Below are 258748 nucleotides of genomic sequence, written 5' to 3'. Positions count from 1 at the left end.
ACTCTGGTGATTTGTATCAACCCAAAAATCTTTGTTGCATGATCTTTGGACTATTTTGAATAAAATGGCCATCTAAAAATTTCTGTAATATTCATTTTGGGAAAACACGCCGTGTGAGGGGGGTAGCTACCGTCTGATCACTTGGCTCTTAAAAAGAGTCAAGGAACTTCTGATTACCAATCCAATGAGAATAGAATAGAATTTATTGACCCAAAACCCCAAAGAGCCGTGGTCACAAAAACAAAGACACTTTCATACAAACATAAATTGGCACAAAATTATAATCTAGGCTAATAAAATTTCACCCTCACCTTTAATCTTCAAAAAACCTTTCTCTATATTAAAAAGGGCATTAACCCTTTCTATTTTGAATCGAATGAGTCCCTTTTGAAGTTCCCACGACAACTCCTTCGATACGAAGTGCCCTGGTCTAAACAACAACAACAACAAAGATGTTACTAATCACTTTCGACTATTACAAAGTGCACTAGCCTTTGAATTTCCAATTGAATTAGCCTTTTTTGAAGTTTTTACGACAACGCCTTCTATAAAAACCTTATATGCGCCCAGGACATAACTTAAAACCCTTGCCCTGAGAGTTGTGGAGGAGTGTCCTTCTCAAAAACATATTTTCTATCTGGAAATCAACTAGCCTACGCTAAACAAAATGGATATCTCCAATTTTGATTGGATGTGTTTGGGTGAATGATTGACGTGGGGGGGGGGCTAGTTGCCCTCCAATCAGTTTCGACTATCAAAAAGGGCACTTGCCCTTTGAACTTCCAATCTAATTAGCCCCTTTTGAAGTTTCTATGACAACGCCTTCTATAAAAACCTTGTATACCCCAGGACATAACTTAAAACCCTTGCCCTGAAGGTTGTTGGGGAGTGTCCTCCTCAAAAACTTATTTTCTATCTGGAAATCAACTACGCTGAACAAAATGTCTATATCAAAATTTTGATTGGATGTGTTTGAGGGAATAATGGACGTGGGGAAGAGGCTACTTCCCCTCCAAATGCTTTCTACTATTTAGAATGGAATTAGCCGTTGGAATTTCCAATCGAATAAGCCTGTTTTAACGTTCCTATAACAATACCTTCCTATAATTCCTTATATGCCCCTAGGGCATTGCCCTGAGGGTTGTGGGGGAGTGTCTTCTGGGGAAGTGTCCTCCTAAAAAACATATTTTCTATCTGGAAATCAACTAGCCTACGATGAACAAAATGGATATCTCAAAATTTTGATTGGTTGTGTTTGGGGGAATGATGGGCGTGGGGGGGGGGCTAGTTGCCCTCCAATCCCTTTCGACTATTAAGAAGGGAAATAGCCTTTTGAATTTCCAGTCGAATGAGCCTGTTTTGAAGTTTCTACGACAACGCCTTCTTATAAATCCTTATATGCCCCCAGGGCATTGCCCTGAGGGTTGTGGGGGAGTGTCTTCTGGGGAAGTGTCCTCCTAAAAAACATATTTTCTATCTGGAAATCAACTAGCCTACGATGAACAAAATGGCTATCTCAAAAGTTCGATTGGATGTGTTTGGGGGAATGATGGGCGTGGGGGGGGGGCTAGTTTCCCTCCAATCCCTTTCGAATTTTAAAAAGGGCACTAGCCCTTTGAATTTCCAATTGAATGAGCCTGTTTTGAAGTTTTTACGACAACGCCTTCTATTAGAAACCTCATATGCCTCCAGGGCGTAACTTAAAACCTTTGTTCTGAGGGTTGCGAGGAGTGTCCTCCTCAAAAACATATTTTCTATCTGGAAATCAACTACGCTGAACAAAATAGCTATCGCACAATTTTGAGTGGAGGTGTTTGGGGGAATGATGGGCGTGGGGGGGGGGCTAGTTGCCCTCCAATCACTTTCGACTATTAAAAAGGGCAAACGCCCTTTGAATTTCCAATCGAATAAGCCTGTTTTGAAGTTTTTACGGCAACGCCTTCTATAAAAACCTTATATGCCCCCAGGACCTAACTTAAAACCCTTGCCCCGAGGGTTGTGGGGGAGTGTCCTCCTCAAAAAGATATTTTCTATCTTGAAATCAGCTACGCTGACAAAATTACTATCTCAAAGTTTTGATTGGATGTGTTTGGGGGAATGATGGGCATGGGGGGGGGGGGGGGCTAGTTGCCATCCAATCACTCTCGACTATTAAAAAGGATACTAATCCTTTGAACTTCTATTCGAATGACCCATTTTTAAAGTTTCTACAACAACGCCTTCTATAAGAACCTTATATGCCCAAAGGGCATAACTTAAAACCCTTGCCCTAAGAGTTTTGGGGGAGTATCCTCCTAAAAAACATATTTTCTATCTGGAAATCAACTACGCTGAAAAAAAATGTTATCTCAAAGTTTTGATTGGATGTGCTTGGGGGAAAGATGGGCGTGAGGGGGGGGCTAGTTGTTCTCCAATCCTCTTGGACCGTTAAAACGAGCACGAGCCTTTTTAAGTTCCTATCGAATGAGCATTTTTTGAAATTTCTACGACAACGCATTCTATAAAAACCTTATATGCCCCCAGGGCATAACTTGAAACCCTTGCCCTGAGGGTTGTCGGGGAGTGTTCTCCTCAAAAATATAATTTCTATCTGGATATCAACTACGCTGAAAAAAATGGCTATCTCAAAGTTTTGATTGGATGTGTTTGGGGGAAAGATGGGCGTGAGGGGGGGGCTAGTTGTTCTTCAATCCTCTTGGACCGTTAAAAAGGGCACTAGCCCTTTGAATTTCCAATCGAATGAGCCTGTTTTGAAGTTTCAACGACAACGCCTTCAATAAAAACCGTATATGCCCCCAGGGCATAACTTAAAACCCTTGCCCTGAGGGTTGTGGGGGAGTGTCCTCCTCAAAAAAATATTTTCTATCTGGATATCAACTACGCTGAACAAAATGGCTATCTCACAATTTTGATTGGATGTGTTTGGTGGAATCATGGGCGTGGGGGGGGGGGGTATTTGCCCTCCAATCACTTTCAACTATTAAAAAGGACACTAGCCCTTTTAATTTCCAATCGAATGAGCCTGTTTTTAAGTTTCTACGACAACGCCTTCTATAAAAACCTTACATACCCCCAGGGCATGACTTAAAACCCTTGCTCTGAGGGTTGTGAAGGAGTGTCCTCCTCAAAAACACATTTTCTATTTGGAAATCAACTACGCTGAACAAAATGGCTGTCTCAAAATTTCGATTGGATGTGTTTGGGGGAATGATTGGCTTGAGGGGAGGAGCTAGTTGCCCTCCAATCACTTTCGACTATTAAAAAGGGCACTAGAACTCTCGATTTCTAATCGAACGAGCCTCTTTTGAAGTCTCTACGACGACCCCTTCTACATGAAGTGCCCTGCTTTAAAGAAAAAAAAATAATAAACTGTGCATTGTCAACATTGATCTTATAGGCCCTCAGAGTATAACTTAAAACCCTTGCCGTGAGGGTTGTGGGGGAGTGTCCTCCTCAAAAAGATATTTTCTATCTGGAAATCAACTACGCTGAACAAAATGGCTATCTCAAAATTTTAATTGGATGTGTTTGGGGGAATGATGGGCGTGGGGGGGGGCTAGTTTCCCTCTAATCACTTTTGACTATTAAAAAGAGCACCAACTATTCCAATTTCCAATCGAATGAGCCGTTTTTGAAGTTTCTACGACAACTCCTTCGGTACGAAGTGTCCGGGTATGGAGAAAAAAAAACAACACATTGTGCCCACATCGTTTTTTGCTTAGGCAGCGCTAGCGCGCTGCTTATGATATAATCCTTTGTTCTATCCAACAAGAACTTTAAATCCTCTCTAGACTTCGCTACTTCTGCCAGGTCATCTGCGAACATCAGCATGCATAGTTCACAGACATCTAATGACACCATTGGGGCTCCTAGCTTCCTAAGAAAATCAGGCAAATCATTAATAAACAACGAAAATAGCCGCGGAGACAGGGGGAAACCTTGTTTAACCCCCTTTCTAGAACAAATTACATCTGAAAATTTTCCTGCTACCTTAATAACAAACTTTGTAGCTTCATACATACTTATTAAAATCCTTACAAGTGGGTATGGCAGGCCAATATTTATACAATCCTTCATTAACAGTTCCCTCTTTACATAATTAATTTAAAAAAAGACTTTCCGAAGAATAAGTTTTTAAAAGAAAAGTAACGATAATTTGGAACTTAAGCTCAGTAGATATGAATACCTTTTAAAATTCAAATTTCAAAATGACCAGAAATTACTATTAAAGAATACATGAAACCCAAAACGAACAGAAATTAAATAAACAATCATAGCAAAAAACATACGAGAAGTAATAATATAAATGAATAAATATATCTTAAAGTGAGTAATGCTTAGATTGAATATGAAAATCAAGCTTAAAACGAAAAAGAATAGTTTGCTATTAAAGTATAAATGAAACTTAAAACGAACAAAAATTAGATAAACAATCAATGCAAACAAACATACAATATATATTAATGTAAATGAATAAATGAATCTTAAAACAAGTGAAACTTAAATTGAATATGAAAATCAAGTTTGTATCGAATAAAAATAACTACAAACAATAGTTTGGGTACCGCCGCACTTCAGAAGACTAAGACCTACTGCGTCATTGGCGCCTTACTGAAAACTATGTGTGTCTTGAACAGTCTTGGAAAGTATAAACAAAATCCAATTGAATATTAGATACATAATGATATTAATTGTTGAAAGATCCATCAGTTCAAGATTTTTTTTCACTGTAATTTTTATTTTGCATTTTCAATGCTGTAAGAACTGGAAAATAATAAATTTTATAATATGAGAGAAATTCATTTTTCAGTGAAGCACCAAAAACGCAAAAGGATTTAGGTTTGTACAGTTAAAGAAGGGGGCAGTATCCAAATTTTGTTTGTAGTGAAACTATATTTGTCTTGACCAATCTTGGAAAGAACTAGTAAATTAAATTGAATATTTGATGCATAATGATATTAATTGCTGAAAGCTCATCAGTTCAAAATTTTTTTGTAATTTTAATATTTATTTTCAATATTAAGTACAAAAGAAAATATTTGTAACATAATTTGTTTTCAGTAAGGCGCCAATGACGAAGTAGGCTTTAGGCTTTTGCAGTGAGGTAAAACCCAAACTCTTGTTTGTAGTTATTTTTATTCGATTCAAACTTGATTTGCATATTCAATTTAAGTTTCACTCGTTTTAAGATTTATTTATTCATTTACATTAATATATATTGCATGTTTGTTCGCATTGATTGTTTATTTAATTTCTGTTCGTTTTAAGTTTCATTTATACTTTAATAGTAAACTATTATTTTTCGTTTTAAGCTTGATTTTCATATTCAATCTAAGCATTACTCGCTTTAAGATATATTTATTCATTTATATTATTACTTGTTGTATATTTTTTGCTCTTATTGTTTATTTAATTTCTGTTCGTTTTGGGTTTCATTTATTCTTTAATAGTAATTTCTGGTCGTTTTGAAATTTGAATTTTAACAGGTCTTTATATCTCCTGAGCTTAAGTTTAAAATGGCCTTTACTTTTCTTTGAAAAACTTATTTTTCAGAAAGTTTTTTTAATTAATTTTTGTTCGTTTTTGATTTCAAAAAGTTTCAAGTTTTTATGGCATGGGGGGGGGGTTGCTTACTGTCCGATTATTCTTGACTTTAAAAAACGGATCTAGAACTTTCAATTTAAATCGAATGAGGCTTTTTTCAAAGTCTATACGATTACCTCTTTGATAAAAACTTTATATATGAACAATAGACAGCTTGCATAACTTGTGGACAGCGATTGGCAACAATGAATGGATTGAAAAATAGCTCCAATGAGGGTGTTTTGACCATTTCACTTGCTGTCACAAAGGGATCACGACTGTTTGGAATTGATCTTAATAGGATTTTGTGTGCCAAAGTAATTTTGCATCTATCACAGAGTATGTATTTTAACCTTATAATTGGATAATTATAATAGATTTACTATGTGTTCTTCCCAACAAAGCTTTACCTTATTAAAGTCTTTGGGGTGGGGACACACACACACACACACACACACACACACACACACACACACACACACACACACACACACACACACACACACACACACACACACACACACACACACACACACACACACACACACACACACACACACACACACACACACACACACACACACACACACACACACACACACACACACACACACACACACACACACACACACACACACACACACACACACACACACACACACACACACACACACACACACACACACACACACACACACACACACACACACACACACACACACACACACACACACACACACACACACACACACACACACACACACACACACACACACACACACACACACACACACACACACACACACACACACACACACACACACACACACACACACACACACACACACACACACACACACACACACACACACACACACACACACACACACACACACACACACACACACACACACACACACACACACACACACACACACACACACACACACACACACACACACACACACACACACACACACACACACACACACACACACACACACACACACACACACACACACACACACACACACACACACACACACACACACACACACACACACACACACACACACACACACACACACACACACACACACACACACACACACACACACACACACACACACACACACACACACACACACACACACACACACACACACACACACACACACACACACACACACACACACACACACACACACACACACACACACACACACACACACACACACACACACACACACACACACACACACACACACACACACACACACACACACACACACACACACACACACACACACACACACACACACACACACACACACACACACACACACACACACACACACACACACACACACACACACACACACACACACACACACACACACACACACACACACACACACACACACACACACACACACACACACACACACACACACACACACACACACACACACACACACACACACACACACACACACACACACACACACACACACACACACACACACACACACACACACACACACACACACACACACACACACACACACACACACACACACACACACACACACACACACACACACACACACACACACACACACACACACACACACACACACACACACACACACACACACACACACACACACACACACACACACACACACACACACACACACACACACACACACACACACACACACACACACACACACACACACACACACACACACACACACACACACACACACACACACACACACACACACACACACACACACACACACACACACACACACACACACACACACACACACACACACACACACACCAAACATAGGCAAAGACTGAGAGAATAGATTCAGATGCAAAAACTGACAAAGACAGCTGCCCTTCGATCACTTTGAATCTTAAAAAGGGCACTAGAGCTTCTGCTTACCAACTCAATGAGCCCCCTCCGATAAAAACCATAAAAACCAGCCCCCTTTCTATAAGACCCATATATATCCCCAGGTTATAACTTATATCCCTTGCCCTGAGGACTAAGAAGGGGGGGTCTCATCCTCAAAAACATAACTTCTGGACTTTTCAATTACGCTGAACAAAATGGCCATCTCATAATTTTGAATGTGTGTGTTTTGGAAAATGATGGAGATGGGAGGAAGGTTGTTTGACCTCCCGTCACTTTCATCTATTAAATAGGGCACTAGCTCTTTCAATTTCCAATCAAATGAACCATTTTTAAAGTTTCTAAAACTCCTTCTACACGAAGTCCCCTGGTATAAAAAAAAAAAAAAACAACACGGTGCCAACATCGTTCTTTACTTAGGCAAAGCTATTGCGCTGCCTATGATAGATCCAGATTGAGTACTCCCTCTCACTTTATTAACCTCTCAGTAAAATTGTGAAAAAAAAAGTCAAGCTTTAGCGTAAAGAGCTAGGATTGACGAAGGGGCTCGGTTGGTTTTAAGTTTTAGTGTAGCTCCTTACTTTCACTTAAAAAAACTTTTCTTTCTATTTAATTTTTGACTGTTTATCAAACCATATCAAGATATCCCCCCTCCCTCGTGGAAAGTTCACAGGAAAAGATCCCTGGAATCTTTCCTGCCCCCGAATAATTCTCCCAGTGGAATATTCTGTCACCCAGAAAATTCTCCCTACCCCATCAAGAATTTTGTATACTATATGTGAACAATCGGAAAATTACTTAAATTACAGCCTTTTCCCCAGGGAAAATGGAGGTTCATGTCATGTCCATGGGCATATTTATTAATAGAAGATGCTCTTCTATCAACAACAGTCGAAATCCTGTACAGACAATATCAAGGATATAACCTCCGACTCATTCTATATTGAGTTTCTGCCATAGGAAAGTCTGAAATAACCACCTCAAATCGTTTTGGCTATAGGATCATCTTGGAAGCTTTCAATTCCCAATCGAATGAGCTCCTTTTGAAGTTTCTACGACAGCTCCTTCTAGACGAAATGCCTTGGCCAGAAAAAAATAAAAAGATACAAATAATACTCTGTGCCCACTTTGCTCTTTATTTAGGCAACGCTATTACACTTCCCATGACCAAAAAACTGATTGGCAGCACCCTCCTCCTCCCCCCTCCACTCACGCTCCTGTTTTCCCCAAACAAATCCTACAAAATGTTTTAGATAGCCATTTGATTTAGTATAGTTGAAAGGTCCAATAGATAGGCCCTTGGGGAAGGGGTGACCCTCCATGGTCCCTGGGGAAAAGGTTGTAAGTTAAGTAATTTCCCACTTGTTCTAATATAGTATACAGAATTCATTTGAGGGAGGGGGGAACTTTTTGGGTGACAGAATTCTCTGTGGGGAGCATTATCCTTGAGCAGGAAAGTTTCAGGGGAATTTTATTTTGAGAATTTCACACGGGGGGGGGAGGGGGTATCTTGGCATGATTTGATAAGCAGTAAGAAATTAAATAAAAAGAGAAGTTGTCTTCAATTGAAAGTAAGGAGCTAAATTAAATCTTAAAACGAACCAAGCCCTTCCTCAATCCTAGCTCTTTACGTTAAAGCTTGACTTTTTGTCACAATTCTTTAAGAAAGACTCCTCAAACCCAAGGGCTATTGAATTTGAATCAGAAGCATTTTTAAAGAACTTTAAAACTTTAGCATAAACAGCAAGAGTTGAGAAAGGGGCAGCCCATCATATAGGAAGTAATTTTTTTTCGTTTTAAGTTTTAATGGTGCTTCTTACTTTAGGTTGAAAAAAATATTTGATTATCATTTAATAAATAAAAAAACAAGTTTTTTCAACTGAAAATAAGGCGCATCATTAAAGCTTAAAACGAGCAAAAATTATACTGTATATGAAGGGGTTGCTCCCCTTCTCAATACATTGCTCTTTGCGATAAAGTTCCTATCAGTTTTCAAAAAGCTCCCTATTCTAATTGCACAGCCCTTGTATTTCAGGAGTCGTTCTTAAAAAATTCGGACAATCATTCAAACTTTAGCTTAAGGAACAATGTATTGAAAAAGAGGGTAGTCCCTTCACATGCGGAATAATTTCTGTTCGTTTTGAGATTTAATTTTGCTCCTTACTTTCAGTTAAAAAGACTTATTTTTTTTATTTAAATTCTGATAGTCTTAAAAAATTCGGACAATCATTCAAACATTAGCTTAAGGAACAATGTATTGAAAAAGCGGGTAATCCCTTCACATGCGGAATAATTTCTGTTCGTTTTGAGTTTTAATTTTGCTCCTTACTTTCAGTTAAAAAGACTTATTTTTTTTATTTAAATTCTGATAGTTTTCAAATAATTCAAATAAACCCGGCTCAACCTCCATGAAAAATTCCCTCCCCTCACAGAAAACTCCCGCCTGGTAAGTTCTTCCCACGTAAAATACATCGCACCGTAAATTCCCCCCGGGCACTTCCCTGTAAAATTCCATCCTCGCTGGAAATACCCCCCGCCGTAAAACCTCTTGCGGAACGATTCAGCCTGAAGAATTCTCCTTTGCATACTTCCTTTTGAAAAAGACTTTAATTTCTAACCCTTTTCTCGATCACTCCTGTCATCCCCAATCCCATAGAATATTTTTCCGAAAAACACAAACAAGCTGAAAGTAGCCTCTGGATAATTTCACTCCCGGAAATTCCCCTCCCCATGGAAAATTCTCCCAATGGAAACCCACCCAAAGCACAAAATCCCTCCTCCAAATACATGTATACTTCCCAACAAATTTCATAGCTTACAGGCCTGTCCTCACGGGCTCTGGGGTGTCAAGTTACCCCTGAGGACATAGTTATTGGATGTTTCAGCTAAGTTGAACAAAATGACTATCTCAAAATTTTGACCGGACAACTTTGAGGAAAAAGGGGCCTTAAGGGGGGCTAGTTGCTGTCGAATCTTTTTATACACTTAAAACGGCCATTAGAACTTTTAATTTTCGTTCTAATAAACCCTCTTCCGACCTTCTAGGACTATTATTTTTATACGATGACTCCTAAAAAAACGGTGGCCATCGTTTACCCTCCTGGCGTTTACCCCCCCCCCCCGAAAAATACCCCCCCCTCATGGAAAAAACCCACCGAAAAGCAACCCCCAGAATATATTCCCCGCGGGAAATACCCCCCAGAAATACCCCCGTGGAAAATACCCACCCACCCCCCGAGGAAAATACCACCCCTCCTGGAAAATTGTCCCCATGTAAAATAAGGCTTTCCAAATTTGAGAATTTTGTTCTTGTTTCGTTTTTTTTTATTTTCCGTAGGGGGAGGGAATTTTGGTACTTGTGTACTATACACCACTCGCTCAAGTTCACGATGCGTAAAACTCGAGAATAAACCGGTTTCTTCGTTAGTATCTTTCAGCTTAGCGTTAGACAAGACCAAGACAGGTTACAGAATAGAGGGGAAATATAAAATGTGGGTTATATATTTGCACATGAAGGGGGGGGGGGGTGAGGGGTTAAAGTATTTGGACATTTTGAAGTCAGAAAATAATTCTTACTACATAATATGCAGAATAATTGTGCCTAACACATTTTGTATACAGACCCGCTATACTTTATCCCCCCCTTCTAATGTGCAAATATATAGCCTAAATTTGTTTCCAAAGTAGCGAAGAAACCGGTTTGTTCACGAGTTTTACAAATTGTAAACTTGATTGGGTGACGTATAATACACAAGTACCGGATTTTTTCCTGAAGAGAGAGCCAGATTCCCGGAATTATTTAAAAACGATCAGAAATTAAATTAAAAAAAAACTAAGTGTTTTTAACTGAAAGTATGGAGCAACATAAAAAATTAAAACTAACGGAAATTATTACGTATGAGAAATCAGTTGTCCTTTCCACAAGACCTTGCTAAAGACCACAAGACCAAAAAAACAAAAACAAGCGACACATTGGGCCTTTCAATTCGGCCTTTCAACCGTGCTGAACAAAATGACTATCATCGCAAAAACAAATGGCAATTGAGCTTGAAACCTCTGCAGTAGGGTTTTCTGATGCGCTGAATCTGATAATGTGATTTTCTTTAAAATTCCTTAAGTTATAGGGGGTGTTTCCCCTGTTTTTTTAAATTTACTCAAATTTTCTCAGGCTCGTAGCTTTTGATTGGTAACAATGAACTCGACAAATCTTAGATATTCGGAAGCATAATAACCTTATTCTTTAGATGTGCCTACTGATATCGAAATTACGTGTTTTAGAGCTTCGTTTAATATTTAGCCGTGTCGCTCTTTACTTACAGTTCGTTACCACGGACTGATTGATACATATGCAAGAATAGGACTTTCGCTAAATCTCTTCTACCATCTGAATTAGACACTTGCTCATCATCTCTGCCGGGGTTTCACGGGGGGGTGGGGGGAGGAGGCAGTTGCCCCCCCCCCGAAAAATAAATGGAAAAAAATTATACAGCCCATGCCCCTTGACTATCTTGATATTATTATTATTATTATTATTTATTGGAAAACCCGTCATACAAAAAAGGAAAAGACGGAGCAATAAGCAAAATAAAAAGCAATACACATAAACTTAGGAGTTATAAATGTGGTTGTTTAGTGACAAACGCTGGAGCTAAGATCTAAATCAGCTCTCAGAACAAATTAGACAAAACGAGAAAGAAAAACTCAATTATACACTGCTTTGTAGGTACGCGACATGTTTCTTTTTTTAGGCTCCTAAATGCTGAACAAACATAAACAATATGAACATCATTGCATCAAGCCACAATTGGTAAAAAAAAATAACCCAAATAATCATCAGTGAATTAAAAAATATATACAGTAGATAATCATATCAACTAGTGTAAATATGAAAAGAAACGGTAAAAACCATTAAACGACACTTTCGCCCGCTGGTCTTGAACTCAGATCACTCTCAACAAATGATTCATTTACTCCGATATACATAAACAACAGAAACAAGGAGATTATTCAATCACGGATCCTTTTACAACTTTACTTAAAGCAATATGCTTAAAAGAACCGATAATTAATAAACAATTAAATTATTAGTAATATACGCAATATATTATCAAAGAAAAATTGACACCAAAATTGAGAATAACCAGCGTCACTTCAATTGGACTCATACAAAGAGAGACTAAATCATCAATCAGTTTGATAACTGAAACAGTTACACTAAGCGCGAAAACAAACACTTAAAAAAAACATAACAAATTCATTGTGACTACTGGGCCAGTACTGACGACCAAGGATGGTTCAACTTCATTTAACGGGAAATATAAGCACGAATTTGATTTTCCACAGCTTCGGAAGATTACAACTTCGGACTTTTCAGCGTTGAACTGAAGACCTAGTTTTGCATACTCAGATTGTGGCGTTGCGAAAATCTCGCTTATGCGCTGGATAGTGCGGCTCAAATTCAGAATGTCGTCTGCATAACATACGAGTAATAAATCAAGACCGGCAAAGATAAATGATGTGGGAACAGCTGACTGTACATCAAGAACTCCATTATTGAAGAATGAAGGGGAAGAAACACCATCTTGACGGGTACCTTTTTCGACATTGACAAAAATATTAGGGCTTGGTGCGTAGACTTGAGAGCCGTCAACTTTAGCTAATGGGTGAAGTATTAGGCGAACTTTAAGACGATAATACATTTCTCAAAGGGCTCTGATATATTAGGGGCTCACTCCACATTTTGCTGCATGGAGTAGCATAGCGGCGTGAATCACTGAGTCGAACGCTTTACGAACATCATGCCAAGCCAACACAAGAGTTTCACCTGATGTATCAGCATCGTTCAATGCGTTCGCGACAACCGACAAAGCGTGGGAACAACCGAAACGTGGCGGGAATCTAAATTTGTAAGGTGGAACATAGCATTTCGCGTTCACATGGTCAATGAACAGAAGTTCAAAAGCTTACAGAAGGTAGTAGCCACTGTTATAGGGCGGAAGGACGAGCACTGGGTAGCGAGTTTGCCTTTCTTTGGAATTGGAGTGAGACCTCCGATTGAGAAAGAAGACGGTACAACTCCTTGGGTAACAATCATCTGCATCAAAAGAGCAATATGGTTTACCAGCAGCTCGCTTCCATCCAAAATGTGAAGAGCGCTTATTTTATCGATGCCAGAAGATTTCTTACGCTTTAGGCGTTGGATTGGTCGCAGAACAGAATCAACTGAAACAACAAAATTGTCGGTTGGACAACTAGACAGAAATTTATCAAGCTTATCTTCATATTCGGACTGTAGGATGGATCTGGTGGGGAGAATTCAGCAGAGAAGTATGAATTCCATTCGGAATCAGGAATAACTTGAGCAGATAGGCTGGCGCTAGGAGGATCTCTTGATACATTTCTCCAGAAGGAAGGTTGGGACAGAGAAGCTTGCTGGGATGTCTCTTCAACTATCTGGTTCACGTGAATAGATAGTTCTATTGCAAACTTTATTTTGGTAGAAAGACGAATGTCAGAAACCCAGCCAGAGCGATGACGGTCACATTGGAGCCACAAATGGTACCAAAATTTGGATTTTCTCCAAGCTTCAACAAAGTTCGGATTACTGAACCAGTGCTTTGTGACACCCCGACGTATACGTTTAAGAGGTATACGTCTTTTTCGCTCTGCGATGCGGCTTTTTCTGCGCATCGCAGAGCATGGCAAATTTGTGCAAGATAGATATCTAGCAACACCCGTATGTCATTTGCATCAACTTTCGGATTTCTCATGAGCAGCAGGAACGGAACATGAATTTTATGTAGGACAGAATTAGTAACTGCAGCAAAAAGATCATCTTGGATGTTTTCCCAATTCCTGTAAAATTGGGCGTGGGGCTGATGTGGTTGTGTGGTGGGAGTAGACTGAGCAGAGGGACAATAAACAGATGCAGATATTGGAAGGTGAACTGATAGTTGGAAATCAGTAACGACGTGAAAAGGTGACACTTGGAGATTTATAGAAGAAACTGCAAGGTCGTGGTTCGACACGTGACTTGAATGGTGTGTGTAAGAGATCTTTCGGCAATATCCTAAGCCAATCGTCAAAAATACCAGACAAAATAGAAGTACGCAATAACGAGGCGTCAGTTAAATTACAGTTAAAATCTCCTATAATAATACAACACTTACCTAACAGGCGAATCATTGAAAGGCAAGACCCTAGTTTCTCACACGCAGAAGTAAATAAAAATTCCGATCGGTCATTGCGGTAATCTGTTGAGAAATAAACGTTTACAATAACATACTCTTTTACACTGACAGCAAGAAAAAAATCGCATGGATCAAAAATACTCGACCGGCACGAGGTCATAACAAGCATCGCAATGCCACCCGAGGGGTGGCCACTGGAAGCGGATCGTTTAGCGGGCACCGAATAGCTAGTAAAATTATTGTCAATTTTCAGAAGGCATAAACTATGATTCGTCAAAAAATGTTCTTGCAAGCACAATACATCACAATTCGAAAGCAAACCTTTCATCACAGGAATTTTGACTAAAAGTCCACCATTAATATTCCACGAAAAGTACAGCTTGTGTAGTAGTAGACTCACCCATGTCATACCATGGGCTTTGCTAGTTGACTGTTGTTATTAGGATACTTTACACTGCAACAAGTATGGCCCGTAACATTACATTCTAGACAGAACATTTTTTTTCCGAACACGGAGAGGCACTGTTTGAGGTGTGATCGCATGATCCACAGCAAGAGCAGAGGGCCCGATTAGAGCACTGCGATGCCAGATGTGCAGTCTTATGACACGAGAAACAACGCTTTGGAAGATATACAAATGCTTGTGCAGAAATCTTTTCATAGCCAACTTTCACAGAAACTTTCAACAACTGATCCAGGTTTTGTTTTGACTCAAAGTAGACCTAGAACACTCGGGACTTTCCGCACTGTGAAACTTACGCAATTTGGTACAAGATATTTTACTTGATTCTCATCGTATTCGATCGGTACGCCTTTCAGGATCCCTATAAGCAGTGGGGATTTCACACTCACCGAGATACCTGAGGTACTGTTCTTAGCATTCTCGGCAATTTTGTTCGCTGCACACTTTGACTTAACAACAAGTTTCCATTTCGAAGCCTTTTTAAGTTCAGTTATTTCACCTGAGGCCTCAGTGCAAAGTTTATCGACGAATTCCTTACGAGCATTAAATGAGGTCAGGTTTGCAGGACAGTTTTTTAGTACAACGGCAAACGTAGGAGCTGGGGCAGGGTTAATTGTTACGTTGGTATCAATTTGAGCTGGCCAAACAGGACCCGAATGCATCACATTCTCTAAAAAGCCGTCAGTTTTCCGAGAGAGTTCATTAACTTTTGAGACTAAAGTAGCCGAGACTGCATCCCCGATTGTTGGGATTTCAGAAGGTGAGAATATCACAAAAGTAGGAACAGGCAGATTATTCTTTGCCTCCTGATTTAACTGTTTACAAATGTCAAATACATTATCTTCATCCTTTGCATGTTTCACACATCGGCTCTGAATATTCAGCTCCTTATACAGAAACTTTTATACAGAAACTTTTTTTCAGTTTTTCCAATAATCAGATCAATTTTCACACCATCAAGGATAGATCTCGTGACAAAGTTCAGTAACGGATTTAAAATAATCATCCTATTTTGATCGTTCATTGCGCAATTTAATTATCATAGCCAGGGACAGTCGAGTATTCCAATCAAATTATATATTTAGAAGGTCAATTTAATATGCAGGTCAAATAATGTGATCTAAATTCAAGGTGAACTATTTTCAAGTCCAAATATATGAATTAATTCAATAAAAACCATAGGGAATCACAACTGTTTTACTGTATTAACAGTTTTACTGTATGAATGAGATTATATCCAAAAAAAGGTGTTTGCAGTATGAACTCTCATTGTAGACTGTGAATGAACTCTCAATGAACCCCAGTGTGTGAGTTTTTGTATGTGTGTGTTTGTGTGTTTTTTTATGTGTGTGTGTGTTTTTTGCGTGTTTGTGTGTGTGTGTGTGTTTGTCTGTGTTTGTTTTTGTAAGTGTGTGTTTGTGTTTCAAACGTTAGAATACAGTTACAATGATGATGGCGGGTGTCTTAGGGGTGCTAGAAAGTAGTTATGATGCGGTACTGTAGCGTTAATTGCTTGCGAAAACCTGAATGAATGAAATGAAGTAAAATTTGTAATAAGAAATATCTGAAAAGTGTTTTGGGGAAGATGGGACAATGACAGAGGTGCGTCACAGGGGCATTAAAGTCTGGTATTGTGAGGTGAAATGCTTAGAGTATTAAACACTAGCAAAGAAAGGGGGCGACTTCTCTCTTTTTAAAAACATGTTGTTTAATGGGATTCTTTAGCTTATTTTCGGAGCAAAAATAGGTTGAAAATGCCCTAGGGGGTGAGGACCAGTACCACATGGCTGATGGGAGGGATGAGGGCTGGTGTCAGTGTGAAAACAGTGTGGCAGCCCCATTCCGCTCTGGACCATAAGTAAACTTTTTTAATGGTTTGGGTATCTATCCTCGCAAGATGACCTTACAACCTCTCCAATTAGGTGTCTTGCTTAACATGAGCACCAATGTTGTTACGCAGCATCCATCCGCATGTTTACCGTGCTCGGGGATTCTCCATGGGCTCCTGGAGTCCATTTTGACCTGGAATAATGGGGGATCTGTTAGGGGTGGAAATCTTGCTAGGGATGCTGTGGCGTTAAAGGGGGGAGGGCATGTCCTAGAAATTCTATGATAATTTCTGTATTATTACTACTTTTAAAATTATATCGAGCAAGACCATTTTTAACCTCCTTTATTGCCTAGCCAAAGCCCGGATTCCGTCCCCGGAATGAGTTGACACCGACCAAAATTCTCCGCAGTGTGTGGGATGGATGGGAACAAGGATTTCTTGAAATAGAATTTTCCCGTTTACGTGTTTTGATATTTTTGCTGAAAAATGTGTCCTGGGTTGCGTAAGGACTGAGATAAACCGCACGGGGGGGGGGGGGGGGTGGACACTCCCTCAGAAGTGGCCAGAGAGCGGGCCGGTATCCTAGTGGAGAGAGGGCCGTTGCGGGCTAACAAAAAATACGAAAACATTTAAAAATTAAACGCTTTGCGCAACAAAAAATGTAAATAAAACAGTGGATAAAAAAGGCACTGCTGAGCTGTCGACGGCAAAAAAGACAACCCCCTCCCTTGGAGTCCTCTCCCCTCACCTTTTCTTAAATTACACATGCTGTTGTTTATATTTTATCCTTTTATAAGCCACAAGAATTTCTATAAATTTTATCTATTATCAAGGTGCCCTCTGAAAATGTATACTAGGTGGAGGGTGGAACCTATTGTTGGGATATTGTGAACAATTCATAAGTCTATTTTAATGAAAGAGGGGTATTTCCTTAAAAGCTCTTAAAACGTTTTAAATCTATCTCTAATTTCACTCCCCTTCCCCCTACCCTTCCTCTGGGTTGCATGCCAGGACCCCCGATTTTCTATAATACACGGTTCTTTTTTTGTGTATATTATGATATGGCTTTTTCACCTTTTATTTTTTGTATGTCTGTTTTAGCTGTCTGTTTTCTATGTTTTAATATTGTTTGCCAATTTGTTTCAAATAATAAAACCTTTTATTTACAACGTCTGTGTTTTTAAGATGTATTGATGTGGACGATTAAGGAGATTACTTAATTAAACCACTCCTTAGTCTGTATTGCTATTAATACCTTGACAGCGGTTGTCTCCTGGAGCGTATCAAATTGGGGGAGTAACACACAATTCTAGCGTTTGCCAAGAATAGCAAATCTCAGGTGTCACATATTAGGTTAATTGCAGAATATTAAAAGTATATCAAAATGTTGAAAATAGTTTCATAGACGACTTGATTAGGGTACACATCCAGTGGAAGAAAATTGACCTTTCGAGTCCTAGCGGGGTCAAAGAAACAACCAATGAAAGAAAAAAAGCATTATATGTTTCGGACGAAAAATGAAATGCCAAAAAAGGTATTAAGCGATAGTGATGGATTGACCATCCTTGCGTAAAATGCGCTGATCTTACATAAAGTGTGTGCCACCATTAAATAAATAAAAAAAAACATTTGAAGGTTTCAGGGGAAAAAAGCATTACATGACAGTGATGCACAATCATTAAGTAAGGTGCGTGCTCTTGTTACGTTACAAGCGGGGATTCCCCATGGGTTCCTGAGGCAGGGTTGAATAAAATTGCACCAAGCAAATTAGACCTGACCGCTTGAAACGGGGTGTCTTGTGACATCATTGGAGTGTAGAGGAGTGTGTCATTTGAGTCTGGACAAGTGTATTCCTTTTAATAGAACCGGTGACCGCATTGCGTAGGTGTGACGACTAGAGGGCTCTGCTAGGAATCTTGCCAACTGACCGCATTGTACATGTTTAACGGCTTGAGGGAGTGGTATATCCACTTATCTAATGTGCTAAAAAATGGCGGTTGCTAAGGGGAAATATTGGATATGTCCCATAATGGCCGTCTATGGTTTTCAATAGAAAACATCGTGGGGGACTCTACCACCTGGGGGGGCATGTTTGGACACGATTTCGTACAAGTGTCTAGAAACATGGGTTGGCATCGGCTAGTAACAGCATTTATTTTTAAATAAATCCAAAGCAGCAAACATAACCATCAAACAACAAAACTATCAAACAACACAACCAACAATTCAAACAACATAACCATCAAGTATCAAACCAAATAACCAACAAACATCAAATTTAACCAACAAAGAATATAACCAACATCAAACATAACCATCAACAAATATAACCAAGAAACATAAAACAAAACATAACTATCATACCTCAAACCACATAACCATCAAACAAAACCAACAACCATCAAACAACAAACATCAAGCCACATAACCAAGAAACATAACCAACAAACATAAACAAAAAAAAACACAACCAACAAAAATAACCAGCATAACCATCAACAAACGTAACCAACAAACATAACCAAAAACATCAAAAATAACATAACCAACAAAAATAACCAACAACCAACGAACGTAACCAACATAACCAACAAACATCAAACATAGCCGACAAACATGTCCAACAAACATAACCAACTAACCACATAACCAACAAACATCAAAGAAAACATAACCATCAAACATCAAACCACATAACCAACAAATATAAACAACAAACATCAAACCACATAATCATCAACAAACATACGGTAACCAACAAACATAATCAACAAACATCGAACAAGATAACCATGAAACATCAAACCACATAACCAACATACAACATAACCAACGTCCAACAAACATAACCAACAAACAAAATAACCAACAAAAAGAAACATAACCAAAATCAAACATAACCATCAACAAACATAATCAACAAACATCAAACAAAACATAACCATCAAACGAAAAACATAACCATCAAACATAACCAACAGCCATCAAACAACAAACATCCAACATACATAACCACCAAACATAACCAACAAACAACATAGCCAACAGCCATCAAAGAACAAACATACAGCAAACATAACCAACAACCATCAAACAACATAACCAAAAGACATATCCATCAACCAACAAACATAAAACAAAACATAACCATCAAACAAAAAACATAACCAACAATCGATAACCAACAGCCATATGTTAATTTGTCTGTGTTAATTTGCTATGTGTGTCCTAGAAAGCAGTGATGGGATACTACTTATGTAAGGCTTACAGTATTAAGGCGAAAATGCCGTGAAAAGGGGTCAAAAGCGAACAACAGGAATATTTTTTGGAACGGCTTACCGTGTTAAGGTGAAATTCCTTGGCATCATAAAAGGGATTTTCAACTAACCAAAGGGCAAGATGTACATGCTACTACCAATATTAATACTGCTGCTACTACTGCTAATGCAACACTAACACTGAAACTACTTCTCCTACTACCACCACAACTAACGTGATACTAGTAGTGTTAAGGCTAAGTCTATGAAGGTAAAATTTGAGAGAATATTGATGGCAAATTCGAACTAACTAAAGACACTATATGTATTCAAATTGTCAAAATAGCGTATCTTAACAATTGGTTTGCGTATTAAGTTGGAACTCTCAGAGAATGCTTAAAAGAGTAGATCAATTGACCAAAAGGAAATATGTGCACACTACTAATAATACTACTACCACTGCTACATTTACTAGTTCTACTACTACTATTACTCCAATTACTACTTCTATTGTAACTACTTATAAGGCTAAGATCATTAAGGTGAAAATTTTAAGACGTATATGAATATGCAGGTTATCAAAAGGACATATCGACAATGGCACAGCAATTGCTAATTGTATTAAGTTAAGTAGTAATAGTACTGATGTGACTACTATTGCAACTTTACCTAAGGGTGTGAAGGTGAAAATTTCGCAGAATTTTTAGGGGGAAGGTAAACTGAATCACAATACGTCATCCGTATGCAGGTTGTCAAAAGACATATTAGCAATATCTTAAGAACAGTTTTGTGCGTGAAATTAAAACTGACAAGGTTTGTTGTGGGGAATACTGAACTAACCAAAAGACAATAGTTGTATCATAATACTACTGCTTCTACTCCTACAACTACTACTACTTCTATTGCTATTATTATTATTGCTACTACTACTACTACTGCTACTAAAGCTAAGACTACTACTGTGAATTCTACTGCTACTACTATAATTACTGGTGCTATTACTACTGCAACTAAAGCTAAGGGTATTGAGGCAAAATTCGGGCAATATTGAAACTATTTTGAACAATATTGAAACAGACTATGCCCACATAGGCTGTCAAGGGGACGTATCACCAATGCTTCAGAAACGGTTGATGGTGTTAAGTTGAAACTTTCATCTTGTATTGAAGGGGATGTTAAAGAAAAACCAAAGGTGCCATGTGCATACTGCTAATAATGCTACTACAACTATTGCTACTACACAAGCTAAGGGTATTAAGGTGAAGCTTTCAAGGAATATTTAGGCGGATGTTAAACTAAATCAAAACGAACTATAATTATGTAGATTTTCAAAGTGGTGACAAAACAATATAACAATAACGGCCTACATTATCAAGTTAGACCTTTCAGGGTAAGTTGTGGCGGATTTTGAACTAGCCAGTAGACACTATGTGCATACTCTTAATACTTCTTCTACGGTATTATAACTAATGATACTAAGGTCATTAAGTTGAACTTTTAGGGAACGTTTAGGGGGAGTTTCAATTAAACACAAAACTATATGCATGTAGGTATTAAAAGGGCATATAAGCAATATCATAGGCAGAACTGCTCTATCATAGCTAGTACTATCTTAGATATTTTAAAGGAGGTAATTTGATTGTAAACCACAGTTTATATAATTAGCAGTAAGTTTACCGCAGATGACTTCTGGCTCTTCATTCTCGGTGCAAACAAAAAGCTCCTCCCACTTATTTGTGCAATTATGGATAAGTGTGTTTGCGTCAATCAATGAGAAATGGTTAGAAAGTGCATTATTCGTAATTGCGAAAGCAGAAAAAAACTTGGTGAGCCGGACAATTGGTTTGCAACTGTCCCATCTCACAATTATGACTTAATTTACGTATATACAAATTACGACAATCTATTATTTATATTCAGTGGACTCAACTGATTGGTCTATGTAGGATTTTATAAAAAAGGGGGGCGGGAGGTTGATGAAATTTATGAAAATAAGGATTTTGTTTTTCTTCTAATAACTGGTGGAACAGGTGTGATGGTTCCAGGGGCGGATCCAGGATTTTTTAGGGGGGTGGCAAAATAAGTTGATCCGATAAACTTACGTTAGGAGCAAGTATAATTAATGCAAACTTGCGTTAATTATGTAAATTACACTACTTTAGAGGGGTATCCCTCGCCCCCCCCCCTCTGGATCAACAACTGGATGGTTCATCATTTTTTTTTCACGTCGTGATATTTTTTTTCCTCAGATTGTAGTTCCTGTGATACTTGAAAAGTCTAGTTACGTGTTTTGGCAGAGAGCCAACATCACACTAGTTTTGTTTTCAATCAATGTTTTTGTATGAAATGGGCAGACCTTTCCTGAACTTTAAACAATAAACACCTCTGTTTGAAAATCTTTGCACTTTGTGAATTTAGATAGCGATAAGGGTCCCTGATTGAGACCAATTTTAGGACTTGGGTTCTAACGACTTCAAAACCTATTTGTAATTCCTATAAACATCTGAACTAATTTTATATATATATATATATATATATATATATATATATATATATATATATATATATATATATATATATATATATATATATATATATATATATATATATATATATATATATATATATATATATATATATATATATTATATATATATATATATATATATATATATATATATATATATATATATATATATATATATATATATATATATATATATATAAACAGCTCCTCTCATTTGATCTGCCATCAGCGGTCCAATTACCCTGGAACACGTATTTTGGCAGAAACTTTCTCAAAATGCCTTTGAAACCAACTTGAGACTTCGAAACCTTTTTTTAATTCCTAAAAACATCTAATAATAACATTGCACTATTAAATACCGATTTTCATGTATGTATTGGAATAAATTAATTTAAAATTAGTTTCTTCAAAATTAGTGTTCCAACGTTGAAGACAAATTTAGCGTTCAAGAAAGATCTGACTTGTCAAGATAGGGAAAGATCTAATGCTAATTATATAAACTGTGTTGTAAACTAAAATTTCTAGTGCCTTTTTAAGAGTCAAAAGTGATTGGAGGGCAATCAGCCCTCTTCTTTAGCTCATAATTTTCCAAAAACTTCCAATCAAAATATTAATACAACCATTCTTTCAGCTTAGCGTAACAGTCTATTAACTACATCTTTAGAGTTATTGGGTAGGTCAACCCCCCACATCTATGTAATTAGCCATTTATGCTTTAAAACTAAATGTTGCTTCCATATTAAATCAAAAGGCATTATATATATGCTGGTTGCCAATAAGACATCTCAGCAATATCCCAAGAATGATTGAAGGTATTTTGTTCAAGCTTTTATTCATACTTTTATACTTTTATTACTACTTCTGCTCTTAAAATTTTACTAAATCGAAAGAGTAGTGTATCAATCAATCAATCAGTCATTTATCACCCACAACTAACAAAAAGTAGTACAAGTGGAGTACATAATAATAAAAAAGAAAAAAAAACTCAACAAACACTAGCAATTAAATTAAACTACGGAAAGAACTGTAAAAGACCGTGGTCAGGGCCAAATTTACAAAATGCGTGTGAAGAAAGCTTTGTGTGTAGGACTCCGACCTTTTGAGTTACATCAGTAGCATAAAAATTTTTAACTAAATACCGATTTCCAGTCGAAGGTGTCAGAGAAATAATAAACTTTCAAAATTTGAAATATACAATATTAATCTTTTTTAAATCCTTTAGCTTAAGAACGAAATAAACACCCAAAAATTGCAGTACGGTATAATCAGAAAAGGCCGGGAACAACCACACCAGAAATATTCTTTCACGAATTCTACAGATTTCAACAACTTTTGAACAACTAAGCCGAAGTTTACTTACTGCACCAGTAACAATCTGTTTATGAAAAAGAGCTAGAGAATTAGAAACAGTAATACCAAGCCACCGAAAGGAAAAGACAGAAAGTACAGAAAATTCATTAAATACCAGAGGAGTAGACGAAGACAGATTATAATATAAAAATTCACATTTGTCAAGATTCAGGGATAAACCAATATTTAGGAAAGACTGAGAAACTAAGGAAACCATCGCAGAAAGAGCAGACTTAGTACGACTAATCAACAGAATGCCATCAGCATAAGCAATGTAAGAAACATCAGTAGAACCAGAAAAACAAGTGCCTGAGATCTTTTATAGAACAGTAGAAATACAAATTTTGAACAGGGTTGGTGATAAAACACCTCCCTGCCTTACACCACGAAGCACTTTAATAGTTGTTTCTGGAGAAGATTTCAGGTGGAGGTAAGAATTAGAATACCAAAACCGTAGAAGGTAAATAACCGAAAAATTAACACCAGAAGAAGCCAAAGAAAAGAAAAGCTGGTTATGAACAACAGAATCAAAAGCCTTTGAAAGATCCACGCTGTAAAAGGGCATATATGTATATTTTGATAATGGTATTAAGTTTTTTTTTTGGTCTACTAGAGGAGCTATAAAACTAGATTAAACACTACTACTTATGTCAAAATTTTCAAAAGGATACATGTTGTTAAGAATTGTTTGAAAATTTTCTCCTGCATACAAATAGTAGGCCAAACTAAATTCTTAAAGAAATAACCAAGAAGATTGAAACTATTATTTTCTTTTTCCCTGAAAAAGACTTTGTTTAATTAAGAAAAAAAAGCTTTTTCCACAAAATAGGTTTTTCAAAGAAAAGTAAAGAACTTCATTAAACCAAAAATGAGCAAAAATAGAATAAAAAAATCTACCAAGCGTAAAAATACCACAAATCAACACCAATACATAAATGAAACCCAAAACGAACAAAAACTACAAGAGAAACCAGAAATTCCTGGGTTCTCAAGGAAAGAACATAATTTGTACTTTACTGAATTTTTATTTTTAATGTTTCCACTTTTGTAGCTTTAATAAATCAAAATTATATTAAGGAATAAATATCAGCAAATGTATATTAAACTGAAAAAGCACATTCATTTGTATTTTTTTCAGTAAAGTGCAAATAATGTTCTTTCCTTGAGAAGGCATAGGGATTGTGAGCCCTACTCATGTTAGTTTCTGCTCGTTTAGAGTTTGACTCGATTATCTGTTGTAATTTCTGTTCGTTTTTAGTTTCATTTATTTAGTGATGCTGATTCGTGTTAGTTTTATGCTTGGTAGATTATTTGATTCTATTTTTTCTCATTTTTGGTTTAATGGAGCTCTTTACTTTCCTTTGAAAAATTTATTTTGTGCTTTTTTTTTTAATTAATCTTAGTTAAAGATAGGAATGGAGCCACAATTAGTGATAAGGAAAAAGTTAAAGAAAGATGGTCAGAATATTTTGAGAATTTGCTAAGCCGAGATAGAGTTGCAGGGAAAGATATAGAGAAAAATGAAAAAGTTTGTGATACCTTGGATGTGAAGGAATATCGTTTTTTTGAGGAAGAATTATCGACAATACTAAAAGAATTAAAAATAATAAGGCCCCAGGAACCATTAGTGTGGTAAATGATATTCTAAAATATGGTGGCTATGAGGTTAGAAATAAGTTACTAAAGATTGTGAATATGATTTTGAAAAAGGTGAAGTACCAAGCGATTTTTGGAAAACCCTAATTAAATCACTACATAAGAAAGGTGATAAAAAGCGAGTGTTGTAATTATCGAGTTATTAGGCTAGTCTCTGTAAGTAGGAAATTATTTAGTATCATGATACTTTTTAGACTGAGATATGCTGTAGACAAAGTTACAAATCAAATGAGGAATTCTATTGCACCAGGGGCCAGAGGGGGGGGGGGTGTCAACCCCGGAAGCATAATTATTAGACTGTTGGATAATTTTGAACAAAATAGCTATCCCAAAAATTTCATTGAATGCAGTTGGGGAAAAAGGGCGTAGGGATGGGAGGATGGTTGTCCTCCGATTTTGACTCTTAAAAAAACCGGTAGGACTTTCAACATCCAATCGAATGAGACCCGGTAAAGCTTATACGACTATCCCTTCCATAAAAACCTTATATGTTAACAATGGGAAACTCCCCCCCCCCTCCAGGAGCTGGGTTTGTTTCCTTCCTGAAAGCCTAGTTGTATTGCCCATGGTCTATTTTGAAAAAATGGTTTTTTTGACAAATTTTGATGGGGTCCATTTGAGGGAAAAAGGGGTATGGTGGGTGGGGGGATTGCTGCTCTCTAATGACTTTGATTTTTAAAATGGGAGCTAGAACTTTCAGTTTCCAATCAAATAGAGCCTCCTCTAAGGTTTATACGACCGATTATTCCATAAAAACCTTATGTATGAAAATGGGAAACTAGCAAAACGCACAACCTTTGGCACCGGACTCTGGGAGGGTGGTCTTGTCAACCCCAGAGGTATAGTTATTTGACCTTTGGACTATTTTGAACAAAAAGGCTATCTCAAAATTTTGATAGGATCCATTTGGGAAAAAAAGGTTGGGGGTGGGCTTGTTGCCCTCCGATCAATTTTTATTCTTAAAAAGGGGGCTATAACTTTTATTTTCCAATTAAATTGAGCCTCCTCCAAAGTTTACACGACCACCCTTTCCTTAAAAAAAGACAAACGGGTCTATGGCCAGTCCAAAGAAAAAAAGCAATCAAACGAATATTTCGCCCATATACAACAGGGCCATCTACAGCGTAAAAAAGCAGTAGTTTAATTAATCATATGATCCTTTGATTCTTTAAAAAAAGCAGTAGTTTAATTATTAATATGATCCTTTGATTCTTTTTGTGTCCAAATGACATATTTTGTGTGTGAAAATATTAAGAGAGCTGGAAAGCAAAACGCAATTTAATGTCTTATTTGACAAACTGTTACTGGTTTTTTTAATGTCATCATCTAAATTAGACAAAGGTATTTTGTACGGCTTATTGTTAATATTTGGTAAACCTAAGAACATGCAAAATTATTTTTAGACAACAACGTTTTTCTAACGGAAATAAACCCCGATGTCTAAACTTAAAATGAACAAAATTATTTCTTGTTAGTTTTTGCAACATAATTTGCAAAACTGGTTCAGCTAACTTCTAAAAGAAATTTATGCACCTTCTTGAAATTCAAAACCAGTGTTTTAAAGAAAATAGAAAATTGACGCAATAAAATAAAACAGAAAAAAAAATTCCTTAGCTGCCTGCAGAAAAGCTGTGGATATATGCTGCCGAAGCTGCGAATCAGTAGCTTTTGTTCGTTTTAAGTTTCAAAGTCACTCTTTACTTTTATCATAACAATTGGTACTGTTTTACAAAGCGGTAAGCACACGACAATTGTATTGAAAATCACATAGGATAAAGCCCGGCACTTATACGAGACGCTGTATAAAGATAGACATTACAAAAGATGTCTCACTCCGGGAACTATATTTAAACTTTAGTTTTTTTGGGGTTTAGAGGAACTAAAAGGTACCCAAGTTGTATTGATTAGGTTAGGTTACATATTTAATATATGCTATGCTTTCTCCCCTATCCCCTAATGTGCAAATATATAGCCCAATTTTGTTTCTTAACTATTATATTTCCACCCTATTTTGTTTTATTTCATTAGCGTTAACGAACCTTCGCTTTTCGCGCGCTTACCCCTTTGTAAAACAGCGCCAAACAAATTCGTGTTTTAGAATTAATTAGCGATAATTGGCTTTGTTCGGAATGCCATTGGTAATGAAGTTTGGATTTTTGTCATTCTTAAGTAAACCAGTATCTTAGGCTTAGTGAACCAATGCTAAGCCGCTTTTGGGGCATTGTGTGGTGGTGTATCCGGCAGTGGGATTCGTTCGTTTAACTTTTAGGGTTTTCGGGAAGCTAAATTAGGGATTTAACTTATTGAATAAAACCGGCAACTTTCATGTTCACATTCATCGTTTTTGAGGAAGGACTTATAACCAACGGATATTTTCAAAAATATACTAGCCTAGTTGACGTTTAGTTATAATTTAAAATGTCTTCAGACACGATTAATCAGCTAATTCAAGTTTTATCAAAAACTGTTTCACCTGGTAAGATTCACATTAAGTCGATCCTTAAACCTTTCTACACTGCCTTTGGGCTAATCTATGTCAATGAAGACCTAAAAAGATAATGGGCGTGCCAATCCTTGTCATATTTTCATTATTGAAGGTATATAGATGCAAGATGAGTGCACACTTTCTTCTCTGAACCAGGGTAGTTTTAACAATATGGTAAGATAACCATTAGTGAGACAGCTAAGCCTAAGAGTTGCTGGTCAGTGACGAGAGTTTATAAGTTTAAGTTTATTCTGAATTGGTAGGCCTATATATAGGGGAGGGGTAAAATTCATTTGCAGCAAAAATGATTAGGCTATTATATTTGGAAAGAGCATAAAAAAGGTATCAAGTGCTAGGCGTTTACTTCATGTGTAGATCAATGATATGAACTACACAAAAATTTACCACAGATTTAATTTAAGACAAATGTTATAAAGCACAATAATTGTATTTGGGAAAATTCTTGTTTAGTTACTTTTTGCTATCTTTGAAAGGGGTTAGGTTAGGAAAATGAAACTTTTTGTAATGAATCCAGGGTCAAAATATACTCTGAGAAGGTATTCTTAATTTTCTATGTTAATCTCTCTTCTGATTTGTAAGTCTTAGGAATTTGCCTACTTGACAAGTTTATACCTATTGAAATTTTGACAAAACAACATTTTACCTTAATTTTCAGTTTATTTTTCTCTGGTGTTAGTTCTGAAAATGCAATTCCTGGTATTTGCATAGAATTTTAAGCAATATCAATGTTTTTTTTCATAATTTAGGAAATGTTCTTGCAGATCTTTGAAACCTCATAAATTGGCATTGAGCAAAGTTGTGAAGCTGAAAACAGTTTCCTTGTACTTGATTTAAGCAGAAGATCTGTTTTGCAAGGTTTCACTTTCATAACACAAATATTTGAAAGGTCATTAAAGGTCACTGCCCTCTAGAGAGAGGAGTAGAGATAGGTATTTCAAAATACCATCCCAGGATATACTTGAGTCTGTAGATCCATCCCTGAAAGTTTCCTTTTCCTAACCTAACCCCTTTCTAAGATAGAAAAAAATTAGCTTAACTAGAATTTTACCATTGTATTTAAACAGGTTAAGCTGAAGTGGTAACATTTGACTAAATTTTAATGTTGAAAACCCATAATTTTTCTAATATTGTAGTCAGTCTATCCCACTAATATAAGCCTATCTCAGTTGTATGATCCTATATGCATGGGCGTAGGGAGGGGGCGGCTGCCCCCCTAGATCTTCAAATTTACATTAGATATGGCTGAACAAGCAAATGGTTGGCCCAGCAGTTGATAAAAGGCCCTCCCTCACATTATCGACTGCCCCCCCCTAGACAATATGCTGCCTATGCCCATGCCTATATGCATCAGGTTGAAGATTAAGAGCCTGTTGTCCATGTTCAGGAAAGATGTATTAGTTCAACTATTTTGAGCCAAAGGTGACAAGGTTTTCTCCAAATCATGGGACATTATAAGCAGAGTCCTCCAAGGCACTGTTTGAGTTATCATATTCCTCATATACTGTACATCAATGGTATGGTGTATAGAATAGAAAACAACATCACTCTCAATGCTAACAACTCCAATCTGTTTCCTATTCCTAATTCTTGATTAAACTCAGCACTAAAGACTAGTCCCAAAGAAAAAGATTTAGGAGTGGCCTCTTCCTCAAATGCACCATAACTATCTGCTCTCACAGTCTTTCTAAGGCTATAATCAAGCCTTTTTTTGACTTTAGTGCATGTCTGTGTCTCACCTCCTATTCTTACAAGAACAATGCTAGCCTAATTGAGGAAGTTCAGAGGTATGCCATGAGGTACTTAGCTGTACTGCAAGTTCTCCCTTACAACAAGAGACTCAAGTATTTACCTCTGCCAACACTTGTTTGCAGATGCTGCCATGGTGACATGATGCTGACCTACAAGGAGGATGCACAACCAAATAACCCTCTGTACCAAACAGTAAAGCTTGCACTATATAAGATGCCACTAACATAAGCTGTCAAAACATCCTGTTATTGTACAAATTGTATCAAGTCAAGATATGACAAGCAATAGAATAATAAGTTCAGGTTATGAGTAGACCTGTCCATTCTATTTAACTACCCACTGATGCCAACTTCATCATATGAGTGTCTTGTTGAGAGACTAATGCTGCTTGTCATACCCAACCATTTCAGACACTCTGAAGTTGCTGTTGTGTGGTGGTGTTGGCTTCAAGCCTCTAGAGAATGGTCATCATGAGCCATACCTACCATTTGGTCTCTGTTGCTGATTGGGCTTAAATTGTAGCTATCCAGTAGACTCCTCTTACAACAGGTTACTAGGCCCTAACACAGTGATGAAATTTCATCATTTTTGATATAGAACAGAACAGAACAAATCCAGTATGTTCCTTAATTTTGCTGCAAGATGCAAATTCAGGTAATCAAGATATATGTTCAAGATTGGGCATTGAGTAGTAGAGGTCTTACTCTATTAATGAAATTAAAATGATATTAGTAACTACACAGCTATGCATGGTCCTCTTCCATCTTGATCTATTAAACACCATCCCAGAAAGTTCCTATTTCACTTAAATCTTTCCTTATATCCTCCCACCCTAACCAGGGACAATCTGCTTTTTGTTTGGCCCTAGACAGTTGGGAGTAAAGGACTTTTACAAAGTAATGTCATCCTTCATCCACAGAATGTGCCCTAGCCATCTCCTCTGTTTTTGGAGCACCCATTCTTCAGAACCATACTTCACCACTGTCATTTCTGTAGATTCTAATATTTGAATCTTATTTGCAGACTTATCATCCCATTCTTCCAAACTTCTTGTAATTGTGGGACAGACACCTAGAACAGTACAGTAACTATGTCTCTAGGCATATTGGGTATATCAAGCCCCCACAGTTATGCAATTTGCCTATTATGCTTTAAAACAAAATCTTGCTTTAAAAATAAATCAAATGGCACTGTGTATATGGTTGCCAATAAGACACCTCAGCAATATCTTGAGAACAGCTGGGGGCATTAAGTTGAAACTTTCAGGACTACTACTATTACTATTTTTGCTCTTACAGTTTAAATAAATCAAAAGAGTATAAGTGTTTTGAGGACTTCAAAGAGCATAGATAGGATTTTTTAGGAATTTTATTAATATTTATTTTTCAGGTCAACTTGAGGAGGTATAAAACTAAATTTAACAATACTATTTGTTTTAGAATTAAAAATTGTTGAAAAATTTTCAACAATTTTATACAAAATAGCAAGTTCATAAAAATAGCAAGCCAAACTATTTACCTTAAAATTACCTTAAATTGCAGCTTGGAGCAAAATTAAGGATTTTCATCCTTGTAATGCTCTTTTATGACTTCAATGGGTTGTTTGCTAAATTTTGGTTGAGGACTCAACAGCTTCCCAGTTGTACAGGAACTCTTGCTGTAGCCATTCTTTGTCTAGATTTTTCTTGAATGCACCTGTTGAATCAGCAGTCACTGTATTTTCAGAGAGTAGATTCCACAAGTTTGTTACTCGTTGGCTGAAAAAATGGCTTCTTTCTTGGACTAAGGAGCATTGCTTGAAGGACTACTACTATTACTATTTTTGCTCTTACAGTTTAAATAAATCAAAAGAGTATAAGTGTTTTGAGGATGTCAAAGAGCATAGATAGGATTTTTTAGGAATTTTATTAATATTTATTTTTCAGGTCAACTTGAGGAGGTATAAAACTAAATTTAACAATACTATTTGTTTTAGGATTAAAAATTGTTGAAAAATTTTCAACAATTTTATACAAAATAGCAAGTTCATAAAAATAGCAAGCCAAACTATTTACCTTAAAATTAACTTAAATTGTAGCTTGGAGCAAAATTAAGGATTTTTATCCTTCTAATTCTCTGTTATGACTTCTATGGCTTGTTTGCTAAATTTGGGTTGAGGACTCAGCAGCTTCCCAGTTATAAAGGAACTCTTGCTCTAGCCATTCTTGGTCTAGATTTTTCTTGAATGCACCTGTTGAATCAGCAGCCACTGTATTTTCAGAGGCTAGATTCCACAAGTTCGTTACTCGTTGGCTGAAAAAATGGCTTCTTTCTTGGACTAAGGAGCATTGCTTGAAGATCTTTTTGGAATGACCTATAGTCACAGAATGTTCTGGGGGAGGGGTAAGGAGACGAGGGAGAGGAGGGGTAAGGAGATGTCACCATGTTTCCTCCTGTATGCAAGAGTAGGAAGTTTCAAGTGATGTAAAGGCTCTTTGTATGGCATTTGTTTGAGGCCTTCAACCATTTTGGTTGCTCTTTGTTGAACTCTATCTAGAATTTCTTTGTCCTTCTTGAAATAGGGTGATGCCAGAGACATTCCAATCTCCAGGCACAGGTTAACTAGTGCCTTGTAGAGCATCATAAACATGCTTGGGCATCTGCTAGAGATAGTTCTTTTGATCATTTCAAGAGATTGGAGGGCAGACAATGATACAGATTTTGCATGGGTGCTGAACTTTAGTTGACAATCAACAATGACTCCAAGATCTCTTGCTTCAGAGACTGCAAAAAGGGGGTTACCTTGGAGATGGTATTGCTGATGTGTGTTATGATTACCAAAGTGAATTATATGGCATATATCAATATTGAATGAGAGGAGCCATGTATCAGCCCAAGTCCCAAGAATATCAAGGTCCTTTTGAACAGATTGCTAGTCAGAGGTTGTGGCTGCCTTACCAACAAGTTTTGAATCATCAGCACAAAGAGTGAGGAGGTTTGAGAGAATATTGGGTGCATTATTTATATATAAGTTGAAGAGACTTGGCCCAAGAATGGTCCTCTGGGGAATGCTGCTGAAAACAGTTGTAGACAAGGAGCAATGAGGGACACCTTGAGAGTTGTGAACTCTTACAACTTGTGCCTTTTCTGAAAGGAAACTCTGTATCCACTGGACAATAACATCATCAATAGCTGCTGCTTTTAGTTTGGTAATGAGGAATTCATGGCAAACCCTGTCAAATGCTTTTGAGAGGTCCAGGAGCACCATATCAACAGGTACATCATTATCCAATAATGATGTAACATACTCGTATGTGTGTATAAGATTAGTATCAACAGATCTTAAAGATCTGAGGCCATGTTGAGTGGAAGTGGATGTTATTAGTTTCCAAGTGTTGAATTACAGCTCTGTTGACAAATCTCTCAAGCACCTGCACAACTGCAGAAGTGATGCTGATAGTAATATAATTTTCTGCATTATCTGTGGGGCTTTTTTTGTGGTTTGGTGTTATATAGGACTTTTTCCAATCTGATGGTAGTTCTCCATTTTGTAGGGACAGCTGGAAGAGTCCACACAAGGGAGAACTAAGAACAATTCAGCATTCCATCTGATCCTTTGGATTTATTAACATCAAATTTTTCCAGGCTATTCAAGACTATATCTTTGGTAATTGATAATTTTGGCATTGGATGACATATTAAGTTTGATGGTGCTGCAGGAATAGTTGAACAAGGTTGGATGGTGAAGGCAGAGGCAAACTGGGTATTTAATACATTGGCCTTATCCATTGGCAATGAGTGGGTTATGCCATTATGTGTGAGGTCAGGAATGATGTGACAGTTTGAATTTGCCTATTATGCTTTAAAACAAAATCTTACTTTAAAATTAAATCAAAAGGCACTGTGTATATGGTTTCCAATTAGAAACCTCAGTACTATATTGAGAACAACTGGGGGTATTAATTTGCAATTTTCAGGGCTACTATTATTACTACTTTTGCTCTTACAGTTTAAATAAATCAAAAGAGTGTAAGTGTATTGAGGATGTCAAAGAGCATAGATAGGATTTTTTAGGAATTTTATTAATATTTATTTTTCAGGTCAACTTGAGGTATAAAACTAAATTTAACAATACTATTTGTTTTAGGATTAAAAATTGTTGAAAAATTTTCAACAATTTTATACAAAATAGCAAGTTCATAAAAATAGCAAGCCAAACTATTTACCTTAAAATTACCTTAAATTGCAGCCTGGAGCAAAATTAAGGATTTTTATCCTTGTAATGCTCTGTTATGACTTCAATGGGTTGTTTGCTAAATTTTGTTTGAGGACTCAGCAGATTCCCAGTTGTACAGGAACTCTTGCTGTGGCCATTCTTTGTCTAGATTTTTCTTAAATGCACCTGTTGAATCAGCAGTCACTGTATTTTTAGAGAGTAGATTCCACAAGTTTGTTACTCGTTGGCTGAAAAAATGGCTTCTTTCTTGGACTAAGGTGTGTTGCTTGAAGATCTTTTTGGAATGACCTATAGTCAGAGAATGATCTGGGGGAGGGGTAAGGAGACAAGGGAGAACATTTTTGGAAATAATTTTGTGGGTCATTATCATGTCACCATGTTTCCTTCTGTATGCAAGAGTAGGAAGTTTCAAGTGATGTAAATGTTCTTTGTATAGCATTTGTTTGAGGCCTTCAACCATTTTGGTTGCTCTTTGTTGAACTCTTTCTAGAATTTTTTTTGTCCTTCTTGAAATAGGGTGATGCCAGAGACATTCCAATCTCCAGGCACAGGTTAACTAGTGCCTTGTAGAGCATCATAAACATGCTTGGGCATCTGCTAGAGATAGTTCTTTTGATCATTTCAAGAGATTGGAGGGCAGACGATGATACAGATTTTGCATGGGTGCTGAACTTTAGTTGACAGTCAACAATTACTCCAAGATCTCTTTATTCAGAGACTGCAGAAAGGGGTTTACCTTGGAGATGGTATTGCTGATGTGTGTTATGATTACCAAAGTGGATTATATGGCATATATCAATATTGAATGAGAGGAGCCATGTATCAGCCCAAGTCCCAAGAATATTAAGGTCCTTTTGAATACATTGCCAGTCAGAGGTTGTGGCTGCCTTACCAACAAGTTTTGAATCATCAGCATATAGATTGAGGAGGTTTGAGAGGAGAGTGGGTGCATCATTTATATATAAGTTGAAGAGACTTGGCCCAAGAATGGTTCTCTGGGGAATGCTGCTGAAAACAGTTAAAGACAAGGAGCAATGAGGGACACCTTGAGAGTTGTGAACTCTTACAACTTGTGTCTTTTCTGAAAGGAAACTCTGTATCCACTGGACAATAACCTCATCAATAGCTTCATTGATTGGAAGTGAGGATGTTATTAGTTTCCAAGTGTTGAATTAGAGCTCTGTTGACAAATCTCTCAAGCACCTTTACAACTGCAGAAGTGATGCTGATAGTAATATAATTTTCTGCATTATCTTTGGGGCTTTTTTTGTGGTTTGGTGTTATATAGGACTTTTTCCAATCTGATTTTAGTTCTCCATTTTGTAGGGACAGCTGGAAGAGTCCAACAATTCAGCATTCCATCTGATCCTTTAGATTTATTAACATCAAGTTTTTCCAGGCTATTCAAGACCATATCTTTGGTAATTGATAATTTTGACATTGGATGACATATTAAGTTTGATGGTGCTGCAGGAATAGTTGAACAAGGTTGGATGGTGAAGGCAGAGGCAAACTGGGTATTTAATACATTGGCCTTATCTATTGGCAATGAGTGGGTTATGGCATTATGTTTGAGGTCAGGAATGATGTGACAGTTTGAATTTTTGGCAGAAATATGTCTCCAGAAAGATTTGGGATTTGTCTTGATATCTGTGGCAAGCTTTTCCTCATGCTGAGACTTCAATTCCTTAACTACAGTAGAGGCAAGATTCCAAGCCTTAGCATACCTTATCCAATTTTCCTGAGATTTCTCCTTGTTGTACCTTTTCCAGGCTCTGGCTTTCCAATTGATTTTGCATCCTTTGTGAGGAATGGAAGTGTTTTTGGCTGTTTTTGGTAGATGATAGGGGAGTGCTTTTTTTCAATTGAAAGGAGGGCTTCTTTAAAATTTGTCCATGATATATTAATATCAGAAATAATCAGTTTTGACCAATTTATTGAGGCTAGTTCCTTCTGTATTGCTTGGTAGTCAATAAAAGTTTGAGGACAAACATTAGGTTGCAGATGTATATTCAAGGATAACACAGAGAGGATAACTGAGTGGTAGCTCTTGCCAACTGGAGGAAGAAATTCATTTCTGATTAGGGAATCTGGATTGCTCAAAACTGTGAGATCCAACAAGGGAGGATTCTGGTTGCCATGATGCCTTGTTGGCTTGTCAACCATTTGGTGAAGAAAGTTATCAGATAAGCAAGACACAAATGGTGAATCTCCATTATTAGATACTATATGACCAAGACCATCAACCCACTTGATTAACAGGAAGTTGAATCAGATGATACTGTATATGCCATCAATGATAGTTTTAAGATGTATTTCACAACCATTGAGACTGGGTGCACTAGGGCTTCTGTTTACACACCCAATACAGATTTTTTTATTTTCTTGAAGAGTAATATCAAGCCATAAACTTTCCACCCAGGATACATAAAAAATTAAACGGTTAATAAGACTAACCTGGAAACCTTCCCTGACATAAATACCAACTCCTCTTCTGTAGTTTGGTTGCCCCAGATTAGTGAAGCACTGAAAACCAGATATCTGCAACATATTTTTGGTAACAGGTATTGTAGTAAAGTTTGACAGAATCTTCACTAGCCCAGCAATATCTGCTTCATCTTTTAAGAGCCCTTGGATATTTAGAAGTTTATTTGTAAGAGAATCAACATTGCTAGATATGACATGCAGGGTATTATTATTTCGAGGCTTACGTGACCGGTCGTCCAGAGGAAGAGGCCCCATAGCTGTGACTGTGTTTGACAAAGGCAGGGTAGATGTTAGTTCAGAAATGGCACTCATGAAGCTCGATTTACTTGACCTATCACATGAAAAGAAAAATTCACTAAGTTCATTTTCAGTTGATACACTAGTATTAACACTTGAAGTTCTACAAAGCGAAGAGGATAACTGCAAGAAATCAGGGCTATTTACGGGAGGTGATGGACAAACTATGGAGTCTTAGAAAAAAAAACAAAAAATATAAAATGTTTTTTTTTCATAAAAAAGAGTATGTCAATAAAAAACAAACAGGAATTTATTTAAAAAGCCTTTCCAAAAAAACTAATTTTTCAAAGAAAAGTAAAGAGCAACCAAAATTGAGCAGAAATAAAGTCAAATAATTTCCCAATAATCTAGATGAAACTGAAAACAAACAGAATTTACAATAAATAAACAAGTCAAACTCAAAACAATTAACACAAATTAGCAAAAATTAACATAAGTTGGGTTGACAACACCCTTGCCTTCTCAAGACAGGAACATAATTTGCACTTTACCAAAAAGCAAAACAAATGATCATGGATTGTCAGTTTAATATACATATACTGATATTTATTCTTAAAAATCTTGATAATTTTTTATTTATTAAACTCAAAAATGTAAACTGCTTTTTATATATTTTGTTTTTAGTAAAGTGCCAATTATGTTCTGGTCTTGAGAAGGTGGGGTTGTCAGCCCTACTCATGCTAATTTTTGCTTGTTTTGAGTATGACTTGATTGTTTGTGTAATTTCTTTCTGTTTTGTGGTTTTATTTATTTATTGATGGTGAGTTGTTGTAGTTTTATACTTGGAAGATTATTTGACTTTATTTCTGCTCATTTTTGGTTTAATGGAGCTTTTTACTTTTCTTTGAAAAACTTGTTTGAGGCAAAGTTTTTTTTTAAATTAATTCACTAAAAGACCAATTCTACCTGCATCTTACCAAAATAAAGAATCCACTGTTTTTGGTGGCACATCAATGGGACATTGCAATAGATGAAAGGCTTTGAAAGAGCAACTGAAACTAAACAATAAATTGGTCTGGCCAAAAAATAGCAACCAAGACAAAAAAAAATAAATTGGTCTGGCTATCAGAGATGGTTACATAATAAAAAAGTTGCAACCTCAAGCCCAGGATGCTGAATATGAAGGGTTGATAGAGGGTTCTTCAATGTAAATACTTCTACTGTGTTTTCTTTGCAGTAGTGTCATAAATTTGAGTGATACTTGGGATTCATTTCAATCAAGATACAATTATTCTGATGATACCTTGTCCATAATTAACTAGTTTTCTTAATTTCTATTATTGTACTGTTATAATTTATAAAATAATGAAACAGTACTTGCTGCAAAGTTGTAAAGTAAGAAATTTAGTTTCAATGTCAGTATTGTTCATTCCATTAGAAAAATTTTGTTTTTAAAACAAAGGAATTCATTTCAATCAAGATACAATTATTCTGATGATACCTTGTCCATAATTAACTAGTTTTCTTAATTTCTGTTATTGTACTGTTATAATATATAAAATAATGAAACAATACTTGCTGCAAAGTTGTAAAGTAAGAAATTTAGTTTCAACGTCAGTATTGTTCATTCTATTAGAAAAACTTTGTTTTTAAAACAAAGGAATTCATTTCAATCAAGATACAATTATTCTGATGATACCTTGTCCATAATTAACTAGTTTTCTTAATTTCTATTATTGTACTGTTATAATATATAAAATAATGAAACAATACTTGCTGCAAAGTTGTAAAGTAAGAAATTTAGTTTCAACGTCAGTATTGTTCATTCCATTAGAAAAACTTTGTTTTTAAAACAAAGGAATTCATTTCAATCAAGATACAATTATTCTGATGATACCTTGTCCATAATCAACTAAAGTTTTCTTAGTTCCTATTATTGTACTCCATGTCAACTAAGAATAAGAAAATTTTCCGCTCACTTATGATTCTAAAAACCTCATGTATATAGTAGAATTAGTATAAAAAGTTTTATCTCCTTTAAGTATTATGAAGAATTAGTGGGATCTGTATAAATTGGGAACAAAACTTCTTCTTTATATACTTATCACAATTTTGTTCATCACTTCTATCATTGCAATTGCTCTTGACATCACATACAAGTCTTTCTTCAAGACAGTGGCCCTTATAGCACTGAAAATAGCTATGACAACATCCCTTGGGGTCTGAAATAAGCATGAAAAATAAAAGGATTCCAGAGTTTAAATGTGTCTATGGTTTGGTGTGACTCCTTTAAGTAAAATGCCATCTATAATCATTCTGAAGTGGAAAATCAGTATATTAGGTTCCTAGAATCTAAAAGTATTAATTAGAAATTAAAAGCTATTTTTTTAAAGCAGTAAATAATTTATCTAATTTAAAGCAATTTAATAACAGTACAATAATAGAAATTACATTTGAAATCTAAAATTAGGCCTAAATTTAGGACTGCATAGGAATAGTTTTCACTGAACAGCTGTAATTATGGAGATTGATTATGGAGATTGTAATTATGGAGACCACATTATCCTACTTTGTATACATTTTTTCACAACCTGTTGAAAAATTGATTTTGGAGCTAAAGTGGCATTCCAATTAACTATAAACTAATCTATTTACTATATTCAATTAATTATAGCCTAATTATAATAAAATAAACTAATTACTTATTGATTCTAATTAACTATAAACTATTTTTGTTAACACATAAATCTTGCTAATAAAATGTCAAAATTAGCAACTGTGCTTGAGTTCAATGAAAGAAAACCTGGAATGCTTGGTGAATTTTGTCCTAAGAATTTTAAGTTTGTACTGTCAGGAGAATCCTTAAGCCCATAAGCTTTGGAATGCCAAGTAATATGTCTGATTCTAGTTATGGAAGAGGTTTAGCTATCCTGTCTTTTTGAGCAACTCTAATCAAAGTCAATTTATGTACCCAATCTTACTCACTATGTATATATTTTTATCTATACCTAACAAAATTCACAAAAGCTACAATATAAAATATTTAATGTTTTAAATGTACAAAAGTAAAAAAAAATGACCATGTTCTTGAGTGAAAAGTTTTCTGGTCCCCTGCTCACCATTTAGTTTTGACTTTAAACTTGTGCTCACGATATTTTATTTTCAGATCACAATGAACTGACATCATCCCTTGCATATCTTGAGCAATTGGCACTTGGTAATCTTCCTGAGTTCATGAAGGCCCTATCAGATGTTTTGGCTGGTGTGAACAATCCTCAGGTGCCAAGAATGGCAGCTGGCCTTCAGTTAAAAAATACCTTGACATCAAAAGATACTGCAATGAAGGCTGAATATCAGAAACGATGGCTTTCTCTCCCTGAAGATGTCAGGAATTATGTGAAAAAGAATGTGAGTTTTTGCCTTACATTGTCATGGCTATTGTGTGTGCCAAGTATAATCCTTAAGTAATTGACATTTGACAAGTAATTAATCTACTGGCCAAAGAGCCTGGTGGACAATAGACATAAAAAAAACAGGGCATTTCCATTTTTGGGAGGAATGGGAAAAAATTTGTCTCTCCTGCTCATAAGAAAATCTTGACTGGCTTTGCTGCTAGTAATAAATAAATGATTAAAGCTATTATAAAAGTAAGTCATTATTGTTTTAATTTTTCTAAAATGTTCTGGTGAATGATTTCTATTCCATTTTCTTCATAAGATGTTTAAGCACAAAATTAAGTTAGATGTGAAGGGATTTGAATTTCATACAAAAAGAGACAGTTTTTTTGGATAAAGAGAACAGAAATAAAATTGACATTTTTAGGAAAGAATGGACACATGGGAATTTAGTCTGGAGAGGGGTAAGCTCATAAGGAAAAGTATTAAGAATTGCCAAAGCCTGGAAATTTTGGACCTCACCTGTATATATGCCAGGAAGAAGAAAGGTATAGATTAAGCATAAGAAATTCTAAGTTGCCTCAACCCCCCCCCCCCTCCAAGCCCACCCCCATACATAACTTTTTCTGAAATTTACAACTTGATACTACAACTACAAGAAAAAAATAACTCTTGTTTATGCTCTAACTGTAGCCAAGAGTGTTACTATCCCTTCTGTTGGACAGAGGCTTTAAAAAGTGCTGAGAAAATCAAAATTTTGTTTGTGGGCTCTTTAATATCAAAAGATATTTTTGTTTCCCCTAATAGATATCAGGAGTTATTAATATCAGAAGATAGTTAAGATATCAGACATGCTGCCTGTGCCTTGTGATATATTAATTGAAATACCATATTGGACTTTATCTAGATGTGAATTTTTTTGTTTTTTGTTTTGTTTTGTATAGTATTTGTTTTTTGTCATGTTTTTCTTATCCTTTTTTTATATGTTGCTTTAACATAAGTTTTTGTTTTTTTGTTCCTGTTGATAAAGTCTCCCAGGAGTAAATCCAAAATATTTGAGCTTCTATTGTTAATGATATTTTTTTTTCTTTTTTCTTTTTTCTTTGTCCTATTAAAAATGCTGCTTGATTGTTCAATATTTTAACTTCATTTTAGTTATAAGTGGAATTGTGTAAAGAATATCGGTATTGAGTACACCAATCTTATGTAAAGGTATCCTGCAAGTCTCAATAGATATTAGGAATAGTGGTAAGTAGTCCACCAATAAGAAAGTACTAATGAAAAGGTGGCCTGCTAGTAACATCTCGCCTGCCAGTCCTGATAGATATTAGGAATTGGGGTAAGTAGTCCACCAATAAGAAAATACTAATGAAGGTGGCCTGCTAGTAACATATGGCCTGCCAGTCCTGATAGATATTCGGAATTATGGTAAGTAGTCCACCAATAAGAAAATACTAATGAAAAGGTGGCCTGCTAATAACATCTGGCCTGCCAATCCTGCTATATATTAGGAATAGTTAAAAAAAAAAATTCATCCTACTGCTGGCAAGTGCAATTTAAGATAATTTAATATAGGGGTAGGTAGCACACCATTAAGTAGTGCTTATGGAGAGCGCGCCTGCTAGTTGCTATTGACATTGGGAATTATGTAAAGAATAGTGGTAGGTGGAACACCATTAAGATAGGGCTTATAAGAAGGTGGCTTGCCAGTAACAGGTATATTGCCTTGTAATTAATCATTTCTTAAATCACACTGGCTTTCCATTAGTAAATAAAATAAAAATATGAAGATGTATAAGCAGTGGGTGGGGCTTTTCTTAAAAAGACTGAAGAATAAACTAAAAAAAACGCCTAAAAGTACTCTGGCTTCACATCTGGGAGCCTTTGTTGATATGGCTTCACATCAGGGAGCCTTTGTCAACCTGGAGCATTTGTCAAAAAGAAAAACTAAATTAAGCAGTAAAAAAAAAGATGAACAGCATTATGCACAAAGCAAAGGAAAAAAAAAACAAAAAAAAACTTGTATATGAAAAACTAAAATAGATGTTATGAAGTGATTCCTTATGGTGGTTTAATGTATGTAAATTCAATCAAACGTACACAACTTACAGGTTCAGTAAATTCTTCTGATTTGAGGTTCTTACAAAGTTAACTGATTTTTTTACATTAATGTTTTAGACAAATTCTAGGTCAATGCAACTAACTTAAATAAAATAATAGCAGGCTAAGTCTTTTCAGTGTAACTATGTTTGAAACCAGGCACGTACTTAGGATTTTTTTTAGGGAGGGGGTAATAATAAAAAAAAAAAATTTAAATATAAGATGCTCAGAAATTAGGGGTAGAGGCCCCCCTACATGCATTCCTGTTTGAAACATAGTTGTACTAAAAGGACTGTAGAGTGCTCTTATTCTCATTGAATTTACCTGGTTTAAGCATAGCATTTGAAAAAGTATGTCCACCATAATAGATCTTTCCACAAATATCTTTTAAGTTGAAAATTATCTCCAAGTAGAAATAACTGTAGATTTGAATGTAAGGTTTTGTAATTTAATATGAAAGTTAAAAAAACAATGTGTAATGACATTATATAAAGTGTAATTAAATGTAAAAGGTTAGAAATTATGCCACAGAAAATGTATAGATTAAAAAAACAACTGAAGAGTTATAAAAACAAGAATCAATTTTGTTTTGTAATATTCTACTGTTATAACTTCTTCTCAAAAACGCTGGCTAAAATAAGAACTCATTGAATAGGCTACAGAGAAGCATGAACCACTTTGATAAAATCGTGGTTTGTTTTAGGTTGTCTCCGCATTAGGCACAGAAACATCTCGACCAAGTGCAGCCGCCCAGTGTGTTGCCTACATTGCTGTTGCTGAGTTGCCAGTAAATCAATGGCCAGATTTGATTCGACTTTTGGTGACTAATGTCACTTCTCCAAATAGTACCGAAATGTTACGCGAAGCAACATTAGAAGCTATTGGCTACATTTGCCAAGATATAGTAAGCTTTTATTCTATTTCATCTTTATATTTTATTTCTATTGGATGTTTTTTAAGATTGTGAAAATATAAATTTAAATTACTAATATGTTGACTAATATTTGTTGTAGTCCAAACTTTACCATGTTTCTATTGTTTATACCAAATTATCCCAATAAACTAGTATTAGCATAAAAGTGTTTCAAATAAGGGGGAGGGGGAAGCAGGGGCGACTATAAACACATAATAGCCTACTCCTATTCTAAGTGACCCATTGCATCTTATCATTATGGACAAGAAACACCCTTTGGGTGGGCATTCTATAGATTTAACCAAAATTGTATTTTAGAAAATTCACCTGAAGATTTAGCCAGATTTTGTTTTTTAGAAAATTAGCCTTAAATCTTAGCCTAAGGTATATTAGAAATTTAGCCTTAGAAGGAAAGTCTAAATGAAGACTTTCATTTTTAACCCAATATAAAAAAAAATCACCCAAAAGGATCTACTCAATGACATAAAAAATAGATAATCCATCAAATTATGACAATTTTGTAATGTTTATAACTGGTGCCTAACTGGGTCAATAGCTGAGAGATGCTAAAAGAGAATTATGGAATTACAAGTGGCGAATATTGCCGAAGAAGATGAAAAGCAAGATATTTTTTCATCACGTGGTGGGGAAATCTACCTCACAAAAGGAAATTTGACTTCTGCCAGAACTTAGCTTCCTTCTTGTAGGTCTAACTAGTTTTGCTGTTAGAAGAGGACTTTTTCGTTTTTTTTTTTGCCATTTTCCTGAATTGGCCACCACATAATGTTTTCACAACATGATTGGCCACCACTGAATTGCCATTTTCCTGCATTTATTATTTAATCCTTTTAGGATCCAGATATTCTTGCTGCGCAATCAAACGAGATCCTAACAGCGATCGTTCATGGAATGAAGAAACACGAGAAGAACGAGCATGTAAAATTGGCTGCCACAACAGCACTACTCAACAGTCTCGAGTTTACCCGCGCCAACTTTGAAAAAGAGAACGAGCGCAACTACATTATGCAAGTGGTTTGCGAAGCAACGCAATCTCCTAACACAAAAATTAAGGTGTCCGCTTTGCAGTGTTTGGTCAAGATCATGTCACTTTACTATCGGTATATGGAGGCGTATATGGGACCTGCGTTATTTGCGGTAAGTATAAATTTGTTAGTGGATATCTTTGGTATGAGAGAGTTTTTTTTATTATATAAATTAAATGAACATTTATAGTTTAACAGCCGTTCCAAGAAATCGAAACTTGTCTAAAAGGGTGGTGAAAATGCAATGATATAATTTAAAAGAAACGGATTTGCGTTGCTATGACAACGTGTAGTACACCAGCTTGTTTGGGTTTGCTGACAAAAATATTGCAACACTGATTTGTTTCTTCGCCATTGATTGAATGCCATCTGCAGTTGGTTGCCAACTGCTCAAAACCTTAAAAACGTTGTTTTGATAAGATTTTTTCTTATAAAGAACTAAGATGATGACACATACATTAAAGATGGTTTCAAATTTGCTCTGCTCTTAGAATTAACTCTTGTCATTATTATTTGGTAACAAATTCTTAATTTTTAAGATCTGTCTTCTCTGTGAAAACACTAGATTTTGCAGTGAATAAATTGACCTCAGAGGACAGGGCATTTGTGTTATTGGATCCATCTAGCGATTCGCAAAACCAAAATTATGATATTGCTTAGGATTTTTTCTTAGAAGGTTGCTCTAACTCGCTTGAAAAATGGAAAACTTTCTATTTTCGCATGTTTTCAATGCATTTTTCAATCTAAAATTGGTTTTTGTTCATTTTAGTTTTCGTTTATTCGTCCTTAGTAATTTCTATTTGCTTTGCGTTTGACTTATTATATAACATTAGTAGAACTTATTTTTGGTTTTAGGTTCGCTTTATTTTTCTTTTGAATTTTCTTCTAAATTTTGATTTTTTTTTCTAAGAATTTTTCTTAGGAGGTTATTCAAACTCGCTTAAAAAATAGAAAACTTTCCGTTTCCGCATGTTTTCCACCTGTTTTCAATGTATTTTTCAATCTAAAATATACAATGCAAATAAAAAAAAAAAATGATTTTGTGGATAGATATTACTGAATCTCAGCTGTTGGGTGATGGTAAAATTAAAACTATACTACTGTAGACAAACAAGTCTACAAGAGAACGCACCATGTTACGCCATGCAGAGAACACAAACCTTAAACATGCCATATTTACAACATGCAGAAAAACACCAATTACACCATGCAGAGAGCACAAACCTTAAACATACCATATTTACACCATGCAGAGAACACACCATTTACACAATGCAGAAAACACACCATTTACACCATGCAGAAAGCACAAACCTTAAATGTGCCATATTTACTACAATATAGTTGGTTATTAGTTGGTCTAAAAAAATAAACCCAACTCAATATACATTGTTATTTCTAAAGTAGCAGCATTTATAAGTTATAACTACTTTAGTTCACCTCAAAACTTAACATTTTTTTATTTTTTACTATGTATTTGATGTTAAAAACAATTTCATTCTTTGTCTAGCACCAAGTGGTTTCAACTATTTAATAATTACAAAACTGTATCGTTGTATTGCATCATTTCTATAATCTGGGTTAAAACTTAGGGGGGCCATTGGCCAACTTTGGTCCCCCACTTACACACATTTAATACTCTTGCATGGTTTTGCTTCAATCAAGTCGCAACATGGCTACATTCTTGCACAAAGGTTGGCAGTAAGAGGGGTGGGGTAGTAGAAGGGTCGCTGACCCGCTAAGGCTCTTATCGAATTCTAGTTCAAAAGGGTGCAACAAGCCTTCTTTTTTCGGTAAAAAGTTGAGTTGGGGACCGAGTGATTTTTGCCTCTAAGTTGTTTTTGCAACGATTTAGGTCTTTGCTCATTTTTGAGCACAGTCATCATCCGGTTTTTGGTTTCTGATGTTTCCCACAATAAATATTTCGTAATATTTGTTTATTATTATTTATTTATTATTATTTATTTAGTAATATTTATAGATCCCCAAAAGGTTTGAAAATGATGAAAGTTTGAAATTCCAAAATCACTTTTACAAAGTAGGTGGAAGCACTTCGGGACATTAGGAAAAATGCTCGTTTTTTTGGAAGCTGTAACTTTTTATTTTTTGAGATAAATAAAAGTTTAAATAGAAATAAAATCCTTTTAATAGACAGTGTTTCACAAACAGTGATAGAAATTCACAAAAAAATACCAGATATTTCGGTCACATATGCAGTGTTATTTTCTATTATATAGTTATTATTATTTATTCTATTATATTTCTATTATATTTATTCTGTTATATAGTTATTATTATTTATTCTATTATATTTATTCTGTTATATAGTTATTATTATTTTCTATTATAGTGTTATTATATATGTTAAATTCTGTTTCGTTCTAGAATTATTGTGAATTACTGTCTAATTTTATGATTTAACTTAGGTTGAGATGCTTTTGTTGGATTAGATGGTCTTATTACTTGATGAAATATACTACTGTCTAAAGCCTCGTTAATTCCCTTCTTTCGACCGCTTCTAACTTCCCATATTGAGTCAAGTAGGTTTCTTGTATTAAATCGAGAGGGTTAACTTTCTAATATAGCAATATTTTTGTTTGAATTTTCTAGTGTTTAATAGCTTGTATTTTGGTAGCCTTTTGCGTTTTAAGATTTTCCCCGTGATCAGATATTTTTGGTTCTAGTTATCTCGTTGTAGTCTTTGATAGGCTGATAGGTAATTTTACTACTGATGACGGTCACTGCATATGTAACGGAAATATTTGGTATTTTTTGTGAATTTCTATCACTGTTTGTGTCACAATTTCTATTAAAAGGATTTTATCCCTATTTGAACTTTTATTTATTGCCATGGAAATGCAGTGTGGTCTCCAAAATTATCTACGGCATATCTTTTGAGGTTCTAAAAAAGATTTTGCTAAAGGGCCATGGAATCATCGCACATCGTAGCACTTGCTATTTTATTCCAACTACAGTTTGAAAGTGCTACCTGATTAAACTGAACCATCCACTCGAAAGCAGAAACATGACTTGATGAGACATAAGTTTAGTGTACCAATCTCAGATATTCCTACCTGATATAGGCTATAAAACTTCACTTCAGTTCTCAAACAAGGCTCTGACTCCATGTCAAGTGAATGTGACTATACTTTTTGTGTCCCCTGCAAGAGTTATACACAGCTTCCCAAAATGTAAATTATGTCCATCAGTCTGGCTAGATGTCCACACTCCTCAAATTTATTGGGTTAGACTATTACCATTTTCACCCATAAACTGAAACTGGTAGCAAAAGAAAAAAAAATGTACTAATTAAATATAAAAAATATGTAAAAATATGTTTAAATAACTATACAAATATATAAATAAAAAATAGGACAAAACCGTAACGTTTCTCATAACCAATCCAGGTTACAATTCTTAATTACTACCGCCATCTACGAATCTAAACAATTCCATCAATTATATTATTAAACCTCCTATATTATATTATTAAAATTATTATTAAATTAAACTTAGGTTATATTAAATTATATTATTAAACTTAGCCTACTATCGAGAGCCTGTCCTCATTTACCAGTACATACAAAACAAAGTATTTCTATATGGATACTAAATATCTTATCAAAAATTTTCGAGAATTTTATAAAAAAATTTAAGTTTTCGGATACTGATATCTTAACCTCTTCAAATAACTTATGTTTTTTGTATATTTGGAAGCCACGACTGTATCTTTAACGATTGCGCAACATATAATACAATGGCTGCAATAGATACCCCTGCCCTTGGTGGGGCGGAAAGTAATTTCTACCCACCCATGGATTTGCCAATGCTAAGATTTACAAAAAAAAGAGGAATATTGAAGCTATCAGGCCTTATCATGAATTCGATAAAATAAGAATATTTTTCCGGAGTGGTTCGAAAGGGAGGAATGGGTGGGTAATATATTAAGAGATAGAAATTTTTGGGGGATAATGAATTGGGAAGGTTCATTGGACTGGGCATGGAGCATAGAGATCATTTTCTTTAGATTTATTTGTGTTTTGTTTACAATAAGGGTATTTTCATTTATTATTTTTTAAGTATATTGTGTATTAACCATGGCCCAATAGGACTTTTAGTGTTAATAAATCATGTCATATAATACAATGGATACCCCTGCCCTTGGTGGGGCGGAAAGTAATTTCTACCCACCCACTATCAGGCCTTATCATGAATTCGATAAAATAAGGATTAATACTACAGATTTTCTCATTTATTCAAATTAAAAATAATATTAAATAAATTAAGGAATTTATCATACAGCTTTTCAAAATAAATACAAATCTTATAAATTATAGGAGGGAGAGATAACAGACTGGAATAATTCATTTAACGTAATTTCTTTAGCCTTTATTTTCAAAAACCCATGTCCTTTGTAGGCTTAGAACTCGGGATTTTATCTTTTAAGTAATCACTTTGCCATATATTTTGGGCGAGTTAAAATATATATCATGGAATAGGCTCTGGTCGTAAAAATTAGGTGTTTCTTATTTCAAATGCCGTGATTTCCTTGTATTTTAGTGTTTTATCCTCAAAAGTTCACTGGGAAAGCCACTCTGGGAAATTTTTAAGATTATTCCTCTAACTTATTCCCTTGGATGGAAATGTAGCTCTACCTCTGGGAATTTTTCTAGACCTCCACCTGGAATTTTTCTCCTGGACCTAGACCTTCGCCTTAATATTACTTTGAATACGTTGAACACCCACCCAAATAAATTCTTGGGCGCCTTGTGAAGATTAGAAAAAAAAAATCAGACAGAAATAAGTTTATTTCTGGCCTAAATATTTGGGTTTTGCCCACTATTGTGTGTTTTGTCAAAATTTCTCGTGGAATCTTGTTTTAATTGTTAGACAAGGGGGATGTGAAGGGTCTAGAGAGTACTTGGGTTGATATTTTGTTTTTGGATTTAGCTATCGTTTCTGTATAAATTTGCTCTGATGTGACCATTAATATCATAAATATTCATTTAGATTTCACTGGAGGCTATGAAATCCGACATAGATGAAATTGCCCTCCAAGGTATTGAATTTTGGAGCAACGTCTGTGACGAGGAAATTGATCTCGTTGTCGAGGCTCAGGAAGCGGAGGAAATGGGGAGGACTCCTGAAAGGACCTCACGGTATTATGCCCTTGGCGCTCTTCAGTACATCCTACCAGTTCTTCTTCATCTTCTCACTAAACAGGTATTTTTACTTCTTCTTAGTTTATCTTAGTCCTTTATCTTATTTATTTGTTTATCATTACTTTTTATTAGTTTATCTTAGTTATTCTTTATCATTTTTTTTTAATTTCTCCCCTTATTCCCTCTTTGTGATGTGCTGCCTCATCTTTTTAATTTCTGTTTTGCTCAATACATCCGACCAGTTCTTCTTCATCTTCTCACTAAACAGTTATTTTGACTTCTGCCTAGTTTATCTTAGTCCTTTCCCTTAAAACTCTTCTACTTGGCCCTTTTATATTTGTGCTGCCTCATCTTTTTAGTTTCTGTTTTGCTCAATACATCCGACCAGTTCTTCTTCATCTTCTCACTAAACAGTTATTTTGACTTCTGCCTAGTTTATCTTAGTCCTTTCCCTTAAAACTCTTCTACTTGGCCCTTTTATATTTGTGCTGCCTCATCTTTTTAACTTCTGTTTTGCTCTTCAATACATCCTACCAGTTCTTCTTCATCTTCTCACTAAACAGTTATTTTGACTTCTTCCTAGTTTATCTTAGTCCTTTCCCTTAAAACTCTTTTACTTGGCCCTTTTATATTTGTGCTGCCTCATCTTTTTAGTTTCTGTTTTGCTCAATACATCCGACCAGTTCTTCTTCATCTTCTCACTAAACAGTTATTTTGACTTCTGCCTAGTTTATCTTAGTCCTTTCCCTTAAAACTCTTCTACTTGGCCCTTTTATATTTGTGCTGCCTCATCTTTTTAACTTCTGTTTTGCTCTTCAATACATCCTACCAGTTCTTCTTCATCTTCCCACTAAACAGTTATTTTGACTTCTTCCTAGTTTATCTTAGTCCTTTCCCTTAAAACTCTTTTACTTGCCCCTTTTATATTTGTGCTGCCTCATCTTTTTAATTTCTGTTTTGCTCAATACATCCGACCAGTTCTTCTTCATCTTCTCACTAAACAGTTATTATGACTTCTGCCTAGTTTATCTTAGTCCTTTCCCTTAAAACTCTTCTACTTGGCCCTTTTATATTTGTGCTGCCTCATCTTTTTAATTTCTGTTTTGCTCAATACATCCGACCAGTTCTTCTTCATCTTCTCACTAAACAGTTATTTTGACTTCTGCCTAGTTTATCTTAGTCCTTTCCCTTAAAACTCTATTACTTGCCCCTTTTATATTTGTTCTGCCTCATCTTTTTAGTTTCTGTTTTGCTCAATACATCCGACCAGTTCTTCTTCATCTTCTCACTAAACAGTTATTTTGACTTCTGCCTAGTTTATCTTAGTCCTTTCCCTTAAAACTCTTCTACTTGGCCCTTTTATATTTGTGCTGCCTCATCTTTTTAATTTCTGTTTTGCTCTTCAATACATCTTACCAGTTCTTCTTTATCTTCTCACTAAACAGGTATTTTGACTTCTCCTTAGTTTATCTTAGTCCTTTCCCTCAAAACTCTTCTGCTTGCCCCTTTTATATTGGGGCTGTCTCATCTTTTTATATTTTACTTTTGTGTATTTTGCAATTCGAAGTACCTTTTTTTCAAATTTTGTGGCACTGGGGCTTTTATAGTAGTTTTAGGTTGTTGCTCTTTTTCTTTCCTTAGGTTCTGAGAGACGTTGATCTTTGCTTAGTTATTCTTTATCATTTTTTTTTTTTAAACTCCTCCACTTGATTCCCTCTTTATGTTGTGCTGCCTCATCTTTTTAATCTGTTTTCATTTTATTTTTGTGTACTTTGTAAGTTGGGGCTCCCTTGTTTCAAGTTTAGTGGCATGTGAGGCTTCTTGTACCAGTTTTGAGTTATATCATTTGATCTTGTGACAGACGCACTGTGAGTAAATCTTATTATTTTTCTAATTGTTATTAACAGACAATAATTAAGGATGAATAACATTGTTGAAGCTAGGAAGAAATCTCTGCTTTGCTAGGGTAGATTCAACAGCCTAGAATTACTCTGATCCCGAAAAAGAATAATTATGGTCCAAGGCTGTAACCTGTGGGGAGTTAGGGGGTTCGAATCTCCTCCGAAATTTTTTCTGACTCGTAAAAACGTAGCAAAAAGGAATATTAACAAATTCTTATGCGTTTTTTGTGACCCCCCCCCCCCCCTTAAAAAAAAATCTTTGATACGGCCCTGTTATGGGCTGTTATGGCCGTGACCTGCGGTAGATTATGTCTTTGTCTGAGGATCATTTTGATTCTTAAAAGCGTAACATCTATGAAGATATACCAGAACGTTCCAAAACGTTCTAGTATATCTGGTATATCTTTGCCCTTTGGGCAAAATCCCTTTTGCCCAAAGGTATTTGACAAAAGGACTTAAGAGAAAGGGATTTGCCCAAAGGACTTGCTGAGATATCTCAAACTATTTGGGTCTTGTACCCTTTGCATTTTTTCCATATTTTGCACCGTTTTTGGGTTTTTGATCCCTCTTTGAAAAATTAAAATCCAAGGGCGTATGTGTATGCACCAGTGTATTGAAATCTAGAAAGGGCTGCCAGTCATGAAAAGGAAAAGAGACAATTTTGAAAATATTTCCTTCGGTACATAGTGGTTGTATGATTCAACGTTTTCAGCCTAATGCTTTTGATCCCTTGTTATTATTAATTCGGAATTGTTAATGTTATCGTTTTTAATGGGCCCTAGTTAATTAATTAGTTGTTAGTTAGTCGTATGAACTTAGCCCCATTTGTAAATCTCCTATGCTTAATCTAGGTATATGATCTAGACATATCGTATTTTATAAGTTAAAAAAAAAATACTGAAGTTAATCTTTAAACTATATAAAAATTAACTAATTATCTGGAAACTTTTAGAGAGTTGTTAAAAAGGATTCAATATTCGATGAGGTGTTTAATGTTTATTTTGATCGGCAATTGTTTTTGTAATTGAGAGGTGATCTGGGGGGGGGGGGGAGGTGGAGGTATATGGTTTTAGTTTTGACCATTTTTTGAAGGCGAGAGAAGTTGATCTAAAAGTAATTTGAAGCTCAGTGTTTTTGAATAAGTAAACACAAGACACGAAAAGAAATACATTTGTGACAGAAAATAGAAATAAATCATATTACTGGACATTGTTTTCTTTTTTTATTTTCTACATTGAAAGAAATTTTCAATTTTTTTAAATAAAAAAAAAATCCTATTTGAAGCTGCTTATAGTATTTCTATGTTTTAGCTACCACCGTCAATATAACAATTAAAAAAACGAACAAATTAATTACAATAAAATAAAATAAAGACGCAAAAGACTAATCTCGTTATAATATACAGTAGATATTAATGGCACTGTAGATATGAATAAAGGCTAGTGATAAAACGTAAAACAAATTGTCGCTCTTCTTACTCCAGGGAAAAGGAGATTTTCAAACACTAACCTTTTGTAGTAGCATAATTACATTGCCAAATTTTTAATCTCCCCTAATCTTTAAATCTTTTGCAAATCATTTCATAACGCATTTTGAATTTACGCAGCCGTAACCGGCTTAAATATCCGAAAATCTGGAAATGTTTCACTCCCTAGTTCATCTATTTTGTTTGTAATATTAGTGAAGAAGGGAGTTTATATATTTAATTTCTTTTAGGGTGGGTGTGGGGGGGGGGGCGTGTGACCCCCCCCACCAGGATGGGCCTTATCCAGGATGAGAATGTTACCCGATTTTACCCCCCTCTCCCATGAAATATTTCTCTGACTTGTAAATTAGTTGTAAAAATGTAGGTAAAACGACTATAGAAAACTGAAAAGTTCTCTGACTCGTAAGTTGATCTTAAAAATGCGGAGGAAAACCCTGAATTCCCTCCTTTGAACAAATACTCTTGGTGACCTTGGCCATGGTAGTATCGTTAAAGTTTATCCTCTTCGTTTTAAGTTTGACTTGAGCATTTATTATACTTATTCATTCGTCTTTTCTTTTATTATTTTATTCGGAACGATTTCTGTTCGCTTTAAGGTTGACTGTTTATGCTCATATTGCTTTGTACATCGCTCTTTACCTTTCATTGATTTGTTTTTTTAATTTAATAAACGTTACAGTTGTATGTAACTGTCAGAATCGGTTGAGCCGAGTGTAGAGTACCCAAAATAAACCTCCGATTTATCACTCATGTTTTCGAAATGTATCTTTTTGGAATCATAGAATTTGAATATCATAATCTGTCATAGCCATGGGCTACTAGCCCACCAAGTGGGCCACATCGGGAACGCTGCTTTGTCCGATTGTCGATTTTTAGTATTATAAATAACAGTTTCATAGGGAAAATCCTTTTATTTTATAGACAGTGGAACACAAAAATCTGTGCATATTTCGATCACATACCAAAAGACGGCCACTATGATAGATAGATAGATAGATAATTTATTCAGCCGCTAGGCCATACACAAACATTACAATGATTATATAAGACAACAGCCAGCATGCACTTAGATAAATGGTATAACTACTAACAACAAACAAAAACTTTAAACCCATTTTTTACATCTTTTTAAACCCTCTTTTATAAATCCAATTACGGCTATAATCGTCTCCCGGGATGAAGATTTAAGGATCCCAGGAAAAACACTTCCCCATCACCTGAATACTCCAATCTCAAATCCGAAAGCCCCTGGCACACCGTCAAAAAATGGAGAAAATTTTCTTCCTCCATACCACATAAAGAGCAAGTATAACATGATCTCGGGCCCTGGGTATTTCTTTCAAATACTTTTAATCTACTTTTTAAGGGCAAACCATTCGCTTGGACCTGGAACCACAGACGCATGTGAACGCATATGTATATGACCGAAATATCCAGAGATATTTTTGTCTTTCACCGTCGAATAAAAGGATTTTCCCTATTGAACTGTTAAATGTCATGGAAAGGGAGTGTGGTCTTCGAAAATACCTCCGTTAATGTTATTCAATTGTTCTCTTAATTCAAATAGGAAGATAGTGATGATGACGAGGATTGGAATCCGTGCAAAGCTGCCGGTGTTTGTCTAATGCTATTGGCGCAGTGCTGCGGTGATAATGTCGTGGGTCCCGTCTTGAACTTCGTCAAGGAGAATATCAAGAGCCCTAATTGGCGATGCCGTGATGCAGCAGTAATGGCTTTTGGTAAGTTGCCAAGTTTGTATTACCACTTATGCAGAGGAATATTTTAAATCTGAAAGGAGTGTTGTTTGGCCCAGTACATAGCTGAGAAAGAGCCATAGCTTTACGTTTTGCCTTGCCTAAGCTTCTTGTGATGATACTCAAATTAATTGATTTTGCTGTTTTCTCTTAAATGTAATTTAGTATTCAAAAAAGGTGTTTTTTCTTTGCAAAAAAGCTGAAACTCCTTCAGTAAAATATTACAAACATTTAACAAAAATGTTGAATTTTTGTTATGCCCTTTCTCAACGGCGGTCATAATAAAAGATAGTGCTCGATAAAGCTTATCGTATTTTGATATTAGTAAATAAAAAAATTGAAGAAAACAAATATAAAACTTAGATATTTAACAAAACAAATGTAAGATGGTAAAATGTGGGTCAAACGGCTACATTGTTCTACATTGTTCTCTATGTGAAGTTTTAGTATATACGTACAAGTGCATAAAACTTAAGATTTATTAGAAAAGTTTTTATTATATAAGTTAACATTTAAGTTACTCATGATAGACGGTGGACACTAAAACTTCCTGGCTCTCATTAATGCTGAAAACAATTTTTATTGCAATAAATTGATGTTTAAATTTCCTCAGTTAGCATATAATCATTGACTGCTTTGTTTTTTTAGTTTTTTTTTTGTATTGAATCGTGTGTCCTTTCTTATGGGGATGAATGTCAGTGGCGAACATTTGTTTGAATTGGGATGAGTTCAGTAATTCTGAACTCATGCTGTACTACTGATGAATGCTGTACTGCGATGAATGCTGCCACTGAATTACTGATGACGAATGCTTACGAATGAATGCTACCACTGAATTACTGATGATGAATGCTCTACTGCGATGAATGCTGCCACTGAATTACTGATGATGAATGTTGATGGATGAATGCTGCCACTGAATTACGGAATTCAGTGACGGCATTGGAGGTCTTGGTCTTTTCGCAAAAGTTAGATTTTTAATGGGACTGTTTTGGTTGTGTTTTTTTTGCTATTTGCTTTTGAATATAAATATTGAATATGCTTTTACTATGGGGTTTCGTAAAAAATGAATCAACATTTTTTTTTCTATGACTGTTTTGATGGTGCTGGGCTGCTAAAAACTTGGGACCTAGTCAGGTGCCACGAGTCAACCATTTACCTGGGATCATTCCCTAGAGTTATTTCTGTTGACCCTTCTTTAAAAAGGAATCAACAGATTGATTTTTCTAGGGTGACACCCCTCGAGAGACTCATTCCGATGAAAGTTAATGTCTTAGAAAGCTCTTCTTCAAGTATCCAGTGTGGAGTATCTCCCTTTGGAGGTGATCTTACCGTACTGCGTATATGTATGTTTGCCGTATTGCCTTGGCGAACGGCAGTACAAGTAGAGGTAACTGATCAAAGGGAGGATCGGAGTAGAGGAGGTAGGGAGGGTAGAGGTAACTAGTATCTTCAAAGAGATAACTAATCCGAGACTTGTAGAAAAGAAGCATTTATGCCACATCAAATCTCTCACTGACATATAGTAAAGTTAACCGATCTGTGCTAGAAATCGTCATTAAGGCCGTGTTTAGTAGTGCCATTTGGGCCTTAGGAGCCCTCGCAAAAAGTGGGCAATTCTCAAGGCAATTTTTTTTTATTTCCTTAAAATTTAATTTGTTTTATGTATTTTATATGGCCATTTAGTTTTATTTAGTTTTTACTTCCTCTTTAATTTTCATATTGCCAATGTTTTTTATTTTTAGGTTCCGTATTGGAAGGACCAAATGTTGAGAATCTTCAACCAATTGTGGAGCAAGCACTACCCATTTTTATTGAATTGTCACGGGACCCTAACGTCACAATTAGAGACACAACGGCTTGGACCCTGGGGAAGGTTTGTGAAATTACACCCGATGCCGTGAATGCAAACATAATTCCACAATTACTAGATGCCCTTATTCAAGGTGTGTTACTGTTTTTTTTTTTGGGGGGGGGGGAACTCTCTGTCTGTTTATTAAAATCTTTCTCTCAAAAAGTTAGTCTTTACCGACTTTAGATTTCAACCATTTGAAAATATCGTCATTTTACCCTTTTTTTATATTAATTAGAATTTCCCGAAATTTTACACTTGTTTTAAATATCAGACAAAAAATTATAGGAGTTTCTGTATTTTTTAGGGTGATTTAAGTGGGGATTAAACCCAGCAATTCCATTCCTCCTCTGGAAATGTCCTTAGAACTTTTACACAAATGTAAATTTTTGTACATTAGAAATCTTATATTCCGAATCGAAATCTTTTTGTTTACATAAAGGAACATTCATCTATATGTTCAGCTGGTGCTGTAAATACAAATATTATTCCGCCATCATTAGATGCTCTTATAAAAGGTTTCGTATTTCTGCCATTCTGGTTTGAAAATCTCTTGGACAGGCTGCTACTCTTAGTGAATTGTAAACTGTTTTCTTATTTTTTAGTTGATCCATGGCAATTTTTGTACCCTGCTAAATTATTTTTCTGCGATCTATTTATTTCTATTATTTAAAATCTCCTGCTTGTTGCTGTTGATTTTTTGGGGGCCTGTTGTGCTGGTATACTCTCTAACTGTGAGTCCTAAAATATTTTTGTTTCATTCGCCTAAATGACAGGTGTCTCCATCACCTACAGTTTCTGTTCAGTAGTTAATTTTGAAGATTATTTTTCACATTTGCAAATGTGAAAAACGAATATAAGATCAATAGTCGAGGAATAATTTTCTAAGGCAGTTTTGTTTACCTCATATGCATCAAATTTGTTAAAAACTTATTCAGATTTAATTAGCGCTTAGTTAATAGACTTTAAATCAGATTTTAATTATTTGATCTAATTAAAATATTATAAAGAAATTGATTGATTCTAATAATACATTTTAATTAGAATAATCCTAGTAACTGGAATATTAAGCTGCTTTAATGATAAACGGTTCTCTCCATGTCCTAGAATTTAAATTAAACTGATACTATTGATATTTAGCTGCATGTTGATTTTACTTTTTGAAGTGCCAGACCAGACACAAATTAGACAGTTCATATTGAGGGGGGGGGGGGGTCAAACAGAAAAAAAAAGAAACGAATAATATGTTTTTTTATAAAGTCATAAATTTTTATGAGATCTAGGGAGGAGAATTTGGCGTATAGACCTTCTTGAGCACATACATGTGCTGAAGTTGCGACGAGGATAATCAAATAAGTTGTAATTAAAGCAACTATTTTTGGCTATTGCTTGTTTGTTTTGCTATTGTATGGTTGCTTGTGGGCCTTATGATATTAGTAATTCTTTTATCACCACATATTGAAATTTTATTTGTCGTTAGGGTGTAGGAACAGGGTTGCCACTCTTATTGATTTATCACTATTTCTAGTGATTTTTTATGCTGCCTAAACAGAGAAGTCACTAAATCAGCACATAAATCACTAGATTATTGAAGAAAATCACTAAAAATATATTAACCTTGTTTTACCGGATGACAACCCTGTGTAGGAATCGTGATAAGGCATAAGTTGAACTTTTCAGAAGCACACTTCCCAATTGGTCCATTAGTAAAATGTTAACCACTCTTTAATTAAAGTGGTATAAAAAACATCGATTGGAAAATTCCTAAAAGAAAAAGATGAATGACGTTGTTGCAAAACTTCAAAATGAAAATATACTCAGCAACTATGGTGATTAATTAGTTGTAAACAATATTTATGCATTTTAGGTTTAGTGTAAATTCCAGTTGTCCCGAAAATAGACCGAACGATTCCTAGTCGTATCGTATACCATAAACTCCAACGGTTGAAAGCCACTTTGACCCATACTACCAAAGGATAGCTTTGTAAAAAGCTGAATTGGAATATAATTGTAAATAAATATACGCAACCCTTTTAAATTACAATTAAATCTTTTTTATTTAGGTTTAAAGACTGAGCCAAGAGTTGCTCATAATATATGCTGGGCTCTCAATTCTTTAGCTTCATCAATCTATGAGAAGGCCCTTCAAGAAGCTTCAGGTGAGGAAGATACAGTCTACACTTATCCCTTGTCTCCCTATTTTCCTGGTGTTCTCGAAAGACTTTTGGAAACCACTGAACGACCAGATGCTAATCAAGTAATTTGTTTTTTATATATTTACATATTTGCCATTTTTGTATTTGGGCTTCTTTTATCAAACTTCTTTTGTGGGCGAGGGAGGAGGGGGGCGGGGTAGAGGCGTAGCTAGGGCTCTTGGTGCCCGGGGATAATATCGGTTTTCCCGGGCCCTAGGAAAGCTTAACCTCTAAATTTCAGCCTAATCGGACAACGCTAAAGGGGGGCTGTGGTCGGAGGGTCGAAACTTCCGGCCCACTTTTACCCATGAAGATAAAGTTGGAGGGGAGTGAAATTTTGCAAGTTTCTTAGTTGGAGCTTGGGCTACAAAATGCGATCACCGCGGTCTCTGCGACCGTAGGACCGGAAATCGCTTAACATTGTGGTGGGTCGCCTCTTTATTTGAATATGGGATCTTTATTTAAATAAAGATCCTCTTTATTTGAATAAAGTTATAGAAAGTGTGTTCAGGACTTATTTGGGCGGAAATTTTACTCCAAGGAGTCGTTTTAAGTATAAAAAGTAACTCACAATAATGTGCAATTTCCATTATTCTGAGAGAGAGAGAGCGAAATTTAAAACCAAGTCAGTATTCAAAAATTTCAAGTTATTTAACTAATTCGACTAACAGGCACTCATGAAGTGGCTTTTTTTGTTGAACGTGTGGAACCTAAATCATTGAACTTGAATCTATACAAAATAAAGGTTTCTCCCGGGCTTTATTTTGCAATCTTAAATTCAGAGAGAGAATGGGGTAAAATACTAAATAGCAGCACATGGGCACAAAAGTGGATAAGAAGAGGTGTACCCCCCCCCCCCTCACTCTATTTACTTCGAGGAAATTCCATGAACGTTTATAAAAATCAGACCCAAGAATGTACTTCGGATATTTGATGTCACATTGGTACTTGTATGATATACCCCCTACCTAATATTCTTCTAATATGTTTTTCTGATGCTCAATCTCAATGAGATATACCTTAGTACGATAAAAGTATACTTTAGAAAAAAATTTGGGCTATATATTTGCACATTAGGGGTAGGGGGTGGGGGTAAAGTATAGCGGGTCGGCATGTCTATTGTGTTTGGTACAATTATTCTGCATATTACGTAGTAAGAATTGTTTTCTAATTTCACGCTGTCCAATACTTTACCCCCCCCCTCCCCCCCCCCCAATATGCAACTATATAGCCCAAATTATATATTTTCCATCTATTCTGTCACTTGTCTCATGCTAAGCTGAAAGAAACTAACAAAAAAATAGGTTCTGCAATGCGTCAATGAATGAACAACTTGAGTGGTAAAGGTTTATCAGACAAGTACTGCCACATTTTTTTTTAGTGTTGTCTCAGTTTTTTTTTTGGATTTGGAAAGTCAGGGGTTGCGATAGATCCACTTCGCTCAAAAATCTTATTGGATTTTATAATATAAAAATTTATTTCTAGAACAACCTTCGCACAGCTGCCTATGAAGCCCTTATGGAATTCATCAAAAGTTCACCAAAAGATTGCTACATTCACGTTGCACGTGCCACTGAAATCATCATAACGCGACTAAACCAGGTTCTTCAAATGGAGGGCAGCATAAGTAATATGGCGGATAGGTCACATTACTTTGATCTTCAGTCGCTTCTCTGTGCCACTCTACAGGTAAGCTATTCTAGGACAGCAATTACACTTCTGAAAATGAAGTGTATAAGTAGGAAGCAAAAAAGAGTTGGCAACGCTCTAATGAGGGGGGTAGCTCTATTGCTGAAAATTTCATTGACTTGGGACAGTTGAAACGCAACTTGTTGCGCCGCTGATTTTTTCCAGTGTAATAAAAATATTGAAAAACTGGCAATAGTTTGCTAATTTTTAAGTCTTAAAACTGAACTTGAAATCTTAGTCTTAAAACTTAGTATTAAAAAGTCTCAAAATTGGGGTTCAATTAAAGTCCTAGAAATTATATTTTGAAATATGTGTTCCCAAAGCTGAGCGACCATTATTGAATCCTGCGGTGGCCTACAGAAGACCAACTTACTGTTAGAATAATGATAGCTAGTAAAAGAAATGGTCTTCATCAGGGCGTATCACTGGAAGCCCTTTTGTTGATTTCTTCTAAAGAAAGTGCAACAGCCATTGACAACTTTAAATTTGAACAAGGTTAAAGGAGAAACGGCTTATCAGATACTGTTTTTGAAATGATTGCCGAGAATCTGCATAGATAAAAAGATACAATTAATTATTATAACGGGAAGTGGCACCCAATTGGGGTAAATAAGTCTATGGAAAAGAACACTTCCAATAAAAATAGTTTTCTATATTTTTATGTATTTTTCCATCTGTAAACGCAATAAGAAATCATGCTTTGCGATCCATTTATCCATTGGAAATACCAGTTTGACTGGTTTCCTGTAGCATTTCCTTGTAGAGTCTATAGCGCTGTGTAGGATATAGGCCTAATGCACAAGTACCGTAATTTTATATCTAGAACTATGATAAGTAAAAGGAAGTGTATTTATGACCTGCACGTCCAACCTCGAATCAGAACGAGTGAGCACATTCGGCACATGAAATACCGAAGTTGCACTTTACCGAAATTAAAAAAAAGAAAAAAGAATTAACTGAAAATAATGTATTTCAGGTATGATAAGGAGTGTATGGAAGGGAGGGTCTTAAAGGTCTCCAGCTTGGGACCTCGGGCTCTTTACGATTAATTTTTTGTGTGTAGTTTCGACCCCCCCCCCTCTTAGGGGCATATGTATCGTCCTTTTAAAAATTAAAAAATAAGATGACTTGCTTCATTCGAATACTAATTCCTCGATTTGGTGAGTTTTATTTATTTGTAGAGTACATTAAAGAAAATGACAAAGGAGAATGCAATGTTCATTGGTGATGTTGTGATGCAATCCCTTCTTCACACCTCAGGCTCCATATGATTCTTTATTTTTCTGTGTAATTTTTAGTCCCCCACCCCCCACGTTAGCGGTATAAGTATAGTTTAAAAAAAAAAAAAAAAATGGCTCGCTTCATTCGGGTATTAAATACTCGATTTGATTTGTTTTATTTATTTGTAGTGTTTTACAGAAAATGACAAAGGAGGATGCAAGGCAAATTCGTGATGCTGTGATGTAACCCCTCCTCCGCATCGTCATACCCCAGGCTCTTTATTATTCATTTTTTTCTGCATAGTTTTGCCCCCTATCACCCCTCCTCTTAGGGGCACAAGTATCTTTTGAAAATTTCAAAAAATTGGCTTCCTTCATTATTATATTTAATCCTCGATTTAATATTTTTTATTTATTTGTAGAGTGTATTAAAGAAAATGACAAAGGAGGATGCAATGCAGATTCGTGATGCTGTGATGCAACCCCTCCTCCGCATCGTCATACCTCAGGCTCTTTATTATTTATTTTTTTCTGCGTAGTTTTGCCCCCTATCCCCCCTCCTCTTAGGGGCACAAGTATCTTTTAAAAATGTCAAAAAATTGGCTTGCTTCATTGGATATTTATTCTTTGATTTAATAATTTGTATTTATTTGTAGAGTGTATTAAAGAAAATGACAAAGGAGGATGCAATGCGTATAGGTGATGCTGTGATGCAGTCCCTTCTCCACATCTTCAATAGCTCGATGAGGTTGGGTTCGGGTGCTGTTCAAGAAGATGCTATGATGGCTGTTGCCTCCCTGGCCGAAGTTTTAGGTGAAGATTTTCTGAAGTATATGGATGCTTTTAAACCGTTTCTTTATATTGGAATTAAGAACGTCACCGACTCTGCTGTGAGTACTTTTCTTTCCTTTAGACGATTTATTAGTTTTATTTTTGATTTTTCCGTCATTATTAAAAAGGTCAAGTGATGCTCTCAAATCTTCGAGTTGCTCGTCAGTGAATTGAGAAGCCTGAACAAAAAAAGAACATGCCATCAACAGGCTTTTTTCGCATAGATTCACGTTGTTCTGGTAAACGATTCAAGGATGCATGTTAATATATTTTTGTTATTCCCTTTTTGTTGGGGGGGGGGGCATTTTCAACTTTGTTTCTATGATTACTATTTCGAAGTGGTGTTCGCCCGCAGATCTAGCTAGACCTCTGTGCCTAAACAGGTATTGTAATTTTTCTCTGCTCTGTTTGGCGAGTTTGGTTATCCTCCACTCCCTGAAACGAGGTCCACTAAACGATCTTCCCCGCGCACGCGCCTGTCACATGGTACTGCTAAATTAATGTTAAGGTCTAGAAACAAAGAGCCTTCAGAAAAAGATGATGCCTTCAGCAAAATTTGTTCGAAATTTGTTAAAAGTAAAATCTTTTTTGCTTGAAACCGCCATAGTGCGTAATACCGCGCCTACTACATCTCATTCAAACAACTAATAACCGTCGTATATGGCGAATTCAAGATCCACAAATAGATATTTTCAGAAGATTTTATCTTCCGAACATACGAATTTATATTAAAGCATTTAAAAGTGTCAAGAGTTAAGGTACATATTTTTCACGTTGAACAGTACAATAAAGAAACCTTTCAACCGTAATATTCAGCTCTTGCCTTTTGGTCATATACTGCAAATATCCCAAAACTGTTCAGCTATGTTCAATCAATGTATCAAAGATTCTCCAAAGATAACATAAAAACTTGCTTTTGCTATATATTTTTGTTCTTTCAACGAGCTTAGGGGGTTCAGCTACCCAGTCCACCCAGTTAAATGTCTGGGTATGGAAGTCTAGCAAGATATGCATTAAACGCTCCTTTTAAGCAAAAATGATAAGAATTGCGAAAGAGAGAGCTTCCTGATTGACTGGATTCTCAGTCCATATTTTTGTTCTGTCAGCGAGCTTAGGGGGTCCAGCAACCCAGTCTATCCAGTCAAATGTCTGGGTATGGAAGTCTAGCAAGACAAGCATGAAATGCTCCTTTCAAGCAAAAATGATAAGAATTACGACAAAGAGAGCTTCCTGATTGACTGAATTCGTAGTCTATATTTTGTTCTTTCAGTGAGCTTAGGGGAGTCCAGCAACCCACTCTAACCAGTCAAATGTCTGGGTATGGAAGTCTAGCAAGACAAGCATGAAACGCTCCTTTCAAGCAAAAATGATAAGAATTACGACAAAGAGAGCTTCCTGATTGACTGTATTCGTAGTCCATATTTTGTTCTTTCAGTGAGCTTAGGGGGGGTCCAGCAACCCAGTCTAACCAGTCAAATGTCTTGGTATGGAAGTCTAGCAAGACAAGCATGAAACGCTCCTTTCAAGCAAAAATGATAAGAATTACGACAAAGAGAGCTTCCTGATTGACTGAATTCGTAGTCCATATTTTGTTCTTTCAGTGAGCTTAGGGGGGGGGGGGGTCCAGCAACCCAGTCTAACCAGTCAAATGTCTGGGTATGGAAGTCTAGCAAGACAAGCCTGAAACGCTCCTTTCAAGCAAAAATGATAAGAATTACGACAAAGAGAGCTTCCTGATTGACTGGATTCGTAGTCCATATTTTGTTCTTTCAGTGAGCTTAGGGGGGGTCCAGCAACCCAGTCTAACCAGTCAAATGTCTGGGTATGGAAGTCTAGCAAGACAAGCCTGAAACGCTCCTTTAAAGCAAAAATGATAAGAAATACTACAAATAGAGCTTCCTGATTGACTGAATTCGTAGTCCATATTTTGTTCTTTCAGTGAGCTTAGGGGGGGTCCAGCAACCCAGTCTAACCAGTCAAATGTCTGGGTATGGAAGTCTAGCAAGACAAGCATGAAACGCTCCTTTCAAGCAAAAATGATAAGAATTACGACAAAGAGAGCTTCCTGATTGACTGGATTCGTAGTCCATATTTTGTTCTTTCAGTGAGCTTAGGGGGGTCCAGCAACCCAGTCTAACCAGTCAAATGTCTGGGTATGGAAGTCTAGCAAGACATGCATGAAACGCTGCTTTTAAGCAAAGATGATAAAGGAAGCTTCCTGATTGGTTGGTTTAACAATTTTAGTCACGCCTTTCTATTATAGAGAAACAGAGGCTGTCTTTAAAACACTTTCTTTTCATTGCTTCAAAATTTGATAAAGCAATGATGAAAACAAGGTATGTTAGGCTATAGGTGTTTATGTAAAGAATGCTGGACAATACAAAAAGATTAGGCTTGAATAAACGCATTTAAATAAAGGCTGGGTATTTTTTGTATGTATCTTAAAAGAAAACTTCCGAATAAAAACTTTTTACTTATTTCAAATATGTGATCACAGTTCCTTCTCCACCTGCACCTTCAGGAACATTAAGTTCACCTCTTAAATAATATTTTCAATGTCTACCGATTTTTCCGGCTTTGAATCCCTTCTTATTTCAAAGAACATACAGCCGGTATCTTATTTGCGTTCTGAGTTTATATACGCTGAGTTTATATACTCTGAATTATTCAATAAGTTAATAAAAAAGTGTATATTTTCTTTACTTATGCAAAAAAAGTGGGCTCTCTTTACTTTACTGCGTGCAAAAAGTGGGTAGTATGGTAGCCATGCTACTTGACAGTTTTCATGATCTAGTGAAATTTGTTGGCAGATTTTGTCAGAAAATGGCAGTGCTTCCACTATACTCAATTTTTTTTTTACAGTTTTTGAAATTTTGTGTTGAGTAAATCTCAGGTGTTGAGTGATAGCAAATTTTTTGTGTTTTGTGTTATTTATTTTTTTGTGTTATATGTTTTTTGTGATTTTGTGTTTTCAGTCAAGTGCGAGTTTTTCAGAATTCTACAAATTTACGAAAATAATACAACTCAGCTTGTTTGAAACAATATTGCAGATATACGTTGCATAAGCTGCGAAAAAATAATTTTTATTCGCTTTAAGTTTCATCTTTGCTCTTTACTTCCAACACAAGAAGTTGTGTTTTTCTAAACTAAGGAAAATAAAGACAAAGCCAAAAATACGTTCAAATATCATTAGAAATTATTATTCCTGAGCATCTAGGCTTGTATGAAAATAGGCTAGTTTTCGATAAAAACGGCAAATTTCAATATTAGTTTACTCTCTTGTTTGTAAAGCATTTACGTATGTTGTCAAAGGTACCGCGTTTGGTATGTGAGGTAGAACCTCTCCACCTAGTTCTGCTACTTGCCGCTTTGGAACTTTTTGAATACCGGCTTATGGGTATATTAAGAAAAAAATGAAGACCTAAGAATGTGTAGTCAGTTAAGGGTATGGTAGAAGAATGTATATTATATTTTTGAAGTTAGTTTAAAGTTTCATCATGGTCATGTCGAATCTTTGAACTATATTCAGATTCGGATTTCTTTAGAATGTGTGTCGTCAAAACTCCATTTACTGGAGCAAGGGACATATCTTTTTACAACTGAAAAATTAATTTTCATTTGTTTCACCTACGAACCAAACTGTAATGAATGGGAGTTGCCTGGACCCATATACAACATGAATAGCGTTTAGACAGTGAAGTTTAAATATGTGTGTTGACTTCGCTTAATCAGCTAATAAGTGTGATGTTTAAACACAAATTCATCGTAGTAAAAAGATGTGAACTTGAAAATTGGAGGTATTATCACCTACTTGTTTTAAGTAATTGGTTATAAAAGTAACGATTTTATGTGGTTTTATCGTAATCTGGGGCTCACAGCGACGGGATTGTTGAATTTGATTTCAAATTATTGTCAAATGTTGTTGAATTTGGTTTGCGATTTTCTGCGACAAACTTCTTTCGAATTCACACCAAATACTTTTAATACTTACTTATTTCATACTAGGCTGACCTAATTGACATGCTTGGCTAGCGTACTTTTACCTTATTAAAAGTACGGGGGAGATGGCAAAGGTATTTTCAAAATCTAGGGGGGGCAATATTTTTTCAATGATTAATAAGGTGACGTTGGGTAATGAAAAGATTGATCAGGTGGGCAGCTTCACTTACCTTGGTAGTATTATTAGTAAAGATGGTGGGAGCAGTGAAGATGTTAAAAATACACTAGCCAAGGCTCAGGGTGTTTTTTCACAGTTAAAAAAAAGTCTGGAAGAATAGGAAGATAAGTGTGCAAACCAAGATTAGAATATTAGAAGCTACAGTGATGACAGTGGTCAAATATGGCTCTGAAGCATGGACGCTCCGAAAAGTGGATGAAGATTTGCTAGATGTTTTCCAGAGGAATTCCTTAAGGATTGTTCTGGGTACTCGGCCGACTGACCGTATTTCAAACTACAGGCTATACGAAAAATGTGGTTAAATACCACTCTCTAGGGTTTTAATGAAAGCAAGGCTGAGTTGTCTCGGGCACGTTTTGTGGATGAAGGATGACAGATTACCGAAGACTTTTCTTTTCGGCCAACCATCTAGGGCTAAACGGAAAGCAGGTCGTCCCCATCTGGGGTGGGAGGACGTCATAAAGAAAGATTTAAAGGAAATGAGAACTTCGTGTGCGGGTGTAAAAAGAGAGGCTTTGAATAGATTGGGGTGGAGGAGAAGCGTGCCTAGCTGTGTTGGCCTCAGGCGGCTTGGTGCTGCGGTGGGTTGTTAGTAGTGGTAGTAATAGTAGTAATGTTTAATATCAAAAAAGTGTTTTTCAATGAAAATCCCGAATCAAATATTTTCCTGAAATCTGGATAGGAGGGGGGGGGAAATATCAAGAGGGCTGAATTACACGAAGTATCAAGAATTAAGGGGGAGGCGCAGTAATTTCCCCCTTCCAAATTGACACCCTGTTTGTGAACCCCCTAGTACAGTGTCTAGTTTGTTTTTTATATTCATTCTATTTTTTTTTTTAACCCTTTCTATGAATGCTTTGTTTTAGTAAAGATTTTTTTTTTTGCAGGTTTGTCGAGCAGCTATTGGGATCATCAGTGATATTTGCCGTGCAATGCATGCGAAGGTTATTCCATACTGCAATGACATTATGAATGCCCTCATTGAAAGCCTAAATGTAAGCTCTTTTTTTAATTTTTTAAAAATTTTTTAGTCAATGCCGGTGGATTGCCGGTGGTTAAAATGTTTTTTAGTCTGTGCCGGTTTTTAGTCTAAATCGGCGAGTGCTTCAACAAATGCCAGCCTTTCCTTGACATATTCTTTCTTTTATTCATATTCTAATATTTTTAATCTTCTCCTTCTTCTCGCATGACTGAGATGGAGGCTATACAGCTACGACTGCATACTCGTTGTTAATCCTCTGGTCAGTTGCGACAATTTTCGCTTTCACAAAAGGGGTAACATGCACTTACTATAAATTCCAAAGTCAGTTGAGAGATATCATCAAAACGAACTACACCGCTAGAAAGCTGGTAAAAAAATAACGCTGATAGGGTTTGTGTCTCAATTTTTGACAAGGTAAAAAACGTACATATAGTAAAGTAATCGTTGATTGCCGATGATTGGTTGATAACAGATAATATGAACATTTATGTATTAAATGTCCCCCCCCCCCAAAAAAAATAGCAGATACATGGTTAGTATACACAGAAAAATTAATAAAACCGAGTTCAAAGCCTAAGGTTGTGAGAAAATCAACATATGACATAAATCAAATAACTGAGCGATTAAATACCATAATAAATAAATTTAGAGACAAATTAGGTAATATTTCCGTTATTTCAAAAAGTAATGTTAACAAACATCATTTTTTTTTACCCTTCATTTATCTTATTTTTATCATTTCACTTTCTTGTTTTCTTGCCATTGCAGTTATATTTTTGCTAGTTTTTTGTTTCTTCACTTAATGCTCCTTGATACTGCTGAACTGTCATACTCCTGAATTATATTTCATGTTTTGTTGAACGAGTTGCTATTTTTTGTTTACTGCTTTTGCCTTTGTCTTTCTTTTGCCTTCGACTTCTTAAAGTTTATCTTCCCCGTGCAAGTTTTTCTTTTATTTTACTGTAGCTTTATATTTTTCTAGGTCTATTATTCTAGGTCTTTTATTGTTCTACAGTGTTATTTTTTCTAGGTCTATTACTCTAGGGTCTATTCCTCTATTATTCTCTCATCCTAGGTCTTTTATTTTTCTTTAGTTTTATGTCACAATGTAAGATGTATTCCATAGCAGAGATTGATTTTGACCCACCTACCGAACTAAATCATTGAAATTTGCTTTGCTTTTTCGTATAAATTTGCAACCGGTCTTGGTCATAAAGAGACATGTTAAGAAAACAGTTCTTACTTCTTAAAGGAAAATAATACTAGTTAACATATTTTCCAGGAGTAGTACCTTTATTCTCACTATTCTCACTGTTGTACAATTTTTTTTAACAAAATTGTGAAAAATAAACACATTTGTCTGCATTTATCCCTTTTCAAATATTCTATATATGAAAGTTAAACACCATCATCTATGATGGTGTTTAAACATCATCTATGAAAGTTAAACACCATCCCATCACCATCTTTTGGGATTCCAAAAATCTAATCCTTAGCATTTCGATAAGAGATGGTAAGAAAAACTCTGTGTCGTGGTGGGAGAAACGATAGCATGCCTGTAGCATATTGACAATTTGGTAGCATGCCAGTAGCATATTGACAATTTGGATTGTCAATATCCTACCTTAGAACTAACATAGGACAAAAGGCATGTTACCAAAGCGAAAAGGTTTTTTTTCTCGTACTTTGTTTCTCTTTTCTCGTTTCTTGTGTTTTCTCTTTTGTTTTTCCTCTCTTTTCTCTTGATATTCTCTTTTATCTTGTTTTTTTCTTTATTTAAAAATTTCTCTTGTTTTTTCTCTTGTATTTTTTCTTGTTTTTTTAGGTAAACTTAAGCCTTTTATTTTCTAGAACGTGAATTCTAATGCTCTATTGAAACCTGAAATTCTTACCGTTTTTGGAGACATTGCTTTGGCTATTGGGGCAGAATTTAGAATTTATTTAGAAGTTGTTCTTACCACACTTTACCAGGCATCGCAGGTTAAGGTCGATAGGGTAAGTTCATCATTTCAATTTTTTAGATTATACATTTTGCGCGTTGGATCGTCCGGAGAAGGTGACACCATATGCTACTCGATTTCTGTTGTTTATTTTGCTTTATTTTGAACGTTAAGTTTGGCATAACTTACACTTTTTGTAGCTAAAAAGGCTGTTAATTTTTTTTTTTTTGCTTTTTTCTGTAATTATCCCAAAAGTCAACAAGCCTGTCGGGAAACAACTGTAAAAAGGAAAAATATAAAGCCTATACGGTTTTGTAAGGATTTACAAAAAAAATGTCCCTCCTAAATACAAAATTGTAATCCCCCCCCCTGCACACACAAAAAAAATTCCGAGTTTTGGGTTTTAAATATGTTAAAACTGTTGAAATAGTATATTCGACTTGCTAGGTATTTGTAAAAAGGAAAGTGGTTGGTATCAGCGATGATTCTTTGATACTTGTTAATATGTACAAAATTAGCTGCTTGTACAATGAAACCTCTATAAACAATTTTTATAGATAAAAATCTCTTAAAATTGTTATTTACTATTTAATAATAATAACATTTGATAAGTTATCTGTAAATTTTGCATATAGAAATATTTTTCTACAAATTTTATGGGAGTGATGGCACAAGATAAACTTTCAAAGAAGTTGTTTTGGTGTTGTCATCGAAGTAATTCTATGAGTGACATTGACCTATGGGGATCTGTTGCTACAATTGTAGCTTATTATTATTGGTGGTGGTTTTTATGTGTGTTTTAGTTTATTTTAGTTATCTATCTTTGCTCCTTCGCAGCTGAAGACACCTCGTTTTATTCAGACGAAATATCCATGTCGTTTTGGTTTTTGTTTTTGCTGTCCGTAGTCTCGTTTGTTCATTTCTTCTTTGAATTTTCTCTCTTTGTTCTTTGTTATGGGTAGCCAGTTTGGCTTAAAATCTTTCACATGTCCTGTAATCAGTTGCAATTACTTATTGAAGAAGCGTGATTATTGTGCTTATTGTGCTCTATTGAACACCCGTTGGAAAGGCTAATTGATTTTATTTTGAAATATATTTTTTTTTTATAATTTTCAATTATAAAATTGAAAGAAATGCTCAAGTTTAGCAATCTAAGTTTTTTCCTCTATACGCCTCTGTTGTTTCTATTATACCAACAATTATAGTTGAAAAAGAAAAAAAATTCTTTGGTTTTAAAAATTTTGCGTCTCTATAGCACCTTTTAAGGGAGGTCCTAACAGGAAGACTTTGAATTTATCCTGATAGATAAATACACCATCAATTTTCTGTCTGATCAAGAATGAATTGCAGCTCATCGAGCTCTAAAGCACAATAATCAAATAATTAATTGTGAACAGTTTAAATAGGTGCTTTTGATCATAATAAAAATTACAAAAATCAATTGCAATAAGTTTATTGAAGACAGGACGTGTCGACATAAAAAATGTAAATTCAGGCGGCAAATTCAAATCCAAGGTGAAATTGATGGCACTTTTTTCAAATGGTGGTCGTTTGTTTGTGTTCAAGGATGGTAAGGAACATTGCAATCAATTAGCTGGGCTGATCTTAGATCTATTCAATCAATTAGCCAAAATACCAAGGACATAAAAAAAAGTCGTCTGGGCCGATCTTAGATCTATTCATATCTGAAAACCATGATTTTATAAGTTTTCTATTTCTGGTTCAAACATAAATGCAAAGTTTTTTTGACATTATCACATTTTTGTCAGTGTTGCCATGGTGAACTGTGAAAATAAAAAAGCAAAATTTGACAACGCTTTTCGTCCGTAAGAATTCAAATGCTAATAATGTGTTAATTCACTAGACATTTACACCTTCTGAAGTTGTTTGATGCCACATGTTTTTAGCGTAATTTTGCTTCTTTTTTTTCTTTTTTTTTTTATTACTAATTTTTTTTTTTTATAATTTGGTGCCGACCGCTACCAGAAACTGAAGAGCTGCAAAGGGAAGCCTTTCTCATAAAAAAAAGCAATTCCCGATTTTTCAAATTTTTTTTAGTTTTGTAAATTTCCGCTTGGCCAATTCAAACAATCGGCTGTACTTTTCACTTTTCATGGTAATTTTCAGATCTCGTTTTTCACTGTCTTTGATACTTTAAATTAATAAAAACTGACAGTTGGTTAACTAAATATTTAGAGTATTAAAGTTTTATATTTGAAACTGCCGCCAAAAAAGTGCTATTCTAAATCGACATAAAAAAAGACACAAATCAAACGCCAAAGAACAAAATATCGGCATGATGACGACTTTGTAACGCTAATACCGTAATTCCCAACGTGGAGTATGGCAATATTTTGTTGGGTCACGAACTGAACTTGCACCCTTTAGCTGACTGTACTTTAGAGCCTTATTTTTTGAAAAAAATATATTTTTCATGTTAATGATGTCACATTCGTATGCATTTAAAGAAAAGATAAGATACATGATAGTATTGCAATAACGTTATGCATTGTAAAAGATGTTTTATACATACAATATTTGTTCATTAGCGTAAGATATGCCTAGAGGACAACCCGAAAAAAAATCCCAAGTTAATTGCCTTTGAGCTTCCTTTAGGTGAAAACATGTAAAATTTTGAATAACAAAATTAAAGTATCACGAGGAGGGGGGATCAAGATTTTTGAATTGCCCAGGTCGGGCATGGTCCGAAGTTGTTGTGGAATCACTGTACGAGTCCTAACACGGCTGTGTTATGGCTTCTAAATTTCAATTTAAAAGTTAGGCCTGTCCTCCTACCTTGAAAGTTAAGTTACCTTAAAGTAACTTAAATATATGATCATTACACGAGCTTTTTTGAAATACTGTACCTCTTGGGGGTAAACCCGGGGAAATACTCGTTTAGGCGTTACTCGTCTCCCCTAAGTGTTGAACCTGTGTTTAACCAAATTTATTTTGCTATCTTTTCAGTCGGATTATGATAACATTGAGTATTTGAATCGACTGAGAGAAAGCTGTGTGGAGACTTACGCAAGTATTGTTCAAGGTTTAAGAGACGATATGGGAGCAGCGGCACCCACCTTTCAAATGCTTTATGCTCATGTTCCTTTTATTGTTGAATTTCTGGCGTCTATTGCCCAAGACCCAGATAGGGTTGACTCGCTTATTCATGTTGCGACTGGACTTGTAGGGTAAGTCGTCCGCTTCTCGTAGCTTTTTAAAATTAAAAACATGGTTCACATACGCATGGTACACGTTTCTTATTTTTTAATATCTATTGCCCAAACCCCGGATGGCGTTGATTCGCTTACCTTTCAAAAAACGAAAAAAAAAAAAAAAAACCTCAGGGAGCAGTCCTCAGTTGCCTCCTTTTTGCCCTATATCTCTGGGACATGAACCAACCCCACACGAATATACAATGTGCTGATGATCTGGTGCTATGGTCATCTGGCAACACCTTTGAGATTGCAAAGTCAAATCTGCAAAAGTCACTTTTCCAGTTTGAAAAATTCTCTCAACATTCAGATTTACCCATTGCACCCACCAAGTCAAAAATAATCCAATTTCACCGGAAGCGAAACCATGTTAATGCAAAACTAAATCTAAATAAAACAACTATTCCAGAAGATAATAATATTAATTACCTAGGTCTCATGCTTGACCAAAAACTTAATTTCCACCTCCACATTTCAAACACAATAAAAAAATGCTATAGAAAAGCAAATATACTAAGAAGACTTCTTTCCACACCCTGGGGTTGTAAGGAGAAAACCTTACTCCAGTTTTATAAATCACATATAAGACCCCATATTGACTATGGGCTCATTGTCTATGGTGCATGTGCAAAGACCCAGATGCAAAAAATTGAAACAATACAAAACGATATAATACGTCTCATATTTGGTATTAGGAAACCCAAAAGCATCAAGTTCCTGCTTATGGAGAGTGGATTAACAACAATAAGGGAGAGACGTAGCTTTCTCTTGATAAAACAACTTTCAAAAATTGAATCAAATAGCTCACACACATTACATAATTGGTTAAGAAATCCAGCCATGTATAGAGGTATTGCAGATGAGTATGCCAATATTCAAAAGAAGTTCCCTGTACCAGCAAAGTCTATCGCACCTACTTTCCCCCAATCCCCTCCATGGAATTGGTCATTTCCCATAATAAATACTGAATTTTCAAAATGGAATAAAGATTTAACCCCCATTGCTTTTGTCCAGAAAAAATTTGCAGAACTTAATACAATTACCTATAAAAATCACTTCCAAATATTTGTTGATGGGTCAAAAATGGATGAGAAGGTTGCAAGTGGTGTTCCTTCCTCACCTGAAAATTGCAATGGGCGAGAGATTATTTAATAATTTATCTATAATGTCTGCTGAGTTAAATGCCATAATCATGGCATTAGAACACCTTAAGCAAAACCAACCTTTGATTGAAAATTCGAATAATATTATCATCTATTCCGACTCTTTATCAAGCCTTGAGTTGCTGGCCTCAGCTCCTCAATATAAGTTGGACATTGACACTTATCATTGTCTCAGTATTATTGATAATCTTGCTTCAAGTGGCATAAAAACTTACTTTCAGTACATTCCTAGCCACTCTGGCATAAGTGGTAATCATCAGGTTGATGAAATAGCAAAAAATGCTATAAATATTGACCAGCCAAGTGGGAGACCAATCCCAATTAGAGATATTTACCGATGGAGGTTATCAGATATTAATTTTAATAAAATTAATCCTATATTTTCCCCCTTTCCTAATAAGTATCTTTCTAAAATTTATCATAAAATTCGTTCTGGAACAAATGGACTAAATTTTCTTGCATTCTCATATAAGCTTTCTAATTCAAGTGGCTCAAGTCCCCTGTCCCCTCTTTGCAGGCATTGTAATATGAATAATGAAACAATTGACCATTGCCTATTTGAATGTAATATGCTGACGTCTGCACAACATACCTTGCTTTGTAAACTGTTAAAATACTTCAAACATCAAAAAAACCCACTATCAGACAAGAGCCTAGCCATCTATACCTAGCCTAGAAATCGACATCTATCATCTTATATTTGAACTCCTAGAGTCGAAAGATTTGCTGAAAGATATCTGAATATATCTAATAAATATGAGGCAATCAAGCCAGTAGCTCTGTAGCCCACAGAGTGAAGCAAAAGGAAAAGGGCTAAATAGTTTTACTGAAAAGCCCGCCTGCTGTTAAATAGAAGAAGAAGAAGAAGGGCGCAATTCCTAAATACCTATTCTACCATGTGTTGCCTTCAATTGGCTAAGTTGTGAGGGTGACCGAAACTATGAGAAAGACCCAGGACAAATGCCATTGCGGGATTTAAACAAAGACTATTTATACTCTAAGCTATATATAACTATTAAATATAACTTAGCTAAACTATTTATAACTAAACTAAACTTATTGTATATTATTTATATCTTATTATATATTTCTACCTTATTTATGACTATTATACTTTGTTAAAAACATATCTATAACTTATCATGTATAGTGCTAAGCTTTTTAAATATTGTATTATAACTAAACTAAATATATTTTTTAACTTAACTATTTATATTCTATGTCCAAATTATCTCTTTTACAGTTTTTGTCCTCCTCACTGTCATTAGATATTTATTTATTTAAAAAGATATTCTATTTATTTCATTTATTTAGTTATTTCACCATCACTATATTTGTTTCAAAAGGATGTCTATTACGAGCCCACATGTACAGCAGAATTTGCATTTTGGAGCCAAAGATAAGGAAAAAAAACCCACAAATAACGGGGCAATAAATTAAAAAGAAAGTAAAAACTTGTAGAAAGTAAGATAGCTTTTGTAGAAAGTAAGTAAGAATAACGGGGCAATAAATTAAAAAGAAAGTAAAAACTTAAAATGATTCAAAAGTAAAACTCATTTATTATTGTCTGAAGAACCCAGTATCAGATACCAACACAGAATGAATGATCTTCCACTGGATAAAGTAGCTCAAGGCGTAATGTGATAAAATTTCTTTTTAAAAAAGGCCCATCCTTTGATGTGCCTTTCAAAACATGTAATTTGCTTAAAGCTTTGCGACAATTCGTAAGAGTTAATTCAATTGTGTTTTAGATAATTTCGGAGACCACACTGACTTTCCATGACGATAAATAAAAGTTCAAATAGGGATAAAATCCTTTTAATAGACAGTGTTTCACAAACAGTGATAGAAATTCACAAAAAATACCAGATATTTCTGTCACATATGCAGTGACCATCATCAGTAGTAAAACTAAACTCTAGTTTCTGATGACGGTCACTGCATATGTGACCGAAATATCTGGTATTTTTTGTGAATTTCTATTACTGTTTGTGAAACACTGTCTATTAAAAGGATTTTATCCCTGTTTGAACTTTTATTTATTAATTGTGTTTCTTTCCTTACTCAAATAATATATATATATATATATATATATATATATATATATATATACAGAAATATATATATATATATATATATATATATATATATATATATATATATATATATATATATATATATATATATATATATATATATATATATATATATATATATATATATATATATATATATATATATATATATATATATATATATATATATATATATATATATATATATATATATATATATATATATATATATATATATATATATATATATATATATATATATATATATATACAGAAATGACAAAACATCGTCTCTGATACACCAGATTGTGTCTCGTATAATTTCAGGTTGGCAATGAAATCTAGCAGAACTGAAATACTGTTTGAAATAATTTGCATAAAAACCCAGGTCATCACCCGTAAATAAATTACATGGTTAAGACCATTTAAACTATAAATTAGGACCATTCTATAAAACTAAAATATAAAACTATATTTTAGGACCATTTAAATATAAGATTATATATATATATTTTCATTTAGGGACCTTTGCAATGTGTTTGGTTCAGGAGCAGCCGGTGCATTAGATATACCTCCAATTCAAGAGCTACTTGGCGAGGGTCGTCGTTCAAAGAACACCAAAATAAAGTCCACGGCACACTGGGCCACCAAGGAACTGAAGAGAAATAAATTAGCTGTTCCTGCGAGTTGGTCAGTAATTGATTAATCACTGATTCTTGTTCATTGACTTATTTTTAGGATTATTGTTTTCCATGAGTAATATCAAAGAGGACAAAGGAGATTAATTTCTAGAATTCATTGTAAAAAGTATACTTTAGTTTCGTTGGTTTGTCTGTGATATATTTTAGTGAGCCAATCGCATTTCTAGAGAGACAAATAACTCCGCCTTTAAAAGACCTGATTGGTTGTACAAGTTTTGGACTCACAAGATTTTTTTCAAGTCAACTTTCTGTTTCTCTTTGGTAATATAACGTTGTTACCGATCATTGCGCAATATTTTCCTCTTTGTTTAATCCAGCTTTGAGGATAGCTCTAACCAATTTATTTTCAATTTATTTTTTATTTTTCAATTTATTTTGTATTTTCACTTTATTTCCGAGACATTTTAAATGTTGGTTTTAATGATGACGAATTGAATGACGATTTTTGTTTAGGTCTGATGAAATGTAATTAAAAAAGTAATTCGATTGTAGAATAGTATAAAAAAGAAGCGATTACGGCTTGAAGTAGTATTTTAGAACAGGGTTAGAAATATTTGCAGTACAAGATGAATGCTCTTTTAATGTACGCACAACATCAAAAATTTGCCAACATTTTTAATTACTGAATTTGCCAAGAAAATTGACAGGTTATTTCTGCTATTTGGACAGTAAAAGTTAAATATTCATTTTAATTTAGATTGGATATTTGACTCGTATTTTCTTTGTCCTTGTACTTGCCCTCCTGCCAAATTAACGTTTATCCTATATAAATATTTTAACGGTTCAATTCGTTCGCACTTTCAAAGCTACGTCACAACAATTTCAATTTCTTGAATTGGGTGTGATTGAAATTTTTTAGATTGTTTTTCTAAGTTCTAAGATTTTTTTTTGTATAAACGTTGTTTCTACAGGTACCCAAAAGATAAGAATGACGTCATACATTGATAAAATATGTTGTATTCAAACAATATTTTTTCATAAGTATAAAATCTGCCTAGAGGACGACCCGAAAAAAGATACCACGTTAACGGGTTGTTACCACGATTATGACCTTTTTTAAAGGCCATAATCGATAACGTGTCCTTTTAAGCTTCCTCCAGGTAAATACATGTCAGATTTTGAATTACAAATTTTAAATTTCACGAGGGGGCATCAGGATTTTAGAAATACTTAGGTGGGGTATGGCCCAAAATCAGTTGGTTTAGGAGGCTAGGAGGTTTAGGAGGAGCATGTGAAGTTTTCAACCCCTTTTTGTATCCTTTGTTCTATCCATCCTTTGCTGCTACATGATCTTTCGAGCCTGTAAAAACAACACCAAACCTTATTGGTTGATATATTTCTGTCAAATATTTTTTGCGTTCTTCATGGTAGCTTGCTCTTTCTAGCAGAACTTATGCTTATAGAGTCGCGGAACCTTAGGGCTTCAAAGAAACTCGAATTATGCATGCAGACCCGCTAGACTTTAGCTTTTTATGTACCTGATTTTTTTTGATTTTTTTTTTTTTTTTTTTTTTTTTTTCTTGCAAGCAATTAAGAAGTTAAATTCCTTTTATAGAGTGAATTGACCCTTGTGGAAAATCGTACCTGAATATGTCTTTCTTTTTTTGTGTGTGAGTATTTTTTTTTAGATTCTAGAATTTTGGAGATTTCATTTTAGGAAATGCTAAAAATTTTGTATGCAAATTAGGATTTTATTTGCATATTTTACAACAATAGCAATCACACTAGGTAACACTAATATTTGTAGTAGATAGTTATCGCTCAATTAATTTATTGTTAACAGCTTCTCTTAGGCTAAATTTGAGTATTTGGTTAAGGTATCCTTTCTCCTATAGTTTGTAGTTTGCGTTTTGGTTAAATGTGGGTATTTTGGATTTTTTTTTCGGAATCCATTTGAACAATTTAAGAAAGTATTATAATGCGTCTTGCTAATTTCAAAAGTGTAGTCGGATATAGTGTCTCATGGCTTATTTAATAATTTTTTTTTTTAATTTTAAATCGATTTTTTTTTTATATACACATGTATTCTAAAATAGTACTATAACTATTATCCACAGTTTGCGGTTTTGCATAATATGGGTGTTTTGGATACTTTTTTTCAAAATCAATTTAGCAATTTAAGAAAATATTTTAATGAATTTTTGTATGCTCATTTCAACATATTGTCGTATGTAGTGCCTCAAGGTTTATTTATATACGTTCATTTTTTATAGACTATTTTGATTTAATTATTTTCTTTTAATTTTTTTTTTCTTTTCATTTTTTTACAATTTATTTTATTTAGTTTATTTTTTTGACCTTACCATTCTAAATTTTTATTTCTGTTGAATGTTTGGACGAAAGAAGAAAAAGACCTCGTGGAAAACCATGGGCAATAAAAAAAAAAAAAAAATACCGAGTTCATATACAAATTAATCTAAAAAACTCTATTAGAATTACTGTTCCTAATATGCTATTAGAATTATTAGATTCGAATATGCTATTAGAATCTATTAGAATTACTTTTCCATAAATATTCTGTTCCTAATCGCACGTAAAACTACTCTATGTATACTACGTTAAAAAAAAGAAATTTGAAACCCCTTATTTCCGAAAAACCAACTTTAAAATTATCAGAAAATCGTAGATAATGGAAAATGTTCTGGTTGCATTTTCAAATTCCGTATAAAAATAAAGTTATATTGTCATTACCCAGTTTCGATGTTGAGTCAAAAAGCTCAATTTTGCTCCCTTATGTATTAGCTCTAATATGTGAATTTAGAATTTAAACCCTTATGATTTAAACCCTAACAACCCTTATGATTTACTTGTCTAATTTTGCTACCTATCATATTAGACCTGAGAGGTAAATATGAGCCCTATTGTACTCGGAATGTTATAAGTGGCGTCTCGTGTTATAGGTCGATAACGGATATTTTCTGCTTATTTTCGTTATATATTTCTAAAGCCCGTTGCAATCGGTAATTTCATTTGAATTGTTTCTATCTCCCCCTGTCTATCAAAAAGCTCAAGTATTTTTCTGACCTTTGTTCTACTCGATTTTCCTCAACTCAATGACTTGTGTTTTGGGACCACTTCCGAATATTCCATTACTTCGAATTTTATCAGTATATGGACTTCTAATGAGAGTGAAGTAATGCAACACAAAAGTATCCCCCTTTTGTTTAAATAAAGCAACATTAACGGGGGTTGGGCCCTGCAAAAGTATACAACAAACACTATTATACAAGACTTGATAGCGCAGTGGTAGCAACACTTGCCTGCGGGAACTTGTGTTCGAATCTTGACAAACTTTTGTCTCATAGAAAGCTATAGGGTTTTTAGTCTTAGAGACCACTAAAGTTGAAATAATAATAATAACAACAATAAAAAAAAAACTTGTTTTCAAAATGGATTAAAAATTAATAATTTTTTTTCAGATTTTATGAATATAAGCAAACGAGGGGTGCAAAGCGAATCGGGCTTTGCATAACTTGATCTTTTTAACTCGTTTCTCTCAACTCGCCTACTTTTTCTTTTATGTATTTATAACATAAGTCAGTTGGATATTTGTGTCATGTACAGCCTTATACCCCTTATACCATATACAGCCTTATACCCCTCGCTTTCACTTATATCTATTTAGTGAGGAAGAAGTATCTATTTAGTGAGAAGATAAGCGGGACATTCATGGTTGAGCTTATATTTTCTTTCTTCTTTTTTTTTCAGGTATTTTTAAAAAAAGCAAAGCTTTAGAGCCCTTTAATCTTAATTTTAGAAAAACAAAGTTTTTCCCCCCTATACATTTAGGGGGAAGAGGTTTGGACAAACGCAGCAACTACTTGTTTGCGGTTCAAATGAAATTTTCTATTTCAAGTTTTTTCAGAAATCTGAAAAACAGCACAATTTTTGAGCTACTTTTGTTTCAATTTGTGCAGGAAGGAGGAATTTTGCTTGAAGAAACTAGTGATTTCTGTAAACAAATAAAGTCTCTCGAAATCTTTTTTTTAGGGGGGGGGGGGAGGCTCTTCTGAGTAATTTTCTGTCCCAATTTCAAAGTGGAATAAATTTGTTAACTTTTCTGAAATTTAAAGCTTGCTTTTTTTTAATTGGGCTGATCAGAAGACTGCTTATTTGAAAGGCGTGAAATGAGCTTTGAAACATAAGGGGTAGAAAATACGCTCTTAAAGACATAAGGCCAATTTCACTAAGCTAGTATTTGATTTGATGCGTTTTATTTCCAGAGACAATGTTTTCGCAAATATTAAATTGCGAAAAAAAAATTGAAAGAAAAATATCCGTTTTGTAGGGGATATTGTTACAGTGTAGAGTTCCTCGAAAGTGTATTAAAGCTCATATTGAAGAAGCAGTTGATAATAATATTTATAATGATAATAATGCTTTTCCTTTTAGGTAAGAGGCTGAACGCGTATGGATGGTTGAGTGATTGATTTTGGTTGAATGGATGATTATGTATGATTTCTAATTTCTTTCTGAGTTCCGTCAATTGACCAGAGTATAAATTGAGTTTGAAATATACCCCCCTCCCCCACCACATTGAGATGTTTGAGGGAAATGTTAGAGGGAAATGTTAAAATACGCAATACTTTTAAAAACTGCTTATGCTTCATTCAATCAAAATACTAATGAACCCTGGTCAGGCCGATGCACAAAGACTCATTCACTAGAGAGAAAAAACTCACTATCTTAGTTTTTCTCACTTCGTAACACATTAAAGAAAAAAATATTAAAAAACTGCCATTAAAAAAGAAAAACAGACGTTTTACTTAGACTTAGGCCTTCCCATGCTGACTAGCCCATATGGCGACAATGGTGACTCTCGAAACGAGGCAATGGTGTCGTTTCGAAGATCATTCAAGCTTTGTGATTAACCTTTCACACAATCCTCCTCCTTTACAGGCTTGGGACAGATTGCCCACCCAATAGTAGTTTTAGGCCTCATAGTCTTTGCGGGGGGGGGGGGGGTATAGCACAGGAGTGTTTTAGTATAAAGTAAAAGGAAAATAATGTCAGATGTCAGAAAAACTGGGAGGGGGCAGCTGCCAAACCGACCTAACGCAAATTGCTAGCTAACAATATTAGCTAACGTTGTTACTAAATTTCTCTGTAATTAAATCATTTTAGAAGACATTCTTTTGGAGATTTTGAAGCAGAACCCTCAAAACTGAAAATGATGCAAACAGGGGCGGATCCAGGATTTTTTAGGGGGGGGGGGGAATACGCTGATCCGAAAAAAAATTTTTAGGGGGGGGGGGCAAAATAGGTTGATCCGATAAACTTGCGTTAAGAGCAAGTTTAATTAACGCAAACTTGAGTTTATTAAGTAAATTACGCAACTTTAGACTACGCTAGAGGGGGAGAGGCGCCCCACGCCCCCTCCCCCCTGGATCTGTCACTGGGTGCAAAGCACGATTATTGATTTACGCTCTTAAACAGTTGTGGAAAAATTTAGGACTGCTAATATTTCTTGCAGCTGGTAAATTTTTGTATTGCTTTTACAAATATCTTGAGGGATAGACTAGCTTAGTAGGTTGTACTGAATTTTTATTTCCGAGATGGTGTTATTTTATTTTTTTAATTATAGACACAATTAAACACGTTTAATTAAACACACGTTCAATTAGTAAAAACACGTTCAATTAAACGTTTAATTAAACACAATTAAACACGAATCACCTGCGAGCGATTTTTGTTCGCTAAAACTTCTGTTTTTACACATCGCTTAAAATTGTTAGCTAACATTGTTAGTTAACGGCAAGTTAATTGTTAGTTTTCGTTAACAGTAGGAGATGGGAATTTGAGCCCTTATTCCGATACAGGGATCGTAAAATGGAGAAAACGAATTTATCTGACTTATGAAAAAAATCCAGTAATTCCCCGTTAGAATTAAGTTGTCCCCTAAATTTGATTAAGTTGTGGTCAGTGAGACCTTGAAAGGGAAGTTCAAAATAGATTTTTTTTTTATTAAATGCGTTCAAGGTCCTCTAAAAAATGGCGTACTTTTTTTTGACGGGACACCATTATTGACTAATTCCAGCATTTTTCTTACAATTGAACGGCAAAAAAAAAAAGCCTTGAAATACCAAGAATATCAACAGAAGAACATTTTCATGTCTACTTTCTGTCCATTTACAAAGTCGGCATTTTCTAAATTTTTGGATATCCAAAAATCGAGCAAAATTCGTTGTATTTTCAGTCGGTTTAACCTTTACCATTATAAGCTCAAAAAAATAAGGACAAACCAGTTTCTCCTCTCCCATTATATAAACTGACGTTATAACTTCCCGTTATTTAACCTGACAAAACTGTTCTTTAGATGTTTATGTATTTGTTCACACGTATCTGTCACTGCCCCTAACGGACCAATATACAGTGACAAGAAAAGTTTGACTGCGGGCTTAAATCAGAAGTTTCTTGAAATAATATTGCCTCGGCTCTAGCGGAAATTTTAATGATTATTCATCCCTGTAATTTTATACTCTGGTTGAGAATGTATTGACAAGCATAACTTTTGAAATTGTTTTTATATAATTTGGTTAAAATGAATTTTTGTAATAAAAAAAAATAAACTTAGATTGTCTATTTTAGTAATTTGACTTACTTCTCATTTAAACAAAATACTTAAAGAACCTAAATCAGGCACGTAAACTTATATTTATTATATAATATATATATAAATATTCATATATTTTGATCTAAAATATATCTCATATATTTTATTTATTTATTTCATCTAAATCTCAAAATATACAATATTTATTTCAAGATTTAGGGGGGTGGGATGGATGTTAAAACAGAAAGCAAGCTGATTGTTGCATGTTAGAAAAACTTGAAATTTAGGGGAAGTGGTAGATACCCCCCCCCCCGTCCTTCACTGTTTACGTACCTGATCATGGTTGATTCGATTTTGTAAAAGTTATGCTTATTGTATGTCTGCTGTGTGATGCCTCTCTTTGCTGTTCTTATTCTAATTTGCTTCCCTTTTCTACGCTTAAAATCTTCTATCTTATTAAATCAGGGATGTCCAACCTTTTATTTACAGCGGACGCATTGTCACTTAAAATAATTTAATGGGTCGCAGAACCCTTAAATTTGAAGGAAAATGGGTACAAATTGGGCAAAATGGGTACAATTACCATTAATGGATGTTGTGAAAATGACTAACGGGCCGCATTAAAAATCTCAGGCAGGCCCTTGGTTGGACATCCCTGCATTAAATTATTAGGTTAAGGCCTCATTAAATTATTAGGTTAAGGCCTCATTAAATTATTAGGTTAAGGCCTCATTAAATTATTAGGTTAAGGCCTCATTAAATTATGTCAGGCTACCAAATAGAATAACTCAATATCAAAACAGTAGAGAAAAGTGATAAAAGGCGTCATTGTGGAAGATGTTTATCCACTATACAAATAAACTACCAAAAAATTATTGTTATTATGAAACCCATGGTGATATGGTCTAGAACATAAGTAAAAAGAGCAAACATACTCAGAATGATTCACTACATAAATTATAGCTCTTGTGACTCAATTCTAGAAAAGCCATGACAAAAATTTATTTATGCTTGAAAAATGTTTAGGGTACTAGTTTAGATGTTGCTGTTGTTGCTAGGGCGTCCGGACTCATTGGAAGCACCTGCTTCCATGGACCTTTTTGTAGACTGCAGATCCTTCCACGGATCGCCTGTCTTTGTATACATGTAATGTAGTGTATTTAAAAACAAGATAGCTCTTCAAATTCTAGTCAGAATAACATAAAGGGTAACAAGGCAATAACATAAAGGACAACAAGGGCATGTTATAGAAAGACAAGTGGCTTCCAGACTACGTATTTTACGTATATTCTGTGCTAAAAGATTAAGCAATGTTAAGTATAAACTTTCACGTTTAAACAAGTCCTTTCACATTTAACCAGCGTGAAAACTCTTTTGAAATCCTGGAGGGGGGGAGTTGGAGCCAGTTTTCCCAGATCAAGTGAAAATGGCAGTGAAAATTTAAAAATGAGGCATATGGTTCACCATAAAGGTCATGGTTTATGGTATAGGCATAAGGTCATGGCATAAACTGGGGTCTGGGAGGTGGAAGCAAACCAAGGTCTGGAAGGGGCTGTTGCCCCCTGCCCAATAGCAAATTTTACCCTTCTAATCATTACAATAATCATAAGCAAATTATCCAAAACAGAAAATGTGGAATGAAGATTCAAGCTCTGATAAAGTGTAAAGATTATTAGGAAAGGTTCCATAATGTATTTTCAAGATTTATTCGTTGCTAATCCTTTCACGCTCTATCAGAGCTTGAATTCTCATCTCCATTTCGCGTTTTTGATTTTAATAGTTTGGTTAAAATGGTTTTAGACAACCAGTGAAGTTTTGTGTTGGCCTAGTGTAAAAGGACTTGTCTAAGTGTGAAACGTTATCAATCAATCAATCAATCATTTATTATCCACAACTACAAGACAATAAGTAGTACAAGTGGAGTATAAACATAATAATGAAAAAAAGAACATCAACAAACACTAGCAATTAAATTAAACTAAGAAAAGAATTGTAAAAGACCGTGGTCAGGGCCAATATTACAAAATGCATCAGCAGAAAGCTTTTTGTGTAGGTCACCGAGCTTTTGAGTTACATCCGTAACATAGAAATTTTTAACCAGATACCGATTTCTAGTCCATGGCGGCAGAGAAAGAAGAAATTTGCAAAATTTGAGAGATGTAACTTTAATCTTATTTAAATTCTTTAGCTTAAGAACAGAATGAACACCCGAAAAATAAAGCACAGAAAGATCAGAAAAAGTCGAGAATAAGCGCCCAAGAGCTCTTCTGTTATATTTTCCACGGTCTGCTACAATTTTTGAATAACTGAACTGAATTTTTCTTACTGAATCAGCAACAATCTGTTTACGAAAGAGAGCTAAAGAATTAGAAACAGTAATACCAAGCCACCGAAAGGAAGAGACAGAAAATACAGAAAATTCATTACATACCAGAGGAGTAGATGAAGACAGATTATAAGATAAGAATTCACACTTGTCGATATTTAGGGATAGGCCAATATTTAGGAAAGACTGAGAAACTAAGGAAACCATCGCAGAAAGAGCAGACTTAGTACGACTAATCAACAGAATGTCATCAGCATAGGCAATGTAAGAAATATCAGTAGAACCAGAAAAATATGTGCCTGAGATCTTTTCCAGAACAGTAGAAATGCAAATTTTGAAAAGGGTTGGTTATAAAACACCTCCCTGCCTAACACCACGAAGCACTTTAATAGTTGTTTCTGGAGAAGATTTCAGTCGGAGTTAAGAATTAGAATACCAAAACCGTAGAAGGTAAATAACCGAAAAATTAACACCAGAAAAAGCCAAAGAAAAGAAAAGCTGATTATGAACAACAGAATCAAAAGCCTTTGAAAGATCAAGTGTACAGAGATATACGCCTTTACCCTTAGAAGAACTAGAAAGTAGAATAGAAGAAGGGACACGATGAGCATGTTGGCACCCCACATCATATCTGAAACCAAGTTGATTTTCGCCAAAGAAAGAAGTATTTTGAGTTAGATTAGGCAAAAGAATATACTCGAATACCTTGCTAATATTGCAAGAAACAAATACTGGACGGTAAGAAGAGCAATCTGTTGGCTGTTTACCTCTTTAAGTCACGCTGCGACACAAAAAATTTTCCGGGACGACAGAAGATGCCAAGCACATTTGAAACAAAAGCGCAAGATGTGACACAAGTTCAGCACATTGGGGAGTTAGATGCATTTTAGAGATACCATCAGCATCAATAGATTTCGACTTAAGATGACTCAAAACATTCAAAACTTCACAAAAGAATATAGGCAGAACAAAGCGCTGACTTAGAAATCTAGGGACCATTTTAACAAACGCTTCACCAAACTTCAGAATCGTCTGTTTTACTTGAATTAATTGCTTTCCTCCAATCATTAGGCGAAGATGGAAAATCAAGCCCTCGGTATCGGACGCTTTTTACATACTTCTTAAATTCTAATTTAATTTTCGGTTTAATAAGAAAAACATTACCAAACCTAGGCTGACCACAATCTGTCCAAATTTTTAGCCAAAATTTAGCTTTATTTTTACAGGTCTTAAGGTTAAGGTCAAGTGACCAAAGAAGCTTTTGAGTATTCTTTCGGATTCGCTTTACTGGGACACAAATTTTTTCAGCTTCTTTCATAGCGGAGAGGATAGAATGATAATATCAGTCTATTTCATATTTAGCATAAATAAAATTCTGACTACACTGCAAAAGCTGATACAGAACATAAGTCGTACTTAGAAGTGAAGCCAATGTTGTAAGATACACAGAAAAATTCGCATCATTCCAATCAGGCTCATAAAACCATTTAGAACGTACACCACGACTCTTAGACACACTCCCAGAACAAACAACAGATTTTGATACACAAAAAGGCAGCGGAAGGTGATCAAGATCTTGCACGTCAAAATGAACCGTAACTGGTGAGTAGACAAGAGCTGCAGAAAACGTGATCAATGTCTGATTTAGTACCTGAATTGTGAATATACGTATAATCATGGGACTTCCGAACAATTTTATAAGCCGGGAGAGAATGAAAAAGCTGACCATTCCTAACATTATCAGAAACCAGATCGGTATTAAATCACCAGCAATAACAAAATGCAACCTGTTATCCGACATCTTCTGAATTAAAGTTTTAAGACTATTACAAGCACAAGAGAAATTCTGAAGTGAACGAATGGAACGATCATTATATGGCAGATACACATTAATTAATACAATATTACCAAGACGCACCGCAAGAAAAGTGTCATCTGATTGGAAAAGCACAGGACTCGCACCAGAAATATTTTTCTTAAAAACACAAGCTAAGCCGCCAGGAGGGCGGCCACGCTTAATTTTAGCTGGACGCACAAAAACAACGTGATCACTGCTTCGTCTCAGAAAATTTTCGCTAAAGGCGGTCAGTAAATGTTCTTGGAGACAAACAACGTCGTAATTAACATGCAGATCATCAATAAAAAAGTCCTTGCCTCTGTTCCATTAATATTAAATGAGACTATACTTATGTCCGGATTCATTTTTGAGAATAGACCTCATCAGTGATCTTCTTAATCACAGGGCATCGTAGGCTGTAAGAAGGATGAGATCCTGCACAATTGGCACATTTCGGAGATTCTGTATAACGATCACAATTCGTAGATAATTGCGGCCCAGCACAACGAGCGCACTTGGGAGTGCTACTAGTACATGCACTTTTCAAGTGCCCAGGGGAACGACACTTGAAGCAACACTTTGGCAATTGCTTGAACTCATAAACACGGAAGTTTTCATAACCAATCTTCACACTGTTTCGCAGAAATGACCCCTTAGTAATCGCGTCTACAAATTCAAGCTTAACCGATTAGATTGTACCAAATTGACTAGACCCGAGTATGCCGAACTGGTTTTGTAGTATATCAAGGTTAACATCGGACGGGACTTCTCGAATAACACTAATTTACTTTTTAGATAAAATTTTCACACTAGAACCAGGTAGAGCTTCCTTTGCTGATTTGCAAAAATCTTCAGCTGCAGATTTCTCAATATTCACTGTCCACCGCTTTTTAGTCGCTCGCACTCTGGACACCAGCTGATGACCAGAAATTCAGTCTATTACGGATTTACGCTTTAGCGGGTCACCATGCTCAGGCAGGGGATCGGAGATCAAAATTGTAGTATGCGTATCACACGCAGCAGGTTGGCTAATCACAGGTATTTGAGGAAATTTCAGATTGTACGAATCAATCTTGGCAGAAACTAGGGAAATCGCTTGCTCAAGGCTCGTAAGCTTGGCTCTAACCTGTGTAAACGCTGTTGCAGAGATAACAGGAACTTCTGTTTGCCTTTTGATGACGAAACAGGGGAGCTGTTCTCCATCGGCATCGCATTTCTTCATAAAGTCGATAATATCTTGCAGGTGACTGAGAATTAATTATTATCGCCGGTACAATAAACAGTGCAACATTAGCCGCTCTTAGAGATCAGCAGTAAAATGAATCTAGTTCTTAACGAGATAATTTTTTATCTGAGTTAAAGCAAAAAAGTCAAAGCCTAGTAATTGGACAAAAGGTAATGCGGAGAGTGTATAAATACTCACAAACAAAATAGCAGTCATTACATTATAGTCTTTGCAGTCATAATAGTAATATATAATTTTGAAAGACTTAAGCTTTGAGAAGTAGCTTTCGTTGCGCTGGCCTCAGGTGGCTTACTGCTAATAGTAACATCTCACTACAGCACTTAGCCGCCTGAGGCCCATGAATTTACGCAGTTCCTCCACTATCCCATCTATTCTCCCTCTTTACACCCTTCTAACAAGCTCCACTTTTCTCTAAAGCCATCCTCCCTTCGGGGATGACCCCCTTTGCATTTGGCCCTAGAGGATTGGCCGAAATGGACAATCTTTAATATATATATATATATATATATATATATATATATATATATATATATATATATATATATATATATATATATATATAAAATTTGGTTTTAAATATCAGAAATGGGGTAAAAAACTTAACTTAAGCTAACCTAAACCAACCTAACCTCGTCCAACCAAACCTAATCGAATCTAAACGTAACCTACCATCATCCAAACCTTGCATTAAATTGAAAAAATTGACTGGCAACGGTGACTAAATCCAAGGAGGAAAAAAGGTATTTCGGACATTCACTGGTGAATGTCGACATTTACCAATTTGTGGACATTCACGGTAACACATATAGGAACGTGAAAATTAGTATGAAATCATTTTGGAAGTATGAAAATGTAAATTAGGCTATAGATGTATGAAAAATATAAATATATAGCAAATAAAAACCGTGGCGAGCGAAACCTTAAAAACTGAGGACGTGATTTTGTTAAATAAGGGTGCGTGAGCCTAAATCCCGAGTCGTTTGATCGAAACGAGCAGAGAAACGCGACAATACGGCTTTTTTGCGAGTTTGAATTAAATAAACGTTCTTTATGAAGTAAGCACTTCTTCCTAATTTAAAATTTTACCTTCTATAAAGAATTGTCTTCTTTAACGTTATTTATTTGGTGCTGTCAATAAAATGTTTTTCCTAAACTATGGATTAAGGGGAGAAGGAGCAACACGATTGCACAGTGAGTGTACCCTAGAAACCCATATGGTTGTAGAAAATTCAATTCTAGATTGAGAAACCCGGGAGACCCATTTTCGGTATATCGGCCATCAAAAACTAGAATAAACTTAGTGTTACCCCCCTGTTCATTTAGCGTCATACCCCTTTAAAAATTCGATTTTGTCTTTTTCTGACACAAAGTGATTACGGCGATCAATATTAATCTTATTTTAGTACATTCTCGTTTTCACGATAGAAATTTTATATATATATATATATATATATATCATATATATATATATATATATATATATATATATATATATATATATATATATATATATATATATATATATATATATATATATATATATATATATATATATATATATATATGTATGATGTATATATATATGTATCATAGTATATATATATATATATATATATATATATATATATATATATATATATATATATATATATATATATATATATATATATATATATATATATATATATATATATATATATATATATATATATATATATATATATATATATATATATATATATATATATATATATATATATATATATATATATATATATATATATATATATATATATATATATATATATATATATATATATATATATATATATATATCTCAAGACTATTGATATTATTCATCAATTTTAATTTTGTCCGTATTTCAGAGAAGAAGATGGGGATAGCTGCATGTTTGTGGGCCATAGTTTTCGGGTCCTTGTCTCTGTCCCGTAATTGTGAAATGTTTAGATTTTATGTATTTTGTATATTTCTTATTTTATTTTTGCATTCTGAGTCTAATTTTATAAATACTAACTTCATCGATGGTCAAAATTTTTGAGGCTTGAAAAGATGAAATCTTGTCCTTAAAGGCTGTTAATCAAAATCCTTCTAAGTTAGGGTAAAACTGCTTTTTGTTTATATACCAGTAAAAACACTATGAATTCAATTCTTAGTGAGCATGCTTAGAAATCGCAGCATGTCAGTACAGTCTATTTACCAAATAGGAAAAAAATAGTTAACGAAAAAATAGTAAATAAAAAGTAAACGAAATACAAGAATAAATAACTAAAAGTAAAAAGTAACCAATCAGAAAAAATAATAACGAAAACCAATAACAATAACTGAAACTTTAGGCCAGTGAAATTTTAAGAAGAAATTACTATTACTCTTAATAATGTTGTCAAATTTGCAGGAAAAAAATTTGAAATATCATTTAAGCTTTTGTGAATAAGAGAGTTTTGAAAGGAAAAATAACTATGATAGACTCACTATAGACTATCTATCTACGAAAATGACATCATTTTTGAAAGGAAAAATAACTATGATAGACTATGTATCAACAAGTGAAAATGGCATCATTTTCAAAGGAAGGAAAAATTTTGAAAGAAAGTTTTGAAAGGAAAAATAACTATGATAGACTATTTATCAACAAGTAAAAATGACATCATTTGTATACAATCCTGAAAAAAGCTTATGCGCTTTGCCTCTCACTCAGACTATCTGTCTTGGTCTTTGTCTCCAATTGGCCAATGGCTTGATGGCAACTTTATTTTAATTCAAAAATCAACGAATTTTGTCCATCATATTGAATGTCCATCATCGCCTCTTAAACTAACACACGCAGCTCAGACCTGGTAAGGTAGAAAAACAATTATAATAAAAAAAAAATCACCATCTACTAATGACATAATCTCACTGATATGTGTTTTGTCTTGAATTCACTCGTCTAAAGTCCGCCTTCGTTATAATTTTTATTTTCCTAATATATTCCACATTCATAATTAACCTTTCCCCTAATTTTCCACGGTTGGTGAATCTCATTTGCCAATGAGAGACCTAAGTATATGCCAAGTATCTATACTATGTCTAAGGATGAGTATCAGTCTAAGTGCATTGATTCAATTATCTGCCCCTCCAAAAAAAGGCGGCTTCTGCATTGATCTGGCCCCAAAATTGCAAACTGAAAAACGTTTCTCTTTTTATCATTTAACTTCTCAATTCGATAATTATTAAGTTTTGATTTTGAAAGGGGCTAGGGGGTGAATGGCTATTGAATGAAAGTTATTATTGTCACTAGCTGAATGTTTGCATTTCATTTCAGAAGTTAACCGATTGGTAGTCTGCAAGGGAAGCAAGAATGTGATCTGAATAACTGCGGCGTGTTTGTTTCTGCCTTGTTCTTTTATTCTTCTTCTATTTAGCAAATTACTATCGTTGTGGAAGTGATATATTCTTTCCTTCTTTTTTTATTGTTCGCCAGTGTGAATGCTGCCTTTTTTTTAACGTGAGTACAATGATTTGAATGTTGGTGAATAACTTGTACTACTTACTCAAGACTAGAACTGTGATTGACTTTTATTTTTGTCTTTTTGAATATTGTGCCTGGCCTAATTGTGGGCGGGATTATACATTCCGTGTCCACTGAAGCGATGTCAATAGCAAGTGCCAAGGTCTTGACTTTCTTGAACTCGGGGTCAAGTGGTGTGAACGAATGAATGAATGTGATTTTTAGCTTTCCTTGGTATCACATTTTGTGTCAAGACTCATTAACAATGAGATTTAGCTAATGTCAGACCCTTTTTAACAAAATTTTTCTGATTGGCTAATTCGAGCTAGTTAAGATAGAAAATGATATGGTCAGATTCCTATATAGTTTTTTTCTACACAGCAAAGGATTGATAGTGAAGTTTTGATTGTCTGTAGTCTGCCGACAGCTACGTCTTGACGTTAGCTAATTTATTGTAAATAAGCTTCGAAATATTTGTTTTTTTCCTGAATTTTAGCTATTTATTTTTGAGATAATCTTAACGCAAAATAAATAAACCCTATCCCCATTAATACTCGTTGGGTGTATTCCTGTTTTTTATTCAGAAACCATGTAATATATAATATTAGGGACAAACATAAGCTTTTTTGTGGGGAGGGGGAGGAGGAGGACAATAATATAAAAACAATATAATATATCGTTTATAATATAAAATTGACAATTTAATACATAATGAGACTAAAGACTTGGTATGAACTACCAGCGCATGTACAATTACGAACATTTGATTAAATCTTCAAATAGGAGTGTAAGGCACCTTGCAGATAATTAATCTTGATAGCTTGAATGTTAATTGAATGCCTTTGGGTTTCAACCTGGTTTTGCAAACCGTTGGTCATTTAGTCTTTTCCATGCAATGCATAATTAACGAATGCCCTGGGTTGACCAAACTCAGCCCTGTTCTGCTGTTCCTTGATTGGTCTCCTGTTTTTGTCCCTTTGTCAATTTTTTTTTTTTGAAAAGACAGCATAATCGAATGCAAGCTCATCACAAAAAAGCTACTCGTTTGTAAGTGTTCCAAGTGACACAAGGGCGATGAGCAAGTGGGCATCCATGAGGACTCGTTTTTTGGACACTGGAATTTCGTTTCCAAAAAATGAATGCTGCAGACAGGAATTCTGTCGTCTCTTTCAATAATTCATTTACTGTTACTGATGGAACAAGCGACAAAAAGGCAATTTAACAAACGGATTTCGTTCGGCACTTGCCATTCGAAGATTTATTTTATTAGTAATTGTGGTTTCCATAATATAGAGCAGTGATAAATTTTACTGTATTCTTGGCTTGACAACGCATCAATAATTTCATGACTGAACTAATATGTGGGGCTTGGGGTCAGGTGCTCTTTAGAGAGGGTTAGGGGATGGTGGAAAAACAGAAAATGCATTAATAGTCCACTATTTTCTTTTGGGGCAGGGGTGTTTGGACCACTTCGAAGGGGCACTCTACGGATGGGTTTTCCAAGCATTAAATAATACTGATTCCCATTATAATAATAGTACGCGCAATAGGCAATTGATTAGAACGTTTACCATCGTAAAAACTAGTAATTCCGCAAGCTGGAAATTTTTGGTGGGCTGCATTCAAAGTCATACTGGGCTGTAGACTGAACTGCGGCTATTAACGGTGATAGGGTTAATTATAAAAAAAGAATTTGGTACCTAGGAGGTGTTCTAGTGTTTTATTCCACTTACTAAGTGGCTTCTCATCGTATTCCTTTTTTGGCAGAGAAGTGCGCATAATAATTGGCCCTTAACGATGACGGTGTGATTGGCTTTTTACTGACGGAATGAATGTAATGAATACGAGTTCTATAACGTTGACTGTGATCTCAGTGAAGTGTTTGATACAACCCTAGACGGGTCAGGGTATTTTTGTGGCAGGAGAAGGGGAGTGAATAACTTCTAATGTCATTTGTAAGAATGTTTTAGGCGTGTTCGTTTTTTGTATGATTTTTTTTTTTTTTTGTATTACGGCTTACTTGCTAGGTTATTTTTTCTGCCATCTGTCAAAATAAATATATGAATGTTCGGCCTCAAAATAAATTGGTAGAGTTTAGTTGTTTTGGATTTATTGTTCTAGGAAAAAACGGAAGAATACAAAAGAATATTTAATAAGCAAAAGAATATGTAATAAACATTTAGAAAAATAAAATATATAGTAAACAGGAGGAAATAAGAAAAAAAGCAGAAACCTAAAAATGAATTAAATACAAGCGTATTGGATATGAAATACTCGCTAATAATAAATCTCTTTGATAACTAAACAACTAGATGACTTCTCTTATAGTTGAAAAAGAGTTCAAATGGGGACATACATTAGCATCAATAATCCAAGTTGTGTGCACTAAAGACTTGCACTAATCTAGTTCCAAAATCTAGATTGTGACAGGGATTACATTTCGCTTCGAAAGCTAGATTGAACGTTATGCACCCAATGTAAAAATGTCTAAATAAGACGAATATTCGGTTCGCTTCAATTTTATGCATTGGTTCATAAAATTGAATTAAAATTAACCTTTTGTTTATGCATTGGTGAAAACGCAATATTAATACTCTATCTAGATTAAAAAAACAAGCAATTTTTTTAACTGAAAGTAAGGAGCAACATTAAACGAACAGAAATTATTCCGTATATGAAAGGGGCTGTCCCCCCCTGAATGCTTCGCTCTCTGCGCTAAAGTTTTTTATTGTTTTAAAAAAACAGCGTTGTGAGAAAGTAACTTTAGCGGAAAGAGCGAGGCGTTGAGGAGGGGGCAGCCCCTTTCATATACGGAATAATTTCTGTTCGTTTTAAGTTTTAACGTCGCTCCTTACTTTCAGTTTAACAAAGGTGTTTTTTTATTTAATTTTTGAACGTTTTTGAATTAGTGCAGGTTTTGATTTTGGCTCACCGTACATGAATAATTAAAACAAATTTGCATATTAATTTTACTTTTATCTGGTTAAATGGCTTTCTCGAAACTTGTTTAATTTTATTTACGAACGTTTTTATTAGTAATAAATATACGTAACTTACGAATTAGCTTACGTAACGAACTTCTATATTCATATATTTTTAATAAGTATATTAGGAGGTTCGCCCCCTAGTCAATACCTCGCTCTTTACTCTAAAGTTCGAATTTTATTCCAATTCTTTGAAAATGACCCCTTAATCACAAAGGCCGTTAATTAGAATAAATAGCTCTTATGAAAGTACTAAGAAATCTTTGGCTTAAAGAGCGAGGTATTGACTAGGGGACGAACCCAATCATACACATAATTATTTCTGTTCGTTTTAAGCTTTGATGTTGCTCCTTACTTTCAGTTGAAAAAACTTGTTTTTTCTATTTAATTTCTGATCATTTTTTTTTAAATAATGCTGGTAAATCTGGAACCCCCTTCATAGCAATGCCCCTTCCCCCATGGAAAGATCCTCTCGCATAACTCCCGACCCTCCTCCCCCCACTACCAGAAAAATCCCTCCTGAAAACGACTATATACTTCCCAATAACTAATACTATATGTAAACATTGGGTAAACACTCCTGATCACTCCTGAAAAAAAAAAAAAAAAATAATAACCTCGCATCCGTGATCTTTCTTCTGGCAAAAAAATACAAAATTCCATATTTTGGCAGATAGGAGCTTGAAACCTTTACTGTAGGGTTTTTCTGATACGATGAACAGATTCAGCGTATCTGATATTGTGACTTTCATTAAAATTCTATGACTTTTATGCGCTGTTGGCCCCCTTTTTTAATAATAAAGCTAATTTTCGCAGGCGCTTAACTTTTGATTTGTAGGACTTAACTTGATCAAATATATATATTTGAAATCAGCATAAAAATTTGATTCTTTTGATGTATCTATTGCTATCAAAATTTCGTTTTTTAGAGTTTCGGTTACTATTGAGCCGGGTCGCGCCTTATTTACAGTTCGTTACCACGAACTGTTTGATAGAGTATTTTAAAAAATTCATGGTTCGGCTTTGCCTAATTTCTCGATGAAAGAATTACGAATAGTGGTTGGAAAAAGATTTTTTGTTTAAGGCTTACAAGTCAATTCAAGGTACGTTTTACTTCCTTTGTTCTGTATGCTCCCTGTCTTTTGATTTCAGGCGATTCAGTTGACTTAATGTAGATGAAATAAAAATGCCAAGGGGAGAGGATTGCATAATTCTCAGTCAAGGGCTATGAGCAAAAGCCTAACAATATTTTTGTCTCGCTGTCCCAATCGAACCAGATGTAGTTCACTGCAAACCAGCGCCTCACTCTTTATCCAAGGTTAAAAAATTATTCGCGCTGTTTGAGGGACAAATATTATATTGAATAATCAATTCCCGACAGTTAGATAAAAAGCGCAAATGTGTAATTGCTTACAGAAACAGTGTTTTTTCTCTAAGCATTTAAAAAGTGAACTACATAATTGATTTTCTAGCGAGAATGCTTAGGATTTAAGTTTCATTAACAGGGCAGTAAAATAGTCTTATTTGCTAAATAGTGCAAAAATTGTAAAAAGCTAAGTCAGAATGTAAATCGTCCTCAAAGTATGCAAAAATTGGCACCAAGTGAGTTGCAATAGCTAAGGTTAATGATTTTCGGGAAATTTTGGTAATTTGTTTACTAAAAGACGATACCTATTGTTTGATGCGGAATACGTTTTCGGCAAATAAGATTTTCTAAACTTTTACACTAGTTCAAATAAATATCTTACAACGCCATCTGTTTACTGCTCTTTCAGCGGTACCAAGGATATTGAAAATAGGATCTAGCTGTTGACAGACGAAAAGAATTGTCTAATTTCATTGATTAGTTTTGCTTATTTTGTTTAATTAAATTTAATTGATCACCTTTGCTTATTTAGTTCTCATGGTCCAATGTGGCAATGTTCACGAAAGTATAATACTGCTCTAATAGCTTGATAATTTTGAAACGTCTCGGCCGTTTTCATGTACGAAAGACTTACAACGGATCCAAGTGGCAAAAAGTATTTTAATTCAAAGTCCTTGGTATTTTAAAGACAGTTGTGTACGCGCGGAAACAACCGAAAGTCGAATTAAACATGTTAATTACAACATCCTGACGGCCGGATACAACCGGAAGTTGAATCGAAAATGTTAATTACAACATCCTGACGGCCGGATACAACCGGAAGTTGAATTAAAATGTTAATTACAACCTTTTTTAAAGCAGCGGTAAAATCACAATATTGGTACTCCACTTTAGATAGGGATTTTGCTTTCAATAAGAAACATTTAACTGGATTTCACATAACAACCCTTCGCTTGAAAAAAATCACCATCTTCTGTTAGAACTCCCAACATAAGTTGTCATTTTAGCTTTTCAAAAGGCGTTGCCTGATATTTTTATGGAAAAACTGGACTTGTACCATCTTCTTTCCCCAGATCGATTGGCCTAATCCATTTTCCGATATCTAAGTTTTTTTTTAATATTTTCAGGAATTTCAGCTTATATCCAAAATAAATCATTTGTTCGTTTTCCATTATCTAAATACCTGGCAGGAATATTCGTAACATGATTGTCTTGACTCGGGGATTAATACATAATTTTTTTCTTGGGGGGGGGGGGAGGGGGGCACCAACGACACTTGGGCTCTTCTATCCATATTTTTTTGTCTCTTCACTCCTGTAATTATTGCAACTTCTAGGGGGCGCGGACATATGCCTCTTTACTTGTCCTAACCTTTTCTTTAAGTTGCTAAACCTATCCTTGGCTGAACAACGGTAAACAGAAGGAAAACTGGAAATAACTTACATTTTATTTTTTTTAACCTGTGTAATATGTCTCAATATTCCGTGCTGATTGATGTCTCATAACGTCTTAATTAATAAACCACATCCAAGCTCTACAACGTCAAATGTGAAGTGTTTATTTTATGACACAGTTCAAGGTGCCAGACCCCTAAAACACTTGGGGGTCTCAAAGCTAGCTTCTAAGGATGTTGCTGCATCCTTTACCTTAGCCCCGACATACCGTTTTGCTACAAAAACACATGGCAGTGCCAAAGAGGAAAACCAAGCTCGTATTTCTTTGATCTAGGCTGTTTTTCTCGATCCGAGGAATCCTCTATGGAACATGTACCTAGTTACATTGGAGGCAAACATTTAATGCACTAATGTATGGCTGCTAAACCAGGCCCTTAAGAACCCTAGAAACCCGAGATCTAGATGTCTTCTCATAAACGTCTCCGGAATATCCTGAAGGTGAGGCGATCTGCGCGAGTCGACAACGATACCATCCGAAGTAAAACTGGGAACCGGCCACTCATATCTAATTCATCAAATGTAGACGCCTCTGGTGGTTCTTCCACATACCGCGACACCCACAAAACCGTTTCTAATCGTTTACTAGTTTTTCCATAAAATTGTATCTGCTGAACGTCCTGCTTGAAAGGTTCGCCAGACGGTTTCCAGGGATAATATCTCCCGAGAGATCGTGCAGCGTCTTACAAAGCTATTGCTTAAGTACTCTGATTGATCTGTTGGTAACTTATTCGTTTAAAATGTCAAGTAAAATACAAAAAAAATGTCACAGTCGTACGGTGTACTTCAAAGTGACGATTCGGACATCAAATTAATGCTTTCTTCATATGTAGTGCAAAACCCACAGAATTATGCCACAGGAAAAAAATCCCGGGTTCTCCGTGAATTTATCGCTAAAAGGCATGTGCCGGGTCTAATCTTCAAGAAGAAGACGAATATTTGAAGCTAACAGGGGAAGTGTTCTTTCAACATGAGCGTATGTTATAGACCATCTAGATCCCTGCTCATTGTTTCCTCTTGGCTTATTTATGTTCTAAGGTTTCACCAAATAACGCTGAGTATGTTCAGCATAGGCTTTAGAAATAGACCTATTGAGGTTTAAGCTCGCCCAACTAATGTCAATATGCTTATTGATGGCTGATCTAACAAACTGTCTTGCTTGAAGGTTTTTGTTTCAAAAATTCAAAATATTTCCCAAAAGCAGTATATATTTCCCCTTATGTGTGGATGACGGTAATTTTTGTTGCTAAAAAATGCTGCCTGCTAAGGGGGGGGGGTATGGGTATCTTTCTTGTTTATCTCTTGCAATATTTCAATTAATTGCAGCAAGAGTTTTTCTAAAAAGTTGCTTAAATAACATGGCATGATTTTAGTCTAGAGTAAAATTTGCCCTTAAAAATCGGGATCGCGGAACTTGAGACAAAATATATTCACACAAAACTTTGTGAATTAAAACCTTTTCACCCGTTTTGTATCTGGTTGTTGTGTCAAACTCTTAGCAGTAAAAAGAACGCAAAACCTGATCCGCGCTCCGAAATTTTTAGCCAGTAAAGAGAACGAGAAGATTTGAGTCACAATATTTTCTTACAAGTAAACTCTCTGTCTGTCTTTGGTTAAAAAGTGTCAATAAGTTTCAAGAAAAATAGACAGCAGTAATAGTCGGCCAAATGGCAAGTGACCATTATGGCAATAGTCGGCCTAATGGCAAGCGGCCATTATGGCAATAGTCGGCCAAATGGCAAGAGGCCATTATGGCAATAGTCGGCCAAATGGCAAGTGGCCATTATGGCAATAGTCGGCCAAATGGCGAGTGACCATTATGGCAATAGTCGGCCAAATGGCAAGTGGCCATTATGGCAATAGTCAGCCAAATGGCATGAAGTCTCTTCTTTTTTCTGCAGTGCACCGAAGTTCTCACAGAAGACGGTGAATTTCGTCACCGCGACGACAGCCGACTAATGTCCCTATGTACACTCTTGATGGTTAGGTTGCACTCACATCTGGAATTCTGTTGCGTCCGAAATGCGACAGAATTTCACAGGGCTAGCTTTGGGAAACAAGCACTTTAACGAGTTCATTTAACGCAGCAGAAAATCACTTAAGGACGCTAGTAAAGGTGAATTGAATGAATAGTATAGTAAACGTAATTTATTAAATATACACCACTTAATATTTAATTAATTGCAAGACTTTCATGGATTTCCCGCTTTTCTCAGCAATTTACCCGAACTTGAATAAAATACCTAAGAATGGAACTAAGCAGAACTAAGAAGACGGAAATCCTTCGACGAAAATCCTTTTTTTTTAAGAAGGACCTTAATTGAGGTGAATTGAATAACTGCTCTAATATACACAATTTACTCTTGGTGGAATATGCACAGTTAAAATTAATTAATTTATTTAATTAATTATGTTATTTGATTAATGTAGAACTTTTGTTGAAGTGCAAACTTTGCTCTGCACCTTATGCGAATATAAATAAAAAACGTAATATTGAAAACAAGTTATGATAGAAGACAGTAATTCTTCTCAAATAAAGGCGGTCAACCGGTAAATTCCGGTTGGTATGTCTTATTCAAAGCGAAATTCTTTTGTCTTATTACAAAAATTCTTCAGACAAAGGCGGCCAAGTAGCGTTTACAAGCGAAATTCTTTGGTCTTAATATAAGAAATAACTCACACAAAGAGGAAACTCGATTATTTTCAACACAAAATATTAACGGCCGGAGAAGCGAATTTTTGAACTCGTACACAACAGCAGTTAAGTGAAGATTCTCCCCCTCAACAGAATTCTGGGGTGACGTAAAACCCGCCAGTGAAGCGAAATTTGACTCTTCCCTGAGCCTAGCTTAAGTAATACTTTTGCAAAATAATGTGAAATACTTTCTAAGACTAGGGGGATTTAAGGGGAACGATCTCCGCCTTATGTACAACTTGATAAGCCTTTCGAATCAATCCATATGGGAAGCAAGATTCCAGTAGATCCATAGTAAGATAACTTGACTCTTGGACAATCTGGAAAAAGAAAGAGGAAAAATATTCAGTCATACAGAAAATAAGGCTAGGCAATATATTTTTTGATATGTCATGAATCAATTCTCCTTTAAATTAAAAAGAAAAAGAAAAGCATTCAAAATACATGAAAAACAAGAATAAGTTTTTTTTTTGAAAATTGATCGTAGTTAAATTCACATTCAAAAGAGAACATCATACAAAAAAACACAAAAAAATATAAAAAAAGGAAGAGAAAAAACTATTCAAAAGTCAATGAGGCTACGTAATTTATCTGATAATTGATTTTGGATGATTTCTTCTTTAAAATAAAGAAAAAATGCAAAACATTCAAAATACATCAAGTAAATATGGACAGGTTTTTTTTGGAAACTGGTCATAGATAAATTCACATTTGAAAGAGAATATCATAAGAAGAAGAACAACAACAACCAGGAGAGACGTTATATACACGCAAATCTTCTATATAGTTGCGCCATAGTCGTAAAACTTTTGACTATATTTTGGCCCAGTGTTTTTTTTCTCGCCAGTTGGTCAAGAAAAGCGTTCGGAGGAAAACTGTCTTTTATATGAATTCTATGGAAACCACCCTGAGCCAAGGCCGTACCCAGAGGAGGGGGGGGGTTGACCCCAACCCCCGAAATTTTTATCTGACGTGTAAAAACGTAACAAAAATGGATATAAACAAATTTTGTATGCTTTTTTGATTTTTTTTTGTGTAAGCCCCCCCCCCCCGAATTTTTTTCCCAGTAAAACCCCCTCCAAAAAAATCCTTGGTACGGCCTTTCCCTGAGCCCCATTTATAACACTTTCGTTGATTCTGATTCTTCAGATATTTCTCGCCCTTATACTAGAAACCCATATATGTCAATTAATTTATGCCCTAATGAAAATTCAAATACCTTGAAACATGGAAAGCGATTAACTCATCTAAATTACCTTAAGTTCCAAATTGAATGTTGTTCTTTTTATTCTGCATACAGGATTATTTTTCAATCACCTTCTTGCTATTAGTTCGACTGAATAGCTCTTTTCATTCTTTATTTGCTTTGGCTTTTATTTCTCTTTGCGTGTTTTATTATACATTAGATTATTCTAATATTAGATTTATATTATTATTATTATATATTAGATATATTTTATTATTATATATTAGATTATTTATATATTATTCTTTGTGCACTGAGGACTGCTGAGTAGAGGTTCTTGCGAAATATTTGCATTATTTTCTGGTTTTAAATCGCTAAAAATTTCTCCTCGTTTATTTGTTCAACGTCGTTTTTGTACTTTAGAAAACTGATTTAAAATTGCCAAGATGTCGTTCAAAGAAAAAAAGGAATAAAATTCTCCTTATCTAGATTGATATCTTGTTAATCCCTCTCTTAATACTCAAGCAGTAAAGTAATCCAATTTGATTTGGGGTAACTGGGGCTAAAAATAAAGCGCATGGAAATACGTTCTGTCACAACTAAGGGCCTTGAAGAAATACTATCTATTTATTTTGTCGTAATAGAAAAAAGAGACCAAATAGCAACTCAATAGGCACATAAACCCGTGTAAGTGATAGGAAAGAGATGCTATACAAAATCAAATAGCATAGCTTTTGAAAATCAAAATAGACTAGGGTATACAACAGAAGACAAACTCAAAATCACAAAAAACTTTCAAGTTGTCAGCCTGCTAAAAGGTTTTTTTTCGTTTGTTTTCTTTTTTGCGAGGAAGGTTTTCTTCAAGAAGCGTAAAAAGAAAAATAACATTTGCCATTTTTTTGCTTTCGTTTTTTTTTTGAAAGGAAGGTTTTCTTAGCCTTGAAGAAGCGTAAAAAGAAGAATAACATTTGCCATTTTTTTTGGTTTCGTTTTTTTTTGCAAATAAGGTTTTGTTAGTCTTCAAGAAGCATGAAAGAAAAATGGCATTTGTCATTTTCTTGACATTGCTTTCTTTTTTTTTTTTTACAAAGAAGCTTTTCTTAGCCTTTGAGAACAATAAAAAGAAAAGGCATTTGTCACTTCTTGTCATTGCTTTCTTTTTTTTGCCAGGACGGTTTTCTTAGCCTTCAAGAAGCATAAGAAGAAAATGGCATGTCATTTTTTTTACATTGCTTTCTTTTTTTTACAAAGAAGGTTTTCTTAGCCTTTGAGAACCATAAAAAGAAAGACATTTCTCACTTCTTGTCATTGCTTTCTTTTTTTGCAAGGACGGTTTTCTTAGCCTTCAAGAAGCATAAGAAGAAAAATGGCATTTGTCATTTTTTTGACATTGCTTTCTTCTTTTTTTTACAAAGAAGGTTTTCTTAGCCTTTGAGAACCATAAAAAGAAAAGACATTTCTCACTTCCTGTCATTGCTTTCTTTTTTTGCAAGGACGGTTTTCTTAGCCTTTAAGAAGCATAAGAAGAAAAATGGCATTTGTCATTTTTTGACATTGCTTTCTTTTTTTTTTTTACAAAGAAGGTTTTCTTAGCCTTCGAGAAGCAAAAAAAGAAAAGACATTTGTCACTTCTTGTCATCGCTTTCTTTTTTTGCAAGAATGGTTTTCCTAGCCTTCAAGAAGCATAAGAAGAAAGATGGCATGTCATTTTTTTGACATCGATTTCTTTTCTTTTTTTTTTTTGCAAAGAAGGCTTTCTTAGCCTTTCAGAACCATAAAAAGAAAATAAAAATGTCACTTGTTGTCATTGCTTTCTTTTTTTGCAAGGACGGTTTTCTTAGCCTTCAAGAAGCATAAGAAGAAAAATGGCATTTGTCATTTTTTGACGTTGCTTTCTTTTTTTACAAAGAATATTTTCTTAGCCTTTGAGAACCACAAAAAGAAAAGACATTTCTCACTGCTTGTCATTGCTTTCTTTTTTTGCAAGGACGGTTTTCTTAGCCTTCAAGAAGCATAAGAAGAAAAATGGCATTTGTCATTTTTTTTGACAAATGCCATTGCTTTATTTTTTTTTACAAAGAAGCTTTTTTTAGCCTTCAAGAAGCATAAGAAGAAAGATGACATGTCATTTTTTTGACATTGCTTTCTTTTTTTTTTACAAAGAAGGTTTTCTTAGCCTTTGAGAACCATAAAAAGAAAAGACATTTGTCACTTCTTGTGATTGCTTTCTTTTTTTGCAAGGAAGGTTTTCTTAGCCTTCATGAAGCATAAAAAGAAAAATGACATTTGTCATTTTTTTTCACATTGCTTTCTTTTTTTTACAAAGGAGGTTTTCTTAGCCAAGCCTTTGAGAACCATAAAAAGAAAAGACATTTGCCACTTCTTGTCATCGCTTTCTTTTTTTGCAAGGACGGTTTTCTTAGCCTTCAAGAAGCATAAGAAGAAAAATGGCATTTGTCATTTTTTTTTACATCGCTTTCTTTTTTTTACAAAGAAGGCTTTCTTAGCCTTTGAGAACCATAAAAAGAAAAGACATTTGTCACTTCTTGTCATCGCTTTCTTTTTTTTGCAAGGACGGTTTTCTTAGCCTTCAAGAAGCATAAGAAGAAAAATGGCATTTGTCATTTTTTTGACATGGCTTTCTTTTTTTTTACAAAGAAGGCTTTCTTAGCCTTTGAGAACCATAAAAAGAAAAGAAAAATGTCACTTGTTGTCATTGCTTTCTTTTTTTTGCAAGGACGGTTTTCTTAGCCTTCAAGAAGCATAAGAAGAAAAATGGCATGTCATTTTTTTGACATTGCTTTCTTTCTTTTCTACAAAGAAGGTTTTCTTAGCCTTTGAGAACCATAAAAAGAAAAGACATTTGTCACTTCTTGTCACTGCTTTCTTTTTTTGCAAGGAAGGTTTTCTTAGCCTTCAAGAAGCGTAAACAAAAGAAAAAAGACGAAAGAAAACAAATTTTATGAGCAATTCTTCAAGCAGAGAAAATAAATTGTTTTAAATTTTTTTTTAAAATGAGATACCGGAAAATCGCTGATATTTATATTCCAGCCAATTTTCATGCCTCCAAAACGCAGTTACAGCGCCGGTTTTCATCCCATCACTTTTCAACATTCGCCAATTCCCCGCTGATGCTCATATTCTAGCCGATTTCCATTGCATCCTAAACACAGTTAAATTACCAATTGGCATACCACAGATTTACCACATCTATTCAATAGCCACTTTCCTACATATATTGATGTTCCAACCAATTTCTATTGTATCTTAAACGCTGTTAAACAGCCAATTGGCATTCCTTAAATTTCCCAAAGCTATGTGTTAGCCATAGCCGCATCCATACTTCAAGCTGATTTCAATTGAGCTGGTTTCATTGCCATCTATTCCGCATTTCCGATTAAACCATTTCCCGCATATCTTTCCACATTTATTTGCGCAAATATCCCACATTTACTTATTTTAGCCAGTATTTCAGGGAAAAAACGATGGTATTCAAGATAAAATTTACCCGTAAAATGGGATATAAACGAGTGATTTTGCAAAATCACTTCTTCGTAGAATTATTCCTGAATCAAATCTTTTCTTAAATATAATTAGCAATCATTTCATATTCAATGTGAAATATAATTAACAGTGTTACTATAACTTCATACAATTTAATATAGCTATAATGTAACTAAAATAATATAACTTCAGTAAAATTAGTAATAAACTTTATGTTAGAATGTTGATTTGTTCGGCCCTTATCAGTTTTTTCCTTAAGATTAATACAGAAATAAGGAGAGGAACTTCCTCCGAAATCCGTCTGAAGGATACCTCCTTTTCAAGTGAAAACTGCGGCCTAAAAATTTATTTTTTCATGTTTGCGATCTACCCCCCTCCCCCTGACAACATGGTTGGAAATATGTTTACTTGCCATCGTATATTTTAACTAGATAATAGATTTTGCGGCATTGTTTACTAACAAACGAATGGCGAATATTTACCAGATCAAGAAGAATGTAGATGGCATCGCGATTCCTTACCGCTTCTCTGTCTATCTCTTGACCAAGTCTTAACAAACTTGATGAAGCCAACTGCAAAAAAAGAGGAGATAAGGACTAACTGCAGACATACTGAATTAGAGAAATCATAATAAGTGTAAAAAGAAAAGAAGAAACACTACACAGTAAAAGATAAAAAACCTCAAAGAAGAAGCACAAAATTCAATATCACATTTTAAAAGTTGATCAAATGTGCAAATCTGAATAGTTTCAAATGCTTCTCTGTGCTTTTATATAAACTAATTGATACTGCCATCCAAGCCTGTCGGATGAAAGCTGTATAAAAGGAGAAAAAAAATTAATATTAAATCTAAAAATAATGTTATTATGAATTATGAAATCATAGATATTACCAAAAATAAGATTGAATTAATTATTCTTTTTCATCTATATTGCCATAAAGCACCTAGAACTCACTAAATACAGCGAACTCACTAAATAACTCACTAAGAACTCACTAAATACAGCGCTAACCTGAGAAAAAAGTTCCTTAAAATCGGTACAGAAGTACAACAATAAAAGATATTAATCTAAATAAATTTAAAAAGATTTAAAAAACAAAAACAAAACGTATCGATCAGTTTGACCTGAATTAAATAGAAAACAATTTGACTCTTAACTGGAAAAAATGAGCTTAAGGGTAGTGAATCAATTAGTAACTCACTAAATAACTCACTAACTCACTAAGAACTCACTAAATACAGCGCTAATTGAGAAAAAAGTTCCTTAAAATCGGTAAAGAAGTACAAAGTTTTTGAAAGTATAGTTTGTTATTTTCAGTTGTCAAGGTCACTTCAACGTGACGAAAAGTCACAAAACTTCACTAAAACAGCGGGAAATTACAAAATGAACAATATTTAACTCGATTTGAGCGCCAAAGTTCACAACTGGATAAGTGCGCCAAGAGAGAGGGAGAGAGGGAGAGAGAGAGAGAGAGAGAGAGAGAGAGAGAGAGAGAGAGAGAGAGAGAGAGAGAGAGAGAGAGAGAGAGAGAGAGAGAGAATAAAAGGGAGAAGAGAGAAAGAGAGAAGATAAGAGAGAAAGAAAGAAGGAGCGAGAGGAAGGGAGGGTGGTAGGGGGAGAGAAAGAGCATGAGAGAGAGAGAGTGATATAGCAAGAAAGCGAGAAAGATGGTTTTACACTTAGAAAAGCCGACTTACAAGAATCGAGTTGAGCAGTTTGAAGCGCACACAAAATCATCTTTAGTTATATGCAAAGCTTCATACGTATGATTCTTCGCCCAACTGCTAGCAGATTTTTAATTTAAAAGTACTTTTAAAATAGTTTTAAAGTACTTTAATTTAAAAAGTAAGTGTAATTTTTTCGATTTTTTTATTCATTGATGTTATTTGGAAGCAGTTTTCCTGAAAAAGCATATCTTTGTGTATTGAACGAAACTTTTTAGGCTGACTTTTACCGTAAGATAAGGATTTTTAAGAAATTATGGTTGGATTTTTGATAAACAAAACTATTCTTTTTTAGAGACATCAGTAGAAAACACACTTTTTTTTTTGCTAAAAAGGAAGTTTCTTTTGTGCATCGATTTCAACTTTTTTCGCTGAGTTTGAATATAAGGAGTTGGAGTTTGAATATACGATCAGAATTTTTTCCTTTATCCATAGTTTTTTAACAAATGTCTTTTCAAGTTTATTTTAACAAAATTTTATTGGTTTCTTGCAGGCACGTACGCAGTAGTTTGTTTCGGGGGGGGGGGGGTGAATCCTTCCAACCCATTATTCTGTGAGAAAAATCAGAAAATTATGGGAAAATTAAAAAAATCGTGAGATTTGGGGGGGGGCCGGTGGCCCCCCCGGCTTACGTCCCGGGTTTCTTCACCAATTTTTTGCAAGGTTTGCAATGACGCTTTATTTGTTGTATTTTAAAATAGAGTTGAATACAGAAACAAGAAAAAAAAATCCAATAATATCTCAATAATAACAATATAATATTCGATATGGAAATTCTGGTTGAACTTTTTAATTCAGTATAAAAAGTTCTACTACAATTATAAAACGTATTTTTGGAGGCCAAAAAATTTGTAGCAGATATTTTTTGGAGCCAACGATATTTTTGGAGCAAGACTTCTAATGTTGCTTCTCATCATATTTAAGGTTACTGCTGGCAATCTTCTAGCCCATTTGTATTTCGGATAAAAAGAAAAAAAAATATATAAATAATAATTTATAGAAAAGAGAATTGAAATGCTTAGGGAGGACATTTTCCTAACGTTATTTCGCATCCTTTATTCAGAAATAAAATGAAATATTTTCTACAACCCATAGTTTGGCATAATTATTATTGGATTTTTAGGTTGAATTTTTGGCCTTCCGATCCAGGAATTTTCAACGTTGCGCACAAGCAACAGGAACTAGAAAAGAAATGTTTCGTTTCATAGTTCAGCATACAAGACTGGATTAAAAAATATTTTTCTCAAATGCTAAAAATAGTTTTGAAAAAAAAACAACAAATTTTGCCAGAAATAAAGCTTCACATAATTATTACTCCGAAATTGCGGAAAAAAAAAACGCTATTATTTTCAAACACAAAGTAAAAAAATACATCTATTACTATCTGATTTTTCAATTCTACATAAAAAATATTTTCTTAATATTATTCTCCTTAAGAACCGAACATTACTTTACCCCGTATTTTTTGTCATTCTGAAAATCAGTACGGGAAAACTGACTTATCGTATGAAAATCTGATTCATTTCATTATTCTTGCGATTCATTTCATTCAATATTATTCTTCATAAGAACCGAACATTACCTTACCCCGTATTTTTGTCATTCTGAAAATCAGTACTGGGAAACTGACTTATCGCTTGAAAATCTGAAAAGCTAAATTTTTTTTTGCTTTTCTTATCTAATTCATTTCATTCCAATACACACACCTCATCACAAATCAACGGAAAAACTGAGGGGGTTATCATCCTCAAAGACCTAATTTCTAAAACTTTTAAACTACGTTGAACAAAATGGCTATCTAGAAATCTTGATTGGATGTGTTTGGGGAAAAGGTGGGCGTGAGAGGGGGGTTAGTTGCCCTCAAACCACTTTCGACTTTTACACTAGCCCTTTTATATACCTGAAAATATACCTGAAATACACTCTTCTTCATTATTGGGCAGAATCTACCCTATAACCTTATCAAATACTTACAGCCAAAAATTCTTTTAGCCTATCATCAGCGTCACTTCGACCCGCTTGAGCGAAGAGGGCACAGAAAATGGTATTGATCGACATGGCAAGGCAGTGAGCATTGTTGACGTGACCTCCAAGATTTGCCTTATAAACAGAGGCATCCATACGTGCCAGACGTGGAAGGGACACTGCAACAAACACCAGAAGCAGGCACGCCACGTGGTGTTCATCTTCTTTCGGGTCCACTTGAAAAGAAAACAAAATTAGAAAAAATGTATATATAATTTTAAAATATTTATTTCTGATTTTTTTTTAGAGAGCACAGATTATAAGGCCGCATCTTGAAAAAAGATGCAGCACTTAAAAAAAAGAACTGTTATTTTAACTATTTATTTCGTATATGATCCTGGAGGCAGCGCAGAATATAAAGCCGAATCTCCAAAAAAGACGAGGCCCTTTGCTGCACTTTTGACAAAAAAGAAATATTATTTTTAACTATTTCGTGTATGATCCTTGAGGCAGCACGTATTATAAAGTTGCACGTTGAAAAAAGAGGCAACGCTTGCCCACTTTAAGAAAAATAACTATTATTTTTAAATATTTATTTGGTATATGATCTTTGAGACAGTGGAGATTGAAAAAAGATCACTTTGATGCCATTTCACCGGCACAACGAGCACATCAGGTGATGCTCGTCTTTTTTCGGAAAAGGAAAAAATATTGAAAAAAAAGAATATAATTTTTATCCATTTATTTTGTATATTATATGCTTATTTCTAATGTAACAAAATTTATTTATTTTTCTCCAAATCGAAGAATATATAAAATACATTAGTGAAATTGCAAAAGTACAACAAGTAATGAAACAAAGCGAAGATTTACAATAGGCCTACAAACATACCCGAACAAAACACGTCAAAACATAAAATATCAAACATTGTTTAAATTCTGGAAAAAGGGAACAATTATGCTTAGAGGTAATATTTTAAGATCAAAATTATCCAGCTTAATCATAACTAATTCCAACGGCTCTTTAATTTCAAATCTCGAAACTAATTCAGCGTTATTAAGGAAACTGGAAATCCAAGTAAAATTCCTAATAATTAAAATAGCGAACGCGAATTCAAGAAACACGCAGATTTTAAAATCTTGAAAAAGGAGGGAAGGATAGAGAACATGCGGGAGGATAGCAACTGCGTTCAAAAGAAAGCCTAAAATATTACGACGATAGATTCCACGAAGCCGTATTATTGAACCAAATGCCTTTTTAATTTTTTCTTGAATATGTAAAATTATCATCGACTTCGAATTTCGAGATGAATCAAAATCAGGTAACCCCAGATAAACATCATTATCAAAAACTGGAAAATACTGCTGTCGCAAATTAGTTCAGCTCGGTTATTATCATTCAAGGGAAAGATTTTTTTTTTTTACAACAATAGAAAGGCCTCTATCTTTAAGCTTTCTAGAAAGTAAGCTTAGGATCCTTGAGACAACGCAGATTATTAAGCTGCACACTAGAACTCTGGCGTCTCCCGTTTAAACCAACCAGTCATAAGGACTTCTCCCTCGAGAAGTGGCGACCTTCCACGTAACTATAGCCGAGAAACTCCGCCGTGTTTTGGGCTCAAGTGACTTTGTGCGCAGCAGGTTTTTCTTAAAAAAAAGTTTTAATAAATATTTTGCTTTAATCTTAAGCTGGAATGTCACGTTCAAGGAGTGGCGGTCTTCGAGATAAATATAGCCAAGAAACTAACACAGCTATGTGCAGCCAGTTTGGCCTCAGGGGCTTTATGCTACCACCAGTTGATGCTATTAATCTAAGGATTAGCTATTTGTTTCGTCATTTATTAATGGATAGCTTACTTCAGGTATGCGCAGAAATAGTTATTGTGATATCAAACCTTTTTCAATGCATCAATAAGTAATTACCAAATGGGCTATACTTTGATAGATCAGAATGCTGTTTTATTTCTATTCTTTATTGTGAATAGGCGTTACAGATTTTCTCGGCCCTGGTCCTGATTATCAAGATTAGAATTATCGAGCAAAGGCGCAAAACCTTCAACAGGTAAGCAGCGCAATACGGCATAACAATAGGTATATTTTTTGTAAGTATATATTTTTGATAAATATTTTACTTTAATCTATTGCTTATCCATTTTTTTTACATCTATTCATGGTACTTAAAAATAATTTTGATTTCAAGAGTTAAAGTCTCTAGCCCAGTGGTTCTGAACTATTGAATGTAATTCTCTAGCCTCTCTACAGTTAATAAAGCTAGTAAAATGTAATCTAATACGACATATAACAATATCATCAAAGATGCTTCTCCTTTAGTTCCACAAACAAATGTTCTTTTTAAACTATGACAGAATAGAAAATAAATCTAGACAGCTGAAATTCAATACAAAAAGGTCAAATTGGTTTAAACAAAGCATTAAGTCTATTCAGAGCTAATTTGTCACTCCGACGTTGTATTTTTCTGTACAAGAAAATGGGTCAAGTTAATCCTTGGAGTGTGAAATACGATATAGACTGAATAATAAATTTAAATGCTTATTGTTATTTAAAAAATCCTTTTGGTTTAGGTTTGACACTGAGATTCAATTAATCTAGGACGTAAAATGCAGAGATGCAACCAGGAATTTTTTCGGGGAGTAGAGGGCAATAATAATAATACTAAAAGATGATGAAAAAAGGAGTGCCCAGACATTGAAAAAACTCAAATTCGTTTTTAGGGGGGTGGGGGGGGGTCCCAGGATCCCCACTTGCCTCCGTACATCAATTGTAAAATGCCAGAACTTAAAGTAAAATTAGATTTGTTTTAGAGCATTTGGATCGATGTCTAGAAAAGTAAGTAAATGATGAAAGCATAAATTATATGGAAATATTTCAATAATTATTATACTGTATATAAATAGTAAGTGTCTGTAACTAATATAATGTCTGCGAAAAACAACGGGTAGCTGAATCTTAAAGGCAGTTCAGTATTTATCATAATGGATATTACATAGAGTCAATAGTTTTCATTTAAGGTGACACATTTTAAATTTTACGCGTCGACACGAAACACATTTTTTTCTTCTTTTTTTTGGAGGGGGGGGGGAGGGGGCTTTTCTTTTCGTAATTGATTGTCTTAAATTGGGGTGTCGTAAATTGTCAAATAAATGATTTCGTAAATTGTCGATGCTATGGATTTATTAAATCGACACTATTTTTTTCATGGCTAAGGGATAAAATTAAAAAAGTTTTAGGGACAATTTTTTGGGGGATGGAGGGAATAGATATGGCCACTTTACTTTGAATTTTGTGTTGGAGAGGGGGGCAAAATAACTTTTCTTCGATCATTACAAAACAGCATAGACTACAGTTTTTTATGCTAGTCGTCCCATAGACTCTCCTGCTAGTTAAACAATAATTCGTTATTATTCCTAGAATAATTCCATTATATAGGAAAATAATAACTTCGACAACGTTTTAATAGTTATTGTAGTACAAAAAGTAAGAAATTCGGATTGTTTTCTGCAAAAATATCAAAAGTGCTTCCGTTTTCTATTCTAAGTTTGTATAAACCTCTAAAGACAGTTCGATATTCTCCAACCGATCCCACTCCTCCAGCTTTGCAACTAAGCCCTAAAAACTTGTTTTTGAAGTTTCGTTTGCTTGTTATTTGCAGCCATTTTTTGTATTATGTGTAGCCTCATTCTATACATTAGAATTTTTTAAGAAGCGAGAAATTAAAAAGATAATTTTTAGTCTTAAAAAGATAATTTTTAAACATTAAAATTATTAACATTAACATTAACATAACATTAACATTAAACATTATAATTTTTAACATTAAAAAGATAATTTTTAGTCTTAAAATGGTCAAATTACAATAGGAGTGTGAATTCGAATTATTTTAGGTGATTTTCCTCCGAAAAGCACTTATTGTTAGCCAACAATAAAGGTTCATAGCTTAAAAAGCGTCTCCATTTCGCAGATTCTGCAAATCAAACCGCCTAAAGATCCACCTCTTTAATAGCCTGATCATACCCACTGCTCTGTATGGGCGTTAAACATGAATAATAAAAGCCGAAAAGGAACGCATTCTTCTCGAATTTGAAATGAGAAGCCTTTCCGGATATCGAATATTAGATGTACCGACCATGTCACAAGTGAAAAAGTCAGAAGAACAATAATTTCACCAGATGCGCTGCAAAGTTAAAAGACAACAACTGCGCTGGTCCGGGTACAACAAGAGAATGGATCCTGCTCACCTACCCAAAATTTCACTTGAAGCGACAGTTGAAGGACGTCGATCCCGGGGAAGAACTTGCAAAAGGTGGACTGACAACTTTGATCAGCAATGTATTACGCAACTACACCAGAACTGCACCAGACAGAGCCGTATATCGAGTATTGGTCAAGGAAATTTTGTGAGGAGCAACATTGAAATGTCCCATCAGGATGCAAGGGACTTAAGCAACTAAGATTTCCTTTAAGTCTATTAATTACTAATTGTATCCTTTCAGTGTATTAATTAAGTGTATTAATTACTGTATTAATTCATTACTTCTGGATTTTTATTTATGAGGGAAATAAAAATGAAATAATATTAATTTCATTTAACCCAATTCAACTTTGGTCAAAATTAATAAGTTTAATTAAATTCCCCTCTTAATTAGTTTAATCATTTTATTCTGTTTCTCATAAGTTGAAGATCATATCGGCTATGATAATCAAAAGTGCGAAATTTTCCATTTTTGTAGACTTTCAGGAGAACCAAAGAACAGAAAAAAGTTTGTCGGCTGTGGTCACTTTGAAGGATGAGGCTAATGGGGATAAAGGGAAACATATTCTAAACCAACTTTTTATGCTATTTTCAATGGTATAAATTAAATTTATGTATTGCCAGCGAATTCAAAATTGTTCTATTTATGGCGAATGTCTCCTTTTTCCTTAACAAAAAAGGAGACAAATACCAGGTCCCAATGTTATAGCTCCATAGGATAATCATCTTCTGTCATACTGAATTGCAACAATCCCTGACAAAAAAGAGACATTCGCCACCTAGAGGCTTATATCTCTTTATGTTCGTAACGATATAGGATAGGACAATTCTGACTGCAATATTCGATTCTTCGTGCTTAGTTTATCACGACATATATATAACTTATTTTCGACCAAAATGGCATATGTCACACTTTTAATTAACACAGCCGATATACTACAAATGAATATTTGATTTACTAACGAGGAACAATTTATTTTACAACCCAACCTTATTTTTAGCTCCCAATACAGCCTTATTTGTAGCCTTAATTAAAAATTGTGAGCAAGTATCATTACTTTTTTTTTTTTTACAAAAAGTTGCTATTCCTAATATGGGACTTACCTTGCTTTTGATGTCTTAATGAATTAATAAGTGCAGGCTCAACCTTCACTGGTAATCCAGCCGCCGACGCCAATTCACTTATGGCCTAAAAGATGGTTACGTAAACATAATACGTTTTCTTCCATAATATTAAACAAACATATAAAATATATAAATACATTATTTTTCCGTTTTAAAGTGACATTGTCTTCAGAAAATTCGATCTGGGAATTTTATAAATTAGAGAAAGTTGCCAGAATTAAGCCCTTCCGTTCTAGGGGCATTGTAAAAAAAAAAAAAAACTCATATATTATATTATCATATATATATATATATATATATATATATATATATATATATATATATATATATATATATCTATATATCATATATATATATATATATATATATATATATATATATATATATATATATATATATATATATATATATATATATATATATATATATATATATAATCATATTTTATCATAATCATCTTGTGTTCCAGCATTGCATTCATACTTAAGGCATTGGAATAGGTTGAACTTGTACCCCCCCCCCTAAATCCCCATACTGAAACTAAAATTAACCTATTGGATAACAAAGCTTTGAGAAGAAGGGCTTATCTTAAGGTATTTGCTTTTTATTGAATGAATCTTCTTTCAAAAATCTAAAACCCCCGGTTCGATACCAACACCCATGAGGAAAGCAAATACGCATGCATGAACATCCTTCTTAAGAATAATTAAATAAAAAAACAAGTTTTATTTTTAACTGAAAGTAAGGAACGACGTTAAAACTTAAAACGAACAGAAATTATACCGTATATGAAAGGGGCTGTCCCCTCCTCAACGCTTCGCTCTTTACGCTAAAGTTTTTTATTGTTTAAAAAAATAGAGCTGTGAGAAAGTCAAACTATAGCGTAAGAGCTAGGTGTTGAGGAGGGGACAGCCCCTTTCATATACGGAATAATTTCTGTTCATTTTAAGTTTTAAAGTCGTTCCTTACTTTCAGTTAAAAAAAAATTTTTTTTTATTTAATTTTTGAATGTTTTTGAATTAATGCAGGTTTTAATTTTGGCTCACCGTACATGAATGGCTGTCCCCTCCTCAACGCCTCGCTATTTACGCTAAAGTTTTTTATTGTTTAAAAAAAATAGAGCTGTGAGAAAGTCAAACTTTAGCGTAAAGAGCCAGGCGTTGAGGGGGGGGGACATCCCCTTTCAGATACGGAATAATTTCTGTTCATTTTAAGTTTTACCGTCGTTCCTTACTTCCAGTTAAAAAAAACCTTGTTGTTTTTACTTAATTTTTCAACGTTTTTGAATTAATGCAGGTTTTGATTTTGGCTCACCGTGCATGAATAATTAAAAAAAATTTTTATATTAATTTTACTTTTATTTGGTTAAATGGCTTTCTCGTAACTTGTTTAATTTTATTTACGAAAGTTTTTTTAGTAAAAATATACGTAACTTACGAATTAACTTACGTACGAACTTCTATATTCATATATTTTTAATGCGGGGTTCGCCCCCTAGCCAATACCGTGCTCTTTAAGCTAAAGTCCGAATTTTGTTCCAATTCTTTAAAAATGACCCCTTAATCACAAAGGCCGTTAATTAGAATAAATAGCTCTTATGAAAATACTAAAAAACATTTGGCTTTAAAGAGCGAGGTATTGACTAGGGGGTGAACCCAATCATATACGTAATATTTTCTGTTCGTTTTAAGTTTTGATGTTGCTCCTTACTTTCAGTTGAAAAACTTGATTTTTTTATTATTTAATTTCTGATTTTTTTTTTAATAATGCTGTTAAATCCGGCGCCCCCTTCATAGCAATGTCGCTTCCCCTATGAAAACTTCCTTCGTGTAAACATCCTCCCATATAACCCCCCCCCACCTACCAGAAAAAATCCCCCCCTGAAAACGTCTGTATACTTCCCAATAACCAATACTATATGTTAACATTGGGTTAAGTTCATAACTTTCAGCCCCCCCCCGGGACTTCGGGGGATTCAGTCATCCTAAAAGACATAGTTATCATATTTTCGACCATGCTGAACAAAATGGCTATCTTAAAATTTTGATCGGGTGACATTGGGGAAAAAAAGAGCGTGGGAGGGGGCCTAGTTGCCTTCCATTTTTTTTGTCACTTTAAAAGGGCACTAGAATTTTTGATTTACATTCAAATGAGCCCTTACACAATATTCTAGGACCACTGGTCGATACGATCACCCCTGAAAAAAAAAAAAAAAAAAAAAAAAAAACCAACACGCATCTGTGATCTTTCTTCTGGCAAAAAACGCAAAATTCCACATTTTTGTAGATAGGTGCTTGAAACCTCTACAGTAGGGTTCTCTTATACGCTGAATATGATGTTGTGATTTTCAATAAGGCTCTGTATCTTTTATGGGGTGTTTCTTCCTTTTTTCGAAAATCAGGCAAATTTACGTAGGTACGTGATTTTTGATGGGTATAATAAAACTTGAGGAAACTTATATACTTGTAATCAGCATAAAAATTTGATTCTTTTGATGTATTTATTAGTTTTAAAATTCCGTTTTTTGGAGTTTTGGTTACTATTGAGCCGGGTCGCTCCTTACTTACAGTTCGTTACCACGAACTGTTTGAAAACGAAATTTCATATATTTTGTCGATAGTAGCTTCAAGATTTTCGAGTGTATTGAGTTTTATTGTGTAATATTTAGCAGAATCCCATCCCTTATTGAAAGTTTAACCCTTTTTCAAAAAATCTGCCAATTTTCTTATGCTAACAGCTTCTGATGAACAAATTTAAAATCAATGAATATTGCAAATGTTGAATCCGCATACAAATGGATTATGCTGATGCATACATTGCTTTCAAAATGTCCGAGTCTAAATGAAAGTATTAGGCTACTTACAGGCGATTCTACTTCAGTTTTGGGGCCATTTTCTTTGATATCACAAATGGATGCAAATAGGAATGGAATCCTTTGGCTCAATACGTCACTCAATGCTTCTTGACATAACTGCCGAAAACTCAAGATAACTCCAATGATTATCATCCTTTGTAATACATTATCAGGACCTAAAAAAAATTATTTACACGAGTTACTACTACTACTACCAACAACACACCGCAGCACCAAGCCGCCTGAGGCCGACAAAGCTACGCACGCTCCTTCCTAATCCCAATGTATTCAAAACCTCTCTCTTTACACCCTCCAAGGAAGTTCCCAGTTCTCTTAAATCTGTCCTTACGATATCATCCCATCCCAACCGAGGATGACCTGCTTTCTGTTTAGCGGTTGGCCGAAAAGGACAATCTTTGGCAATCTGTCATCCTTCATCCGCAGAGTGACTTATCCATATCAACCTTTCTTTCATTATAGCCCTATCGCGGGCTTCTTTCAGGGGTTATGCTAAAGAATTAACGCAGGAAGGAAAACAGCAATAAGGTATAAGCAGGTTATAAAAAACTGATTAGGGAGAAAAAACTTAACATAGTAACTGATGATTTCTTAATCCAATGATTCAGTGATACTTGCTTCATATTACAACGCAAAATTTTATCCTTTTCATGTTAGTTTTAACCACGAACAACCCATACAAATGAGCATAAAATTATCAATATAAAAAATTCTCTCTTTCTTTTAGCATGTTTCCTTCTGTAGAGCCACAATTCTATCCCTTTTCCAAGAACGAATGGTGCACCAAAAAGGTGGAGTTATTTATCTCTCCAAAAAATATATTCCATGGATAGGCTGTAAACAACAGTTCAAACAGGGATAAATCCTTTTATCAGACAGTGAAAAAAAAAAAAAAAAAAATACTGGACATTTCAATCACATATACAGTGACCGCCATCAGCAGCTATACTAAATACCTACTAAACGGCTATACTAAATGGCTACGCTTGGTTTGTCAAATAGCATTAGTTAACCCGAAAAAATATAAAAGCCATAGATCTTTCAGATTCTGTCATTTTAGATCATGTGGCTTCAACTAGTTCATCTAAGCTTGGTTTTTCTCGCGGAACCTCTAAGCACCTTCTACAGAGCCTTACTGTTCTTAGGAGCTACATTTGGAGAACTTTGTTCTTGAATAAAGAAGTCTGAACTTTTTTTTTGTAGAATTTATGCGAGAACGAGAAGATGGATTGTCGTGCCCGACACTAAAGAACAAAGGACCATTTTGATCTATCAGTTGCAGTTTTATCGGTGATTTTCAGTCACTCTCTGTCCCTTCTTCTACCTTGTCTTTGTCCCCCCCCCTCTCATAGCTCCATATTTTCTCTAAACTTTTGCGAGAGTTCTTCTTTTGTTCTCCTGACTTTCACTCCCAAAAGGCTATATTTGGAGAACTTTGTTCTTGAATAAAGAAGTCTGAACTTTTTTTTTGTAGAATTTATGCGAGAACGAGAAGATGGATTGTCGTGCCCGACACTAAAGAACCAAGGACCATTTTGATCTATCAGTTGCAGTTTTATCGGTGATTTTCAGTCACTCTGTCCCACCTCTTACCTTGTCTTTGTCCCCCCCCCCCACCTCTCATAGCTCCATATTTTCTTTGAACTTTTGCAGAAAGTTCTTCTTTTGTCCTCATGACTTTCACTCCCAAAAGGCTGCTGGTTCGTTAACAGACACGTCTCAATCTTTTGTGCCACAGGGAGGACATAAAGTGTTGCCAAGGAGCTCTCTGCGAAGTCTTTTGGTAATGAGTGAAAGTTTTTTTCTGACTGGCCACAATTACTCATTAGTTCTGTTGTAATATAACTCATTAAATCATTAATATTAATTTATTAATTCAGTTAATATTAATTGATAAAATTATTAATAATCCTAAATTATTAAAACTATTAACTCAATTAATAAAATTATTAACTCATTAATATTAAAAAATTTATTTTTGGTGAAATTCAATTGAAATTCCTTAATGACACACAACAACACTGAATATTTTTTCCACGATCCCGCTATTCCTTATAATAATAATAAAAGTCATGCCAGTTTAAGAAAGGAAATATGAGAAATATTAGAAATGGAAAGAATAAAAAAAGAAAAATAAGAGAAGGCAAAAATATCAAGTTAGGAGGGACCGTTAGTGTTAAGTTCTCAGAGAAGATGGTAACTTTTCTAATCGAAAGTGACCGACCAACATTGCTAAGGCAATTTTTGATACTAAGTTTGACTGAAGGCAAAAATCTTGTTAGTCTGCAAAATTTGCAAAAATCTGCAAATTTTGCAAAATCTGCAAAATTTCTTAAACGAAAAGACTCCTTTTATAACCAATATTGAGGATAACGGCAATTGTACATTTTTACAATTTAATCCTTTATTCTAAATGTCAAACAAATGTTTGAACAACTAAATGTCGAAAATGTTTGAATAAAAAAAATCGACCAAATGAGACACTTTTTTTTATCTCGCATCGTGAAATCCGGATACCAAAGCGGAAATCCAGCAGAATTTTTTAACTTATTTTAAAAATAATAATTATAACATATTTTTACAGTTTATATTTATTTTAAATAAATGAAACAACTAAAAAACATTTTAGAACTTATATTTGTTTGAAGAAAATTTACATTCTTTTCAAACCAGCGGTTATTAAAAAAGGCGATTGAACCGAATAATCACCTAGTCACCTTAGACATTTTTTTCATAGGGTGACGTCAGATCGAGAAGTCGAAGCAGAATTGGACTATTTTCAGAATCTAGCTAAAGAAAAGATGAAAAAAACAAAAACTGACCTTGCAATCTCTTGGCAAGTTCCTTCATGGTATCAGGTTTGTCAAAATTAGATCTCAGAAGAACTAGAATATCATTATTCTGAAGTACGAGTTTCTAGAAAAAGACAATTTATCAGCAAATCATGTGGTGATTGGCTAATCAAGCCTAAATTTGAAATTGAAAGCGTTGAACAATTGTTGATTGCAAATAAAAATAGCAAAAACAGCAAAAAATCAAGAACTTCAACAAAAATTGTATGAATGAAACGATGTACAGGGTTCTAAAAAAAAAAAAAAAAAAAAAAAAACACAAATAAATAAGAAATGTAATTTTGTTCATAGGAACCGAATTTCGAATGAATTTAAGTTTGTTTTATTATTATTTTTCAAAACGAAACTTCAGTACACTCAACTTTTTGAAAAATTCTTCAACTTATATGAAAAACAACAAGTCTGTCTTTTATAGGAATTTTGAAAAAAAAAATTATGAGGAATAATGGGGTTTGTTGCCACAAAAATTGCATATAAGGCTAAGATTCCCATATTGGTCAAAGGGGCAAAGGGGAGGAGGAGGGTGCCATTCTGACCACTTTCAAAGGGTAGTTCCTGCATCCAATAAATTTATAATTATATTTATTCTCATAAGTTTTCGTTTAACCGTTTGCATCTAGCGTCGGCCTCTTTGTTTTTCTTTTCCAGTTTAAATCCATTTTGGTTTATCGTTTGACCTCAGACGGATCGACAAAGAGTACGACCAAAGGTAATCTGTCATCCTTGATCTGTGAAACAAGGCCTAGTCATCTTAAAATCTCTTTCATTATAGACCTAGAGAATGGAATCGAACCATTCTAATGGAATCTCTTATACCTTTATTTTACACCTTCACTGCATCCGCCATATTTACTAATAATGCCATCCAGGCAAGTGAAGCCTATCTTTCTCTTTGCCTAAGAACTTCATCCTTATTTATTTTTAATCGAAGCGACTTAATATTAATTTTCAGACCTGTTTGCACATGGACTCTCAAAACCTCCAAAGATTCATTCATTTCGCTAACCCTTTTTGTCTAACACTCAAAACATCTCTTAATCTAGAATAAATTCACCGTCCCCCTTGATACCATGTTTACGTATAGCTTGCGCTGTGTTCCTTAAGACAAAGTCATTATCATTCAGCAGCATTATTCTCATGCACAGCACTAATCACTTCAAGTAACTTATCTGGTATACTATCCCTGTAACCGTTCAATTAAGCAAATCATTTGCCTGCTATTAATCTATAAAACTATGAAGTAAAGGGGTCTGATGTTTCATACACTTCTCAATTGTAACCTATGAGTGGAAATTTGGTCGACGCATCCTGCTCAACCCTTCCTAAAATCATACTGTTTTTCTGACAAAAATTTACCTAGAGCATCATTTAATCTAACAAGTATCATCATACTAAGTAATTTGCTGCATTCACTTTTATTATCTTTGTAACATTCAGTTTAGTTGCTTAGCTATTATTAGAATAATAACATTATTATTTTTTACATTAATATATTTAATATAAAACATTATTAATAACATTTTAGAATTTTATTATTAGAATAAAATGGTAGTTAATTCTCGTAACATTCAGTTTAGTTGGTGAGCTATTTTCAAAGGCAGGGTCAGCACGGTAATGCATATCCGATCACAAATTGATACTCCTGAGATGTATTTTGCTGCTGATCCTCCCTTTAAATACCAAAGACATCAAAATTAATAGTCCCCCCCTGGACCCATCTTAGTTCTATTTATACCTGAAAACTATAAATTTCTACATTTCCTTTTGGTTGTTTCAAAATTACACAGTTTTTAGGGCTGTTAAACAATGTTTCAGCGTTGCCAGGTTGCACTGTGAAAATAAATAAGCGAAACACAATTCGCTAAATTTGACAACGCTTTTCTTCCGTAAAAATACAAATGTGAACAATCTGTTGATCAAGGAGGCACACTTGTGCCTCTATAAAGAGGCGACCCACCACAATGTTAAGCGATTTCAGGTCCTAGAGGTCGCAGAGAGACGGCGGTAATCGCATTTTGTAGCCCAAGTTCAAACTAAGAAACTTGCAAAATCTCATCCTCCTCCGACTTTATCTTCATGGGGTAAACTGGGCCGGAAGTTTGGACCCTCCCACCACAGCCCCCTTTAACGATGTCTAATAGTGCTGAAATTTAAAGTTTGTGTTTCCCTAGAGTCTGGAAGGTTATCCTCTAAATTTCAGTTCAATCCGATGAATCCTTCCATGTTTTCAAAATACCCAATATAGCCACTTAAAATTCATCATTTTTTTTTCTTATCCACGCCTAAATGCCACAGTTGGCACCGGCTCCGGTTGAATGAGGACTCATTCGAAGCAGAATTCGACCTGTAAGGGCCTATTGAAATTTTCAGACCGAAAAAATTATCCCCCGAATTTACATTTACGAAAAACCTTGTTTTCCTATATTAGCCCATGTTAATTTTTCCCACCACAACCCCCCTTTAACGTTGTCTGATCGGGATGAAATTTGGAGGCTAAGCTTTCCTGGGGCCTGGGAGCTTATTCTCGAAATTTCAGCTCAATCTGATCACTCCTTCCCTGTTTTCCAAATACCACATATCAAGTTTTGCTTGCGGCAAAAAGATTCATCACCTCACTAAAAAACAATTTCAATTATGTCTCTTTAGTGTAGCGGTGAGACTTCTGGCAGTTAGGCGGAACTCTGAGTTCGATTCACCGTTGGATCAAATTTTTTAGATACTGAATTTAAATTTAAAAAAAAAATTCAGTTTCTTTTTTAAATTATTTGAAAAAAATTATGTTTTCTAAAGAATTTTCATAACAAAGCATGTCTAACCTGTTTATGTGTATTATTTGAAAAAAAAACTACGTTTTCTAAAGAGTTAAAGAGGCTGAGTTACAAGGTCAACCCTTAAAACGTACAGGGATTAGGAGGCATAGTTGGGGGGGCTGTTAAAGAGGCTGAGTCACAAGTTCTAACCTTAAAACTTACAGGGATTAGTAGGAACCCTGTACGACTTTTTTTGATTATTCAGTAATTAAAAGCCTTAACACAAGAATGTTCAAGAGCGGTGGTTTTGGGGGGCGGGAGCCCCCCAACTTTAACTCCTGACACGATCAGCTAACAGTTAGTCAAGCAATAATAAGTAATAAACTGTACAAAAACGTGCAGAAATCATTTGAAAAAAAAACTACGTTTTCTAAAGAGTTAAAGAGGCTGAGTTACAAGGTCGAACCTTAAAACGTACAGGGATTAGGAGGCACAGTTGGGGGGCTGCCGCCCCCAAACCCCGCTTTCGCAGCCTTTAAATAAAAAAAAAAAAAATTTAAACTGAAAGTAAGGAGCGACATTAAAACTTAAAAAGAACATAAATTATTCCTTATATGAATGTGGCTGTCCCCTCCCCAACGCCTCGCTATTTACTATAAATTTTTTTTTTTTTAAAAAAAGTTTTGTGATAAATTCAAAATTTTGCTTAAAGCGCGCGGCGTTGAGGAGGGGACAGCCTCTTTCATATACGGAATAATTTCTGTTCGTTTTAAGATTTAATGTCGCTCCTTACTTTCAGTTTAAATTTTTTTTTTTTTTATTTAAAGGCTGCGAAAGCGGGGGTTTGGGGGCGGCAGCCCCCCAACTGTGCCTCCTAATCCCTGTACGTTTTAAGGTTCGACCTTGTAACTCAGCCTCTTTAACTCTTTAGAAAACGTAGTTTTTTTCAAATAATTGCCTAAAGGAACTATACTTTCAGCGGAAAGCGAAACCTTCCTAAGCGATGGTTTCAGCTTATTCCTTTGCTGATTCTCTTCACGCCTTTCGTTTTTCCAAATTTGAGGCTATTAGCTTTTATTTTAGTGTTTATTCATGAATTTTTAAGCATTTTCCCAGCATTTTCCCAAAAAATTCCTAGCGCCAGTCTGCTAAAAAACCTTAGGGTCTTATAAGCCCCTAGTCTTCTAATTACTTAGGTTTCCCCCTAAAATCGTGTCTCTTAACATCTTGAAAAAAAAAAAAAAATCAACAGAGATATTTTAAGGGATAGTATCCCTTGGGAGGCCATTCCAAGTGAAGGCTCAGCGTCTTACAAAGTTGTTCTTCAAGTTCTCAGCGCGGGATGTCTTAACTTAAAGGTGATACAACCATACCATGTTTCTGCACTTTTACAGTATTGGCTTAGCAAACGGTAGCATAATTACAGGCACCTCGTCAAGGTGAAGGTAGTGGGCGTACTTGCAGAAAGCACCCACAGATGACGCTATATTACTTTACCTTCAAGGGTAATCCATTTGAATGTACCTTTTTTTTAACCCTCTAGTTTATATTAAACGATTTTTAACTAGAGTTTAATAAGACTATTATACATTTAATGATAGAAAAATCCATTTTATTATTAATAAACCTTTTCTTATCTGAGAAAAGACATACAAGATCATCAGAAGTGAAGCAAATCAAAAATAAACAAAGTAAAGTTATTAGAATTTAAGATAAAGTAGAGACGTAAGTCTTTAAACGGTATGCTTTAATTATAAGCAAGTTTTTAATAATAAAAATATCGCTTTTTTTTATCAAACTTCTTCTTATCTGAAAAAGATATTCAAGGTCAACACGAAAGATAAATTAAATACAAATAAATAAGAGAAATATAAATTTTGATATTATCTTTAACTACAGATGTTTGTAAACATTAGGATGTTGATATCTTCAATATGATGTAAACATAAGTTATTGTATAGACTTGGTCATACTAGCCCCGGAACAATTCAAATAATGAATTTGCAATGTACGATATATCAGATTTTAGGTAGTTTAATTAACACAAGTTAAGCATTTACAACAGCTCCATTAAGACGTTCTATTAAACACTCGTTGCTATGTTGAGGTGTCTTGGAATATGTTTTTGAGCCTTTGTGGGAAAGGGCTGAGTAGCCAATCAACGTTATTTCTGAATAAAGAAATTACCATGCTTACCATAATTACCATACTTAGAAAATATATAAACTAATAAAAAGATATAACAAATCTTAAAATTGGGTTTCCATAGAGCAAGGAACTACAAGTAGAGAAAGTTGTTTTCCAACACGTAGTTGAAATTCCCCAAAAATTCCCATTAGAACTTTCTCTAGGGTAACTAAGGGTTCATTAACGCGTACCATAATTTATAGATAGATATAGATAAATCGTGTATTTCCAAAGCCCAAGAGCCATCATATACACAAAAAAAAAAATTATGAAAAATAAAGAAATCACAACAGAACAAATTAAGAAACACACAGAAACCCAATACATAGCAAAAAATACCTAATGGTAATTTATCGAAAAAATAAATGTAATTCGATATAATAAATGGTAATTAATTGTAAAAACTTTTCCTTCTTTCAAATCCCTTCTCTATGTACGTAACCAATACGAAATATTGTGGTTGGATTACTACTTTGTAAAATACCAGGAAGCAACAAACAATCCCAAGCAAGTATTTTTCCCTTAAATCAGAGAGCACCGGGCACTTTCGGAGAAAATAGTCCAAATCCTCGTCCTAATCTCTACAAAGAGGACACACATACCGACCTTCAGGAGTAACTATCCCCCTGTCGAACACCATTTTCCTGATCTGTATTGGAAGGCAATTCACCCGAAGCTGAATCCATCGACATAAAATCATAGCCGGTAAATTAAATTTAAAATAAATTTCCTCTCTAAAACTAGGTTTAGCCTGATTATAATGATTCAATGCAGCAAAATTTAAAACCAGCCCTAACCAATATCGAATTTCTTGACCCTCTAAGATAAATCGTACCTGGCTTACTAAATTTGTTGGTAGATCCCGGGAACCAAGACCATCATTCCATAAGTAAGGCATTCCCACTATTTCGAGCAATAACCTAATTTGGGGTGGCCACAACGTTTTCGAACCATAACTCAACATCTGATAATAAGCTGCTCTTTCTAGTCTATCTTCATTACACCTAATGAGCTTCAACCAAAATCTAAGCATCAAAATAGACCTACATATTTTTAAAGAAAATAGGCCCATATCACCTTTCAGAATCTGTGAATGAGTTGTCTGATGAAATCCAAATAGTCTTTTATAATACTGGAGCTAGAGAGACTCCAACTTCTGTGCCGCTTCTCCGCTCCAAATTCTATTACTGGTACAATTTTGTATTAAATATTCTTTTATGCATTTTTAGGTTTTTGATTCTCATTATCGTCGGATTTCTAAAAATTGCAGACATGGCCATTTTACCTCTTTGCGCGTAAATATATGAATATATTTACGCGCACTGGAATTATTTGAGTCAATTTAGTAGGGAATAAAATCATATTTAGAAGTTGGAATTATATTTAATATTGATTTATTAACTTTTCATATTAACTTTACATCTGTCGATCTGTTAAAAAAATTCCAATGGCAAATCTCTATGGAATAAACCAAGATAAATCGATGACTAGCGGTAGCTATATAAGTTTTTTAGTAGCCTAAGTCAATGAGTTTGTCATAAAAAGCTAGAAGAAAACGCAACTTCTGTCCAGCCCGTAAGTCCATGAGAGGGAGTTCCAAATAAAACAAAACTTACCCTTATTTCCTGTACTTGGGATGCTACTTGCCACAACAAACTCTCAGAAAGATATTTCATCCCATAGGGTCCAATCAGTTCTGCCAAAGATCGCAACTCTGTAATATCACTAAATTCTTCGGCATTAAACGGTACAGAACCTTCGGCATTCATGGTCACGAAGGCACGCTGTATTGGTGAGAATATGATATGGTGTGCTCCCACGCGACGAAGAAGTATATCAGAATACCTAAAAAACACACTTGCGATCAATTTAGCAAATGAACGTAACTTACTAATGTCAAAATTCTTCAGCGTTAAAGATCCTTCACATTAAGTTTTGATTTTCTGTTTTTCTCTACAAACTGAATTCCGCGACGCTTAATAGCCCTACGTTAACCTAACTGTAAGCTGGCATACAACGCAAGAGGGGACGAAAGAAGTTGAAGAAATTACAACATTTTTCTTATATTAACATACGAGGCATGCTTTTTAAGTAAGTACCGTTTTGCGATTCCGCCGCCGCAGCGCTACGGTCGGCGTTCTGCGCATGCGCGCTGGTTACCTACATCTTTTGTCTACGCACTGACGCCATTACAGCTGTGTTGCCAGATGGGCTTGTTTTAGCTGTCAGGGGCGGGCTGAATTTTTGAGTGGGCGTGGGGACCGTGGGGCGGGAACTTGGACTTTTTTTTTTTAAATGGGCTTATTTTGACTGAAAGTTTGGAACCAGACAAAAATTCCACAATCATTGTGGCTCAGCCGTGGCTATGCACCAAAAGGACAAGAGTCTTCCTTTAGCGCGTGGAACGCTTTCTATTCTGAAACGCTTCCCCATTAGAAATTTATCTCTGCATGGCTGAGATGGCTCTGCATTAGGAGTCTTACAAGGAATTTTAATGCTGCTCAGATTAAGACAAGACTTGAATTTTATGTACATCTATCCTTTTTTTATATATTTGACAGATCTGGCCCAATCTTTTTGTGGCCTAGGCTTAGTCTAGAATTGGGGCTGTTGCGAAAAAATCATGTTAAGAAAACAATTTATACTTAGTAATATGCAGATTTCCCTACTTGTAATGGTATATCCCTAAGAAAGGAAACATGTTAACAAAACAATTCATATTTAATAATTAATATACAGAAATAATTTTTGCTGATATCTTGCTTGTAGCCCTGCTATACATTACCCCTAAGCCCTCCCCCTTAATTTGCAAATACATGGCTGAAATTCATCCATTGTACCAGTAAATTTAATCAACTGTGACAAAACAAAAACCAGAAAAACAAGTTACTGATGGGTGGCAGAATGCATTGGGAATATATAAATTGGGTTATATATTTGCACATTAGGGGAAGGAGTTAGGGATAAAGTATAGCTGAGATACATGCAATATGTGTTATCTACAATTATTCTGCATATTATGAATTTTTTTCTTAACATGTTTCCTTCTCTACATGTCTTTCTCTAGACTGTTGTAATTTAAACTTTTTAACTGCAAGTTTATTATGCTTTACCCCCCCCCCCCATAATGTGCAAATATACATGGGTGCCCATAGGCTGAAGTATAGGGGAGGGGGGGCTTACCAGGTCTAATTGGCACTTCCAGTGCTGTATAATTAAAATCTCAAGACAAAATATCATAGGCAGCACGCTGCCTAAGCAAGGAGCAATGTGGGCACAATATATTGTTTTGTTTTTTAGACCAGGGTACTTCTTATAGAAAGAAATGTTATAGGAACTTCAAAAAGATACTCATGGAGGGCAACTAGCTCCCCCTCCCCCACATCAATCACTTCCCTAAACACATCCAATAAAAGTTTGGAGATAGCCATTTTGTTCAGCATAGTTTGAAGGGCCAGAAATAATGACTTTGAGAATGCCACCCCCCCTCCCCACAACCCTCAGAGCAATAGTCCAAAGAGAATATAACAACATCCTCAGTAATCAAATACAAGAAATATTTAGACAGACGTTGAACTAAATCAAAACAAACTATGGGCATGTGGAATTTCAAAAAGGTGACAAAGCAACATCTCAAGAACAACTTATATTAATAAGTTAGATCTTTAAGAGTACATTGTGGGGATTTTGAACTATCCAGAAGGCACTATGTGTACACTTGTAGTACCACAACTACAGTTACTGTAACTAATGATGCTAAGAGTACTAAGGTGAAGGCGCTCCCCCCCCCTGTTCCCCCTTATGGACGCCCATGCAAATATATAGTCTGAATTATATATGGTAAAATTCTAGAGAAGCACACTACAGAATGAAGCTTTCTGGGATGGGTTTACAGACTGAAGTATGTCCTGGAAAGATATTTTGGAGTAGCCAACCCATCTCTACTCCTTTCCCCAATAGAGTGCACAGACGTTTGATCACCTTTAAAAACCTTTGTTTTATAAAAGTGAAACCATGCAGAATAGATCTTCTGCTTAAAAAAAAGTACAAAAATAGTGTTCCCAGCTTTACAACTTTGCTCAATCCAAATTTGGGAAGATTCAAAGATCTGGAAATACATTTCCCAAATTTAGGAAAAAAACCTTTGATATGGCTTAAAATTCTACCTTAATAACAGGAATTGCATTTTCAAACTAAAACCAGAGAAAAAAAAAATTCAAAATTAAGATATAATGTTGTCTTGTCAAAATTCCAAGACTTAGAAATCAGATGGGGGTTAGCTTAGTAGAATGGCAATACCTTCCAAGAGTATGTTTTTAGCCCTGGATTCATCACTGAAAGTTTTGTTTTCCTAACCTAACTCTTCCAAGATATCAAAAAGTAGCTTGTCTAGAATAGTGCTTCAGAGGCGGTCTGTGAACTCCCTTCGAACCTTGAGTTTATGATGTCCAAAGCATATAAATGGTTTAATGTGAGCCTCCTTAGAAGGGAGACATATCAACATGTATTTAAGTTGGTAAGCGATGGAAATTCACCCTTACGTATTATTTCTCCCTCAAATACTCATTGGCTCTCTCGGTACAATTCCTTGGCTCGCATACATGAACAGTACTTGAAGCTCACCCCACACTTCAGTCTAGCCAAAGAGAAAGAAGGTTGCTATACTGCCAGAGTGCTACACACTATGTATCAAGATGAGCAAAACAGGGTTTTCAAAACAGGGTCAGCAAAACAGGGTTGTTCTTGAAGCCATTGCTGTCCGAATTTCAAAGGGTTAACTTGCTGTTTCAGCACACACACGCTAATCAATTTCGTCTTTTTGAAGAGCTGCAGGGTTTGATACTAAGTCTCCTGCGTAGGATACTCGGCTCATCTGCAGTGTCTTTGAAGGTTAATATGGACTTCGAAATCAATTATTTGCCTCCAGATCAAGTTGATTACGGACGGGAGTTCCTAATAGAACTGGCCAAATCTAAACTTTCAGACACACAGAAAAGCGAAATCAAAATATGGTGTTTTGCGGTCCAGAAGACTGCGTCTAAAGCGGTGCTTAAATGCCTCCTGCTAAAGCTGAAATTTTTACCCCCTGTGATTTGCTTGTCTCAGTTTCGACCCCGATTTGGAGACTTGCCATTGAGAATTGTTGTGTGTGGAGGAACAATCACAAAGACTCCTCTCAGTTCTGGATAGCTGTCCTACATTATCTTGATGCTGTTCGGGCATTTCCTTTTCGTGAGTTAGCCAAGTGAGCATTTACCCTGTTGAGTTTGCCAATTAGCAATGCGATAGTGGAACGGTCCTTTTCTATGATGAATACGAAAGAGCATACGAAACCGTATGCTCTTGCCCATGTTGAACTCAATACTTGTGTTCAGGCTGTGGTTTTCAGCATGGGGCTCTTGTTGCTCGACGTTTGAGCCTTCAAAGCGTACGCTCATTTTCAACAGTGATATTTATAAGGCTTGTGAAGTCGAAGAAACTGACCAAACAACTGATCTAGTCGATCTAGATAATATCCTAGCGTCCTTTGAGCATTAAATCTCTTAGTGCCTTATGGATCGAAGTGCCTTTCTTTTTTGTTTTTTATCTGTAGAGAGAGAGAAGGATTTATTGAAAAAAAAAACATATAAAAAAAAAATTAATGCTGCCTCCCCTAAATACAAAAGCTTGTCGATGGGGGAGGTAGAGAAACAAAACCCATAAAAAAAATAACACCTGGCCACACACAACACTAAAACCATCACAGTAAACAACAAATAAAAAATAATATAATATATTATACTTCCTCTGGGAACATCATATCAACAAAAACCCCACAATAAATAAATCAATTAATCAGTCAAAACTCATATTCAGCAAAAAGCAGTTCCTTAATGATTTTTCTAAAAATATTGGGGTCACCAATAGTCTTAATATCACTATTCAAACTATTCTATTTCCGCGGACCTCTATAAAAAACAGAAAAACATGAACGGGAAAATATACCTCTAGGTACACAGAGGTCCGCGCTACCCCTTGTATCATGAGAATGAACAGTAGACCTAATGGACAATCAATCACCAAAACACCGAGACTGAACATCCTGCTACCGTCCAAAAATAAACCACAATATATAGAACTCACGAAGGCCTGCAGCCGGCAAAATTTTTAAAGTTGGGTAAATTTCTCTAACAGACATACGTGGAGATATACCGGCTAAAATTCTTACTGCATGATTTTGTAGAACTCTTATGGGTTTTAAGGTAGAAGAAAAAGTAGAGAGCCAAATACTTGAACAATAAAGTATATACGGGTGTATTAAAGAAAAATAAAGATGGCGAAGGACAGACTTGGGAAAACAATGTTGGAGTTTCTTCATTATACCAAGATTTCTTGCCAGACTTTTGCTAGTTAAAGTAACATGTTCCTTAAAAGATAGAGTTTCATCTATTACAATCCCAAGGTATTTAAAAGACGAAGTCCGTTTTATAACGCCATTGGGCATATCTAATTCCTTGATCCATGGGTAAAAGTTTGATGATCGCGAGAAAATAATAAAGTTGGACTTAGCCATGTTAATCCTTAATTTATTTACCCTCAGCCACGCTGTAATTCTATTAACTGATTCCTTCATGGAAATCTGCAGCAGCTCCGCTGTCTTAGCTGTGCTAATGGCTGTTGTGTCATCAGCAAAAAGTGAAACTGTTTCATTAGTCGGGTTTACCGTTACTTCATTTATTCTATAGCAAAAATTATTTAGACAATTTGGTAAATCCTTAATAAATATCAAGAATAATATAGGACCGAGAACTGATCCTTGCGGAACACCTATTTCAATACGCTTTTTTTCGGAAGAAGTATCATTTAGTTGGATATACTGATAACGATTACTTAAAAAACTTCTTAAAAAATTTAATGATTTACCCCTCAAACCATACACCTCACACTTCTTAAGTAGAAGTTCATGATCCACAGTATTTAAAGCTTTCATCAGATCTAAAAATATAGCATCTATTTTGAAACCTTTATCTAACAGATCATTAATAATAGTTGTCAAATAAATCATCGCCTGTTCCGTTGTCCTTTCTCTACGGAACCCAAATTGTGTCCCTACCAGTAACTTATGATCCTCCAAAAAACTCATCACTCTAATACTAAAACACTTCTCTAAACACGAGAAATGATGGGTAAAACAGATATCGGTCTATAGTTTCCTGGATCATTTTGAATACCACCCTTAAGAATTGGGGTAACACGGGCAACTTTAAAACAATCTGGGAATTTTCCTTGACGAAAACACTCACTAATTGATACACATCAAACTTCAGCTGCAACAGGAAAAATACATTTAAGTATTTTTAAAGAAATGTGATAGCTTCCAGATGAATTGCTATGTAACCCATAAATATTTTTTTTAATTTCATCAACTGTTAGAAGTCTAAGGTGAAGAGACACATCAATGGGGTCCCTCAGTAAGAACTCGGATGTTGGGTCCCCACTATTAGGCACAACTGACATAGCTAAATTCAGACCAATATTCGAAAAATAACTCTGAAATTCATTGCATATGTCCTTTTCAGAATTCAATGTCTTTCCCATTACACTAACTAATTCATCAGGTACACTATTTGTTTTTAATCCAATCACTTCTTTTATTAGTCCCCAGGTTTTCTTAGGGTATCCTTCGACCTCCTTAAACTTTTTCTCAAAATATTTCGTTTTTTCGTTTCTTAAAATTGTATTCAACCTATTTCGATAAATTTTATATAATTGCTTATTTTCTTGTGTCGGGTTAATTATTTGAGCTCTAAACAATTTATCTCTTACATTTATTTGCTTCAAAATCACAGGACCAATTCAAGGTTTTTTACTTGAGTGCTTTCTATTAAACAGTTTTAATATGACTACTTGACTTATCAAGCTCTGCAACTTTTCATAAAATAAAACAAACTTTGAATTTGCGTCCTGAACTTCGCCTAGAACATCGTACCAATCCACCTTTTCTATATCATTTTTAATTTTTACAATCGCAGTTTTACTGATCACTGGAATCCTTGATTTTTTGCCATTAACCACCTTCGTGACAGTTCTAAAGCTAGGTGAAACTCCAAAGTGGTCAGATACATCGTTGATAAGGACCCTGGGAAGACTCAAGGGTATATTAGAAAGGATGTTATCCAGAAGCTTAGCTGATGTTCCCGTAATTCTTGTAGGGATATTTATACAAGGATGAAACCCATTGGATAAACTTCTATTAATAAATTCAGTGATAGCAGATGACTGATCAATAAGGTCAATATTAAAATCCCCCATAATAAAACATGGCATAGAGTTAATCGGAAGTTTCATTAATTGTTCTTCAAATAGGTCCATAAAGTCTTGGAGCAGGCTCTGTGGAGGTCTATATACTACAACAATACAAAAATTCAAATTCTCTCTAGTTATATGTAAAACAAAACACTCGCAAACTTTCTCTCTATATATTGTAAGATCTTCTCTTATTGAAACCTTACAATCAGCCTGAATGTAAGCTGCTAGGCCTCCATGTTGGTAATACTCGCGATTCCTTACATATAAATTATACCCAGGGATATAACGTATTATGTAGGGATGTACGTATTATTTCATTTTGGGATTACGAAGGCTTTTTTATTAATCCCGTTCTTACGTTTTTTTAGGCCTTACTTTAATCATAAAGTTATCTTTAAATATTGTGTTGCAACTGTTTTTCAATAGTGATATTCATAAGGCCTGTGATGTCGAGTTGCTCGACGTTTGAGCCTACAGGGCGTATGCTGATTTTCAATAGTGATATTTATATGGTTTGAGAAGTCGAACAAGCTGACCATACAACTGATCTAGTTGACCTAGATAATATCCTATCCTCCTTTGAGTCTTATATCTCTTAGTACCTATTGGATCTAAGTGCCTTTTTTTTTTGGTTTTTGTTTTTTTTTCTTGTCTGTATTATTTCATCTTAGGATTACGAAGGGTTTTGTATTAACCCCAGTTCTCATGTTTCTTTTTGAGGCCTTACTTTAATCATAAAGTTATCTTTAAATATTGTGTTGCAACTGTACCAAATAACGTGTACCAAAAATTTTTATGCAATAAACCAAAGATATTGTATGTCTTCGGCTTGTGGTTGTTACTAGCGTATTCATTGGAATAAGTCACATTAAATTAGTCATATTAAAAAATTATTCATATTAAAAAGAGTTCACAGCTGTTTAACCATTATGACGCATAAAACTGCAGCTAAAAACAGATGAATTTTGGCGGATCACATAAATCGTTGTTCTTCCGTGGAAGTGGAGCAGGATGAAGAAGGGTAAGCAAGCAAGGTAAAAGTAGAATTAGATTAGGGGCAAAAATTTTTCTGACTTTAGCACGAAAGAACTATTTTAGCACTATTTCATCACGTGCAGCACTGTAGCACGTGCTTCAAATTGTAGCACTTTTGTAATACAATTTTTTATTTTTGTCGTTGAAGAAGTAACGAGGGTTTTGAAAAAGACAAGGTAATTAACAAAAAGTTTGGACTATCTTTTTCCATATATCTTTTGGAGACATTTGTGCGAAACTCGATTTAATCAGAATCACCTTTTTGCTATGTTTGTGTTCAAAAGATTGGTGCTAAGTTTGAAATAACCGGACAAAAAAAACTGATCTAGAATTCATCCAACTACACTCATTGGACAATGCGCGTGTCGTGGCGCACGCCGCGTCACGCGCAAAATTTTTTTTTGACTTTAGCACCAAAAATTGTTGCGAAACACACAAATTTGGGCAATTTTAGAACTTTATGAACTGACCATGATGGCAGTCTTGGGTTTCAAAGGCTTGGGCGTATTTTGGCTTGTTTTTCAAAGGCTCGGGCTTGTTTTGTGTTTGAATTTCTGGCAACCCTGCATTACAGTCTGATTCTTCACTGTAGCCTACGTTGTTTACTGAGTGTTTAAGATGCCTCCGATAATCGTGAGTCCCGCAGATTGTAAAGTACGGGCTGTAATACGATTTCTTAGTGCTAAAGGCGTAAAACCGATTGATATTCATCGTGAGATCTGTGAAGTTTACGGACAAAACATTAAGAGTGATGGAATGGCAAGGAAATGGGCAAGAGCATTTAAAGATGGCCACACAAATGTGCATGATGAAGAACGGAGTGGGCGTCCTTCGGTCTTTAATGAAGATTTGGTACAGAAATTGGAAGAAAAGGTGAGAGAAAACAGACACTTTACAATTTCATCAATGTGCGACTGGTTTCCTCAATATTCTCGTAGTGTTTCGTATCGCATTGTGACTGAGAACTTGAATTACCGGAAATTGTGTTCACATTGAGTTACAAAAATGTTGACGGATTTGCACAAAACCCAACGTTTAGGCAGTGCATTGCTTATTGTGAGACATTGAACAAACTGCGTCGTGCAATCCAGAATAATATTCACATGGAGTTTGATAATCTGATGAGCGTCCATGATGTTAACTTCAGAATTTTTTGCTATATTAGGACCATTTTTTTTTCTTCTACTCCCTTTTATTGGAACCCAAAGTAGAAAATCTGTGCTGGTTTTGGCTACGTCTGTCCAGCCATTTACATCCTGTTTAAATAATATGGTGTTGCAGTTTTTTTCTAATATAAAACAGAGAAAAGCATTGTTGGTGAAATTAAGGTAAAGAATACAAGAATACAGTATTGGATATTCACAACCCCTACCAGCGGTGCTGTTCTCCGTTTCATGGCCATTCAGCCAGGAAGTGCAAGGGGGGGGGGCAGCTATTCTGTGCTTTCGCACACCCTTCTTGTTTACCCTCCCCAAATTTCTTAGCTTCAGAAATACTGAACTGGCAAAAGTGCGGTGTAAAAATCAGCCTTTTCGGTCTTTCATAACATTGATTCATCAGAACAAAATTTGGGACATGAAATGTCAAAGCATTCAGCATTTGATTGGTAACTTCAATTACAATCAGAATTGAACCATTCTTTTTCTCCGCTGTTTGTTTTATATATTTTAACTTAATTAAAATTAATCATTTTAATTAATTAATTAATGATTTACTTAATTATAATAGCATCTGAATGGTTCATACGGATAAATTCATTATTGCTCGTTTGGCACAACCAAAAAGAGAAATAAGTACCACACAAAACATGAAAACCCATTTAAATAGAGGTTCAAATTTGTTTCTCAATTCGTTGTTTTCCCCCTCTATGTATTTACATATTATTGCATTTTGTGAATAAAAAAATAAACAATTAGTTTCATACAAGGGGAAAAGAAAACGTTAAAAATTTACAACGAACATATATTACCCGACAATTTGGTCTCGAACCTCTTCCCTTAACGCTATGGTTTATAAGGTTAAAAAGAAAAGGTTAAAAATTTACAACGAACATATATTACCCGACAATTTGGTCTCGAACCTCTTCCCTTAACGCTATGGTTTATAAGGTTAAAAAGAAAAGGTTAAAAATTTACAACGAACATATATTACCCGAAAATTTGGTCTCGAACCTCTTCCCTTAACGCTGTGGTTTATAAGGTTAAACCATATTATAAAGTTAAACCGTTATAAGGTTAAACCCTATGGTTTATAAGGTTAAAAAGAAAAGGTTAAAAATTTACAACGAACTTATATTACCCGAAAATCTGGTCTCGAACCTCCTCCCTTAACGCTATGGTTTATAAGGTTAAACCATATTATAAAGTTAAACCGTTATAAGGTTAAACCCTATGGTTTATAAGGTTAAAAAGAAAAGGTTAAAAATTTACAACGAACTTATATTACCCGAAAATTTGGTCTCGAACCTCCTCCCTTAACGCTATGGTTTATAAGGTTAAACCATATTATAAAGTTAAACCGTTATAAGGTTATAAGGTTAAACCCTATGGTTTATAAGGTTAAAAAGAAAAGGTTAAAATTTACAACGAACTTATATTACCCGAAAATTTGGTCTCGAACCTCTTCCCTTAACGCTATGGTTTATAAGGTTAAACCATATTATAAAGTTAAACCCTATGGTTTATAAGGTTAAAAAGAAAAGGTTAAAAATTTACAACGAACTTATATTACCCGAAAATTTGGTCTCGAACCTCTTCCCTTAACATTATGGTTTATATTACAGTTTAATGAAAAGAATATACATTTGCAAATGTGCCAACGCTTCGATTGAATACGACATTAAAGTGCACTTTGCTTTAATATACTGGATTATCAGTAAGAGTTAAAATTGCAATATTTTAGTTCAAAAATTTAGAAAGGTTGTAAATAAAACAATAGCGACTTCCCACTTAATAGTAATTTAATAAGTGGTGTGCAACTATGCAATGCCAAATATGATGAATTCAGTCTCAGGTAAACAATTTCACTCAAATGAAGCTATCAAATTGTTGTTTATAATAACTGTTTATTTTGTGTGGGCTCCATTTATGTCCAAGAATGAAAGTACCATATTGTGACAATATATGATCAGAAACTGAGATTATTTATACAAGCGTTCGATAGTTTCAAGCCGATTTAAGATAGATAAGATAGTTTTATTTCTGTCGATAGTTTTGTTTTGATTAAAGATAGTTCTAAGATCTCTAAGCTTGTGCTTGATAACATTTTTGCCCTATCTACACCAAAGCGGCAAAATATCGCAAAAAGTGGCTGACGACTTCTTTAAGACAATAACTCTTAAGTTACTTAAAAAAATCACTAGCACTCAAATTTTACTCCCAATTTCTCTTCAAATTTTAACTTGCGCATATTTGATACAGCTACCTCTGAAACAACGAAGTAGATCAATGGGTTTCCAAGTTCAATCCCAACCACTTAGGACAAAGGTTAATTGCCTGAAAATGTTTGTGGTAAATAGCAAGGATCTGGAAATTTTTGGGAATACAGGTATTCGAATCGAAGCGGGCTCGATTTTGTCAATAGCATCTTGGTTTTGTACCAAAAGTTTGTTTTTCGGGTCATCTTCATTGCTCTGCATGTTTTTAATTGCTCTTGGCGGATAAATACATAACTGAATACAACTTTTCATTTCATCTTTTCATTTCAATTACCCAAATTTCGAAAACTGAAAAATTGATTGAATAAATGAAATATTAGAAGACCGTTTCCCCTTCCAGAAAATAAACAAGTAGCCTAAACACATATCCAATATCCGTTACAAATGAAAAAATATATGGAGAAATAAATCATGAAAATTCACTTGCAAAAAGAATAGAAATTGTTATTACATGGTAAGCGCCATGTTATCGAAAACACTTATTACAAAAAATACATCAAATAACCAGAAATTGTAAATTTATCGTTGTAAATATAATAAAAATACATCAAATACATCAAAAATACATCAAATAATTTAGACCTTAAAACCTGCGAAAAGGTGTAGCCCCTATTCATTTTTTTCAGACGCTTTCTATCCTGGCTTTCTAGAAAGCACTATATGACCGATTTAATAGCCTTTCACATTCTGGGTGATTTCAATGAAAGTTAGATCAAGCATTTCGTCAGAATTACTACATTTTTCAATCAAATATCTTCTTTACTTTCAAATCAATTGACTTTTATTACACAATTTAAGCTTTTGCAATGACTTTACAAATTAAATAAACTAAAAATGTTCTCAATCCTTTTGTTTTCCTTTTTCTTTATCGCCATTGCAATTTTTCATTTTATACAAAAAAGGATAAAGAAAATTTCCTTATATTATAAGGTGTAATAAAGTTTTTTCTAAGTAACAAAATCAAATGCGTGTTTATTTATCTATTTATTCAAACTTCCACTGAATTTCTGCTAAACTTTTCAAGTTGGAAAGGTGGAATTATTAGAAAATAATTTCAGACCCATTTGAATGGCGACAGGTTCGAAAACCCACAAATAATAGAAAACTTAAGTTAAGGTAAAAATGAGATTGCAGATTTATTTTTAATGTATTTAATCTATTTTCAAAAATGGCAACTGTGTTCATATCTTACGTTTTATAAAAGGTTCAAGATTTTATCATTAAGAAACATTTTTTCTATTCTAATTGAAACAAATAAAAAAAACGAAATTGCCCCCCCCCCGGTAGATTAAAAAAATTATGAGTTTAAAAGTCAATAGATGCGTAAGCACATCTGCGAGGGCCGGAGGAAAGAACGAACATTTTCATGTATTTTAACAAATGAGTACAATAGTTTTCCATATTGAGAAAAAAATCATTAGAGTTTAGAAAGTCAATAGATACGTGTATATATCAACAGGGGCTGGATGCCCGAACATCGGTCCAAGTAAAGGAAGGGCTACTCTGCGGAGTTTGATGGTCCAAGCAAATCGAAGTTGAAGGTTGAAGTCCCAAATATGACGAGCCTCATATATAAAGACCCAAACCCCAGTGAGCAGAGCAAGGCGTCAAATAGCTGGATAAGTCATCACTTTCGCCAGGGTAAATATTATAATCATAGTGGGCAGCTAACATTTTAAAATAAAATTCTAAAGCACAGAAAAAAAATCCGACTACCTTAGTGGGTAGCTAACGCCTTACCATGTAACATAGTGAGCAGCTAACGTTTTATCCCCATTCGGATCAATATGATGCGTTTGTTGAAGGAGTACACTATTGAAAACCCTGGTTATATCCAAATGTGCATAATTCTCTATACTCTGTAGAACATTCATATACGCTCGAACACTGGCAAGTAGTTCAGATGGCTTAGCAATATCACCCGTTTCTGGATTGAACATCGACATGCCAACAAGGGCCCGACTGAAACGTGACTCTAGATGTTGGTGTAAGTATTCTCTTGGCGCAAAGGTATAGTCCCATATTGTAATTGTGGAGCAATAGTTGATGGCAAAGCATAGTTCAGTCAGGGCCATGTGAAGCTTGTCCATTGTGGTCAGGTCTTCTCTGGTTTTCCTATATAAATGAAAAGCAAAAAATAAGAGTAGAGCATTTGGACTTCCTTAAATTATCAATGATTATTAAGCGAAGTAAATATTTTAATATATAGGAATTCATGTTACTTTTGAATTTTTTAAGAGGTCAAAAACAGAAGTTATAATTGACAGGAAAATTTAGAGTTAAGGAAATTAGCTATGAGAGGCAATAGATAGTGGTTCCAAATTGAGTTTGCTTCAAGTAGACGATATTAGTGTGACATTCTAATATTTTCTTTTTCTTTTAACCACTTTTCCAAATTTTCCCGAGTCTAAACTGTTTGCAACATTTTATCAATTCTAGACAGAAAAATGCAGCGGAAAACATTTTATGCCAGGAAAAACAACTTATATTTACATAGTGAAAAATTAAATATAGGCTACATACTTGAGGCTTGTATATAGCTTTCAGGTCGGATTTAACAAACAGGTTTTAACAAAACATAAAAAATTCTGTTCGTTTTAAGTTTATTGTTGCTCCTTACATTAAGTTAAAAAAAACTCGGCTTTTATTGAATCCCAATTCTTAAGACCAGTTATTTGAATAGATTCCGAGTAAATTACATTAGACAACAGTAGTTTCGGTTCCGCAGCTTTTGGTGCTGATTTTAAATATATTCAATGAGGAAATTTCAGATATGACGTTAGTTATTGACTAGAAGCTCAAATTTTTAAGACATGTGAGAGTAATTGAACAATTAATTTTAAGCCATAATTGTGGGTGATAGCGCTATACAATAATACAAAATAATCATTTTCAATTTTGTAATTTTTCTTCCTTATCTTCCACCGAGGGCCTAATCCTTTTTTAGTCCCAAAAAGACGATAGCTGAAGTTCCCTCCGATTATTATTGAGCGGAAAAGTTAGACTTAAGACAAGTAAATAATTTTTAAGACCATACTGGCTAAGCATGACAAAATTAAAAAAAAATGTGACAAAGAAAATACGAAAATAATTCCATCTAGTGATAAAAAGAACAAGACGCCCTTTCACCGCTGCTTAGACATGACCACTTTTAAAACTTTTTTTGTTTTTATTTGTATTTGTTTTCACTCTCTATTTTCTTTTTTTGCAATGAGGACGATTGACCAGAAGCGTAGACATGTTGCCCTTTCACCATTACCTAGAGAGGACCTTTTTTATTTTAGTGGTTGTTTTTTAAGTTTGGTTTGGTTTTTATTTTGTTTTGAGGAATTTTAATCTGTATTTTGGGCCCTTTTCTTCACCGAGGAAGGTTGAGCGTAAGTCTCAGCCCTTATATTTAGATTCTGTTCATCTTTTTATCACTGGCTGGAATTATCCTTGTTTTTCCCTCGTCGCTTTTTTTTTTACTATACGTCGTTAATATTTTTAATTTATATTTATTTTGATAATATTTATAGTAGATCCTTGTTAAGGGAACACACTCCCCCCCAATATTTGAAAATTGGCTTACGTTTTTCAGTATTTTCACTAAAAAAAGTACAGAAAAGGCAAATCCATACCCTCCTTCAGATTTTTGAAAAATAACTTATTTTTGTATCCTCAACTTTTTACATTCTTAACCTCTGCTTCTCTGTATTTACGTGAATTCGCACCCTTGCACCTGATTGAATTTTGGTTTCATATTGTATAGTGAATTCTTTTGTTATATTACTGATGTTGACTTTTTGTAGATAGCCATTGTTATTAGCGGCATTCGTGCAACTGGATAGCTTTTTAGATATCATCTCCTAGACAAGCTGTTATAAAAGCCTACAGAAAGATTTCTGGATATACGACTGCTCTCATAAAGACCTTATTAATGTGATATTCAAATAGCTGATAAAGATTAAGTAACAAAAGCTGTATAAACTGTGACATCGTTTTCAACTTTAATTAATCCTAAAAAAAAGGAATCTAATAGAAAACGTTTAACATTTTTCTAGTTTCTGTTCACTTTTTGAGTTATATTTTGGCTTCAGAACCCATCTGGATAAGCTTATCCAGATGGGTTCTGGAGTCTCTCTAATGTCTCTCTATAACCAACTTGATATGGTTCCCAATAGAGAGACCTTACGGTCCATTAGGGTCATTAAGGGGACAATTGCCATAATATTGTAAATTATCTATAACCAGACCTCCCATCTATAACCCATCTATAGCCCAGATTATCTATATTGTATATTATCTATACCATTATCTATAACCAGATGGATAAGGTTCCCAAGTCTCTCTAATGCTGGATAATATTGTGATGCTATTCCATCATTCATGTATATGTTTACCTTAACATATTTTGCTTAATTTAAAATCCATATTTCAGCCTATCATAGAAAAGAAAAATTGCAAAAGCAGAAAAATTGACTTCGTTGCTCATAAATGTCCAGGAAATAGCCCCTATAAAAATTTTCAAAAGCGAGGGTAACAGTGAGACCAAACGTATAGATTTTGACAACCCCTGTCTCTCCCCAGATGACTGGTTCCCACCCTAAACTAAATTCTTACATTCGTCATTGTATATGGTTTCGTTTATGTGGTTACATTATCGAATTACACTGTTTTTTCCCCACATATTTTAGGGCAACTTCCATAAAATTATATGGGCTAAACACAGGATTTAAACAGAGCATAAATGAAGTACAATTTTAATTACATTATTAGTCCCATTAAATTTGATTAAATTCACCTTTGAATTCAAGCTAAATTAACTAAAATACAAGCATAACATAAGATGATTCAGCTGAACGAGTGCAAAAGGAGACCTAAGCTACGCGGCTTCCTTAGAAATATACAAATAAATGCAAAAAAAAAAAAAACACCAAAAAAAAAAAAAAAAAAAACAAACAAACATGAAGCAAAGTGAACATACAATGAATCATATGAGAAGAATCAGTATAAATAGAGATAAGGTTGCAAACAGGGTTGCCACCCCTAGTGATTTATCATTATATCTAGTGATTTTGCCTAAACGAAAAATCACTATATCAGCTCATAAATAACTAGATTATTAAACAAAATCACTCAATCAACCAAAAAACCAATAAAATCTGGTGATATTTTGCCTCACAGGGTGGCAGCCCTGGTTGCAAAATATGAAAGAACAGAAAGTATGCCAAAATAAATTAAGTATGATAGCACACATATCCAATGGGTGGGAGAAGGGTGAATTCCTTTTATCATCTTCTTTCACCTCAATTTACTAAGGTTTTCAATAATTAAAGCTATTATAGCCGAATGCAAGAGAAAATCCCAGAAATGGCATGAAGAAAAGGTATGCATTAATAAAAGACCAATAAAGAAATCTAATAACAAAGATAAAAGAAAGTAGAAAAAATAGTACCTGTAGCTCTCAATTCCAGGCTTGTTGAGCTCAGTTGAGATTTGTTTTTTTCCTGGCTTGACTTCTCGTTTCTTTTTTCCATGAATTTGTGCAATGTGGGCAGCACAATGCTTTGGTAATAGTCTATCAGCCATTAAGCACTGTTCGTCACAAATAGTTGTAATTATGTTCTTCGCCTCTTTTGCCATCTCATCAAGAAAGACATTGACAACTGAAAGGCTTCGCTCTTTGATATGGTGACGTTCTTCGGGACACAATTCATGAGTGCAGTTTTGAAAATGACCACATATCAAGGGAAAGGCTATTATATACCGGTTCTGAGCAGGAAACTCTAAACACATGTGAAAATGGTCTTCAAAATGTTTGCTATAAAAGCAAAAAAGGGATAAATCAGAAGTTTCAACTAGCATTTCATCAAGACTGTCAACCATTCGAGTATGAAAAACAATTGTATTAACCAAGAATGCGAGTCCTTTATGCTCCATCAAATTCAGAGTAGACTTTCCATCAGCAGCATAGGCTTGTAGGCGACACCAATCAATTCGCATACCTCTAAAGTCAAATAAGTCAGCCTCCTCAACTTGGCGAACATTCAACGTAGAGATTGTGTTGCACATAGCTGACAAAATAACACTTTCCTCTTCAGTCAGGTTCTGCAGAGGCTGCAGCTCTAGGTCAAGAGCAACAGCATCATATCCTGATAGATACTGAACATAATAGCGCTGAAGTACCTGGTTATATTTTCTCACAAGAGCTCTCAACTCCTCCATGTGGAAAAGTAGTTCAGGAAGCTGACGATCAACTAGATCTTCCACCAGTTTGTTCTTCCCCTGTGCTTGTTTTGACGGAAGATTGTCATGATGTCTGACAAGCCATATTACTTCATCCCGTGCAAGACTTAAACCCATAAAAACAAAGAGAGCCTTTGGACCAAGTAGGCCCGGTTGGTCAGCAAGAATTGTTGCTAATTCTTTCAACGCAGTTCTTAAAAATTTCCTCCGTTCTCTATGGACGCGAGTAGAAACTTCTAGCGCCTTATTAAAATACTCTTTAACTTCTGCAGCACGCTTATTTTGACCCTTAATTCCCTCAAAAAAGCTCTGTAAACATCCATGAATATGAATAACTTCATCTCGGAAGAGACAAGTCGTCCATCCTGACTGAAGGGCAACTGACCACATTCCTTGTGCAGCCCCCTGATTCAAATATGGATAACACAATGTGAATCCAAATATAATCCAGCGTTCCATCACGTCAAGAGAAATATATTCACAAGGCATGGTATTTGTCTGTGCAGGGTTAAGCATCTGATTCTGATTAGCAATTAGACTGAGCATTTGTGCTGATCTCCAATGTTGAGCACTCAAATTTCGTCTAGCATACAGCTCCTGTAGAGAAAGCAAAGCAGTAACTAGAACCTTGGAGTGAGGGACAAATTCATCGCTGAGCTTCTTAAAAGGGTGTTCATATTCAATTATCAACTGGCCAAGGCGTGGAAAACTAGGATCTGATTGATGCTGTTCATTGCTCATTTCATGTGCCGCATTGAACAAACCCAGCACCGCTTTTCTATCATCCACTCTTGACAGCAATACCATCAAAGACACATAAGTAAAAACCAAATCCAAATATGATTTTGTCAAATCGAAGTTAAGGCCTATGTCAAGCTGAAGTTGGCAGGCATCAATTGTTGTAAGAAGCTCTCCGACCTTGTCCTTAAAATCTAATAGGTCCACAAAAGTATAATAATACAGTGATAAAGATTTGATAATTTCGGAGCGCAAATGAAAAATCGGCTGCAGGCTTTTGATGTCGATGTTAGGGAACTTTTTAACCACATGCTTTATTGAAGATTCATGGGTTTTGTCAGAGAGAAATGATGGCTTCGATTTTGGATCTGCACACGCCTGAAAAAATTAAATAAACAAATAATTCAGGAAGTCAAATTAGCACACTAAATGTTAACAAAAAAACTGAAAAAAATCACTTGCTGACTAATGGTCTGCACAGCGCAGATACCGATCTCCTGATTCTCTTACTTCTGCCAGAGTGTAATACGTGATTAGGGGCAACCGAGCCTTCCAGTGTCCCCTGATTTCTCCAGATACCCATTTACCGCTGGGTAGAATATGGCTGACCTTAGGAGTCACATTGCTGACTCCATTCCAAACCAAACAATTAGCAACACTAAGACTTGAACCCCTGCACTTACAGTCACATAATTTCAAGTCTGGCATGCCTATCACTTGGCCTGTACAACTCAAATGTTAACAAATAGCTTTGAAATTCTACACAGAGGTTGATATCGCCCAAGATTGCTTCAAATAAAGCATCTTCAAATAAACTTCTAAATGCACCTTTTCACATTGCCCCCCCCCCTTCATCACGACATTCAAGTGAAGGCACAGCTTAAAGAACTTGGGAGACTCCAGAAAACCCAAACTTCCCAAATTAAATTCACTCCTAATGGGATTCGAAATTGCCAGCCACACATACAGCATTTAGTTTTGTCAAAGGCAAAATAAATTTTAATACAGCTAAATAGTAATTATTCAAATAATTTTAATATAGCCAGCATTTAGAGAAGAAGGCACTGAGATTAGATTAAAAATCAAATGAGCTAACCCCTCAAGCGCCATAAGCTAACCCCTAATATTGAGCAACTAACACAAAGCAAACTCTCTTCAATTGATGATTCCGAATTGTTCAAAGCTGTCTTTAACTGCCTTAATATAGGTGGTTTCATCAATGATATATAAATTCTATTATTAAACGATAATAGACTAATTTTTATTTTTGATTTCTCAGGATCCCCCTGACATAATCAGACAATACGAAAAACGTTAAATGGACTTATACGAAGCCTATAACTGACGAAGAAGAAGAAGAAGAGCTAAGTCCTTACAGAGGAGCAGCTCTGTTTAGCCCACAAAGTGAAGCAAAAGGAAAAGGGCTGAATAGTATTGACTGAATAGTGAATTAGCCTGCTGTGAATTAGAAGAAGAGGAGCAAATCTGTTTAGCCCACAAAGTGAAGCAAAAGGAAAAGGGCTGAATAGCATTGACTGAATAGCCTGCCTGCAGAAGAAGAAGGAGAGCAAATATTGTCCAGCAAAAACAATCGAACAACAATACTATGTTAATATTAGCTGGCCATGTCAGACTTCAGCAGCAACATTTTAAGAAATTAAAAAAAATTTTCTTGTGAAATATTATCTCAATTAATCAGCAGTTGTACCGAACCAATCCTGCTCAATTCATCCTCAGGGCTATACTGTGGTGTTTCTCCTCCCCATAGTATAGTGCAGACGGTTTGATATCATTCTATTATTCCTTCTTGTTTTAGTTTAAAGCTTTTTCCAATAGGCAATGATTAGAAGTCCTCCAAAAAAAGTACCCCCAGATCCCACCCCAAATACCAGTGAAACTGATACCCATTTTGGCTGGTCAAGCTCACTATCTCAAAGTTCAAATGATAGCTCCAATTCTGAGAATAGGATAATGATAAGTGTAGGGGCTAATGTCACCATAAATGATCAAAATGGGTTTCAAAAGGTCCTTTCTAGAAGCTCTAAAAAAAGAAAAAAATCTCCCCAATCAAAAGCATTTCCCCTCTCTGTGCCCAAGATCCTCCCTCCCAAAACTTAGGAATTTACCTTAAAATTACTCCTACTACCCCCTTTGAATTAAAAAAGATTACTGCAATAAGAGTTGCAATTTTTAAATTGCTAAAATCAATGTTCTCTCTTAATATTAACCGTGATGGATCTCTGCTAATAGCTGTCCAAGATCAGAAAATCAGCAGACACAATAATTAAACTAAAATCCCTTCTGAATACCCCAATTAATGCATCTAAATGGAACCCAAAACAATCACCAACAAAAATAGTAGTTTATAATGTTCCCCCAGAAATATCCATTCAGGGGTTAAAAGAAGGGCTCTCACATAGGGCTGGCAACACAATCCCAGTTGAAGATATTACCCAACTTGGCAAACCTAACTCTAATGGTCTAAAAACAAGTAGATCCTTCTTATTTACACTGAAGGAAAAAATTAATATCCCAGAAAAGGTCTTCCTATTTGGGCAAATCAAACCACACAAGGAATACAAACCTAAGCCTATCCAGTGTCAGAGGTGTCTCAAACTGGGACACACAACAAACAAATGCAATGAAATTCTCCTAGAGTGCAATGATTGTAAAGCAGTCAATCATAGAGAGTTGACAACTTACAACAACACTCAGCCTACATTCATTAATTCCACAAGCCCACTTGAATCTACAGATAAATCATTATGTACTGTATATAAAAAAAAGTTCTAACACTCCAAATAGCAACAAAGAAGGCCATCCCATACCCCTTTGCAGAAATGGAAGCAAATTCTGCCCAATAATACCAAATAAAGCCTGTAATGTAACCAACTAAAACCCCTCAGTCAATTGCCCCCCATGCATCCCCTCCTCCGGAGAAAACACCCTCTTCTAAGCCACCGAGCTCCTATCCTTAACAGCCGGACTCACCCAGTCAACAAGCGTCCTTGTCTGGTGAGATGAGGTCAGCCTGGCCCCCCTCCCAAGAAGATACAAACCTGAAAGACTACCAGGAATTAATCCCTTAACTGACAAACAGGATGCACAACCAAACATGCAATTCCCAAGTATATGCTTATTCATTATAAACAGTAATGCAGTTCAGGCCATGAACATACATCAACTACAGCAAACAAAAATCATTGCAGAATTGGCAAAAATCTACATCCCTGATGATATGCTCATTCAAGCAAAAAAAGATCTTGCTTTACTTTTTACAAAGTTGAACATTGATACACAGTCATATGAAAAATAAATCAACAACAAAACACATATCAATACTCCAGTGGAACATAAGATTACTCACTGAAAATAAGCTAAACGAACTAATATATTTTATGAATAATAATTCCATTAATATTGCTTGCCTCCAGGAAACTCATTTAAACCAAAATCAACAAATTAAGTCTCTGGGATATACTATCCTGAGAAAGGATAGATCATCAGAGAAAAAAGGAGGTGGTGTAGCTCTTTTAGTTAAAAATAATGTAAAATTCTGAGGCATCAATTTTCCAGATTTTGCAAATGATGTTGATGCAATTGGTATCAGTGTTTGGCTGAATAATATAAAAACCTACATAATAAGCTTTTATAATACTAATGGCCAAACTACAGATGCCATGGATTTCTTTAATTATATAAATAATTCTAATATGTTAAAAAATATCATTATTTGTGGAAACTTCAATGCCCACAGCCTTTTGTGGGGGAATAAACCAGCAAATAAAGCTGGTAAATTGATTGAGTATATGACTTCAAATAATAATGAATTAGCTGTTGCTACCCCTCCAAACCTGAATACTTATTTCAACCCCAAAAGTGGCAGATTCTCCACAATTGACCTACAAATTGTGTCGTTACATATTTAGACCAACCTTTACATAAATAAAATCTGTTGTCCGTGAACTAGCAATTGTGCCATAGACGTATATCGATATAACCCAGTTTAGTTTCTACCTCATGTCTCTAAATATATTCGCATTTAAGCACACTGGTCTACGATCGAAAACAAACAAAATATTAAAATTACAAACCTCGTCAGACACTAATGCATTTAAAGCCCAACAGTAGACACACTTGCTGAAGTATTGACATCTTTACTAATAAATACAGCTAATCATGCTATCCTCAGGACAACACCTAAGAAAACCTTCCCTAAACACATTCCCAAAGCATGGTAAACAAATGAGTGCCAAAATAAATGGAGAATAAAAAAGGCAGCTAGGACAGAATTCATAAAAAAACCATCACCTACTACTTATCTAAAAAAATTACAATCAGAATCTAATCTAAAAAGGACTATAATAGATGCTAAATATAAATACTGGATTAATTTTGCAAATAATCTCTCCAAAGAAACACACAGGCCATTTATACATAAGGTCATAAGCCACATCTGAGGGAAAAAGACTTCCCCCAACCCACTCCGGTATGAGCTTATACATAATAATACCCATTATGACAACGATAATGAAAAAGCTAAGCTGTTTAACACTCTTTTCGTTAATAAGCTAACATCAAATAATCAAAGCAAAATGTCCCCAATTCCTATGAACCCAAGTTACAAACCACGCCCAGGATCCGAGTATATAACTAGTCCATTTTCAATCCAGGAAATGAATAATGCAATACATAATATTAGGACCAACACCAGTGGCCGCTATGACAATATACACCCTACATGGATAAAGAATCTCACCTCTTCATATAAACAAGAACTGCGAAATTGTTATAATCACGCTTGGGCATCTTCTATGTTCCCCAATATATGGAAATGTTCGTCCCTCCTACCAATCCTAAAGAAAAATAAACCCAAAGATAACCCTGAGTCCTATAGGCCCATAATGATTACTCCCGTGATGGGGAAAATAATGGAGAAAATGATCTATCACAGACTCCTCTGGTTTGTTGGAAAAAATAATATGATCCCTCACACTCAAACAGGATTCAGGAAACATCCCTCCTCAAAATATACTTTCATTTTGCTAAAAAATATGATAAATGAGTCATTCTAAAAAAATAATGTCTCAGTTGTAGTTTCTCTTTATTTTTAGAGGGCTTACAACAGTGTAAAGCATCAAACCCTATTAATTGCACTTGCAATCCTTGGACTACCGCCTAAGGAATTATCCTTTATAAAATTTTTCAGAGAAGTTTGAAATTTCGTAGTTGGTGTTGGTTCAGCCTCTTCACCCCAAAAGAAAATAACCAAAGGACTACCTCAGGGAGCAGTCCTCAGTTGCCTCCTCTTTGCCTTATATCTCTGGGACATGAACCTACCCCACACAAATCTACAACATGCTGACGATCTGGTGCTATGGTCATCAGGCAACACCTTTGAGATACCACAATCAAATCTGCAAAAGTCACTTTTCCAATTTGAAAAATTCTCTCAACATTCAGATTTACACATTGCACCTACCAAGCCAAAAATAATCCAATTTCATCAAAAGTGAGACCACGTTAAATGCAAAACTGACTCTATATAAAATAACTATTCCAGAAGACAATCATATTAATTACCTAGGTCTCATACTTGACCAAAAACTTATTTTCCACCTCCACATTTCAAACACAATAAAAAAATGCTATAGAAAAACAATTATACTAAAAAGACTTCTTTCCACACCCTGGGGCTGTCAGGAGAAAACCTTACTCCAGTTTTATAAACGAAATATAAGACCCCATATTGACTATGGGGTCATCGTATATGTTGCATGTGCAAAGACCCAGATTCAAAAAATTGAAACAACACAAAATGATATAATACGTCTCATATTTGGTATTAGGAAACCCACCAGCACCAAGTTTCTGCTTATGAAAAGTGGATTAACAACAATAAGGGAGAGACGTAGCTTTCTCTTGACAAAACTACTTAAAAAAATTGAATCAAATAGCTCACACACCCTACATAATTGATTAAGAAATTCAGTAATGTATAGAGGCATTGAAGATGAGTATGCTAATATTCAGAAGAAGTTCCCCATACCAGCAAAGTCAATTACACTCACGTTCCCCAAATCCCCTCCCTTGAATTGGTCAAGTCCCATAATAAATACTGATTTCTCAAAGTGGAATAAAGATTTAACCCTCATTGCTTTTGTCCAGAAAAAAATTGCTGAACTTAATACAATTACCTATAAAAATCACTTCCAAATATTTGTCGATGGGTCAAAAATGAATGAGAAGGTAGCAAGTGGTGCTTTCCTTCCTCACCTGAAAATTGCAATGGGAGAGAGATTATAGAATAATTTATCGATAATGTATGCTGAGTTAAGTCTTATAGTCATGCCATTGGAACACCTCAGGAAAACCAACCTTTGATTGCAAATTCAAATAATATTATCGTATATTCCGACTCTCTATCAAGCCTTGAGTTTCTGGCCTCAGCTCCTCAGCATAAGTTGGAAATTGACACTTATCATTGTCCCAGTATTATAGATAATCTTGCTTCAAGTGGCATAAAACTTATTTTCTGGATATTCCTAGCCCCTCTGGCATAAGTGGTAATCATCAGGTTGATGAAATAGAAAAAAATGCTACAAATATTGACCAGCCAAGTGGGAGACCCATCCCAATTAGAGATTTTTGCCGATGGAGGCTATCAAATATTAATTTCAATGATATTAATCCTATCCTTTCCTCCTTTCACAATACGTATCTCTCTCAAATTTATCATAGAATTCGTTCTGAAACAAATGGACTAAAGTTCCTTGCATTCTCATATAAGTTTTCTAATTCAAGTGGTTCAATTCCCCTGTCCCCTCTTTACAGGCATTGTAATATGAATAATGAAACAATTGACCATTGCCTATTTGAATGTAATATGCTGACGTCTGCACAACACACCTTGCTTTGTAAACTGTTAAAATGCTTCAAACACCACAAAATCTCACTATCAGCCAAGAGCCTAGCCAACTATACCTGCACACAGAGCACAGAAATCGATATCTATCATCTTATATTTGAACTCCTTGAGTCGAAAGATCTACTGAAAGATATCTCAGAATATCTAATAAATAAGAGACAACCAAGCCAGTAGCTCTGTAGCCCACAGAGTGAAGCAAAAGGAAAAGGGCTAAATAGTATCAACTGAATAGCCCGCCTGCTGTGAATTAGAAGAAGAGGAGCAGCTCTGTTTAGCCCACAAAGTGAAGCAAAAGGAAAAGGGCTGAATAGTATTGACTGAATAGCCTGCCTGCAGAAGAAGAAGGAGAGCAAATATTGTCCAGCAAAAACAATCGAACAACAATACTATGTTAATATTAGCTGGCCATGTCAGACTGAAATATAAATTGATGATTCCTTAAAAAAAAAAAAAAAAAAAAAAAAAAAAAAAATGTGTACAAATACAGGAAACAACTTATAACCATTATACTTTCATAAAAAAAACAACTATATTTAGATTCAACTTACTTTTTTTTGTTTGTTGTCGGTTTTTTTTTCCGGGGGAGGGGTCTACAACTCACCATCTAGCTAGACCCCACTTTACAACAATTCCAGATAAATAATCTACTTATGGGCTGTGAAATAAAATATTTAGTAGTAAAAATATAACATACATTCTAGGTGATGTCTATTATTAGGCTTCTCATCCTTCTTTCTGGTAGTATGAGTATATTTATGCCAGGAATATACAAAAGGTGCATTCAAAATCATTTAAGGAATTGGAGTCAGTATTCAGGAATACACGTAGGCCTTGACATCTAACTCTAAACTTACATATAAACCTCAACTCTAAACTTCTATCAGTGCAACGTTTAAATCACCATGCATTCACTACAATTTTTCTTTTTGTATTTCTAGAATTACTTTTTACGGTTTTGCAGCTTTATTCATAAGAGTAGGTTAAATTCAGAAGATATAATAATATACCTATTTAATAGCCATGCTTTACAAAGGAGGTTCCTCCCCAATGTAAGAATTTGGACCCAAAAACACATCTGGCAAGCCTCAGAGACCCTTCCCTTTTGGAAAAATCATCCTAACCCCAACAAATTGGGGATGTCCACTGATATTTATATCATAACTTAAATCTAACAGTCAAAAGTCTTTATAAAATTTAGCCACTTGTGTTTTGTGTACTGCAATAAGTTTGTAAATCCAATTTCTAAGAATCAATACTTTCAAAACTTTCTTATCAGAAAAACAAGACGCTAACTGAAAAGGAAGATGTGCAGATATTCTAGATCATCCTAAAATTTTATCTTTTGGTCATGTTTAACCTTCAAATGCATTATTTGAACCATTCAGAGCACAATTTAAAGAACTCTGTAAAAAACACTTAAAATAAATGCTTTTAAGTGCAAGTCTTACTAAAAACAAAAATCGTAAAAATGTAATTAAAAGCAATAAAGCAGCAATTATTCTTAATTATTACATAATTATTCTTAAACAAAAACTAAACAGAAGTGTTCACCTGTTTTTCATGTCTTTCCGTTTGACATTGAAAGCTAGTGTTGTCTTAAAAATTTTCAATTAAGATAATCTTAACAAAAACAAACATAAAATCATTGCTGTCATATTTTCTGGACATTTTGAATCTCATCATGACTCCTCATTACCAAGTTGTTGCAGATGAAGTTAAGAATCATTTACAAAATAATTGAAAAAAAGAGACACCTTTTTTATGTTATAAATTCTTGTAAGCATTCCAGTTCCTCTGTCATTTAATATGATAAGCTTCTCAGCAAGCTTTTGCTGACTGATAACCATAGGTCTTGCCATTTTACCAGGAACCAAGATTAGTGGGGCTTGGGCCTAAAAATCAATCCTCTTTTTCTTCCAAACTTCAATTCTGAAAAAAGTCAAACAGTTACCATTCATTAACATGCAATATTACTGATCAAACCTGTAAATCTCAACAACACAGAATCTAGGACTCCAAACAGGGGGTGTTCATTTTTAAACAGAAAAGTTTCCAGACTCCAGGTATAGCTTAAAAAAGGTTCAGTCAAGACCTGGACAAATGTCTTTTCTGAAGCTTTGAACCACGCCTCTCGCATATGGCGGTAGATGGAGGTAGTAACCACACAAAACAATTTTTGAATCATCAGAAACTGTTTTGCCATTGCATCAATGTTACTTCCCATTACTTGCTACAAATTAGTTTTGACCATTTTCTGGAAAATTTTTGCCCCTTATAGCTAACCTGTATAACATATATTTCTTACAATTCGATTTCCTGCATAGCTATTAACAAATAGACAAAGTCTACACTAGCAAAAAAAACCTGTTTTGTGGCTGGAGAAATAGTTTTTGGTCTATTTCCAATTTCTTAAGAAGTTAAAAATCAACTCATCACCTTAAAATAGAAACAATAAATCTATATTTAAAGTAAAATTTTGCAACTAGTATAATAAGGATTCCAATTTTTTATCAACATGGAAATGACCCCCTCTTACCCTGAAACACTGCTTTTTTATTCTGTTGATTTTTGTTCACTCTGCCTTAATAATTTACAATATTATGACAATTGTCAGCTTAATAATTTAAAATATTATGGAAATTGTCCCCTTAATGACCCTAATGGGGCCAGCTATATCCCTAGGCTATAGGCCTATACAAACTGAAAAAAACAAACAAATATGGATTAAAATGGATTAGAGCACTGAAAACATGATTGATAGAAATATTTTGGCTATAAAGAAAGTTTTTACAAGTAACTAGTAGTTTTTATTATAATTCTATAAGTAACATTATATTATAAAGCAAGGAATCCATTATTAGTGTTTTCTTCTGAATTTTGTAGCCTAAATAGAATAGGGAAATATCTAGGGGGTAGGGGGGCAAGAGCTGGTATAAAACTGTCATTTTAGGGAAGATTATATTTGGGAAGGGTTGAATGGTATTTACTATAGTATTTTTACTATATTTACTATAATATTACTAAGGTATTTACTATCCTTCTTTTACTATAGTGGTTCCTTCTCCAAATGAGTTTTCATGCAAGATTACCAACTGAACTTTTTTAGGAGCCTTTTTTTAGCCTGGGCCTAAATTACATTCAAACAGAGCATGGATGTGCAAAACTAAAGTATATCTTTTCTTTCTTGCATTTTATGTAATCTTCCTCTGATTACATAAAAATGTAGAAAAAAGATTCTAGACTGCAAGAACAACTGATTTAACATAGGAAACTTTAGCACCTGTATATTATTATATAAAAGAAAATATTTGATTTATATAGCAATTATTTAAAAGGGCATAACGGAAGAATTAAATAAATATGAGATTTCAAAATCGACGTAGGGACAAGGTGAATACACAACTTGATTACTCTTTTATGCTCTTTCCAAACATCCTAATCAATTTACTGATGGTCCCTATATAGTAAATTGAATCCCCTCCTGTTGGTCCTGTATACAGCCATAGTAATGTATTTCATCATTATGTCAATCCAGTCATAGGGTATAGCTCCAACATTGAACTATTTATTTTCTTGGTCTGTAAGTATAAACTAAGTGAATTGATTATCATACCAAGAAGTCAATGGTAACGAACTATAAGTAAGGAGTGATGCAGCTCAATAGTAACCAAATCTCAAAGAAACAAAGTTTTGATGACAATAGATATTGCCCAATTTTTAGAAAAGGGGGAAAACACCCCCAAAAAATGCTAGGCATTCATGCACAGAAGGTTTGCGGACGTTTTGAGAGAGAGATTTTGCTTTTTTTTTTCATTTTTTCATTTGCCGAAGCTATGCAAGTGGGAAACCGGGCGTTTGCTCAATTTAAATATTAAAATCTGTGGCCCTTCAAAAATAAGCAGGTGATACCAGTCAAAGGTGATGGAAGTAATTATGAAGTTTTCTGTTAAGGAACAGACGAAATTAAAATAGTAGGCCTAACGTCCGAGAATATATGGGTTTACGTGGAGAAATATGAAGAAGCGCTGAGAGATGGCAGAAAAAATGTTCAGAGAGCGATAAGGCTGTGTACAGAGGACTCGGAAGGTTTAGCCGGGGATTTATCTGAGTCGGTTAACTTGATGCAGTCAGAAATTGTTAACCTTCGTGACGGCATACAGGATGAAATTCGTAGGAGAGTGGAAGAACAGTGCAGTAGATTAGGGAGTTCTCCGGTGACACAGATTAAGTCAGATTTTCTTGATACTGTTACGCAAGCTGTCTATGAGGCGATCGATCTGCAATTCAAGGGTAAATTTGAACTGCTTGAGAAATCACTTGGCGATTTGCGGGCGAGAATTGTTCAAAATGGCGCTAAGCTCCAAAAGCTTGAAACTAAGCTGGATGATATAAACCAGTCTTCTCTTCTGACTAAGGTCATTTTATCTGGGATAGACTCTCCCGCGCGTGATTTTCCTCACCTTGTTGAGAAAGTATTAGCTCGACTTAACAGTGAAATGGGACTTAATCTTGATAAATCCGTTGTCAAGGGTGCAAGGCGTTTGGGAGGTGCCTCGGAAATAAAAACTCCGATTGAACTTACATTTTTCACTGAGGCATCTGCAGTTGAGATCCTGCGCAATCGCAAGAATTTGAAAGGTTCCCGAATCTATGTAAATGAGGCTCTAACCAGAGAAAGGCAAGAAATCTACAAGCTTGCGCGCAATAAGTTTGAATTGAAAAATGTATGGACTTTACGAGGTGTGGTTTATGTCAAGTGTGGTTCGCAAATCATTCCGTGTAAAACGATTTCCGACGTAGTTCAGATTCGTAATGTGTCATATGAACCTGTCTTCTAAACTAAGAAGCTGTGAATTTTTCTTTTCTTTTTTTGTTTTATGGATCGTTTTCAGTGTTCTCTTGATTCTCGTTTGAAATTAGATGTTATTCTTAATTCAGCTACCGGAAGTGATAAAGATATGCCTTATGTAAATAATCTACCTGAATGTGATTATTCTTCAGGCGAGTTTCTATCGGATAAAACAAAAAGTTGTGATTTTCCGATCAGATCGTTACATGTAAATGCCCGGGGGATACAAAGTGCATTCAATGAACTGAAGCTTTTGCTTGCATCTAGTCCTATAGACAGTGTTGGAGTTTGTAAAACTTTTTTGTCTGCTAATACACCCCTTACAATGTTAAATCTGCCTGGGATGAAGTGTATTTCACGTACAAGGTGTCAGAATGCGAGAGAAGGTCAGATGCTGTATATTCGCGATGACTGGTCTTTTAGTATTTTCAGTATTTTTTCTGTATTTGATGAAGGGTTATATGAGACTATTTTTGTTGAAGTTGTACCTTTGGGCTGTGATCCATTTATTTTCGGGTCTGTTTATCGATCTCCGTCGGGTAACCCATAAATATTTTTTTAAGTTTTTGAACCGCTGTTGAAAAATCTGGAAGCGTTGAAAAAACCGGTTATTATTTCGGGTGATTTTAATTTTGATCTTTTGAATCTCGATGTTGGAAATAATAAGGAGTTTTTAACTATTATGTTGTGTTCTAATTTTCTTCCAAGTATTTCTCTGCCGACAAGAGTTACAGCTAACACAGCTACATTATTAGATAATATATTTTTTTTCTCCTGTTTTATTTGATGCTGAAAAATCGTCAGTAATTTTGTCTGATATGTCAGATCATTTTCCGGTGAGTGTTCTTTTAAATTTAAATAATAGCAATAAACAACATCGAGATTCAACAATGGATAATTCAAAAAAGCGATATACATGGATTGATTGTAAAGTTCTACGTCAGTTAATTGGTGACCATGATTGGAGTTCGGTTTATGGCTGAGATGACACAAATTCTGCGTTTTCAGATTTTATTGATCAAATGATGCGACTGCGGGATCGGGCTTCTTCAACACGAGTTTCGCATGGACAGTTTGCACAGAAATTTGACCCATAGATTACTGAAGGTATTTTGACATCGTTAAAACATAAAAATGGAAAATTTAAGATTTATTTTAAATTTAAGACACCCGAGCCGTTTTAATAAATCGAATTTTTTAGGAAAAAGCTAAAATCAAATATCATAAATGTTTATATAAAAAATAATAAAGATAAATTTTTGTAGTATAAATAGGATATTTTAAAAAAAATGCAAATGATAAATGAAAAGATACGTCCTCATAGTCGTAAGAATACTAGTGTTAATTGCCTTGTTTTAAATGGGGAAAATGTTACAGAGCCCAATGAAATTTTAAATGCTTTTGTAGATTATTTCAGTAATATTGGTTCTAGACTTGCATTGACTATGAATATGCAACTGAATTCCCCCTCTGTTCCAGTTAATGAGCAACATGCGGAAAATTCGTTTTCTTTTTCTGAGATTAAGCCTCATGAGATTGAAAAAGTTATTCTGAAGCTTAAATGGAGTTTTTCTAAGGACGAATTTGGATTTTCGGCTCAAACCGTTAAGCAAATAGCGTCAAGCATTTCACCTTTGCTGGCACATATTTTTAATTTATCACTTATGCATGGGGTTTTTCCTGAACTTTTAAAAAAAGCAAATGTTATAGCATTACCTAAAGCTGGGAGTTCAACTGACCCTTCAGATTATAGAGGCATTTCTCTACTTTCGGTTTTAAGCAAAATTTTGGAAAAACTTGCAAATAGTCAATTACAAAAATATATATTTGATAGTAAGATTTTACATACGTCTCAATATGGTTTTATAAAAGGAAAGTCAACTGTACTGGCAATTCATGAGCTTTTACTAAATATTAATGATTCACTAGATGATGGTCAACACGCGTTGGCAATTTTTCTTGATGTCGTAAAGGCGTTTGACACCGTAAATCATTCGTTGCTTCTTTTTAAACTAAAGTCGTGTGGGTTTTCAACACAAGCTGTTAATTTTTTTTCATCTTACCTTCCTGGGAGACGACTAGATTGTGTTGATAAATCTCGTGATCTCTGTTCCGAAACTTTTCCAATTAATTACGGAGTGCCTCAGGGCTCTGTTCTTTGGCCTATTCTATTTATTCTTTTTATAAATGATTTGCCAGAAGTTTTGCCTCTTTGTAAAATTATAATGTTTGCTGATGATGTAGTAATTTTTGCTTCTCACCGGGACCTATCAGTTCTTTTCCAGAACCTTGGAAGTACGTTACTAACTGTATCTGATTGGTATTCACGGAATTTACTAGCTCTTAATGAAAAAAAATGCCAGTATATGTTATTTTCGCGAACTGGATCAGTAGTGTCAGATACCTTCTCTCTTTTTTGAATGGTCTTGAATTAAGACGGGTGGATCAGTTCAAATATCTTGGGATTATTTTGGATGAAAATTTGTCGTTTCATAATTATGTAAAAACACTGTCGTTAAAAATTTCCCGAAATATTGGCCTGCTCTCTCGTCGTTGTCACTTTTTTCCTAAATCTATTCTAAAATCTATTTATTATTCTTTTGTCCACCCAAATTTTATCCATTGCATTTCGGTTTGGGCATCTACCTTTCCGTCTGCTTTCAAATCTCTTCAAATACTTCAGAATAAAGCAATGAGGATTCTTTTTAATATTGATTGCAGAACTTCAGTTAGACACCTATATGGGACTTCAGGAATTTTCTCTTTGGACCAATTTCATTTAATTTCTATCTCTAGTATTTGTCATGATTATCAATATAGTAATTTACCTGTAAATTTCTCCGGCATTTTCTCAACTAATTCTCAATTTCATAATTATCCTACTACGCATCGTTCAGACTTTTCGTGCGAAATTCGCCCGAGATCGAGAGCGGGATTCAGCATCCGTCACATTGGCCCAAAAATCTGGAACTCAATTCCTGCATCAGTTCGAGAATGTAGCAACAAGCGACATTTTCTAAGACTGGTGAAGAAATATCTTATGACATGCTAAGCATTTTTTTCATTAGGATTTTTTTTTTCGTTGTTGTAAAATTTAGTTAGAAAATGGCTGTGTATTTTCGTTGGCAATATTTTCAGCGCTAAAGTATGCCACCAGGCATGTGCGCTGTTTTGTGACATTTATTTATGTACGTGTTATAAATAAAAATATTCTACTCTACTCTACTCTAAGTGACCAAAAACATTGGAGGTCAGCAAGCCTCCCTCCCACACTAATTTTTTCCCCAAAGTCACCCAATCAAAATTTTGAGATAGCCATTTTTTTAAGCATAGTCGAAAAATCTTATAGCTATGACTTTGAGGATAATTTGACCCCCCCCCCCCACCCACAGTCCCTGGAGGAAGGGCTGCAAGCTAAGAACTTTTCCTATTATTTCCATATAGTATTGGTTATTGCAAAGTATACATACATTTTTCAGGGGGGATTTTTCTGGGGGAGGGGAGGGGGGTTATGTGGGAGGATTGTTCTATTATGGAGTTTTTTGTGGGGAAGGAAATTTTCCATGGAGGGGAAGCCTGATTTCCCAGCATTATTTAAAAACAATCAGAAATAAAGAAAACGGTTTTTTTCAAATGAAAGTAAAGAGCAACATTAAAACTTAAAAAGGACAGAAATTATTATGCATGCGAGGGGTGTCACCCTCTCCTCAATACCTTGCTCTTTATGCTAAAGTTTGATTTTTTGTTCACTTATTTAAGAATGACTCCTGAATCACAAAGGCCATTTAATTCGAATAATAAACTCTTTCAAAAGTTCTATAAAAACTTTATTGTAAAGAGCAAGCTATTGAGGAAAGGACGACCCCCCTCATATACTAGTTTCTGCCACTTTAAAATTTTAATGTTGCTCCTTACTTTTAGTGGAAAAAAACTATTTTTTTATATATTTAATTTAGCATAAGAAAGGAATGAACTAAAGAATTAGAAAGAAAAAAATTAGCATAACAAGGAAAAATCTATTGCTGATAATCTGTTTATTGAATACTTCAGGAATAATAGCCAGTATCAAGTAATTGACCAATCAATCCCCTCTTTACTAGAGTTGATAATCAAAAACAACCCAGGTTTGCAAGAGAGCACTAACTACCTCCCTCCTATTGGTGCCAGTACACACCTGCAACTGCTTCAATCTACTGTTAAGTCAATAAACAAGAAACTGCACCAAACCAACATATACAAAACTATAGCAGAGTCATGGAGTTACTACAGGCTGTAGTATAGGACCAAGCAATTGTCAAGGATGATACTGACTTAGCCTTGCAGAATCTAAAGGATAATCTGCTGTAAGCTGAGAAGATATGCATTTCAAGTTCATCTGTGTAGTTGCCTAAAACACTGCCTCACCTAAATTGACCTGTCAAAAGGGCCATGGACCATAAGAAGAAGACTTTCTCAATGTATAAAAAGTGCAAATGTACATGCCACTGCGAGCAATCTGCAAAAGCATGAAATAGCCTGAGGCAGCTGAATAGACACCTCTTGTCAAATTATGAAGACGATTTGGCATCCAACATCAAAGACAACCCAAACAAGGTTCTTGAGATATGTGTCAGTCGAAAATAAGAATAGATAGACTATACCATTCCAGCTCAACCAAAAAGCCAAAAATCAGAAATCCAAAGGGCAGTGCAAATTTGTTGAGCAGCACATTGGCATCCAATTTCTCCTTGGACCCCTCACAGAGCCACTATGCCTTATCCCTAAGCCCCTTGAGCACCCAATACCAAAAATTTACATTACCACAGGCAAGACTAAGAAAAGGATGAACAAACTAGACCCCAACAAAGCTAGGGGCCCAGATGGCATACATCCAAGGCTGCTTAAGGAACTTTCTGACATAGTAGTTGAGCCACTCTGTTCACTACTCAAGCTGTACCTCAAAACCAAGAACCTACCTACAGACTGGCAGACAGCCATAATAACTCCAATATTTCAGAAAGGATGAAGAAATCAGCTACAGAACTACCAACCCATTAACTTCACTTCAGTTGTTGGCAAGCTTATCAAAGTGACAGTTAACAACGCTATCATAGAACATATGACAAAGAATGGCCTCCTTTTTAGTGGTCAGCATGGCTTCAGGAAAGGCATGTCAATTGAAGCAAACGCAATACAATCCTGACTATAACAGACCTGCTAGAGCAGGGTTTACCTATTGATGTATTCCTCCTGGACCAGGCTATGACCTTCAAAAAATGTATCATCAATACCTACCTATAAAGCTGTCTGCGTATCAGGTAGATGATGACATTGACCCATGGATCCATAACTTTCTATCTGACAGAACCCAGTTGGTACTGTATATAATGGAAAGAGGTGACCTCATTTACTCCACACCATTTCATGTCAAGAGTGGTGGCCCCCAAGGAACCAAACTAGGCCCAACACTAACCTCTGCATAAATGACACTCCTGAGGTGGTTAAGAACATCTTGGAATTATATGTGGATAATTTGAAATACTTGGAATCAGCAGCTACCACAAAAAACTACTCTTCTCTACAAGAAGACCTCATTACCCTCTTTTTAAGGGCAACACCATGGACACTTGAGTTTAAACCAAGCAAATGCAGAATCCTACATCTTGGTCAAAATAAACCCTGTCATGGCTATCTTATGGTTATCTCTGCAGATGCTGATATTCCAATTCAGAGTGCTGAGGAAGATTGTGATCTTGGGATAATCATTGACAACAAGCTCAAATATCACAGTTCACTGTCAGATGCAAGCTGTAAAGGCAAGCAAGGTCCTTGGTTTGACCAAGCACCCAGTGATGAGTCACCATCCTAGAGTCATCTAGAAGCTCTACAAAGCCCTTGTTCATCCTCATCTTGTGTTTACTGATAAAAAGCACACATAGCTGTATCCATAAGTTGGCATAGCCTGCTCTCAAACTCAGACCATGCTTAGTGAGGGTGGACCCTCATATGTTACTGGTGACCTCTAAAAGGCTTTGCTGGATAATATGTCTTCTGAGCTTATAACTTATAAGAGTTAGTCAGGTCACATTTGTCATGTATTGCCACATACCTTTATCTACATTTCAAGAATATGTACATCTTCCCTTAGTCATCAGACCCCCTTAATCCTCAGTTTTTTAAATTATGAGCAAGCATTTCATTCAGCTGAAAAAGGAGCTTCAGCAAAAGGTCCAATCCTTGTGTGGTATACCAGATAAATAAATTGAAGTGATTAGTGCTATATAGCCTACACAAATGACTATAGTACTATATAGCCTAAAATCATGGCAGAAAATGAGGTTGGTCACTGGTTTTGTATTGAATCAAGAGTTAAGAAGGGTTGCAGTCTTTCCCCCATCCATGTGGAACATTTTGAAGGACTTTGTCTTAAGAAGTACAACAAAGGTAATGGGAGAACACAGAATCCATTTGAGAAGCAAAAACTCTCCTGGATATAAATTACTCTGATGATTTGAGCAACCTAGATGCAAATGCTAGCAAAATGAATGAATCTTTGAAGGTTTTGACAGTTCAGGGTCAAAAATGGGTTTGAAAATTAATGTTGAGAAGACTCAGTCACTAAGACTGGGATTAAGTGAAAGTGAAGAGGTGATGTTGGGTAACAAGGACTTTGATCAAATGGACAGCTTTACCTACCTAGGTTGATGCCTTTTTGATATTTGAAAGTGATAGGGGGGGGGACAGCCCCCCCTTCTGTCTATCATTTCCCCAGATACATCTACATCTGGAAATTATGGCTTTGAGGATGACAACACCCCCCCCAAATCCCTCAGGGCAAGGGTTGTAAGTTATTTCCTGGGGGCATATAAGGTTTTTATAGAAAGGGTGGCTTTATAAACCTCAGGGGGGGGGGCATTGGATTGGTAATCAGAAGTTCTAGTGCCCTTTTTAAGAGTCAAAGTGATCAAAGGGCAGACGCCCCCCCCAAATGTCATATTTTCCCAAAATGCATCTGATAGAAATCTTGAGATAGACATTTGTTCAAAAAAAGGTCAAAAGATCATAGGCAGCACAATTGTGCTGCCTAAGTAAAGAGCAAAGTGGACAAAACGTACTACTTTTTTTTTTTGGACCAGAGCACTTTGTGTAGAAAGAGTTGTTGTAGAAACTTTGTAAAAAGCCCCCCCCCTCCTGCCCATCATTTTCCTAGATATATCTACATCTGGAAATTATGGCTTTGTGGATAACACCCCCCCCCCACCAGCCCTCAGGGCAAGTATTGTAAAATATGTCCAGCGGGCATATAAGGTTTTTATTAAAAGGGTGGCTGTATAAATCTCAGGGGGGGGGTCATTGTATAGGAAATCAGAAGTTCTAGTGCTCTTTTTAAGAGTCAAAGTGATGAGAGAGCAGACGCCCCACCCCCCACATGTCATATTTTCCCATAATGCATCTGATAGAAATCTTGAGATAGACATTTGTTAAAAAAATAGTCCAAAGATCATAGGCAGCACAATTGTGCAGCCTAAGTAAAGAGCAAAGTGGGCAAAATGTACTACTTTTTTTTTAGACCAGAGCACTTTGTATAAAAGGAGTTAATGTAAAAACTTTGAAAGGGGCTCATTTGATTGGAAATTGAAAGTTTTATTGCCTTTTCTATAAGTCAAAAGTGATTGGAGGGAAACCACCCCCCTCCCCTGCAGCCATCATTTCTCCAAATACAACCAGTCAAAATTTTGAGATTTTGCCATTTTGTTCAGCATAGTTGAAATGTCCAGTATTTATGGCTTTGTATTAGAACCCCCCCCCCCTCCCCCCAGACACATCAGGACAGGAGTTGTAAGTTATGCCCCAGGGACATATAAGGTTTTTATGGAAAAGGCAGTTGCATAAACTTTGGAGGGGGCTCATTGAATTTAAAATTGAAACTTCTAGTGCCCTTATTAATAGCCAAAAGTGATTGGAGGGCAACCAGCCATTGTGTTAAGCATATTTGAAAGGTCCAGTAAGTATGTCTTTGACAACCCCTCCCACTACTCTCAGGGCAAGGGCTATGAGTTATATTGATTGCCCATTGTTAACATTTAAGGTTTGTATAGAAAGGGTGGTTGCATAAACTTTGGATGTGGCTCTTTCAATCAGAAATCACAAGATCTGGTGATCCTTTTTAAGAGTTAAAAGTGATAGTAGGACAACTAGCCCCCACCACAAGTTTAATTTCTCCAAATGCATCCAATAGAAATTTTGATATTGCCATTTTGTTCAAAATAGCCTAAAGGCCATTTTAAAAGGTCCATGGGGTTGATACACCCCCTCAGAAACTAGAGGCAAGGGTTTTAAGTTATACGCAGAAGGAACATAAAGTTTTTATGAAATGGGTGGTTGTATAAACTTTGAATAGGGCTCATTTGAATGGAAATTGGAAGTTTTGGTGCTCTGTTTAAGAGACAAACGTGAATCAAGGGCAACCAGCCCCCCTCCCATGACCATCACTTTCCAAAACAAACATCCAATCAAAATTTTGAGACGTCTACTTTCTTCAGCATTGGTGAAAGAACCTGCAATTATGACTTTGTGGATGTCAACCCCCTCACAACCCCCAGAACAAGGAATGCGAGTTTGGCAATTCATTCACTGTTTATATATAGTAAGCCTATATGCTATTAAGAAAGGTATGTATGCTTGACTTTTACTTTCCAAAAAGGCAAAGTGTGTTCATATGAGCCTAAATCCAAAGACACTATGTGCATGCACATAGTCAAAAGAGTGTATATCAAGAATGGATTTGAGTATTAAGTTGGAACTTTTAGGAAATGCTTAAAGGGATAGATCAATTGACCAAAAGCCAACTGCTACATTTCCTAATGCTACTACTGCTGATACTTCAACTACTACCTCTATTTTAACTAATTGTAAGGCTAAGAGCATTAAGATGAAAATCACAAAAGTATATAAATATAGAGGTTAAGAAAAAGATATATCAGCAATTTCATAGCAACGGCTGATTCTATCAAGTTGAAATATCCAGGATTTAACAAAAATAATGTTCAAATCAACAAAAGGCAATGCATACGTATGCTATTAATGCTACCATTACAGTTACTGTAACTAACGACGCTAAGGTTATTAAGGTGAAATTTTTAGGGAATGTTTAGGAGGGGTTTTCAATGAAACAAAAAAACTATATGCATGCATGTTTTCAAAAGGGTACATAAGCAATTTCATAAACAGCACTGCTCTATTGAAGCTGGAAATATCATTCAAACTTTTAAAGGAGCTAATTCGATTAAGGATTAAAAGTTCTAGTGCCCTTTTTAAGAGTAAAATGAGACTGGAGGGCAAGAGCCCCTCCACCCAAATCCATTCATTTTCTAAACATATCCAATCAAAATTTCAAGACAACTGTTTTGTTCAGCATAATAGAACAGTCAAGCTGCTATGTCTCTAGGGATATTGGGTATGTCAACCTTCAACAATTATGCAATTGGTCCATTATGCTTTAAAATAAATGATGCTTTAAAACTAAATATAAAGGAACTGTGTGTGTTTACCAATAAGAAACCTCAGCAATATATACAGGGGGTATTAATTTGTAACTTTTGGAGCTACTACTATTACTACCTCTGCTCTTAAAATTTAAATAAATGAAAATAGTATAAGTGTATCCAGGTTGTCAAAGAACATAGAACAAATTTCTTCAGGTGAACTTGAGAAGTTTTATTTTTCAGGTCAACTTGAGCAGGTATAAACTTAAATTAAACACTATTATTTTTGTCACAATTGAAAACTGCTGGAAAAGATTCTCCAACATATAAATAGCAAAATAGACTATGGATTCTTATAGAAATTGAATAAAAAAAAACAAGTTTTTTTTAACTGAAAGTAAGGAACAATGTTAAAACGTATAACAAACAGAAATTATTCCATATATGAAAGGGGCTGTGCCCTCCTCAATGCCTTGCTCTTTATGCTAAAGTTTTTTATTGTTTAAAAAAAATAGAGTTGTGAGAAAGTCAAACTTTAGCATAAAGAGCAAGGCATTGAGGAGGGCACAGCCCCTTTCATATATGGAATAATTTCTGTTTGTTTCAAGTTTTAACGTCATCCCTTACTTTCAGTTAAAAGAAACTTGTTTTTTTTTATTGAATGTTTTTGAATTAATGCAGGTTTTGATTTTGGCTCACTGTATATGAATAATCAAAACAAAATTTGCATATTAATTTTACTTTTTTTTTGGTTAAATGGCTTTCTTGAAACTTGTTTAATTTTATTTACAAACATTTTTATTAGTAATAAACATATGTAACTTAAACATTAACTTATGTAACTAACTTCTATATTCATGGATTTTTAATATGTGTATTAGAAGGTTTGCCCCCTAGTCAATACCTTGCTCTTTAAGCTAAAATTTTGAATTTTGTTCCAATTCTTTAAAAATTACCCCTTAATCACAAAGGCCATTAATTAGAATAAATAGCTCTTATGAAAGTGCTAAAAAATCTTTGACTTAAAGAGCAAGGTATTGATTAGGGGGTGAACCCAATCATATATGCAATATTTTCTGTTCATTTTCAGTTTTGATGTTGCTCCTTACTTTCAGTTGAAAAACTTGTTTTTTTAAATTTAATTTCTGATCTTTTTCTTTAATAATGCTGGGAAATCTGGCACCCCCTTCCCCCATGAAAACTTCCTTCATGGAAAGATCCTCCCATATAACCCCCAACCCCCCCCACCTACCAGAAAAAATCCTCCCCGAAAACGTTTGTATACTTCCCAATAACCAATACTATATGTTAACATTGGGTAAAGTTCATAACTTTCAGCCCTCCCCTTGGGGACTTTGGGGGATTAAGTCATCCTAAAAGACATAGTTATCATATTTTTGACCATGCTGAACAAAATGGTTATCTCAAAACTTTGATCAGGTGGCTTTGGGAAAAAAAATGAGCATGGCAGGGGGTCTAATTGCCCTCCATTTTTTGGTCACTTAAAAAGGGCACTAGAACTTTCAGTTTCTGTTCCAATGAGCCCTCCCATGATATTCTAGGATCACTGGGTTGATATGATCACCCCTGGGAGTTTGTTACTTACAGTTTGTTACCACAAACTGTTTGAAAAAAACCCAAAAAATATAAATCATTATTTTTCTACATGAAAAAGACTTCTGTATGTCAATAGAAAACAGAAATTAATTTATTTTTTTCCCCAAAACAAGTTTTTCAAAGAAAAGAAAAGAGCTCCAATAAGCCAAAAATCAGCAGAAATAAAGTCAAATAACTTTCCAAGTGTAAAACTACCACAAATCATAATTCAATAAATAACTGAAACTCAAAACAAACAGAAATTACAATAAATAACCAAGCCAAACTAAAAACAAGCAAAAATTAACATCAGTGGGTGCTGACAACCCCATGCCTTTTCAAGACCAGAACATAACTTGCACATTACTGACAAAAAAAATTACCTTGGATTGTCAGTTAAATACACATATGCTGACATTTATTATTTAAAGTTTTTATTTTTTATTTATTAAATGTAAAAAGTGAAAACATTTTAAATGTATTTTGTTCATAGCTTTTGCTAATTGGGTGATTTCAGCCCTTTGAAAATAAACCTGTCAATTTTCCATGATTTTGTCCTGGCCAAAAGTCCTAAGAGTTTGAATCAAGAAAAGCTTGAAACATTGGCAAATTGTGATGAAAATAGTTAAATGATAGGGAAATCATGTAGATTTTGAGACATCAGGAAGGGGCTGGGACCAAAACTCCCTACCTTGTTCATATTCCTAGTATGTTTTGTTTGGTTATAGATCTAATTTATATTTATTATAATCTTTGCCAGTTGTTTACTTTAAAATTTTTTGCTATGATAACAGTTTGATATGGTAACAACAGTAAATCTTACAGTTTACAGCAGACCCATTAATGGGATTGAGAATTGTTAACATTACAAATAGACCACTGAAATCTAGGATGGAACTGCAAAAGACTAGCCACTCATATACATGGGGTAAATCAGGCCCACATGTCCAAACTCACCATGTACAGGGCAAATCAAACACATTGGAGTTACCCCAAATGGGGGGTTCCTGGGGTAGATCCAGCACCCCTGGATTTACCTGAGCAGAAAACTGATGTTCCACTATGGCACATACAAACTATTAACAAAAGTTTAAAATTTGCATTGTTTTTCTGAAAACAGAGGGATCCTCTATTATGTATTTGTGTGAAATAACTTTTATTTCTATATGTACAGGATTTACTTGGGGGATGTCAGATTTACCCTAGACTCAGGGTAAGTTAGCCCTCCCCAAGATGAGTTACTTTGCTGAAGTAGCTTATGGAAACAACAAAACTTAAAACTTTCTGGATTTTAAAGAATATTACTAGTATGACCAAGAGCAACATTAAATAGTTTTCATTGTGACAACAATTCAAAAAACTTTGGGACTAAATTAAGCTAAAAAAAAAATTATAAGGGGTTGGACTTACCCCAGTTCACCCTATATTTGTTAATCAAGTTATAACCCAACACCAGTCACTTTAGAAGGTCTAGCAAAGAGCAACAAAGCTTTCTTTGGCCAAACAACAGATCCCCTATGAGCAAGAACTAGAAAAGCTTGGCCTCCCTACATTAACATATCATAGAAAGAGGGGAGATGTCATCCTAGCATTCAAGATAATGAAAAGTGACATAATCAAGCATATTCTTGGTAAAAAAAAGGAATGGCCTACACCAGAACAAGAGGTCACCCCAAGAAATTGTGTCAAGAACTCTGCAGAAAGTTAAACATGGGCTATTTTTAAAATTTTGGCAACTATGGACTGTTTTACCTTTTGGGACCTCATTTATGGCTTAAAATGGAGCAAAATTCTAGTTTAGCTACTTTTTGCTATCTTGGAAACAGGTTAGGTTAGAAAAATCAAACTTTCAGTGATGAGTCCAGGTTTAAAAACATACTCTGGGAAAGTATTTCCAAGCTTCGATGTTAACCCTCTTTTGATTTCTAAGTCTTGGAAAATAGCCAATTTGATAGGTCTATGCCTATTGAAATTTTGACAAAACAATATTTCACCTTAATTTTTCAGTTAGCCTATCAGTTTCTTTTTCTCTGGTTTTAGTTCTGAAAATGTAATTCCTGTTATTTGAGTAGAGCTTTAAGCCATATCAATGGGTCTTTTCTAAATTTAGGAGATGTATTTGCAGATCTTTACAACCTCATAAATTGGGATTGAATAACCTAAAGTTGTGAAGCTGAAAACAGTTTTGATGCAGGCTACTTTATATAGGCTAAGCAGAAGTTCTATTTTGCAAGGTTTCATTTTTATAACAAAAAGATTTGTAAAGGTCATCAAAGGCCAGGGCCATCTAGAGGGAGAAGGAGTGGCAGCAGATATTTCAAAATAGCCTACCTTCCCAGGACATATTTTAAACTAAAAACCAATCCCTGAAAGTTTCATTTTCCTAACCTAACCCCTTTCTAAGACAGAAAAAAGTAACTAAACTAGAATTTTACCCAAAATGGAATTTACCCTAGAAACAGTTATTGAACTATGAAAGAGCATAAAGAAAGACACCAAGTAGCCTAATGTACTCACTTTTATCCTGGCTGAATTATGTTGTAAAGTCTAAATTTACCAACAAATCTTTTATATGTCAATCATGAAAGGAAGCATGATAATCTGATTAATGGAAACATCCCCTAGTCTAGGCCTATAATAAATTAAGAATTTCACTGTCTTATTGTTTTCTTTAAGTTTTTAGAAATTCCTAGAGTTAAATTTGAGACCTTCAAGGGGGTAGGGCTGCATTGTCAGAAAACCAACCAAGATGTTTGGAAACAGCTACCATAAGATAAGGAATCTAGAGGTAGCCTATTACTTTAATTGAGATGTTTTCTGTAGAGGAGCTCCTCTCCTATGGTGTTACCAAATTCTTTTACAGGAACTTAATAGTAAAGTTTCATCTGGGATTAAAATTACCTAAACAAGAAATTATTCCTCCTGATATTTGAGTGCTATAAGCTTTGGCTTGCTTTTGTTACATTCATATATCTTACTAGGCCTATCTTTCACTTCTTCTCTGGAAACGCCTTTACCCCTAGAGAAGTGAAAGAGCAAATTTTGTTGGCATTGGTTGAATTGCCCTTACAATTTCACTCAAAGTTTGGTATGCAGTTGTTTTTTGTTTAATTTTCGATTTGACTCAATTTTTCATTTGTTTGAAGGTTAACTTTGGATTTAGTAGCAGAATCATTTAAGGAAAATAATTCTTAAGATGTTAAAAAAGGTAGCACTGCATAAGTTAACCCTCTGAAAACTTTGGCTCTTTGAAGCCGCGTTTTCATTTGGTGCTGGAAATTAGACATAACACAAGCGCGTTGCATAAGCAAATGTTGCCTAAGTTAGCCTATAACCACTAATATTTTCTTGTATCTGAAAAATAACAAACTCTGTTTTTTACTTAGATCTTTGCTTGGTTTTTAAAAATCTATGAAATAAATGTGTCAAAAGCTATTAATAGTTTAAATATGAATTTTCATCACTGATGTGAGTATTCTGTGCCCTGTGCCTCGCTACGCTTAAAAGCTGGGAGGTTTCAAAGTTTTATTTTTAGCAGCACTGAAGTTTTTTTAAAAAAATTGTGCATATTTACTAGCATTGACTTTTGTCTAAGAAAGAAAAACTCGTTCTTTACTTAGCATTAATTGAAAAAAAAACACAAAAGACAGTTTTTCTGATGGAAATAAAGAGTGCGGTTTAAACTTATTGTTGTAAGTCTTATTATTGCAAAATTTTTGCTTTCCAGTTAATATAACATATATCTCCAAAACTGATTCAAATAAACTCATTAGTGATCTTTCCCTATTGTTGCTGAATAATGAAAAACCAATACTTTACTGAAAACTTCAATTGCCTGGAATCTTTTGTGATATAAGGTTGTATACTAAATTTAATGATTTCATGGGTGACAAAAGACTGTTGATAACCATATAAATTAGTTTTTTATATTTTGCAAGCACTTGAGGAAGTTTCTGCTTTTAGTCCTGTTTTTTGTACTGGTTTTGTATTTTCAGTAAAGCGCTAGTTTTTCAGAATTCTATAAATATAGGGGGTATCATGAGTGAGCTTATTTGAACCAGATTTACAGATATGTGTTTCACAAACTGCAAAGGAATAGTTTTTATTCGTTTTAAGTTTCAGTTTTGGTCTTTATTTCCATCAGCATAACTTTGCTTTGTAAATTAACCTTTTAGGACCTCATTAAGGGCTTAAAGTGGAGCAACATTCTAGTTTAGCTACTTTTTGCTATCTTGGAAACAGGTTAGGTTAGAAAAATCAAAATTTCAGTAAAGAGTCTAGGGCTAAAAAAACTCTGGGAAGGTATTGCCAAGCTTCCATGTTAACTCTCTTCTGATTTCTAAGTCTTGGAAAATAGCCAACTTGATAGGTCTATGCCTATTGAAATTTTGACAAAACAATATTTCACCTTAATTTTTCAGTTAACCTATCAGTTTCTTTTTCTCTGGTTTTAGTTCTGAAAATGTAATTCCTGTTATTTGAGTAGAGCTTTAAGCCATATCAATGGGTCTTTTCTAAATTTAGGAGATGTATTTGCAGATCTTTACAACCTCATAAATTGAGATTGAGTAACCTAAAGTTGTGAAGCTGAAAACAGTTTTGATGTAGGCTACTTTATATAAGCAGAAGTTCTATTTTGCAAGGTTTCATTTTTATAACAAAAAGATTTGTAAAGGTCATCAAAGGCCAGGGCCATCTAGAGGGAGAAGGAGTGGCAATAGATATTTCAAAATAGCCTACCTTCCCAGGACATACTTTAAACTAAAAACCGATACCTGAAAGCTTCATTTTCCTAACCTAACTTCTTTCCAAGACAGAAAAAAGGGTAAATATCTACCAAATCATATTATTGAGTTAGGAATAATGTGAACACACAATTCAATGCATTTTTTTATGCTGATTACAAATATAATAATCATTTCAATCGGAAATGAATTTCAGCCCCTATATATGCCAATTCAGGGTTAGGTTGTAGAAATACATACCCTGAATTGGCATATATAGGGGGGGGGGGCTGAAATTCATTTCTGATAGAAATGATGGTAAATATCTACCAAATCATATTATCGACTTATGCATAAAGTAAATATACCACTCGATGCCTTTTTTTTATGCTGATTACAAATATAATAATCATTTCTATCAGAAATTAATTTCAGTCCCCCCCCCTATATATGCCAATTTAGGGTATATAATTTCTGCATTAGGGGGGTGGGGGTAAATTTTGTTAATGGGAGTTAAGTTTAAACTTTACCCCCCCCCCTAAAGTAGAAATATATACCCTGAATTGGCACATATAGGGGGGGGCTAAAATTTGTTTCCGATAGAAATGATTATTATATTTGTAATCAGCATAAAAAAGGCATTGAGTGGTATATTCACTTTATGTGTAAGTCAATAATATGATTTGGTAGATATTTACTGAAATGATTACTATATTTGTAATCAGCATAAAAAAAGGCGGTAAAATTCTACTTTAGCTACTTTAGGCTATCTTGGAAAGAGGTTTGGTTAGGAAAATGAAACTTTCAGGGATAGATCTAAAGGCTAAAGTATGTCCCGGGAAGGTATTTTGAAGTACCTACCACCACTCCTTCTCTCTCTAGAGGGTCCTGACCTTTGATGACCTTTAAAAATCTGTGTGTTATAAAAGTGAAACCTTGTAAAATAGATCTTCTGCTTAAAATGAAGTCCAACAAAATTATTTTCAGCCTCACAACTTTGCTCAATCCTGATTTATAGAGTTTTAAAGATAGGGCCTATGTAAATACATTTCCTAAATTTTGAAAATTAACCTTGATATGGCTTAAAATACTACTCAAATAACAGGAATTGTATTTTCAGAACTAAAGCCAGAGAAAAAGAAACTCACAACTGAAAATTAAGGTAAAATGTTGTTTTGTCAAATTTTCAATAGGTACCTGTCATGTAGGCAAATTTCAGGATCCTCTAGAGGGAGAAGGGGAGGAGATATGTACTTCAAAATACCTTCCCAGGACATATTTTAGCCTGTAGACCCATCTCTGAAAGTCTCATTTTCCTAACCTCACCCCTTTCCAAGATAGGTAAAAGTAAGTAGCCTGAAGTAGAATTTTACCAAAAAGGCATCAAGTGGTATATTCACTTTATGTGTAAGTCAATAATATGATTTGGTAGAAATTTACTGAAAAAAGTAACTAAACTAGAATTTTACCCAAAATGGAATTTACCCTAGAAACAGTTATTGAATTAGCCTATGAAAGAGCATAAAGAAAGACACCAAGTAATGGGTAAAGTTCTACAAAATCATAGCCTATTATTGAGTTAGGACAAAAGTGAATAAACCATTCAATGCCTATTTTTATGCTGATTATGAATATAATAATCATTTCTATTGGAAATGAATTTCAGCCTCCCCCCGATATATGCCAATTCAGGGTTAGGTTAGGTATATAGGGGGGGGGGCTGAAATTCATTTCTGATAGAAATAATTATTAGGCTATATTTGTTATCAGCAAAAAAAGGCATTGAATGGTGTATTCACTTTTGTCCTAACTCAATAATATGATTTTGTAGAACTTTACCAAGTAATATACTCACTTTTATCCTGGCTAAATTATGTTGTAAACTCTAAATTTACCAAAGAATCTTTTATATGTCAATCATGACAGGAAGCATGATAATCTGATTAATGGAAACATCCTGCATAGCCTAGGCCTATAGGCTAATAAATTAAGAATTTCACTGTCTTAGCCTATTGTTTTCTTTAAGTTTTTAGAAATTCCTAGAGTTACACATAAGACCTTTAAGGGGGTAGGGCTGCATTGTCAGAAAACCAACCAAGATGTTTGGAAACAGCTACCATAAGATAAGGAATCTAGAGGTAGCCTATTACTTTAATTGAGATGTTTTCTGTAGAGGAGCTCCTCTCCTATGGTGTTACCAAATTCTTTTACAGGAACTTAATAGTAAAGTTTCATCTGGGATTAAAATTACCTAAACAAGAAATTATTCCTCCTGATATTTGAGTGCTATAAGCTTTGGCTTGCTTTTGTTTACATTCATATATCTTAATAGGCCTATCTTTCACTTCTTCTCTAGAAACGCCTTTACCCCTAGAGAAGTGAAAGAGCAAATTTTGTTGGCATTGGTTGAATTGCCCTTACAATTTCACTCAAAGTTTGGTATGCAGTTGTTTTTTGTTTAATTTTCGATTTGACTCAATTTTTCATTTGTTTGAAGGTTAACTTTGGATTTAGTAGCAGAATCATTTAAGGAAAATAATTCTTAAGATGTTAAAAAAGGTAGCGCTGCATAAGTTAACCCTCTGAAAACTTTGGCTCTTTGAAGCCGCGTTTTCATTTTAGTCCAGGCGCCAAGACCTAAAAATGTGACACCTCCATGACACATCTGTTTCACGCAATCTGACAGCAGTTTCTTGTCATATCAAACCCGCTGATTGCGATTATACCCGAGAATAGGTACCTCCGAGGGGTGCTTGACCCTTAAAAATGACCTGAAATATTAAATAGTACTATCTATTGAGTTTCACTTGCAGCCCATTACATTTTGGTCCTTTTAGCTGCAACTCAACGTAACTGAGCAAAAATGTAAGCAAGTTAGTGATTAAAAAAAAAAAAAAAAAAAAAAAAAAAAAAAAAAATGAAAATTTAATAAACTGTCATAACTAGTTTATTTAAAACTCTTTTATAATCATTATTGGATATAGATATAGATATAGACTTGATATAGTCTTTCGATTTCAGGGCTAGCACTATTTCGTAAATTTGAAGGTCACAAGTAACTATTGTATGACTCATACTTAGAGCAGCAGACGTGCACTTAAGCTTCTCCAGGGCAGCTGCAATTACATCTGGATTTGATGGAGGGCTGGGTATGATAGGCAAATAGCCGATTCTTGACACAGGAATGTCTCGACCTCTGTTCCGACTGTAACCTAAGGTTTTTAGAATTAGTACCATTGCTGAGGGATATTTAAATAACAATGATAGATTATGATTTTTTTTTCTTATATGCCAAACTTTTTCATCTTTTTCAGTCTGTCTTTTCATGAAGAGCACCATGCACTTTTGATGGCACTTAGCCTCAAGTCTCACTAATGGAGCATCTTTACACCTCATCCACAATTGAGGTTCCAAATCTTTCAGTCTTTCTACCCGCTTCTGAATTCTGCCTTTCTAGAGTTGTTATCTGCTTTCCATTCATTTTCTTTTTTTTTTGTGCTGCCTTTTAAGCCACAAAAAAGACAGCATGACTTGTATTCAAAGTTCCCTTCATGTGAGTTACTGTCTCTACATAGTGTTTGCCACCTTTTAATTGACAAACACTGTGATTGAGTTTGGTTAGAAGACTCCTGATGACTTTTGCAGGAATAGAATTTCTGGCAGCATACTCTGTGCCAGAACAAGTCTGTTTTAGAAAAGTTAGGCTTTGTAAAACTTTTTCTCATTGCCCTGTTGCCAAATATACATGAACAGTTTGATGCCAAGAAGGAAATCACATGTTGAATGTCTGTAACTTTATGTAAAGGAGCACTTCGTGTTTCCTGACACAATAGGCATGATTCTGGTTTAAATACTGCATTCTTTGGACTGTGCATCAGCTTCAGGCCTTTTGAAGCAAGTTGATCCATTCTTCTGAAATAAATCTTGTTTCAATACTACTGGAGCAGTTTAAATCTTTTCCTGTTACATGATATTGTAAGGTCACAATTTATGAAGAGAGAAGAATGTAGAGAAAAAGATATTTTGTAATGCTATTCATACATTCTTGCCACTTTTCAGGAAACTAAGCCCCTTTTTTTTACCATGTAGTGCCACTTGATAGAAATCAATTTTTCTTTAAAAAAAGAAAAGATTTGAATAAGATTTTACAGATTTATGAAAAAAGCTCAAAAAAGATATGATTATCATAATTGGATAGAGTATTGATTTTTGAATCAAATGGTATGTTTATTTCTTAAGCTGAGTTCCAACACACCTACCATGGTAAGTTACCATAGTAAGCTCACACCCTGCAGAATAACATGGTAACAAGTGACCATAAGGTGACACCACTAGATTAATCTTATGACAAACATCACAATAATTAAAGAATTAAACGAATTAAACGAGATTTCATGAGAATTTGCTGCTCTTGCGGAAGCAAATAAGTGAATCAAACACTTAATCTTGATCTATTCAATCTTGTAACATATGCACTGTAACCCCAATACAATATTCTTGCTTTACAGTAAATCTCTGGTATTCCTAAGAAATTGCAAATATTAACCAGAGAAGTTTTTATTATACTATGATTTTACTTTTGTAGGAAAACTATGAGGTAACTTTTGCTGGAACAGAATTTCTGGTAGCACACTGTGCTGGAACAGGCCTGTTTCAGAGAAATGGAGCTTTTTTATAAATTTTTTGCAATGTTCTGTAACAAAATATTCAAGAGCAATTTGATGATAAGAAGGAAATAACACATGAAATGTCTATGAATTTATTTGGTGTTGGAAATGAGACGTAACATAAGAAAAATGTTGCCTAAGTTAGCCTATAACCACTAATATTTTCTTGTATCTGAAAAATAACAAACTCTGTTTTTTACTTAGATCTTTGCTTGGTTTTTAAAAATCTATGAAATAAATGTGTCAAAAGCTATTGATAGTTTAAATACGAATTTTCATCACTGATGTGAGTATTCTGTACCTGTGCCTCGCTACGTTTAAAAGCGGGGAGGTTTCAAAGTTTTATTTGTAACAGCACTGAAGTTTCTTATAAAAATTGCGCATATTTACTAGCATTGACTTTCCTCTAAGAAAGAAAAACTCATTCTTTACTTAGAATTAATTGAAAAAAAACAACACAAAAAACAGTTTTTCTGATGGAAATAAAGAGCGCAGTTGAAACTTACTGTTGTAAGTCTTATTATAGCAAAATTTTTGCTTTCCAGTTAATATAACATATATCTGCAAAACTGATTCAAATAAACTCATTAGTGATCTTTCCCTATTTTTGCTGAATTCTGAAAAACTAATGCTTTACTGAAAACTTCAATTGCCTGGAATCTTTTGTGATATAAGGTTGTATACTAAATTTAATGATTTCATGGCTGACAAAAGACCATTGATAACCATATAAATTAGTCTTTTATATTTTGCAAGCACTTGAGGAAGTTTCTGCTTCTAGTCCTGTTTTATTGTGCCGGTTATGTGTTTTCAGTAAATCTAGTTTTTCAGAATTCTATAAATTTAGGGGATATCATGGGTGAGCTTATTTGAACCAGATTTACAGATATGTGTTGCACAAACTGCAAAGGAATAGTTTTTATTCGTTTTAAGTTTCAGTTTTGCTCTTTATTTCCATCAGCATAACTTTGTTTTTGTAAATTAATTATATTCTTTTTGTTATAAATATACACAGCAAGAATTACAAATAGACGTTTGTCTACCTTTGGCAACAAAAATGGTTAAACAAATTCGGATAAAAATAATTAGTTGTGAAATATTGTCATATATGAAACATATATAAAGAATTAAGAAAAAAGTAGAACATTAAAACAATTTTAAACGTAACTTTAGCGTACTTTGTCGAAATTCAATTTATTATTGTCACCCTTTTTCTGCCACAATTCTGAAAAGAATTTTGACTCCTCATAAGAAAGTAGACTTTAATTATTTTTGTCCCTTGGACCTTAACATTTCAGGAGACCGATTTTCAGAATCATATTATAATGAGGAGTACAAGGTTAAAAATAGACAATTCTAAAAACTCCAATGGGAGGGTTAGTGCCTTTCACATACCCCGAAATTACGGGCTGTATGTAGCCGAAATTTATAACCAGTGGTGAATTCATGTAAGTCTTGTTGGAGGGGGGGGGAAGTGAAACCCTAATTGCAGAAACGTTACTTGGTTACAAATTTCGATGCTTCTATAATATCCCAATGCCCTGCGGACGCTGAAAAAAAAAAAAAAAAACACCTTAGGTTTTCAAGCTTTTATTTGAAATTTCCGAAAATGTGATTTTTTAACATATTGTTAGGATAAACCGAAACATAAATAGTGTTTATGATTATTCCTTAATGAGTTTTGAATTTGGATGAAAATTTTTTTTCTGTGGGCAGTTTTTTTTCAAGCTTGTTTCTTAACTTTCACTTACTAAGAGAACCGGCAGAGGGAGGATTCAAGGGGGGATTTTAAGAATTTAGTTGAGTATTTTTGGCCATGGAAATCTCAATGGTAGGCCAAACTATTTATGCTTCCAACCCTATCCATTCCGGATATGACATAAAAATCCTCATGGTGCTATATGGCTCTTGACGATTGTGTTATGAAAACCCTTTAGGCCAAGCATATTGATGTAATTATTAGCTTTCAAGTGAACTCTTAATAAAAAGAATAATAGGGATCAGTGTTTCAGCCTTTTTATTTTTTTCCAAAATATCCAAAAAACATTTTTGCAGTTAACTTGTACTGCTGGGATTATCATAGATAAAAGTGCTTATTCCAAAACCAAAGTCAAAAGAATTGTTTTCGTTAGAGTTTATTTTCAAAGCATGGTATGTTTTCACTAACTAGGGGGGCTGGGAGGTGGAGTGTACAAGGAAGGGAAGATCTAAGCCTCCGGCTAAGGTTTTTCGACCGTGGAGATGGTAGTGGTACCATTTTTATGCTTCCCTGTTGTGTAATTCCAGAAATGATACCAGAAAATGCCATATTGGTGCCATGTGACACTTAACGATGATGTTATCAAGACAAGTTTGTAAAAAGCACGTAGATATGATCAAAAGCATTGAAGTGATCTCTCTGTGATGTTGCAATAGTCTGCTAGTTCTGCTGGTGAGCACACGATTTATTAAACTTCTTAAGGGGGATGGGAAGAGAGCATACATGATGCAGATTGTCAACTTCCAGTTAATGATTTTTTTTACCATAGATGTTATAATTGTAAAGTGTGACGTTATCGGAGTGAATTTATACAAAAAAAAAATAGATAGATATACATAGCAGCTTTGAAATAAACCGTTAAACATCTCTTTATTACGTTGTCGTATTCTGTTAGCCATGGTTGTAAAAAAAAGACCCAGACACATCGGTGCTGATGTTTGTATGACTCAATCCCGTTTAACCCAACCCTGTTCAATTCAAGCCCCTTAACTTAATCATTGCTCAACTCAACCCCCGTTCAACTCAACCTCCGTTTTATTCAACCGCCGTTCAACTCAACCCAATGCAACCCAACCCCCATGCAAGTAACCCCCCATTTAACTCAATCCTTATTCAAGTCAACCCAATGCAGCTGTACACCTATGTAATTTAACCTTCATTCAAATCTTAGATTAGGCTGAATTTATTCGGGGTTGAATTGAATGAGGGTTGAGTTAAACGAGGGTTGACTTGCACGGGGATTGAGTTGAATGAGGATTGATAAACGGAGTTGAGTTGAATGGGGTTGAGCTGCATGAAGGTTGAGTTAAACATGGGTTGACATATACGAAGGTTGAGATGAATTCGGTTTGATTTAAACAGGGTTGAGTTGAATGGGAACCATCAGTACTCTCCACGCAATAAAATGAGTTTTCCTTGTTGTTCAAAACGAGGACTACCCTTCTTCTGCGTGGAGTTAATGACCAACCTGATTCCATTGGTGTGCTTTTCATTTTGATCCCAAACCGTTTTCGAGAAGTTTCAGGCTCTTATTTAAAATTTGTATAAATTTGTTTTCGCGATAAAATTTTACTTTTGAGATTAATCGGAATAGTAGCCACCATACCATTCCTGAATCAGCATAAAATGGAAATATTTTCACTAGCCCCCTTTTTTTTTGCCCAAACGCGTTTTTAAACATTCGCTAACTATGGGCTGTAGCTCCCTCTTTACTAGGTTGTAACTATCACGGCAATCATGATCATACACTTTTTCGGGTACACTTGAAGGAAGCCGTGTAAAACTCTGTAAAGTACTTAAAACAATTACAAATACTTTCTTATCTCAATCTTAAAAGCACATTTCTATAGTTTACCCCCATCCCCCCTGAGGGATAAATATACAACCCCACAATGTAATACTGTTATATTTTACAATAGCAACATATGCTGTAAGGGTTGATCCATAAATTATATATCTATTTTTCGAGATTGAAAGGGACTGAAAGTTTCCTGTCAAAAGTCTATTTGTCAATAGTTTATCTGGTCAATAGCCTTGACAAATCGATTGGCTGTCTTAGAATTTATGTTTTGTGGCATATATACCCCCTTAGGGCATATATTTATGTTTTGTAGCACAAAGTGACAGAAAATGCCCCTTTGACAAGATCTCATTTTGTTATTCAAAGAGCATCATCTGCTGACGATTTACTAAAAACGTTGGTAATCACTGGAGCCTTCATGCCTTTGTCAGCTGGTGACTTATGAATAAACGTGGAGCTCACTGCAGAATTTACGTTAAATCTTGAACTTGTTTTTCAAGGTAGAGGGCTCAAAACTTCATGCTTGGGGTTTAGACCATTAAAAAATTGCTTGGGTCTACTAGAACTTGCATTTTCCGGCATCCTGACCCTCTCTGGGAAAAAAATTGTTGTTTTTTGGCATGAACTGGCTGGAAATGCCACTTTGCTGTGGCACAATCTTTTTCCTAAATTAAAAACGTCAGCATGATGATGATTGGTTAACAACCTAGGTGGCACTCACTGTGACACTCACTTCATACTGTAAGGCTCAATTTTACAATGTAGCAGTTTCTCAAGATGAGGATGAGAGCTCAAAAATCTTTTTAAAATTTGTAAAGGATTAAAAATCGATTGCCTTCCTTATAATTTTGCTTTACCGGGTGTTTTGACCCTCTTTGGGCTAAAATAGATGTTTTTGACAAAAGCTAGCAGAAGGATTCGCTCTGCTGCTGGATAATAATCTCTTTTGTTACTGAAGTAGGTCATGATCTACAGTTGATTGATCATAATCCGTAATAATCACTGCAGCATTCATATCATTATCCAGCTGACGATCTTTGAATAAACACGAAGCTCAGTGCAGTATTTGCGTCATGCTCCAGAACCGTTTTTCAAGATGGAGGGGGGGGGGCTCAAAATCTCCTGTTTATGATTTTAGCACATTGTACTAGATTGGCTATAGTACAACCGGCATTCCCTGAAATTTTAACCCTCTTCACTCAAAACAATAAGTGTCATCTAATATATGGCGTTTCTTGACACTTTTCAGTGTAAGAAAAAAGCAAAATTAATAAAATTAATGTACATGGAAAAATCCTAGGTGAGCGGTGGTGAATGAAGCTTTGCAAGTTTTTTGTGGGTATTTTTATATATTTTTTTTTTCGTATATATCCCACAGGTGACACTACATAAGGGTATACCATATGGTCCTATAGCAGGCTGGGTTCTTGACTGGGTCAAGAAATTTAAGCTCCGAAACTGTATGGGCAAGTGAGTTTTCCTCTGAGGAGCCTGATATGTGGTGATTAGGTGGGGAATATTAAATTTTGTAGTATTGAGGTGCTTTGGCTTGGCTTTAGGACATTGGTTTATAGTTACTAATGTTGAATTTGCTCCATTTTGGACGTGAATTTTGGACTATTGATTTTCTATTACTGTCTCGTCATAGGTTATTGGGTGAACGAATAAGGTGGTCATTTATTTCAGGTACTAATTTAGGAAGACAGTTTTTTTTTTTGACCAAGTAATTACCTGTGACACATTACACAGTGTCTGAACTCAGTTTCTGAGAAAAACACAATTAAGAGGCTTTAAAAAATGCAAAGAAACAGCAAAGGAAAGATGTGATAATGACTTACATTTATTAATGTTGAATTTGCTCTATTTTGGACTTGATTTTTTTACTATTGGTATGGATTTACTTTTTTGTCCTAGGTGATTGGATGGATGAGTAAGGTGCTCATTTATTTCAGTTTCTAACTTAGGAAGACTTTTTTTTTTTTTTTTTTTTTTGACCAAGTAAATTACCTGTAACACACTATAAGAAGTGTCTGAACTCAGTTTCTGAGAAAAACACAATTAAAAGGCTTTAAAAAATGCAAAGAAACAGCAAAAGAAAGATGTGATAATGACTTATATTTATTAATGTTGAATTTGCTCCATTTTGGACTTAATTATTTGATTATTGGTTTGGAATTACTGTTTTGTCATAGGTGATTGGGTGGACGAGTAAGGTTCAAGTGGTCATTTATTTCAGGTACTAACTTAGGAAGACTTTTTTTTTTTTTTTTTTTTTTTTTTTATTTTTTTACCAAGTAAATTACCTGTAACACACTATAAGAAGTGTCTGAACTCAGTTTCTGAGAAAAACACAATTAAAAGGCTTTAAAAAATGCAAAGAAACGCCAAAAGAAAGATGGCTTTTTCAGTTATCGCCCTTATAAGTTGCTTATACTTTTTGGTATATGCGTCAAAAGTTGTCAATTTAATAGATAGAAGTTTTAGCTGCTGCTATATCTTTGCTGCGACCATTACTTGCTATACTTCAAAAGCTAGGAAAGGTTTTAAGTCTTATTCTAATATGGCTGGGTGTATGCTGTAGAATATCCGAAGTAAAACTTGAATTTCGCCAAAATAGCCACCTTTTAAGTATTATTTGTTTCGGGGTTAATCCTTGGGCTGGGACCCTGCTGAAACTCGTATTGGTCCTACAACAGGGTCCTCATTTTAAGATATTTTGAGTTTCATCTCATTTTCAGCTCATTTTGTTTAATATTTAAAAAGCAAAGATTGTCATATAGTTAAATTTTAATAAGTTTACAATTCTGAATTTAGGGTATGTTTATTGAAAAAAATTAACCAGTAAGTATTCCCGATTTAGAAATAAAAGTGAGAACCCAACGAAGAAGGCACCATATCTAAATAATGTAGTCTAAGCTCTGGTGAACTGAGTGTGCCTGAGAGCACTGTTTTCGTATATGCTCTATAAAAGTGCCTAGCTTACAGGAAAAACTAGCATGTCTAAATTAATCAAATTAATATTTTTTTTATTAACGTAAAATTGTCCAGGTAAGCAAATGTGCCAATTTATAATTTTAGCTGCGTTTTAATTGTCTCAATTAGACTTTCTAAAAATTTGATCAGATTTCAATAATACTGATTGTTTTTTGTAGACTTTTCACACTGTAATTAAATTCTGGGTCTTATAGTACGATATCCAGAGTTGTTCTAAATGTGAGGGCAGGGGGGTGGCTAGTCTCCATCAAACACATTTTTTTTTACCAAGCTTAGCTTTTCCATGATGAAGATTTGACATAAATGGCTCTATTAGTGTACTAATAAAAAAAACTAGTTTGTTAGACATCTCCCTCAACATGCCGTGAAAGTTTCAACTTAATACCCTAAGCCGTTCCTGAGATGTTGCTGATACACCCTTTTTACAACCTGGACGCGCATAGTGTGTTTTGATTTAGTTCAACATGTCTTGCAGCATTCCCTGAAAGTTTCAGCTTAATACCCTTAGCCTTTTTAAGAGCCCAGGATCAAACACGCCCCCCTTCCCAGTAAAAACACCTTATGTTCAGACAATGGGCACATTTCATAACATACAACCCTTGCCATAAAGGCTGTGGGTGGTCATGTCATGTGCGAAGGCAGAAGTATTGGACCTTTTAACTATTTTGAACGAAATTACTATCTCAAAATTTTGCTCAGACGTCTTTGGGTGAGCGGCAGCTAAAACGGGCATGGGTGGGGGTGGTTTGCCCCAATCACTTTTGAGTCTGAGAAAAGACACTAGAACCTTCAATTTCCATTCAAATATGCCGCCTTAGAACTTTCCGCAGAAACACCTCCCATACAAATTGACCTGGGAAACAATTAATAAATTTAAGCCCTAACGCTCTTTACTTAGGTTGCGCTATTGCCCTGCCTATGATTTTCCCTTTCGAAACAAATAAAGATCGCCATGAATAAACTATCATTTTCTCAAAAATAGGAAAGTTTTCATCTTCTAAACAACAGTATTGCACTGAGAATTCTTTTTGCATGGCCATCCAACCTGGCCATCTACTGAAAATTTTGGGATGTGTTTGCAACATATCTCATAGAAGAGGGGGTGTCAACCATTGCCATCTTTAACTGCGGATAAAACTCAAAAAGACAAATAACATTTTGGGTAGGGTAGAAAGGAAAGGATACGGCACTAGACCCTTAAAGTCCAAACCGGTGGTGCTGATATTCGTTTGTAGGCCCTTCAGCCAAGAATTGCAATGGGGGGGATGTGTTCAAAACGTATCTCATAGAAGAGGGAGCAAATTTTTATAATTTTCTAAGAAAGCGAATCACTTTTTCTCTAATTTTACAAAACTGGACACTTTTTTTGGACTTTTGGTCTTTCAGTGTCGAGGAAAATACATAGTCTGCACAGCCCCCTCTGTCGGATGATAGTACTTTGAACTCAATTTTCAGAGTATAATAACTCTCACTTCCTCCCCCCGTTCAGAAAAAATTAAGTTCTTCTAAAGATTCGGGGCACAAGTACCCTTGGTTGTTTACTAATCTTTACATGTACTTTTGTAATAGTTTGTACTACTTTAATAGTGTTTTGCGTTCAAAGACGTTTTAATTATATCTACTCTCTTTCATCTGAATTACATGCAGTCATTTTTAATACAATTTTAGATAGATGGCAGGCCATCTTCATAGCAGTTCTTGCGGTTGCGACCATGTAGAAACCCTTGGCGTTGAGTATAGTTTGTATTCCAAGATCAACATGGAAAGTTTAGAATGTCTCAATGAATCTGTTGACGGATCAGGGAAGTTGGTTTTTAAACCCTGGGATGAAAGATTGGACAGAACAAAGGTATCTCAACAAAGTTTAATTTATGCTAAATTTTCACCTGATAAATAAATTACTCAGAAAATAAAGGTAAACATGCTTTTTGGTGAAGATTTTGTCTATTGCATTAAAAAGTAAAAAAAATATATTGTAAAATTTTGACTGAAGGTGACTTCCTTGGAAAGTAATTAAAATGGGGAGGGTGAAATTGCACATTAGTTTTATTACGATTGACGCTAAAAAAGGAGTTAAGAAATGGAAAGGAAAGGTGTGATAGAAAAAGTTGAAAATAATAAACGTCGGTGTCAATCATTACCAGCTTTAACTATGGATAAAACTCAAAGACAAATAACATTTTGGGTAGGGTAAAAAGGAAAGGATACAGCACTAGACCCTTAAAGTCCAAACCGGTGGTGCTGATATTCGTTTGTAGGCCCTTCAGCCAGGAAGTGGTATGGGGGGGAGGGGTTGGAATCTTCATGTGTTTTAGAGAGGCACCTTTATGATCGCAGACTTGACAGATACTGAATGTAAAAATAGAAAGGAGGAGATAGGAAGGAAAATTAGAGTTGAAGTTTCTCTGAACACTCTACCCATTCGCTTTGTTCGCTCATGAGTAATTCGAGGGATGAGTTGAAACCTTTTGAAAACCTGGCATCTCCGCATCTGTATGATCGCAGTCAGCCTGAGAAGGCATTTTAACTTCACCCTGTACTCAAGTGCAAGGCTGTTTCGCACAGTTCAATGAAGATAGGGATGAAATAGCAGATGTGGATGTCTATGTCACCCACATTCTCTCTTGACTGAAGGTAAATTCTAAGACATTAATTAAAACATGTGAAAACTTTGGCCTATCAGCTGTTTTATGATCACAAAACCGATTGACACAAAAAGAAGGAAAAAAAGGAAGGGAAAGGTATCATAGGCAGCGCAATAGCCCTGCATAAGTAAAGAACGATGTTGGCACAATTTATTATTTATTTTTTTGTTTCCATACCCAGGCACTTCGTATCGAAGGAGTTGTCGTAGAAACTTCGAAAAGGGCTCATTCGATTGGAAATCAGAGTGGCTAGTGCCCTTTTCAATAGTCGACAGTTATTGGAGGGCAACTAGCCCCCCCCCCCATGCCCATCATTCCCCCAAACACATCCAATCAAAATTTTGAGATAGCCATTATGTTCATCGTAGTTGATTTCCAGAAAGAAAATATATTTTTGAGGAGGACACTACCCCACAACCCTCAGGGCAAGATGCCCTGGGGGAATATAAGAACGATGTTGGCACAATGTATTATTTATTATTTTTTCCTTTAGAGCAGGGCACTTCGTATCGAAGAAGTTGTCACAGAAACTTCGAAAAGGGCTAATTCTATTGGAAATTGTAGTGGCTTGTGACCTTTTTAATAGTCGAAAGTGATTGGAAGGCAACTAACACCCCTTCCACGCCGACCATTTCCCGAAAAACATACAATCAAATTTTGAGATAGCCATTTTGTTCAGTGTAGTTGATTTCCAGATGGAAATTATATTTTTGAGGAGCACACTCCCCTACAGCCCTCAGGGCAAGGGTTGTAAGTTATGCTCTGAAGGCATATAAGGTTTTTATAGAAAGCGTTGTCGTAGAAACTTCAAAAAAGGCCGTTCGATTGGAAATTCAAAGGGCTTGTGCCCTTTTTATTAGTCGAAAGTGATTAGAGGACAAGTAACCCCCCTCTCACGCCCACCTTTTCCCCAAAGACATCCAATCAAAATGTTGAGATAGCCATTTTATTCAACGTAGTTTTAAGTTCTGGAAATTAGGTCTTTGAGGATGACAATCCTCCCATAGCCCTCAGGGCAAGGGTTGCAAGTTATGCCCTGGGGGCATATATGGTTTTTATAGAACGCAGTGTCGCAGAAACTTCAAAAAGGGCTTATTCGATGGGACAATGAAAGGGCTAGGGCCCTTTTAAATAGTCGAAAGTGATTGAAAGGAAACTAACACCCCTTCCACGTCCACCATTTCCCCAAACACATGCAATAAAAATTTTGAGATAGCCAATTTGTCCCACTACGTACAAAGTTCAGGAAATTATACCTCTGAGCAGGAAACTCCCCCAGAGTCTTCAGGGCAAGGGTTATAAGTTTTGCCCTGGGGTCACATAAGGTTTTTATTGAAAGCTTTGTCGTAGAAACTTGGAAACGGGCTTATTCAATTGGAAATTCAAAGGACTAGCGCCCTTTTTGATAGTCGAAAGTGATTTGAGGGCAACTAATCCCCTCTCCCACCCACCTTATCCCCAAACACATCCAATCAAAATTTTTAGATAGTCATTTCATTCAACGTAGTTGAAAGTTTTAGAAATTACGTCTTTAAGAATGACAACCCCTCCCCCACAACCCTCAGGGCAAGGGTTGTAAGTTATGCCCTGGGGGCATATAAAGTTTTGTTGAAAGCGTTGTCGCAGAAAATTTAAAAGGGCTCATTCAATTAGAAATTGAAAAGGCTAGTGGCTTTTTTAATAGTTGAAAGTAATTGGACAGCAACTAACGCCCCTCCCACACCCAGCATTTTCCCAAACACACCCAATCAAAATTTTGTGATATCCATTTTGTTCAACGTAGTTGAAAGTTCTGGAAATTAGGTCTTTTAGGATGATAACCCCTCAGAGCTCTCAGTGCAAGGGTTGTAAGTTATGCCCTGGGGGCATATAAGGTTTATATAGAAAATTGTTATAAAAATTTCAAAAAGGGCTCATTTGATTGGAAATTGAAATTGCCCTTTTTAATAGTCGAAAGTGAGTGGAGAGTAATCAACCTCCCTCCTACGCCCACCATTTGCCCAAAAACAGTCAAACAAAGTTTTGAGATAGCCATTTTGTTCAACGTAGTTGAGAGTTCTGGAAATTATGTATTTAAGGATGACAAACCCCGCCAGAGCTCCAAGGGCAAAGGTTGTAAGTTCTGCCCTGGGGGTATGTAAGGTTTTTATAGATAGAGTAGTCGTTAAACTTCAAAAGGGGCTCATTCAATTGGAAATTGAGAGGGCTAGTGCCCTTTTTAATAGTCGAAAGTGATTGGAGAACCCACTCTCACGCCCACCATTCCTCCAAACACATCCAATCAAAATTTTCAGATAGCCATTTTGTTCAACGTTGTAGACAGTTCTGGAAATTAGGTCTTTGAGAATGATACCCCCCCCCCCAGCACTCAGGGCAAGCGTTGTAAGTTATGCCCTGGGGGCATATAATATTTTTATTGAAAATTTTTGTCGTAGAAACTTCAAAAGGGCTCATTTGATTGGAAACTGAAAGGGCTAATGCCATTTTTAATAGTTGAAAGTTATTGGAAAGTGACTACCGCCCCTCTCACGCCCACCATTTCCCCAAACACATCCAATCAAAATTTTTAGATGGCCACTCTATTTTATGTAGTTGCAACTACCTGAAATTATGTCTTTTAGGATGACAACCACCCTAACAACCCTTAGGGTAAGGGTTGTAATTTATGCCCTGGGGGCATATAAGGTGCTTATAGAAAGCGTTTTCGTTTCAAAAAGGGCTCATTCGTCTGGAAATCGAAAGTTCCCTTTTTAATAGTCGAAAGTGATTGGAAGGCTTGACATTTTTATGCTAAAGATTGATCTGGGTATAATGTTTTACTTTTTTTGTTGTTGTTGTTTAGACCAGGGCACTTCGCATCGAAGGATTTGTCGCGGAAACTGCGAAAAGGGCTCATTCGATTGAAAATAGAAAGGGCTGATGCCCTTTTTCATAGTTGAAAGTGATTAGAGGGCAACTAATCCCCCTCCCACGCCCACACTCCCACGCCCACCCTCCCATTTGCCCATTATGTTTAAAAACTAAAATTTGCCTTAAGATTAAATCAAAATGCGCTATGTTAATGCTAATTCCCAATAAGGCATCTCAGCAGTATCCCAAGAACGACTGAGGGTATTATGTTCAAACTTTCGGGGCTACTTCTGCTCGTAAAATTTAACAAATCAAAACAGCGTAAGTGTATCCAAGCTATCAAAGAAAGTAAACAGATTTTTTTGCGAATGGTATCAAGTTTTCCATTGCAGGTCAACTAGAGGAGATATGAACCTAAATTAAACACTACTATTTGTGTCCGAATTTTTAGAAGTGTGCATGTTGTTAAACACTGCTGAAAATTTTTCTCAAACATACAAATAGCAGGCAAAAATAATAAAGTCCTAAAAAAATGAAAAGATTTAAAGTATTATTTTCTATTTCCCTGAAAAGACTATGTCAATGTAGAATGAAAAGAAATGAATTAAATACACTTTTTCCATAAAATATATTTTTCTAAGAAGAGTAAAGAACTCCATCAAACAAAAAAAGAGTAAAAATAAAATCAAATAATCTACCAAGCTTGAAACTATCACAAATCAGCATTGATAAATAAATGAAACCCAAAACGAGCAGAAATTACAATAAATAACCGAGTCAAACTCAAAACGAGCAGAAATTAACATAAGTTGGGCTCAAAACCCCTATGCCTTCCCAAGGCCAGAACAAAATTTGCACTTTACGGAAAAAAATTTAAATGCTTTTACTTTTATAACTTTAATAAATCAAATAATATTAACATTTTGATTACTAAATATCAGTATATGTATATTAAACTGACAATGTACATTCATTTATGCATTGAAATCCTGCTATGAAATCCTGCTATGAGTTTTAAAGATGTCGAGTACGGTCTCGACCTAGCCCGTTGCTTTTGAATTAAAATCAAGTAGTTGCGGGCATCAAGCCATGGCTAATTGTAGAAAAAGCCAAGACAGATAGTCCCAGTGAGTGAGAGGCAAATCTGGCATAAGCCCTTTTTATAATTGTATAAAAATGATGTAATTTTATTTGTCGATAGATAATTCTATCTATCATTCGTCCATACGTCATTTCCTAGGGCAGAACTAAGGTAGATACTCATAGAACCAAGAGACCTGAACGATTAGGTTGACTCGTGACGGACAATGTCCACTGGACTTGTATGAAAAATCTAGGACTGAATTCGCTTGGACTCACAGGCGAACAAGTGAAACCTAAGGCTAATAGGCTTGCCTGCGGTCCAGCAAGCACTAAGTCAATAAAACTCGTACCTGTGTTTCCTTCTGAAGATCTGCTAATCTAACAAAATCTAAGAAATAATTCTGCTTTTGGGTTCGACCGAGTACACACTAAAGTACTAAGAGCAGTAGCCCCGTCATTCATAGAGCTTCTTACTTACTTAGTAAATTCCATGCAAAAGGGCACTTTCTTAGAACTACTAAAAAAAGCTAGATTAATTCCTCTGCATAAAGGAGATTCCCGAGTTGATCTGGCTAATTATTATTATTATTATTATTATTCATTTATTGCCCGTCAAAAAAAAGGTACAAAAGGTACAGTTGACGGAGTAATCACTAAAGAAAACAAAAAGAAAAAAAAAGAAGAAAAAGAAGGACACAAACACACATTGAAAATTCAGATAGCCTACATGACAAAAAAACAACTCTTCATTACATTAATACCACAGTTTATATAATATACCAGTAAGTTTACCGCAGATGATTTCTGGCTCTTCATTCTCGGTGCGAACAAAAAGCTCCTCCCACTTATTTCTGCACTTATTGTCCACTTATTGGTTGAGCCGGCCAAGTGGTTTTGTCAGTACTTGTTCCGCAGGTGATTATTCTTTGTCTACCCGTGAAAAGATCTAATGCCGCTTATGTTTATATCTGCAAAAACGTTCTCTGGTACACTCACACCTCGGTCCGGGTTTTTATAATGGGTGAGATAGGGAAAGATCGTATTGGATAATTATATAAACTGTGGTTAATACGAACAATGATGCTAACGAAAGGATGATAAATTTTTTTTTTTTAAACGGGAGAGAGATTTATTAAAACTAATATTATTATTATTATTCCTTTATTACCCGTCAAAAAAAAGGTACATATACGGAATAATCACTAAAATGGCCAAAAAAATAGAGAGAGAAAAAAAAATCATTACATACATTACATTAATACAAAAAAAAACTATTGTGAACAAATTGGTGACCATGGATGATTAAACTTACTTTGAAAACGGGATAGAGATTTATTAATGCTAATATTAGGGTCAGATAGCTTATACAAATGAATAATTTTACGGTTTCTTGTCCAAGGGGTCAAATGTAGAAGATATTTAGCAAATCTGTAGAGGATTGATCGTAGGTGCTTTTTATCTGTAACTGTAAAGAATTTCTAGACCTATTTAATATACACCTATTTTCATTCTTTCAGTTTTTCTAAAGTTTTTAAAAAAGCCTTTGCAGCAGCAACTATTCTAATTTATGGAGAAGAAAGGGTTCCTTAATAATAATCTGTTTGAGTACAAACCAGGGCACTCCATCTAAGGTACACTAACTGCATTGAGTCTATGGATAAATAAATCTCTGGATCCCGGTCTACCACCTCCAGCAGTTCTGGTTGATTTCAGAAAAGCATTTGATAGTATTCACCATTCAATTTTTCTGGAAAAACTAGGACATATATGAATAAGAGGCATTGCTTTGAATTGGTTTATATCTTATCTGAGGGACCGCTGGATTTATATTAGAGAAGACCCTGGAAACTATGTACTCGTCGACTGTGGTGTTCCCCAGGGCTTAACATTAGGACCATTGCTGATCCTGATCCACGTTAATGACCTATGTCGAATACAGTACCTAGCGTGAAAAAATCTTCGCAGTTGTAAACTATGTTGAGATTAAGATTCTGTTCAACCCAAAGATGAGAAGGGTGAGCTCGTGGCTTTTGCTGATGATACCCACGCTTCACTGTTGTGAAACAAATAAGACAACGCTCATGTTCAAACTGAGGAATGTCCTGGAGGAGGTTTATCTTTGGATGGATGCTAACCGACTTGTTATTAATGTTGAAAATCTTGTATTTTACTGTTTTCCCAGGTGGCGGGCTGTTAATCCGGAGATATGTGGTATCCAAACATCCAGAGGTCTGATCGCTCGATCAGAAAATCGCTTTGAAATTATTGGGATTGTCCTTGGTGAAAACTTGTCTGCATCATATTCAAGTAATTAAAATGATGCTATCCCGGAATCATGTAATAATAAAAAAAAAACTCAAGAACACCTTGGCGTAGAAAAAAGTAGTCCCCCTGTACAATGCCCTCATAAAGCCCTTATTTACGCAACTGTGAAATGAACCTAGCCATCGACTTTTAAATCTCACTTGCATATTCAGAATTCGATACATAAACAATGTCTGGAATTAATTGGAAGAAGTGAAGAGTACTTGTTACTGGAGTCACTGTATCGACTATTGTGCTTGACTTTTTGTTTAAATTTCTAGCTGGTAAACTGCCATCTTCATTTGAGACATTGCTTTGACCTATCTCTGACCAGCATAATCAGCATACTAGATCATCTTCGAACCTGCACATATCTACATTTGTGCTTTAGTTTTTTATTTTGTTTTGTGTTTGTATATTCTATTATATTCTTTTATGACGTTTGCTATGGCCCGGCTGTTTTTTTTAGTAAATGAATATCATATCATACCCATCACATAAACCGTGCGATCAGCTATTGCTCCGAATATAACATGTAAAATGATATGGAATCAGACCCCCGAAGAGCTTAGAGGTAGGAGCTCCCTTTTGTTATTTAAAAAAGAGTAAAAGATCGTTTATTAGCATTACAAAAGAATAGTTTTTTTCTTTATTTTTATTGTTTCTTAATTTTTTTATTTAGGGGTGGTTTCCCCTTGGGCTAGGGTCAGGATAGTATTTCGTTAATTTTATTGATTGATGGGAGGTGAGATCGTGTCTGAGAGTAGGAGTCATGACCACTCTGAGTATTTATGTTTAAAAGTGTAAATCTTGTGGTTCTTGGCATCCAGGAATGGATTGAGATGTTTTTGATCATGTGAGATTAAATTTTTCTTTTGTTTTGTCAATTAACTCATTGAACATTGAAAAAAAAATCATAGATATACTCAAGTCTGACACTTGAAGAGGGGAAGTTGGAGGGCAAAACTTAAAATTTGTCCTTGAGGGGGGGGGGGAGGTGGGGCAGGGTTAGTTATCCAAGGAAAGAACATTTTTAACACCGTAATTCTTAGTTTTTAATTTTTCTTAATGGGAATACCTTCTTCCTTGTTCTCTAACTGTATTTATACGTATAAGTAGTATATAGCGTATTTACAAATTAGAATGTTTTCCACAAATCAAAATTTTCATACCAGCCCGGCTATATAGTAGGCGCCTCAGTGTTAATTATGACTGTCAACCAAGAAAAATTCATTAAAAAAAACTTTAAATCCTAAAATAATATGTTTAGATATATCTTAATCAGAATATTCTCTTTTAGTTTGTGCAATCAGATGTGGACGAAGAACTTCTTTTCAACATTCCGTAAGTTAGTTTTTCATATTCATCTCTATACACATTTATAATAACTAGGACTCCTTCGAAATCGTGGACAAACTTACAAGAAAGAAAGAAAAATAATTGTCCGGTAAAATGAAATAATCAAGTAGTAAATAAATGGTACTGATGTCACAAAGATATTAAGTATATCTAGGCAAATTTCAAAGAAAAGCGAGGTGGAACAATTTGATTAGTATAAGTTATCTCTGGGCAGAGAACACGAATATTCTCCATTGACGAACGATTTTCAACGGTCGCTTTCGCCATTTGAAAAGTTATTTGCAATTTCCTTTTTCAAGCAAATTAATTCAGTTAGTGATGCAACTACCTGTCCCATGCCATTAAGAATTTCTTATAAGCTTCCAACCTTGTTTCTGATCAACCGTTTTTTCGTAGCTATTTCTCTTTATAGCATTTTGTTGACCTTGAATTTCATCTTTCTGTCTCTAAGTTGTCGGGAAACCTTCCTCTCCGTTTTTTTGGTTTGGTTTTGGATTTTGGGTGTTTATTAAAATTGGGTTCTAATTAGCTTTTATTTGGGTTTCAAATAATCAAATTAAAAATGGCTTAAAATCAAAATTACTTTTTTGTGATAATATTAAAAAGACCTGCAACGTGTTACAAATTTTTTTTAGCCGCCATTTGTTGTTGACAAAGAAGTATCGGTACCCTGAAATCTCCCTGGCAAAGGCAAATGGATTTCAACATTTCAAATTCTGTACATCTTTGTTCGAACTTCTTGACATGTTTATGATCATTACATTGTTGGCTCATTAAGTCGTTACACTAGTTTTTTTTTACAATGTTTCCAACTAAGTCATATACCAAAGATAAGACAGATGAATTCACGTGGCAATGAAAATTTGTGAACTTCTAAGCGCCAAGAAAGCTAATGAAGATTGTGTAGTGTTAAAATTGATTATGTTTTCCAATAGAAATTTTTCTGATTTCTTTTCAAAATTCTCCTTCTGATTCCGTTTTTGAATTCCCCTTCTGGCTCCCCCCCAAAAATTATTTTTCATTCCAATAAAATTAGCAACACCATTAAAAATGGTCTTAACGTACCAACGACATCAAAATGAACACATTTTTGACTCCGGCTCCATCCTAGGTCTATTTATTCCGTCAAACTGGGATGTACTACAATTTCAGTCTGGTTATATTTTTTTCTATATATAGTAGAATTTTTTTTTCTTTTTTACATTAGATTTTTATTGACCATTTTTATGCTTGTTTGGTGTTTTTTTTATTTTTGTCTTGCTTTATTATTCGTTTCTTTGTTTTGCTTTTTCTTTTTGGATCTATGAAGTAAATTCGGCTCAATTAGAACTTGTGATAGCCTTTTGAAATAAATATTATCTTATCTTATCTATTGGGATTTTGTTTATTGCGTAAATTCTCTCCTTTATTACCACACATAATCGTGAAAAGAAACAAACGTTTTTGTTGTTTAATAATAAAAACGATTGTTTTTCTTATTTGGAAACAATATGTTAGGGTTTTATTCCTGCATAGATTTAGTCGTTCTCACTGTTTTCTTTACTCAGTTTGCTGCTAATTAGTGGCACTGTTTGTCTTTTGCTACAGCAATCAGGAAAGTTACACTTTTTAGATCTACATGATGATGTATCTTTTCGCTTATTTTGAGCTGATTTTTCACACACGTTTTTTATTTTTAAACTTGGCGCCCGCTAAGTTTTAAAACTGCATTCCTGCATCAATTTTTTTTTGCATTAAAAAGTGAGTTCTCGGGTTTTTCTGAATTTTTTAAGACGCATATACTTTTGTAAGTTCCAGATTTAAGTGTCCTTAGTACTTAAAGTAGTCGTATTTTGAGCTCAGAGCTAGCTAGTACGGAATAATATATTTTACATGGCTCATACTTTGGGAAGAGGACAATTTAAAAAAAAGTTATAAAACATAGACACCTTCAATTGAGAGAGGCACCTCTCTCTACCTCCTGTCTAACGTAAAGTTAATAAACACAAGATAAAATCAGGATGGGTTTGAGTCATGGATCTTATCTATTTGCAAATCCTTCGTGTTCATATTTTATTATGGGTGAGTCTGATGTGTCTGATTTTCCACCCTGTTTTTTTTCAGGGGTGATTGTATCGGACCATAAAATATTTTCATTTCACTTTATTGGGAGAGGCGTCATAGAATATTAGGAGAACACGAAAAATATAATTTTTAGCACTCGTTTTTAACAACAAAGGAGATTGCGCAATAGCGAACTGCTGTTTCCTACCATTTTGTGTCGCAAAACATAAATTTTTGCCCAAAGATGGCCAAAATACTGGGAAATGCAAATTCTGAGATTACCAATTTATTTATCATTGTATGAAACTCTTAGCTAGAGATTTACAGTTCGCCTTCCTGAGAATCGACTTAGATTTCCCCGTATTTGTCTTTCAGCTTATCAGCTGCTGAAGGGGCGTTTCTCGTTGCTTCTTTTAGCAATTCAAGCATTTTCTTGCTATTATGATGTCTGGACGCATACTCGAGCTCATTTGCAATATTTGACCAGTACTGTTCTCGGTTCTGTGTGACTGATAGTTTAACTGCTTGTTGGGCTGCTTTTAAGGGCTGCTTTGCACCACTTACGAGGTTATGCTTCTTTTCAACTAGCTCTATGTTGAGGTCAAAAACCCAAACTTGTTTTTTTCTGGTTGGTGTGGCCAAGGACTTCTTTGACAACCTTGTAAGTAGCAGTTTTGATCTTTGTCCATTCTTGGTCAACATCAGACAAATCGTTCAGGGCTTCAAATCGATTATTGAGCTTCAACTCAAACTCAGCTTCGGCTTCTGGGCAACTTAGTTTTTTGTCTGGGCAACTCTTTTTGTCACCTTTGTGTGCTTAGACGATGACGGACTCTACATATAACTAGATATTGATCAGACCTGTTTAAAGAACCCGTATCAGCTCCACTATATACTATGGTATCTAAGCAAGAGCTTCTCCATCGTCTGCTCACTAGAATGTGATCAATCTGTGCTTTTGTTTTGTCATCGTTCGAACGCCATGTAACCAGATGCAGCTTCTTGTGTTCAAAGAGGGTGTTAGTAGCACATAGATTGTTGTACCTGTCTAGCTGAAGAAGCCTTTCCCCATTAATATATCTGTCACAAACAGCGAAGCAACCAATTACTGGGGCTGCATCAGGGTCTGCTCTACCAAGTTGAGCTTTCTAGTCCCCGATGATGAAGAGCATATCTCGCCTCGGTGTCCTGTCGATAGTCCTCTGGAGGTCGTAGTAGAAGGTATCTTTGAGTAAAATGCGATTAAGATTGGTTTTTAGCATTGATTGGTGGTGGCTCCACCTTTAGCATTGATTGGTGGCTGTGGTGGCTCCTCTTCTCCTGTTCTTTCCTAGGGGTGATTGAACTGAATCGAAGGTCAATGATGTTAAGGAGAGGGCCCATTTCAAACGATTTGCTTCAGTAATAGCTAACAAAAGGATTATTTCGCAACTGAATAATTAAAGTAATTTACAGTTTTTTTTTTTTTCCTCATTTACTCTGGTGTCCTAACTTAATTAAATCTATATTATAATCTTTTCCCTACGTTGTTTTGTTTGGGCCGATTTTACATTTTTTTTGTTTTTTTTTTTGGTGGTGGTTTTATTGGTTTTTAGTTTTATCTTGTTTTTTTTTTTTTTTTGTGTCTTTCGTGCTGAAGACGCCTTGTATGTATACAGGCGAAATATCCGCGTTGTTTTGTTTCTGTTGTTTTCCTTTTCTCTCCACTGGCCACAGTCTCGTTTGTTTTTTTTTTTTTAGAGATTTTTCTATTTTTTGGTTTTTATTTCAAAGGATGTCGATAGGCTCTAGTGGCTCTCCCTCTAGGGGGGGGAGGGGTATAGGGTAGGAAAGGTCCATAAATAGATAGCCATGGAATAAATAATTCATTTGGTTTGTCAGTTAGAGCTGTTTCTAAGCGTAGTAGTCGTTTTCGTTTCCAATATGGACGGATAACTCTTTAAAAATTGTTCTTTGATAAAATTAATTATAACATCACTTATTGATAAAAAAAAAATCCTTTTTAGGTGTCCAGGGTAAATAAATCGCTTTCCAAACAAACTTATTTTTCAATATTTTAAAGAAAGGAATTTGAGCTTGGTGAATAAAGCTTTCAGAGATTTTCAGAAATATTCGAAATACTTTCAGAGAGTTTTCTTCACCTGGCTCTATTACTTTCTTTAAAATATAGAAGAAAGTATGTCTGAAAAATTATTGTTTAAACAAGGGACATATGCTGTACGTTCGAGGACCCAAATGTTTTTATGTTCTTTTACTGCTTTTATAAACTATGCCTGCTTTTTGCCACTTGTAAAAGATCCCCGCATGTGTCTGAAAAAGGAATTATCTAATAGTGTCAGGGAAAAGCAGTGCAAAAGCGAAAGAATCTGTTCACCCCGGTGTAGGCATTCCAAAATGAGCCGATGAGAAAGATGTTACAAATGCAGTTACCAACTGCACTAAATCGGTTCGAGTACAGGCTACAAGGGCAGTTAAGCTGTATTTACGTTCAAGTTCTGACTTAGAATTGGCGATCTCCTTTGATGTGTAATTTGCTATGACTGCTTCAAAATTTTTAAATACATTCATAACCCTTTATGGTGTTTTAAGTATGAAGGTGTTTTAAGGTTGAAGTATAAACGTTGTGATGGAGTGCACAGCAGCAATAGAATCCATGGAAAGCTCTTAATGTGCCAACTGTGGAAGTAAAGGCTATCTAGCGTTTAGTGTGTAATGTCCACAAATCATCGGCTTCGCCAATAAATGAAGACGACTCAAATTATCCTTTTCATAAATTGGATTGTTCAAGTATTAGATTTTTGTTTTCCTTTTCTATTTTTCTATTTTTAATATTTTTCTAATTAATCATTTTCTATTTTTAATTACGCTCCGTTCTTCCCTTTTAATTTTTATGGAATTAAATAAATTTAATTAAACAATTTGTCAAACAGTTTCATTAAATAATTTGATTTATTTTAACGGGTAAGCAATAAATCACAATTATATCCCTAAAAATTAAAAATTACTTTTTTTTGGAATAACTAATGTACTTGGTTTTCATGAAAGCCTGTAAAAATAATTCATTAACGAACAAGTAAAGGGTGTATTTGTGCAAGTTTTCCTGATACTGTGCACTAAGAGAGTGAACCTAACTGATACTGTGCACTAAGTGAACCTACTGATACTGATACTGTGCACTAAGAGAGTGCACTAAGAGAGTGAACACTTAGTTGCACTAAGTGTTGCTTAAAAACATAATGCTGCTCAAGAAGTATAATTAATAAATAATCTTATTTTTCATTTTCAACTTCTCAAGGATGCACTTTGGGACTCTTATTTATGTGTCAAAGCTGCGCATGTGCAAAGTTTAAGGAAGTTAATAAGTATAACCTATATTTAATACCCACTTTAAAGAAAAACTTATTTTGGCTTTTTAGCTGTATTGCCTAAGTTAATTGCCAAGTTAATTGCTAAGTTAATTGTTAATAAGGCAATACATTGCATTCCTTGGCAATGTATTGCCAAGGAAGTTCCATCATACAGTTCAGAATATTATCTGTAAAAAAAGTGACCAAAGTTGAAGTTAGAGATAATGATGATAAACCCCTGCTACCTAGTGAGATTAATGATTTTTTTGCATCATTTGTAAAATTCATCCACGACTAACAATAGTACCGCCTTCAATATAACTCAGTTTCAAATATCCCTATCCTGGAGATTAGTTCAGTTGTTAAGAAGTTGAAGGCACTTGATCCTCGTAAATCTAGTTACCCGACTGAAATACCGATTGAATTTATTATTGAGTGTGCTAATGTTTTATCTACTCCTGTAACGACAATTTTTAACCTATGTTTTATTGATGGAGTTTTCCCTAGTATTTTTGAACAGGCGTATGCTACCTCAACCCCCAAATTTAAGGCCCCTAAGAATTCTAATGATATAGTGCCGATTTCAAAAACACCGGCTCTTTCAAGTGTTTGAAAGTTATATTTTTGATCGTTTATTTGAGGACATAAAAGATAACATAGATTCCCAACAATTTGGATTTATACCCGGGCATAGTACTGTTCATTATTTGGTTGCATTCTTGGATATCATCCTTAATTATTTAAAAAAAAGGGGCTTATGTTGATGCATTACTTGCTGATATAGTTAAGGCTTTTGATAGTCCTGACCATAATGTAGTGGAAGAAGCTAGGGTTGGGGGTGCCCGTCCATTTGTTGTACATGTGCTTGCTAGTTTTTTTTAAAAGATCTCAGCGTGTACAATTCCCTAATCATGAGCCATCTAGATTTTTAGATATTTTTTGTGGTTTGCCACAAGGGACTAAATTAGTCGCACTTTCTTTTCTAATTGTTTTTTTTGTCGTATTTTTAGCAACAGTTCGTGAGCGGTCTAAATTTGCTGATGATTTAATTGTCTTATCACTGCAACTAAGCCCTCCGACTACTTAACAGTCTGACATGACGAGAATTCTTAATGAATTAGGAAAGGTAAAACTGACGGTCAGCGAAACTCAGAGCTCTTATATGACTTTTTCCTTCCTAAAGGTCGACAGCCACTCTTATCTTATTTCCCTACTGCCAACAAAAAAAAAAAAACTTTTAAAATACTTGGAGTACTTTTGGACGAAGATTTAAAATGGAACTCGCACGTTGACTATCTGACTGAAAAAGGCGCCTCACTTTTTCATCTATTTTCCAACCTTAAGAGATTTGGTATGTCAACTGAGGTTTTAAAGTCGTATACTGCTGCTACGTTAGACCTTCTCTTGAGTATGCATGTCCAGCTTAGCATTTGGGTTTGACGAAAAATCAATCAGATAGAATTGAGATGATACAAAAAAGAGCTGTAAAAATCATATTTGGACATAGCTACTCAACATATGATGATGCACTAAAACTACTCAACTTGGATTCACTTGATAGTCGTAGATATGAGTTGACATATCGATTTGTACTAAATTGTTTGAATTCCCCAACTCATCGTGGTCTACTACCAGATCTTGAAAGCCCCCCTACTGAAGGACCTGTCACTGGACTCTGAGAAATAAAAAAAACAATTGTCCACATCTAATCATTTACCCAGCCTCTAGCACCGATAGATATGGCAAATGATTTGTCCCTTATTTTACTCGGTATTTTAATAATATCACCTTAACAAATATTAAATGTTTGGTGCAGCTTATTTCAGGTATTTGCCTGCGTGAGGTAAGGATCCTTGCCTCATAGAAGTAGGAGAAGCATAACGGTCCCAAATCCGTAAAATGAGGAGGGTTGGGCGATAGGCCTGTGACCTATCCCCGTAAAATTCCAAATTGCAAAAGAAACATCGATGATAGCATCGGATACCCCACTACACCACTCGAAGAAAACCCCAGCACGCCCACGGACACTATTTATGACAGTGAAAACTATGAAATAAAATTGGATTCTGGAATGTAAGGACACTAAACCAGCTGACAAAACCTGAACAAGTACTCAGAGAGATGAAGAAGTATAAGCTAAATCTCCTTGCTCTGAGCGAAGTCAGGTGGATTGAATCTGGACATGAACAACTAGGAGATGGTTACTCGCTAATTTACAGCGGAAATGAATCCTGGCACCAGGCTAGAGTTGGGATAATGCTGACTGACCAGGCCACCAAAGCACTAGATGAATGGAAGCCAGTCAGTGAGAGGTGCTTACTTGCAAGATTTGTAACCACCCATATGAGAATCTCAATCATTGCATGTTATGCTCCTATGAATGATACAGAAGATACTGATAAGGAGTCATTCTACCGAGCTCTTCATTCATTGACATCAGAAGTTCCATCACATGACCTTCTTTGTGTGGATGGGGACTTCAATGCAAAAGCTGAAGCAAAAAGAGACTACTGTCCTAAGTCCTAGGGAGACATTGTCTTGGTGAAATAAATGAAAATGGAACCCTCCTGGTGGATTATGCTCTGAGCAATGATCTTATGGTCGGCACAACTCAGTTTGAACATAAAACCATCCACAAACAGACATGGATCTTGCCAGATGGCAGGACGAAGAACCAAATAGATCATCTCCTAATCTCAAGAAGATGGTGTACAAGTCTTCTGGACGAACGTGGTTTCAGAGAGGCAGATGCCCAGTCAGACCATATCCTGATGGCAGCAAAATTGAAAGTCAAGCTTCGCTTCGCTTGAAATAGAAAATTACACTGACAGTCTGGAAACAGCATGGCTAAAAGTGAAGACAACATACAATCAAGCTGCTAAGGATGTGCTCAGATATAAGAAGCAACCGAAGGAAAGATGGATTTCTCAAAAAACTTGGAAACTAATCAATGATCACAATGACCTAAGACAGCAAATTCTCTCTGCTGGTGGTGACAGACCTTCAGTCTTCGCAAATGTCCTGCATAGAATGAAGGACAAGCAATCAAGAAGTCCGCAAAAGCTGACTAGCGGAGATTTGTAGAAGAGAAGGCTAGAATAGCAGAGGAAGCAGCTAGAAAAGAAGACTCGAAAGCAGTTTATAGGCTCACAAATAAAATACTAGGAAAGCTGCCCAGCAGATCCAGCCAAGTCAAAGATGAGAGCGGAAATTTATTCTCACCGAAACTGAGAAAACTGACGAGAGGTGGGTATCCCACTTCGAAAAGGTTTTAAATAGACCGAGACCAACTGACCGAGAAAGCATCCCTTCTACGCCATTTCTTAACCTGACAACTGACGAAAATCTCCCCATATCTGCAGAAATACTTGTTGTAGTGATGAAACTCAAGAATGGAAGATCGCCTGGTGAAGACTGCATAACTTAGGAAATGATCAAGGGATCAATGAGGACATGCCTCTCAGTGTGGACTACGCTGATTGCAACAGTCTGGCAGTCCGAAAACGTCCCTGGCGACTGGACCAAAGGGATAATTGTTAAGACATTTATGAAAGGTGATGCACTTACCTGCGATAACTGGCAAGGTGAGAACCTAATATCAGTACCAAATAAGGTTGTAGCGCTTGTAATATTCGAGCGCCTGAAAAAAGCACTCGGTCCGTATCTGATAGAAAAGCAATATTGCTTTCGTACAGGTAGATCTTGTTCAGACCTCATATTCACGCTCAGGACTCTGATAGAAGAAGCAAATGAGTGGTCCAACAAGATATTCAGGCTCTTCATGGATTTTGAAAAGGCCTTTGATTCTGTGGACCGTGACACACTCTGGGAAATTCTACAGAATTATAGTGTCCCTAAGAAAATAATAAGTTTGATCATGGCCTTTTACGGAAATGCAGAATGTTGCGTAAAGACAGCGAACGGAATAACTAGGTACTTCAAAATTATGTTAGGAGTGCGATAAGGATGCTTTTTATCACCGCTTTGATTTGTCATTGTAAGGGGCTATTTGTTGGACGAGAGGCGACTGGCTTTGGAGTAACTGTCGGAAATAAAATCCTTTAAGACCTCGACTTTGCAGATGACATGGCACTTTTGGAAAAGACAAAGCGGCGACTCCATGAGCTCCTTAACAAAGTGAGTGTTAAAGCGGAGAAAGTCGGCCTAAACATCAACATAGACAAGACTAAATCAATGGCAACATCAGACTCGGCAGTCGAGTTCCTCTACAAAAATCGCAGAGTTGAGCAAGTCCAGGAATTTAAGTACCTTGGAAGCTGGGTCGATTACACAGGAGAGGTGCAAAATGAGGTCATGAGAAGAATAGGCATGGCAAACGCTGCTTTCATCAAACGTAAGCCAGTATGGAAATCAAAGAAGTACTCACTTGCACTAAAGCTGCGAGTTCTTAATAACAACGTTTTGCCTGTGCTATTGTATGCCAGTGAGTGCTGGAAACTAGATGTTAGGACAGAGAAAAGACTCGCAGCTTTCGAAAATATGTGCTTGAGACGCATGCTGAATATCGGTTGGTGTCAAAAAGTCAGCAACATCGAGGTTCGCAGAAAACTGGCCAGCTGCGTATTACTGAAGTGATTAAGAAGAAGAGATGGAGATATTTTGGCCCAGTCCTTCGAATGGAGGACTTCAGAATCCCGTACCTGGTTCAACAATGGTAGCTGCGTGGGTGTCGACAGAGGGGAAGACCGAGAAACACGCTCAGACGCATGTACGATCGTGGTCTACGCAGTGCTCACACATCACCACAACCCCAGTGGGAGGATGTACTCACCGCAGCACTAATACGTGAAAATTACCGAGGCTTCGTCTATGCCTTATGCCCTACAGATGGCTCATGAGGACCTAAGTTCTAAGTAAGTATTTGCCTGTGAGTGTTTTTGAATGTACTAACCATTTGTATATTTAATATTCTGATATATTCTGAATAAATGGTTACTATTTTAACTGTAAAAATTGATTCTTGACTTATATTAATTTTATATTAATTCTCTTATTGACTCATTTTAATTTATTGACCTTTTAGCTGCTCTTGCTGCCGTAATTTTTGGGGTTGCTATTTTTTTTTATCCTTGTTTTGGGTCTTTTTTTGTGTCATGACATGCTCATGTTAGCTCCAGCTATTGTAGTAAATAAAATATATTTTATTCTATGCATGGAGCAGCCCTAGTAGCTTTTTTCAGAGTTGACAAACTTGATTTTAGGGCGATAAGTCTGGAAAATATTATGCCCAGAGCAATGGGCATAATAGGCAGTGCATTCTATGGCATTGATTTTAGGGCAATTAATTCAGTATTAGGTAACAATAATTAAAACTAGACAAAAAAATTCCTTATCAAGTGTCAAAAAGGTCTTTTTTCAAAGTAGCTTTTGTCAAAAGTAACTTTTTTCAGAGTTGACAAACTAGATGTTAGGCAATAAGTCTGGGCTATGTTATGCACAGAGCAATGGGCATAATAGACAGGGCATTTTATGGCATTGATTTTAGGGCCATGAATTCAGTATTAGGGAACAATAATTAAAGACTAGACAAAAAAAATTCCATACCAAGTGTCAAAAAGGTCTTAGACTAAATGTAAGAAACGATTTAGAAAAAACAAATCATTATTTCTAAATAGATTTCTTTAAATTTTATATATTTTTCAGATTTACTGGTAATGTGAAGCTCAAAGGAATCATTGTCATTGGTGGAGAAAGAGGAAGCCACCCAGCAAAAATGCGACTGTAAGTTTCTTAATCAATCGAAGTTTTTTTTAGTTTTCTTATTTAAAAAAAATAGAAGTCAGTCTCATGCAATTTATATAGAACATCCAGACTGGTGTATCTAAAAAACTCTAAGTTTTGGTTGTTCAGGGTGGGGGGGGGGGTGATGGTAGCTAGGATCCTATTTAAAAGGGTTCCAACTGAAGAAAAACATACACTTACATAGTTAATGTATATTTGGAGATATGGTAGGGTGTCTTTACATCCTGATTGCATGGTTAATGCACAAAAAAATGCCAAGGGGGCAGCATCCTCCTATGTAACAACTAATTTGGTCAAGCCATTTTCTAACTCTTTACTTACATTAAATAAGTAGGTTTTTCCAAGATATTTCAAGGCATTTTCGTAAAAATAAACAAAGAAAAAAAGGCATCTTTACTTTTTTAATTATCTTCAAAAAAAATGTCCACAAAATAAATTTTTCTAATGAAAAGTAAAGAGTTACAATACACCAAAAATGAGAAGAAATAAATCCAAATAATTTTCCAAGCGTAAAACTTCCACAAATCACCATCAATGAATAAATGAGACCGAAACCGAAGAGAAATTACAATGAATAACCAGGTCAAACTCAAAACAAGCAGAAACTAACATAAGTAGGGCTGACGCCCCCCATGCCTATAGAAGACCAGAACATAGTTTGCACTTTACTGAAAACAATCTTTATTTTGAGCTGGATGTTTCTATTTCTCATAATATCGAAAAAAAACAAGATATCAGCATAACCAAGATTACTGAAAAAAAACAACAACAGATGAACGTAGATTTACAGCGTATTTGTTTTCAGTAAAGTGCAAACCATATTCTGGCCTTCAGAAGGCATGAGCATACCGTACCCATCCTAGTTTCTTATTGCTTTAAGTTTGACTCAGTTATTTACTATAATTACTGTTTGTTTTCGGTTTCATTGATGGTAATTTTGGGAGAAGTCTTACGCCTGGAAAATTGTTTGGCTTTACTTCTGCTCATTTTTGGTTAAATGTAGCTCTTTACTTTTCTTCGAAAAACTTATTTTGTGGAAAAAGTCTTTTACATCTATTTCTCTTCGTTTTTTATTGACATGGTCTTTTTCCTTGGAAAAGAAAAAACAAACAAAAAACACTAAATATTTTTGTTTTTTTTGTGTGAATCCATACGCCTTTTTGAAAATCGGGCGACACATAGTATTATTTTATTTAGTTTTTACACCTCCTACAACTTTCATGAAAAATAAAACTTAATACCATTTCCGAAACATTCTATTTATGCTATTTGACAACCTGCAGAAACAGTAAAAGTAGTGGCTCTGAAATTTTCAACTTAATACCCTCAGTTGTTCTTTAGATATTGCTGAGACGTCCTAGTGGCAATCAGTATACGCATAGTGCCTTTTGATTCACTTTTAAAATAACATAGACTTCCCATGAAAGTTTTCACTTTATACCATATTCTAAGGTATAGGGCATAACCTATACCCTAGCAGAAGTAATCGAAGGAGCAATAGGAGTAGTATTAGTGATACCAGTAGTAGTATTAGCTGTAAACAGCAAGGGCATTTGTATTGGGCCTTTTCGGTCTTGTACATTATCCCCTCCTCATGCCCTGATAATTTCAACGTAATGCTTTGACCTGTTTCCGAGATATTTTTGATACGTCCTATTGATAAACTACAGTACTACTACTAGTTGTGGTAGTATGGAAATAGTGCATTTTGTTAGCTCAACATACTCCTCACTATGCTCTGAACGGTTCAACCTAATGCTCTAAGCCGTTATGATATACTGCTGATACGGCCATTTGACAGCCTGCTTACATACAGTATGTTTCAATTTAGTTTAACATATCTCCTAGTATTTTCCGAAAATATCGCCTCAATACCCTTAGCCTGAATAGTAGTAGAAGTAATAGTAGTATAAGTAGTAGGGCTAGTATACATATATAACCTTTCGGTTGTTTCAGGGATGTTTCAATTTAGTTCACTGTCCTCTTCAACATTCCCTGAAATTTTCAATGTAATACCCATAGCTTCAGTAGTACTATTAGAAGTCTTTGTAGTAATAGATGTAGCAGTAGTAGTTGTAGTAGTAGTGTGGTGTATAAAGGTGGTGCGAAAGTTGTCATTTTTACAGCCTGCATGTACTAAGTGTCTTTTGATTTAGTCTCAAGTACCCTATAAACGTTTTGCTGAAAATTTTTGTGGATTTACATTGGACTGGCATGATAGAAGTGATAGACTTTACATTTGGCTCTTCAAAATTCGCTTCATTATTCATTTAACCCCTCTGAGAATCTTTTCTAAAATTTATCCAGGTAGTGCACTTCAAAAAAAGGCTACAAAAATAGGAGCCATAGAAATAGTAGGGCTACTGTTACTATCCAGTTTAACTGTGCATTATATTATAGCCGTCCCGGAGATAATGCACAAACATCATAGACAACATAGATGTACATAGTGCCTTTTGATTTTGTCAAAATACGCTTAGCTGTTACTTAGATATTGCAAATACCTTCTTTGAAGTTCTAGGAGTACCATTCAAGTTGTAGTAGCAGTGTTTTGCTTTAATTTAACATCCTCTTAAACATTCCCTGAAAGTTTTATCTTAATACCTTTAGCCTCAGCACTAGTAGGCGTAGTAGTAGCAGTATACACCGAGCGCCTTTTTGTTAGTTCAACATCCATATAAACATATCCTCGAAGTTTTAACTTAATAATCTAAGATGTTTTTGAGAAATTTCTCACATAGTATTATTTAAACCTAATTTAACATTGTTTGGTTTGTTTTAGTTCAACATTCCCCTAAATACTCCCTAAAATTTTTCACCTTAATACCATTCGCCCCAGTAGAAGTCGTAGTCGTAGCAGTAGTAGTAATAGTAGCAATAGTGGTAACATGCACATAGTACCTATTGTTTGTTTAACATCCCCCTCAACTTGGCCTGAAGTTTTCAACTTAATAGTCCGTTCTTAACTTAATATACCCGTTCTTAAGAAATTGCTTTTATGCCCTTTTGACGACCTGTATGTAGGTAATGTGCTTTGATTTGGTGGAAATTCCCCCTAAACATTATCTGAAAGTTTTCATCTTAACACCATTAGCCTTAGTAGTAGTGGAAATCGTAGCGGCAGTAGTAGCAGTCGTAGCAATAATGCACTTAGTGCCGATGGTTTAGTTAAAATTCTCCCTCAACATACCCTGAAAGATTCAACATAATGCTATAAGGTTTTCCTGAGATATTGCTGATACAACCTTTTGGCAATCTACCAGCACAATTTGTTTTATTTGATTTAGTTCAACATCCCCTTAACATTCCCTAAAAGCTTTACCTTAAAACCCTTAACATGAGTAGTAGTAATAGCATTAATAGCAGTATGCACAGGACACCTTTAGCTTTTTACAACATCCCCCTAAAATACGCTGGAAATTTCAACTTTACTGAAAAAAATATAAATGTTTTTACTTTTATAACTTTAATGAATCAAATAATATTAACATTTGATTACTAAATATCAGTATATGTATATTAAACTGACAATACACACTCATTTGTATTTTTTTCAGTAAAGTGCAGATTATGATCTGGTCTTGGGAAGGCATAGGGGTTTTGAGCCCAACTTATGTTAATTTCTGCTCGTTTTGAGTTTGACTCGGTTATTTATTGTAATTTCTGTTCGTTTTTGGGTTTCATTTATTTATCGATGTTAATTTAAGGTAGTTTCCCGCTTATGAAGATTATTTTATTTTATTTGTATTGTTTTTTTGTTGAATGGAGTTCTTTACTTTTCTTTGAAAAACTTTGTGGGATAAGTAGCTTAAATTTATTTCTGTTCGTTTTATATTGACATAGATTTTTCAGGGAAAAAGAAAATAATACTTCAAATCTCTTCGTTTTTTTAAGAATTTATAGTTTGGCCTGCTATTTGTATGCTGGAGAAAAATTTTCAGCAATTTTGACAACATACACCCTTTTAAAAACCTGGACACATATAGTAGTGTTTAATTTAGTTTCATAACTCCTTTAGTTGACCTGAAAGAGAGAGCTTGACACAATTCGTAAAAACATCTTTTTACTTACCTTGATGGGTTGGATGTAATTACGGTATTTTGAGTTGGTTGAGTTTTAAGAACAGAAGCATCCCCAAAAGTTTGAACACAATACCCTCAGTCATTTTTGGGATACTGCTGAGATCCCTTATTGAGAATTAGTGTTAACACAGTGTATTTTGATTTAATCTTATAGCAACATTTAGTTTTTAAACATAAAGGCAAATGGTAGGGTGGGCGTGGGAGGGGGATTAGTTGCCCTCCATTCACTTTAGACTATCAAAAAGAGCATCAGCCTTTTCTATTTTCAATCCAATGAGCCCTTTTCGAAGTTCCTACGACAACTCCTTCGATACGAAGTGCCCTATTCTAAACAACAACAACGACAAAAAAATAATACATCATACCCACGTCTATCTTTACTATAAAAATGTCAAGCCTTCCAATCACTTTTGACTATTAAAAAGGGCACTAGGCCTTTCGATTTCCAATCGAATGAGCTCTTTTTGAGTTTCTACGATAATATTTTTTATAAGCACCTTATATGCCCCCAGGGCATAAATTACAACCCTTACCCTAAGGGCTGTGAGGGTGGTTGCCATCCTCAAAAACCTAATTTCCAGAACTTATAACTACGTTAAACAAAATGGCCATCTCAAAATTTTGATTGGATGTGTCTGGGAAAATGGTTGGTGTGAGAGGGGCGTTAGTCGCACTCCAATCACTTTCAACTATTACAAAAGGAACTAGCCCTTTCAATTTCCAATCAAATGAGCCCTTTTGAAGTTTCTACGACAACACTTTCAATAAAACCTTGTATGCCCCACGGGCATAACTTACAACCCTTGCCCTGAGGGCTGGGGGGTGTGATCCTCAAAGACCTAATTTCCAAAACTTTCTGCAACGTTGAACAAAATGGCTATCTGAAAATTTTGATTGGATAAGTTTGGGGGAATGGTGGGCGTGAGAGGGGGGTTAGTTACCCTCTAATCACTTTCAACTATTAAAAAGGGCACTAGCCCTCTCAATTTCCAATTGAATGAGCCCCTTTTGAAGTTTGTACGACAACTCTTAGCTATAAGAACCTTATATGCCCCCAGGGCATAACTTCCAACCAGTGCCCTGAGGGCTCTGAGGGAGAGGGTTTGTCATCCTTAAATACATTATTTTTAGAGATTTCAATTATGTTAAACAAAATGGCTATCTGTAAACTTTGATTGAATGTGTTTTGGGAAATGGTTGGCATGAGAGGGGGTTTAATTACTCTCCACTCACTTTCGACTATTAAAAAGGGCAATTTTCACTTCCAATCAATTGAGGCCTATATTAATTTTCTAAAACAACTTGTATATGTTAACCTTATATGCCCCCAGGGTATATCTTACAACCCCTTCAATAAGGGTTCTGAGGGGGTTATTGTCATAAAAGATCTAGTTTTCAGAAGTTTTGAGTGTGTCCAACAAATTTGCTGTATAAAAATTTTGATCGTATGGGTTTGGGAAAATGTCAGGAGTTATAGGGGGGTTTGTTGCCCTTGAGTCACTTCCGACTATTAAAAGGGGATTAGCTCTTTCAATTTCCAATCGAATGAGCCCTTTTTGAAGTTTCTACAACATCGCTTTCTATAAAAACCGCATATGCCGCCAGGGCATAACTTACAACCATTGCCCTGAGGGCTGTGGGGGTGGAGGGGTTGTTATCCTTAAAGACCTAATCTCCAAAACTTACAACTACGTTCAATAAAATGGCTATCTAAAAATTTTGATTGGACGTGTTTGAGGAAAAGTTGGGCGTGAGAGGGGTGTTATTTGCCCTCAAATCACTTTCGAGACTATTAACAAGGGCATTAGCCCTTTGAATTTACAATCGAATGAGCTCTTTTTCAAGTTTCTACGACAAAGATTTCAATAAAAACTTATATGCCCCAGGGATTAACTTATAACCCTTGCCCTGAAAACTGTGGGGGAAGTGTTCTAGTCAAAGGTATAATTTCCTGAACTTTAAACTGCGTGGAACAAAATGGCTATCTCAACAAAATTTTGATTGGATATTTTTGGGGAAATGGTGCGTGTGGAAGGGGTGTTAGTTGTCTTTCAATCACTTCCGACTTTTAAAAAGGGCACTAGCCATTTGAATTTCCAATCGAATGAGCCATTTTGTTAAGTTTCTATGACAACGCTTTCTATAAAAACCTTATATGCCCCCAGAGCATAACTTACAACCCTTGCCCTGAGGGCTGTGGGGGGGTTGCCTTCCTCAAATGTTTAACTTCCAAAACTTTAAACTGCGTTGGACAAAATGGGTATCATGAAATTTTGATTGGATGCATTTAGGGAAAAGGTTGCCGTGAAAGGGGGGTTAGTTGCTCTCCAACCACTTTCGACTATTAAGAAGGGCACTAGCCCTTTGAATTTCCATTCGAATGATCCTTTTTTGAAGTTTCTACGACAACGCTTTCTTTAAACCTTATTTGCCCCCAGGGCATAACTTACAACCCTTGCCTTGAGGGCTGTGGGGGATTGTCCTACTCAGAAACATAATTTCTATCTGGAAAACAACTATGCTGAACAAAATTGCTATCTAAAAATTTGGATTGGATGTGTTTGGGGAAAAGGTGGGTGTGAGAGTGGGGTTAGTTGCGCTGAAGTCACTTTCGACTATTAAAAAGAGCACTAGACCTTTGAATTTCCAAACGAATGAACCCTTTTTCAAGTTTCTGCAACAAAGATTTCAATAAAACTTATATGCCCCCAGGGCATAAATTATAACCGTTGCCCTGAAGACTGTGGGGGGAGTGCCCTGCTCAAAGTTATAATTTCCTGAACTTTAAACTGCGCGGAACAAAAAGGATATCTCAAAACTTTGATTGGATGAGTTTGGGGAAATGGTTCGTGTGGAAGGGGTGTTAGTTGCCTTTCAATCACTTTCGACTATTAAAAGGGCACTAGCCATTTCAATTTCCAATTGAATGAGGCCTTTTTGAAGTTTCTACAACATCACTTTCTATAAAATACCTCATATGCCCCTAGGGCATAACTTACGACCCTTGCCCTGAGGGATGTGGGGTTGGAGGGGTTGTCATCCTCAAAGACCTAATTTCCAAAACTTTCAACTACGTTCAATAAAATGGCTATCTAAAAATTTTGATTGGACGTGTTTGAGGAAAAGTTGGGCGTGAGAGGGGTGTTATTTGCCCTCAAATCACTTTTGAGACTATTAAAAAGGGCATTAGCCCTTTGAATTTCCAATCAGAATGAAGCCACTTTTTCAAGTTTCTTACGACAAAGATTTCTCAACCTAAAAACCTTATTTGCCCCCAGGGAATAACTTATAAACCTTGCCCTGAAGATTGTGGGGGAAGTGTTCATAGTCAAAGGTATAATTTCCTGAACTTTAAACTGCGTGGAACAAAATGGCTATCTCAACAAAATTTTGATTGGATATTTTTGGGGAAATGGTGCGTGTGGAAGGGGTGTTAGTTGTCTTTCAATCACTTCCGACTTTTAAAAAGGGCACTAGCCATTTGAATTTCCAATCGAATGAGCCATTTTGTTAAGTTTCTATGACAACGCGTTCTATAAAAACCTTATTTGCCCCCAGGGCATAACTTACAACCCTTGCCCTTAGGGATGGGGGGGGGTCGTCATCCTCAAAGACTTAATTTCCAGAACTTTCAACTACGTTGGACAAAATGGCTATCTTAAAATTTTGATTGGATGTGTTTGGGGAAAAGGTGGGCGTGAGAGGGGGGTTAGTTGCCCTCCAATCACTTTCGACAATTAAAAAGGGCACTAGCCCTTTGTATTTCCATTCGAATGATCCTTTTTTGAAGTTTCTACGACAACGCTTTCTTTAAGACCTTATTTGCCCCCAGGGCATAACTTACAACCCTTGCCTTGAGGGCTGTGGGGGATTGTCCTACTCAGAAACATAATTTCTATCTGGAAAACAACTATGCTGAACAAAATTGCTATCTAAAAATTTGGATTGGATGTGTTTGGGGAAAAGGTGGGTGTGAGAGTGGGGTTAGTTGCGCTGAAGTCACTTTCGACTATTAAAAAGAGCACTAGACCTTTGAATTTCCAAACGAATGAACCCTTTTTCAAGTTTCTGCAACAAAGATTTCAATAAAACTTATATGCCCCCAGGGCATAACTTATAACCCTTTCCCTGAAGACTGTGGGGGGAGTGCCCTGCTCAAAGGTATAATTTCCTGAACTTTAAACTGCGCGGAACTAAAAGGATATCTCAAAACTTTGATTGGATGAGTTTGGGGAAATGGTTCGTGTGGAAGGGGTGTTAGTTGCCTTCCAATAACTTTCGACTATTAAAAAAGGACACTAGCCATTTCAATTTCCAATCGAATGAGCCCTTTTTGAAGTTTCTATGACAACGCGTTCTATAAAACCCTTATGTACCCCCAGGGCATAACTTACAACCCTTGCCCGGCGGGCTGTGGGGGGGGGGAGTTTATCCTAAAAGACCTAATTTCCAGAACTTTCAACTACGTTGAAGAAAATGGCTGTATTAAAATTTTTAGGGGACATATTGGGTAAAAAGGCGATAATGCAAAAGTGGTATGTTGTTATCAATTCATGTAAACAATAAGTAAGGGCAATGGCTATTGGATTTTAAAGACGAAGGAGACCTTTTTGATGTATTCAAGACAACGCTTTTTTTAAAAACCTTATGTCCCCCTAAGGTATAACTTACAACCCTTGCCTTGAGGTCTGTGGGAGAGTGACCTCCTTAAAAACATATTTTCTGTCTGGAATTTAACTACACTGAACAAAATGTCTGTATCAAAATTTTGATTGGATGTGTTTCGGGAATGGTGGGCGTGGAAGGGGTGTTAGCTGCCTTCCAATCCCTTTCGACTAATAAAAAGGGCACAATTCACTCCAATTTCCAATTGAATGAGGCCTTTTCGAAATTTCTACGACAACTTCTTCGATACGAAGTGCCCTGCTCTAAAGGAAGAAAATAATAAATAATACATTGTGCCGACATCGTTCTTATATGCCCTCAGGGCATAACTTAAAACCCTTGCCCTGAGGGTTGTTGGGGAGTGACCTCCTCTATAACATATTTTCTGTCTGGAAATCAACTACGCTGAACAAAATGGCTATCTCAAGTTTTTGATTGGAGGTGTTTGGGGGAATGATGGGCGTGGGGGGGGGGGTTAGTTGCCCTTCAATCGCTTTCGACTATTTAGGAGGGCACTAGCCATTGCAATTTCCAATCGAATGAGCCCTTTTCAAAGTTTCTAAGACAACTCCTTCGATACGAAGTGCCCTGGTCTGAGACCAAGAAAATAAAATAATACATTCTGCCAACATCGCTCTTAACTTAGGCAGCGCTATTACGCTGACTATGAAAAGTTTGTAAACAGCTTCTTGGAAAAATCACATAGCTCCCTACCTTTTGACAGCGCAGCACTACCTTCTCTGACAAAAGTAAACCAAACTGGATTTGTCTACCAGAAGAAGATCTTTTTTTTTAATTACGCGTCATTAATGCTTTATTGGGTTAGACTTTCCGGGTTTAATTTTGAATCAACCTATTGGCATCGTACAGAAATATACAGTAACCGTACATTTTTTATACCCGCTCCTTCATAGGAAAAATATTCTGATTCATTTCTTGAGGGCTGGACCGCTGCACCTCTGGTGCAGGATATAAATTTTAGATATAATAAAGTACAAAAACATACTTCGAATATTTGTAATACACATACATTTTTTTTATTTAAAGTTTTAGAATAACTCCTTCCTAAACTTTGTGTATACCAAAACAAATTTCATGATTGTAAAATTAAATATAAGATTTGTCTGACAAGGTTTCACATCCCAAACCAATCCTCCTACCCTTCTTCCTCGGAAATGGAATACGAATTAGAAAAACTGCTGTTATTATCGTTGTTGAATTAGATATTTTTTTTTTAGCTTTAAAAATTTGTGATCGAATGGCCTGTGACATTCCTTCCCCTTTAATAATTGTCTAAGAACATGTATTCTTTGTGTTTTGCCCCCCTCCTCCTTGAGAAAGATGCTTTAGTCGTCTTTATAATGGTCAGATATGGTTAGCTATAGCACATGCGGATTGTAGATATTGGAAAATAATCTATGTATTTGAAATTTTGTATTTTAGACTTTTTTAAACTTAAAGGATTAACAAAAGCTCTGTTTACATATTGTGCATTTCAAACCGTCAAATATCGACCTTTCAGCATCAAATCTGATAGTAGTCAAATTGAATATAACATTTTTATGACACAATTCTAAATTCCTAACCTTTCTTTCCCCCTCGCCTAAAGGGAATTTATACAGCTGCTGCTGTTATCAGCATTGTTAATTTATTGTTTTCTTTTAGATTTAAAAACCGTGAGCAAATGACCTTTGACGATGTACAGAGTAAGGCTGATCAAGAATTTGAATTGGTGGAAGACCAAAGTGGAATGCTGGAATATCCTGTTAAGTATGTTTACTTGTATCACCTCTCTGAGGGTGCAATTAACCGTTACCGAGTACTTACACCGGGGGATTACTCCGGGTACCGAAAATTTAGAGGCGCAACATTTCGAACAAATAATCTAATGGTTATAATAATTTTGTAATTTTTCAAATTTTATTAAAATAAAGTAAAGGGTGCATTTAACAAATGAAAATAATTAATTAATTAGTAATTAATTAATAAGATAAAAATAAATTTAAAAATAAAAAACAAATAACTAATAATAATTAAATGATTTGATACTTTAAATAATAAGTTAAAATGATTAAAAATAAATTAACAAATTGAAAATAATTGTGTTACTAAATGAAAATTTTGACTTTTCCCTCTTCAGTCTCTAATACCGAGGAATTCTTCTTAATTTTCCCTCTGAAGTTAAGCTGGTCATCTTGACCTGCAGTTTTGGGATTTTAGCTCGCAGTTTTCATCAAAGTTTGTCGAGGAATCATTTTATGGATTTTTCTTGAGCTTAAAAACTGTGATCAAATGACTTATGACTACGTACAGAGGAAAGCTGCCCGAGAATTTGAATTAGTCGAAAAGTCAAATGGAATAACTGAGTGTTCCGTTGCGTATACATACTCAATTTTAAAGAAATTATGAAGTTATTATCAATATTCTTTTACGATTATGAAATACTGCAGATTAAAATACTAAATTTCATTGAAACTTACTAGGTGGTAAACACATTAAAAAAAATTAATGTGTTATATTTAAGTTCTTTAGTTTATGAATAAATTTTCTAGATGCATTTCTTCTGTGAAGCAGCAAAGATCTCAGCAATGGGACTCCGCGAATAAAAAAATATCCTTGGATTTTCGTAAACAAAAGTATCAGCAAGAAATGTATGCCAATTCAAATAAAACACAAAAGAAAAGAGGCTATGAGCTCCTTGTTTGGCAATGACAACAAAATAATTCTATACTCCAAGCAGCTGTTTTTTCTTAGTCTAAAGGAGGGGGGATGAGGTTACCTAAAACATATAATTATCTATTATATAAAACTGGTGTAAAGGGTTGGAGCTCATCCAGTGTTATGAGGTAGTCTAGGATTTCAACTCTGTCACAAGCTCTTCCCTCTGTTTCTATTCCCAGAAGGAAAATCGTGCTTACATGGCCCCATAATGGCGTTAGGGTGAACCTTCATGAGTTTCCTTAACCAGAACTGCGGCTTCAAACAGTAGGCTACTTCTGAGTGACATGGAGGAGCGACATTCCTTGAGGGAAATATAGCCAGGTAAACGATTCAGCTTTGAGCTTTTTTAAATATATAGTTTGAATTGGTGCACAAAGGCTACGGAAAACAAATCTTAACCTCCTTAGGCCATTCCAGGGAAGGGATAATATTTCCTTGCGTATTGTCCTGGTTTATATAGAGAAGATCAGTTGGAATAACAATCTGATGGAAGAATCATGCTGCACAACAACAACATTTGTTCATTAAAAAGTAGTGTGTCCCTATGGTTGTTCATTAAGTACAATCGTCAAATACGACGGTCAAAAATTATAGTTCAAAATTTTTACCTCTTCCGTTGCCTCAAGAAAGCTTCAGCAAGTAGTCTTATTATTGTCATTGTTTATTTAGATTTGTTTTTCATTGTTAGAATTTATGCTAGAATTGTCATTGATCCTTAGTTTGATTGTTAAATACAACCGTTAACAATTCTAATTCAATATTTTTTACCTCTTCAATTGCCTCAAGAAAGCTCCAGCAAGTAGTCTTATTCTTGCCATTGTTTATTTCGACTTGTTTGTCATTGTTTGAAATTATGCTAGAACTGTCATTGACATTGATCATTAGTTCGATCCTTAATTACGACTGTCAAAAGTTCTAATTCAATTTTTGTACCTCTCCCATTGCCTTAAGAAAGCTTTAGCAAGTGCTCTTGTTATTGTTGTTGTTTATTTAGAATTGTTTGTCATTATTTGAATTGTCATCGTGATTGATCATCAGATCAGACGTCTACTAAATTCGTCAGAAACTCTAATTTAATATTTATTACCTCTTCAAATTTATAAAGAAAGCTTCAGCAAGTACTCCTGTTATTGCCATTGTTTATTTAGAATTGCTTGTCATTGTTAGACTTTATGCTAAAATTGATATTGTCATTGATCATTAGTTCAATCGTTAAATGCGACCCCGTTAACAATTCCTATGCATTTTTTGTGCTTCTCCCATTGCCTCAAGAAAACTTTAGCCAGTACTCTTATTATTGTCGTTATTTATTCAGAGACTGTTTACATTTTCGCAAGCTTCAAAACCACAAACAATTTGTTTTTGACACTTAAAAATAATTTTTTATAGTTATTTAAAATAAATCTTGAAATTAAGCATATTTACAGCGCGTCAATTCAAGAAAACATAGAGGGGGCAGGGGGGGGTAAATATATTTTTTTTAAATCTAGGTGGGGCAGTGTTTTTTTTTTTTTTTTTTTTTCAAAATAAAAATACCAAAAAGTATAACACCCCCAACAACGGCATTTGTAAAAGTCTAGGGGGGGGGGGGTTAACAAATTGCAGTGAGGCAAATAAATTATTTAATAGATTAGACTAGATTCTGCAGCTAGAGAGAAAAAGTGAAGTTATAGTATCTTAGAATGCATTGTTATTTTAGTTGTTAGCAATTATTTTGTTAATGTGAATGTTGTTACACTATTCCAATGGGGGTTATTGATTAATATGTTATTTATAAAATAAGATTCCACAGTTACTTAAATTTACACTGTTTTAGGGTTGTGACGTTCACCTCAGTGCACCATTTGAGTATCCATATTCCTTCGAACTATGGTGCCGAAATGACTGAAATATACTACATAGGACTTCGTGGTGAATGGACAGAAGCACACAGGCATGGTGTAACCATATGCAGCTATGAAACTACGCCGTCAATTTCCGATCACGTTGTTGACTGGAATTTGGCATCTAAACCAATCGACTAATCAGTGGTTTTTTTTTTGTATATTAATATTAATTAAATATATATTCAATTAAATAATTTTATATATTTAAAATATATATTTATTCAAACATATTTAATAATACATAGTAATTAAAATATTTTACTGCGAAACACACTATTTTTAGTGATTTATCCACTGATTTGAGAATCTTAAAAATTAAGAATAGAAGAGAATTTATTTGAGCTTAAAGCCCATAGGCCATGGCAAAAAATATAAAACAAAGAACAATTACACAGGAATTACAAAAATCCTAACGTATTTTATAGAAACCTATCTCTATGATCCATCGTGAGACAAAGGAATTGTGCCAAGCTTCTGATACCCATGAAACATTCATCCGCACCAGCCACTCAAAATGAACATTCTTCCTACCAAACACTTCAATTCTCCAATCATTTAGATTTTTGCATTCACACATCAAGTTATATACCCTTTCATTCAAACTTCTATTAATAGGACAAAAATATGGACTAGCCTTTGAACTTCCCCTCCCGATAAAATTTTTTCTTTGGCCCAGTGCCAAACTACTAGCCCTCATTTCAATTAATGACATTATTTTCTTTTTATTCAAACCAATCTTAAAAATCCAAACTTTACCCCAAATCTCATTCAACCGACAATAAAGACTTAATGAATTCAAATGTGAACGCTGGGACTGCCATGCCTGTATTTCCTGATCCCGCAGAATCCTTTCAACTAATCCACTTGCTTTGTCCCTCATATCCTCAAGCCTTAAACCATCCCCTCTCATATGATTCCCCCCACAAACTCATCTAATATACTCTTATCTTGGTATGGCCACCTTGGTACGGCCGTATTTTATATACTCTTAACTTGGCAAGATAATACATGCTACTGACAATAGTCTTTCATACTTGATACCAAATGAAACCGCATTATTCATATCCTAATCATAGTTTTTAAGGAACATTCCTTCTATAAGTCCTAAAAAAAGGCATTTCCCCCAAGAGCTTAAGAACCTTATTTCCGCTGCGTTGTGTCCAGGTAGCTTGCTAGTATCGGCAGTTGATATGCTAGGTTAATGAGACTTCCAGAAATCTATGGTCCATAATCCATAGATTAATAGTCTATGCTAGGACAGAGAAAAGCCCTTTCAAGGAATCACTCATGCACTTGGAGCAACTACTCCAAGTGCATGATCGCTTGGAGATCACTACCAGATGATCACAGATCACTAACTATTCATGCACTTGGAGCAACTACTCCTAGTATATGATCACTTGAAGATCACTGCCAGATCACTAACTATTCATGCACTTGGAGCAACTACTCCAAGTGCATGATCACTTGGAGATCACTATCAGATGATCACTACCAGATCACTAACTATTCATGCACTTGGGGCAACTACTCCAAGTGCATGATCACTTGGAGATCACTATCCAGATCACTACCAGATGATCACTACCAGATCACTTACTACTCATGCACTTGGAGCAACGGAATCCTTTGTGGTACTTCCTGTAAAAGATCATGTGAAAAGATAGACCACTAATTAGTTGTTTAATAACCATAATTATTGTATTTGGAGGATATATGGTTAACCCCTCCTCCTTTTATAGCCAATTTGACTAAAGAGAGTATGGTATTTAATCCTGCGGAAGACGGGAACTCGTTGCTAACCACCCCTCAAATTAAAAAAAAACTTCAAGGAAAATCTCCCCCACGTTGAAAAAGGAAAAAAACAATAGATTTTGACACCTTTTTCTAATCCTGAAATAATTGTTATTTAATAAATTATTTCCTACCCGGAAATAATTGATTGGAATTTGGGCTGCTTAAGGCGGAGAGGCGCAAAAATGAAAGTGTCAGGACAATAAAGGTGTCAATGCTTGGTTGTATTTTAAACTTCCTTGAAGTTTTAAACTTAAAATTCCTGACAAACTTAGTATCTCCTATCAAAACTACTTTCTAGAAATGAACCATGTTTAATGATCATAATTTCTGTAACTTTAACGGAAGGGAAAACCTCTTTTTCCTCTTAGCCATTATGGAAACAGATGTTATGATTTATAATTTGATAATGATAGATAATTCAACTACCCCTCTTTATATATGCACTTGATTACTTGTGTGTCTATATCTATTCTCTGTATTTGCCCTTTTTCGGGCGGTCCAATATTTATTTTTCTTTTTTTTAGGGTACTCAACATGCGTTCATAGAAGTGGAAAACACTGTTTGACTTATTTTTGGTCGGACCAATTTGATTTCTAGTCTCATTTTCAACATTTGGTTTCCTTAGACCCATGGACTTACTAACATAAGGTTTAAGCTTTTCGAAAAACAGGTTTTTCCATCATCTTTCGGGTCAACATTTGGCGAAAACGATGTTTTTTTCCAATACATGAAGGTCCAAGGACTTTCGACTGTAATTTTAGAAGCTGATCAAAAGAAATTAACTAAAAAAAAGGTATTAGAACCAAAACAATCTATTCGGATGAGCATTCTCCCAGTCTTGTGCGACGACTGGTTCGGTTTTATCCACCCTTACAAAGTAGAAAAATAAAATAAAGTAAATAAAAATAAAAATCCCAATAAAATTTGAAATTTAGGTTTCCTGTAGACAGAAAGCTGAATTTTCGATTCATTTGGTCCGTATTTTCCAAATCGTGATTTGAAGTTTTGAATTAAATTTTTGTTTTGGAACTATAAGCCAAGGAAAAATTGAATAGAATCAAAAATTAAATAATATATGAGTTGCCTTTCATATTTAACAACGGTACAGTTCTTATGATCCGTGAACAGCCTGTGATAAAAACTAAGAAAATTAAATGTTGGTGCTCTTTGCAATTTAGGCTTTACATATATTTATATAATTCAACTTCTGTAAAACCAAAAAGTTGTGACAGTTTTTTTTTCATTAGCACATACATTTTCGTAATATGCATTCATTAGACCCATGATTCTTCGTCTCTTAGTTCTCTTAAAGGCTTACGAATTTCTTTTTCATCTCTTTTACTCATTTTTATGCTTTTCAGTTGTTTTTATAGTTGTTTTGTTTAATCTACTTTCGTTGTATCGATAAATATTTTTGTGGGACGGAAAAATTAGACATCAAACTACCAAGAACATCAAAATACTAAAAAATACTGATATTTTGCACATCTAAAATACTAATATTTCTGCCCCCTGCACCTATCTTGGGTATATTTATTTCTGAAAACCATAATCCACTAAAATTTTTCGTTTTGTTGCTTAAAAATATAGTGTTTTGGACAGCATTACATTTTGTCTGTGTTGCCACCTGGGAAATATCCAGGGGGGGGGGGGGAGGTGTCAGGATTTGACTCTCCTCTACAAATTTTGTCCGAGTCGTAAAAACATAACTAAAATGCATATTAACATATTTTGATGCGTTTTGAAGGGTTTTTTTCGTGCACCCCCTCACCCAAACAAAAATCCAGGATACGCCTTTGCTGCTACACTGAATAATAAAAATAGACAAGCGAAGCTAATTTTTTGACGTTGCTTTTCATCCTTAAAAATTCAAACATTAACAATTTGCTGATATCGAAAGGCAACTATACCTTCAAAAGGAAAGCTATAACTTCTCAAGGTGATATAGAAAGGCAACTATATCTTCAAATATGAAGCGACAACTTCTTAAGCTATTTGGTTTTGCACTTTTATCCTTAAAAATTCAAACTTTAACAAATGCTGATATTGGAAGGGCTTCTATATATTCAATGGGAAAGCTAAAACTTCTCAATCTGTCTCAAGCTAACACAGAAAAGGAACTATATCTTCAAAGAGAAAGCTACAACTTCTCAAGCAATTTGGTTTTACTCTTAAAAATTCAAACATCGACAATTTGCTGATATTTGGTTTTACGCTTAAAAATTCAAACATCGACAATTTGCTGATTAAAAGGCAACTATAGCTTCAAAAGGAAAGCTACAGCTTCTCAAGCTGAAACAGAAAGGAACTATATCTTCAAAAAGAAAGCTACAACTTCTCAAGCTATTTGGTTTTACGCTTAAAAATTCAAACATCGACAATTTTCTGATTGAAAGGCAACTATAGCTTCAAAAAGAAAGCTACAGCTTCTCAAGCTGAAACAGAAAGGAACAATATCTTCAAAAAGAAAGCTACAACTTCTCAAGCTATTTTGTTTTACGCTTAAAATTCCAACATCGACAATTTGCTGATTGAGAGGCAACTATACTTTTAAAAGGAAAGCTACAGCTTCTCAAGGTGATGCAGAAAGGAACTATATTTTCAAAGAGAAAGCTACAACTTCTTAAGCATTCATTAACAATTTGCAGATATCGAAGGCAACTATACCTTCAAAGGGAAAGCTACACCTTCTCAAGCTGTCTGGTAAGCTGTTTGAGCCTATTTTTGATGATGTTTCGTCCACGTTTATTTCCTAAAATTTGATGCCCGCTACTGCCAAAACCTCAATAACTGCATTTGGATTATGGAGGCCTTCTTTGTTAAATTGTCGTAGGGAATTTTCCTGGTGGGGGATATTTTAAGCATGAAGGATTTTCAATGGAGGGATTCTCCGTGTGAGGAAGGCATTTTTTAGAGGGGGAGTCATATTTCCCATAATTATCAAAATATCAGAAATTAAATAAAAAAAACAAGTTTTTTCAATTGAAAGTAAGGAGCAACATCAAAACTTAAGACGAACAGAAATTATTACGTATAGGAGGAGTGTCATACCTCGCTCTTTACTCTAAAATTTTATTTTTTATCCCAATTCCTTAAGAGCGACTCCTGAAATCAAGGGCCATTTAATTACAACAATCAGATGCCATTTTTACTGTGTTGCTATAAATAGCAATTTGTTTGCTATTTCAAAAAGGCTATACTATATTAACTAAAAGTTGTCTTTTTTTGTGTTATTACTTAAATAAGACTTTTTCCACGAAATAAGTTTTTCAAAGAAAAGTAGAGAACAATATTAAAGCAAAGATGAGTAGAAATAAAGTCAAATAATTGCTCAAGCGTATAACTACCGTAAATCATTATCAATAAATAAACGAGACCCAAAATGAACTGAAATTACACTGAATAACCGAGTCGAACTAAAAAATAATCAAAAATAAGAGAATTAGGGCGGATTCCCTTCTAAAGACCAGAACATAATTTACACTTTACTGAAAACAATTTTTATTTCTATATATGTTTCTATTTCTCATAATATTGACAACAACAACAAAAAATCAACATCATAAACAAGATTACTGAAAAAAGAAAATGAATGCGAATTGACAGTCTATATATTACTGAACTGAAAAATTCAACCCCATTAACGAATTAACAACATTATAATTTTAGAATCCTTTACAACATTTAATATTTTATGGTCTTCGCGAATTTGTTTTGTAAATAGACAAAAAAGAGTTAATTATGTGTTCATTATAAGCAAATACCTGTTCGGCTACAAACATCCTTGAAGAAAAAGCTTTCTTGAAAAAGTGTTTTTCATAAGGAAATTCTGATGCAGAACTAACAGAACCGAGAATTTAAATAGTATTTATAATAAATAAACAATAATTCATTATCTATCAATAAATTATTGCAAAAGTGTTGTAATGGATACATCATAATAAATTCAATAAGTTAATCTTAATAAATATCAATAGATTATTATAATAAGTAACTTACAATTTACAAACAAAGATAGTTTTTATTTTAGCTAAAAACATTAGTTCAGCGATTACTATGCTTCTTTTCCTGACGGGCAGAAAACATCTTATGTACACATACCTAAGAAAAATGATTATTAGAGAAGAAGAAAAGATTACACAGTGCTTTGAAAGCCCTTAAAAGTGCGTTGATTCCATTAAGAGGCGTTCACACGCTAGTTCAGCAAGATTTCCATGCTTAAACATGTATTTCAAGCAAAGTACTTGCTTAACCATGGAAGTTCAGCCAGGAATACATATGAACACCACTCTTAAGTGCAGATGAGATGATAAATCTAGCGCAAAAGAGGCTTCCTAGCTGGTGGAATTTGGAATCCTAGATGGGAACGGCATGGATATTAATGTCTGGAAACCTGTCTGCACATGCATATCTCACAAGACGTGCATCTGAACAGCGCTTTAGTAGCCTGTTCATCGGGAAATTTTTTGAATGTATCGGTAATTTTTAAAATTTTTAAGATATTAATTTTTTAAGATTACCAATCAGTAATCTCCTGTGTGTTAATTGGTAAATTTCGGAACTGCTCCCATGGGAAAAAATATAATCATTTTTTTATGAGTTAACACTCGTACTGCAGTAGGGCAATACTGATAAATTTCCAAAAAAGCTTTAATAATTTTATTTGTTTATTTTATTTTTGGGGAGGGAGGGTAAGGATGGCTGGTAGTGATGACGTACGTAGGGATTTATAAAGGGTGATGTCCACCCATACAGGCTTATAAACTTTGGGTTCGTTGTTAATGTGTTTATTTCTTTTAATAAAACCCTTTTTTCTTCTAGAAGAAGAAGGAGAATTTTTATACCTAAAGGACAACTTTATTAAAACTTTCAATGTGACAGAATTTCGGAAACATTTTCACTTCTTATACCATACTTTGAATACTAATTCTATCTGACGAAGTGACGACATATTCATATAGATGTTGCTAACAATATTAATTGATCTATGGTTTTCCGGGATACTAATTTTGTAGTAAGATGAAAATGGATAATTTATACGTTCAATGTTATTGTACACAGATACAGGCTTAATTATCCATTCAGGTCCTGGAACTGAATACACACTTTGAAAAACAGCAGGTTCAAGCTTTAGCTCATCACCAAAATCAAATAGAACAGAGCCACTGTGCTCTATTGAAGTCATATAGTACATCCCTTCACTCGAAACATTATTCAATACGGCTTGAACACTTTCAATCCAAATATTACCTTTTTCCTTTTCAAAAACGGGAAACACGGCATATCGCCTTGTTCTGAGGAGTTCAAACTCATAAGGAAAATCCATCTCATATAAAACTATTTTAATTTCCCCTTTATGCAGGATGTTTCCCATATTTAGCTCATTCCTTAGGATTTTCAGGACTGTTCTAAATTCTTCTTGTGAAGACAGAGGTGAAAAAGGCTGAATTTTTGAAAAGAACTTGGAACTCTGTTGAACATATGCTGCCACAGTCATAAGGTCAGATAAACTAGAATAAATGTCCTTTCCTATTGAAAAGAAGTTTAGCATCGCGTTGGTGACTATGGAGTCAAGTACATTGTAAGCAGAAGCCATATTGTTCACTGTAATTTCAGAGGTTTCATGTAGCATTTTCTTACGTCGTTTGAATGCGTCAATTGTCAGCTGTGTGTCAGAAATCTCAGATGTGATCTCGATCAACTTTTCTGCAAAGTCCACTTTCATGTCCATAAGTGATATCAATGAATCTAGTTCTGGTATGTTTTGCGCTCCTAGCTGGCTAGAAGCTTGGAAAACTACTGACCTCAGGTTAGAAACTAAATTACGAACTTCGAAACGTTTGAATCTATTGTTGATATCACTAGGTGCAAATGAGACAGGACTATAAGCTTTCATCAAATCCGAAACTTCAACCCCAAGGTTTATTTGATTCCTTATCTCAATGTTGCTAATATTATTGACGAAAATTTTGATTTTCTTGCTTAGTTGTTTAGTTTTGTCATAATTACGTTCAATAAGTGAGAAATAATCTTTGAATATGGGGTCAATATTATTAAAATACGCCTTTGCTTCGCCAGAAAAAAAGTTATGAGTAGAATCAAGAAGGCCTCGAAGCTCAGTTTTAGCTCTTTCATAATTCTTATTACCAACACCAAATATAGCTAGAGCTATATTCACAACGTTAAATAGGATTTTTACAGCCTCGAAACCAAATGTTTTTTTTCTTACCTCTTCATAGCTTTGTGCCAAACGGCTTTGTGAATCAGCAGAAAGTTCGTCACTGTATTTGTCGACAATATGTTTCAGATTCGCAGCATTGAATTGACTTATTTGGTTGTCAACAGAACTTAACTTTTTCTTGTACATCCTCCAATCCTCTCTCATAGACTGCTGCTTAGTTTTAGTAGTTTGCATAAGTTCATCTGCTAAGTTCATTTCAATTTTAATAAGGCTGTCTAAGCTTTTGCCAGTCATTTGAGATGTGTAATGAGCTCTTAAATTAGAGAGCTCGTTTTTCTGTTTGGCAGCTTGAATAAACATTTTTTCAATAAAATCAATTTTTTGGGGGATAGATCCATCGCCTTTGTGTCTTTGCTTTCCTTTCAAGCTAAAGGAATTTATTTCTTTGAATACGGAAAAAAGAGTATGCTCATCAATGGTTAGATATTCAGCTTGATTCTGAATTTTATTTTGACTTCCAGCTTTACCTTTTTCTCCTGTTTCTCCAGTTTCACCTTTCTTTTCTCTTTCAATTGGTTTATCTACAAAATATAATTCGCTACTTATTATTTTTCCATCGTCAACTGAAGTGCCACGTACATCATTCTTTGTAAGCATTACTCGCTCATGCTGCTCCCAGGTTCGACTGTATCTTACCTCGATAGCTTTGATTGTTCCACCTTCACCTCCAGGACCACCAGGTCCACCTTTGCCACCCTTGCCTCCTTCACCACCTTGAGCTAATAGAGTAAAATGTTTGAAAGAGTTAACAGGGACATCAAGCTTTAGCTTCCCAGGCTCACCTCCATTCCCTCCAGATTTGCCAGAACCGCCACGACCACCTTTATGGCCTGGCTTAGCATTGAGTGATCTGTGTTCAAAGTTTTTAAAAAAATGAATAGTGCTTCTCAAAACCATGCTTTGTGGAACCACATCGCATATAAAATTAAGAGGTGAACGACACAACCAAGCCAACCATGTTTTACGTAGTTCGGTCTTAAATTCATGCACGTTTTTTAACATATCATTTTTTAAAGCATCATAGTAAGACTTTTCATAAAGTATTGGATTTAAGGTTCCATTTATTCCGTTTAATCCCTCGGAGCCATGAATACCATCTCCTCCATCACCACCATCTCCTCCGTTTGCTTCAATACTTAATACGCCTCCATTGACAGCGAAATGAATCTTTATTGAAACAACTCCTCCGTCAAATCCAATCTGCCCCTTTTGACCGATTTTTGATTTTGGAGGAGCATCTGGTTTTGTTAAACAGATAGTGGCTCCCTTATGATGAATATTCAGATAGCCAGTTTCAATAGACACCATCCTGAGTGATGTGGTGGAATAACCATAGACTGTCAAGTTAGAACAAATCAGCCAAAGCTCATCTATATGATGGGGCAGTGTTGATAAAATTGATGGCAAGTCACATATTTGATAAAAAATTCTAGTTGTTTTGCCATATGTAAGATTCTTTGGAGATACACTGCCAAAATCAAATCGCGGTTCAAGTAGGTTCATCTGTTTTTTGAATTCCATGCTATTTTGTAGCCTCTCTAAGTTATTACCAAATGATGACTCTATGTATTCTATAATTTCTTCTCCCTTTTGCAAAGGGGGATTCATACTGCATCGCGGAACTAATGAAGAAAAATCAAACTTTTTTTTTTTTACATTTGTGTTTCGTAAATCTGCAAAGGTTTTGAACGCATCCTTAATATCCCTTGTTGAGTTCACTGACTTAATGATATCAATACCTTCTCTTAAAAGAATTTCTGCATCATCACGCTCGGTATATGCAAATGACATTCGTTCCTTAGAACACTTAGAAAACATTTCCACTTTATCTCTGTCAACTGAGTCTAAAGCGCTGTAAATTCTTTTGGAAATTTCTGCTGGCAGTGTTTTCATCAGCTCTCGAGAGCTAGAAACTCTCTCAGAAAAATAACTTTCTAAGCAATAATGCTCCTGTGCGGGTAAATACCTGCATATTGGAAGTAGTGTTATCAACAAGGAATAAATTTCGTTCAATGTGACATTAAAATTAAAAAAAATCATTTTTTCCATTGACTCTGTTAGTCGAGTGTCTACTATATTCCATTCTGCAATAACAGTTCTTCTCTGCATTTCGTTTTTACTTTCTTCTACAAGGATTCCAAATTGTTTTTTGTTTTCGTCTATTAAAGAACAAGCAACTTTGACAAGAGCTTCAATATTCTTGGTTCTTTGAATTTCAATCAAATTTTTATATATAAGTAGCTCATTTCTGGTTAAATTTTGTTTTATGTTAACAGTAAACAAAGCGTCTATTAATTCATTATCAAGGAATTCAGCTTCTGAATTAATTTTTTCTAGTACGATTTCATACAGGTCAGTCAATACATTTGATGTAATAGTAGTTCCAGCTAAGATTCTAGCTTCGTTTTGCTCATTTAAAATCAAGGATATTAGTTTAGTTAGACTCTGTCTGAAACGATCTGATCCCTTTCCTCTAATATTCATATATTTCAAATGCTCAACTTCTTCTGGTAGAGACAAATACGGAAATCCAACGACATGAACTGACTTAAAGCATTTCTTTAATTTCTTACGAATAGAATCTCTCTTTTTCGCAAACTTGGATTCAGATTGAAACTCTTCTTCTAAGAGCTCGTCGGTAAGTTCTTCGTCCCTTTCACCACCTTGCATTTTATTAACAATTACAATCAACTTCCCACCCTTGAAGTCAGTACAAAGCGATCCACTTTGATCTTGAACTCTCTTTGCCAAATTGAGATAGCGATCTAATTTTTTTAGCTCTTCATCTGAACGCAAGGAGTCAGTAGTTACCCACATTATAATATTGGAAAATAATAAGGGTGGAATTGTTGATAGAAAATCAATGTTGTCACCTCTTACTCCCATTCCTTCACTATCAGTAAATACTAATGGAAAAGGTGATCCATCATAAGAAAATTTATTTTTTAGTGCATGATTCACGGCTGGAATATACTCATTAATTGGGATTACTGGTGATAAATCAATTCCTAACGTCGTGGTTTTTGTGCTTCTTCTTCCCTGACGAAACATTTCATCATTGCCAGATAACAAAGAAGCAATTGTAGATTTTCCAGATCCTCGGAGCCCCAAAATAGCAACAAGCACTTGCTGTTTTGAAAATTCATCTAACTCTTCTAACCTGGCTTTACCATCTTCATGGAGCCTTCCAAGTGTCTTGTCTTGTGTCACATTACTCGTTCCAATTTTTTGAACCAGAACTTCTTTTGGGTAGCAACTTTTTATCCTTAAAACACCATCAAAGCTGTTATTTAATTGGAATGTCCAAGTACCGTTATTACAGCTTGAATATAAAAGTGATTGGCTCTTAGAAGTATCGTGTAAGCTTACTTTGAAAGTTCCAGACTTTCTTGTGCACGGAGATTTTAATAAAAGGTATTGGAAATACTTCTCCACTGCGTATGTTGCTGAAGAATTGTTGTAAAGGTGTAACTGCTGCTGCCATCTTGATCGTTTTACCTGCAATAAATAATAATTAGGGTCCATATTTAGGGGCTTAAAATTGAATTTTCGAGTAAAGCTATTATTCTATTCTGAAAGAGTAAAAAAAGGAATCAAGCGGCGTGTTCACCTAATTCACTGCTCAGTAATGGAAAGATCTTAAACTTTACCCAAATGATACCCTAAATATAAACCCACCCTACCCACCTGTCACCAACCTTATTTCTTCGTCAATATACCACCCATGTAAAATTTTAATTTGGTGATATCTTAAATGATATTGGAAATTCACAGCGTAAATTTATAATTTCCTCTACGCTGGCGACCCTGCTGAGCAAGAGCATTAATTCAAGTAAGTCAAGCTATTAGTCTATTACCTATAATTTCAATTAAAATTAAGTGCTCAATCAAAGGTAAACCAAATTTTCTTCTAGGCAATGGTAATTTAACAGCAGAGGTGTTATTAATGCAAGCGAGGAAGGGCCCCCTGCTAATATTGCTGGTGAATCGGCAAGAAACACTTATTCGGTAAAATCCTGGTACAAAGAGAATTTGCGTTATTGGATCGCCAATTAAATTCAATAAATGATAGGAATGATAGGCGGCCTAAGTAAAGAATGAAACATCTAAAGCCAAACTGGCAAGCCATGACGTTCAACAACAAAGAGAAAAATCTCTACGATGAACGAACAAATGGAATTACGGCAAGTAAAAAGATAAGATCAAAACTAAAACGACGCAGATATTTCACCTGTATGAAACGAGGCGTCTTCAACGCAGATAAAAACGAAGACAATAACTAAAATAACCTAAAAAAAAAAAAAAATCCAACACCAAGAAATAAAAACAACCAATACTAATATCTACAATTGTCACAACTGAGACTATAGGTCACATAACCTAATATGTTGGTTTTCAGAGTTCAGAGTGTCAACATCAAAATTGAATATTGTATGGACATTAATAAATCCGTAAGTTGCAGTGAAGAAAATAAAAATTTCGCAATAGGGATAAGTGACACATAATCAGGACATAATTTTATCGACCTACTTGTGTGTCTACTGATCTTGACCTAATTTCTGAACATACTATGAATATTTATATATATATAGTGTGCCAAGCCGTTTTCTTGCGTAACCCAAATTGACAAGCAGAAGAGGGGGCAGTAAACCCGTGGCAAGTGCTGTTGTACCTGCCGGGAGAGTCTTCCTTAAACTGCAGTGATCAGTTGGAACGGGGGCTGATGCTTCCCTTTTCTATTGGGGCTAAACCGTATTCATCCAGCTCTTGAAGCGTGAACATCTAGTGCCCAGTGGAATTTCAAATACAATAAAGATTACAATATTAGCTCCGCTCATGGTCTCTGACTACTGGATTGCGCAATAATCATTCTGAAGCGAAATGGCGAGCGTGAAGATTGTATTAAATGCTGTTTTGAACTTTGTTGAGCTCGTTTTTTTCTTTGTTCATACTCCTTCGTCTAACTTATGTTATTTATGATGAGAAATAGAAACCATTCATTCATTCAATAGAGTTGCTTCAATGAGAAAACCAAAGCAACTGGATAAAATAAATGAACATGAAGTTAATTATTCTGTTGTGAAATAATCGTATTGTTTGCTACTATTGCTGTAATTCTCCTTTGTCCTGTATTTGATCTATGCCCCTGGGGATTTTGTGAAACGTTATTACCCCAATTATCTACTGTTTCACTTTTAAGAAGAATTTTATATATAGGGTCAACATTCAAACTACCTGTACATCTATTTGTTGAGATATTAGCACGGATATGTTTTTTTTAAATTCAATAGCCTCCATAGCTCCCTGTGTAAACCCTTTATAATTAGAAATGGCAATGGCATCATTGAATTTTACGTAATGATCAGGATGATAGAAAATATGTTCAGCCAAAGCCGAAACAAAAGTTTCTGGAGGCTTACTCAATTTTAGAGCTTTTTTTATTGAGTTACGATGCTCAATAAATGGTTCAACAAACTGTTGGTGAGTTCGACCATTGTAAACCTGCTCATTAACCCAAATTTACCCAACATTAATAAGACTGGAGCCCCATTCCATCCCATTGCATCATGTTTTCCGTCACCTGTTTCTAAATAAGGTAAATGGTTGTCAGTGGCAATGTCCCTTTTAGGAACTCAAAAATGTTATTTAAAAAGTTCCACTGACCTCAGTAATAAATAAAAAACATTGGCATTGGAAGAGAATTAGATTCTCTGCAGTTTTGAGGCTATTTCAATGTACTCTAATTGTTACGTAAAAAAAACTCGTATATATATTAAAGAATAAATTGAAAAAACACTTCGATTTGTTACAGGACGTAATATTGGCGAGCTTTGATGTTGAGGTTATGATGAAATTAGTTACTCTGGTTAATGAATATTCCTTTTATTTTAGTTTATTTATTTTTTATTTTAGTTTATAAACAGGTTTTTGGCTTACCCACGGGGCTGCTCTTAGTCCTCTATTGGCAAATCTTTCCGTGGATCTTATTGAAAGGTCCGCTATACAGAGTTTTAGACATTTCCCTTGTTTTTGGGGGTAGATTCAAGGATGACGTAGAATGTATTTGGAAGCACGGATTTGAATCCTTAGACGTTTTTCATCAGAATTTGAATAGTTTTGATATAAATATAGAATATAATATAGTTGAGTTTGAAGAAAATAATAAGCTACCACTTCTTGAAATATAATTAATTCAAAGAGATTTCCACTTGCTTTTCTCTGCCTAAGCAGAGCGATAGATATCTGAATTTTCACTCGTGTTATTCACTTTCGGTTAAAAGAGGAGTTGCGATTTCATTAGTTGATAGGGCTTTTAGAATTGGTTCCCACGAATTTCTTGACTCAGAATTATTGTATTTAGAAAACAGTTTATTTGTAATGGTTAACAACTTAAATTCGTATACGAAATAATAGAAAACATACCTACCAAACATAATGAAAAAAAGAATGTAGTCTTAAAGTCTTCGGAATTGAACTTGTCTAAAAGTTATATTTCTTTAAAAGACCATTAAAAAACCATTAAAAGTTTAAAAGACCATTTAGCAGTTTCCTAAATTCTGGGAAGGATTTAACTCATGGCAATTTGGGTAGTGGGTTGTATAGTATTCCTTATTCGTGTGGGTAGTTTTAAATTGAGATTTTACATTGCAGATTTCCATTTATTATTGTTTTATTTACTCCCCTACCCCCAACCCTAGACCACTTCACGTGGAAGAGGTGGTCGTAAAAATTTTAGAACGGACTCGTCCGATTGGAAATTGAATACTGCCACCTTTTTGTGAGTAAAAAGGGACTAGAGAGAGAATAGCCCCCCCCCCCCTCATTCATACCCTTTTTACTACCCTTTCCCCTTAATCCAGAAGACATCCTTTCAATATTTTAAGATGGGTTTTTGTTCAAAATAGTCGAAAAGCTCAGAAAATATGCCGCCAGGGATGAAATGAACCCAGTAGCCGCTGAAGAAAGGACTGTAAATTATTAAAGCCAATAATTGTTAACATATAAGTATTGTTAAACAGTTTATGGTAATAGTAGCCAAACAGTAGCCAAAACTCTAAAAAAAGAAATTTGATAACAATTAATACATCAATAGAATTGGTCTGTTATGCTTATTCCAGCTGTATAAAATTCATTAAGTTTAATGTTACCTATCACAAGCTACGAGCCTGAGAAGAATTTACTGATTTTTGAAAAAGGTGAAATATACTCCCAAAACGTCAAAGCATCTAAAAGAACATCCCACCATTAGATTCAGCATATAAGAAAACTCTATTGAAGAAGTTTCAAGCTCCTGTCTGCAAAAATGTAAAATTTTCCAGGGATGATCTTATTGAACTAATGGTCCTCTCATTCGAACGAAAAATTAAAAGTTTTCGTGCCGTTTATTAGTGATGAAAATATTGTAGGGCAAATAGCCCCTCTCCCATGCCCCCTTTTCAACACAGTGGCATCTAATCAATTTTGAAATAACCATTTGATTTAGAAAGGTAGAAAAGTCTCATAACTATGCCTCTGGGGATAACTTGACCCCCCCTAGCCCCTGGGGAATGGGAGGTTGGAAAATTTTAAATGGAGGAGGGGGCAAGAGGATTGTAAGCTATGGAATTTGCCCATTGTTTGCATATAGTATTTGCTTAGAGAAATATACCTCATTTAGGGGGGGTGTTTCCTGGAGAAGCTTTTCCATTGAGGAAATGGAGAGGAGTTTCCAGCATGATTTGAAAATAATAAGATATTAAATAACTATTTTTTACAAATGAAAATAAGGAGATTGTCAGGAAGAAATTTGCGGAGGAGTCAGTCTTAAGGGATTTGGACACAAAATCAAACTTTAGCGTAAGGAGCGAGGGACGAGGAAGGGGTAGCCCCTCAAAAATGGAATAATTTTTGTTCGTTCCAAGTTTTAATGTACCTTCCTACATACTTTCAGTTGAAGAAAGTTTCTTTTTATTTAATAGCGGATCGGTTTTAGCAAGTGAAAAACAGAAACATGGATGTAACATTTTAAACAAGACAATGGGGGAAATAAAAAGAAGAAGCAAACTTTACATTATAAAAATCTGAATATTTCGGCTTCTCATCTGGAAGGCTTTGTCAACGGTAAAAAAACTAGCTTAAACAAAACATGAAACAATTTTTTTATTTCCTGTTTTTGTTTTTGCCCACTGTCATGTTTAAAATATAACACCTTTTTTTCTTTTTTTTCATTTGTCTAAATTTGAAAATGAAAAGTCACTGTCAAGACCATATCCAGGTTGCCGTGTGATTTTTCGGGAGGGGGAGGGTGGAGGAGGTTTCTTAGTCCTTTCATAAGAGCTACTTATTCTAATTAAACTTTTTGTGATTCAGGTGTCATTCTTAAAGAATTGGAACAAAATTCGAACTTTAGCTTAAAGAGCGAGGTATTGACAAGGGGGTGAATTCCCTCATAAATGTAATAGTTTCTGTTCGTTTTAAGTTTTAATATTGTTCCTTACTTTCAGTTGAAATTTTTTTTATTTTATTTACTCCAACCCAAACACAATTAGTATGATGGCAGCTGATTTTAAGCTTGTAGTCTATTATAAGTAACATTTAGTACGACAGTCAACAAAAAGGAAGAAAAATGACGACAAAAACTCAACATCTAAATTTTTTCCTTTTGTTTAAAATTTTTTCTCATATGGCAAAATCAAAAATCCCGAGCAGATGAGAAATTTTAGGGAATGAGGAATTTCTGTTTGATATACGTATCTTTGCTTAAAGAAAAATTTTAAAATATAAAAAAGAAGCACTTAATAGGTGGTTTAACACAATTTTAGGCACTAACCCCTAACTAACCACAGTTTTAGGCAGTTGTCAGCCAGTGGCAAAATATGAAGACGAAGAACAAGTAAATATTTCGACAAAGACCTCCGCCATGTCGTCTTCAGTCAAAAAAAAAAAAAAATGTCTGTCGTCTTAAAAAAAAAAAAACAAAAAAAAAAAAAAGAAACACACGCACAAAATCAAATAATACGAATGTATTTAGCCCTCCTCCCACACCTCACCTTCTTTTCCCCAGAATTGTCTGATCAAAAATTCGAGATAGCCATTTTGTTCAGCATAGTATAAAGGTTTAGTAGCTATGTCTTTAGGGATAGCCTGACCCCCAAAGCCCCTCGAGAAAGGTCTATAAGTAATGGGGGTTAAGTCTTCTTCTGGGGGAATTTTCTGTGGGAGGGAAGGTACTAGAAGATGAGCTTTCCAGGGAAATTGTATACTGGGGAAATTTGCCACAATTCCTGAAGGAATTTCTCTTTGTTTGTGTTACTTTAGCTTTTGCCGAGTAAATTTTACATGTCTTGGGAAAATTTTCCCCTGACTGGAATTGTCCAGAGAATCCTTCTGTAGGTGGGGAATTCCCACGGGAGAAATTCTCCATTGGAGAGTTTTTCGCGGGATAGATTCTAAAGGGGACATTTTCTGTGGGAGCAACTTCATACTAGGGGAAGGGGGTTTGCAGAGAAAATTTTCCATGGAGGGAGGTTTCCAGTATAATTCGAAAAACATTCAGAAATTACATTTTTTTTTCCACGTGAAAGTGGGTTAAGAAAAATATTTCAGCCAGGAACATCCGCAAGAAATTTTCCAGGGTTGGGGGGATTTTCGGCGAGAATAGAACTCTCTAGGGGCAACTTTCCTGGTAGGGGGTAAGTTACGTGGGAATAATTTTCAGTGGAGGGATTATCCGTGTGGGAAGAAGATTTTCATTAAGTGGAAGCCAAATTTCCCGTCATTATCTAAAAAACGATTAGAAATTAAATAATAAAAGTGTCTTCAAATGAAAGTAAGGAGCAATATCAAAACTTAAAATAAACAGAAATTATTACATGTTTAAGGGGGGTTGCCCCTTCCTTATACCTTGCTCTTAATGCCAAAGTTTGACTTTTTGTACAAATTCCTTAAGGGCCGTTTTAAGGCCCAAATCAAGGGCTGTTTAACTAAAACAACCAGAAGTTTTTTTAAATACTAAAAAACTTTAGCGTGAAGAACCAGGTTTTAAGGAGGATGTTACCCTCCCTCATATACGTAATAATTTCTGTTATTTCATAGTTTCAATGTTTTTTCTTACCTTCAGTTGAAACAACTTGTTTTTTATATTTAATTTCGGAAAAGACTTAAGTTACTAAATAATATTAGAGCTTTTAGAATAGGAGCTTTGGGCCCTCAACGATAATGCCGGGGCATAGAAGGTATGTTTATGCCTCAGAATTTAAGGACAGATTCATAACAAACAATTAATAGCATAAAGAGTTTTGACACTATTATCATCTCTCCAAAGGGCTCCAATCACTACTTTTTTGCGATAATATTATCACTACCAATTACTACTGTTCATGATAATATTATATTCAAAAATGACAGATATCAAAATATGACGTTGGCCGATGAGGTATATTAATCCAATAAACTAACACCTTCCAAATGTAGTTATATCCCCCCCCCTTATAGGAATGAGAAGTAAGATGCCGAGGCATATTTGCCTTGTTTCGATTGGTAATGTATGGAATACTATTTCAACATCGCTGTTGTTTCTTGCTAAAATAATAATAGAGTCAATGAAATTTCCATGGTCTAAGGAGGGGTAAGGCTATAAAATGTCTGGGAGGGATTTTTGTTTTCTTAAATGTTCTATTTTCAGTTTATTATATTTCTATTTAATTTTCAAAACCTTAAGATTAATTTTCAAAGGGTTGGTTTAAAAACCTGAATACCTGCTGTGGTAAATGTATAAGTTAAAAGCAAGCAAAAATCCCTTAAAAAAGCAAGCATTTAAAAGCAAGTTAAAATCAAGCATTTAATTTTATTGTCAATTCGTTCTTTTCAATATAAAAACTGAATATTAAAATGGCTTTTATAAGGGTTTATTTACATTTTAGTAATTTTAAACAGTTAGGAGTCATTTTTGACAATTTTACAGTTATATCAAACAGTTCGTGGTAACGAACTGTAAGTAAGGAGCGACCCGGCTCAATGGTAACCGAAACTCTAGAAAACGAGTTTTTGATACCAATAGATATATCAAAAGAATCAGATTTCAATGCTGATTTCAAATATATAACTTTCATCAAGTTTAGAGCTACCCATCAAAAGTTACGCGCCTGAGAAAATTTGGCTGATTTTCAAAAAAAGGGGGAAAGACCCCTAAAAGTTATAGAACCTTAATGAAAATCACACCATCATATTCAGCGTATCAGAGAACCCTACTGTAGAGGTTTCAAGCTCCTATCTACAAAAATGTGGATTTTTGCATTTTTTGCCAGAAGAAAGATCACGGATGCGTGTTTATTTGTTTGTTTGTTTGTTTTTTTGTTTGTTTTTTTTTTTTTCCCAGGGGTGATCGTATCGACCCAGTGGTCCTAGAATATCGTGGGAGGGCTCATTGGAACGGAAATTAAAAGTTCTAGTGCCCTTTTTAAGTGACCAAAAAAAATGGAGGGCAACTAGGCCCCCTCCCACGCTCATTTTTTTCCCAAAGTCACCCGATCAAAATTTTGAGATAGCCATTTTGTTCAGCATGGTCGAAAATATGATAAAAATGTCTTTTAGGATGACTTGATCCCCCAAAGTCCCCAGGGGGAGGGCTGAAAGTTATGAACTTTACTCAATGTTAACAAATAAAAAAAACAAGTTTTTTAAACTGAAAGTAAGGAGCGACATTAAAACTTAAAACGAACAGAAATTATTCCGTATATGAAAGGGGCTGTCCCCTCCTCAACGCCTCGCTCTTTACGCTAAAGTTTTTTATTGTTTTAAAAAATAAAGTTGTGAGACAGAGTCAAACTTTAGCGTAAAGAGCGAGGCGTTGAGGAGGGGACAGCCCCTTTCATATACGGAATAATTTCTGTTCGTTTTAAGTTTTAATGTCGCTCCTTACTTTCAGTTTAAAAAACTTGTTTTTTTTATTTAATTCTTTAAAGGGCTGGGCAGACGTAGCTGATTTCGGGAACTGATTTCCAAATCAGCGCCGATTTTAAAAGAAATTGGCGTCGATTTGAGCTTGAAAAATTTTCTAGTTTTCGGTGCCGATTTACAAAATCAGAACGGATTTTCATCATGATCATCACAAAAAAACAGGGATACAAATAAATAGTCAGCCAGAGATGTATGTGGTGAAAGACCCAGCTACTGAGCTGAGAACTAAACTGAGAACTAATCTGAGATCAATCATGTAACTATTAATAAACTCCAGTTGATTTTTGGTTTTGAAAATCTCGCGCAATAAATTTTTCTTTCAATAAATTTTTCTTACCGCTATCGTTTGTCCACTGATGCTGAAATCGGTTCCCGAAATCAGCTACGTGTGCCGAGCCCTGAACAGACAATTTTGCTTCAAACGGTGATTAACTGAGTAAATGAGTGAATGAAAGCCATACCTTTGCACCCTCTTCTAGGGTTAGGTCATTAAAATCAATCCAGTCAACAGTATCAACAAAGTCAACAAGCTTAACGACATCTTTTTCAAAGTAACTGTAGTCACAGTGACTTGTTCCGAAGCACAAAATCAAACCAAACGGTAATATCCAATCCATGATGAAGACTGTGTTTGATTTGACACATTTATTGCTTCTGTCTTCAACCAAACCGAGACAATTTACAGCTTCCGAGATTAATTTTCTGGGAATCAAATATTATATTACAGTGCTGTCGTAGCTGAAGACAGTTAATCTATTTTCCTGTTGTGATTTCACCAAGTTCTAAAGGTCCTGATTTTAAATTCCATCATTGAGGCAGTAACCAATTATAAATGTTAAAAATGAGTAATCAATAAAAAGTGTTTTCCATGAGAATTATTCAAAGAAAAGTAGAGAAATTAAGAAAACCTAAAATGAGTAAAAAGAAAACAAACAGAAATAAATATTAATGTATAAACTAAACTTTAAATTAATAGAAATTAAAATAAAGAATCAAGCTTTTAATGCAGTAAAGAGGTGGGTTGTCTTATTTATTCGTATCATTTTATGTTTTTTTTTTAATTTTACTCGATTATTCATTATAATTTCCTTTTTATTTCTTTTGGTTCCTCATTAACTCATGCTAACTTTTTTTTGCTAACTTCTTTTTTCATGACTTATTTTATGAATTTAACTCGGAATGCCTTTTTAATTTTGATTCTTGAAAAAAAAATTTCTATAAATTTTTTTTCTTTAATGTATTTTTGTTTTTTAATTGACTTAGTTCTATTGTCAACTAATTCCAAACTTATTTTCAAGGTCTTTCAAGCTTTATCCCCTCAAAACTAAAAATCTAATTCTAATTTACGGCCGGATTTTAACATTCAGTTTGAAGATTTACTTAGCCGTAGCTATGTCTAAGGCTTGCTCAATAATCTCTCACTGTAAAATACAAGATGGAGGGGGAGAGGATGGTCAGTGACATAGATTGAAAATTTGACTTTGATTTTCTGACACTGATGTGGCTGAAATTGGGGTGCTATTCCTATTATATTCAAGTTTTATTTCTGAAATATATCGAGATCCCAAGGATAAAAATGGAGGTTTCTGGACCTCGGTAAAGATCTCAAGAAATGGTAACCCTGGATGAATAGGCTACTGTTACTACTATTTACTAATAATTCACTGCAGCAAGAATCCACCTGAGGCCAGCACATCTACGCAAACTCCCCCTCCATCTCAATTTATTGAAAGCCTCCTTCTTTACACCCTCCCAGGAAGTTCCCATTTCTCTTAACACTTTCCTTACAACATCCTCTCATCCAAACTGGGGACGATCTGCTTTTCGTTTGGCCATAGAAGGTTGGCCGACAAAGACAATCTTTGGCAATTTCTAGGTTGTACTAAACTTTTCTAGCAAATCTTCCTCCGTTTTCGGAGTATCCAGGCTTCAGAACCATATTTGACCACTGAAATTACTGTAGCTTCCAATATTCTATCCTTTGTTTATAGACTTATCTTCCTATTCTTACAAACCTTTTTTAAACTGTGATCCTCAGATTTGGCTATTCTGTTTTTCACATCTTCACTACTCCCAACGTCTTTACTGATAATACTACCCAGTTAAGTGAAGCTGTTCACTTGATCGATGTTCTTATTACCCAATATTACCTTTTCACCGTCACTTATTCCTAGCCTCAGTGACTTAGTCCTCAATTTTTTTTTCAAACCTATTCTTGCACCCTGAACTCACAAAACCTCTAAAATTTTATTCATCGCTATCACTTTCATAAGCATAGGCATAATCTAACTCCAGGAGATTTTTTCCTCCTCATTTCATTCCGTGGTCTCCCATTGCCTTTCGCGTCCTTCTTAACACAAAATCTATCAAAGGGATCCATATAAAGGGGGATAGAACACAACCCTGCTTAACTCCTGATTTAATACGAAACCAGTATACATGTTTTTAATTCCATATAAATGTTTATTTGTGTTTTTGCTTTATATGTGTTTTATTTGTTTATTTTTTATATGTGTTTCATATGTGTGTTTTATATGTTTTATTTTTTTATATATGTGTTATTACAATTTAAATGTTTTTAATTTCATAAAAACATTAAAAAAGGGTAAGGGCACTAAGATGAAGCTCTTCTGGAATCTTCAGCGGAGTGTCTAGCAAAACCAAAATACACTATGTTCATATAGCGTGTCTGTTATACCGGTAACCACGATGTCACCAGTATTGGTGTGGTAAAGTAAGGGGTCACCACTTATTGGAGCAAAAATGGTGCTACATCACTTACTGGAGGACAAAGTCCCCCGACGGCACTAAATATTATAATGAGATGCTCGTGCCTACCACACCGGTTCTTTAAATATTGGGGTTGATGATACCCAATTTACAGTGCAACCTGCCAAAGGGTATGATAACGTGATCGAGCGGTCAAATTGCCAATTTTTAAGGCCAAGGGTACCCGCCCTCGGTTACCGCTAATATTTCTAACTATCTCCTTGGAGGTAACGAACCCCCCTGTCAATATAAAAATGATGGTATCTTGTAACTCTGTTCCTACCCTGTCTGGGTTCCTGGAAAAATAATCTCACACGGCTGTAGAAAATAGTTTACTTGTATTCTTACAAACGGTCACAACAAACACACCTAACTCAAAAATAATATTCACTCTGTACACAAACTTTGGATAGGGGTGGACCTTCGCTTGGTCCTGGCCAATACTCTAAATCCCCATTCAAAATCCATTCTACTTTTTCGGATTAAAAATTATCTTATAGGCAAATATAATTACAGAAAAGAAAATGGGTCATTTATCTAAAAAGAAAAGAAACAGGGGTGGAACCCCAACACCTCCCCCCGTAAGATAAATGACCACCGACGCGCCACGCTGGCCCACCCATACAAATACAACAGTAGAAAAGGGGGAGCCAGTCCCACGGGGAGTCCATATTTGGGCATAGAGTCCCTAGGGAGAACACCTGTGCTGTCCGTCCCAATCCCACACCAAATATGGGCATGGAATCCCCAGGGAGAACACGTTTCCGAGAAATTGGAGTTTGTCCAGGAGAATTGTTTCCGGGGAAGTTTATTAATGTCTGACAGACGATTTCAAGGTTAATCAAATTGTTTCCGGGCAAAGTTTATTAATGTCTGAAAGGTGATGTTAATGTTGATCAAATTGTTTCCGGGTGAAGTTTATTAATGTCTGACAGGTGATATCAAGGTTGATTGATTTGTCACGAAAAGGGAATTGTTTTCGGGCGAATGTTTTGATCTTAGAGATAAAGAGATTAACGCGGGAAAGAGTTTCCTAGTAATTTCAAATGTGACAGCGCAGGGATGCCAAAAACAAAAGGAACACGCATAAATTACGTTTAGGGGTTATTTGGGCGAAACTGTTTTAGACATTATAGGGAATTATTTGGGCGAAACAGTTAGAGACATTTTAAAAGATGATTTTAGAAGAGGATTTAGAAGAGGATTTGAGGGTGAAACTCTGTGGTCGTTATAATACACAAGTTGTATTTGAACAGTGTTGTGAGGTCCTCTACCCCAGCCCCCAAGGGCTCTGATCCCCCTACCCCATCCCCAAAGGAAGCCCCCGGTCCCCAAAGGTCCCCCCGGCTCCCAAAGGACCCCCCGCGCCCCCAAGGCCCCTGAGCCCCCAATTTTTAATAATTTTTTATTGCTTTATTATATCTTTTAAGAACAAGTTATTTTCTTAATGTCCATCCTAAACCCATTTTACAAGTTGAAGTACCCATCCTTTTAACCCACAATTTTACTATACTGCTTTTTGAATGCTCCAACACCAATCAATACTTTTCAAAGGCATTTCAGAACAAGTTCTTTTCTTAATGTCCCTCCTAAACCCATTTTACAAATTGAAGTACCCATCCCTTTTACACCCACAACTTTACTTTACAGCTTTTTGAATGCTCCAACACCAAGCAATACTTTTCAAAGGGCATTTCAGAAATAGTTCTTTTCACAATGTCCATCCTAAACCCATTTTACAAGTTGAAGTTCCCATCCTTTTCACCCACAACTTTACTTTACAGTTTTTGAATGCCCAACACCAAGCAATACTTTTCAAAAGGCATTTCAGAACAAGTTCTTTTCTTAGTGACCGTCCTAAACCCATTTTACAAATTGAAGTAACCATCCTTTTCACCCCCAACTTAGTTATAGGTAAGAGTTTGAAGCTTTATCTTATAGACTTAGCTTAGAGTTTTAGTGTGGTTTAGTTTTAGTTAAAATTTTATAGTTTTGTAGCTTATATTCTTAGCCTATAGTTTTTTTTAGAGTTCTAGTTTAGTTTAGTGTTGTTAAGAGTTTAGAGTTTTTAGATTATAGTCGGAGCTTAGAATATTATTTAGATTTCTACTTTAGTTTAGTTACAGTTAAAAATTAAGAGTTTTAGCTTAGAGTCATAGCTTAGAATTTTACTTAAAGTTATAGTTTGGTTAAGTTTTAGTTAAGAGTTTCAAGGTTTAGCTTAGAGTATTAACTTAGACTTTTTGTTAGAGTTCTAGCATAGTTTAGTTTTAGTTAAGAGTTTAGAGTTTTACCTTAAAGTCTTAGTTTAGAGTTTTAGTTAGAGTTAAAGTTTAGGTTAGTTATAGTTAATAATTTAGAGTTTTAACTTAGAGTTATAGCTTAGAGTTTTACCTAAAGTTTTAGTTTGGCTAAGTTTTAGTTAAGAGTTTCGAGTTTTAGTTTAGAGTCTTAGCTTAGAGTTTTTTTGTTAGAGTTCTAGTTTAGTTTAATTTTAGTTAAGAGTTTGATGTTTTACCTTTGAGTTTCAGTTAGAGTTCTAGTTTAGTTTAGTTTTAAACAAAAAAATTTTTTTAAACACGAAAAACGGGTTTTAATTTTCTAAAAAGCAGTGAACTACAAAACAATTAATTATGCACAAAAGCTCCGAATATTTCGGCCCCACATCCGGGAGCCTTTCTCAACGGTAAAAAAAAAACAACTTAAATTACATTACAATAAAACAACACATAAAGAGAACGAAAAGCAAAAACGAAAGAAAAATATAAATAAATAAGAAACAAAACTCACATATTAATTAAACACTTCCATGCACTGAATGTCTTTCAACTGGCCTAAGAGTTTGGTGTTTTACCTTAGAGTCTTAGCTTAGAGCTTCTGTTAGAATTCTAGTTTAGTTTGGCTTTAGCTAAGAGTTTAGAATTTTAGCTCATATTCTTAGCTTAGAGTTTTTGTTATAGTTCTAGTTCAGTTTATTTCAATTTAATAGTTTAGAGCTTTTAGATTAGTATTATATTAGAGTTTATGTTGAAGTTCTAATTTAGTTTAGTTTTAGTTTTAGTTAATAGTTTATAGTTTTAGCTTAGAGTTTTTGTTAGAGTTGAAGTTTAGTTTAGTAATAGTTAAGAGTTTTAGCTTAGAGTCTTAGCTTAGAGTTTTTGTTAGAGTTCTAGTTTAGTTTAGATATATTTAAGAGTTTTGTGTTTTACCTTTGATTTTCAGTTAGAGTTCTAGTTTAGTTTTGTTTTAGTTAAGAGTTTGGTGTTTTACCTTTGAGTCATAGCTTAGAGTTGTAGTTAGAGTTCTAGTTTAGTTAGTTTTAGTTAAGAGTTTAGAATTTTAGCTTAGAGTCTTAGCTTAGAGATTTTGTTAGAGTTCTAGTTTATTTTAGTTTTAGTTAAGTTTTTAGAGTTTTTAACTTAGAGTTTTTGTTGAAGCTCTAGTTTAGTTTAGATTTAGTTCATAGATTTGATTTTTAGCATAGAGTTTTTGTTAAAGTTGTAGTTTAGTTTAGTAATAGTTATGAGTTTAGAGTTTTAGCTTAGAGTCTTAGCTTAGAGTTTGTGTTTACTTTAGTTTTATTTAAGAGCTTAGAGTTTTTTAGATTAGAGCTTATAGTTTTTGTTAGAGTTATAGTATAGTTTAGTTTTACTTAAGAGTTTGGTGTTTTACATTAGAGTCTTAGCTTAGAGTTTTAATTAGAGTTCTAGTTTAGTTTTAGTTAAGAGTTTAGAATTTTAGCTTAGAGTCTTAGCTTAGAGTTTTTGTTAGAGTTCTAGTTTTTTTTTAGTTTTGAGTTCTAGTTTAGTTTACATATAGTTAAGAGTCTGGAGTTTTACCTTAGAGACTTAGCTTAGAGTTTTAGTTTAGTTTAGTTTTAGTCAAGAGTTTAGAGTTTTTTAGCTTAGAGTCTTAGCTTAGAGGTTTAGTTAGAGTTCTAGTTTAGTTTAGTTTTAATTAAGAGTTTGAAGTGTTTTACCTTAGAGTCTTAGCTTAGAGTTTATTTTGAAGTTCTAGTTTAGTTTAGTTTTAGTTAATAGTTTAGAATTTTAGCTTAGAGTCTTAGCTTAGAGTTTTTGTTAGAGTTGAAGTTTAGTTTAGTAATAGTTAATAGTTTAGAGTTCTAGCTTAGAGTCTTACCTTAGAGTTTTTTTTGTTAGAGTTATTGTTTAGTTTAATTTTATCTAAGAGTTTTTTGTTTTACCTTTGATTTTCAGTTAGAGTTCTAGTTTAGTTTTGTTTTAGTTTAGATTTTGATGTATTAGCTTAGAGTCTTAAATAAGAATTTTTTTTAGACTTCTTGTTTAGTTTAGTTTTAGTTAATAGTTTATAGTTTTAGATTATATTCTTATCTTATATTTTTTTTAATATTTCTATTTTAGTTTATTTTTATTTAATAGTTTATATTTTTTATATTATATTATTATCTTATAGTTTTTTTTTAAGTTCCTGTTTAGTTTAGATTTAGTTAATAGTTTAGAGTTTTAGCTTAGTGTCTTAACTTTGAGTTTGTGTTTAGTTTAGTTTTAGTTAAGAGTTTAGAGTTTTTAGCTTAGAGTCTTAGCTTATAGTTTTTAGTTAGAGTTCTAGTTTAGTTTAGTTTTGGTTAAGAGTTTGGTGTTTTACCTTAGAGTCTTAGCTTAGAATTTTAGTTAGAGTTCTAGTTTAGTTTTAGTTAAGAGTTTAGAATTTTAGCTTAGAGTCTTAGCTAAGAGTTTTTGTTAGAGTTCTAGTTTATTTTAATTTTGAGTTCTAGTTTAGTTTACATATAGTTAAGAATTTTTAGTTTTACCTTATAGAATTATAATAGATTTGTTGTTGAGTTTTTTTTTTGTTTAGAGTTTTGAGTTTTTAGCTCATAGTCATTTCGCTGAGTTTTTTTTGGATGTCTAGTTTAGTACAGTTATAGTTAAGGTTTCTAAATCATACACTTCATCCTTAACTTAGAGAATTTGCCCCAGTTCTAGTTTAGTTTAGTTTTTTTTTATAAATTAGAGTTTTTTAGCTTAGATCATAAGCTTGGAGTTTTGTTAAAGTTCTAGTTTATTTTAGTTTTAGTTAAGGGCTTAGAGTTTGTAGCTTAGAGTTTTAGCTGAGAGTTTATGTTGAAGTTCTAGTTTAGTTTTATACAAGAGTTTAGAGTTTTATCTTAGAGTCTTAGCTTAGAGTTTTTGTAGGAGTTGAAGTTTAGTTTAGTAATAGTTAAGAGTTTAGAGTTTTTAGCTTAGATTCTTAGCTTAGAGTTTTTGCTAGAGTTCTAGTTTAGTTTAGTTATAGTTAAGAGTTTGGAGTTTTACCTTAGAGACTTAGATTAGAGTTTTAGTTTAGTTTAGTTTTAGTTAAAAGTTTAGAGTTTTTTAGCTTAGAGTCTTAGCTTAGAGTTTTTGTTAGAGTTCTAGTTTAGTTTAGTTTTAGTTAAGAGTTTGGTGTTTTACCTTAGAGTCATAGCTTAGACTTTTAGTTAGAGTTCTAGTTTAGTTTAGTTTTAGTTAAGAGTTTAGAGTTTTTAGCTTAGAGTATTATCATAGTTTTTGTCGAAGTTCTAGTTTAGTTTAGTAATAGTTAAGAGTTTAGAGTTTTAGCTTAGAGTCTTAGCTTAGAGTTTTTGATAAAATTGAAGTTTAGTTTATTAATAGTTAAGAGTTTAGAGTTTTAACTTAGAGTCTTAGTTAGAGTTGTATTTTAGTTTAGTTATATTTAAGAGTTTAGACTTTTACCTTAGAGTCTTAAATTAGAGTTTTAGTTTATTTTAGTTTTATTTAATAGTTTTTAGTTTTAGCCTAGAGTCTTAGCTTAGAGTTTTAGTTTGAGTTCGACTTTAGTTCAGTTTTAGCTAAGAGTTTAGAGTTTTAGCTTAGAGTCATAGCTTAGAGTTTTAGTTAGAATTCTAGTTTAGTTTAGTTTTCGTTAAGAGTTTAGAGTTTTACCATAGAGTCTTATCTTGGAGTTATATTTAGAGTTGAAGTTTAGTTTAGTTACATTTAAGAATTTAGAGTTTTAGCTTAGAGTCATAGCTTAGAGTTTTACTTAAAGTTGTAGTTTAGTTTATTTTTAGTTAAGAGTTTAGAGTTTTAGCTTAGAGTCTTAGCTTAGAGTTTTTGTTAGAGTTGTAGTTTAGTTTAGTTTTAGTTAAGAGTTTAGAGTATTACCTTAGAGTCTTAGCTTAGAGTTTTAGTTATAGTTCTAGTTTAGTTTAGTTTTTTTTAAGAATTTAGAGTTTTAGCTTATAGTCATAGCTTAGAGTTTTAGTTAAATTTATATTTTATTAAATTTATATTTAAGATTTTAGAGTTTTACCTTAGAGTGATAGATTAGAGTTTTAGTAAGAGTTCTAGTTAAGTTTATTTTTAGTTAAGAGTTTAGAGTTTTAGCTTAGAGTCTTAGCTTATAGATTGTGTTAGAGTTCTAGTTTTGTTTAGTTATATTTAAGAGTCTCGAATTTTTAGATTAGAGTCTTAGCTTAGAGTTTCTGTTAGAGTTCTATTTAAGTTTACTTCTAGTTAAGAATTTAGAGTTTTAGCTTAGAGTCTTAGCTTAGAGTTTTTGTTAGAGTTCTAGTTTAGTTTAGTTATAGCTAAGAGTTTGGTGTTTTACCTTAGAGACTTAGCTTAGAGTTTTAGTTTAGTTTAGTTTTAGTTAAGAGTTTAGAGTTTTAGCTTAGAGTCTTATCTTAGAGTTTTTATTAGAGTTCTAGTTTAGTTTAGTTTTAGTTAAGAGTTTAGAGTTTTTTTCTTAGAGTATTAGTTTAGAGTTTTTTGTTGAAGTTCTAGTTTAGTTTAGAGTTTTAGCTTAGACTTAGAGTTTTAATTAGAGTTCTAGTTTAGTTTAGATTTAGTTAAGAGTTTAGAGTTTTAGCTTAGAGTCTTAGCTTAGAGTTTTTTAGAGTTCTAGTTTAGTTTAGGTTTAGTTAAGAGTTTAGAGTTTTAGCTTAGAGTCTTAGCTTGGAGTTTTTTTTAGAGTTATAATTTATTTTAGTTTTAGGTTAGAGTTTGGATTTTTACCTGAGAGACTTAGATTACAGTTTTAGTTTAGTTAGTTTTAGTTAAGAGTTCAGAGTTTTAGCTTAGAGTCTCTGCTTAGAGTTTTTGTTAGAGTTCAAACAAAATTCGAACTTTAGCTTAAAGAGCAAGGTATTGACAAGGGGGTGAATTCCCTCATAAATGTAATAGTTTCTGTTCGTTTTAAGTTTTAATATTGTTTCTTACTTTCAGTTGAAATTTTTTTATTTTTAAAAAAAGCTGATTTTAAGCTTGTAGTCTACTATAAGTAATATTTAGTACGACAGTCAACAAAAAGTAAGAAAAATGACGACAAAAACTCAACATCTAAATTTTTTCCTTTTATTTAAAATTTTTTCTCATATGGCAAAAAACAAAAATCCTGAGCAGATGAGAAATTTTAGGGAATGAGAAATTTCTGTTTGATATACGTATCTTCGCTTAAGGAAAAATTTTAAAATATAAAAAAGAAGAACTTTATAGGTGGTTTTTTCACAATTTTAGGCACTAACCCCTAACTAACCACAGTTTTAGGCACTTTTCAGCCAGTGGCAACATATGAAGACGAAGAGCAATTAAATATTTCGACAAAGACCTCCGCCATGTCGTCTTCAGTCAAAAAAAAAAAAAATGTCTGTCGTATTAAAAAAAAAAAAAAAAAAAAAAAAAAAAGCAAAAAAAAACACACGCACAAAATCGAATAATAAGAATGTATTTAGCCCTCCTCCCACACCTCACCTTCTTTTCCCCAGAATAGTCTGATCAAAAATTCGAGATAGTCATTTTGTTCAGCATAGTATAAAGGTCTAGTAACTATGTCTTTGGGGATAGCCTGACCCCCACAGCCCCTCGAGAAAGGTCTATAAGTAATGGGGGTTAAGTCTTCTTCTGGGGGAATTTTCCGTGGGAGGGAAGGTGGTAGAAGATGAACTTTCCAGGGAAATTGTATACTGGGGAAATTTGCCACAATTCCTGTAGGAATTTCTCTTTGTTTGTGTTACTTTAGCTTTTGCCGACTCAATTTTACATGTCTTGGGAAAATTTTCCCCTGACTGGAATTGTCCAGAGAATCCTTCTGTAGGTGGGGAATTCCCACGGGAGAAATTCTCCATTGGAGAGTTTTTCGCGGGATAGATTCTAAAGGGGACATTTTCTGTGGGAGCAACTTCATACTAGGGGAAGGGGGTTTGCAGAGAAAATTTTCCATGGAGGGAGGTTTCCAGTATAATTCGAAAAACATTCAGAAATTACATTTTTTTTCCAAGTGAAAGTGGGTTAAGAAAAATGTTTCAGCCAGGAACATCCACAAGAAATTTTCCAGGGGTGGGGGATTTTCGGTGAGAATAGAACTCTCTGGGGCAACTTACCTGGTAGGGGGTAAGTTACGTGGGAATAATTTTCAGTGGAGGGATTATCCGTGTGGGGAAGAAGATATTCATTAAGTGGAAGCCAAATTTCCCGTCGTTATCTAAAAAAACGATTAGAAATTAAATAATAAAAAAGTGTCTTCAAATGAAAGTAAGGAGCAACATCAAAACTTAAAATAAACAGAAATTATTACATATTTAAGGGGGGTTGCCCCCTCCTTATACCTTGCTCTTAACGCCAAAGTTTGACTTTTTGTACCAATTCCTTAAGAACGACTCCTCAAATCAAGGGCCGTTTAACTAAAAAAACCAGAAGTTTTTTTTAAATACTAAAAAACTTTAGCGTGAAGAACCAGGTGTTAAGGAGGATGTTACCCCCCTCATATACGTAATAATTTCTGTTATTTCATAGTTTTAATGTTTTTCCTTACCTTCAGTTGAAACAACTTGTTTTTTATATTTAATTTCGGAAAAGACTTAAGTTACAAAATAATATTAGAGCTTTTAGAATAGGAGTTTTGGGCCCTCAACGATAATGCCGGGGCATAGAAGGTATGTTTATGCCTCAGAATTTAAGGACAGATTCATAACAAACAATTAATAGCATAAAGAGTTTTGACACTATTATCATCTCTCCGAAGAGCTCCAATCACTACTTTATTGCGATAATATTATCACTACCAATTACTACTGTTCATGATAATATTATATTCAAAAGTGACAGATATCAAAATATAAAGTTGGCCGATGAGGTATATTAATCCAATAAACTAACACCTTCCAAATGTAGTTCTATCCCCCCCCCCCTTATAGGAATGAGAAGTAAGATACTGAGGCATATTTGACTTGTTTCGATTGGTAATGTATGGAATACTATTTCAACATCGCTGTTGTTTCTTGCTAAAATAATAATAGAGTCAATGAAATTTCCATGGTCTAAGGAGGGTAAGGCTATAAAATGTCTGGGAGGGATTTTTGTTTTCTTAAATGTTCTATTTTCAGTTTATTATGTTTCTATTTAATTTTCAAAACCTTAAGATTAATTTTCAAAGGGTTGGTTTAAAAACCTGAATACCTGCTGTGGTAAATGTATAAGTTAAAAGCAAGCAAAAATCCCTTAAAAAAGCAAGCATTTAAAAGCAAGTTAAAATCAAGCATTTAATTTTATTGTCAATTCGTTCTTTTCAATATAAAAACTGAATATTAAAAATGGCTTTTATAAGGGTTTATTTACATTTTAGTAATTTTAAACAGTTAGGAGTCATTTTTGACAATTTTACTAAATATATTCTTTTAAGGGCAGGGCACATGTAGCTCATTTTCGAGACTGATTTTCAAATCAGCGCCGATTTTTAGAAACATTCGTATCAACTTGAGCATGAAATACTTTCTAAGTTTCGGTGTCGATTTACAAAATTAGCGCCGATTTCCATCTGGATAATCACAAAAAAATAGGGATACAAATAAACAGTCAGCCAGAGATGTCTGTGGTGAAAGACCCAGCTACTGAGCTGAGAACTAAACTGAGAACTAAGCTGAGATCAATCATGCAACTATTAATAAACTCCAGTTGACTAGTTGTGTCCATGATTTTTTTGTTTTGAAAATCTCGCGCAATAAATTTTTGTTTCAATAGATTTTTCTTACCGCTATCGTTTGTCCACTGAGCTGCTGAAATCTGCATCAGTGTCATCAGTGTCCACTGATGACATCAGTGTCCACTGATGGTGAATATTGTTTGTCCACTGATGAGTAAATGAGTAAATGAAAGCCATACCTTTGCACCCTCTTCTAGGGTTAGGTCATTAAAATCAATCCAGTCAATAGTATCAACAAAGTCAACAAGCTTAACGACATCTTTTTCAAAGTAACTGTAGTCACAGTGACTTGTTCCGAAGCACAAAATCAAACCAAACGGTAATATCCAATCCATGATGAAGACTGTGTTTGATTTGACACATTTATTGCTTCTGTCTTCAACCAAACCGAGACAATTTACAGCTTCCGAGATTAATTTTCTGGGAATCAAATATTATATTACAGTGCTGGCGTAGCTGAAGACAGTTAATCTATTTTCCTGTTGTGATTTCACCAAGTTCCAAAGGTCCTGATTTTAAATTCTATTATTGAGACAGTAACCAATTATAAATGTTAAAAATGAGTAATCAATAAAAAGTGTTTTCCATGAGAATTATTCAAAGGAAAGTAGAGAAATTAAGAAAACCTAAAATGAGTAAAAAGAAAACAAACAGAAATAAATATTAATGTATAAACTAAACTTGAAATTAATATAAATTAAAATAAAGAATCAAGCTTTTAATGCAGTAAAGAGGTGGGTTGTCTTATTTATTCGTATCATTTTATGTTTTTTTTTAAATTTTACTCGATTATTCATTATAATTTCCTTTTTATTTCTTTTGGTTCCTCATTAACTCATGCTAACTTTTTTTGCTAACTTCTTTTTTCATGACTTATTTTATGAATTTAACTCGGATTGCCTTAGGTTTTAATTTTGATTCTTGAAAAATATTTTTCTAGAATTTTTTTTTCTTTAATGTATTTTTGTTTTTTAATTGACTTAGTTCTATTGTCAACTAATTCCAAACTTATTTTCAAGGTCTTTGAAGCTTTATCCCCTCAAAACTAAAAATCCAATTCTAATTTACGGCCGGATTTTAACATTCAGTTTGAAGATTTACTTAGCCGTAGCTATGTCTAAGGCTTGCTCAATAATCTCTCACTGTAAAATACAAGATGGAGGGGGAGGGAATGATCAATGACATAGATTGATAATTTGACTTTGATTTTCTGACACTGATGTGGCTGAAATTGGGGTGCTATTCCTATTATATTCAAGTTTTATTTCTGGAATATATCGAGATCCCAAGGATAAAAATGGAGGTTTCTGGACCTCGGTAAAGATCTCAAGAAATGGTAACCCTGGATGAATAGGCTACTGTTACTACTATTTACTAATAATTCACTGCAGCAAGAATCCACCTGAGACCAGCACATCTACGCAAACTCCCCCTCCATCTCAATTTATTGAAAGCCTCCTTCTTTACACCCTCCCAGGAAGTTCCCATTTCTCTTAACACTTTCCTTACAACATCCTCTCATCCAAACTGGGGACGATCTGCTTTTCGTTTGGCCATAGAAGGTTGGCCGACAAAGACAATCTTTGGCAATTTCTAGGTTGTACTAAACTTTTCTAGCAAATCTTCCTCCGTTTTCGGAGCACCCAGGCTTCAGAACCATATTTTACCACTGAAATTACTGTAGCTTCCAATATTCTATCCTTTGTTTATAGAATTATCTCCCTATTCTTACAAACCTTTTTTAAACTGTGATCCTCAGATTTGGCTATTCTGTTTTTCACACCTTCACTACTCCCAACGTCTTTACTGATAATACTACCCAGTTAAGTGAAGCTGTTCACTTGATCGATGTTCTTGTTACCCAATATCACCTTTTCACCGTCACTTATTCCTAGCCTCAGTGACTTAGTCCTCAAAATTTTTTTTCAAACCTATTCTTGCACCCTGAACTCACAAAACCTCTAAAATTTTATTCATCGCTATCACTTTCATCTAGGGTGCTTAAATCATAGGCATAATCTAACTCCAGGAGATTTTTTCCTCCTCATTTCATTCCGTGGTCTCCCATTGCCTTTCGCGTCCTTCTTAACACAAAATCTATCAAAGGGATCCATATAAAGGGGGATAGAACACAACCCTGCTTAACTCCTGATTTAATACGAAACCAGTATACATGTTTTTAATTCCATATAAATGTTTATTTGTGTTTTTGCTTTATATGTGTTTTATTTGTTTATTTTTTATATGTGTTTCATATGTGTGTTTTATATGTTTTATTTTTTTATATATGTGTTTTTACAATTTAAATGTTTTTAATTTCATAGATTTAACAAGTCAAATAATACTAACATTTTGATTACTAAGTATCAGTATATGTATATTAAACTGACAATTCACATTTATTTATGTTTTTTTCAGTAAGTGCGAATTACATTCTGGCCTTGGGAAGGCAAAGGGGGTTTGAGCCCTACTCATGTTAATTTCTGCTCGTTTTGAGTTTGACTCGGTGATTTATTGTAATTTCTGTTCATTCTGGGTTTCATTTATTTATCGATGCTGAGTTGTGGTAGTTTCACGCTTCGTAGATTATTTGATTTTATTTTAGCTTATTTTTGGTAAATGGTGCTACATCACTTACTGGAGGACAAAGTCCCCCGACGGCACCAAATATTGTAATGAGATGCGTGCGCCTACCACACCGATTCTGTAAATATCGGGTTTGATAATATCCAATTTACAGTATACCCTGCCCCAGGGTATGATAACGGGATCGAGTGGTTAAACGGCCAAATTCTAAGGCCAAGGGTACCCGCCCTGGGTTACCGCTAATATTTCTAACTATTTCCTTGGAGGTAACAAACCCCCCTGTCAATATAAAAATGACGGTATCTCGTAACTCTGTTCCTACCCTGTCTGGGTTCCTGGAAAAATAATCTCACATGGCTGTAGAAAATAGTTTACTTGTATTCTTCCAACAGGTCACAACAACCACATCTAGCCTATAAACTCTCATTACAGACTCCCTATACAGGGTCTCAAAGTAGACTCCAAAATAATATTCATTCTGTACACAAACTTTGCATAGGGGTGGACCTTCGCTTAGTCCTGGCCAATACTCTAAATCCCCATTCAAAATCCATTCTACTTTTTCGGATTAAAAATTAACTTATAGGCAAATATAATTACAGAAAAGAAAATGGGTCATTTATCTAAAAAGAAAAGAAACATGGGTGGAACCCCAACACCTCCTCCCGTAAGATAAATGACCACACATGCGCCACGCTGGTCTACCCTTACAAACATAACAGTAGAAAAGGGGGTGCCAGTCCCACGGGGTGTCCATATTTGGGAATAGAGTCCCTAGGGAGAACATCTGTGCCGTCAGTCCCGATCCCACACCAAATATGGGCCTAGAGTCCCCAGAGAGAACACGTTTCTGAGAAATTGGAGTTTGTCCAGGAGAATTGTTTCTGGGGAAGTTTATTAATGTCTGACAGACGATGTCAAGGTTAATCAAATTGTTTCCGGGCAAAGTTTATTAATGTCTGACAGGTGATGTCAAGGTTGATCATATTGTTTCCGGGTGAAGTTTATTAATGTCTGACAGGTGGTGTCAAGGTTGATTGATTTGTCACGAAAGGGGAATTGTTTTCGGGCGAATGTTTTGATCTTAGAGATAAAGAGATTAACGCAGGAAAGAGTTTCCTAGTAATTTCAAATGTGACAGCACAGGGATGCCAAAAACAAAAGGAAAACGCATAAATTACGTTTAGGGGTTATTTGGGCGAAACCGTTTTAGACATTTTAGGGAATTATTTGGGCGAAACAGTTAGAGACATTTTAAAAGATGATTTTAGAAGAGGATTTAGAAGAGGATTTGAGGGTGAAACTCTGTGGTCGTTATAATACACAAGTGGTATTTGAACAGTGTTGTGAGGTCCTCTACCCCAGCCCCCAAGGGCTCTGTTCCCCCTACCCAAACCCCAAAGGCAGCCCCTCGTCCTCCAAGGTCCCTCCGGCTCACAAAGGACCCCCCGCGCCCCAAAGGCCCCTGAGCCCCCATTTTTTAATACTTTTTTATAGCTTTATTATATCTTTTCAGAACAAGTTATTTTCTTAATGTCCATCCAAAACCCATTTTACAAGTTGAAGTACCCATCCTTTTAACCCACAATTTTACTATACTGCTTTTTGAATGCTCCAACACCAATCAATACTTTTCAAAGGCATTTCAGAACAAGTTCTTTTCTTAATGTCCCTCCTAAACCCATTTTAAAAATTGAAGTACCCATCCTTTTCACACAAAACTTTACTTTACAGCTTTTTGAATGCTCAAAAATCAAAAAATAAATTTCAAAATGCATTTAAGACAATGTTCTATTAATAATTTCCTTCATAAACACATTTTACTATTTTAAGTTCACATCCTTTTAATCCACAACTTTACTTTACAGCCTTTTTAATGCTCAACACCAAGCAGTACTTTTCAAAAGGCATTTCAGAACAAGTTCTTTTCTTATTGACCGTCCTAAACCCATTTTACAAATTGAAGTAACCATCCTTTTCACCCCCAACTTAGTTATAGGTAAGAGTTTGAAGCTTTACCTTAGAGACTTAGCTTAGAGTTTTAGTTTGGTTTAGTTTCAGTTAAGAGTTTAGAGTTTTTAGCTTAGAGTCTTAGCTTAGAGTTTTTTTTAGAGTTCTAGTTTAGTTTAGTTTTAGTTAAGAGTTTAGAGTTTTTAGCTTAGAGTCTTAGCTTAGAGTTTTATTCAGAGTTCTAGTTTAGTTTAGTTACAGTTCATAATTTGGAGTTTTAGCTTAGAGTCATACCTTAGAATTTTACTTAAAGTTATAGTTTGGTTAAGTTTTAGTTAAGAGTTTCAAATTTTAGCTTACAGTTCTAGCTTAGAGTTTTTGTTAGAGTTATAGTTTAGTTTAGTTTTAGTTAAGAGTTTAGAGTTTTACCTTAAAATCTTAGCTTAGAGTTTTAGTTAGAGTTGAAGTTTAGTTTAGTTACAGTTAAGAACTTAGAGTTTTAGCTTAGAGTCATAGCTTAGAGTTTTACTTAAAGTTTTAGTTTGGCTAAGTTTTAGCTAAGAGTTTCGAGTTTTAGCTTAGAGTCTTAGCTTAGAGTTTTTTTTTATAGTTCTATTTTAGTTTAGTTTTATTTAATAGTTTTATGTTTTAAATTTTAGTTTAAGTTTGAGTTATATTTTATTTTATTTTTATTTAATAATTTTGTATTTGAAATTAGAGTCTTAGATTATATTTTTTGTTAGAGTTATAGTTTATTTTAGTTTTAGTTAAGAGTTTGGAGTTTTAGCTTAGAGTCTTAGCTTTGAGTTTTTGTTAGAGTTCTAGTTTATTTTATTTTTAGTTAAGAGTTTAGAGTTTTTATATTAGAGTAATAGCTTAGAGGTTTTGTTGAAGTTCTAGTTTAGTTTAATTTTAGTTAATAGATTAGAGTTTTAGATTAGGATCTTAGCTTGGACTTTTTTTTATGGTTGAAGTATAGTTTAGTAATAGTTAAGAGTTTAGAGTTTTAGCTTAGAGTTTTTGCTTAGAGTTCTAGTTTAGTTTAGTTTTAGTTAAGAGTTTTATCTTAGAGTCTTAGTTTAGAGTTTTAGTTAGAGTTGAAGTTTAGTTTAGTTACAGTTAAGAATTTAGAGTTTTAGCTTAGAGTCATAGCTTAGAGTTTTACTTAAAGTTTTAGTTTGGCTAAGTTTTAGTTAAGAGTTTCGAGTTTTAGCCTAGAGTCTTAGCTTAGAGTTTTTGTTTAGAGTTCTAGTTTAGTTTAATTTTAGTTAGAGTTTGATGTTTTACCTTTGAGTTTCAGTTAGAGCTCGAGTTTAGTTTAGTTTTAGTTCAGAGTTTGATGTTTCATCTTAGAGTCTTAGCTTGGAGTTTTAGTTAGAGTTCTATTTTAGTTTAATTTTAGTTAAGAGCTTAGAGTTTTAGCTTAGAGTCTTAGCATAGAGTTTATGTTGAAGTTCTAGTTTAGTTTAGCTTTAGTCAATAGTTTAGAGTTCTAGATTAGAGTCTTAGCTTAGAGTTTTTTTGTTAGAGTTGTTGTTTAGTTTAGTTTTAGCTAGGAGTTTGATTTTTTACCTTTGAGTTTCTGTTAAAGTTCTAGTTTAGTATTGTTTTAGTTTTTAGTTTGGTGTTTTACCTGAGAGTCTTAGCTTAGAGTTTTATTTAATGTTCTAGTTTGGTTTAGTTTTAGATAAGAGTTTAGAATTTTATCTTAGAGTATTATCTCAGAGTTTTTTGTTAGAGTTCTAGTTCATTTTATTATTAGTTAAGGGTTTAGAGTTTTTAGATTAGAGTCTTAGCTTAGAGTTTTTGTTGAAGTTCTAGTTTAGTTTAGTTTTAGTTAATAGTTTAGAGTTTTAGCTTAGAGTCTTAGAGTTTTTGTTAGAGTTGAAGTTTAGTTTAGTAATAGTTAAGAGTTTAGAGTTTTAGATTAGAGTGTTAGCTTAGAGTTTTTGTTTAGTTTAGTTTTTAGTTAAGAGTTTAGAGTTTTTTATCTTAGAGTCTTAGCTTAGAGTTTTTGTTAGAGTTCTAGTTTAGTTTAGTTTTAGTTAAGAGTTTGGTGTTTTACCTTAGAGTTATAGCTTAGAGTTTTATTTAGAGTTATAGTTTAGCTTTAGTTAAGAGTTTAGAATTTTATCTCTTAGTCTTAGCTTAGAGTTTTTGTTAGAGTTCTAGTTTATTTTAGTTTTGAGTTCTAGTTTAGTTTACATATAGTTAAGAGTTTGGAGTTTTACCTTAGAGACTTAGCTTAGAGTTTTAGTTTAGTTTAGTTTTAATTAAAAGTTTAGAGTTTTTTAGCATAGAGTCTTAGCTTGGAGTTTTTGTTAGAGTTCTAGTTTAGTTTAGTTTTAGTTAAGAGTTTGGTGTTTTACCTTAGAGTCTTAGCTTAGAGTTTTAGTTAGAGTTCTAGTTTAGTTTAGTTTTAGTTAAGAGTTTAGAGTTTTTACCTTAGAGTCTTAGCTTAGAGTTTATGTTAGAGTTCTAGTTTAGTTTAGTTTTAGTTAAGAGTTTAGAGTTTTTAGCTTATAGTCTTAGCTTAGAGTTTTTGTTGAAGTTCTAGTTTAGTTTAGTTTTAGTTAATAGTTTAGAGTTTTACCTTAGAGTCTTAGCTTAGAGTTTTAGTTAGAGTTCTAGTTTAGTTTAGTTTTATTTAAGAGTTTAAGAGTTTTTTAGCTTAGAGTCTTAGCTTAGAGTTTAGTTCTAGTTTATTTTATTTTTATTTAAGAGATTAGATCCTTTAGCTGGGTGTAATTGATAAATGTTGATGTTGTATCTTTATTTTAGTTTAGATTTATTTAATAGTTTAGTTTCTCCGTTTTAATTCTAAAATATGAAGTTTACTTTGAGTTTTAGTTTAACTTATTTTTCTCTAAGAGTTTAGAGTTTTATCTAGGAGTTTTATCTTGTAGTTTATGTTAGAGTTCTACTTTATTTTACATATAATTCAGCGTTTGGAATTTTACCATCGAGACTTAGCTTAAAGTTTTAGTTTAGTTTAGTTTTAGTTAAGAATTTAGAGTTTTTAGCTTAGAGTCTTAGCTTAGAGTTTTTGTTAGAATTCTAGTTTAGTTTAGTT

At 34.8% G+C, this 258748-nt stretch overlaps 4 protein-coding genes across 13 annotated transcripts; 2 read left to right on the top strand and 2 right to left on the bottom strand.

Annotated features, from left to right (window-relative positions):
* The first annotated feature begins 28127 nt into the window (after nucleotides 1-28127).
* Nucleotides 28128-109278, top strand: Fs(2)Ket (Importin subunit beta Fs(2)Ket). 3 transcript variants are annotated; one of them, XM_089096250.1, is made up of 16 exons: nucleotides 28128-28263; nucleotides 40148-40389; nucleotides 43180-43380; nucleotides 44242-44544; nucleotides 49443-49655; nucleotides 54549-54720; nucleotides 56481-56681; nucleotides 58651-58844; nucleotides 60268-60471; nucleotides 62348-62581; nucleotides 67587-67694; nucleotides 69533-69676; nucleotides 72589-72809; nucleotides 76594-76761; nucleotides 81165-81224; nucleotides 92057-93243. In XM_089096250.1, exons 1-15 carry the CDS (start codon nucleotides 28206-28208, stop codon nucleotides 81166-81168), a joined length of 2667 nt encoding a protein of 888 aa, XP_088952376.1. In that variant the 5' UTR covers nucleotides 28128-28205; the 3' UTR covers nucleotides 81169-81224; nucleotides 92057-93243. The 3 variants fall into 3 exon arrangements, with proteins under 3 accessions (XP_088952376.1, XP_088952374.1, XP_088952377.1); XM_089096248.1 differs by lacking the exons at nucleotides 81165-81224; nucleotides 92057-93243 and adding an exon at nucleotides 109147-109278; XM_089096251.1 differs by lacking the exon at nucleotides 81165-81224.
* On the bottom strand, nucleotides 100177-174807 carry Hem (Nck associated protein 1 Hem). Of its 4 annotated transcripts, none has more exons than XM_089096247.1 (11): nucleotides 174714-174807; nucleotides 153584-153758; nucleotides 143373-145279; nucleotides 139676-140050; nucleotides 126792-127020; nucleotides 120209-120302; nucleotides 117378-117544; nucleotides 114494-114578; nucleotides 109129-109355; nucleotides 105911-106000; nucleotides 100177-101058 (listed from the first exon to the last, which is right to left on the bottom strand). In XM_089096247.1, exons 2-11 carry the CDS (start codon nucleotides 153686-153688, stop codon nucleotides 100936-100938), a joined length of 3402 nt encoding a protein of 1133 aa, XP_088952373.1. In that variant the 5' UTR covers nucleotides 153689-153758; nucleotides 174714-174807; the 3' UTR covers nucleotides 100177-100935. The 4 variants fall into 4 exon arrangements, with proteins under 4 accessions (XP_088952373.1, XP_088952371.1, XP_088952370.1 ...); XM_089096245.1 differs by lacking the exon at nucleotides 174714-174807 and adding an exon at nucleotides 170809-170922; XM_089096244.1 differs by lacking the exon at nucleotides 174714-174807 and adding an exon at nucleotides 170640-170786.
* On the top strand, nucleotides 172487-218625 carry LOC148946591 (PITH domain-containing protein GA19395). 4 transcript variants are annotated; one of them, XM_089096254.1, is made up of 6 exons: nucleotides 172487-172563; nucleotides 185352-185532; nucleotides 193866-193909; nucleotides 204979-205056; nucleotides 215490-215594; nucleotides 218362-218625. In XM_089096254.1, exons 2-6 carry the CDS (start codon nucleotides 185356-185358, stop codon nucleotides 218567-218569), a joined length of 612 nt encoding a protein of 203 aa, XP_088952380.1. In that variant the 5' UTR covers nucleotides 172487-172563; nucleotides 185352-185355; the 3' UTR covers nucleotides 218570-218625. The 4 variants fall into 4 exon arrangements, with proteins under 4 accessions (XP_088952380.1, XP_088952378.1, XP_088952381.1 ...); XM_089096252.1 differs by lacking the exon at nucleotides 172487-172563 and adding an exon at nucleotides 174812-174901; XM_089096255.1 differs by lacking the exon at nucleotides 172487-172563 and adding an exon at nucleotides 175135-175198.
* Nucleotides 218626-224110: 5485 nt separating this feature from the next.
* Nucleotides 224111-251544, bottom strand: LOC148946590 (uncharacterized). 2 transcript variants are annotated; one of them, XM_089097474.1, is made up of 3 exons: nucleotides 251319-251390; nucleotides 238869-239109; nucleotides 224111-229968 (listed from the first exon to the last, which is right to left on the bottom strand). In XM_089097474.1, exons 2-3 carry the CDS (start codon nucleotides 239022-239024, stop codon nucleotides 225127-225129), a joined length of 4998 nt encoding a protein of 1665 aa, XP_088953600.1. In that variant the 5' UTR covers nucleotides 239025-239109; nucleotides 251319-251390; the 3' UTR covers nucleotides 224111-225126. The 2 variants fall into 2 exon arrangements, with proteins under 2 accessions (XP_088953600.1, XP_088953601.1); XM_089097475.1 differs by lacking the exon at nucleotides 238869-239109 and having other exon boundaries at nucleotides 251319-251544.
* Between the last annotated feature and the right edge of the window lie 7204 nt (nucleotides 251545-258748).

This window comes from Artemia sp. Qi Xiang Cuo, chromosome 11, assembly GCF_049724085.1.
Source record: "Artemia sp. Qi Xiang Cuo chromosome 11, ASM4972408v1, whole genome shotgun sequence".
Lineage (NCBI taxonomy): Eukaryota > Metazoa > Arthropoda > Branchiopoda > Anostraca > Artemiidae > Artemia > Artemia sp. Qi Xiang Cuo.
Note: the sequence above shows the minus strand (reverse complement) of the source record. Positions and strands in the feature narration are given on the sequence as shown.

Coding starts and splice junctions, on each gene's coding strand:
- LOC148946591 (XM_089096254.1), top strand. CDS start 185,356: ATGGCAGGCCATCTTCATAGCAGTTCTTGCGGTTGCGACCATGTAGAA. Junction 205,057..215,489: donor CACCCAGCAAAAATGCGACT/GTAAGTTTCTTA, acceptor GTTTTCTTTTAG/ATTTAAAAACCGTGAGCAAA. Junction 215,595..218,361: donor ATGCTGGAATATCCTGTTAA/GTATGTTTACTT, acceptor ACACTGTTTTAG/GGTTGTGACGTTCACCTCAG.
- LOC148946590 (XM_089097475.1), bottom strand. CDS start 251,474: ATGGATTGGATATTACCGTTTGGTTTGATTTTGTGCTTCGGAACAAGT. Junction 229,969..251,318: donor CCCTAGAAGAGGGTGCAAAG/GTATGGCTTTCA, acceptor TATTTATTGCAG/GTAAAACGATCAAGATGGCA.
- Hem (XM_089096247.1), bottom strand. CDS start 153,688: ATGGCAAGACCTATGGTTATCAGTCAGCAAAAGCTTGCTGAGAAGCTT. Junction 127,021..139,675: donor GCTGCTCACTATGTTACATG/GTAAGGCGTTAG, acceptor TGTGTTTTTTAG/GTATTCTGATATACTTCTTC. Junction 114,579..117,377: donor AAACTGAAGTAGAATCGCCT/GTAAGTAGCCTA, acceptor ACCATCTTTTAG/GCCATAAGTGAATTGGCGTC.